At 38.7% G+C, this 288358-nt stretch overlaps 2 protein-coding genes across 2 annotated transcripts; one reads left to right on the top strand and one right to left on the bottom strand.

Annotated features, from left to right (window-relative positions):
• The first annotated feature begins 58599 nt into the window (after positions 1-58599).
• ARHGAP42 (Rho GTPase activating protein 42) lies at positions 58600-226213 on the top strand. Its single transcript, XM_082483163.1, has 24 exons — positions 58600-58760; positions 96229-96324; positions 119140-119201; positions 153882-153953; positions 171630-171731; positions 176221-176331; positions 183456-183560; positions 186447-186576; positions 190063-190163; positions 192315-192424; positions 196061-196139; positions 197166-197205; positions 198438-198500; positions 200109-200183; positions 200901-200985; positions 202236-202294; positions 203019-203124; positions 207817-207976; positions 211562-211706; positions 214770-215150; positions 217324-217480; positions 218562-218624; positions 225784-225863; positions 226097-226213. Exons 1-24 carry the CDS (start codon positions 58607-58609, stop codon positions 226183-226185), a joined length of 2625 nt encoding a protein of 874 aa, XP_082339289.1. The 5' UTR covers positions 58600-58606; the 3' UTR covers positions 226186-226213.
• A 22397-nt stretch (positions 226214-248610) lies between these two features.
• On the bottom strand, positions 248611-287956 carry PGR (progesterone receptor; the record flags this gene model as incomplete). The annotated part of the gene is made up of 8 exons (XM_082487455.1): positions 248611-248796; positions 251737-251894; positions 256958-257088; positions 260408-260552; positions 262175-262477; positions 270321-270437; positions 285373-285524; positions 286758-287956. The coding sequence occupies 8 exons, from the start codon at positions 287954-287956 to the stop codon at positions 248641-248643; spliced, it is 2361 nt and encodes a 786-aa protein (XP_082343581.1). The 3' UTR covers positions 248611-248640.
• Positions 287957-288358: the final 402 nt, after the last annotated feature.

The following is a 288358-nucleotide window of genomic DNA, read 5'->3' as shown; positions in this document are numbered from 1 at the left end:
AGGTTGGTGTAAGTTATGAGATCAAATCACATATTTCTGATTTTACATCCTACTACTTAATATTGTTTAAAATACAACCTCAAAAACACTGCTAATTAAAAAATTCCCACTGACATCTCATTCTTTAGTATTCTTCTCTGATGTTTGGCTGAGTGTTTATTACCACTATATGAATGCAAAAGGTTGTTGTTTTGAAAGTTTAAAGTATAATAGAAAAGACTTAGTTTTTCCTCTTCATTATCTTCACTATGTTAAAAAAGGCTTTTTGTCTTTGTACCATTCCAAAAAATAAAGAAAAAATATCCTTTTAGATTAAAACTTACTCTCACACTGTGCTTAATAGAACAATATATCTATTTGCTTCTTGTACCCTGAATACATTTTTGTGTTGTGCTGTTATGCATGAAATATGCTATAACTTCGGACCAGAAAATAGTATACTTATCTCACTGTGCTTTATGTTATATAATTGATCCAAACACAAAAGCGCTAGTCTTTTTTGCAGAAATAGACAAATGATTTAACTTTTTAATTAAACTTTAAAGCTTTTAATTAAATGCCTAAATTGCAAAGAACTATTTCAGTTTAAACTGTCTTTAGATTGTTGGATATGTATTTTCCTATTGCATCTCCTCTGACCTGGAAAGTAACAAAAAGCAATAAATCACATTCTCACTTCTTAATTGGTACCATTAACGCTTCTTTAATTATCCAGGCAGACAAGCACTGATTGTGCACATGCTGCAGGTAAAACAGCCACTTCTGTCACTAATATATTTCAAATGCTTTTAAAGTATCCACTAGCTGAATAACTTCATTTCCTTGTTTCCTACACTATTGTTGTACTGTACTTCCAATGCATTTCCAAGTGAAGCAACATGGCCCAGCAAATAAAGCACAAATTTAATGAATTCGGTAGTCTCTTTTCATCTGACATTAATCTGGAGTGACCTTGAGGACACAGCTTTCGTTCTTCACACATTGGACACTTCTGTACCTTCTATATACAGATGATAAACTCTTTGATACACAGAGTATTTCCATGTGTGTGCCCAGAACTTCATGCTTGTGACCCCAATGAGGGTTTCTAGACACCACTGCTGTGCTAGAAATAAGAAAATAATGATAGTTACACCACCTAAATCTCTTCAGTGGGTTTCTTTTGTATAGGGAGAGAGAACCTAACTGTTACTAGTCAACATAGTGGCATGGACAACCACACCTGACTGTAGAAGTCAAATATATCAGTAATCAAATACCAAATATATCCACCCAATTTCTTTTCTGTTTTGAATCTCAGCTATGAAGGACGCTAGCTTTTCGTGGAATATCCATTTTCTTTTTATATCTTAAAACTTTGCTCTCTGCACTAATACTGTGGACTAGCAGAGCTCTGTTACGAGTGCTTTATACTACTTAAGCACTAGTTGTGGTGTCAGATGTCTGTCCCCCAGATATGGATTTGGTGGATGGTGGTAGCATGGGGACACAAGAACAGGGCTGCTCCATGAAGGAGAGCAACGCCGGAGCTGAGGGTCAGAGCTGTGCTCTCACTGACCAGGACACAGACCCACAAGACCTGAGCAAGGCCACATGGTGATAATAATGGGTTTCTTCATCAATGCAGTGCACTTCAGACATGATAAATGTGGTCCAGGTTCATCTGGAAAGTTCAGTCAGAAAAAGCAGCAGACTGGGCCAGAGAAAGACTAGAGACAAGGCTATGACATGTGTCCAAGGTCCATGCAGATAGAATACCTGTGCCACAGGCCTAAGGTCTGAGCAGGACGCTCGGCTGCTTATAGCATCTTTCCAAGGCCTCTCCTGAAGAGCAGCCACTGTCTCCAAGGAAATACCGTACATGCCCACTGCATCCTCACTTTGCAATTTATAAAATGCAATCCCAGTCTTTCCAAAGGCTTTCCATCATAAATTCCTGCTGCAGCCAATGCCCAAGAAAAAGAAGGACATCAGAAAAAGTGAGGAATATATCTTAATTCTCTTCTGGTAGAGGTAAGGTAAAGGTAAAGGCTAGGCAATGTTGACTGAGTGTGCTCCATCTCAGGTACCGCAGATAGATTTAAGCAAAGACTGTGAAATCTGTACGTAGCAGAAGCCTGTTCAGCACTGGATGCCCAAGTCAATCATTCAGGTTCCCTTTCTCTTTTAAGCAATGATCTCAATCTTTTAATGAAGTGATAAATACGGCAATCCTTTAGAAATATAAAATATAGTAAGAATAGAGACATGCTAATGCACACAATTAAAATTAGTTTGTTTTCTTTACAAGAAAAAAAGTATAGCTATAAAGCTAAAAGGAATTTGGTCAACTTTTTTTTTATGCACAGCACTTGATAAAACATAAACTTTTCTTGCTTCAACTACATCCTTGAGGAAGCTGCCAGAACATGTTATTTGTCAGATTAAGAGTGAAGCAAAGGAAATTACTAGTTTCTCATTCTCTTTCTCTGCCATTTTTCTATGGAGATTTAAAAAAGTTCTTTCTTTCATTCCTTAACACAAAATGTCAGCTAAGTATAAATGATGTCAACTTGGTACAGGCCTTACTTCACATTTATTAAATCAATGGAGCTATTTCACTAGCACTGTTAAATCAGGGTATCACCTAAGAATGTAAAAAAAATGTGAATCCTAAAAGTCAAGGTTATGTTACTGTAGCATAATAATTACCATACATTTCTTTTCACACTGTCAAGTTTGCATTTCTGTTGTGATAACAGCTACTTTATGCTACTATTCTACTATTTATTTGAAACATCAGATGAGATAAAGCTCGTTATAAAGTAAAATAAAATCACTTAGATAAGGCAAAATTCAATCCAAGATAAAACTTACCTTTTAATTCTAGTATTTTAGGGGTGTTTTGTATTTCATTACCAATTTGGTGTTAAATTTGCTCTGCTAAATAATGCCATCACATAATGCTGGCACAAATTACCCACTCTTAAAGGGGAAGAGGACGTGGCGTGGTTCCAATCTATGTAAATTCAAAACAGATAATGAAGGTTTACAGTTCAGCGCTATTGACTTTCTGATGAAGAATACCTTTCATTCATACTTGAATTTACATATACAAAATTCACATTTTTACTCTAGACTAAAAAATGACTGGCCCTGTAAAATAGTGAATCTGTAATCAGCTTGAGTGATTGATAGGAAATACAATCAAGGTTTTGTGCAACTTTAATTTTATACTTGGACTTGATGTGCAAAAAGTCTGATGGGAAAGAATGTTGGTCATTGTAATATGCTTGACAAATGGATTAAACTCAAAACCTTAAAACATTTACTGAATAGATTTAAATTAACAACTATTGTTTTTCTGAAGATGTTTCACAAACTCTGCCCAATAATGAAAACATGAATTGCAACAAAGTAAAATATGAAAAAAGGCATCTAAAGATAGGGATTGAGGAAAAAGAAAGATATTTAAAGTATATTGGTAATGAGAAATTCTAATTATAGAATATATCCATTATTACATTTGAGTGCACCCTTAGCAAGTTTGCAGATGACACCAAACTGAGTGGTGCAGTTGATATATTTGAGGGAAGGGATACCATCCAGGCAGACCTTGACAGGCTTGAGGAGTGGGACCCTGTGAACCTCAGGAAGTTCAACAAGGCCAAATGTAAGGTCCTGCACCTGGATCCGGGCAATCCCCAATACCAATACAAACCAGGGGATGAACTGACTGAATCATAGGTTGGAAGGGACCTCAAGAATTATCTGGTCCAAACTTTCTTTGCAAAAGCACGTTGTAGATAAGATAGCCCAGCCCCCTGTCCAGCTGAATCTTAGAAGTGTCCAATGATGGGGAATCCACCACTTCCCTGGGGAGATTATTCCAATGGCTGATTGTTCTCATTGTGAAAAATTTTCCTCTTGTGTCCAATCAAAAGCTCCCCAGGAGTAACTTGCACCCATTACCTCTCATCTTTTCTATGTGACTCCTTGTAAAAAAGAAGTCCCCATCTTCTTTGTAGACACCCTTTAAATACTGGAACATGATGATAAGGTGTCCCCTAAGCCTTCTTTTCTCAAGGCTGAACAAACCCAGTTCTTTCAGCCTTTCCTCACAAGGCAGGCTTCCCAGTCCTTTGATCATCTTTGTGGCCCTTCTCCAGCCTGTCCACATCTTTTTTGCATAGCAGGGACCAAAAGTGAGCACAGTATTCCAGGTGTGACCCGACAAACGCTGAGCAAAGTGGGATAATGACATCTTTATCTCTGCTGGTGATGCCCTTGTTGATGCAACCCAGAAATCCTGTTGGCTTTCTTTGCTGCTGAAGACCTTCAGAGAAGGACTTAGGGATACTGGTGGATGAAAAGCTGGACATGAGCTGGCAATGTGCGCTCACAGCTCATAAAGCCAACCACATCCTGGGCTGCATCAAAAGAAGCATGGCCAGCAGGTCAAGGGAGGTGATTCTGCCCCTCTACTCCGCTCTCGTAAGACCCCGCCTGGAGTACTTTGCTCAGCTCTGGAGCCCCCAACATAGGAAAGACATAGACCTGTTAGAGTGAGTCCAGAGGAGGGCCACAAAGACGATCAGAGAGCTGGAGCACCTCTCCTAAGAAGACAGCCTGAGAGAGTTGGGGTTGTTCAGCCTAGAGAAGAGAAGGCTCTGAGAAGACATTAGTGTGGCCTTTCAATATATAAAGGGGGTTTATAAGAAAGATGGAAAGAAGTTTTTTACCTGTAGTGACAAGACAAGCAGCAAAGATTTCTAACTGAAAGAGGACAGATTTAGATTGGACATAAAGAAATTTTTTTTTTACAATGGCACTGGTGAAACACTGGAGCAGGATGCCCAGAGATATTGTGGATGCCCCATCACTGGAAATCTTAAAGGTCCGGTTGGATGGGACTTCAAGCAAGCTGATCTAGTGAATGACGTCCCTGCCTACAGCAGGGGGGTTGGCATAGATGATCTTTGAAGGTCCCTTCCAACCCAAACCATTCTATGATTCTCCATGGAGATAATAAAATAGTAAATAACAACACAGAAAGAATATTCAGATTCAACAGATACTAACCAAGAAAACAGTTAAACACATAAATTAGGAATAGCCACTCTTTAATGAACTTTTTTTTGTGTTATTTGCCTTAATATCCCTCATAATTGATCAAGGAGATGTCTGGACTTTGATTTTAAGTTACTAAAAATACTGTGTTTTATTAAACCAATGAATCCTCAGAAAGTTAAAAAAAAAAAAAAAACCAAAATACAATCTCTGATGTTAATGAAGAAACTGCTAATAGAAGAAGGTGAACAGGATGGCCAAAGTAGCAAAGGAACGGCTATTCTTCTGCCAAGCCTAGCAACTTGATGGAAATCAGATTTAAAACCCAGCTGAAGGACAAAGATATCCCTAATGCCAGTCAGCATGATTTTATGCAAGAAAACTTGTCAAGCAAAACTGATTTCATACTTAGGTGCAATTGCAAGGTTGGTTCATAAACGTACCTTTATAAAAGGTAATAGACGTTTAGAAAGTGTTTGACTTTATATGTTGTGGTTTAGGCCAAACCAGGCGAGCGACAGATGCTCCTCCCTACCTGTCTTCAAAGAGAGAGGCAGAGGAGGGAAAAAGAGACTTGTGAATTCAGAAGGAACTAAACTACTTTAATGAAATATTAATAATAAAAGAAAAATAAAATAATGAAATATATACAAAAGCGTATCAAGCTCCCAAGATGAAATCACGACACCGGCTGGCACTGGGGAAGTCCCAGACTGGACTCAGTGACGCATGGGAAGTGGATTCTGGATCTGGATTCAGGATCAGGATCAAAGGCAGACGAACAGATAGAGATCTCCTCCGACACTGGCCATTGAAGAAAGAGGGCTGACCCTTTGATCCCTCAGCTTTTATACTGAGCACGAGGCAGATGGGATGGAATACCCTGTTGGTCAGTTTTGGGTCACCTGTCCTGTCCGCTCCTCCCTGCAGGTGGGACCCCACTGCGCTTTTCCGCTTCCGACCTTCCAACGGGGCCGACAACAAAGTGAGCGGCCCGTGGGGGTTATAGCAATGAGTATAAGCAGGAGCCTCTCTGCACACCATGCCCGGGCATCAGCTATAAACATGGGTCTTATCAGTCTAACGGCGAACAATGTCTGCACAATATGCTGTTAATTTCAGTAGCTAGAAGAGGCCCCGCTAAGAAGCAAATTTACTGAACAAAATCGGTCCTGTTTTACCTCAAACCGGGACAATATGCTATCCTGCTTTAAAAAAGTAGCAGAATATTGACAGTCTTGGTAAACATAATTTTATTAAGCATGGATTATATATATTAAAAACTAACTGTTGCACTTCAAAAACTATTTGAAATGCTGAATTGAAAGGGAATGGATAATTTTTTGATATAGCAGAAGATGGATTGTGTTTATCCAAATTCTATACATTTTCAGCAATTATTTTGAAATAAATCACTCCCGCCTACATAATTAGGAAACGCAAAGATCACAGGAATGATAATGATGAGGCCACGCACTTGCACTTCTATGTATGCCTGATTACTACTCACAAGGGATCTCAGTTTTCAAGCCCAAACAAATCTCACCAGTGACATTTGTCCATAGTATAAATTCAGTTCCACCTCAGAATGTGGCAACAGGCTTCCAAAACTGGGAAGCCCAGATTTAGGGACAAAATAAGAGCTGGCTTGCGCCTCTACAGGCAACACAGGCATGATCTTAAGGCAACTATTCACATCTTCCTTTTTTTATCAGGGTTACCTCTCTAGGCCCCACACCTGTTGTCCAGAAAACGTCTGTGTATCATGTAAAGGCTTCCTTTTTCTGGGGAAAAAAAAAAATACACTTAGAAACACAGCTGTCTTGCTGATCAAATCCCTGATACCAATTTTTCTTTTTAAAAATACCGGTTTTGATCTCATTCACCTCAGTCTAAAAAAAAGGGAGGGATGTAAAGCAGGGAGGGATGCAGCAGCAACATTTCTGGAAGCATTGCTTGTACCTTCTTTCCTTAACTATTCATATTCTCATTTTTAATGGACGAAAGAGAGGTTAAAAAGATCAGTCCTATCCAGAAGGTGGTCAAGTTGACTTTTACAGTTTCTTCATGTTTTTTTATCGTCATTCTATACATGCAAGAAGCAAGACTATAGATACAAACCTTGTATAATCTTAGAATAGTAAGTATATTCATATTTTCAAAAATAGCTGTTACTAAGCCAGTCAAAAAAACACATTTACTTCAAATACAAGGCAACACATACTGGCAAACAGCTCTGGCACACATTGGCACTCTTCCTGGGACACAAGTCTAAAGTACATGGCAAAGATATTTGGACAATCTGATTTTTATGCCATCAGAACTCATCCTGAAGGAATTTCTAAACCACAGTTTAAATCAGGTTTGAAGGCTGTAATACTGAAAGAAACAGTGATTGTTATCTAATTAAACATGGGAAAATAAGGCTAACTAAGGCTAACTTAGGGTAAACTATTCATTCTCATTAATATTGTAAAGGCAGGAAAAAACATTTTTAGCAAAAGTTATGGTAATTTTTAGTGTTCAGAACTCGGCAAGCTGCTAGGCAAAAGGAGAGAGAGAGAGTTTAAAAAAAAAGAAACAGGAAACTGATTCATTTGATAAAGACCATCTTCATGTTCTAGGAAGCTGGACCATAATATTTGAATTCCCCAATAATGCAATATGTGATCATTTAGATTCCTGCTGTGAGTGCTTTGAAATGTTACCCTTGGCAACACTAATAAAAAGGTCACATCTATTTCTGGTTTGTTGTGGCTCTATACACAGCAGGTATTTTCATCGTGAGAGTAAATATCTCAGTAGTAATCATTCCATGGGTTCTGATTCCCTTAACCTTTACTGGAACATGACTGCAGATTGAGAACAATGATTTGCTCTTTACAGTTTTTGCTAACTTAATCAAAATGACTACCAGGAATCTGGACTTCCATATGAATAACATTATGTCCAAGCAAGGTACCATGAAGTCATTCCATCCAGCAGGACACAAACCATAAAATAGTTAGGTCGTAGCATAATGGCAAAGCTAAAAGGAGGACGACCAGGTCCCGAACAACGATTTCAATGAATTTGCTGATTTACTACATTTCAGGATATTTACAGTAATCAGCACCAAATTAGTCCTTATAGAATCTTGATGGTCCTTAGTCTTGTCTTTGAATATTATGTTGCTAAATGAGATCATGGAATCACGGAGTTTCAGAGTTGGAAGGGACCTCTAGAGATCGTCTAGTCCAACTCCCAAAGATTTATCTCTTTCTTCATCCATACAGCAACCAGGAAGTTCATAGCAAGCCAAACTTTAGGAACCGATTCTGTCTGTAGGCTATGCTCACAGATATCTTGAGGCTTATCTATCTTTGAGAAAGAACACAGATTTTTGAAAGGAAAACATTTTTGAAGGCCTATATTCCACAGATCCAATAGTCTTGTTCAGTTGTTGACAATGAATACTAGAGTTCTTTAACTATGAGTACTAGTTAATTGTGGTCTTTCTGTATAAACTATTCCCATTTCACCTGGAGTACTGCATACAGCTCTGGAGTCCCCAACAGAAGAAGGACATGGCCCTGCTGGAGTGGGTCCAGAGGAAGGCCATGAAGATGATCAGAGCTGGAGCACCTCTCCTCTGACGAGAGGCTGAAAGAGTTGGGGTTGTTCAGCCTGGAGAAGAGAAGATTCCAGGGAGACCTTACAGCAGCCTTCCAGTACCTAAAGGGGGCCTACAGGAGAGCTGGGGAGGGACTTTTTACTAGGGCATGTAGTGATAGGACGAGGGGGAATGGCTTCAAACTGGAAGAGGGCAGGTTCAGATTGAACATTAGGAAGAAGTTTTTCCCTTTGAGGCTGGTGAGGCACTGGAACAGGTTGCCCAGAGAGGTTGTTGAGGCCCCATCCCTGGAGGTGTCTAAGGCCAGGCTGGATGGGGCTTTGAGCAACCTGGTCTAGTGGGAGGTGTCCCTGCCTATGGCAGGGGGTTGGAACTCGATGATCTTCAAGGTCCCTTCCAACCTAAACCATTCTATGATTCTATGATCTTCTTTTAGTCTTAAAAAAACAATTATGCAAACCGAATCTATATTTTTGTTAATGGCAATTGCAATACTGTGCAAAAAATCTGACTGTTAGAGACTACTGTCCTATGTCTTGACAATTTAGTTGTTAAAATATTTTTCTTCAAAGGTATCAGAGTCCAATGAACAGAGAAAAGAGTTCAAGTCAGTCACTACTTAAACAAAACTTTCAAAACCTGTAGGCTGAGGAGGACCTTGGTTCTCTACAAGAATCTCTGATGAGAGCTGTCTTTTTAATTTGCCTTGTCATGAAGACTTCTACTGTAATATCAGACTTGACTTCTTGACATACAAATGAAATAATTAGAAAGACAAGACACAGCACAGAGAATCTTTTCAAAACTCTTACAGCCTGGGTAGATTTGAGGAGGCTACCTAGAAGAAGCAGGTTTGCAACACATCAAGTTATCTCTCCTCACACCACAACTGTCTGACCTTTTCATAAGCAAGAACATTTGTTCGGAATGCCCACAGATTATTTTTACTCTCCCCATATTTAAACAGAATATCTACTTCTACTTCTCTTGATATATGCAATTAAGTCTTCAAGATAGTTACACGCATTAGACGCTGCATATGTTAGGTTTTATGAAGTAATGTTTAGCTAGCTATTTCAGCTAGTAATTGGAGTATTTAATATTATGCACAAGATAATTAGGAAAACCAACTACTAATGGATTAAAATGGTAAACAGCCTAAGTCAACACCACTCAGAATGTGTGTACCTTATTCATGGTGCATTTCATAGCACTGCTAATACACAGTCAAATTAATCATGCCAGTAGATGCCCCTAGATCAGAAGTGATTAACCCATCTAATTGCTCCAGATATTGCAAAGTTTTTCAAGAAAGATATAATTTATTATAAAATAGATGGAGGGTTCTCTTCCCCACAAGGTTCTCTTCTTTTATTTCTTTTTGTTTGTGTGCACATGCAAATGGTACATGCTTAGCTTTTTTGAGTCATTTTTCTTCTTAAAAACTGTTAAATGAGTAGTTTTTATTTCCATTCTTCATACAATCAGGTCACTAAACTAAAATAAACAGGGAGGTGAGTGAAACGGGTATTTTTCAAAATAACTTAAACCAACAGAAACCATTAAAAGTTTATCGTAAAATAAATAAAATGCTAAAAGTAGCTATCCAGTTTTTTATGATCTTACCTACTTTGAAGTGCTTTTGTAAGTGCTCTCCTTATTGATTTATTTGGCCCCAAGAAGACAGCACTAAAACTACTTGGCCGGTCTGAACATTTTAGCAACACAAAATATAAACCTATGTATCTCATAAGGACTCAAGCTTTTAAAATGTTGACATTTTTATTTCTGTTTCACCATTGGGGTTGCCTAATCTGAGACATGAACAAGCAAAATGGAAAATACTTGAGAAACAGGGTTTCTATAAATGCTGGTGGCCAAGAGGAAAAAGCCTTTATTGAATTCCCATTTTGCATTATTTTCAAACTGTCAGGGTATGTCTTTGCTCCCACTGAAACATAAGAAAGTGGTAAATCCAATGAAATTAGTGAATTTAAGATGTACACTTCCATTTTAGGCCCCTTATTCCTGGAGCTCGGTGCAATGTGCGGAATTAGAGAAGCAGGATTGTTAAGGGAAGGATTGTTAACTCTGTGCTAGACCAAATGAGAGGTACATGAGCTTGCAGGCACGTGCATCTCGTTATATAAATATGAGTAACTCGTATGTTAAAGAGAGGCCTGTCTCAGGTTACTGTGCTTAGCATACAGATCCAGCAGGCAAAGTGGGACATTAAAGTGGGACAACATCTCTTCATCATTCTCCTTTGAAAAATAAGCACCAAGAAGAAAAATCACATTGTTTATACTCTCTTGCCTTTGTAAATAAGGAAAAAATGTTATATATTATATTTCATTTTGATTACTCAAAACCTCTCTGTTGTTCTTCCTTCATCTGCATTTCATTTAAACATACTTATCTTTTTTTTCCTCCCAGAGCTTCCCAAGAAATGCATAAATATGACATCATTAGGGACTAGAAGAGTTACAACTTATATCAGAATGGAAGTTAAAGTCTTTATAACTCACTGTATTTGACAAGTTATTTGTTCTTTTAATCCTTCTTAACTACACTGCTTGAGAAATATTAATTAGAAAGAGTATCCAAATATTCAGTTTAGGCAACAGTGAAAAAGTATTGTAGAATTATTAACATCCATTTTATTATAAAACTGTGTCAGAAGACAGACCATCTCTGCAGCACAGTTGGGGAAGAATTTGTTCAACAATTTTCCAGGCCTTCAGTATGAAAATTAGTATGGAATAGTAGGTAGCTTTAAAACATTCACTATAAACAAACTATTAAGTAACACAACTGTTTTATTTTTCCAAAACCAGAAAATATAAGACGTGGTTTCTAAAGTACTAACTTGTACAGAATGTCTTCAGTTTTCTACCAATTCCTGCCTTTCCAACCTTTCCTTGTTAAATGAGATAATCACCTCAGATGTCACTGGTAAGAGAAATGCCCGAGTTGGTGTGTTGGTTCAGATGATTTGATGACCATGGTCAGCCACAGTTACAAAAAAATAATGGACTTGTAATGCTCATCGTTTAACTAGTCACATACGAGGGCTATCAGATACAGATTGGCATTCGGTTCCCCCAGTTGCTTTGTAATACAGTAGAAAACCAGAACCATTAATTATTTTTGCATTATTTTTTTTTCTCAGTGTAGAAGGAATTCCAGAAATAGGGCTAAAAAATGAAGTTACAGAAATAAAACAAGGTACCCCTTAAAAATAATGCATACCAAGCAACCTACTGTTCTTGGCAAGCGTTGCTGATTGGAATGCCAGGGTTCCAAAAAGCTCTTTATTAAGGTGTAACAAACTGTGAAAGTAGATTTCTGGAACACCAACCGTAACTGCAACAATACAATGCTGCTGCTAAAAGAATTGGATTAATGTAATTTAAATTCATTGTAATAAGCACATGTCAATGGCCAGGAGCAGACAAAAAGCAATTTAAGAATAAAAACAGAGTCATAAAATATTCAAGGAGGCCAGAGGATTAGCACTCAAAGCAAGTAGCATTAATTATGACTTCTAAAGCAGAAAAATTTGCTGATAGACCAAACGTCAATTAACAGCAATTGCTCTGAGCCAGGTTTTAAACACACTACATGAAAACACTAATTATACAATGTTATACAGTAAGAGATGACACAAAGTTGAGAGCAAAGGTTAATTCTACAATTGCCTACAAACTCGGACTGATAAAATTCCCAAGAACTTTAAGGCCAGCAATGAGGGACGTTTGTCAAGACAGATAAAGAGAAGGAAAAATGGACACCTATTTTCAAAATCAAAACAGTAGAGCCCTAATGAAATTGTGGTTAGCATCAGGCTTACAGTTGGAAGATCATTCTTCCCACATGTTCACCCCAAAATAATTAGGAGTCTCCAGAAAAGCAGTAATGCTCTAGACACTCGAAGGAAACTTAAATCTGCCCTTCAGAACATCTGGTGGTGATGTTAATTTATGTGCAATATGACTAAATATTTAGCTCAAGAAAAAAAAAAAAATCCACTATAGTAGAAAGCTGATCTAAAGCAAAACCAATTTTCAAAGAAACTAAAGCATAATTCAGTCAGCTACAGCATTTGTACTCCAATAAATCACCATTAACACGATATGGATTATTTTCTGCATGACATTATCATAGATTACAACAATTTTAATAGTGTTCCCAACAAGAAGATCCAAAACTTGCATAAATGAGAGAAGACGGAAACTTGTCATGCATTTTTTTTCCTTTGTAACTTAATTTCAAGAAACAATAGGGAAATGAAAGAGCTATAAATCCCATGTGATATAAGGATTCAACAATAAACAAGTTTAAGTCATGGCTAAAATAATCTTTGCACCAAAATCGTGAAAAGCTTTCCTCAACTCAGATAAAAAAGAATAAAGAGAGAAGCAACCGAAGAATGCTTAACAAGTCTTGGAAAGACCACAGACACAAGAAGAGCTGAAAATCATAAATGAATTGCACAAACATGACACTGGAATACCCGGCATAATGCAAACAAAGTGACAGCATAGTTGCAAACCTAACACAAAGTATATTTGCAGATGAAAACGTGGTCACTGCACATATAGGTATGATAAAAGCCCTCTTATAAACCATATTTTTCAACAAATTCTGAAGGAAGAAAATGTGACTCAGTAGTGAAAAACATACCATTTAACTAAAAAAAAAAAAAAAATTAAAACCAAACCGAACAGTGATAACCTAATAAACGTCAACAATGAATTTGACTGATGGAGTGTACTGACATTTTATCTTATTGAAATAAAAAAACGTCAGGTTGAAGCTGTGGGAGCTGAAGTAGCTGGTATTGTTTCTACCCAGAAGACCATAGGCTTACTGGGTATCAATCCTAAGCACAATTACCAAAGAGTGAAGCAAATAGCAAAAAACTCTTATAAAAAACTTATTAGATTTTGAAAATGCCTGACATTGCCTTCATTGTAATACATTGCAGAACACACTGAAATACAAAAATATGCTAATAAATAATTAACATCATTAAGACTTTAGATCTTACACCCAGTTAAGATCGCACACTCAAACTAAGCCCAGGCTTAAGCACATGGTTCAACATAATGTCAAGTGGTGTCAAGAACGCATCTTTCCTGCTTGACATTGCCACTTACTTACTTCATTTTAAGAAAAATCCTACTTAGACACATCAACAGCATTGTGTTGCTCCACAGGAGGAGCACGGAAGATGTAATTGTGGCTAATAAAATAGCTTTTGGAAGTAACAGCTTAACCAACATGCAAGCAAAGAGCCAAGATAGTAGATCATCCCAAAACAAAATTGAAACACAAAAGTCTAATGAGGACTTCTTCAAATCAAAACTCAACATAACCTCAGAAGACAAGGAACATGAGATTTAAGTGAATCTGCCTATTTTGGCTGTAACAAGCAAGCACATGGGGACGTCAACAAGGAAATGATATTAAGTCTGCAGGGTGGAATCTTAATAGTTAATAAGAGTTTTGCTTAAAAATATATTCAACTTAAAGACCAAATTCCATGTCTTTAATTCAAATTTTATTTTTGCTTTTAGCATATAGATTTGAAAGCTGAAGATCTCCCAGAAGAATAGACAGGTGCCTAAAAGCCTCTGAAAGAAAATATCTGAGAAAATGTGTAGATATTAAGTCTAACAAATACGGAATTTTCCCAGACACCTCTACATCACTCTCAAATTCAAAGAAGACAGAAACATGAGAAGGTTGGCAGCAGGTAACACCAAATCACCTTCTGTGACAGGTGTTGGATGATACTGAAGTGCTGGAAATTTCAGGCAGAGTGACTTAAACAGCACAAATAACCACAAAGGTCTACAGACATTAGAGCTTTCCTCGTGACTAGGTTAATTCCGGTGTTCTGGGAAGAATTGTTTGTATCTTGTTCTGAGAGAAGTTAATGGAATACACAGATTTTTCTCTTTGCAGCTCATTAAGTTCCCCATGACTTTAACCTTTTCATCATTGCTAATCCAGAATTCAATCTGATGCAATTTATTTATTAGTTAGCAAGAGTTTGTTACACTGGTATTCCGCTGTTAACAAGGAGGCTGTACACAGATCTCCATACAGAAATTGTTCAGAAGGGTTACTAACCATCGGCAACACAATTTTATGGACAGGTATGACACTCATAGAAGGTATTTGGAGGTTTAAAGACAACTATTAAGCAGGTGGCCTCGCCAAAATCATAATACCATGAATTAAAACAGTCATTATATATCTATCAGTCTTTTATATGCCATTTATAAATGGAATCTTAAATCCAGAGTATCCTCCAAAGCATTTTAACTTTGGAAATGCCATCAAATAACTGCTATTTCTACTTCTAGTTTTTATTACACAAATAGATCAGAAATGTTAAACTATTCTTTCCTACGTACACACCTGAAGAGATGCCAGCCACAGGTTTTATATAACCTAACAAATTATTTCAAAATACAGAATTAGCCAGGCAAAACTATATTTGGAGATTTTCCTCACAAAATTTCTCAAACATTGAGTTTTGATTTTTATACTTTTAACAGAAATATGTTTTCTTATTCTGAGTAAAAGGATTTAAAATTACAGATACCAAGATGTTAAAGCTTAAAATAGGTTTTTAATGTAATATATGTATCTATAATACATATATATATATAATTCTTATTGGTTCAGTTGTAGGTTGTATGCAGTACTCACATCAAAGTTTACAAAATAGTATGTTGGTGACAAAGAGTGCCTCCTGAGGCTGCCAGCTGCTTATAGGGTATAGAAGACCAAAGTTTCCGCTTTCATCTCCTCCTTGGCCACTGAAATAAGGGAGATAATTTGTTCAGGAGGGAGCCTCTATGACTAATATGCTTCAGTCCTGTACAATTGGGAAGGAAGCGCAGATAGAGAAAGCAGAAGGCTCTGTTTATCTCCTTCCCTTTCTGTATCTATTAAAAACACAAGCTCTGCCATTGTGTCAACAGCTCTTTGATTTTTCTAAATAGCTTGTGAACTCCACAGAAAGCTTAAGTGTCGTAGTCCTGCTGTGACAGGTAAAATGCAAAGAGATCCATTCACTATAACTTGGAGGTTTAAATCTCAACTAGTCTCTGCAGGCACCTTCTGTAGGCCACAGAAAGAAATAGGCACTTCCAGAGGGTGATTCACAACATAATATAAGACACCTTGCTCTCGTCTCAATAGACCAGATGAGATGTGCTCTGAAGATGCCTATTAGTTTCCACTGACTGCAAAAGCAACTAGGGTGACAACCTGAGATTTAAGCATCATAGAATCGTAGAATCATCTATGTTGGAAGGGACCTTGAAGATCATCAAGTCCAACCATCAACCTAACACTGCCAAAACTGCCACTAAACCACATCCCTGAGCACCACAGCTTTTAAATACCTCCAGGGATGGCAACTCCACCACTGCCCTGGGCAGCGTGTTCCAATGCTTAACAACTCTTTCGGTGAAGACATTTTTCCTAATATCCAATCTAAACCTCCCCTGGCATAACTTGAAGCCATTTCCTCCTGTCCTATCACTTGTCACTAGAGAGAAGAGGTCAACACCCATCTCACTACAACCTCCTTTCAGGTAGCTGTAGAGAGAGATAAGGTCTCCCCTCAGCCTCCTCTTCTCCAGGTTAAACAACCCCAGGTCTCTCAGCCTCATAAGACTTGCTCTCCAGACCCCTCACCAACTTTGTTGCCCTTCTCTGGACACGGTCCAACACCTCAATGTCCTTCTTGTAGTGAGGGACCCAAAACTGAACACACATATTTATAGCAGCCTGAGGTGAATCTCTCAGTGCTAGCATTGAAACCATCTAAATATTATGGTTAAACTGGTTGGATTAATGGGGTTTTGATGCTCTCAACACAAATACAGAAATCCAGATGTAGTCCAATGGAAGGTGAATGATTTTTTTTCCCTAAATGTAAGGAAAGTGAAAAAAAAAAAAAAACTTAGACTGTACATATTTAAAGTCTAAATATATTGTGAGCTTATACTTTTTTCATTCCTTTATTTCATATTTGATCTTGAACATGTTATCAATTCCTTTTCCCATAAAGCCAAGCATGAGCATAGAAGACTACTATATTCTAATATATTCTGTTCTTTGTAGGTGTTTAGTCTGTTTTCAACCACATTTTAGCCTCATATATGCTAGAAAATATTCAGCAAAATTACTAGTATCAGTTATGAAAGGTTTATTATTCCTGTCTTCTACCCTGGAGAAAGCTCTATAAGGCACGCACAGTTTCATTTTGGTGTGTTTTCTCATACTGTAGTGTAGCCTCATTACAATACAGTTTAGCAATTTGCCATGGGAAAAAAATGAAGAACTATCCAGTCCTCTTTTCTGTATATAAAGCTTTTAGAAAGATTGTAAGATCAGTGCTTAAATATCTTATTAAAAGCACTACAGAAATTAAAAGGAAAACCAATTATTTTCTTATGAGCTATATGCAGAATAAAGGGAGGAGAAAAGAAAGAAATGTTCAGTATGTCCAGGTCAAATACAGAGAAGTGTTTGGACTACTTACCAGTGATCTTCTTGTTCTTATCATTGGGTGTAGGGAGCACAATACAGAACTCTATGCAGAATACATAACAAGTTAATGTCATTTACTTGTAGAGAGTAGTGTGGAAAACAGCAATGCATTAGTGCCCCCCACACGCCTCTTGCTTCTGCATGGGTGAAATGATGGAGAGAGAACATGATATGAATTATTCCTATAAAATAAAGAAGAAATTCTTGTGCACACAAGAAATTTTAGATGAGAGTTCACAGAACAGAATTAAGGAGGAACCTCACGGTACTAGAAGGCCTGGTGAGAGGGTCTCATAATAAAATAAACTGTAATTTTAGATAGATAGATATACACACTGGTATGCGTTTTTATTAGAGAAGAAACAACTAATGAAATGCACTTTGCATAATTAAATTGCATCTTCACAGCATTCAGCCCACACTCTTTCTGAAACGGGAAGAGTTCATTGCACTACTACTTTTGCATTCTACTCCTTATTTCCTAAATATTCCATTAACTCTCACTCACTTCATTTTAGTTGCTTTCTTTTCCTAGTTCTTTCTCTTTTGCTTTTCAAATGTAAAATAAAGTAATTTCATTCATGTCACGGGAGTTATACCAAAGTTGGTCATACATGATGGGTTTTACCAGCTCTGTGATAACAATTTATTAGCAGTCTTTAACTTTACAAATCACCTTGAATTTGAATAAATGATTTAAGAACACTTACAGTTTATTTACCTAACAAATTGCTTGTGGGCTTAACAAGGAATTCAAGCAGCTTCCCTGGGGTTTCCCATTTGGAACCTGATTTATCCTATTATCGCCGAAACAGAGAAAAATAAAAAAGCTACTTAAAGTTAAGGTTCCAAGACATCAACACGTCCTTGGTAATTTTTAAAATATAGCTTACTTATTAAAATATCATTCTGGAGTGGTGTAGTGGTCTGGATTGCTCGACCATTGTACGTGGCGCGACCGCATTCCACGCAGGACCAGCACAGCCCTCGGGCCAGTGCTGTGCTGCGTGGATTTTGGCTGCAGGACAAACACAGCCGGCCGGCTTTAACTGAGGAGCCCACAGGCAGCTCCCACTTGGGACCGGCAATTACACCACCTGCCTGGCCTTGCTTGTGCCTAACAGTGCAGCAGGAAGTTCTCATCCCTCCCATTTTACGGTAGAAATGATGAATAGAGTTGTTTCCTTGTAAGAAGACAAGGAGCAGCTCAAAGGACCCAAAGGGGAGAATCTCTTCTACGGATGGGCTCCGCACGGCGTGCTGCGCCAGGGCTGGAGGCCCACTTGATGGTACACCATTTGGGGTTTCAAGCATCTAGAGGGACATAAGATTACCTATACTATCCTCTTCTTGTAGTGTTAACTCTAATGAATAGCTTTTTAAATGGCACCTTACAGAGTCTGAGTGCCTTTCTTACTGGGATCAGCAAACACCTCCAGGTACAAAACAAGGCATTTTCCGTCATTTATTTTGACTTGAAGATATACTTCCTCATTTCCATGAAAAATATTTTGCTGATGCAAAGGTTAAAAATTAATACAGATGCCTCATTATCTGATTAAATGTCCATTGTGAAACTTCACCTTGAACTAAATGAAAATTGCATTAAATTGAGGAGATGATTGGTATTCATTTCAAGATGAAAATTGAACACATTCGTTCTTATCTGTAACTGAAGAACTAAACAAAGAAGCACCAACAGCAGGACTCAGAACCAATAGAAATGAGGATGACATACACGATCCTTGTAGTATCCCTGGTTTAATCCCAAGTTTATTTAAATTTATGCACTGAAATACAAATCTTCAAAATTAAACTTTACTTTGACTGAAAATAGCATAAAACAAGTGTTTAGGTAAAGGGCAAAGTACATCCGTCCTGAATTTTGTAACATGCAAGTCCTTGAGAAGTGAAGGCCTCTAAACCTACATCCATAACGCTGAAATTTGCATTCATAAAATTGAAGAATTGCATTTTTCCTCATCAAAGGACTTGATTAGCATAAATTAGTCCCCAGATCATTGCAGTAAATTATAGGGGGAAAAATTATTGCTCCCCAGTTTTACAGTGAGCAATTGAGGAGCAATAAGACCACACAAAACGTTTCTATTGGAAATTTTATTTTGAAAGCGTCCAGTGTAGTTTTGATTGGTGAAATTTTTGAGGGGTTGGTAAATTAACATTAGGGGACAATGCAAGTGGTGCACAGAAATGCTTCTAAATTTAGTTCTGGCAGAGGCAGTGTGCCCTTTTAATAACCTCTTGTAGAGGAATGGGTAATCTGAAGATCTACTTTGGTTTTCTTTTGCCTGTTTGTATAGCATGTAAAGTATCCCCTAGCAGAAGAAAGACTGGCCATTAGTTTTGCAATTGAAGCAAGGGATGTATTTCTAAGGTAAGAATACCTTTGTAGCCCAAATATTATGAAAGGAAGGGTGGAACAACTGAAATATGTTCATTTTATCATTTTAAAACCTCCTGCTGTCTCCCTTTTCTAATCTACTAAGAAAAACTTCTAGCTGAGGCTGGGTGGACTTGCAGTGCAAAGAACCGTGCAGAGGAAAGCACAGAAAAGTTCATCTTTTCTGTTAAAATGAGGAATACAATTGTAACTAGTTGCTTGTACTGGCTCAGCGCCCAGCATGATTAATGATGCTTTCAGACTGGTTTTAGAGGAGCACTTAAACTTGCCCTTATGAATCTCATATCTGTCAGTTTTCCAGCGCTTTGCCTGTTTATTTGACTGCCCTGTTGCTCTGAGCAAAACAGCAGGCTAGGACTGAGGAATTTTCAATTTATAAAGTTATACGCTGTTAGATGGAAAAATTTCTGCCCAAACTCATAGGAGAAGGGAAAGATGTGAACCTTGGACTGGGAAATTAGTGTCAGTAGTGATATAATAGGTTTATTGGGTATCTGATTATCAGCTGCATTGATCAACATATCCGTGGTACACACAGAGTCTGACAGGGCAACTTCCTTCCTTGCTTTCCTCATATATAGGAAGAAGTGGAGACAGCGGAAGGGCAGATCAGCTCGGAATTAAGTCAGCGTGTGTGATTATATTTCTCCCTGAACTGGTCCAATCTTCTAAAAAACAGACTGTGGTACTTAGTTTCACCCAAGTTCTTCCACAACTGATAGTGTACCGTACTGGCAGCCCCAAACAATACTCACTATTTGAACTTAGGCAAAATATTTTGAAGTTATTAATTCTGCACACTACGAGGAGGCAGACAAAAGCATACCATAGCTTTTAATTTACTTCTTTTGAAAGATAATTTGCCCTGTACCTAGGAGGATATTACCACCAGAGGAACTTTGGTTGAGTAAGCAATCAACTTCCACTTCTATCCATCCTCTCCCACAACACTGAGCACTGATTAACAGCTGAGTGCAATCCATTCTGTGTGTAAGCTGGTTTAGTCTCAGTGTATTGAAAATGCTCCCAAATCTGTCTGAAATGCACAAATTTGATTATAAATTAAGAAGCAACTTGTTCTTGGTCTGTATTTCCATAATTCTTAATCATTATAATAGCAACTTTCCCACCAGTTCTTTCAATTATATTATATATAGAGATACATTGTCAATTATTTCAAAGATCGAAACGCAGATCATCAATACAGCATATTCTCCAACAGGTATATTTCAATGATAAGACAAAAAAAAATTGCTATTATAGTTCTCCATAAAAACTTCCTGACTTTAGCTTGGTCAAATAATTTTCTAGCAGGAAAATCAAAACATTTTATCCATTGCAACTTTCTGTAATCCACAAAATACAATAACTTCAAATAGAAAACCAAAACATTCTTGTGCCATAAGGTTTATAGTGGACACCTCCCCTTCTTCATTTTTCTTTTACAAAATATTTCAAAATTTTCACTTCTGACTAAAAGTTCCAATGTTTGTAAGACCCAAGTACATTGCTAAAAGAAAAAAATTACACCTGAAAATCTTCAACTAGCTTAGCTGCGATACAAGTACTATTCAGCAATGACATCATTCAGGTTGAACAACTTGTTTGAGTGTGCTCCCGAAACCATCAATGCAGATTATATATATGCTGGCAGAGAAGATTTATCACTTATTAACAGCTAATTAGCAAATAGCTAATCCCTAGTAGTTAATCCCTTCATTTGCTCCAGTTCTACGGGGATTTATCTGAAGGTTTTATCTTGGAAAAAAAAATCTTATTTCACTGATCTATCTTATGTTCTGAAGTTTTTGGAAGCAATAACTTCCTGTTTCTGAAAAAAAATAAGAGAGATGCTCTTCTCCACTAATCTACCAACAAATTTATGGCAAATATTTCAGCATCAAAGAGAGAAAAACATCAGCACTGGTCTCCCCAAACACTGAGGAAGAAACTGGAACTGGAGAGAATTTTAGGCCATCATTAAACCCAGCCTTTTATTTGCAAGTCGGTAAATAAAAACTAGGTGATAAATCAAGAAAACACACAAAATATTAACTCAATCGCAAAAAAAAAAAAAAATGAAAAAGTTAACTTTGAAGAACAGAAACTCAGTACTGATAATAGACCTGAAAAAAAGTCAGAGAACTTTCAAATGTAAGGTCTTTCCTCAGGCATAAGAACTGACAGGAAGAATGCAGAAATAAACTAACAAAAAGCAAAACAACATATCAAAGTATTGATCATTGGTACTTTCACTGGAAGGACTGGATGAATTTCTCCCTAAACATCTTGCTTTGGGAAGAAAGTGTTAACTTTCTTTGTTACATGAAGGATCTTGAAAAAAACCCACTATTTCTGAAAATGAGAACTTTGCAAGATGAGTCCCAGAATACATTGCCTAAACGAGGCAATGTGCATAAATTCACTACCAGCTGCACAGCTTATAAATCAAGTTGAAAATTAGATGTCTACGTCTCCAAACTTGCGAAAGACAGACACAATAGAAGAACCATCTGTTGCTTTTGGACCTCCACTCGAGAATGTATATCCAAGAGAAGAGAACTAATTCTGATGAAAAAAAAGAAAACACCACCATAAACTTTTTATTAAATGTGTAAATTACGGATGAGGCAGGATTCCAATGTATAAAGCAAAAGTATATCGATTATACTTTAAAACAAAAAAAAAAAGGAAGTGCGTTGAAAAAAGAAATTAGCTACCAGTAATAGACGAAATCCATTCAAAGAAAAAAAGTGGATTTGCCTTTCCAGAGACAAACACTGCTTCTGAAATAATAAAGAGGACTTCCTAACTTTAAAATCCTTGGGTTTTAAAGTTCAAATATGCAAAGAAAGTTGTTGAAAATATTAACAGATCTTTTTAAAAAAAGAACAGGAATTTGCAGAACAAGTCCATGTGGCAGACACTAATATAGGAGCTTTCACTTAAAGCCAACCATGGGTTGTATATGACACAGAGAGTTAGAAAGGACAACAGCTAGAGGCTGGAACTTTCCCTTCATAGGAGGCTGTTGCCATCACAGCGATTTTATGCGTCGGAGTAAGGCATGTCTCCACAGTAAAATATCTCCTGATGACTTATCAACAGTGCAGCATTTTAGCAAAATCTGTTACTGAAACACACAAGAGGTCTCAAAGTCATCTAAATAAGGGGAAAGGCTGTAGAAGCACAGAGGAGTTCCTCCGTTGGTTTACCTGGCTTGGTCGTGCTGCAGCAAGTCGTCGTAATGAGGATGAAGGGAGAATGTCCCTCTGTTCCCTGCAGCAAATCCACTCCTGCAGGACATCGCTTTTGTAGAATGGGGTCATTATTCATCTTCATTAAAATGCAAGTTACCAAAAGTAGAATTTATTTGATGAACTCAAGCTGCAAAGAGTCTTGAATAAATACAAAACCCATAAAAATAATATGAAATTCTACTGCTTAGAGTTACCTTTCAGGAGAAAGGAGTCCCCAGCCAATGATGGTATCATTGAGAAAACTTGGAAACCACATTATAGAAGTAATGCAACTTCCTAGAGGCTGTGATTCCCCATCTGGCATGATCTAGGCAAACTATGCCTAGATAAATATGCCTATGATATATATGCCTCTGATAAATAGGCAAACTGATGAAGTAGACTAGATAAGTGGACAGTGAGGTGGTCTGAAAACTGGCTGAACTGCTGGACTCGCAGCTGAGCCTGCTGGATCAGCAGGTTGAAGTCAGCTGGAAGCCGATCGCTAGTGGTGTGCCCCGGGGGTAAATACTGGGGCCGATACTGTCTAACATCTTCATCAGTGACCTGGATGATGAGATAGAATGCAGCTCTGCACATTTGCACATGCTACAAAACTGGGAGGAGTGATTGATGGACCAGATGGGTGTGCTGCCATTCAGAGGGACCACACAAAGCAGCAGAAATGCGCAGAAACATCATTGAAGTACAACACAGGGAAATGCCAAGTCACCCTCTGGGGAGAAATAACCCCAGGCACCAGCTGGAAAGCAGCTTGGAAGAAAAAGACCTCAGGGTCCTGCGGATGTCAAGTTGAGCATAAGCCAGCAATGTGCCCTTGTGGCAAAGGCACCGAGAGCCTCCTGGGCTGCATTAGGAAGAGCATCGCTCAGCAGGAGATACATGTCTGGAGTGCTGTGTCCAGTGAGTGCTGTGCTCCCCACTACGAGAGACGTGGACATACTGGAGAGAGTCTAGCAAAGGGCCACAAAGGTGATTAAGGGACTGGAGCACCTGTCATACGAGGAGAGGCTGGGACCGTTCAGGCTGGAGAAGAGAAGGCTCAAGGGAATTTTATCAGTGTGTATAAATACCTGATTGGGGGAGAGTAAAGATGACAGATCCACTGTTCCCAGTGGTGGTCTATGACAGTCTGTAATTATGTGGTGCTACGATAAAGGCATAGTCATGTCAGATTTGTTGTCACAAAGGACAGTCCTTGCTAATTTTAAAAAGTCACAAGTGGTGGAAATGAGTTTCTTTGCTTTTTGTCTTGTGACAGAAGCAAAGAAGCTTTCTCTGCTATTAAATAAACTCTATAACAATGACAGCACAAATGTCAGCTTAATCTCTCTCAGGAAAGCATTAGCAACTAAGAAACAAAAGAATAGTGTATGTCATATACAGGACATGTTTCCAACAGGTTCATTATTGGGATCACTGTTGTAAAATATCATAGAATCATAGAATGGTTTAGATTGGAAGGGACTTTAAAGTTCATCTAGTTCCAACCCCCCTGCCATGGGCAGGGACATCTCCCACTAGACCCGGTTGCTCAAAGCCCCATCCAGGCTGGCCTTGAACAACTCCAGGGATGGGGCAGCCATAATTTCTCTGGGCAACCTGTGCCAGTGCCTCACCACCCTCAAAGTGAAAAACTTCTTCCTAATATCTAATCTAAATCTCCCCTCTTTCAATTTGAAGCCATTCCCCCTCATCGTATCACTACATGTCCTTGCAAAAAGTCCCTCTCCAGCTTTCTTGTAGGTGCCCTTTACATACTAGAAAGGTGCTATAAGGTCTGCCTGGAGTCTTCTCTTGTCCAGGCTGAACAAACCCCAAATCTTTCAGCTTGTCCTCATAGGACAGGTTCTTCAGCCCTCTTATCATCTTCATGGCCCTCCTCTGGACCCACTCCCCCAGGTCCATGTCCTTCTTATGTTGGGGGCTCCAGAGCTGGACGCAGTACTCCAGGAGAGGGCTCATGAGAGCGGAGTAGAGGGGCAGAATCACCTCCCTCGACCTGCTGACCACACTTCTGATGCAGCCCAAGATGCAGTTGGCTTTCTGGGCTGCGATCACGCATTGCCGGCTCATGGTGAGCTTTTCATTTGCCAACACCTCCAAGTTCTTCTCCTCACTGCTGCTTTTGATCCATTGCCCGCTCAGCCTGTATTTGTGCATGGGTTTGCCCCAACCCACGTGTATCCTTCCATAAGAGAAGTGATGTCATGCTACATTGAGTATTTTCTTGTTTTTCATACATTAAAGGGGATAAATTGGAGGATATATTTCATAGAAAGATCAGCATACATTGCCTGCTGTATGTTTTCCTAATTTTCCATATTTCCACACGTATTGCTGACTTACAGCTATGCAAAACCCAGAAAATTTTCCAAAACATTATTAACATATCAGTCATTTTTTGTGCATTAAAATAGGAAATTTAGTACTCCATTTTCTATGGCTTCTAAACAGCTTCTACCTAAATGGCAAAACAAGCATTCTTCGAAGACAGAAACACAAAAAATCTATTAATAAAACAGATATAGCATTGACCCCTATACCAAAGATTTCTGAAGCTGTAGTGAAGGAAGATTCCAAAACATTTCAAGTGAAAACAGAAATTTTACTCAACTTAGAAAAAAAATATATTAAAAGAGATATGAAAAAAGTAATTTTACCACAATTAATGTAGGAGGCAAAGTAGTTACATCAGTTCTTTTCAGCTAGAAATTAGCTGATAATTATTTATGTGATATAGGATAAAGACAGGGAGATCACTCACCTATATATATATATTTCATTTCTGTCAGTGAAAACAGGAAATATTATTTTCATTAGAAATAGTATTTTGGAGGATAAAATAGTAGCACTTTCTTAAAACAACAGGTATTGAAGAAGAATGATGATACATCTCATTATAAACATTTAGAAGGAATTTCATTATTCTGCTTCCTTTTAAGAACAAGTAAGATGTACTGGGTTTATGGCAAGGTTTTGGTAGTGTGGAGGCTTCAGGGGGGGCCTCTGTGAGGAGATACCAGCAGCTGCCCACATGTCTGACAGAGCCAATTCCAGCCAGCTCCAAGACGGACCCGCCACTGGCCAAAGCTGAGCCCATCAGTGATGCTGGTAGTGCCTCTGTGATAACATAATTTAAAATGGGTAAAAAAGCACTGCTCAACAGCTGGGATACAGAGGCGTGAGAATATGTGAAAGAAACAGCCCTACAAACACCAAGGTCAGTGAAGAAGGAAGGGGAGGAGGTGCTCCAGGCACCAGACCAGAGATTCCCCTGCAGCTTGTGAAGACCGTGGTGAGGCAGGCTGTCCCCCTGAAGCCCATGGAGGTCCACAGTGGAGCAGATATCCACCCTGCAGCCCATCAAGGACCCCACACCAGAGCACGTGAAGATGCCCTGAAGGAAACTGCAGGCCATGGAGAGCTCTCATCAAAACAAGCTCCCAGCAGGAGTTGCAGCCTGTGGAGAGGAGCCGATGTACGAACAGGTTTTTTGGCAGGACCTGTGGGCCATGGGGGACCCACACTGCAGCAGTCCACTCCTGAAGGACTGCATCCTGCAGAAAGGACCCACGCTGGAGCAGCTCTTGAAGAACTGAAGCCCATGTGAAAGACCCATGTTGGAGCAGTTCATGAAGGACTATACCCCATGGAATGGACCCCATGCTGGAGCAGAGTAAGAGTGTGAGGAGGAAGGAGTGGCAGAGATGAAGTGTTATGAACTGATTGCAAGCAACCCCCATTCCCCATCCCCTTGCACCACTCAGAGGGGAAGAGGAGGGAAATGGAGTAAAGTTGAAGCTGGGAAGAAGGGAAGGGTAAGGGGTAAGTGGTTTTAGCTTTGTCTTTGTTTTGCACTACCCTACTTTATTTTTAATTGGCAATAAATTAATGTCATTTTCCCCAAGTTGAGTCTGTTTTGCCTCTGATGATAACTGGTGAGTCATCTCCTTGTTTTTATCCTGACCCATAAACTTTTCTCCCTCTTCTTCTCCCCCAGTCCTGTTGAGGAAGGGGAGTGATAGAGCAGCTGGGTGGGCACCTGACAGCTAGCCAAGGTCAACCCAACACACAAGGTATAAAATTTCCAGGTATTTTACCTAATCAGCAAGATGATGATAGTAGATTTGGTGACTAAAGCAGGGATGAGCAGCAAAGCAAAGCGTTTGCATTTCTATTCAGACTTTTTGAAAATGAACAAAAGATCTCCTAGCAGCCACTGTGATTTTACTGCAAGTATCACAAAATTAGACGTTTTCTAAATCTCAGACATCAAGCTGAAAAGTACATTCTTTATTCAGACTGGCTATGGTGTTGGGTTTTTTAATTATTACTTAGAAGAGAACTGAATTCACTATCTTCCAGTCAAAACCCCAAATATTACCTATCAGTCCTTCCATGTGGAAGGATTTCTTAGTATAAGTTTGCCAGTTCTTATTTTCTTATCAGAAGAAAAATACGGTCTTTATGAGGTATACGGTAGACTGATGGGCTACTGTGAAAATTCTAGCAGGAGACAAAACAAAAAAAAATTAAGCGTTTAGAAACTGTTCCTGTCACATAAATTTGACATGTACTTTTGCATCTTTCTTCCCTGCAGGTTGTTCTGTTTCCAACCACAAAATACCACTCAACACTTCAGGCACAGATGACAGTGGAAAGAGGAACCAGAGACAGAAACATCTTCATCGCCTTACAAGCATACTAGTGCCCTATATGATATGGATGGCTGATGGAACCAGTCAATAAGTGAAGAGACAGCTTTGCAAAATTAAACGCCACCCACTCTGTCCAAAAGTTATAGGTAAGTTCCTTCTTCTCCTTTTTTCTCTCCATTTTGGTAAACCAGGAAGATCAGGAACAACAGTGGCATGATGAGACATATATGTGCAGAAAGGACGTTCGGGGAGACAAGAAAGTGTAGGGAATAGTATGATAGGGTGGAGTGAAAGAGGACATTGACACGGAGACAGAACATGAGGAAAAATTTTTGCGATAGATAACTTTTGAAACAAAAAGATTTAACTGTTAAGGTTTTGTAATCAAGATGTAAAGTTCATCCTTGAGGGTATTTAACCCCTTGAATAGCAAAATTCCCATCATTATGATGGTATGATAGGACATTCAGCAACGCATACGACAGCATTCACTGAGAAAAGGACTGGGCATGTTGTTTAGGGCACTATTTTCCAATGCTCGTCAAAAAAAGATTGTCAACTGTTCAAATATTGAGCAGACCAAAAGCAGGCTACTCTCAGCAGCTCCATCATCAGACAGAATAATCCTGCTGACCAGAGGCAAAATGAAAACTTTGAAACTCTCCCTATTAGATTAAAAAGGGAAACATATATACCTCTCTGTTCCTATTACACACATCCAGTAAGAACTATGTATTGCCTAGCACGCATGGTTCACAACATGGTAATCATATATTTTGTGACATCTCAGTGCTATAAGACAGCATCCTTGAATTATTAGAGACACTTTTTCCCTTGTAATATGCAATTATTATCACTTAGCTACTCTTCCCCGCCCCTCCCCCCCCAAAAAAAAGAAGACATGAGTCTGTGACCTAATTAAAGTAGAACTAATTCAACTCAGGACCTTAACAGCAAGAAAACGCACTGGAAGACTTTATGTGCAATTTTTTTTAGGCAAGTACAATGAGGAGAGCTAAGGCAGCTAACAGTGCAAACAAGGAAGGATTCTGAAATGAATAAACGCTTGATACTGCACATTAGTAAGTAGAGTAATGGACCTGTGGCACAAGATCTGGGAACATAACGGAGCTGGGAAAGCTGTTAAGAAGTGGAGTTATGCTGTCTGAAATCCTGTGAAGATTCAGAAAATAACATAACAGAGTGTGAGTATTTGCTCTGCAGGAGTAGAAAGACCACTTCCCTGACAGCATTCAAGCAGTCTCTTGACATTTATTAAACTACAGAATGGTGGAATAGACAATGAAAACATATCTGGAAAGCACGGCTTACTGAGGCAGCATGCAGGAGAGTGTGTACGGCTTCTTATTCCTTATACGTGGGTAAACTGAGTCACAGCGGTATTTGGGGCAAATTTGAGCAGATGAGGAGCTGACTCAAAGGTTTACCCCATACAATACCAAGAAGGAGTAAGAAGAAGTTGAAAGATGCAGGCACGATTTCAGAAACTTTGAGTCTCACCAGCACCCAGCTCTTGAGAGAGATTTCATTTCCCTCCTTGCACACTTTATAAAAATAACGATTTTTCTTTTATTGTTCTAACATGAAGTAGCATACTGTAGCAAACAAGATATTGTGTAATATGGTAGATTAGACAACCATATGTTTTAAAACAGCTTTCAAAACTTAGAAAAGGCAAGTGGTTTGGGCAGGAAAGCCCGGCTACTTCCACCAAAGCCCTAGCGCATCAGCGCGTCTGCCCTGCTTAATGAGCGCGTCTGCCCTGCTTAATGAGCACAGCTTGGACTGTACTCTTGGTTCAGTCGTGCTGTTATTTTTCCATTAAGTTCCAGCACTTTCTTGTGATTATTTTTATGTGAAATAGCTTGAAGTTTTTAGGTGACAGTGTCAAGATATGTTGAACAACTGCAGTTATACTAGCAAAGTGTAATAATTCACTAAAATAAATGTTAATTCAGTTTAGTTAAAGTGCCTTTACTACTAATCAGTATTCACCTGGACAAAAAGGAGTTTCTGACCCTAATATGGGTGAGAAGTCAGGAGTTAAAATTCTAAGAGTAGTTTATGTTACTGCATGCATGCACAGAGAAAACGTGCATGTAAAACACTTATAATTTCTAGCTTATTTCCTATTACTCATTAATAGCTCCAAAACATAGATTATTTTCATGTACTTAAATGCCAAAGTCTTGGTTGCTTTTTTTCCCATGAGAAAACTATGTATTTAGACTCCAGGAGGAAAAAAATGGGTTCCAAGTAAACATACAGTAGTCCAGAAGAGATTTGAGATAAGTTACTTGATCTTAAAGGATGACAGTACAAATGCCAGTATTTCTTGTAGAACGTTGTTGAGCAGTTCCAGCAGATTTCGTGCACCAACTTACACAGACATACCAAAAAAAAAAGTTCAATTTTTGATTAATACATTGAGGAAATATAAAGCAGTTAAATGTGAAGGCTTGTATCCAATACTGACAGAACTGGACAAGATTATCACAAAAAGCGAGCAGTGACAAGCTGACAGTATCAGACTACCGGTTCAATCACATCATAAGGACCTACAGTCAATTAAAATCTTTTAACAGCCATCTACTCAAAGATACACCCTGAGAAGGTTAACTCCTAATTTACTTGTTTCTGTAAGTCTAAATTCTTCCTGATCTGTACCAGGCCAACATTTTGATGATGACTGGGAAAAAACACAGTGTCTGGTTGTGACACATACAAAAGAAGTGCAACTACTATTGGCCTAAGGAACAACACAGTAACACAAACAGTCTTTAAGTACATTATAAAGTGGGAAATTTAAATAGATCAGCATGTTATGCTGTTAAAAACCTCTAGCCCTTATTTGCTATGGAAATACATTTTATTTGAGTTAACAATAATCAAATATTAAAGGAAGAATTTTAATGAGCTCTGTGATGCAAATGATGCATAGGTAATCGTGAGATTTCTGGAAAGGGGTGGAACGTGTGCCTGAAGATTAGAGAACTTCATTTTTTTATCTTGTAAAAATGTCCTAGCAAGGGTCATCCAAAGATATCTGGACTGTACAAAAAGCTGGAACAGCTACGCGCAGGTGACAGGCCACTAGCCAGCACTCGGGCACCCTGAGGGTTGGAGTGAGCGTCCTGCTCCCCCAAGTCCATGGTGCCACTCACAGCTGGAACACAGGGGCAAGGGCCTGCTATACCCAGACTGCTGAAATAAATTTTAGATTTTATTTCACTGAATGGCGTGGTTCTTGTGGTTAACCCACTGCCAATTCACGCAATACGGTCCTCTATTTGGTCTTCAGACCCCTGTTTCCATCATTGCTCAAGTTTACCTCTGAGAAGGAAGTTTTTTACGGTCAATAAATTGAAAAATGTTGCTAAGTGCTAGTCAGTTGATGGTCTTGGCTAGAGAATGATATTAAAGACACACCATCCCTCTAGCTGGAGTTGGACTTTTCTTCTCCTCGTGTTTCTTTTCAGTTTTTGGGAGATTTAGTAAGGAGCCTTGCTTTGATTACCTGTGTGGGAGAAGAAAGACAGCTGTTGCAAGTGAGAGGTTAAAAAATTAACACATATAACACAAATCTATGCATCTAAAATGTCTAGAATATATTAAAGAATGTCTTACTAGCACTGCCATATAAATATACTGACAATCCTCTTTTTCTGGAACAATAATGGCATCTTGTGGACAGTAAATTAATTTTTATCTGTGAATAATTTAAGAGAGAAATCTAGACTACATTCAGTATCTATTCACCAGGTTTAAGAAATACAAGCAACAAAAAATTTAAGCCTGGCACACATCATTCAAGGTTAAATTTTTATCTGCTTTCATTTTACTCACACACAGTTCTAAAATCAACCTAAAGGGTTATATGGTTTAGGAGACAGTATAACAGCATTATGTCACAGCTAATCAAAGCATCTTTTAATCATAAATCATCCACACATTCATATTTATGCAAGGCAGATAAAATTAATAATTCAAATGCCTGCACTTTAGGATTTTGGAAGGATCTTTTGTGAAAGTTTAAAAAAACAGTCTCGAATTCTCTGTCTTCAAGAGTGGGAGTCAAAGCAAGTAAAATAGCATACAGCAGTATAACCATTGCTGGAAACAGCATCCCCAATAGTTCTCTTTCTGCATCCACGCAAGCTACTGTGAGGATGGAGTTCCATATTTAAAAGAAATAATTTGACTGATTGAAAAGACCTAGAATACTGGCATTTTCACTTGTTCCCTCTGGTTTTGTCCTCCCGTTTTCTCCCTCCACGTATACAATAATTAGTCACCACTGCTGCCATATATGTCTGACAATGCATATTACTTCCTTTAGTCAGGAGTTAAGTGACCCCCCCAGCCATTTTTTCACCAGTCTGCAAATGCCATGCTACTACTCCTCTCTTCTCAACTTCACAAAGTAGTACTCCAGCACTCCTGAAGTTCTAGCCCTATTGATTTCCTTCAAATTGAACATTAAGACAAGTACACATTCTTCCAAGAAAAGACAAAGTGTGGTAGCTGATCAATAGTTTTGGATCCTGAAAGCTCTGGAGATTCAGATAAGCCCAGTGTCTACACCTGAGTACAGAAATTTGTGCTACTAGATGTCCACAGTAACAGACTTAATTCTCTTATGTTCCAGGGTTTATAGAAGCTGTCAAATTTAGATGACATACATAATTTATCCCTCCAAGAATGCCTATAACCACACAGTAACTGTATTAGGAGCGTATAACAGAGTGCATGAGACTGGAATAAATCACTAGAATTGGTATGCTGGAAATGAGACTTAACTGGTGGATAATTTAATGTAAGCATGGAATACGACCCAATACAGCTATCTATAATTTCTTTTAGACCCATAATTTTCACCATGTCATTAAGGTACCAAAAAGATGAGTACCATTGTGCCAAAAAAACCCCACCCCAAACCCAAAACAAAACACCAAGAGACTTATTTGACACTGTCACAGTCAGGAGCTGAAACTAAATTGGTGTTACACTGCAGTTCAAAGACCAGTTAGAGTTCTACAGACATCAGGGAGACTTACAAATCTGACATATAAAAAAGTCAGATGAAGTCACCACACAAACACATTTCCATGAACCAGAAATGTATATAAAAGCAATATTTCAAAAATCTGATGCTATTACAAGTTTGTCAGGTTTCAGTACTGCTGAACACTGTTTATGCTTTCCCAGAGCCATGGTTGCTGGTATGAACAACAAAAGCTTCCAAATATGCTGTCACCTGTTTAATTTTTTGAATAAATTTTTCTTGTCTTAAAAGAAGCAGGATCTTGCTCTAATGGTAAGAATTACCAAAGTATCTTCAGCCTATGCCAGTATTCTCTTTAAGAAGGAAAGTCATACCCTTGTTCTGACTATCTATAAGACTATCAAGGAAAAGATTCTTGTATATATATTTTCACATATTTTAAAAAGAAGGGCTTTGATAAAATAAAAGCCATAACATTTTACACTTCAAAGATACTGATTGCTTTCCATGTTTAAGACTTTTTAAAAGTTCAGAAGGATTTTAATGGTGATGTGTTTTCACATGACTAAGCAGTATACCACCACTGTATGCATATTCCAGAATCACACTTAACTGTCCATCGTACAGTGACTCAATCGCATTAACATCTTTTACTCTCAGCACCCATTACTCCATCAGTACAATACAAAGCAATTTAAATCTCCCCCTTCTACTTATACATTATAATCAGACTGGGTAAGGGAAGACAATTCTGAGAGGTCAGTGAACACCAGTGGTTTAACTCTTTACTCTCCCCTACCTACAATTTTAGGTTACACATTTGGGTCCTCCTTGCTCCACGACTTTAGAATACCGGTATGTCTGAACTTGTCATTTTCTCCCAGCACGCCTATTAGCTTCAGTAAAATAATGTTGCTTGCATCCCAGAGTGGGGAAAAAAGAGATGATGTCAACCAAAAGTGTTTTAATTCCAGTACAAGAAAATATATTTTTTCTTTAGAAATATCATTGAGTCTAAGTAGCACCAGTTAATTTTTTCCCTTTTAAATTTTTCCAGATTATACAGTCATAAACTTTAAATAACTTTTATAAGGAATTCCTTCAAGATTCAGAAACGGTGCTGGATGATGTAATTCACATCTTCCCTTCAGTTTTCCCAACCTTAAACACTTTTGCTTTGCTGACTGCCTACTGAGTATGACCAGTAGAGGGCATTTTAGGACTGAGTTACGTGAATACGAAATGAAAAGACAAGTATTTCTATCACAAGCAGTAGTTCGCTCTCATTGGAGGAGTATATGCTTGGGAAGCTTTATAAATATTTGAATATAAATTGTAGAGTTTTCAACATAAACATCAGATCCATAGTATTTAAGTAAAATGTCATATGTGACATTTATTTTATTAAGAACTATGTTTTCAAACTTGTTTATTTCAAACTTGCATACACTAAACTACTGTAAAAATGATGTTTAGACAGTTAAATGCGTAAGGATATTAAAAGTTTATATAGAATACACTTACACAGAACCACGGAATCACAGAATTTTCAGAGTTGGAAGGGACCTCTAGAGATCATCTAGTCCAACTCCCCTGCCAAAGCAGGATTGCCTACAGCACATTACTCAGGACTGCATCCAGGCGGGTCTTGAAAATCTCCAGAGAAGGGGACTCCACAACCTCCCTGGGCAGCCTGTGCCAGTGCTCTGTCACCCTCACCGTAAAGAACTGTTTCTGTGTATTTGAAAAGAACTTCCTGTGTTCCAACTTGTGCCCATTGCCCCTCGTCCTGTCACTGGGAACCATTGAAAAGAGCCTGGCTCCATCCTCCTTCAACCCACCCTTGAGATACTTGTACGCCATAATAAGGTCTCCCCTCAGCCTTCTCTTCTCCAGGCTAAAGAGTCCCAGCTCTCTCAGCCTTTCCTCATAAGGCAGATGCTCCAAGCCCTTAATCATCTTAGTTGCCCTTTGCTGGACTCGCTCCAGCAGTTCCCTGTCCCTCTTGAACTGGGGAGTCCAAAACTGGACACAGTATTCCAGTTGTGGCCTCACCAGTGCAGAGTAGAGGGGGAGAATGACCTCCCTCGACCTACTGGCCACACTCTTCCCTATGCAGCCCAGGATTCCATTGGCCTTTTTGGCAACAAGGGCACATTGCTGGGCCATGGATAATTTACTGTCTACCACAACCCCCAGATCCTTCTCCTCAGAACTACTTCCCAGCAGGTCCGCCCCTAACCTATACTGGTGCCTAGCATTCTTCCTCCCCAGGTGCAGGACCTTGCATTTACAAAGCAGGGGAAAAATCTGCACAGAAGTCAATGGCTGAAAGATTTCATTTTAGCAAGCAAAATGTTCATTTCAGCAATATTAACCATTTAATTACATGTTCTTTACTTAAATTGTGAGATTATGTAGATATCAGGTTAAAACTGTTTTTACATATTGACTGATTAAAATCACATCCTAAGTTTACATTTTCTTAAATGATATAGTTCTTCAGTAAAACCTTGTGTATTTCAGATGCAGTTCTTCAAAATCACCTGAAAATTCGAATCGAATAAATATGACAATGTTTAATTCCCCAGCTCCTACAAGTTAGCACAAATGGGAACAAGTGATAAAGGTGCAGCCTCACTGTCTGGTTTTAAGAGGTGTACACCCAAATCTGTTTGCCTAACTACATGCTCGGTTACACCAGCTGGGCTTTTCAAACGCGGGTATTCAGTGACATGCCTTGATTTGAGTTTATAGTTCTGCTAATGGTGCTTGCACAACTTTACAGTTACTTTGGAGCCTCCAACTACAGGCTCAGAATCATCCACAACTGTGCCCTAATTAACTGTTTCCTCAGGTTACAGAGTTTTAGTTTGTAAGTGTGAATGACAGAGGTCTCCACTTCTGCAGACTGAGAACAGAGGAGAGACTTCACATGTGCTCTCAATGCACAACAATGTTTTCTACTAGGCCCTGGGACAAGGTTTAGCCATGGAAGAAGGTATTCATCGTACCACTTCTGTAGCCACTTAACAAGACATAGAAATTTTAACATGACCTACTCATCTGTGGCTGTTGTCTTCTACTGCATGACAAGCCACCCTGCCAGTAGCACATATTCAGGATCCTTCACAATTTAAGCAATGGTACTAAACACGAATTCCCACATGCAAACTATTATTTTGGGGAAGAACAGAAATCAAGTTGCAAACCTTCCTAACTTAATACAACTGTTGGGTCCCATCCTCCCCATCTAATTTTTAGAAGAGAAAAAACCAAAACATCTCAATTTTTCATCATACTAGTAATTTAAACTACCATTTAATATCAGATGTGCAGCACCCCTCCAGGGAGATAAAAGTCTCCCTGTACCATAACAACTGTATGCTGGCCATAGTCCTTGGCTGCACTGCTAGCTGGCAATTATTTGGTGAGCTGAAAGTAGCTATATAAAAAACTAAAAGTTGGTGACCTTGCTGAGCTTTCTGTAGAAAAGTGCAGTTTTCCAGTCCACATATTTCCATACAGTTTACCACCAAGAACCCAAAAAACCTGTTCTCATGTAAATCTGTCATGAAATAACACTGCTTTTGGCAAGGCACACTGCTGGGGGAAATTCCCAGTCAACTAAGTAGAGTGATACTGATCTAATGAAAAAAAAATTATAATAATAACGGAGGAAAAAAAAAAAAAGTCAAATGGTTACTCAAAGGTATACATGCCTGACTTTGGGGGAGAAGTGAAAAGAGGGGGGAAAAACACCAAAAGAAATTAACTTCCAGGGTGATCTGACTAAACAAGGACCGTGCTTAAGGTCACCTCCAAACTCCACCTAAACACTTGCCAACTTTTTCAAAGCTACGCTACAGTGTGTGCCCTTAAATCACCAGCACAGGAAACTCAATATGGATTTTCAGTCACTTCAAGTGACAAGAGACCATGAAGTTCAAAGCACTGGATGAAATACTGGTTTTCTGAAGCTAAACCCTAGAAAAGTGATTGCGGTGGGAGAACCACCTCTCAGATGTAAGCTCACCCCACATCCAATGCAGCTTAACTCCTGGCTTCCAGTGAGAGGGACTGTCCCACACTGGCTGTGCTTCCTTCACATTGGGTCTGGCGACCGTGATGCCAGAGGTTGAGCTGCAGCCACCCCTCCCTGGCAGGCAGCAGCAAGAAGAGGCTGCCCCATGGAGGGGGATAAGCAGGAGCCAAGGGTGACCATAGTACAGGCAGTGCCCTCACCAACCAGGGCACAGTCCTCCTGCACCTGTACAGCAGTCCCAGACACAGCACGGTCCATCCAGATAGCCCAGTCAGAAGCAGCAGAGACACCACCAGAGTGGAGACAAGACTAAAAGATGGGTCTGCTGTCCATCTAGAAGACAGCACTGGAGACAATCAACATAGGCCTGACTCCATCCAGGGGACAAGGCCACAGCCTACAACATAGCTCAAACAAGAAGGGGTTGCCCAGGCATGAGCTTAAGAGGAGCTCCTAAACCGGTGGGCAGCAATGGTGGATGAAGGTCCCAGGTGAGGCTGGTCAGGGCAGTTAAGGCCCTTAGTTCTCTCAAGGCGCTGATATTTGTATCGTGGAAAAATGCAGTACCCAAAAGCAAGGCTGCACAATCACTAGGAACACTTGCAACTGTAAGGATAGGTTACTTGGCTCTAGTCTCTTCAGTGTATGCACCAAATACACTTCTGACTTACAAACTAAAATATCATTTAAAGAACTAAATCGATGAGCTTATCTTAGCCTCCTATTGCTGAAAACAGTAGCTAACATTGATACACTGACGCCCTCCCACTCAGATTTTAGGCAACGTTACATTAAAGAAATAATGGCAATATACACTGATTTACATCCTCTTATCTGCTGGCAGATCTCGCCAACTGGAGTTGTGCATTGACGTCTCACATCAGTGGTTGGCAAATATGATGAGGCATTTACAGCTGTTCTTTACCCCATGGTTAGTAAAAGAATAACAGATGCCTGCTTTGTTAAACCCGAATAATGTGAGACTGCTTGAGAGCACCTGAGTAATTGCCATAAAGGCAGGAGTTCAACCAATACAGGCAGAGGATTTTATGGAATAAAGCTCTTCTGGGAGGGTGGAGGTGTGTGCCTGCCTGTCTTTGTGCTGAGAGGAGAAGTTCTTCTAACCTGAGAAGGGAACAAACACATGACTGGACTACAGTTAAGATTTTTTTATATAAGTAAAATATTTGAGGAAGACAGGCTAAAGGTAGAAGAGCAGAGGGGTTTGGAAATTCATCAGCAGGCTAATGGGCTTACGTTGCGTTTCACTGGTTCTTAACTTTCAGTCAAACAACTTCAGGAGGGAGATTAGGAACCATGAATCTCGAAGAAAAAAAACAGTCAAAGACAATTTCCAGAGGGATGAAAAAGGAGGTATAAAGAGTGCAAGGTCTGTCATGGATGCAAGTTTAACTTCAGCTTCAAGGGACTTTGCTCTCGAAATGGCAGCAACTTCTCTAAGTTGGATGTCTAATTCACTCCATGTAATGGATAGGGTATGTATAGATTTTTGAAAGGCATTCACGTCAACCAATGTGCTGGGTATAGTGGTGACTAAGCTAGGGATAAATACAGCAATTTGATCAAAGATCCATTTTGTCATTGCTTTTCCTCCAGCACCTTACCATAGAGAGGTAAGGACTGAGACCTGAGAACAAAGCAAGCAGGCCCTTTGTGTCCCCGCTGGAGCCTGGCACCTATGCAGCTCCTGATTCTTCAACTACCCCACAGGTATCAACAGGGTCGTAATTCTCTTTTCAAGCTGTGGGGCTAGAGAGATGCTGAAGTCACTGAGTCCTGCCAAATCACCTGATGCATCTCAGGATACAACTGAGTTGTTAATATTGTTGATGTAAATGCATTAAGGCCAGGATGTACCAGTTCTGCCTGCAGGCATCTGTCTTCCTCTGCAATTTAGGTCCTCAGAAGGGCCTAGTCCTGGACAGAGATATTATCAAAACCTGGGTGCCCAGGAATACAGGGACAGGACAGGTATCTACGCACGAAGCATCTCCTCAGGGAAATCAGACCATCACTTCCTGCTAGAAATCCAGCACAGCCTCCAGCTGGATGATACCACTTCCTTCACCTACATCTGGAGCGAAAAGATCAAGCTGCTGTCCTTTAGATCACATCTGCATTGTGTTCCTAATGTCTCACAGCTCACTCCTCTAACAACACGCCAGCCTTCCTCACAGACTACCTCCTGGTGTCTGTGGTCCTCCCGGCAGTCAGGGTCGGCCTCCTGGCTTTGTAATTATAGACTGTTGGAGGACTTGGGCTCCACAGCAGTCTTCGGAGTGCTTTGGTGTGAGAGGGGCAGTATGTCTTTCCATCAGCTCAAAGGTTGGGGGATGTAAAGAAGTACCAGGCTCTTGCTTTGACTATATGTAAGGAGGAGGGGAAGCAGCCACTAAGGACATAATTAGAGCTGGAGGTCTTATATTCAGCAAGGCACATGCCTGCCCAACTCTGCAGGGAGTGTCGGGAGATGCGGGATGAACTCTGGACCTTGGAGGGCTGTCCGGGCACCTGTGGACAGTTGTGCATCCAAATCCTTTGCGAGCTGGACTGTAGAAGGTACTTAATTTCAATATAAAATATACCTAATGAATCAAAACACAATACAAGGGGAAAACTTAAAATCACCCAAGATGCCAAATAACTCTGCATAAAGCTTGTGTCCTCCAAAAGCGAGCATTCGGATGAATCGATGAGATCCTATTTCTCAGGAATGAATAATAAAGGTTTCTTACCATGAGGCCCGTAATGCTAACACTTTCAGCAGCGAATGCAGTCACCATCTACTTCAAGTGGAAGTTCAAACCATCTTATTTTGATCCACCAACATTTCCCTCTACCATGCCAAGGAGGGAGAGGAATCTCCACTCCTTGCTTGTTGGGGGGAAATAAATACATAAACTAGAAATAAAAACTGGAAAGTCGAAGATATTACAGTAATAGAGGCCATCAAAAACAAGCTAAAAAGTCTTGTATTACTTAAGTGAGTCAGACTCGTTGGCAGCCTCCCACGTAAGTGGTGAGGCCCAAGACTGTTTACCTCATAAGATAGCGAGCAGATAAGGCTGCGTAAGTGACAATTAAAGACATAAAAAGCTCAACATGAGGTGGTAGGTAGCAAGGGACAGTCAAAAGCAGCCAGTCTCAGTGTAACGAAAATATAAGGCAGACAGACATCCCACGCAGACACTGAGTACACAGAGGTTCAAGGACTGAGTGTCACAAAACAGGCAGCGGTGCTTCAGGTCTGTACGAATACACAGAACTCTAGTGAGGGTCTGTTTCTCCATGTGTAGGAATACTTCTTTATATTAAACATAGCGCTGGGATACCAAAGAAAACAGAAAATGTTAAACATGTAAACCAAAAGCAGAAAATCATGCCAGCACAGCAGCAATTTTATATACAATTACTGCAGCATATTACAGGTTTGGTAGCTGAATCAGCAGAGCTTTCAGAATAGAAACCCATGAAATGTAAATCTGTGTAAAGCTTATTTGCTATCCCACATCACTTATTTTCTAGAGCTACAAAAAATCTCTTAGTGAAGACATCTGAAAGTCATGTTATTAGACACAGGGTTTTGTTTTATGGCATGCTTTAATTTTATGGTTCTAATTTTTTGGTTTTCCATGATAAAGATCAGAAGAGCTGTACACTAAGAAAACTTGTTTCTTTGTTGTGGTGGCCCCTTTTTCCTGAATCATCTGATACTTTTCAGAAAAGGGGAAAAACATGTATTTTTCTGGTAGGTGGTGGAAAAAGCACGTTGTTTGTTAACGTCCCAAGAAGGTGTGACATTCACTATATTAATGTAGCTCTTGTTGTAGGTAGTATTACAAAAACATTTACAAATGTCCATTAAAAACCCTATAAATACTGTAATTTCTTGTTATAAAAACTCGAGAATGCTTACCAATAGACAGAGAAAAACTTTCTCCTCTATGTAAACTATTACTTGTTCATTAACTTTCCCTGAATAAGCCAGAAAATAAATTATCAAATTAATTAACATTAAATTAAATATCAATCAATCAGAATGTAGAGGTTCCAGCCTGAAATAAATTAAAAAAAAAAAAAAAAAAAAAAACCAACCAGAAAAACAACAACCAAACCTGAATTTAGCTATAGGTAAGCAGCTTCAGATGTTAGGGTTTTGCATTCACACCAAAAGAAATAACGTATCATAGCAGCTGATGCATGTAAGGCTCCAACAAAGGTCCCTTATTACAGCAGTAGAAGCAGTCATGCTCCTAGTTTGTCTTGCCCAAGGGTCATCTTTTATATTTCATTGAGTCAAAAAATAATGATTTTCTTTCCAGTTAGTGTGAACTGTTGTGTGCATTCACCTGCTACATTTTTCTACTGGTGATCACTGGTTTGATACATGCTGGCCAAGATGATTCACTTTCAGAACTATCTATCTCATTTAATTTAAGGACGTGAGAAAATGCCAACAGCTGTAAGACGGGGATTACCTGAAACACTAAATCTAATTTAACAGAATTGTTTCCCCCCCCTGAATTTCACAGATAACTGTCAAAATAGCAATAGCACTAAAGCTAGTTTCAGGCACAGCAATTCTTTATAGCTACACCTGAGTGTTATGGCACAAGAAGAAGCAAACTCCCCAGAGTTATAAAAATCACGTGATTCTTCAAGAGCAGACTACAGTTTTTACTAAAGCATTATTTTTTACATAACAGAAGCCAAAACCAGCTTGACTTTCCCCTTCCATGTAATCTCTTCTTTTTTCAACATAGTATATACTTGTCATCTTTTCCTTTTTTTTTTTTTTAAACCAACAAAAAGCAATATTGCGTTTGACCTAAATCACAGTGGTTTAGGATATGTGAAATGAATTACAAGCATTAAAACCATAAAGGCATTTTAAGTAAGCTGTTTTAAAACTGCCTGAAACATTAGGGCAAATGATTGTGCGTGTTGTCACTACAACGCAAGGAGAGCTCACTACCCTAGCTTAATTTCCAGAAAACACAAGCAGCAGGATAGCTATATATGCTATATAGCTATAGCATATATAGCAGGTACCTATATATGCCATTTTAGGAAACTTAATTTAAAAGCTTAGGTGCTTCTTAATGCAGGAAGCACCTACTTTTTACCAGTGTAGTTCCATATGGTCCTAAACTAGCAGACACACAACCCAGTATTTTGATGCACAAGTCCTATAACGCAGCCTTCAAAACCCTCGCCTAAAATAGTGCGTAAGTCACTTGCAGTAAAATTTTCCATGGATCTCTGGTTTGATTTCTGCACTCTCCGTTGGCATGGCAAAGCAAGCCTATGGCTGCTTCTGTGCTAACCCTTACAGAAATAATCAGTCATGTGTTTTTTAACAACACAGATCAATAGCTCAGCTAAACTAATGCATTACAGTAGCCCAACTTTATTTCATTTCCCCCATTTTCTGGCACCAGTGACATTTTTGTAGGGTTACTTCTGTGCTAGTGTGTCTTCCCTGATGCCCTGGGGTCAGATGAAGGTGAGGGCAAAGAAAAGCGCGGAACCCGGCAGCCGTGGGCAGGGCAGAGCACTGAAGCGCCCCGTCCCACGGCCCTAGCTGCAGTTCAGCTCAGATGCCACATTAACTACACTTGGGTATTGCACTGTAGACTTGCGTAACATATACAGACCAAAGCAAGTGCTGTACCAACACAGTAAAACTAGTCTTTTCACAAAAGAAAATGAGAAAAAAACTATTTTTTTTTTATTTTTTTTTGCATTTCATAGACAATGTCAGTTCAAATTGACAGAGTATTTTCTGAAAAGTAAGGATACCCAGACTTCTAAGTCTTCCTCAACTTAAAATCGCTTTAAAATTTTAACCCTTTCCATCTTCAGGAGCGCTCCCTAATGCAGCTCTCCCATCTTCCTGCAGCTCTGTTACAACCCCACAGCACACACACACACTATTCCAGACATCCTGCACAAGGGAATTTGATTTTGACCTGCACTCCATCGTGTTGGCAATCCTAAGCACAAATACAGGCTGGGCAGGGAATGGCTGGAGAGCAGCCCTGAGGAGAAGGACATGGGTGTGCTGATTGATGAGAAGCTCAACACAAGCCAGCAATGTGCCATCGCAGCCCAGAAGGCCAACCACATCCTGGGCTGCATCAAAAGAAGCATGGCCAGCAGGTCAAGGGGGGTGATTCTGACCCTCTACTCCACTCTTGTGAGACCCCACCTGGAGTACTGCATCCAGCTCTGGACATAGACCTATTGAAGCGTGTCCAGGGGAGGGCCACGAGGATGATCCAAGGGCTGGAGCACCTCTCCTATGAGGAGAGGCTGAGAGAGTTGGGGTTGTTCAGACTGCAGAAGAGAAGGCTCCCAGATCTTATTGCGGCCTTCCAGTACCTAAAGGGGGCCTAAAGGAATGCTGGGGAGGGATTTTTTACAAGACCATGTAGTGATAGGATGAGGGGGAATGGCTTTAAACTGGAAGAAGGTAGATATAGATTAGATATTAGGAAGAAATTTTTCACTTTGAAGGTGGTAAGGCACTGCAACATGTTGCCCAGAGAAGTTGTGGAAGCTCTACCTCTGGAATTGTTCAAGGCCAGGCTGGATGGGGCTTTGAACAACCTGGTCTAGTATGAGGTGTCCCTGCCCATGGCAGGGGGATTTGGAACTCGATGATCTTCAAGGTCCTTTCCAACCTAAACCATTCTATGATTCTGTACATTGCTTTCAGGGCCACCACAGCTTTTTTTTTTTCTTGTATTAAACATGCAATGCATGAAGCATCCTGAAAAGCAGTCTGTAAACTTCATATAGGAAGAATACTTCAATTGCTCTGTTGCTTACTTTATCCCCAGAAAGTCTGAAGCTTTTTCCTCATTATGAAAGCTTCAGAAAAGTGGTATGGGGACATTTGTGTCTGTTTACTCTTCAGATTTTTTATTGAAAATGCTAACCAGAACACAAGTAGGCATTTCTGAATTTTAACTGCTAGTTGCAGTTTGAATCAGCACAAAATGTATCCTTCATGGGAGGAATACTAGCATGATTAAACCCATTCCAGGAGAATGAGTTGTTTTGTAAATATATGATAAAGCAGATGAGTTAAACCCAGGTTTGTTTGCTTGCGTTGTTACAGTGCTTACAACCATTCTCTTGTAATAAGCATCCCACGCACATTTACAACAAGGAGACAATCCTTGACTGAAACCTTTTATAGCTAATGTTAAACTGGAGAAGCGATAATAAAGAGATTATAGGCAAGTGACATAAACAGATATAGAAACAGAAGTCTATGTTGTTTAGTTTGCCTAAGGAGAGTTGAAGATCTACTCCAAAATAAAAGCAGATACCATCATTCCAAATATTTCAGATGTGAATTAAACCACTGCTAAGGCACAACACACATGGAAAAAAAATATCAACCAAAGCCCAAGATCTAGTTGTGAAATGAAATTAATAGTGGAGGGAGCAGTGATATACAAAGAAGTGGGATAAGATGAGAAAGGTAATAGCTAGAAAGCAAGAAATCTGCAGGTGTGTAAAGATACTGCCAACTCGGCATTCTGCTCCCCCACATTTAAGGCCTCCAATCCAGAGAGTGAATCCTAAGAAAACCTATCACATGACAGACATCGCACCTCAGGCGAAGATGTTTAAGCATAATGAAAACAGCTGTTCGTGGGAGGGGAGGAAAAATTTCTAATGTGAGGCAACTTACCTTTAATGAGTTTCCTGTTAAATAGGTAGATGACGTGACCTACTTCTGCCTACAAAGTTCCCAATCAACATTTTATGTTCCACATCACTCAGCACCAGAGACCAAGTCCAGGGCATCTCCTTACTGTTAGAACCCACAGACAGGCATTCCCTTGGACTAAGCGAGGTAGACAGCCTGTTGGCAGAAGCACTGTGGATTGGCACGTTTCCTCTTGATTTTTGGATGAGAAATACTGTTCCTTTGGCATATGTCCATCTCTGGTTCTGTTTGGACTCTGTCCTGCCTCTCTGCCTCAGCAATCTGAAGCCATAAGGCTACCCTTGCTTTTGAGAAGACCTAAATTATGTGGTTGGAAGATTCTGCTACTGCCTGGAAGATGTTTCATCACGGGCTTTGCTGTTTCGGTCAGACCTCAAACTGGTTTTCTGTTATCACAATACTGTATGATTATGATTCTTTTCATTTGCTTTATGCAATCATGTTTTTCATAAAATAGAACCTGTTCTTCATTAAAATGGAATCACATCAGTTTATTTAAGCAGATGAGTGAGAATTGCACCATTTATCCCCAATACTAATCTCTTAACACAGAATCATGTTCACATAATCACTAACTTCACTGAACCGCCCATCAGAACAAGAGAAAATCACAAGTGAGAAGCTGTAGCTCCAAACCTGAACTCAAAAGATGTTAGCTCCATTCTCTGTCATAGGCTTCCAGTAAGACCTTGAACAAGTCATTTAAGTCACTTGCTCCATCTCTCTTTCAGAACGGTACCTTACTTTCTCACAGCACTGATAAGGCAAAGCTGTGTCTGTGTAGGCTGACTACCTACTACAGTCACTCTCCTTTCTTCTAATACCCTGCATGACAGATATTATCAAAGCACAGCAGTCCAGCTTTCAAAATAGAGTCTCTAAAGCTGTATGATCCTTATAAAAGACTTTTGAAGTGATTACACAGTAGCTTCTAAGAGATTTCCAGACATGAGCCTAGGATAAAAGAGCCATTAAAAATATTTGTATCGTGTAAGCCAAAGACACACTGGTAATTATGCTAGAAGCTTGCAAGTGTACAGAATAAAAAATTAAATTATTAAAAGTATTAAAAACTTTACTGCTAGATACATGGACAATAAGGAAGAGTTCAGTTACATATGTGATTGTAGCTTTATAATTTTCCAACTTTTTAAATACACAGATAATGGTAACGCTTCAAAATGTTTTCTTGAAAAGACAGATGTAATTTGCTATTGTGAAACTCCCTGGCTGCATGAAATCCTACTACTCTCCTCATGAGCCGTGAACACAACCCAAAGCTCAGTAGGATTTCTTCCAAATCAGGGTTCGCACTCCTTTGCATCCGATTGAGATGCAGAAACTGAGTGATAAAAAACTGAACCGCATTTTTCTTCAAGCGTACTGAATGAGACCTCTCTTTGAAGTGGGAAGGATGTAGGAAGCGGAAACATACTCGTTTGTTCTAGATACGTAAGGTTAAACACTCACTTTCAGAAATCAGTGAAAACCTCTCTCTGCCATGGCAACCAAACACCCTTACAGAGTTTGGAGCCACAGAAAATTCTTCGTCTGCAGAAACTTAAGTACTTGGAAGAAAGAGTTTGAGGCATTTTCTCAGGAGAAACTTAAATGAAAGAAGCATTAAAAAAAATCTTAATATGTGGGGAAAATACACATTTTATTCCAGTAACACAGTGGCTTCAGCTCAAAATGCCAAACTAAGTAATCTTTGGACAAAGACAGGTTACTCAATGAGTATTTGGGGTTAGAATGACAAGACCAAAGTAAAAGATGTTCAACAAAGCTAAAATGATTAGATTCAAAGCCCACTGAAACCAGTCAGAACTTCCCCTGATTTCAATAGGCTTTCAATTAGGCCTAATTAAGCTTAACCTTTGAAAAGATAGATAAAAATGTGAATGGCCAAGAACTCATAGCCTTGCAACACAAATGTTAGCATTTCAATTACATTTTCAGTTCTTAGTGAAGCTGATAAATTCCCCATGGTTAGGAGCTATCAGCAGGAGAGAAAATGGGATAATTCAGAGAGATGATGTAATCTCGAGATATCATACCCTGAAAAACAGGACCTAGAAGGAACCTTGAGAAATTTTCTACTTTACACACAACTGACATTACTTCGGGACAAGGATGGACTAGAGAATTTTCTATGAAAAAATGCAAGTGGTCTATCATTTAACACTTTAAGAATAAATGAAACTGTTCCAACATTTAAGTATCCTTATCACTAGTCATTTTTTCCAGTCTAACCTGAATCTCTCATGCTGCAATTTAATCCACTTACCTTTTGTCTTAAACTGAACATGTAAAACAGGTACTCCCTCCCCTTTGAAGTAGTCTTGTATCACTCCTCAGTATTCTTTCTGTATAAAACACACTCTACCTTCCTTCAACATTTCCTCGTTTCCTGGATCTCTGAACATTATCACTACTCCCTGCTTCTCTTTTTCCACCCAGTCTGCATCCTTCTTGAACCACCATACCTGAGAAGAGGATGAAGTAGTCCAGCCGAGAGCTTTTTGTTATAATGGAAATGCCACAAAATGTGCCTTTTTGCAACGATATAACATTGTTAATTCAAATTCAGCTTGTGATTCTGCTATAAACTCAAGATTTATGTAAAACTTCTATTTAAACAGCTGCTCCTTATCCTGCATTTGTGCGTAAGTGTAGAATATTGCACTTACATTTATAGAATAAATAACTTTTTCCAGGTCTTTTTTTTCTTCCTCAGGCCACTTCTTCATTGGAATTACAGAACACTTCTCAATACACGTGCAGAACCTTGCACCTTAATGTCACCTATAAATTTAATAGAATATTTTTGGTTTAAAAGGGTACTAAAAAAGTGGATTATTTTGTAAACTGGATGATAAATCTGTTAAGTCCTTTGAACATAAAAAGGGAAAATTTTATTTTAGAAAGTCATCTCTTCCTTCATAGTGATATTTCTTTTAGATATGGTTCTGACTCCTGGGAAAGAATTAAAAATTATCTTTAGGGGGTGATCATTAAAGGGCAAATGTTATTCTAATGAAACAAGGATTGCAAGAGTAGTTGGACAGAGCAAGAGTCTTCAGGAAAGCAGATTTCAGCAAACAGGGAGATGGTAAGTAAAGTCGTTTTCTGAAAGAAATTGAAGAAAGGGGTACAGGTAGGATTACTGAAAGATTATTTTGTAAACCAAACTATTCCACAGCAAAAGACAGATAGTAGGAGTAGCAGAGACCATTATGGCTGCATTGAGAGCTCTTCAATAACTTGAAACAGTGAAGAATGAATTATACAAAAACTGAAAGCATGAACATAAGAGACCAAGGACACATCGATAAAAGCTAAGATGTGAGGAGATGTAATGTGGCATAAAGGGTTATATGAAAAAGTTTTAAAAGTAAGAAATAACAGGAAGAGGAAGGGAACAGTGAGGACATTACTGAGAAGCAAAAGATGCTGAGAATGTGAAAATACCTAGAAGATGGAATGCTAAACCACTGGCATAGATTTGTCAAGTACGGAAAATATTCAGCCTGATTGGTTTCCTCTTTTGACAGACTAAGTGGCCCAGTAAATAACAAGGTGCCATAACTTTGACATTAGCATAATTTTTAAATATTGGCCTGCACTGGCATCCTAAAACACGAGGCTAATGAGTCCCAGCACCAGAAGCGTATATAAGCAGTAAGAAAAACTCATTTTCAAACTCACTTTCAAACAAGTAGTTTTCAGTAGCTCCCTGTCATGCTGGGAAAACATTGCACAATTCCCAAAGAGATCTTTCCAAATTCCAATTTTCATTTATTGAAACCACTCATGATGAAATAGAAAATACTGTTGGTGAAAGGATCAGAATTTAAAATTATTTTGACAAATCAGTAAGATAACTAGTTTCATCTTACTGGGTTTGGACCAAATAGAAGAACAAAATAATGTGCAATTGTGAGAAAATAAAATACAGAATACAGAAAATACAGAATAAGAAATATTTAGCTAGATGGTGGGGACAGAAATGGGCTAGGGTTACAATAGTTTATACAGTGATGTCCTTCCAAAGAGCCAACCCCTTTTAGGACGCAATAATGGGAATGATAACTAATCCTACAAATTCAGTTTTGGTGAGTCCCCATGGGAAATTCTGTGTCCAGTTTAGAAAATGCATGTCTAGCAAGAAACGAGAGAGAATTCTGGTTTTAGAATCATAGAATCATAGAATTGTTTAGAAAGGAAGGGACCTTAAAGATCACCTAGTTCCAACCCCCTCTGCCACGGTCAGGAACATTTCCCACCAGACCAGGTTGCCCAATGCCATGTCCAGCCTGGCCTTGAAAACCCCCAGGGATGGGGCAGCCACAACTTCTCTGGGCAACCTGTGCCAGGGCCTTGCCACTCTCAGAGTGAAATATTTCTTCCTAATATCTATTCTATATCTCCCATCTTCCAGTTTGAAACCATTCCCCCTCATCCTATGACTACATGCCCTTGCAAAAAGTCCCTCTCCAGCATTCTTGAAAGCCCCCTTCAGATACTGGAAGGCTGCTGTAAGGTCTCCCTGGAGCCTTCTCTTCTGCAGTCTGAACAACCCCAACTCTCTCAGTCTCTCCTCATAGGAGAGGTGCTCCAGCCCTTGGATCATCTTTGTGGCCCTCCTCTGGACCCGCTCAAACAGGTCCATGTCCTTCTTATGTTGGGGGCTCCAGAGCCAGACGCAATATTCCAGGTGGGGTCTCACAAGAGCAGAGCAGAGGGGCAGAATTACCTCCCTCGACCTGCTGGCCATGCTTCTTGTGATGCAGCCCAGGATGTGGTTGGCTTTCTGGGCTGCAATGGCACATTGTCAGCTCATGTTGAGCTTCTCATCCACCAACACCCCCAAGTCCTTCTCCTCAGGGCTGCTCTCAATCCATTCTCTGCCCAGCCTGTATTTGTGCTTGGTATTGTCCTTACCCACTTGCAGGACCTTGTACTTGGCCTTGTTGAACTTCATGAGGTTTGCACAGGCCCACCTCTCCAGCCTGTCCAGGTCCCTCTGGATGGCATCCCTTCCCTCCAGCATGTCAACCACTTCACACAGCCTGGTGTTGTCTGCAAACTTGCTGAGGGTGCACTTTTTTTTTTAAAAAAAAAGAGCAGGAGTTTTTAAAAACAGGAAGAATTTTTGAAAAAAAAGAACAAAATGCGACGGATTTTTTCAGTCTGGAAAGGAAGATGGAGGAGACATGGTAAAAATGTAAGAAAAAAAGAACATAATTAATTGTTCTTCATCTCCAAGGGAGAAGAAAAAGAAGAAATAGTATTGGCAGCAAAGGTTAAGGTTGGAGAAGCTTTTCAGCAGGGTTGTGAAACACCAGAAGATACTATCTGAAGAAACTAAGACAATATCTTTATTGAAAACATTAACATGCAGCTGAGTTGTTTCTCAGGGATGGTTTAGGTACACTTGATTGAGCCTTAGAGAGGAAATTCCTATTGCATGCTCCCTTTGCATTCTCTACCCTTAAATTTCAATGTTTTTATGGGAAAACATACTGCATTAAAAATGGGGGGAAGAGAAAGAAGGAAAAGTCATTACAATAGACAAATTACACAATATTCCTTTTCCAATATAAGGAGGAGACAGCAACAAAATACATAACCTTTATCAATGTCTAATTTAATTTTAGAATTCCAGATTAGGAGCATCTGCTCTCTAAGGTAGCTGTCTTCAGCCAGCATCATTTGCATAATTACAATGCTAGACAAGGACCACATTGCAAGCGACTCTACACTGAATAGCAAAATAGACTAGCAGCAATTTCATTGCAACTTAATTTCCCGTGGCTCTGAGCAACGTCAGATAGTTTTGTGAGCCATGTGTATCATAGGTTGAGGATAGATTTAAACAGATATCTTCACTCCCTCTTCTCCCAAATACGGGTTTATCCTTGAGTAATACTCCATTTTACATTACTGATATGAAAAATGAAATCTGGATTGGTTTACATCATAGCAAACTTAATTTCAACACTTCCACACTATTTCCCATTCTGAGTCTTTATCAGTTACATGAAGAATTACCCAGGTTAGCTAGAATTACCTAATTTAATTGTTTTTAGATGTGTGACTTGTTTATTTTTAAATATGTTTGTAATATATTTTACACGACTATCATTACATTTCTGGTTATACACTTTATGAAACTGCTACTAATAAAAAGCAGTTACAACAAAAACTGTGTAGTTTTTTAAAAAGAAATGCAAAACCAACAAGACTTCAACTCAAACAAAACAAGTTGCCCTGTAGATTATAGTACAAGGAAACAGCTATTCCACTATCTACAGGAGGGCTACCCTGTTGTTCCCTTAATGTAATGAAAACATGAATTAAACAGAAAATGAAACACTGATGAGAAGAGGACAGAGTTCAAAGAAAGTGCAAGTTTCCCTTGTTCACATGAAGATCTATTGTGCATTCATAGATGGAGCCATGAAAAACAGACTTCACTTACTATTTGATTTGGTTTTATACTAAAACAAGATGCACTTTCCTATTTTTTGGCAGTAAGCACTTCAACATCTTGGAAATTATAACGTAACTTACATATTTCAGAGGAAGAAAGGAAAAACCCACGTCATAGCAGTTATCAATTAGACACTAAATGGAAAACAATGCTAAAAACAGTTCCCATATAAAGACAGAATAAGAATATGTTAAGCTAAAATATTCTTGGGAAGTTTAATGTTGCATTTTATATCTTTTATGCATTTTGAGATTTACTGAAATAGTTATCCCTAATTTATTCTAGTATGATCATTTTGCTGTAAATCCTCAAGGGGACACTGCTATTCTACAATAGGTATTTTAGTAAACTTCCAAGTGTAGACAAGTTTATGGAAGTAACTTGCTTCTTGCCCATTATACTGTCTTAGTTTCCAAACCTGTTAGAAGAAAATACGTTCCACTGCATGTATTTTGTTCTGAGCCTGACCCTAGACACCCAGAGTCATAGCCTGTGTCTTTCACCCTAGAACTGCTACTCAAGGGCTTTCACGTAAATTGCTTGACTAGTTTTTGGAGAAGAATGGAATTATAACACATCCTTGTAGGCTTTAATCACTAGGCACAGAAATTATTCTGCCCTTATATGCCATAAAGAATACCTTTTTCCTGGATTCAAGCAGAACTCATAAACTCAAAACTACCTAGCTCTGTCAAGACTTCAGCACTTCTGTGCATGCGCAAAAGCAGAGCTTTAGGTAACATAGAGAGTTTTTTGATTTAGTTTCTGGTTTATTTATCTCCATAAACACATATTTAGATCAATGAAAAAATACTTCAAGATTTATTTCAAAATGGCATGTTAGGTACTTTCTCAACCTTGAATTGCATTACTTTCTAAGTAAACTTTTCTGTAATTAAAGTTAGTTTTCAGGGGAGAGATTGCTTTTGGTAAACCGGTAGTTCATGTGTCATCCAACATTTCCATCACAGTGTTTAACTTGGCCAAGTCTAGATTTATCTTTCGGAACTGATTCCAGCCTTTTACTTGGCAAAATGCTTTCACTGCTTTATGACTGCCAACAGGCTTGTAAGACTTGCCCTTTGGATGGGCATTTCAACCGTGTCCTGTCCACGCAGGGAAGCATTAGCAATGGGCCTACCCTGCCTGTTACATGTACCCACTATCAAGAGTCGTTAGTGGAGTCGGCTTGGTTCTCACACTTGCTCCGCTAGGGCAGACCTAGCACATCTCGATGCTCCCAGAAAAAAACTAGGTGACACTCTACCATAAAAAGACTTCCTTATCTTTTTGCCCCCAGTTATCTGCCGAGCCAATCTAAACGCAAGTTACGTTCTAGAGAGTACTGAATGCTGAGACTTAAATCTTCCAGTGAATGGCAACTAATGTGATACACCCAGGAGCTTTTGGCCCTTACTAACTTTTGTGTCATATCTTACTGACAGACATAGCAAGGATAAACTCTTTTTCCACAGAGTTAAACAGGATGCAGGTTACAATTACTACTTCAAATTCACAAGTAGTGAGGTATTAAGATTAGTCAGAAATTAATAAAGACTGTTCCTTTAAAGATCTTACATACCTGCAAATCATACTGTTAAATTACTAGCTGGAGAAAATGATGCCATCTCACTGTCCTGCATTTGTCCTGCATAGCAAAGACTTTATGCCGATCCTCTACCAGTTGCCGTCTCCTGATGTGTGTTACCACTACACGGTACGGTTGCAATTGCTAGCTACCTAGCGTCCATACAGTGCAGGGACACACGATAAAGAAGACAGCAGAGGTGTTTGTCCATTTTCTCTCTCTTGCTAAGCTTTCTGTGGCATCCCTTCTACCATGATCTTCCAGAGCCACTGAGCTTCCTTCAGGAATCTTCTATTATTCCTGTCTCTCAATTTCTATACAGTCAGCAGTAACTAGAGAAATCCACTTTGACCCAAATATTGCGTAAAGGTGTTAGCACAGGGCTGAGCTGAATATACCCTGCCTATTAGCTCATCTAGCACCGCATAATCACCCAGTTCTTATCTGGTGCAAACTTGCAGCCTGTTGACTAAGGGCAGGAACAAAATTTTCTTACATCTGTCTATAGCCTGTTCTTTTAAAGTGATGTAAATGACAAGGCTAGTAAGGATTGCATCCACTTATGGAACCAGATTCTGGATATGAAAGAATAATTTTGGATACTGAAGTTAAAACTGGGTTTCTTGCTTTTCACCTTGATGATGATTTTTAGAGTCCCGTTGTTTACTTACTAATATCCAATAGTAAGTAAATAAAGTACCCGAGTTACTTACAGGATAATACAGAGAAGAGGCTATAACAGAATCCCAGAAAAGAATACGTGAATCAAACTTCAGTTAAGATGTTAATCTACTACCTCTCAGATGCTTTGCTTCCAGAGTGAAAACTAAAGCACGGGGGTACTTCTCTATAGTATACAGACACAGAGAGTGATCCAAAGACTTTTCATGCTGAGTGGAGCTCCCTAAAGCTGTCAAAAAGAAATATGAGGCAAGGTTTTGTCTGAAGTTGCACCCTTCTAGAGATGGACACTGCGAATCAAGCCTGCAGGAACCTAACATCTAACTTTCCACTTTGTAGGCAAACGCTTTAGCTACTAAGATATAGACATGAAACTGGCAGTCCTCGTTACCTTGCTGCTTAAGCTGCCACATCTACTGCTTCATGTAGAACGCTGAGTAGCCGCCTTCTGCTCTGTCACTTGTACTGTATCAATCCCATGTGGGATTTGGGAGCTGCTTGTCTAAGTGTCTGTAACTCACGTGATTTTAGGCACCTATTTCTTCAAGTAAATACTGTTTTGAGCATACCAGAAGGCAGAAGCACAGCCAGTTAGGGAATATTCAGATTCAACAGAGATGTACCCAGGAGGCTTAAGCAAACACAATGTAAGAGTTACCAAACACGATTTTTAATTTCAGCTTTGAACTTTGAGCTGTTTGAAGCTGTTTGAAGCTTCTCCAAACCACTTGGAGCTAGCTCATGTATTAAAAAGACTACTGTTTTTTCAAGAAATATTATTGATCTGTAATTAATGATTACAATCTGAAACTCTGATAGGAATGCATATGTGGGTAGACCTTTTTGCACAGAGACCAATACCCCAGGATAACATGATCTGTACATATTAAATTACATGGTTGGCGTTCTAAACTATGATTTGGCTAGCTACTCTCCTCCTCTGACAATAATAAAAAAAAAACCAAAACAACAAAACAAACAGAACCCATTGGCAGCTACATCATTTCACAATCAGTTAACAACACGGAGATTGTATTCCAGACAGAGAGAATAGTATCGCTTTCAGTTTATACGTACAAGGAATTATGAAACTTAGACTTGCTTCCCTTGTTCATTTTTATTTATTTTCAATTTTTTTTTTCAATTTATCACTGCTGGCCAATATAAACTTAGCATCTAGAATCTTAATTTAATAAGGAGAAACTGAAAACTTTAAATAACATTTATCCTCGCACGTTACTGGGATTCTTGACAATTCCCATGAAGAAACTAATGGGAAGCTCAGATTAAACAAGATCTTTAGAGAAGCTAAACCAAATTCAAACACTCTGTAAATAATTGCTTGGGTGGGGTTTTCTATGCTATTAATATTTTCTGTGCTATATAGGTACAAAGCTAATCTTGTACCCTTGAGCAGTTCAGGTGGATTTACAAGTACCAGTGTCCTTGTATTCTTTTGCCTATAATCCCACATGCTCTTAAGGGAAAGTAGCAGTTTTCAGAAGACAGAGCAATGCCACACAGCTCTAGAAGTAATTTTCCCATAACGGTGTACATTGAGGCAGAACAAGTAACAAGGAAGTTGGCAGAGTCTCTATTCTAAAATATTCCCCTCTAGATAAGAGATACTCACAGTCCTTGTCTGCATTAACTGCTAAATTAACAGCATCTAAGAGAGGTAGGTAGAGCCATCATGTTGAGGACTGCATGCGAACCATTTCCTCACTGGAGGAGACGCACACTGCAGCAATGCAGTACCAATACACAACTCTCCTTTCCTCTTCCCAGGCAACCTAGCTAATAGGACCATGATAAGAATATGCCCCAGGCATCCTCTAGAGTCAGAGTAGGGCCATTGATTGGAACTTATAGCTCAGTGTTTACATTTAAGATAAAGGAGAAATCTACAATAATTGATCCGACCTCATTAACATGTAAGATTTTAGGATAAGCTTAGAATAACAAACATAGAAGTGGATGAAACAGGACAAAGGTCCCCAGGGTTCAAAAAAAAAGTATCTCACTTTTCATTCATCTCTTCACAGCTTATGACAACATCAGGCTAACACATTTACTGCAACCTTCTACTTAAGGGACTGGTGCTTCTACCTACTCAGGTGTCTAAACGAGTTGTCATTCAGTGTAGTTCTCTAGCATGTAGCTCTTCTAGCATGCCGGTAGTTTTCAAGAAAGACGCTTTTTGGTATGTCTAGGCTTCTCCCCAGTTTCTCCCATCTTTTGAAGTCCTGAAACCTAGTGTTTCTACTAAGGCCCTGTACTATTGGTGAAAGAGAAAAAAAGACAAACATGGTCATTTTCTGCTCAGTACAAAGCTTGGACCTTTTACACTTCCCAAATATACCTTCAAATACCTTGTTTTCTTTAGAAAGCAACAATTATGGGATTTCACCTAACTTCAACACAAAACACATACTAAGACTTATCTTTTCATCAAGACTTTTTTGTTAGTTAACCTCTCTGCAGGTGTGCTAAATCACTTATTTACCAGATCCGCCTCCAGATGCAGCCATAAATGCTCATTAAGCTCACAGGTTAACTATAAACCTTTTTCTCTGCCAATAGAAGACAATGTAGTGTTGGGTGAATATCTGATCACGTATCACTTTATGAAACAACTATTATTCTTAACAAATCTACTTCCTTAAAAGTAAAAGCATTTTATGAGAAAAGGGAATGGCAGTACACGTGAACTAGTTAAGTTATTTACATGGTATTTGATACACCATACTGGGAAATTCTCAGTTCAGCTAAGAAACATGGATTATTCTGAGAAACATACGGAATCAGTTAAATGGATAATGGTAAGTTACTTAGAGGGATGATGTCAGGCTGGAGGGAAGTTCTTAGTAAATATTGCTGCGTACACTATTAGTATTGGGCTCAGTAATATTTCCATTTGTGATCCTGATACCAAAAGCAGTAATGCGGTTATGGAACTTCTGAAGATGAGAACATTATATAGTAAGTCATCTTGATTACCAGAATAATTGCTCTGAACTAAAATGCTAAGTATATGTTTTTGGGACTAATGAATATTTCTGTTCTAGCTTTGGAATCTGCTGGCTGAAAACAGAAGAAAAGAAAGATCTAATTGACTTAGCCACAGAAATAATTTGGCCATGAAATAGACAAATACAATCTTTATCAAAGGTGTTTCTAGTGCAGTAGCATAGTCATTAAGGGGGCTGAACAAGGTCTTGAGTATAATTTCAGTAAACAATGATCAAGTAAGATGAAATCAAACTTAAAGAAATCTAGACAAGAACTATGGGAATGAGGAAGGAAACTAATGTTTTATTTTATGACACAAAGCTTTTATTTATTTAGCTGTCGTATGGAAGGCTTAGAGAGGACATTAATGCATTCTAGAACTACATCAAAGAATAAACATGGTAGAAGACAAAGAATCTTTTCAGGTAGAGATGACACTGAAGAACAAGTGTGCCTAAAATGACTCCATGAATATACGTAGGCTGAAAATTAGGTTTTTAATAATCAGAAAAATTCTATTTGGAACATCCTTCCAGTAGTTCAACTGGATTTTAAATGAGGTATGTTAATTTACAAGTGAGATTACATGCCACCGCCTGAAAAAGAAAGGAAATAAACTTGTTAACCCAACAGTCCCTTCCAGTCTTATTCTTCCTATTATTAGAAAAACAATTTGTCTCAGGCAACATGTTGAGTTTTGTAATCACTGTGAATTAAGAGAGTCTTCAATGGGTCTATTAATATCACCATTGACAGCTAGCTCAGAGATTGTCCCGTAGGCAGGAAGTCTCAGCCTTGTAAAACTGGAGAATTACTATTTTTTTCACTTTAACAAATTCTGCAGGCCATATGGTTAGAAATTACAGCCCCTTTTCTGCATTTCTGACATGCACAAAAATCTATTGTGAACATGAAGAAGTGAGTTTTGATGAACAGTTAAGAACTGCGGAGAGCACAAATTGCGTTAAGGAACTACAACATGCAACAGCTTTGAGCCTTCTTCCCCCACTTTAAAGTTGTGTGAACATGGAGACTGTGAACGATTTGTAGCAGGAGCACATGCACAGCTAACACAGAAGCATCACCGTCTTCTTGAAAGCTATTTTTGGCAAGCGATCGGCTGTCCTGAAGTACAATTATTTTTATGGCCAGTTGTTCTCAACGGGATTTGAAGGTGTGTTTACAGACAGCTCTCCTCAAACCCAGTAGGTACGTTTGTATACATACTTGCGTACTGACAGGGCACGTCTGGAAAAACCACTCCAGATAAACACACAAGAATCATCCAAAATGTTTCTGTTTACTGAGATAAACCCACTCACGTACTTGGAGAAACACAACTTTGCTGTAGTAACCGGGATTGCAGTTACTCGGTGCTCCTCTTTAGGATGGATTCAGCTCAGCTGTATCCCCTCACAGCAACCCAGTGCCATGGCAGAACACCGACGTTCTTATCCTATCTTTATTATTATTTATTTCCTTCGTCTGCGCCTCCCTCTTTCTTCCTTTATCCTTCCCTGCTCGCTCCTCTCACGATCCACCTCCCCTGGAGCGCTGCCCCGCCGCAGGCCCGCGCAGACCCACCAGGGCCGTGCGGTGGGGCGTCACGGAAGATCGGCTGGCAGCGCTGGCACGCCCGGGCAGGCTGCCTCAGGAGCACCGTGGCGGGAGAAGCCCGGCTGGCAGCTCCCTTCCCACAGCCAAGGCGGGCTGCTCTCCTCCGCACCAACCTCCGACATGAACCGGTCTCCTCCAAGCGCACGGTTCCAAATGCCCCTAAGCCTCCCTGCCCCTGAGGTGGATCCTCCTTCCCTGCCTCCCGAAGGCCCAGGTGAAGAAGCAGGCGAGCGCCCGCCCTAACGGAGCCCTGCGTGGCCTCCGCGGCTCTTCGCCTCACGCCGAGCCAGCCCAGGCCGCGGCGGGCCCGTCCGCGCCGCCGCTGGAGGGCAGGGAGCGGAGGGGGCGGCGGCGGCGGCGAACGAGGGGCGGGCACTGGCGGGGCCGCGTCCCCGGCGTGTGAGCATGCCGCGCCGGGAGGAGGGCTTCCTCGGCCGGGCCGGGGGAGGTTCGCACTGAAGTTCGGGTCGGGGAGGGAGGAAGGAGGGAGCGCTGCCGGAAGCGGTCGGAGGCGCTGGGAGCCCGCGGAGCGCCGCGGGCAGCATGTAGCCGGGTGACAGCGACGGGAGCGCGCCGCCGCCGACGGCCGTCTGCCTCGCCGCCGAGGGGGCCGGTGCGGCGGGTCGGGAGCCTCTGCGGGGAGGCGGAGGGGGCGGCAGCCTCGCCTCGCCTCGCCTCGCCTCGCCTTTCCACCGCTTTACCCCTCTGCCCTCAGCGCCGTCTCTCGGCGCGGCCCTTCCTCAGCCGCCCGCCCCTTCGCCGCCGGTCGGGGGGCTGCGGCCGCTGCCATGGGGCTGCCCACGCTGGAGTTCAGCGACTCCTACTTGGACAGCCCGGATTTCAGGGAGCGCCTGAAGTGTCACGAGATCGAGCTGGAGAGGACGAACAAGTTCATCAAGGAGCTGATTAAGGACGGCAGCCTCCTCATCGGGGCCCTGCGGAGTGAGTCGGGCGGCGGGGCCGGGGGCGGCGGGCAGGGGAAGGGGCTTCTTTTGTTTGAATGGGCGCCGGGAGCGGGCTCCCCTGCCGGCAGCCGCTGAAAACCGCCTCGTAAACTTTCTCCCCCGCCGTTTCGCCTTCCTTCGCCTCGCCTCGCCTCGCCGGCGGCGGGGCTGGGTGGGTTTCCCCCGGGGGAAGCGGGGGCGGCGCGGGGCCCTGCCCCGGCCCGGGGGCCCGGCCGCGCCCTCCCCGGCGGGGACGGAGGGGCAGCGCGGGGGCGCTGCCGGGGCCGGGGGGAGCGGGCCGGGGCTGGGGCGTGGGGGGGGGTGCCCCGCCTGGGGTTGCGGGGGGAAGAGCCCGGCTTCGGGGCTAGGGGTTGGAAGCCGCCCTGTCGATGGCTGTGCGGACACCAGGCGCGTAGTGCTGCCTGCCGGTGGTCTCCTTCGGGGACCTCGGCTGCTAGTTAGGATAGCGGAGGTGTCCGTAGTAAATGGGGAAAGCAAGACACTGAAGTGAATTTACATGACGAGGGTTTATATTCCCGCCCCCCCGCCCCGTGTCTTTATGTAGTACTTTAACTTTTCTGTGTTTTGGGAGGTTATGAGAGCAGAGGTGAGGATGAAGAGCTGTTAACGCTCCGTGAGGTGAGCGCTGACACCTTCCTGGGGCGCGCAAGCGGCCCTCGCACTTTGAAGAGCAAAAAGGGAAAACGAGGAATTGCCACGAGCGTTACTAGATTCGGCTTGCCCTCTCCTGTGACTCCTACTTGTCTTTAAGTCACTTTGGAGCTCTCTTACCTGTTGTTGCTCAGAGCCTTCCTTCAGGTAGAGCAGAGAAGTAGCTTACAGCTTCTCGTGCTGCAACACGAGATGTTTAAGGAAAAGAGTCACTTTAATCCTTAAGAACATCTGCAACGGTGACACGGTATACTAGTTTTGTAGGGTGAAGGGCAGCAGTACTGCTCTTTACGTGGACAGGGAACAGGTGTTACCATGAGCTCCTTAGCTCATAGCAAACCTAACTGCTGCTAACCTGCAGTCCAAACCCAAAGTTTGTCTCTTTACCTGGGACAGGAGGTCAAATTGTGAAAATTATTTTTGGCCAACAGTAGGATTGACTGTTAATTGTACATGTTCATGCACCAACTGTAAATAGTTTTATTTACAGCATTGCATTTAGATAAAGCAGCTACTGTGTTTTGGAGACTTTTTTTCATATAAGTGCATGTATTTCTGGACATAGCTATTTATGTGAGTAGCTGGATACAAATGTAGTATCTGATGCGAATTTGTATTAAATTCAATAAATTTCTTTATCCATGCCCACAGAATGTGAGATGATGGAATACATAGAAAATGTGTGTGTGTATATATATATAGAGAGAGAGAGCTAAAAACTCAATGGTACGTTTTTCTTTCCAGAGCAAAAAAGTTTCTTTTTCAGTTGTACTTTAGGTCTTTCTCTTTGCTAAAAAGCTTTCTCCATAAAGCAGGAAGTTTGAGATTGTTTTAAGCAGTAAAAATGTAAGTTTTTTTTATTAAAAAAAATTTACTATTACAAGCGTGGTGTCCTATAAGATGGTGTGCACAAAGAGGTTAAGATACCACATGGGTACTTTTTAGACCTGGACTAGCTCTGGAAATTGACTGCTTTTTGTTCCAGATAAAATATGAACAAATACAACTTTCTGTCAGACTGCTGTGTAGAAGGAATATCATTCTTGAGAAGTAATTTAGACCTTGATTCGGAAGTGAGCAATCACATTATTTTTGTGAAGGATACTTGTGAGTTCTTGCTAGGGGTAGACCCTGTATCTACATGTATAACAATTTGCTACCTCATCAAGGAAAATCAATATTTCTCTCAAGTAATGACTACTTAACTTGCAAGTTCCCCTGATTTTTAAAACTTTTTAGTTCAAATGTTATTGTGTTTGACACAATGCTTATTGTACTCTATGTGCAACTTTAAAATGCTCTGTGCTATAGTGTCTTTTAGTCTCAGGAAAATAAGGTCTGCTCTGGTGTAGTATGAAATACTTCTCCTTTTGTTCATTTCAAATCCCTTAGTTTCGTGATCATGCCTTCCACAGAATACTGCCTCAGTCCTTGTATTAGGACAACTGGGGAAATGTCTGGATTTTTCCTCAGCAAAATACAAATCCTGGCATTATACTGTACAGACTCTGGTGTAGGTGCTGCAAGGACAGTGTACCTGGTATGGCAAGTACCACTATTGTTCTTTACTCTAGGAAGAATACGTCTGACTCATTAAAGCAAGCTAGCTACTCTTACTTAGCTTTAAAATCAGTGAAGTGTAAAACACTTGTGCAAGGCCTTTCTTTTTTCTTTAATTGTCTTTGAAAATCTAATCAAACAGTGGAGTAAGTGGTTGATTTAAGTGATGAACTCTTATGATTTGGTCTTTGAATATTAAACAACCTACAAGCCCTGGAGAACAACAGGCATTATTTATATGTTTTCTCTCTTTAGGTCATCTAGAATTTTTTATTTACATATAATTTTGGAGTATCAGTTCTGTTGGAAAAATCCAGACTGTGCTGCAGAACTTCGGTGGAAATGAATTTTGGAACATGTCCTTTCTGACCATGTTTAGAGAAGAGACAGTGAGGCTGACTGAGTGTAGTTAGAAAATACTTAATCTTTTAAAGTTCCCTAAATGTATGATGATATATGTGCATGTGTTTTTTCAGATGAAATTAAACTTATATATTAAAAAAGTTACAAAATATTAATTTGTGCACAATCCAGTATCTAATAAGTTACTGTAAAAATGCAATGTTTATGAATACCTGACAAAAGATTCCACATAAATTGAAGGCAGAACAAATACACTTGATGTAGTATGCAAACGTTTTGCGTTTGAATTATTGGACTGGTCCCAAAATAAGGTCAGACTTTATTTTAATGTGGTTTTCTATGTTCATTTTGAAGAATGCTGCTTTCCAAAGTAGTATGTAGAGCTGTAATACTGTGCTCCATGAAGCATAGTTGACTATTGTGCATGCAGTGAGAGCTGATAATGCTAGGATTGATATCAAATCCTCGGCAGGCTTTTCCTAGCATTTTTTGCGCTTTTTCCTTCACTTTTGAAGTATGTAAGACTATGGGAGTACCTGGAAGAGCACGGATTGTGTGGTCCAGTTAAGTTAGGTGTTAGCATTACACATTACATTTGTGTGGCCATTGTGCTTCCTTCAGCTTTGTCCTACAATTAGTATTTGCAGTGAGAAACTACATTTTTCTTTCTCAAATCAACTAAGGTACCAAATACATTATTATCTCTTGAAAGGCTTAGTTTATGCGTATAATAGATGTTCCTATTACATTAAAAAGTTGTTTTTAAACAGAGATTTAATTCTGTGTGTAGGCACAATTAAGTAGGACTGTAAAGTTTTCTTTGGTGTGCCTGGAGAAGGGTTTCTTTGGTTTCAATTTATGAATTAGAGAAAAAAAAAAAAAAAAACTTTTAGAAAAAAATGATCTACTGGTACAACTGGCCTTCTTGGTTATTAGGTAACTGTTGATTTCATAACTTCTTCAGGCACCTAATTTAGTAGATCTTTCAGATGTAAGTTTAAAGTGCATATGCTTAAATGCTTCACACAGTGAGGTCTAGCTGTAGCTGGACTCTTGAAGCAGAATTGAAATTTTTTCCTTCTCATCGATTCCAACTTGTTTTCAGTTAAAACATCAAGTCTGTTTTTCCTGTACATTTTGCCAGTAGTGTACTTCGTAATTTCTTTGTAGTTGCTTTTGAAAAAGCAACCTAGTCTAGGGCATTGTCATATAGATTATATAGGAAAATTCATTATAGAAATACTTGTATGCTTTTAATTTCCATAATAGGCCTACTGTTCTTCCAAAGTTAATGAATGTTGTATTAAACAATCAAAAAAAATGCATCTTGTACAGGTGATGTCATGGCTTATTGCTGTGCAGAAGCCTTCAGTTTTTCTCTGTGATTTTTGAGGCAGCCGTTAAGTAGTGCTATACCTTTTAAAGTGTTTTAATATGATGCAAACTAATGCAGAGCTGTGGTATAATATAAATAAGATTTAACAGATATCTTTAGGAATTTGTAATTTAGTAGCAATCATTAGTAGTTTTATTTTATTACTTAACACATGAAGAGAGAAACAGGCAGAAGATGGAAATACCATCTTTTGCAGGGGGTGGGGTATTTTTTACAAGGTTTTATAGAAATTCCACACAGAAAGGACTGTCTTGAAACTGGTTTGACATACAGTTTGCAGGGATGATTTTCTGCTCTCATAAACCTAATTGTAAAAATACAGTGATGAACCTGGCTATATATATGGAAATTTTGGGGGTTAGCTGTCTGGAAAAAAAAAAAAAAAAGACAAAATTACAGCATGAGAACCTATGATCTTGTTATCTCTCTTGGGATTTTTTTTTTCACGTTGCCCTCCCCCCTCTCCCCTCGTATCTTTCCAGAGATGCATTTTCCCAGATATCTTGGACTCACATATTTTCATGAGGTTATATCTTTACAATGTCTTTTCCAGATCCCAATTGGAGCAGGACTGAGTTCATTGAATAATAACCGCTGAAGTTTGGTAGCAATCATTTTCTTTTATTAATTTAGATTCTAAGTATAACAACTGATTCTTCATATTCCCTATGTGATACTATGATGGTGAACAAGGAATTATAGAAGTATAGCTTCCTAGTGAGAATTTCAGAAATAAAAAATGGATTGCTTTTAGTTGTTTTAGTAATATAATACAAGACTGCATGACTTGCCTTTCATGTTAAAATTGGATAAGAGGCAGGGCATTACAACAGGTTATATTGCTTGGTCTCTAAATACGTGATTACCCTACCAATTGGGGGGAAAAAAAAAAAATTCCCACCAAAAGGGAAGTTGAAACTTAGTAATTAGCATTAATGTTTTGGAGTCATCTGCTTCCTCGCTGTTCTGTTACTTCTGATAGGCATTTGTACTGTCCTGCTCAACTTCTTCTGAGTTATGTATGGATTATGGATGTAATTTTCAAAAACAGTTCCAACAGTGCTCAGCATTTTATGGAAAGATACCAGCGATAAGCTGGTTCTTGGCCAGAGAAGGAGCTTAATTGCTTCCTCTAGTGTGTAAAGCAGCTGCAGTCTGTATCATACTATCTTTAGCCAAATAAGTATGGAGAACACAAATATTAGTATGTAGTGGACTGCTAGAGAGGGCAGTATTTTCTACCTGTCATGTGATGTTTCATTTTGAACCAAGAATCCCTGCAAGTGAATTCTTATACTGTCAGTAATGACTACTGTCTTAATAAAGTCCTTGAATGACTCAACGTGGGTGTTCTTGTGCCTTAATATTGAAACAGGTATTCCTTAGAGAGATTCTGTAATTAAAGGATGTGAGTTACCAAATGAGTGGGTTTGAGTTTCAAATACCATATGAAATGATATCTCTGCTTTAAGAAAATGTTGTGCAATTTTTTAAATTAGGATTTTCAAACTTTTAAACTGATTTCTGAAAAGATCAAATTTAATCTATTTCTTAATTGGCCAGTTGGCTTGTTGTCTACTGCATGCTTAATTTGCTCTGAATAAGATGAATGAATTCTATTAATAAGAGACCAGCTGCTTCGTGAATATTGTCCTAACTACAATGGAAAACATGATGCTGTGGTCACTGAACTTGTACAGATCTCTTGGGTTTTCATGGGCAGAAATGCTACAGCAACTTGCAGTTTCCTGTGATAGTAAATAACTGTGTATTCATCCTCTGAGAAGAATACAGAGGACAATACAATCCTTCTTTCTACTGAATGATATGTAAAGCAATGCTGTGTCTTTGCCTTTCTATTTTTTCCTATAGTCTCAACACTGTAATTATAAATAAATTTGGAATATAGGGGAATTGGGTATTTAAGGGTATAATGAATTTCCTTTGTTAAATCCAGTCTCCTGCTAGTGTTACATCATGTAATCCCTACTCGTCAAACTCCATTTTGAAACCCATATTTATCCTTACTATTTCTGCTAGAAGGTCGTTGTAGAACCTTGTAACTCTAAGGGTTGACTAAGTCATTAAAAATCAATTGAATCTGGAAATTCAAACTTGTTTATGCTCATTTTCCTTTCACTCAACTTTTCTGCAGTTTACTTGGATTTGCTTGGGGAATAATCACATCCTTTTACTAGACTGAACAAGATGTTCTCATCCTCTCTCCTAAGAGTTTCTCTGTTTTCTTAGTCATTTTAGTAGCTCTTTTCTAAGCCTTTTTGAATTTTCTTTTAAATGTTCAGGATGTTAGAAGTAAAAGTTGATGAAACAAAATTAGTATAATAACATTCACAGGTTTGATCTTTGCTCATTGTATACTGTGAGAACATCAATCATTAAATGAAATCAACGTTTATGGTCTTTTTTGACTATGTGGTGCTATGGATTCCTGAAGTGTGATAAAAGGTGAAAAAGTCTCAGGATCTTATAAGCAGTAGCAATGAAGTAAATTTTAAACTGAAGAAAAATAACGGGACCTTCTTCCATATTAATATGAGATTGAAGTACCGTTGGGCAGTAATCTAACCTCCCATTGGCACCCTGTGAAGTCCAAATAACTTTCATTAAAAAGATAATATATTTCAGAGCAGGTTATGAACTCTGGGCTATGTTACAGTATAGTTTTTCAGATCAGTTGGAAGTTATCAACTTAAATTGCTTCCCTGTCCTGAATTATTCAAACTTGTGTTTCACAGGGCACCAAAAGCTTAAACAACATGTTGTTGTTGCACTGATGATGTTTTGCTTAGTATAATTCAGGCATGGGAAAATAGTATGGAAATTCTGTATGTCTTCAGAAGTCTAATCTTCCTTTAGCTTAATATTCAAAGCAGCATAGAAGGTGCTGCAATGCCTAGGCCATATAGGTGGTTCTACTACTGATGTTACTTGATGCTTTGCAGGTTGCTTAAAAAAGAGTTTTGCATTGTCAGATGTGCGTTGTTGTTTCTGTTTGCAAAGGTACTCTTCTGTTCACTGAAAGATATTACGTAAATGAAAGTAGATACCACCAATAGGATTATTTTTCTCCTTTAAAGAGCCCTTAAGTCATGCAAACATCATGAAAAATAAACCAGGTGACAATAAGAAGAATCAATGTGATTTGATCCCGTAGAATTACAAGGAAAATTAATCCTCTTACTTTAATTATTCTTTGCCTTTTGCGCTTTAGGAAAATCTTTTTTTCTTCTTTTGGTTTCCTGTAGGTGAGGACATCTCAAAATTATTTTTTTGTCTCCCCCCAGCACCCCAAAATTATTTTTTGTCCCCTCCTTTTGTTTTTCTTTTCTCTCTTTTTCCCTCTTTTTTCATAGATGAGAATCCAGTGTTCTGTGTCAGTAATGCCTCCCTGCTCTGTGGTAGCAGCCAAGCTCTCCCAAAGTCAGGCTGGAAATCATAGAATAGAATAGGTTGGGAGGGACCTTTAAAGATCGTCTAGTCCAATTCTCCCTGCAGTGAGCAGGGACTTCAACTGGATCAGAGCCCTGTCTGAAATGTTAAATCAGATTGGTCTCAAAATCAGTCCTCAAATAATGTTGAACAATGGCATCCCTCTTTTTGAGTGTTTGCAACAAAGCATTTTCCTAGTTACTTCTTATATAGATAGCTTCTGTATAAGTTTTCATCTTCTCCACCTCAATTATTGTAGCTTGGTATCATGTGTTTTACTGGTGACTAGTTGATTAGATCTGCTCTGGTGTTGTGGTTTTGGTGGTTGTTTAAAAAAAAAAAAAAATCTTTTGCCTTGTGTAAGAGAGAGATCCACTGATCTAATGCAGTTTACCTTTGATAAGTCTGTGTTGCCTTTCACTCTGTCTCCTATCAGTTTCTAAGCTTTTAATTTTTCTTTCCTTCAAACAGTGTTCTAAATGATTGCTTGATTTTAAGGTTAACCTAATGGAGCATACTTGTTGGATCATTCTCTTTGTTTCTTCAATATAGGCATATATTTCCTATGTTATGAGAGCAGACTCCTTGATTTGACCAATTTAAAAATCTTGGGTATGAAGTCTTGTGTTTTCATGTGTTCGAGTTCTGGTGTTAAATTGTATATGTCCTAACTCTTTTTCTTATTTGTGTGATAGTGTGATAATTTTGCATTTTTAATGTACTCATTCATCTGAATTCCTCCTGCTGTTTTCACACTGGTAACATTGTTGAAAATTGAGGTTGAATATTTATTTTAGTTTGAGTCATACTTTAATCTTTAGGCTGTGTCTGTTTCTGTGTCATCTTTATGGCACATTGGCCTTCTTTGCTCTGTGTTCCCTTTTGGCTTTTATAGATTAAAAAGCTGTTTATCCTTACTTTCTAAATTCTACTTTCTTTTGTCTTTGACTGCACAAAATGATAGTTTTCTAAGTATTAATGTGTTTGTGAAAATGTCTTGAATTAGTTGAAACTACCCGGTGTCTGGTGAGAGTGAATAGGCTTTACCTGCAGCTGCAGGAGTGCCGTAGCAGCACACTGGTAGCTGACTAAGCTCTTGTGCTTCTGAAGTCCCACTAGTTTCTGGTACCAAACCTGGTTATCTTAACGACTTAAAATACATCAATATGCACTTATTGTTGAATACTGATTCCACGCCTCATCATTCCTCACCCAGTCCACAGTCTTCTGCTTACATCTCTATCATTTCTTCACTTAACACCAATTTCATTGTCTTTTACACAGTTGTTGTTGCAACTAACATGTGAATTCAAGGTGACTCATGTTGTACCTTTACAGTTTCTCTGTATACAGTCATGTCTAAATTCAGGTTACCTTAATTACTCCAATGTTGCTTTTCTGAAATGTGGAACTCTTGTTACAGTCTTCTTTCTCTTATTCTTCTGTATAATTTAAAACTTAATGAGCATATGATTACTTAGGTTATTTTTTCAGGCAGGTTTTTGTCAGGTTACATATTCACAAAGCTTATCACAGTCTAGGCCAGTCCCTTACTAAACAAGCCACGTAGGAAGGAAGGCTCACAGTGTATCACGTGAATTGGGTTGTGAATTTGCTTCCCCTGCCCCCTCCCCACTTCAGAACTGTGGTCATAGGTGTTGTCTACTGGATGTCAATAATTGTTCAGTAATTTTGAATTCTTGTATCTCCTATTCTAGCACCTCCGTCTCTGTCCTGTCCTGTGAAGAGTGGTTCAGCTGTCCAGTAGTTCTCCCAGAATTTCTGACCAAAGGAGGTTACTAGAGAGCATCTGTCTGAAGCCACACTTTGCTGTCTAGTTTTAAGCCAGCTCTACTGCTAAAGAAACAAACAGAAAACCTCCAGAGCCTACCCCTTCCTTTTTTCCCACTCTCAGGCCTTGTTTCCACCCCTTTCTGTCCCGTAAGTGGTATTAGCATTGCTGTTTGCTCAGCTGTGTGCCCTACCGGATCAGGGAGCTAAACTAACTGCTAATCTTTGAATAATTTTTCATGAGTCTCAGTTTCCTGATTTGGTTCATTATGCAGCTATGGAAGTGCTCATGCTGGCAGAGTGCAGGGAAAGCTGGGAAAAGAAATGATTGTGGAAGTTGGTGGCTAGGGGGAAGAATATGGACAAGACGTTAAATTATTGTTTGATGGCAGTAACAGCTTAACTGCACATCAAACTATAGCCAAAGTTAATGTACAAGTTTCCAGTGACAGCTAAGTCACATTTGTCTTGTCTTCCCAAAGAATATGATTATTACAGAGCTAAAGAGGTGTGACTTCTGAGCTGTGCTCTTGTGGTGGGTTGACCTTGGCTGGCTGCTGGGTGCCCACCCAGCCACTCTCTCACTGCCCCTCCTCAGCAGGACATGGAGAGAAAATGAGAGACTTGTAAGTTGAGATAAAGACAGGGAAATCAATTGCCAATTACCATTGAGGGCAAAACAGACTAGACTTGGGGAAAATTAATTTTTTTTTCCAGTTAATAACACAATAGAATAATGAGAAATAAAAACACAACTTAAAACACCTTCCCTCCACCCCTCCCTTCTTGCCAGGCTTAACTTCACTCCTAAACAAAATCTTCTACCTCCTCCCTCTGACCAGCATAGGGGGATGGGGACTGTGGTCACTCCATAACACTTCATCTCTGCCACTCCTTCCTCTTCACACTCTTCCCCTGCTCCAGCGAGGGGTACAGTTCTTCACTAAATGATCCAGCATGGGTCATTTCCACAGGGTACAGTCCTTCAGGAACAGACTGCTCCAGTGTGGGTTCTCCACATGCCACAGCTCCTGCCAGAAAACCTGCTCCTGCACATGCTTCTCTCCATAGAAGGTTCCTGCTAGGAGCAGCAGCTTCCCTTAGGGCACACCCACATCCATGCTGTGGCATGGAGTCCTTCCCAGGCTGTAGTGTGGATATCTGCTCCAGCATAGTCCTCCATTGGCTGCAGGTGGACAACTTGCTTCCCCATGATCTTCTCACAGGCTGCAGGGGAATCTGTGCTTCGGCTCCTGGAACACCTCGTCCCCTCTGACTTTGGTATCTGCAGGGCTCTTCCCATCCGGTTTTCTCGGTCCTCTCTCCCAGTTGCTGCACAGTGTTTTTTAAACTTTCTTAAATGCGTTATCACAGAGGTGCCACCGGTTTCTATGATGGGCTCAGCTTTGGGCAGCGGCCGGTCTAGCTTGGAGCCATCTTGTCTGACATGGGGTCAGCTCCTGATGTCTTCTCGCAGAAGCTACTCCTGCAGCCCTCCTCCCCCGCTACCAAAACCTTGCCGTGTAAACCCCATGCAGCTCTTCTCCAAGTACTTCCAGTACTTCTGTCTTCAGAAGAGACACCCTTTGGTTCCCCTTCCGTCAAGCAGCTGCCATCCATGCATTTGATGACTGAGAATTTTTGTTGTTGTTGATGGGGAGAAGTCAATTTATGAAAGGAAAGGAACAGGGGAATGAATTATTTAAAAGCTGCTAAGGCTTGTAACTCTTTTATAATAAATCTTAGATGAGGTGGGCTCTCAGCTGACCTGTTTACTTTTAAGGTTATAATTTTTTTATGATGACCTTGTCCTGCTTTCTGCAAAAAATACTAGGGCAAGAGCCCAGTTGCTTCTAGAAAATTATCAAATATAAAAATAATCTTCACTTTTCTTCCCTAAGTCCTCACCCGTGCTCTTTTTGCATGGCAATGAAACAAGGGCAAAAATTCTTGGTAAAACAAGCAATACATAGGGTAGGGTTTCATAGTAAAGACTTTCTTTTTCAGCCAACTAAGTTCTTTGATTGCTAATTGGAAGTGCACAAGAAGGGATAACTAGCTAAATTTTAACATTTTTTTTCTCCTGTAACAGTTAGATTCATTTGAAGAGGTGGCCAAATGTCAGTGTAAACATGTCCGAATTAGTTCTTAAAAGCTGCAGTTCTTAAAAGTGCAGGTTGTATTTAAATCCAGAACAGACAGATTTACAGTGTTATGGTGTGTGTTGGTGTTCAAAAGCCTTCCTAGATTACTGGTGCAATCAAAGTCTTAGGAACATTTCGATTGTGCCATTCAGAAAGTTTGCATTTCACTTTATGTCCATTCCTTGCATCTTCTCACCCTCTTCTGTCCTACCTTACTTGCCTTTAACCTTTGCTTATGAATAATGAGGAGGAGAGGAGGGAGGGAGAACCCAAGAACTCTGCTTCCTTGGGATGTACTATTTGTATAAACTGTTATTTTAAAGCCATGAATATTGTAGAGGGGTGTTATTTTCCCTCTAAGGCTAAAATGCCTTATAATTTGCAGGAAGCGTGCAGGTTGAACTTGCTTTGAAAAAGATTGCTCCAAGCCTGAGGTCATCTAGTAAAAAAAAAAAAAAAAAAAAAAAAATTGTTCCCTTCTTGAACCTTTTCATGTCTAGCACTACCTCTGCCATTAAAACAAGCTGTATTTGAAGCTGTATATTTGAAGAAAAAATTGAAATATGCTTCCTTGTCCTCTTGCGAATTACTACTTGGCCTGCATCCAGGGAAGCTAGAGGGCTATGGAGTTTACCGTCTGGGAAACTTTGAACTGAGTAAGTCTTGAGCTTGTACTGTAGGAGAGGTAAAATCCCCTCATTCTGGGGAAAGGCAAGAATTGTGAGAACATTTGAGCGACTGCTACAGCTAAAACATGTATGTGCAAAAATATGTGCCTTCGTTCGTAAAGTATTGTCAAGTATTTTACTTTCTAATATAACCTGTACTAACTTGCATACTTCCATATAGAGTCTGTTTTAGCATAGACAAAGAAAAACTATCTCCTTAAATACAAATTATAGTTAGCTTGTAATAAAGACTTCAATTTGCTCTGTGTACCCAGAAATACTTTTGTGAGTCTTCCTCGGTGATGTGTTATTCATATAAAAGGCTTATTAATAGTTGTCAGTCAATGCCTTCGAGAGCTGGGGATTGACACTCTGCAGTATCTTGTGTTGGGTTCTCCATCTGAGTCGTGCTCTGAGGAGCCTGGCAGTGGAGACCAGTAGAGGTCTGATAGCTCAAAACAGACCTGAGGAAAAGAATTGATACTTTTCATTGGTAACAGATCCAGTTAAACAGGACTTGGTTTAAGCCACAACAAAGTATGTGGGGTTAAAATATTTTTTTTTAATATTAATTTTTGATTAACCATGTGCACATATTTTTCCTGAAATGTACTATGCCTAGTGTTGCCTTTCCCGCCCCCCCCCTCCCAGTTTTGGCATATTCTTGTCCAAGCCTGCTGGTAAAATTAGGAAAAAATAGTGCAGTTTGTAAGCAACATGAATGCCTGAAGAGATGTTTTTTGACTCATAAATCTCCATTGCGGAATTACTAACTGGGTATATTGTACAGATTGGATATTAGGATATGTTACCTTAATTTCATAAATTTGTTGATGTAATTCAGTGCAACTGAAGTAGCAAGGAAGTGAATGCGCTTCAGCTCCTCAGCTTAGTTTCTTCTTGGTAACTGCCAGTGCTTTGCTCTAGTTTTTAGAGGGAATTCTCTTGCTACTGCTTTTTGTTGTTAAATTGTATGGTGAGACTTCTGTGTTGGAAAACTTGATTTTCTCTTTTGAGAGTTGAAAATAAAATTGTTAGAATCACAGCAAATATCACTCTTTGTTCTTGCATAATGTTTGGGGATGTTTTCAACAAGTCAAGAAATAGGGAATGTGGCATGCCTACAGGCCAGTTAACACTGCCTGTGAAAAGCAGTTGGTTGGTGGAGGAGGAAGAGTATATTTAATAAGCTGAACATGGGCTTGCAGACTGACAGATGCCAGAAATGTATGACCCCTGCAAGTGTAATTTGAAGGGTTTTATGAATATTGGCTGTATTTGTTGCATTTATGGGTGTTGAGTCTGGTCCTGCTGCTTGTCTTCAGGAGAGTGCTGAAAAGCTGTGAAGAGTCAGAGACGGCCCTTTGAACATACGAAGAGCATATGAAAATGCTCAAGCTCCTTGGAAACCACAAGCACCATAAAGCATGGTTTTTGCAGTTGCTTAATCCAAAGAGCAACTTAAAGATTTATTTATATCACAGAAAAGAATCTTGATGGAAAGTTTCTCTATCTAACAGACCAAGGCATATGAAGATCCAACCGTTGGCAGAAGCTATACAAATTAAGATTAAAAATGTGCAACTGTAAATCTAGTTAGATATTTCCTTAAGACTGTGATGGACTTTCCATCGCTGGAAACTCTTAAATTGTTTGGATTTCTTTTTTTTTTTTTTTTTTTTTTCCAAGATGCAGTCCCATTCACTGTTGGACTTGAAGTATTAAGTCCTCAAACTCCTGTTCAGTGGTGGCTGGGCTTGTTCATCACATTGGTTCCTTCTTGCCTTAGAAAGAAACTTTTTCAGTCTACTTTCAAGTCTTCAAGTTTACATTACTTGAATGTACATGTGTATATGGAACTTTGAAATATGGGAAGACTACATCCTTAAGACACTTTAATGTTTCTCATGTTTTAAAATGCTTTCAAGTGAGCTTCAGATGGTTCCTTCTGGTACCCTCCTTACTTCGGTGCCATGCTGTAATAACTATCTTGGGGGGTGGTTTTGGTATGTGGTTTTGGTGGGTCTGGTGTTTTTTTTTTTTGGTTGGTTGGTTTTGGTGGTAGGTTTGTTTTTTTTCTCGTCTTTTCCCCTTCTTAGTTTTAAATACTAGAGTGGATGGCTTATTTTAGTGTTTATACACGCATGCGCAAATATGCGTTGAAACAAAACCAAATAGTTGAAGATGTAATACTACCTTTATTTCTACATATACAGATGCTAAATAAATATGTTCAGTTCAAGTTGCTATGCTTACAGGTATGTAAAGGTAGCAAAACTAACATTTTTGAAAGATCCTTAGTATTAGCAAAAGTGGGGTTACGAGTTTAGCTTTGTTAGCTTCTTGAGATACAGATTGTCTGAAGTACTTCAGACATCTTAAAATTCTCATAGTTCTTGTATATCCATTGTCATCTACCACCATGACTGGTTTAATCAGAAAATGGACACATACACTGCTTTAAAAACCCAGAAGTGTGTCTCCAGGCAAATTCTTGTAGGCATAAATGTAAGGCTTGGCAATAGACTTAATGAAGTTTTCTCACAAATACAGTCGGTGTGGTTGGCTATTTGCTGTGTGAGCTTAGAGCTGCTGCATCTTCATGCTGTTTGGGAGCCTAAAGGTCAAATGAGAAATGCAAAATATTTCATTTTATGAAGAGGGGTGTAGGCACAGCAGTACATTTCCTGTTTACGTAGCCAAATCTTCTTTGTATGCTGAGAGATTCCCTGATACACTCATGCAGGATTTTTGAATTTGCACTTTAAGCTGTAACTTTTGTTGCTTAGCTTATTGAAAATGCCATCATCTGCACCTTAGCCAATATGATGCAACTCATTTTCCTGTGGAGAAGGGAAGTGAGAAGATGTTCATCTAAGTCTTACCACCTTTTGTTTATTGCTAGATTGCAGGATTGAGGATGAAAATGTTAAGGCCATGTTTAAGTCATTTATTTATAATTTCTTTTTCGTGTTTCATTGGGAAGTGAAAAAAATACAAGTTTTGTAACAGGTACAGTTTCCCGGTTCTTCTTCCCCTTACGCCAAGAGACAAGTTGGTCTCAGGTCTAAGTAAATTTAACCCAGAAATTCACAGGATCCACTCACTTCCTTCGGTTCCATACAAACTGAAGAACTGCTGACTTTTATATTCTTGTACAGTTTTGATAACTACTCGTAATACTACTCTCTCTGTTTAGTGCTTTCTCTATTAAATTTGACTACAGCAGGTTAAAAATGTGATTATTCTTATTAATGAAATAAGTTGCCACAGCACAGCAATGATGTAATTCTTTGGTTTGTTGATTCAGTTCTTTTACTCTTGTCTCTTAATGCAACATATCCCAAATCTCCCTGGGAGTGGTAATCATCTTAAATTGACAAAAATAACATTGCAAATCATGTCTCTTTTTTTTTTTTTTTTTTTTTTTTTTACCAGTTTTCTGACACTTTCCAAATACTTTGTCAGTAAAATATGCATTATGCTAACTGTCCTATTGTCATTGGCACTGCAGAGCCTCTTTCATTTGTCTTTGGTGTTTTCAATGCACCTTGAGACCTTAAGACTATTTTACAATAAAAACTCACTGTCGTGCCTATTTTTGCCACTTGCCTTGAGGAGTCATTATGAAGCACTGAGCACCGTGTTGCTGGATTAAGCATCAATCTTGCAATATTTTCTTGAACATTTAATGTACCCAAAGGAATTTCACGGTATTTTGACAACCACTTCTCTTGTCCCTTTGTAAATTAAAACGGCATTTAGGCAATGATATATTTGTACAAATGGAACGAAGTACAAGACAGCAGTGTTATTCTTATTAGTGAACGGTAGTGGTTGGGGGGGTGATGTTTTAGTGGCTTGATGGGGGGTTTTGTTGATTTTTTTTTTTTCCTGTTTTTATTTTTATTTTTATTTTTTTTCTCTTTGTGGGGTATGCGGGAGGGGCTGAGTGCAGTGAATAGGGACAGGGACTACAAGGTTCTGTACCAGTGGGAATTGGAGTTTCTGGATATCAAGTGCCACGTCTGGATTCTTGGCAGGTATAAAAATTGGACCAGTTGAACACCCAGTTCTTGCTTTCTTCTTGTCTTAGCTGTCCCACAGTGAAATAAAGCCTGTGGTTTAGGGGGATTTATCTTCTTTAATTTCTCCCCATATTTGTCTGTAGAGAGAGTAATTTTGTATGCTGTGCCTTTTGCTGTATATATGTGGGTATTTAACTTAAGCGGCAATGAAGTATTACAGGGAATTTAACTTCCATCTCAATTTCTATATATGGCTTTAGTTTAACATAAAGAACCATTATCTATAAATGTGTTAAATACCATTTTAAAAAAGTTACTTGAATTTGTTTGATTTGAGTACTTCTGAAAAAGGCATTTTTTTTAGTGTAGGAAGGGGATCCTGAAACAGATGATTAGTACTTTTTTAATAAAATTGCAGAGGAGTTCAGCATTTTTTTTTCTGATGCTAAATGGATGATTCAGATAACACTTATTATCAGTGCAGTAGAACTTGTACTGCTGTATGTCATACTGTCCAGTAGAAGTTTTGTCGTGCTGTTTTATTAAACGTTATGAAAAGTATGTTGTCTCTTTAAATATGAAGTCTGATACTCCATTAGCTCCTTATTCATTCCAATGCAAGGACTGTATTTGTGCCTCTCTGAGAAACTTAAGAGGAGGGATTTATGGTGTTTTTAGTATATGAGAGATCCAGAGCTACTACGTGGAACTTGGTCTCTACAAAAGACGGTTTCTGCTTCTAAAAGGATGTCAAGTATACAGAAAGGCTTTTTGGTGTTTGGTTTGTTTGGTTTTTTGTTGTTTTTTTTTTAAACAAACATACAAAAAATCTTAAAGTGGCAAGCCACAACAGCTTTTCCACTTGTGCAAAACGTGTTTGTTTCCCCATGGAAGAAATTAATGCAATCAGTAATTAAGTCCTATTATTACTGAAATAAAAGTTTCAAATTTTGTGAGGCTACTTTACAGATGTCTCAGCATCTCTGCAGTCTCAGCAGAGCCATGCACTATGCCTTCAGACCTCTGCAATAAAACTGACCAGTTGGTGATGCAATGCAAAAGTACTTAGCTTCTAAAACATGTCAAATGAAGAGAACCTCTAAATTTAGGTAGTCTTCTGCTAAAGTTCTCCCAAGTGTCCTCAGATAATCCCTTTTCAGAAGTGGCTTTATCTAACCTGGGTTTCAATCCAGGTGTCCTGTTAGGCTCCACAACAGCCTGTGACAGCAGGCTGGGAGTTTCATGATTTAAGTATGCATTGCAGGGGCAAAAGTTCGTCCTTTGTTGTATGCCTGCTGCTTGGTTATTTTATCTGATGATGACAATTTTTATCCTATGAGAAATAGTTAACTGTTGCCTGTATGCATTGCCTATCCTATTCATGTGGGTTTGGATTTTTTTTGAAGACCTTTCTTTTCTTTTTTCTTCCTGGCAGGTTTTGTTCCCCAGCTACTCTGAAAAGTTCTAGTCTAGTTAGTTTCTGCTTTTAAATAATCAAATCTGTCTGTTTGGTTGTCCTTTGTCAACCGTCTTTGTGCCTTCTTCATGGTAACTGTCCCCTTTCTGAGGTGGACTGCAAGAAACTTCATGGAATATTCAAGATGTGAATGTATCAAATAATGGTATTTTCTACTTTGTGCTTTCTTTCTCTAATAAGCGTTTTTGTTTTTTTTTTTTTTTTTGTTGTTGTTGTTACTGATCATAGAGCTGACATTGTAATAGAACTGCTTACAGCAATTCCAAGATCTTTCCAGAATATTAAAGCTAACGTAAATCCCACACTATGTGGATGTAATTGTGATTATTGTTTCCCATGTGCATTAGTGTGTGCTTCCTAAATTTCATTTCTGTCTATCTTCTTACCTTCCTGACGTTTAAGGTTGTGAGATCCTTCTGCTGCTTTTAAGGAAAGGAAAAAATGAAAGTTGATTATAAACATTTATATTAGCAGCAAGATATGGTACTTGGTGTTAACACCCTTTTTCCAATCTGATCTCCAGATTTTTTGATGGCTCTGATGAGGCTCCTTTGAGATCCAGAAAGGAATTATTTGTCAGGAAAGAGAAATGTCAATAGTGATGATCCAGAAAATCTACTAAAGTTCCATTCTGTTATAAGAAGCTGCAACTGAGTCAAGTACTTATTCATGTCTGTGCACTGGTGGTTGCGAAACCAGTTTGGTAGGTCTATCCCGTGAGATTCCAGATAATTGAATATTTTACTGGCTTAAAGCCCACATCATCTTGTGTTTCTTTTGAGATGAATACTCTCACTCAGCTGGAATATGCACTTTGCAGAGTTCAGTACTTAGCAGAACTGAAGCTTTAAGAGAAGAGTCTTCTGCTACATTCCCTGCAGCTCTACTACTGCCCTACCTTCATCCTTAAATGAAAAGATTTGTTTGGATTGCAAAATATTGTGAGGATTATGTAGATTGCTAATGAAATTTTCAGGAGCATGGAGGAACAAGAGCTAAAAGCTCTTGAATTCTCACTGGAATGTGATTTTCAGAAATATTTGTCTCTTCACTCAAAAAGCCATTGTGCAAGCACTCCTTGGTATTCTTCTTTCTTTTTTTTCCATCCAGGTGAGGTATGTGCACGATAGGGAGTAGTTTTCGTTAATGTCTTCATCATTTGTCTGGTTCTGCTATTGTGGGGTGTTTTTCTTGGTTTTGTCAATGAATAGAAACACTACTTGACAATACCAATTCTAATGTATGAAGCATTTTGGAGGAAGTTCTGTGGGATCAGTGATGATGATTTGATCCTTTTGGAGCTGTAGTTGTGTGGGATCAATGATGATGATTTGATCCTTTTGGAGCTGTAGTCAGCCACCTCTTCTGCTGAGTGTGAGAGCTCTAGGCAGCCACTCTTCTTTTGTCATTATGTACCATATGCCATATTGAAACGGATACTGAACTCTTAAAACTGGTTTTGAGGCCCTTGGCTTCTGGACTCTTTCTCCTTTTCCTCCATTACACCCTCCCTAGAAAAATAATAACCCATAGACAGAATGCATCTCCCCCCTCCCCCCACCCCCCCCAGTAGCTTAATAAAGCTTGAGAGTGACTTGGTGGTTATCTGCAAATACTGAAAGGATAACATGAGGAGAGAAGTGATTTTTGAGAAGTGATTTTGGAGTTGTTAGTCAGTGGTGTCTGAGGGGTCTTCCTACTTACAATTCACAATTCTGCTGAATTTTTTATTAAACTGACTGCCCCTTCTGTGGCATTCTGCTCTCTGTAAATTATGCATTCAAATGAGGGCAGTAAAAACAGTAACTGAATAGACATTGTCCGAGCAGGCAGGTTTTTGGAAGGTAAGATGACAGTAGCATCGAAGACTAATTTTTACCCCTTTGTTTGTTGGAGAGGTTTTGGACTAAGTTGCAGAGAGAAACTCAGTGTTAGCATTTGAAAATGGAGAAGTATTTGAAAAGGTGGTGTGAAGGGGGTTCAAGAAGAAAGGAGTAATCTTTGGGACTAAACTAACCAGAAAACGTCAACTAGGTTCAGTTTTCGGGATTCCAGGCAAAGGGGAGAAGGGAAAGCCATCTCGGATACCAGAGGTTGTTCAAACCCTGACAGTTTAGGAAATACTAATCATGACAGTGCAACGTGCGCTTTTAGTAAATATCTATACTTCTTCTGTGCTTTCAGCAAAAGATTAGACTGTATTTTTGCCCCCTCTTCCTGCTTCAGAATTAATTCTCAGGACTTGTTCTCCTTTTCAAGATACAGTCCTGAGGAAGAATTATATAAATGATGCCTTGCAGGGAAGAATTTGTTTTAGTAATTCCAGACTTAAAAAATATGCTAGACTTTCTCAGTACACTTGGGAGTGAACACCCAGAAGATGATGAACGATATCTAGTAAAATATTTCCCCGTTACGGCCTTTAGGTGTACCACTAGGAATTTTTTTGAAGATGTCAGAATCTTACACTATTAGAGACTTAATAGCTCTGCTCTTGTGCTTATCTAGAGTGATTCTAGAACATTGTGAAAATATGTTCTGCAAAGGACAGAAGTATTTAGCGAAGTTACATTTCAACATAAATACAAAATTATATTACAAAATTTTTGTCACTTGTGCATACAGATTCCTGCAATGCTTAATTAAATGATCAAATGCTGTTTTTTAAAGGCCAAGTAATAAATAAGTTTTCTGCCTATCACTTTTTAATGGAGACTATGTACTGTGTCTCTACTATCTCTTGAGTTTGTTACAGCAATCTTCATTCTGTGCGTAATTTCCAATTAATGCTAGGTCTGTCGTTCTGTTACTGTACAGTTCTTACTGAAAGAAAAACCTGTCTTATATTTTGAGGTTATCTTTTGTTACCTTGAATCTTGTCTGTGTTGAATAGCCTTCTGCATTTGGTTTTAAAATAACTTGTGTCAGTGATCAGTTTTATCGGGAAGAGTTCTTCCAGGCCCTGCTGCAGTCAAGTAGACGATGGTGAAAAGGAAATGTTCAACTATCTGTGCTGTTTTCTACTATTGCAGTAAATGTACTCTTAATTAATTTTTCCTGCAATAATCATTTACACATACACTTGAAAGTTACCAGAGCTTCAACCTATAACTCTTAAGCAAAATTTCTCAAGCCTGTCTGCTTTGCTTCTAAGTGGGGAGATGTTGAAAAACAGAATCTATTATTCACACCAGGAAACATGTTGTTTTTTCATTCAGTACCACAGAAACAGGAATTATAAAATCACTTTGTTAGGTATATTTCAGGAAGCTATATACCAACTAGTAACGTTAGCAGCTGCATAATCTCTTAGCCACTGAAAAATTCAGTTCAAGAAAACTTCCTAAGCTGAAAACTTTACTAAATTTTGCTGCTAAGGTGGAACTTTTGAAGGTTATTACTGGATTTTGTTTTTCTTTGAGGGAAGAGAAGTTTCATTTTTCATGTTAGAAATAGGAGGAGAAAAAAAAAAGGCAACCTGAGTGTCATTACTGAAAAATTGGCACTGTAAGTCACATTTTTTTGACTTAGTTGGTGCTCTTTTTCTTAGTAACTATGTATGTATTTTGGTGGCCTCTAAAACCAACAGGAAAATAATGCTCAATAAGGCTATTTATGTCAAACTTAATATTAGTTCTCTCATCCATATTATTTACGATTGCTGCTTCCCACACTAATTTTAAGCATGGTCTTTACCCAGTTCATAATTAATATTCCACAGTGATCTTTTTTTTTTTTTTTTTTTTTCCTCTTATCCGGCCATTATGAAAATTGACAGCAGAACACAGGATTAATTTATATATTTAGTTTAAGGCTATGATATCAAAGTTAAACTTATTAGCTTTTTGGCTGCTAAGTAATGAGCGTGACCAGCTTGCATTGAGGTACCTCCGATTATATCAGTGTTCTGGGTTCTTGTCTGTAGCAGAGTAGACCCTAGGAGTATTGTTTTGTATTGAGAGATGCTTGTAAAAGGATTTAGTGCGCCTGTTTTCATGAATAATTGGCTTGATAAGAGGTGTTACAATTCATTGTATGTTTAGGGAGCCAGAGAATCACAATCCTTAATGGGTGAGCTATTACAACAGTCAGCAGGAGTCATTATGTCACATCTGTACAATGTGGAGATTGGGGGTCCTTAATTCAGAAACAATTAACAAAACAGAATTGATTCCTTTGGAGAAACTATGTATTGTCCTGCACGTTAGACCCAAAGATATCTGTAAAACCATCTGCTTATTGGATGCTGCAATTTTAAATAAAATAATAAAAAATAATAATTTTAAAAAAAACCTATTCAGTGCTACATTTTTCTCCTCTTGTGGCCGATATTTTAATGTGCTCTGTTTGCTTATGCCAAGGAAACTAATATGAATGTTTTGGGAAGAAGTTGTTTAACTTGGCTACTCATGCAGTCTCTTGGGTCATTAAAAGATCTTAAGCTGTTCATTGATTCATATTTACTTACGTGTTCAACTGGAGATGAAACAGGATTATCATCAATACGCACTGAGCTCTGAAAGGACCATCCGTTGCAGTTAAGCATTTTACACGTTCATGAAAAGAAAAAATACTGCATTTGGAAAGCAATGTCCAAAATCCAGACTACCATGTTTGTGCTCTCTGTTTGGTTTATGTTGCTCTTTGTAAACAACAGATGTTGCTTGGACTAACTGAAACTTTTTTCTCTGCAGAGAATTCCGGTTCTGTTTTAAAAAGAATTGATGATTTCAGAATTGCATCCAGTTACAGAACTTGTTTGGTCTTAATCTTGCTAAGATTTCCCATGTTTTTATAAAAAGTATAACTTCATGGAAATGTTCCCACTTGTATTGAATGGAGGATAGAGAAGCCAATACGTTAAGTGCTGCTGGGCTTTTGAAATGGAATCTACTACTCCTTTAAGCTGCTTTTTATTGAGAAAAGGGAAAGGCGGGTGTGCTGGAATGGAAATCCATCCAGCCAACAAACTGTGAGCCATGCAAAGCTTGTGCTCCAAGTGCAACTTCTGACAGCATGCTGGAAGGAAAATGATGTTATGGTGATGTAAGGGACATTCTGCAGTCAGTCTTTGGATAAAAATACAGTCCTAGGGTTAAACACCAAATTTTTATTTATGAATACCTTTATAACAAATAACTGGTTCAGGCTCAGAGTATTTCTATTTTTTTCTTCATCCTCCCAATGAATTACTGACTTACTGACTTATTACTGACTTTTCAACTCTGTGTGGAAACGAGATGGGTGGATATTTTCCAGAAGCATTGTTATCAGCTATTCCAGTTCTGTTTTGTATCTTTCAAGCAGGAGATTTTCCCATTTCTTTTGGAGAAAACCTGTCTGGGCTTCCTGTAGAACTTGCATGAAAACAAAGATGCTCTCTGTTTTCTGTCTCTTCAATATTCCCCTGAATATTGCTGCTTGAGATTGAGATGTGATGAGGTTAGATTGAAACCTTGGTGGGAATTAACATGATTTTGTGAAAGAGAAATAAAATTCTGCAGCACCTGAAAACTAATGGAAACATTTTATATGCAAAACCCCTATATTAAAGTTATTAAAATGTAAACTGTTCCAATTAAGAAACATCAGAGTTTAATTGTGTGAACCTTAATTTTTCTGTCCTGGTTTTGTTCCAGTCTTTTTTTGTTCTTCTAAAGATGCTTGAACTAAAGTTTAACAAGTGACTGTTAAGTAAGCAAGCGTGTTTGTGTGTGGCGTGTTCCTTATTTTCCTGGGGACTGACTTGAAACAGATATAGAGCACTAACTGCTGCAGCTGCAGTAACAGGGCATTCTGTAGGGGCTGCATTAAACCGGTCAAAACAAGGTTGTGTTGCTCCTTTTTTTTTTTTTTTTTTTTCTTCTTTCCTTTTTAATGTAATTAGCGGTTTGTTCTCTCCTTTTAATATAAAACTTTTTTTTTTTTTAAAAATTATGCCCCCTTGGAAGACAAAAGTTGCAGTTTTTGTGGGGACAGGGAAGTGTGAGGAGCTGCATTCTTTCCAGCTCTGGTTAGCATCTCCTGGTCCGAAGGAATGCCATCTGCAAGAATGGGCATGAAGCAAGGACCCACAAGGTCTGCCTAATCACCAGTTCAGTGTGTGGCCTTAGGCTCTCTTGCTTTCAGCATCTCCATCTGTCAAATAGGGTAATGGTGCTGCATATAACATAGAAATATCCTTCTTGTACTGTCTTTCTAGACTTGGCTTGCATGAAGGCTGAGATAATTCTGTATTCATGACAAGACGTGGATGGTATGCAGTAAGCAATAGTGAGAGGAGAGGAGAGAGCAATACTGAACTCTGAGGGGAAAAAACCAAGGGTTGAATAATTGTCCACATTGTTACCACCCTCATGCTAAGAATTAAGTTAGAAAAAGTTTTGAAGGAAGAGGGTGAAGATAATATGTGTGTGCAAGCACAGAGTGTGAAAGGAGTAAAGCTGTATAATCAGTCTTCCCTTAAGCCATTTGGACTTGGTAGCCCAAATGAACTTTTGCTAGCTATTTATTTATTAATGCAGTTAATTTTACTGTTAAAAGTTGTGCTCATAGCACAAATCGCTAAACAATTCCTTGCTGGAAGAATTACAGCCTTGTAATACAGCTAAAGGCACAGCGGTCCATCTCCTCTGGCTCTGGAGCAGAGATGATACAGCCTCCAACTACCCATCGTTGCTCTTCCTCTGGAGAACATCTCCCATGGTTCAGCCAGCAAGATAGAACATCTTCGTGATCCTTAATTTTGCAGCACTAACTCAGCTCTTCCTTCTTCTTTGTTGTCTGTTGCTAAGATAGGTGACCCTAGATAGGTGACTGAAGAATGCTTACCCGTGATGGTGTATTGGCTCATCCATGAGAGTGATAACCTCCTACTAGCAGATGGTGGTAATCAGCTAACGGTGTCTTGAGTCATTCAAGCTATTGCAAAACGTACGTGACCAAATCTTACTACAGAGAGTATAAGAACAACTGTGCTGGGCCGGACCTGAGTTTTATCTGGTGTTATATCCTGTCTCTAGATATGAGCAAGTGTTGTGTTGCGAGTTGTGTTTTTTCTCTCATGCACAGCACTGACTGTCTTGGGTAGAGAATAAGAGCAGGCAGAATGTAGTGATACTTCTGCTGCCCCTGGTGGTTTGGGGTTTGAAGATTTCCTGAGCAAAGGGTTATGTCTTTAATAGCTCTCGGTGGATTTTTCTTCTGTGAACTCGTCTAGTCCTTTCTTGAACCCACATAAATTTTTAATATCCACAGCATCCGGTGGTCGGGAGCTTCATGATTTAACTATGCATTTTACATCATCTTCTTGCATTTAAGCATCTTCTTTCTTTGTTTTGAGCTTGCTTCTTGCCATGTTAGATAGCTTTTTGTTTTCACTTTGGAAGAGACAGCCACCGTTTCTGTACTGCTTGTGAATTTGTAGGACTCCTGTGGCCCTCCAGTTGTCTTTTTCAGGCTGATGACTGTGATTGTGTCTCTTTAAATAAGATATTCTTACTGTTATTTACCTTTCCCTCATTTCCCTGTACCTTTCCCAGGTATTTTGGGGTGCTGTCAAGGAGTAAGACAAAATCTGTACGTAATGTTTAAATGCAGGCGTCTCGTGGATTGATGGAGTGTCATTAATGATACTTTTGTTTCTGTTCCTTTTTCCTGATTTCAAATAATTACTAATATTTAATTTGTTTATTGACTGGACCCAAGTGTAGAGTAATGAAACAACCTAGTTATTATTTATCTGTTTCAATGACAAGGTCTCATTCGCGAGTGATAATAGCTAGTTCAGAACTCATTACACATGCCGTAATATAAACACTACTAGTACTAATGGATGGTAAGATTATTAATTAAAGGATATCACTCTGCCAGGAAGATAACAAGAGGATGCTGTCATATGTTCCTAAATCTTTTTGTGACAGCAAAGTAGAACAAAATTCCAGAGAATTAAAAGTTGAAAAAAATAGTAAATGAAATGTGTAGAAGCCTAGTTGGTCTTTCTTCCAAGTTATTTGACTTACAAAAGAACTAGGCAGACTTCAGCAGACAAGATGATTAAAGCTGCTCATTTTTGTCTGAGAAGTTAACTAAATAAAAGAGCCCAATTAAATGAATGTGAGGGGTATTTCTCTTTCCTGTAAAATGTGAAGAGCCTGTTCCTTGAAATAGTTTTTATACATAGAGAGAAATTGAATATGATTACTGCTTTTTACAGGGTTTATTTCTTGCCCTCTTTAACTGAATGCAATAAAACTGGAAAGCACATAAGATATAAAAGCTATTTAGTAACTGTTAAGGAAATAGTCACATGCAAATTGGAGTTAACTTGAAACTCCTTGGGAACAGTTGATTCATGAGCTGTATAAACAGGAGCTCACCTGGTGAAACAGTTTTGTGGTTGTGCATTTCAATATTTAATGAAGCATATTCTGTTTGGCTGAATTCCACCCCCCACCCCTCCCCGATTATTACCACATAGTATTTTGGTAACAGATTTTTGAGTTTAGGATACCACAAGTGATAGAATCTAAACTCTAAAAAATGTATCTGTATGGCTTTTATTTTAAGTGCTTTCACGGCTCTCATCTCTGCATTTTCTGAATTCCTTTCATATTTTGAAGGTAGAAGTGGGTTTAACTAGTACATTAAGCTAGTTTGCTGTATAAAACTGATGTGTTTAGTATCCAGTCTCCCTGAGTAGTGAGAAGTAGCTATGTAGTGAATCAGCTCTATGGTAGAGTGAGTACAAGAAACTCCTTTAGACCAAATTTGGTAAAGACATTTAGTGCCATTTAACTTCACTGGACAAAATCCTGCCTGATTTGGGGTCTCAGTTCTGTCCTCTATGTCTGGAAGTGCATATCTGACTCTAAATAAATGTTACTTACATCTGTTTGTGTGTGTCTGTGTTAGGAAAAAAAAAACAACCACACAACCCTGTTATGTGCAGTACTGTAGTTCATGTGACTGTGATCACTGTTGTCTGATCAAAGGAATCTAATCAAAGTGTTGTATTCCTGAGCTCTAAGTGCCCGAAAGAATTTCATATAGAAAGTGTTTCATTTCCTTTAAAGCAAAGTGGTAGTATTTTTTTTTTTTAATGAGCTAAATATACACATTTTAATTTTTTTTCCCCTCTCTTCCTCCTTCTGTTCTTACAAAACATTTTACTTTGTTGCCCAAGTGCAGAAAACTGCCAGGAAGAAGGGTGAGCAAAGCTTCTGTTTCCCATGACCCTCAACTCTAATGTTGTTCCAAGAGCTCACTACTTACAAATGCCTTGATAACTGCTTTCATTCCTTTCATCCCTCCCCCGCCGGCCAGCACAGGCCAATGTGACCCATCCTCCTTCCAGCAACTCTGTTCACAGAACGAGGGAATCTACTTAATGTAAAAATCATGGCACATAAAAACATTTAAAGATGTATTGCAGAAATTTTTACCGCTAAAGATCTGCATGATAATTGCTGCAGTGATTTATTCTTGGTTTTCCTAGAAGCAGTTTCTTAATCGTTCCCTGTTCATACCAGAACTGACTAACCCTACTTTTTATTTTTTCCCCTGGATACATATTTGGGTAGGGGTAGTAGTGGGGAAATTGCATCTCATTCTACATGTACATATATGCAACACAGAACCGACAGAACTAATCTTGCCCAAATAGTAAGAACAGTGGCTCCTTACAAATGTATTACAACATAGGCTTTAATTTTATTGTGAGATTATATTCTCGTGTATTGCTTTATGTTTCACTGTGGGTAAATAGGCACGTGCATTTTTAAAATTTCTCTGGATGCATTGTAAGATTAAGAACAGAGAAAACTATGTTTTAAAATACTACTAAAAGACTGTCTGATGCACCAATACCTTACGTTGTGCTAGAAATCTGGGAATTCCCATGTTTTTTCTGGCAACTCCTTGTTTGCCAGACAGGAAGTCACTCTCTGCCTTTTCAACCTCTGGCAGCATCTGCTCTTAGTTTCTCTGTCTTTTTTTTTTTTTTTTTTTTTTTTTTTTTGTGTGGTGCTTCTCTGCCTGCTTGCTGTCTCTGTGATGTGCCAGGAGGAGTGAGAAATGACGTGGCAAGCCAATGAAAGAGACTTGGGAGGAAGGATTGAGCTGTAGACCCAGCTCCCTGGAAAAGGCTGACACTGTTCTGGGAAATAAACATCCATGGGGTGGGGGAAGAATGTGGAAGATCATAAAAGAGCATTTAAAATCCCCAGAAGGAGCAAGAGAAAGTATGTTGAGGGTCAAAGCAAAATTGCAGGGAAGAAAGTTTAGGAACCCAGGATGGATAACAGAGTGGGAGAAAACTATGCAGAAGTCCAAGTAAAATGGTATAGAAGAAGATACGGAAAAACTAACAAAAAAGGAGGAAAAAAGGTGTAGGGAAAATGTTAACATATTCTAGCTTTTTCCAGTCATTTAGGATTTCTATATAATCTTACGCTAAAACTGCTGCTTTAGTTTTTTTGTTATTTAAATGACTGTGGAAACAAACCTGAAATTAATTGTATTTGAAAAAGGGATGGAAACCAACATGTATGCAGTGTTTGATGTTGCCCAAGCGGTTCCATGTGGCTGTGTGTCCTTGAATTGGATACCTTGGTGTGCTACCTACATCAGTACTACAGACATCTGAAAGATGTCTTGCATCTTTGCAAGATGACTTGCATCTGAGATTTTAGAGCAGCCTTGATTTACACCATCTTGAGATGTGGCGCAGGGCTCTCACCAGCATTAATGTTAATATCCTTTTGTAGCGGGAGAATTAGTGTATGATGAAGACTACATGGACAAAGGATTCATCACATAGCTCAGCTACAACATCTTCTGTGCCACCATGACATGAACTCTTTTGGTGTACATAGTAAGTTGGAGACCAGCAAACTGCATCTCTCTGGAAAGTGTAGCAAAATGTACTGAAGTGCAGTAGGCTTAGGAAAAGAATGGTATACAGCCCTCAAAGTAAGCAACTTGGATGTCAGAGAAATCTTTAAACAAGGAGGAGGGTAAGGAATGATTATTTACTGTATTGTTATATCAGGTATAATCTTAGAAGCTTCTCAGGTATGTTTCATGTGCTTGAGTGGTTAAAAAGTTAGAATTGAGATCCTCCTGATACAGAACTATGGAATAGTGTTATCAACAGAAGGGAAAATATTGGAAGAGTGTGGGTGAGTACTGAGTTTCAATTATTTGAGAATAGAAAAAGGCAGGGAAATATGCTTGTTTTCAGATTTATTCTTCTTTACCAGAGAAGAAATATTGGAATATTCCAGTATTGGAAATATTGGAATCCTTACTGTGGATCGTGGCCAAAAAGCTTACTGAATGAAAATAAGCATATCTGCAAAACTGACATTAGACAGAAATAATTTGGTTGAGTGTAATTTAGAAAAATACAATAATATGCTAGAAATAGTACTAATTTATACCATACAGCAGACCTTTATAATTTCAAAAGGAAAATGAAACTAAATGTTTTCTGAGACTTTTAGCCATATTTGTGGAAAATATTAAAAAAATTGCAATTGGTAGCAGTGGAAAATTTTCTGTTCTGATTTTAACCACGTGATTAGTAACTTGTAAAGGTTTTACTGCTGCATTAATTCTGTGAACATGGTTTGATGATTGGAAGGTTTAGACTCTAGTAATGCCCCGCATAGTCAGTTTGTTTTCTAATCAAATGCAGCGGTATTGTTGAACAGTCTTATAAACTAAAATACTGAGAAAGGAAGGATTTCGTAGCAATGAGGTAATGAGAAATAAAAGAATGTGGGAGTATCAAAACAAAATAATATGACAACACTTCATACGGAAAAGAGCTATGAAGTTATATATGTGCCTTAATTTTAGAGAGGCAGATGTGCAGTATATACTGTGTGGTGTTATCCACATTGGTGGTTATAGGGCATACATTTTTAGTTGCATTTTCATTCTTTCATGTATTTAAAGCTATGAAAAGTCAAAACGAGTTAGTCGTGTTACAGACTTTATTGCTTTTGCATACTAAACTAAAATTCACTTCTTTCTGTTCTTCTGATTATGTGACTAAGGTTAGGTTTCAACACCTAGAGACAAAGTGAGTTGGGGTAAGGAGAGGAATAGTGAAAAGAGGGATGGAATATTACCAACATTGTCTTTTGACTGTATAACATTATTTGGTTCAACAGATATGTTTCTTGGGAGTTTTGGTATGATTTATCAAGTAAGCATGCAAATGTGGCCTAAAAAAATCCCCCTCTCATTAAATATCAATGTTGTGTTCTTGGGGTATCTTCTTCAAGAATGTGTTGGATTTAGTGCTGAACAATAGAGAAATGCTAAGAATATCCAGAGTAATGTAAAAATTTCCAACGTAAGGAAGTTGGGACTTAAAAATGTTGGTATGAATAGCTATGAAGTTTGTAGAAGATAAAGACCTTTCAACAGCTCTTGCATCACAGTGTTAAGAAAATGGGGATTTTGTTGCATTTGATCAAGGGGATTTCTCAGTGCTTACTAGAATGAGAAAGTAAATTGTGCACTTTTCTCATGGAAATATTAATGAATAAGAAAACGACACTGAAAAATTTCAAACTGCTATAGTGCTTTTTTTAACCCTAGAGGAATGCAGCAATGCATGGGCTACATGTTGACATACTCTACCGACGTCCTTTCCCTGGAGATTATGAAAAAGAAATTAGCTTTCCTGAAATTAAGAGCAAAACATTGAGCCTAAGGTGAAAAAGTAATGTGGGATTGTTGGGGTAAGGGGTTGTTTATTTTAGTTGCTTATTATTGTTCCATGAATAGCAAGTTGGCAAAGAATATACTCCAGTGAAGCTAGCCAATAACAGGGATAAAAAGTTCATTGATAGCAACAATGAAGGACTGTGTCAATACAGAGCAATGGCCCTTGTGCTGCAAAGTCTTTGGCACCCGACACTGGATTCTGTATTCCCTTGTGGTCTCTTCTTGTGGCTTCTTTAGAAGGCATTGTGGCAAGTGGCCAGCATTAGCTCCATGTGCCCCTGCAGATAGCCTCTCCTCTGTGCCAGCTTGCCCTGTGTTTTGCCAAATAAAACTGTTCGGCAGAAATTTGGAAAAAATGTGATCAGTCATAAGAGGAGAGTTCTCTTTTTTTCCTTTTTTGGGTCATCTTTTTTTTTTTTTCCTTCTATGACAATCAGAAAAGTTAATTTGATCCAGAGCTGAGAAATAAAGAATAACAAGTGTGTGGGCGTAAATAATTTCATCAAATAGCACTTCTATTTTTAGAAGTCTACGGACAATATTCCATGCAATGGTATAGGCTATGAACCACACGTAGTAGGAAAGACTCTGGTATTGAAAGCAACTTGAAACCAAAGATGGCAGGTGTGTCAGCTGACTATACAGATTTTTTGTGTGTGTTTAAAAGGCATGTTAACATGCATTTTAAATTGCTTTATAACTATAGGTGATACGGGTGTGCCCTTGTATTGTTTTATTAAGCTGGGGTTACCTCTTCTGGCAGCAAAACCCAGAAATCTTTTCATGTACAGTTAAGGGACTTAATTACAGTACTGAGATATATGCCAACATCCCTGTGCTCAGAGTTGCTGCTTTGGGCTAATTTGTAAGTCCTTTATGGGTCCCCTTGTTTGTGCTGACCTGTTCTCATATACATCAAGAAATGGGAAGATTTTTTGTATGTGACAGTTACCTATGGCCATTGATTTTCATTTATTTTTCATTTTAAGGCAGTAGTGAGTCATCAAGAGTGGAAAGAGGTGAAAATTGTGAAGGAAATGCATCTTGGTGCTGTCTTCTGAATTGAGACCAACAACTGTGAAGATGGGATTTTTAATGAGAAAGCCCTTAAGGCAGGAAGACATTTGAAATATAGTGGTGATATACGCAGTCTTGTATGATCACTTCTTTTAACTGCTTAATCATTCATACTGCCTAAATATAATTGTACTGCCAGCTGCTGTGTTTACAGTCTATGATGTGGAAAAAGATGTCCCACTGTGACATGTTCTAGTTACAGTCAAATTGACTGTAGCAAACACAGAAGCTGTTGAAGTTCAGTGCTTCTCAGTGGGGTGTTCTTGTTCCTCCAGCTTATTTCTGGCTGTTGATATAGGTTGCCTCTGTGAAGCTCGTTCTCATATAAAATAACAAAACCAAGGCTGTTCCTGGTTCATCGTCACAGTAAAGAAGCGTGTCATGAAGTATTTAAGGAGAAGTGTATCTCACAAGTATTTTTTCTGGATAAAATAGTATTTTACAGATTTGTATTTGTATTACCGAAAGTCCTTTTTTCACTTGTATGAATTTTTGAATGTTTCCTTGCTTCTGTCGTTTGCTGCAAATTATGCTTATAGCTGCTGTTTCTCAGTAATAACGTCTCCATCGTAAATCTACTTTTTCAAGTATTTAGATGACCTAGCCAGAAAAATTGATTATGGGATGAGAGTTGCTTATGAAATAAATCAAGAAAATTAATTTGTTTGTGAAATGATTGAAAAAAACCTAACACACAACAGTGACACATTTTCAGGTACTGGGGAGTAAAAGTCAATGAACTAGATACATAGTTCCCTGCATTTTAGCATGCTGTTTTATCAAGTACTCTGGCAATATTGTTCAGTTTCTGCTGTGTTTTATTCACATTTTATGGCTCCTTAATGCTCTGGTTTGTTGAGTAGCTGGGGTTTTAATAAACCTATGTGTTAGTGCATGACCAAATGAGGTAGCTCATCAAGCATGGCACTGCAATGCATCTAGTCGTATCTGGTAGAGGAATCAAGCTCACAAAGGTTTGAAACACCAAAGGTGACTGTACATGGTCTCCTTTCCAGTCTTCAGCTGTCCTGAAATTCAGCTGACTGAAGAATTGCCTCTAATATCCTGCCAGCTCAGCCATCGCCTCTTTGCTTCTCCTGTCTTTGAAGCCATACGGTAATAACTAGCTTTCTGTCAGATCACCAGATATGTTGCTGTTACTATTTCAGCCAGAGCGTCTGTTGTTTGAAGTCCTGTTTACTGCATTCCAGCTGGTGCTCAGGAGTTCATTTAGGCATGTTTAATCTTCTCACTGGGTTTCAACTGCTGTTTTTCTTTATTAACCCAGTGAACGATACCAAGCTTTTTCAGGATGATTGACATCAGTCAGGAAGAGTGTTGGTTATTGGAACTCCATTTGCTAATGAAGTCATCTTTGTAAGTCAACCAGTGGAAAGACTTTGATGTATTTGCTGAGAACAGTTTCTTGCAGGCTATTACAAGGGTAGGGATATGGGTCCTTTGCAAGCACATAAAATTTCTGCCTTTGGAGCTTGTTTGACTCCTGTTGAAAAATTAGACTTTCTTCTGTTCTTCCAGCGATCAGACTGGCAAAAACAACCAACCACCTTCCCTTCCCAACCAAAAAAATTCTTTGTGCTTACCAACTTGTAGAAATCTTGTGAAGTTTCCTTATCTGTAGAACTTGATCCTTGTTGAGAAGGGCTATGCCAAAACGAATATACTCGTTCTTTTATCCTTCAGGTAATAGCATCCATCGTTTCATCACAACGTTGCAATGTATTGTTCTCTCCACCTCCTCAAGGCTCTATATAAGAATTTATTTTATGATGTGTTTAACAAATCTAGGAAAAGAAAGTTGAAGAACAGTTCTGGTAATACAAAGGGGCTGCATCATAGTTTTGTCATTGTATATCCAGCATGAAAAACTCTATCTGAAGCCTAAAATAAGTTAATATATTACAGTTCAAATTAAGTCCTCCTTTTTGGCAATTTGAAACAAAGTGAATCTTAAATGAACTGACTTCTAGGATAGCACAGAGGTTTTTTTCCATGGTTTTATCGGGTAAATATGTGTTAAGCAGATTGATCAAAAAATATAGAACTTCAGGAAGAAGTACAGGAGAGAAATGCATTTTCTGAACGGATGATGACTTATTATTCTTTCATTAGCATTATGGTACTGATGGTTGGTATTATATGTATCCATATTTAATACTGGTGTTACATTACTTTCTTGTGGTTAAGTTGCTATTATCCTTTTATTGTTTCCGGTCACATTGTAGTATGCTTCTTTTAGTACTTCCTCTGTCAGAGCGAGACAAAAAAACCAAAATAGATCTTGCTGGCCAGTTGACTTGCTTCAACCCTTACTAAAACAGGCAACTCTGTCTCGGTTATCTCCTTCCACTGGCTGTAAGTAGCATGTAGATGGCTACTTTTGACTGTATGCCTCACTGCAAAACTGAACTGAATCCTCCTTTGGAACTGGGAAAAACAGGAAACAAAAGGTGCAGGTTTGTACTGCTGGAAAATAAATGTTAACAGAATTGCTGGTTAGAAATTCTTCCCTCTGGACACTGAGGGATAACAGGGTGCATTTTCAGTCTTTCCTTGGCACCCAGAGTGATTACCCTGTTTGAGAGCCTGCAGAAGAGCGAGGGCAACAACGTTTATGTGATCATTGAGACTTTTGAGCAGCCATCCTTCCCTGGATAATAGATGTGGACTGTTGGTCAATAAAGCTGACAAGGTTTTTATAGTAACTTAGAAGATCAGTTGACTGCTCCAAAGAGAATTTCTGTCCCAGGCTAAGTGAAATATCCTAGTTTACGTGGACCCCATGAATAGGAACATGACTATCAAGATGTACATGTAAGAAGCTAAGTAAGAGCAGCTCCTGCAATGGCACATAGGTTGCAGACGTTAAAAAGGCAATTTGTTTGGTGTGGTGATTTACCTTCCTGTGTCTAGAAGGAGCAGGATGTATTGCGGTCTCTCAGTGACATTAAGACTCTGGAACATACAGTGATAAATGATATCTTGTAAAGCTGGGCAAGGTCTCTGCTCCATCTCTTTGCTCTTTTAATTTTTTTTTTTTTTTTTTTGTCTAGACAAGATTAAGATGGTACAGATATCATTTGCCTCTTCTTGATTGAAGAGGCACTTGCTCTTAAATCTGATTTAGTTCAGTTTGGAATCTTTGTATCTCTTAAAGGAGGCCAGATTATTGCACAATTAGTCCTCCTTGTGACCAGGTGAGTTTTGTCATCAAGTAAAGTGATGATGCTCCTCAGAATGAAGTTGATAAATGTAACTAATTGCACCACTTGGTCCGATATTGGTGGTTCGGCTATGATGCTGAGCTTTGAGTTCTCACAGAGTAACTCCTATTACAACCTCTAGGAAGCTGTCTGAGTAAACTGGAATTTTCTGTAGGATAATATTTTTTTATATTTTCGGGTAAAATTAACTTTGTACAGAACCTGTAAATTAGTGTCACAGGAAACATCTGACCCTCAAACTTCATTTTATTCCTTGCTACACTGAACAGCTTTAACCTTAATATGGTATCTTTTAATACTTTCAAGAATCGGTCTCATATAGAGGCGGAAATCTCCAAATGGCACCATTCCGGATGATTTTATCAAGTTATCTAATGAGCTCTGTAATTCTTACTGCATTCTTGATACCCATTATTTCTGAGTTAGTTTAAATATGCCTCCTTCAGGTTCAAAATGTATAAGCATTAACACTGTCTGATTTGCTGACACAGAGAAAGAGAGATCAGCATTTGTGTATGACAAATCCAGGATATAAAATGGAGACTCCACCTTGGATATTTTTATCATTTGTTTTCCTTTCCCTTGACATTTGTTCCACTGAGTCCTGCACGTGGGGAAGAGTGATAGGGGAGAGTCCATGCTCCCTCATTTCCGTTCACGTTCACAGAGATGCTGGTCATTGTGGGCAGCTGTTAGATTGTCCAGAGGAAATAAATCTGCATTCCTGTTAGTGATAGTTAATTAGTACATTTCAGTGTACTCGCAATATAGGACCTTTTTCATTCAATCACCTTGAGGCCATATTACTCCTTTTGACATCAGTTGGTATGCAGCAATTTTATAGAAGGGTTTAGGACGCAGTGTAGTAACTTGGTGGAAGAGCCAACAATAAAACTGTGTTCCTTCCCTTTAAACTCAAAGCATCCTGCTGCAAACAAATTCAAGTTTAGGTCTTTCTAACAGCTGTGGAACAATCAGTTACTTGGATATCAAAGATCCTGTATTTGCATAAAACCAAATGCTTCGGCTTATAATGATCTATTTTATTTTAATCTATACAAACAGTAGGAAACACTTTGTGTTTAGCATCTAATTTGTTAATAAATTTCATGTACCACACAATAGGAAATGTTCAGTAAGGATGCAATAATTCTGGAGAACATTCTTTCCTGTTTTCCATGCTTTTTATCAAAAAGATAAAGAATTTGTTTGCCCCATTCTTTACACCTTAGTTATTTATCAGATAAATATATGGAATTCCTTACTAATGCAAGAAAAAAAGTCGGTTCATCTCTGTATTATCTGAAGACTGCTGGTTCTCTTGTCCTCTATAGCTGCATCTAAAAATACAAAAGCAGCAGGCACTGTGCAAATACAGGGGTAGGGCAAAATCCTGGTAGGGAATCTGTCACTTGATAGTGTATACCTTTATTAAAAAAAAAAAAAAAAATCAGTCATCTTACCATGTCGATTCTTATTTGGAGGTGTTTAAAAGATTTTTCAACCCTCATTTCATTTGGGATAGTGGAATGGTTCTTACTGGATTTTGCTGAAATTTAAATGATGCTTTTGTGTGTGTCTTGATTTAGGGTGTTAGGCCAATTTGTGTAGTTATAGTCTAGGTTTACTCCTGCCAGGAAAAAGGTTAGCCTTCAAATTTTGTGTCCAGCATTGAGAAAATGAGTATTTATGGCTTTACTGTAACAGAGGATTAAGGAAATCACAGAATCGCAAAATGGCTGAGGTTGGAAGGGACCTCTTGAGGTCAATCTGGTCCAATCCCCGTGCTCAAGCAAGGCCACCTAGACCCAGTTGCTCAGGACCATGTGCAGACGACTTTTGAACATCCCCAAGGATAAAGACAGATACATGACACTTTTGAAACAGAATTTATGACTTGGCTTTTGTTCATAACTTACCCTTACTGTGACTTTTAATTGATAAGATTCTGATATCTGCTAAATCTAAATTGCCGTGTTTCGTAGCTTCAAAATAGACACCATAGATATGTCCTCTAGGACGTAGAGAATTGTTGCTGGTTTTCTGGGCTCATCTGGACTGGTAGGACTTTTAAGTCTTGACCAAATTAGTTTGTTATCACATTCATTTCTGCATTTGCTGTTAGTATACCTAGAAAAGTAAAGAACAGATTTACGTGGTTACATTGATACTATGTATTTACATTTAGTTTCTTTTATGTTGGACTGTGTAAAATTCTAATGAAACTTAATGCTATGAAGCTTGAATTGATGTGTCTTTGGTCCAAAGGTCCATTTTGTGTAATTCAGTGAAAATAGTGCTCACAACCCATGGACCACCTTATTGATTGGCAAGCACTTGTGGTTTATTTTTACCTTTCAATTGCTTTTTACAAAGTTTTTACATAACATTGTATAATGTTTTAATGTATTAGAATAGTTAGAATGTAGGGTTTTTTATAATGTTTATGAAATAAATTGTCACTTTATTTCAATTTGCAAACTAATCTTGCTATATTTTAAACAACAGAGGTCTACTTACATATGCGTTTTATCACTAGACATTCATTTCTTATTCTAATTTCTTATTTTTCAAGAAAGATAACAGTTCTTCAGTTGTCAACATAATACCTGTATTATTTGAAATCTGGCATCAGCGTGTTTCATAGGTTTCTGGGATATTTCGGGTACTTTGATTTTGAAGTGGTGATGGGGATTTTTTGAATGAAGTTACTGTCCAAGAAAGATACAAGGAAGGAAACTTTGGCAAAAGAAAAAATGTTTCATGCAGAAATGCATGAAATGTTGATCCAGTGAAGTTGTAGTGGAGTAATTCTGATTTATCTTTTTTTTTTTTTTTTTTTCTTGCATTTTAGATTTATCTATGGCAGTGCAAAAATTTTCACAATCTTTGCAAGATTTCCAGTTTGAGTGCATTGGAGATGCTGAAACTGATGATGAAATTAATATTGGTAAGTACGTTATGAGCTCTGCTTGCAATAACATTTTATGTTGTTTCTTATATATTTAATATGATATCACAAATGTAGTGGAAAGTTCACAGTTGTTTTTTTTAATTGAGCATGTAATAAAAATAGAAAAAATTCAATAAGTAGAAATCAAGACTTTAAAAATACGTGCGGAAAAACTATGTCTTTATGACAGCTTTGTTCATTGTAGAGGAAAGTATTCAGCATTACTTTGTCAACTGAGTCAACTGTGAATCTTCTAAATTCTGCTGCTATTTTTAATTTGCAGACAATTTTCGTTGGGATACTAAAAGGTATACAAGTTTCCTATGAAATAATATAGGTCTGCAAAAACCACCTAAGTGCCTAGTAAGACACAGGAAGTATTTAAGGGTCTAAAAAGAGGAATATGTTCTTTACAACTTGTACATTCCTAAGTATATAGCTGTCTGAACTTTTGCCAGTAAAATTTACTAGGTGCTTAATGTTCTGCCTCTGCGCACACCCAGAAACTTGGTCATGCGCAGAACTGAACAGCTCAGCTTGTTTTGAACATGAACCTCTCTAATATCATCAAAATGCTCTTCCCTCAGCAGACCAGTCCTGGAAACATTTCCAGGATTCAGAATTTCAGCCACTCTTTACTGCAAGGCATTGCCGCAGTTGCAGTGACGCTTTTGAGCAGTAGCACAGCAGCTGGGGTGCTCTAGCTCCCGTTGGTGAGAAACTTGGATTATAATTCACCTTCGGAATGGCTAAGTTCAGTGTCATGAGTCTTACACACCACATGGCCCCCATGTCTCTCCCAAAAGATCTGAGAGGAAGGAAGATGGTTGTTAAAGAAAGAGTAGTTGATTCTAAAAATAAATGATTTGGCAGTACAAAAGGGAACGTAGGACTTGTTCGTATTTTTTTAAATAGATCTCTGTAATGTGGAGAGGAAGCTCAGACCTAGGCTTTTCCAAGCATATCTCTTACTATAACCTATTTTTAAGTCTCCTCTCCCTTCAATAGTTTGCTTTTCCTGACTGAGTGATAACTCAGTTGCACAAAAAGGTCTGACCTGCTTGCTTTCACTGGGAAGGTCTGCCTGCTCCTCACCCTACAACATCATGATAGTTAGGAGGCCGTCACCAAAGATGGCTGGTATTTGGTCACTGTCTTCCGCTAACCTTTGGCAGAGGGGTGGGAGGGGATGTTTAATTTTACTGACATATAGAAGTGGGAGAGTGAAACCACTGAGCTGCTGCTACTCAGATAAAAATGTACGTACATTCTTCAGGTGTATCAATCTGGGAAGGAGATTAAAAAATGAATTATGTGTATGTGCTCTTTGGCATTCTACATATTATTTCTTGGCTGCTAAAGTTAGCTTGTCCATATTTTCTGCATTTAAACTAAACCTACAGTATCTCAGTTATATCGCTTTAGATTTGGTCAATGACTTTTTTAAAGACAAGGTTTAGCATTTAAAATGAAGTGAGTGAGGACAAAGAACTTTCATTTTACTTGTAACCTAAATAGTGAAGAAAAGACATTTTATTGTTTGGACATTAAACAGGCGTTTAAAACTATTTAGTCAAAAAACAGAGTTCATGAAGTTTGACAGCTGATTTATTTCACTTGGAGCTTCAAAGAAGGGATTTCTAGCTTCTAAAGCACGATTGCCTGATGGATTGTCATGTACATCAAAGAATCTTATAAGAGTAAAAGGTAAACTGACAGGAATCAAATTCAAGTCTAACAGAGCCTGTGTGCTTTTATAGGGTAGGGCTCAATTTTTGATCTCCCTAGAGCAGTGACCTAGAATTTATCCATATCTTTAACATGCCCCAACAAGCTAGGTGTTTGCTTATCATCAAAGACAGCTTTGTATAGATGAATCCTGCTCTCTGTGCCTCCTTCTACCTTCACCTCCTTCTTTTGAGAATATCTACAACTGTGCAGGCCACTGGGAAGTTTTACTTCCATCTGCAGTGATACTCTGTCTTGATAAGTTTTGTACAAAACCACCATATAGATAGGGGCTTAATAGAGGGACTACATTCTAAAGATTGTAAAATACGTTTCTATTTCAAGCTTAGCATTGGATATCCACTCTAATCCACCTTAGCAATGGAAATTCACCCTCTGAATAAGGCTTCTTCTGTCAGGATGTGATTATTTCTATTAAAAAAAAAAAGTAAAAGTTTCACTTTTTTGCAAGATTGAAATATAAGTGGTATTTTCTTTTTTTTTTTTTTTTTTCTTAACAGTGATAAGTATTTGGAACTGAGTTGATAGCTCCATGAAGTTGGTTTTTTTTGAGGCAATACTAGAGTTGAAGATCTCTGTTCAGTGACTAAGCACAAAATTATTTTTTTGCCAACCTGAGCTCTAATAACAGCATTCAGTTTTACTTGTGTTTCCTGTAACCTGTGCCTTTTTAGATGCTCTCTTTATACAACTCATCTATTCCAATAAGCCCATTACACAAAATACATGAGTAGTTTTAGTTAAGCTTCATGACAGTATAATACAGATATGTACTCAGTATAAACAGAATTATGGTGTTCTTCATATTTATTTTAATCCATCTATTTCTTAATCCAGTGATTTATTTTGGTTTTTTTGTTTTCTTTTAATTCCTGTCTTTGATTTCTAATTTTTATTATTTCTTACTTTTTAATTACATGTTTGATTCTTCCATAGAAGTGTTGTTCTTTGACAAAAAGTCTACATGTCTCTTTGTGGCTGTATAACGCATTTTAGGTAATGTTTCCATGTTGAGGCAGGTTACCCAGATTTATCTATGTAGCTGCTTTCAGATGTACCATGCCCAGTCTAGGGGCAGACATTTTGTGCATGGGCTGTAAGCTATTCCCCTGACTTTCTTGAATAAGCAGACTGGCTTGTTCCTCAAATTATCTTCAACATAATTTTTTTTTTTTTTTTTTAAACTGTGAACATCAAAGGATTGATGCTATAAAAAGCTTTTTCAGATATTTGTCAGCAAATTAGATTTGGGAAACAGTGCTCCCCAGCTTTACTAGCTTTTCTCATTAAAAGATAAACAACTAGCAACAATTGCCAGTGTTGTCTCTCCCTGTTTTGAAGTGCATGTGGCAGCATGTGATCCGCAGCAAAGCAAGGGCCAGAGTTTTTGATAGGGCTGTACTAATTGGTAGTTGGACATGGATATTTGCTCCAGTTGCATGTGATTCAGCCAAGCTGTAATTTTTTTGTGCCATTGAAAAGTTATGCAGATAGGGGTATCTTTAAAGCAAAAATAACACAATGAATGGCAGTGAACCATTAATACTAAAGAGGCATGGTAATGAAGGTTTGATGGAACTTACCCTTGCTCTAAGGAGAAGGGTTGCTTCCCCCATCTTACTAACAGTTGTGCTTTCCTCATTCTGAAATAGCCAAGGCTTGACACTGCTTTGCCATTCACTCTTTTAGATATATCAGCCTGTGCACAGTTATTCTCAGCCCACTTTGCAATTAATATTTTGCACAAAGGTAATAGTTTAAATTGACAGTGAAAGAATGTCAAGGAGGTCAGTCATTTGTGGTGCCCAGTGAGAATTTTGTACAAAATACATGCATAATTCTTACATGTTTCAAACCTTATAGGTAACACAGAATGTTACACAGTTGGGATAGGTGCAAAAACTATGGTTTTAATGAGCAAGTGCCTTTTTCCTTGGTATATAGCGTGCAGGCATAAATTTTGCAAGTTTGCCCAGCTCCTCCTTTCCTAGTATTATCCAGCTTGTGTCACCTGATTCCTTCCCCAGGAATCTTTCAGGTTTTATCATCTTTTCTTCTGTGTTACCTGGATTGTGGCTGATACAGATAAATATAATAAACATTATTATTTATCTTAATGGAATTCTGTCTTGTATCTTTAACAAGTTCTTGTCTATTTTGTATTACAGCTAATTATAAATGAGTGAGACTTTATGTTAGACCAGGTGTAAGACCATGATCTTCAGAATTAAAAGAAACCAAGGCAAATAATTACATCCTGATATTCTGGCATTCTACTGTACTATCTGGGTTTTATTAGTGTGTGCTATTTAGGAAAGAGCACTGAAAGGCATGTGTATTTCTGTCACTGCTGGTTTTGAGTGTTTTTTTTTTTTTTCCCCTGAAGAGAATTATATTATGGCAGATCTTTCAGGTAGCATCAGATGCTTGATTTAGGATTATGATGATCTATAAAATCATTATCAATTGAGCCACAAGGAATAGGTCAGAAGTTCTAAAATGTAGTATCTTACCTTGTGGGAACTGAATTCTTGTCTTGCTGCTAGCAGTTGTGGCTCATGTGGTCTTTGCTGACTCACACCTCAAGTCATTCATGGGATTATTAAACTTGCTAGCAGCTAACCATCTACAGAACTGTTAGCTCATACCAGGCAATTATGTTGTATACAGCAGTTAGTTTCAAGCTGAACTTTGAAAAATCAGCTAAAATGACTGAGGAGAAAGAACTGTAGGGGGGGGGGGGGGGGGGGGGGAAGAAAAAATCCTTTAACTGTAGTTTAATAGAGTCCAGTGCTATGTACTTAAGGCTCTCTTGTTTGAGTTGAATAACCATGTTAGAAGCTCAGTTGTCTTTTTTGCTTGTACTAGGCACAATGCTTTTGAGTTAGCAGCTGCTCTACCCTCTTGGAGAGCCTGTCAGAGGACAAGCATCCTGTCATTCAAAGCAGCAAATAGATCTGTCTTGGGAAATTTGTGTATAAAGCTACACAAATCAGCGAAAAGATCAGAAAGTTTCCTTCCCTCCATCTCTTACAACGATGTAAAAGGTTAATTGGCATTAAGAGGTGCCAAATTCCATTTTTTTATGGGTACAAACTGTGCATACAATGCTGTATTAAAATTTAAGAAAAAAAAAAAAAGAATTTACAGGAGCTTTATGCCTGCCTAAAGTGTGTGGAGGCAAATGTTGACAAATCAATCTGTGGACACTGCAGTCTCCAAGCTAGGAGACCCTCTTTTGGAGCCACTGGGAGGCTGACCAGGAACCTCAGTAGGTAGCTGTCAGGCTAGTCACGATTTCAAGCCACTGTATCTCTATTGTTTGTGGTGTGCGATGGCTTCTTGAATTTGCCTGGCTGTTTCAGAATTACTTATTAAATACCATTGAGCCACTTACAGTCGGAATAACTTGAATATCTTACAGGTCATCTCTTTAATCACTTGAGGTTAGCTTTGATGTTCAAGAAAGTTCTTTTGGGGATTAATACTCTACTGAATTTGGTTGCACTGAATTCCCATTCGTAACCAGGTTTCTGAATGGAATTACCAAATAGCAAATAAGTCTAAAATGAATTCCAGCTGTTCAGGTCTATTTCTGCCTTATCCAAACCAAGTAAAGAGAAGGATCTTGCCACCATCTTCAGGGTGGAGTTTCAGAGGTGGATTTTTTTTAGCATAGGCATCGTCACAATAACTTTCTTAGTGCTTGAGTTTGTTGACGTTGTGGAATGTATTAGGGACAAGTGTTTTTACAAAAGGCGGGTTTTTTTAGATGGATAGGGAAGGGTTGAATCTTGAATTAGCATAGAAAGCTATTTGCGACCAAGTGATTTGCATAGAAAGATTGTATGCTGTTTTTCCACAGTAATTACCTGCCTAGATTTGCCAGCTCTTTTTCCTCCAGTTGGAGGAATGAATTTTAAGATTAACTTTTTAGGTGACCTTCAAAGCAATTTCACGTAATATCTAAATCACGGGACAGAGTTCTTTGCCACTCCTATTGGACTATTTTTATCTACAAAAGTTAAACAGTAACAAATTATGGGAGGAACTCAGCGCAATCAGGGTGTGAAACGCCTGAAGTATTTGTTTAAAATCTGTTAAATCTGTTCCTACCCTTATTTTTTCTTTTATCCCTGTTGCACATTTAAACAAATGCCACCTGTTTCCAGAACACTATTGTTTCTTGACTTCCAAGAAGTGAATGATTTTATGCTAGTGGTAGAATCCCACAGAAGCTTCAAAACAGCATCTGCATCAGAAAGAGAAGGTTGGCATTCCATTGGTCCAGCCCCAAGCTCTGAGGCTGACAAAGCAGGAAATAAAATAATGTTGCAATAGACCTTTATGTGTGCAGGAGGAAAAGGTACAAGAAGATCAACAGCACAGGCCTTGGGTTTTTTTCTTCTCCAAGATACATATCAGAAGGTTGTTGGGAGAATTCTCATGCTCCATTCCCTGTTACCTTAAGATGCATATTCAAATGAAAAAAAAATAGATTGGGGTGACAGATGCAGTTACTGACCTTTCTGTCTGTCCTAGCCTTCTGTGGCAGGAGTAGCTGGATGTGAAGTAGGGGATCTCCAGAGTCACTACAGTTTACATCCTGGTGTGCTAAAGGAGTCCAAAATTCATGCTGGTTCTTTTTAATATATTGGACTGCAAACTGTGGTGTCTCTGACTGCCACTTGCCTTGGAGCCTATGCTGTTTACAGAAAGAGGTTTAGGCAGATGATGGAGAGCAGTAGCTTTGGCTGTCCTGGTGCATCCTGCTAAGGAGATTAACTGAGTCAACATTTGATCTGAACAGCTGAGTAGACAAGTCTGTGCCACTTATAGATCAAGATGAAGTATCTGCTGTGTCCCTCGTTAATAGTTTGATCTTCTGGACTTTTGTAGAGGCATGCTACTTTATTGTCCTCATTCCATGCCTTCAACATACCTCTTCTTCCCTCCTTCATCACTTAGCTTTGTTATTTCTGGAGTTGGGCATCCCAGTGGAAGTATGAATGCCTGTGGGGAGACAGTCTGAGGACTAGAGAATTGCCTTACAGAGTTGGTTTGAAAATAACTGGTTTGTACAGTTGCTGCGTATAATACGCTTCTAGTAAAGAGGCATAACACTTTAGAGTTGTGAAGTCAGTATACCCCTTGAGAAATAGGCAGTAGTTTTCAAAAACAGGTGGTGATTTGATCAACTCAGGTTTGAGATATTCATCTTCAGGTTTGAGCACATAAGATGAAGGATTCGTACTTTCTGAAATCACAATCCTTCATAGAGTTTAGAGGTTTAAGCCCAGGAAGTCCTTGATCCTTTTGTAGGCCTAAATTCATAAAGCAATTATGGCAAACGTAACATTTGTTGATGTATTTGGCGATGTTTTTCATAATTAAAGTGTTTCATCATTCAAGTAATAAATGCACTAAACTTTACAAATCAGAAAAACAGTATTAATGATTCTCAGCTGCATTCTGAATATATTGCTTTTCCTTTTACTTCCCCTGTTTCAGCATCCACAAAGAGCCACACACAAATAAAGTTTGTACAGCTGGAAAGATTGAAATATCAGGGTTTTTCTCCCTTCATTTAAAGTATGGATGTGCCCCTGAAGAATCGGGGAACTGGCAAGCCAGAAACATAGTCATCATTATTTCTAACTCACTCCTTTGTTTATGGAATGCTAGGATTGAATATTACTTTTGCAGCTTAATATGTTGTATGTTGCCCAGCGGTTATTTGCCACATTGTCTTGTTATTCAGCTGTTAAAAAAACTTGAGCATGAAGTAGCAATTGTATTCGTAATCAATTTATAGTGGGATTGGGGGGGGAGCTGCAAAGGAAGGCAGGAGAGGATTGGCAGAATCTCTGCTTTAACCAGAACCTTATCTTTGATCTTATCTATTTCTGAATATTCTATGGTTTTTAAAGCTGTTCTTCCTCTGACAGCCTGTGGATATCAGTCAACGCTAGAGAAGTCTGATCTATTCAAGCCAAAGATTAATGGTTAATTTAGTTAAGGTAAAGATTAATTGGATTAAATGGACTTTTACAGTACAGGAAGTTATGCTGTTAGTTTCAAGCTGCTAGTGTTTCAAAATAGGTCTCCCGAAGCACTTTAAGATCACTTCATACCTGTAGAACAGAAGATAATGTATTGTTCCTCACACCCTTCTGAGCTACAATGCTATGGAGCTCAGCCCCAGGACTGCCACACGTGTGGCTCCATCAGGTGGAAACAGAGGCTGATTTCTCTTTGGCAGATACCGTATTTTGTAGTGGCATAGAGGTGCAGTATTTCTTAATGACCACTTGTCCAAAACCATTCTCTCTTTGTTCTGTGAGAACATGGTGAAAACCGAAGATTTGTTGTGGCTAGTCCCAAAAGCCTCCACTCTTTCACAGAAGTGTAGAACGAAGGGGAGAGACAAAAGAAGTGATTTACTAATTTGTGGAAGGGTTTTGATACAGTGCTCTGCAAGAGCAAGTGACTTCCTGGGATTATTTGGGCGATCCATTCAGTCCCATGTTCCTAACAAAACGGAAGAAATTGCTCAGATGATTGAAAATGTTTCTGCTGTCACTTCAGGATGCCATGTTTTGGGAGAGGTGCTATAGGCTAATAGAGGCAAGACTGGGCTTTTTCTACCACAGCTCTACTACTGTTGTATTGAAGAATTGTGGTGAAGAATTCATGCTGCAGAAGATAGATATATTTCCAAATTGAATTATATGTTTTCAAAATATTTGCTGCTTTTATAATCAGAATAGAACACTAACACAGGGTAGATATATTGCAGCTGTTTTTTTGATGAAGTGCTAAAAGCATGATGGTGGTAATTGAGTAATTGTTTGGTGTGGGTTTTTTTTTTGTTTTTACTAACATACGTGGGATAGACAGCGGTTATAAACTTCAAAAATCTTTTAGGAATCTAGGAAACATTTTGCCCTTGTTCGATCCATCTAGAATTTTCTACTTGTATTTGCTTTGTGAGGTTATGCATAAATAGGAATTTACTGATATTAAGTCAAGTAATTGAATTTCTTGAAATTGGGTAACACAGCATGACTTAAGGTTATCTTTTCAAGTATTGTGTTTGACAAATGCTGACAGTGGGGTAGTGCTGATAATATGTAGTCCTTGAAGCATAAATTTGGGCATAAAAGTCTTACTTCTGTCATTTTTCTTGCTTCCTTATTTATGTAATTTCTTTGCAGAAGTTTTAAACCAGGCATTTTTAATCTCTGTGTCTCTTTGTCTCTTATCATACTTTTCCTTCCCAATGTATAATGGATTTGTTTGGAAAACTTGGATTTATTTCTGTAAGGTAGTACACTTCTTTTCAAGGATTGAAAAAATTTGGCAAAATACCTTTCCTCACAGTTCAAGGTGGGAATTACCACTGTAAATTATGCTCCCTGGGAGGATCTAACTCTTACAACAATAGTTATTATTTATTTTTCTGATGGGCCTGTGTGTGTTAAGTCAGGAATCCTTGAAATAGGATGGAATTTTTTTTCCTTCTTTTTTAATTTTGGTTGATCAGAATTGAAAGTTCAGAGTCTGGATTAGGTAGAAATTGCTTCAAAATCTGAAAAATCATGGTACTAATTAATAAAAAAGCATTGGATTAAGCCCTTGCAGAGTTTACTTACCAGATTAATTACAGAGCAGATAGTAAGAACGTTCATTTATATGTTCATTTATTGAGTCTGAAATTGCTTCACTTTGTCTGTCTGAATCAAGTATGTCTCGATTCTATCAGAAAAGCAGTACAGACCAGACAGAGTTGCCTCTACCTTTGTGTACCTTCCCATGATGGAATTCTTCAAGGAAATTCGTGGTTATTGGGGCTGTGAGTTTAAACCACTGTCTGTTGGCAGAATGTGCTGTCAATTTGCGTCTATTGGGGTATTTCCATGTAATTTTAAAACCTGTACGCTTGAATCTTTGCTTCAGCCTGTGTCTTTTACGATCAGAAGTATATTTCATTGTATTATAGGAAGGTACAAATAACCTTTTTTTCCTGTTCTTATTGAGGTTGTGGTAAATATAAACACAGACTAAAGGAATGCATGAGGTCCTTATTACAGATCCATAAAATCTGATATCCAGATTAGGGAAGTAAGAGAAACCAAATGGAGGAAAAGGCAGCTCATCCAATATTAATTTTCCAAATTTAAACAAGACTGAAACACCATGAAGAGATGAAACATTATTCTTGCTCTTCTAACTTCTTTTTCCACAATGGAATCTTTTAACGATTTCTTTTTTGACACCAATAGTCAGCTCAGAGGTGAAGTGCATCTGACATGCTGTTAGTTTACAAACTGCAATTTACATAAGTACCTAAGCAATATTACCTTAAACCTAAACAAAAGTAACAAAAGAAACAATTACTCTGTTTCCTCTAATATCTTGGGAATGAAACCCAGAAGAGAACAAAATTGGTAAGAAAAACAGTGGTTTCAGATCCTGCACTCTCCCCTTCTTTTGTCTTCTCTTCTGCTTTCCCAGTAAATATTACTTATGGTACTGATCTCAGTATCCCAAACTGAAGTTTCTCAAAAAATGTTGCCACTTGGAAAGCAAGGGAAGCAGACCTAGCGTAGTAGTGGCAGCCGATGAAAAATGAAAAATCTGAGCAATAATTGGGAAGATTTAGCAGACATGTACTTGTCCAAATACAGCTTTTCTGAAAATCTGTTTAACAGAAATAAATACTATTTTCTGTAAGGATATGTTGCAGTTGTCTTACACTACTATTTTTTTTTTAAATTATATTACAGTGGTACTCAAGTCCAGTCAGCATTGGTTATGAAATATTTATAAATTGCACAAATTATTCTTTATTTCAGTTTGCAGACTAAGCCGTTGATCCTGCAGCTTGTTCCCTTTGGGCTAAACTGTAATTCCATTTAAAGCTGTAGATAATTTTACACTTGTAATGTATTATGGGCTTTATTCAGTAGAAAAAAGGAAGAAAAAGAATTGCTAGCAAATCAGCCCAGGTTGTAGTGGTGATAAGGGAAATCTGTGTTGTATAAGATAAGGCTATATTTGAATTCATAGCCAATATATTGAAAGATAAAGAGGATGGGAAGCTTTGGGACCTTTATTTCAATACAGTCCTCCTTTGGATTTACATTTTGGCACGTTGAAAACTTCTCACAGTGGTGACATTTTGAAACATCCAGTTTAGTTACCTTCAGATATACACTATGGACCCTATGTGACTTTTATGACAACCACCATTCTTGTTAAGTAGAAAGTACTGAGAAAGCATATTGTCTCTTTATTCCAGATACTTGTGGTGGCCTATCAGTGTTAATCTGAAATTTGTGATTTTTCTGTCTGAGCAGGAAACTGTCTGTTGCTCCTCTTGTCCTACTTCCCCCTTTCCCCCCGCCACTTTTTCAATATGGCTTAAAGTCACAGAAAGCAGGATGGAAATTTTACTTGATGTTGTGGTTTTTTTGAAAGACTGCTTGAAATAGCATTTGACTGCAACTAATGCTAGTCATTAAAAGCTCTGGAAATACATCTGTGAGTTACTAACTATTTAATAATATTTACTTTCATTTTAGAATTGGAAAAGTAAGTCTCTTCTCCCAGCCCTCCCAGCACTCGTGGGTCTTACATTTGTTCTGCTTTGTCACTGAAGCCTAGTAAAAAAGCGTTAATCCTTAGGAAATTTCCTTATGGCTCTTAGGTCCATCTTGAATTCTGATTTGGTAATGTATTACTGGGAAGAACTCTCTTGGAGGCTGTAGTTGAAGTTTGTGCTCAAGCATGAATTCAGAGCCTGCTATCGCATGTCTGTGCTAGACATGACCGGTTCTGGAGGGAGGATGTACTTGACTGACCTTTCTGCCAAAGTGTGCTGGGAGCAATGCACAGCAGAGTCCTGGCATTTCCCCAGTTAGATCAAGAGGATGTAAGGAAATCTCCAACAGGCTTGCACGTTTTTGCTCTTACACAGCAAGTTGTTATAAGAATAAATGACGTATTTCAGTATGTATATTTTTTCTACGCTGGCATTCATGTATCTGAAGACAGTGGTGATATCTGCATAGAATACTATAAAATGTTGTTTAGTGTACTTTAGGGTATTTAAAAATTGCCTATGCATTGTTTAAGACTGTATGTCTAAGTATAAGTTAAACCAATGGTCCATTTCACAGAAAAGAATGTTAATTTTTATTCTGTCTTCCACAGTAACGTTCCATTCTATCTCAGCTTGAACATTACCTTCCAACCATGGCTTTATGCCTTTGAATAGGTTTCATACATATTACTTTCCTTTTATCAGTTGATATAGATGACATCATACCTATTGTGTGTAACATTTAGCAATGCATTGCTTTGAGTCTGAGAAAGAGATAGACTGGTGGAACCATGCTCTGTCCTCACTGAGTCAGAAATGGGAACAGCCACCAGAAAAAAAAAAAAAAACAAAACAAACAAACAAAAAAAAAAAACAAAGATGAAGGGGATCCTGTATCCTCCCCCCAACAGGCTGAAGGCAGTAGCTTAAAGGAAGGGAGTGAATGGAGGCAAGTCCACGCTCGGAGTGGCAGGCAAATCCTCTCCTTGCCCGCCCACCCCCCTTCCTAGGTGCCTCTGTACACAGGTATGAGACTGGATGTGGAAGGCCGGTCAGTGGATGATAGTCCATCTACATGAGAGGTGTTGCCAAGGTCAGAAGGGCCTATCCCCAGTATCATGACCACCTCCATGAGGAAGAAAAGACAGGTTATAGTTGTAGGCAGCTCCTGAGGGGAACAAAGGGTCTATCTAATATGCTGGCCAGACCCTCCTCTTTGGGAGGTATGCTGCCTCTCTGGGGCCTCGGTTAAGCACATCACTAGGAAACTTCCTAGCCTGGAACTTCCCTTGGACTGTTACCCACTGCTGCTCTTCCGTGTGGGTGGCGATGAAGCTGCAATGCATAATCCAAGGGCAATCAAAAGAGACTTCAGGGCCTTGGGATGGTTGGTAAGGGAATCTGGACAAGCCGTTGGGGAAAGAGACTGGCCTGGCTAAACAGGGAGCTAGTGTTGAGATTTAAGGAAAAAAAGAGGAGGCCTCTGGAAGGAAGGGCAGGCCACTCAAGAGGACTACAAAGAGGTAGTAAGGCTATGTAGGGAAAAAAACAGGAGGGCCAAAGCCCAGTTAGAACTAAACCTGGCTTCTGTTGTCAAGGTCAACAAAAAACGTTTCTATAAATATATTAGCAATAAAAAGAGAACTAAGGATAATATCTGTCCTCTAGTAGATGGGGCCAGTAACATAGTGACCAAGGATGAGGAAAAGGCTGAGGTACTTAATGCCGCCTTTGCCTCAGTCTTCAGCAGTAGGACCAGTTGTTCCCCAAGTACCCAGACCCCTGAGCTAGAAAACAAGGATGGGGAGCCGAATGAAGTCCCTGTAATCCAAAGGGAAATGGTGAGGGACCTGCTTCAGCACCTGGAGGTGCACAAGTCTATGGGGCCAGATGGGATCCACCCAAGGGTACTGAAGGAGCTGGCGGAAGTGCTCACCAGGCCACTTTGCATCATTTATGAGCAGTCCTGGATAACTGGGGAGGTCCCAGCTGACTGGAGGTTGGCAAATGTGACACCCATCCACAAGAAGGGCCAGAAGGAGGATCCAGGGAACTACAGGCCAGTCAGTCTGACATCAGTGCCTGGGAAGGTCACGGAACAGATCATCCTCAGTGCCATTACACGGCACATGCAGGAGAATAGGGTGATCAGGCCCAGTCAGCATGGGTTTGTGAAAGGCCGATCATGCCTGACAAACTTGATCTCCTTCTATGATAAGGTGACCTGCTTAGTAGATGAGGGAAAAGCTGTGGATGTTATCTACCTGGATTTTTGCAAAGCTTTTGACACAGATTCCCACAGCATTCTCCTGGAGAAACTGGCTGCTCATGGCCTGGACAGGTGTACTCTTCGCTGGGTAAAAAACTGGCTGGATGGCCGTGCCCAGAGAGTGGTGGTGAATGGAGTTAAATCCAGTTGATGTCCAGTCACTAGTGGTATCCCCCAGGGCTCAGTGCTGGGGCCCGTTCTCTTTAATATCTTTATCAATGACCTGGATGAGGGGATCGAATGCACCCTCAGTAAGTTCGCAGACGACACTAAACTGGGGGGGCGTGTTGATCTGCTTGAGGGTAGGTTGGCTCTGCAGAGGGATCTGGACAGAGTGGACCGATGGGCCAAGGCCAATGATATGAGGTTCGACAAGGCCAAGTGCCGGGTCCTGCACTTGGGTCACAACACCACCATGCAGCACTACAGGATTGGGGCGGAGTGGCTGGAAAGCTGCCTGGCAGAAAAGGACCTGGGGGTGTTGGTGGACAGCTGGCTGAGCATGAGCCAGCAGCGTGCCCAGGTGGTCAAGAAGGCCAACAGCATCCCGGCCTGCATCAGGAATAGTGTGGTGAGCCAGACTAGGGAAGTAATCATCCCCCTGTACTCGCCACTGGTGAGGCCTCACCTCGAGTACTGTGTTCAGTTTTGGGCCCCTCACTACAAGAAGGACATTGAGGTGTTGGAGAGTGTCCAGAGAAGGGCTACAAAGCTGTGAGGGGTCTGGAGGACAAATCTTATGAGGAATGACTGAGGGAACTGGGGTTGTTTAGCCTGGAGAAGAGGAGGCTGAGGGGAGACCTTATCGCTCTCTACAACTACCTGAAAGGAGGTTGTAGTGAGATGGGCGTTGACCTCTTCTCTCTAGTGACAAGTGATAGGACAAGAGAAAATGGGTTGAAATTATGTCAGGGGAGGTTTAGATTGAATGTTAGGAAGCATTTTTTCACTGAAAGGGTTATTAGACATTGGAATAGGCTGCCCAGGGAGGTGGTGGATTCACCATCCCTGGAGATGTTTAAAAAAAGGGTAGATGTGGTACTTAGGAACATGGTTTAGAAGTGGTTTTTGTCAGGGTAGGTTAATGGTTGGACTTGATGATCTTAAAGGTCTCTTCCAACCTCAGCAATTCTATGATTCTATGGAGCACAAATTACTTTTTCCTCTCTCCCTCCAGTTGCAGGCAGCAACACTGGAAGAAACGGTGGTAAACCGGTCAAAATATATGGCTCTATGGCTGGTGTGACCAATGCAAATTTGTGGTTTTTTTATAATGGGATGACCTATCTGGCACCAGGTTTGCTGGTGTCAGATAAGATTCACCTTTCTGAAAGGGGGAAGATGGTCGTTGCTCACAAGCTATCAGGGCTCATTGACAGAGCTTTAAACTAGGCTTGAATGGGGAGGAGAATATCAGGCTTGCCCATGACAAGCTGTGGGATGACATGTCAAAGTTAGAGGGAAGAGGTGCTAGCGAGGGCCCTCAGCCTGTTGCTCTGGGATGTGCTGGCTACACTGCAGCACACTTGAAGTCTTACAGGGATGAGCCAGAGGCTCCTGAGGTGATAGGATCCAAGAGGGAAACACCAGTGAAATACCTTAAAGGAACTAAAGGGTGTTGTCGTTTGGCCTCAGCCAGCATCAAAGAACCACGCAGCTGCTCGCTCAACTCCCACAGCTGTGGGAAAAATCGGCAGAAAAAGGCAAAACTCGTGGGTTGAAATAGTGCAATTTAACAGAACAGCAAAAGGGAAGAAGAAAGAAAAACAATAACACTGATAAAGGAGTTTAAATACGCGATTACAGTACTGCAGCGCACCGACTGGACCCGCACCACTGCAGCCCACCCCCAAGTGGCGACTGCCTCCCCTCTCCCCAGCTAGTGCCTCTTATAGCTGGGCATGGGTCATGTGGTATGGAATATGTACCTCCCCTGCCGGCTCCTTGGGGAAATTAACCCCATCCCTGCTGGAACCAGGACAAGGGTGTTCCTCTAAAGAAGGTGACACGTCTGGCAGCCCAGCTGAAGTGCCTCTAGACCAATGCAGGAAGCATGGGCAACAAACAGGAGGAATTGGAAGCCACCGTGCTGCTAGAAAGCTGCAACCTGATTGCCATTACTGAAACTTGGTGGGATGAATCCCATGTGGTTATCAATGGCTATAGGCTGTTCAGAAGGGACAGGAGAGAAAGGAGGGGCGGAGGGGTTGCATTCTACGTCAAGAAACGGGTAGAGTGTGAAGAGCGGTCTCTGAAGAATAGCCAGGTTGGAAACTTATGGGTAAGAATTAGAGACGGAGGCATCAAAGGGAACCTTGTGGTTGGTGTCTACCACAGGCCGCCCAATCAAGGGGAGCCTATTGACGAAGCGTTCTTACTCCAGCTACAGGAGGCATCGCACTCGCAGGCTCTCATCCTGCTGGGGCACTCCAGCCACCCCAACATCTGCTGGAAAAGTAGTGCGGTGAGCTGTAGGCAATCCAGGAGCCTCCTGAAATGCTTTGAGGATAACTCCTTAAGCCAGGTAATAGACAGCCCCACCAGAGGTAATGCGATACAGGACCTGTTGGTCACCAAAGCAAATTAACTAATCGGTGATGTCAAGATTGGAGGCAGCTTGGGCTGCAGTGATCATGCGCTGGTGGACTTCGCAGTCCTGAGGGGTATGGGTCAGGTGAAAAGTAAAGTCAGGACCCTGAATTTTAGGATAGCAAACTTCCAGCTCTTCAAGAAGTCAAGGTCAATAGGACCTCCTGGGAAACTGCCCTCAGGGACAAGGGAGCAGAACAGAGCTGGCAGATCTAAGGACTTTTTCTATAGAGTGTAAGAGCTCTTTATCTGCAGGTGTAAGAAATCAGGAAAGGAAGGCAAGAGACCTGCAAGGCTGAGTTGAGACCTGCTGGTCAAACTAAAGGGCAAGAAGGAAATGCAGAGGCAGTGGAAGCAGGGACAGGTATCCCAGGAAGAGTATAGGGACACTGTCCGGTTGTGTAGGGATGGGGTCAGGAAGGCCAAGGCACAGATGGAGCTGAACATGGCAAGGGACACAAAGAATAATAAGAGGGGCTTCCATATGTATGCCAGCCATAAAAGGAAGGTCAAAGAAAGCATACCCACGCTGATGAGCAAGACGGGAAACTGGTAACAACAGAGGAGGAGAAGGCTGAGGAACTCAACAACTTTTTTGCCTTAGTCTTCACTGGCAACCTCTCTCCCTACACCTTTATAGTGGATGGACTGCAAGGCAGGGCCTGGGGGAGCATAGTCCCTCCCATTGTAAAAGAAGATCAGGTTTGTGACCACCTGAGAAACCTGAACATAGAGAAGTCTACGGGACCTGATGAGATGCATCCCAGAGTCCTGAGGCAATTGGCTGATGTAGTTGCCAAGCCACTCTACATGATATTTGAAAAGTCGTGGCAGTCAGGTGGAGACCCCAGTGACTAGAAAAAGGGAAAGACTGCACCCATATAAAAATGTTAAAAATATTTAAAAAGGGTAGAAAGGAGGACCCTGGGAACTACCGGCTTGTCAGCCTCACCTCTGTGCCTGGGAAGATCATGGAACAGATCCTCCTCAAATTATGCTAAGCTTTTAGCACTTAAAGGTGGCCTACAGAAAAGATGGGGACAAACTTTTTAGCAGGGCCTGTTGCGATAGGACAAGGGCCAATGGCTTTGAACTAAAAGAAGGTAGGCTTAGACTAGATATAAGGAAGTATTTTTTTTCACTATGAGGGTGGTGAAACGCTGGACCAGATTGCCCAGAGAGGTGGTAGATGCCCCATCCCTGGAAACATTCAAGGTCAGGCTGGACAGGGCTCTGAGCAACCTGATCTAGTTGAAGATGTTCCTGCTCACTGCAGGGGGGTTGAACTAGATGACCTTTAAAGGTGCCTTACAACCTAAACTATTCTATGATTCTGATTGCTAACTCTGTACTTTTTACTATTAAGCTAATTATTGATATAATAATTCAATAATGTCCATAGCATGTTGTTTTAAGGTGATATGTTCTCTACACAAGTATGTAACAAAAACTGCATGAAGTTTATTAAGTACATGTTTTTTTGTCTATGAACCGCAGGGTTGATTTCAATGCAGTAAACCAGAATTCTAAATCATAAATGGGGTGTATTTTAATATTGCATTTTATAAATGAATATAAATATTTTTTTCTGCTTTTACATTTCTTCCTCATTCACTTAGTCCTACACTAAGCCTCAGTTCTTTTTTGATTATGCAAGAGTAGATTTTTGTGGAGCTGTATCGTATGTTTGAAATGCTAGGGATAAAAAAATCAAATGAAACATGCATCTTTTGGAACACTATTAAGGTTTTAGCTGTTGGTACTGTTAGTTTGCTTCCTTATGGAGCAAATTAATTAAAAGACTTCTCATTTAAAAATAAATAAGGTTTGTTGTTTGTTGTTGTTGGTTTTTTTTTGTTTTATTTAATAAAATAATGGGAGCTATTTTTCCTGAACGAGGGAAATTTTGCAGCACGTTATTGCTGGGTTGGGAACACTCCAGAGAAAACAGCTGGCGACCTGTTTTAATTGTGATGAATGAGACCACAAGTGTACAGCTGGGTACATATACAATTGTTTTTACTTGTTGGGCGTTGCTTTTCACAGGCATCATTTCTATCATGATGCCAAGAGTGTCTTTGAATGGCTTTTAAAGAAAGAGCAGACTGTAAAACTATTTGGGTTTTGTAAGCTAGTATTTTCTAATGGCTTAGAATAAAATATTAAGGCAGCATTTTGTTTTACTTAAAATGCCCCACCAATAACAATAATGCTTTTTGAAAATAATTAAAAATACCTTCATATTTAGTATAAGTTACATATTATTGTACTTTATATTATTGGTGTGTTTTCAGAATTTATATCTTATCAGCACATTCCCATGACATTTCCTCTTGTAAAATACTTGACCCTTCTTCCCCCCACCCCCTTTAGTATTCACAAAGTTCACTTTAATTCTTCTGTGTTTATTCTGATTAAAAAGAGGGGGGAGGGGGCAGGTAACAGAAACGTTGCAGCATTAGTAAGAAAAGGTGGTGAGGCCTGTGTGTAATTCCCGGGCTTCCTGACGGACAGCAGTGGGCTGCATCTCACACAAATGGTTCTCAGTTTTAAACCTTGTGGTTTGTAACTGCGCAAAAGCACCTCAGATTATTGTTGCCAAAATACTTGTTTGTTTCCTGTTGAGAGCTGGGAATCCAGAATTGCGTGTGTGTTAACCTGTGCCTCCGTTTTGTGCTGAAGCCCTGAGAGGGGGCCTGGTTGTGGAGGGGAGTCATGCCCTGCCCCGCTCACCGGGCTGTCCGGCAGCCCTGTGGGCGAGCCCTGACACCCCACGGGGAGGCCTGCGCTGTGTTTCCCTCTGGCTCCCGGTCCCCAAGGGAGGCAGAGCTGTCACCTGTCTGCAACCAGAGGGGAGCTGTGAGAAAAGAAGGAGGGAAGAAGGAGCAGTGGGGAAAGAGGAGTGAGGGCTGTGTTGCCTTTCCTTTATCACCTCCCACTGCAGCTTCCAGCTGAGGTGAAGTTCTCTGGGGACAGGCCCTGGCTTTTAAGGAGGTCAGACTGAGTGGGGAACGTATGGGAAGAAGGGTGTAATAACATGAAAGACTCAGAAATACTGCAATGCTCACTGTATTGTCAGACAGCTGGCAGTGGCAAAGCCTTTTTTGATGTTATGTGGTGCCATTGCAAGGGTGGAAGAACCAGTGGGGACACCAGAGACATCCATGTTGCTGATCTCTCTCTGTGCTGGGTGTGCGTCCTTCATTATGGTCTGAATTACATGATGCTCTGCTTGTTCTCCCCGTTCACTTCCTGAGCTGGGAAAGGACGCTCCGTGGCTTCGTGAGCATTGACTGGTGCAAAAAGGAGGGATGTGGATGTTGGTCAGCAAACAGTGGAGGTGTAGTCAGTACTGATGCAAAGGCGTCTCTGCAACGAAGGTGTCTCTAGGGTCAGGGGAATGGTTTGTTTTAGTGCTGCTGAAGAGTGTAGGTCCTGTGCTCTTTGTGAAACTTTGACCTTTATAATCCTCCCAAAGGGGAGGCAACAGGGAAGAAAAGATGGAAACAGATTCTCAGTCTTCAGCTGAGGCCCTGTATAGGGGACATATTAGTACCTTTATATTAGTGTTAAACATTGAGGAAAATCTTGATTTGCACACTTTCAGAAAATGTTTTTATAGTTGTTTTTTTTTCTCTCTGTCCTGTTTTTATTTAAATCCTAAGCAAAAGCTTCAACTTTGAAACTAAAAAAACTTTTGCTTCTGCCTTGAAATTAGGAACACGAATCAAAAGCTTCTCTTAACTGTTTTGTTTCTTTTTTTTTTCTTTCTCAGTTTTCATTCATCCTTCTACCCAGTTTCTGCTTCCTGCTGTTCTTCCTTTACTATCTTTTTGCTCCTAAAAGTCGGAATACTGCCTGACTAGAGAGGATATTTTTTTTTTTTTTTTTCTTCACAACTGTACTGCTTTTAACCTGCCTGTCCCCCACCCTGTTTCATTTAGATAAAGTTCTGCCCCTACCTTGGGGTTGGGAACTGGCAGTATTTGTGCTTGGCTGCTGAAAGGTGTGAAGTGTCAACTTTCTTATTGCAGATGATGTAGAAAAAAAAAAAAATCCATGAGCCTTTGTTTCATGAAGGATACTTTTAATTATGTGATCAGAAACTTAAGTGAAGGCTTGATGGGGGTAGGGAAAATTTAAATTTCAGTAGGTTCTGGATCTGCTGTCCTCACAAAGATATAGTGCTTGGTATGATCATTTGTCTCGAAATAATTCTGTCATTGTGAGTGACTCCACTGTAAAAAAGCAAAAAAGGAGGGGAAATGGTGTTCTAACATGTGACTGCAGTAACACATCATCTTGTGGTTAAAAATGACCAATTATTTCACTGAAATAATCTGGAAATAATTTCTCTTGCTGGCTTTACTAGAAAGTCAGCTGTTTTTCTGAAGTGTATCCTGATTCCCTGAATAGGTAATAAAATTCAAACAATATGTTCATCTAGTTTATTTGAGAAGATTAACTGTTTTTAATGGTGGGTAAAGAATCACTCTACCACATCTGCAAGGGATGAACTGGCTCTGTGCTGTTTTCTACAGGCAAGAATCAATTCTTGTTAAATTTTGGGGGTTATCAGTGAAAATAAGAAATAGTTTGGCCATGTGTTTTTGGCTAACTTTATTTTTTAGGGTTTCATATTGCATACATAGATATTCTTGAATGCAACACTTAACAGATTTCTGGTCAGGTAACTTAATCAGTCAGTTCATCATCTATTTCTTTAACTTTTCATCTGTTATGAGCTGACTCTAAGCGACTAAGTTAATTCAGTGGGTAGCTAACAAGGTCTGGATCCCAAGAGGTAGCTGTGATAAATGCTGGGCTGGTAAGTAACTGAAAGTCAGTAATTGAAAGGCTCAGCTGGTAAGCTTGAGTTGAGGAGTTCAGAAGTTTGTACAGGAGGCCTAGAATTTCTTTTACTTAAGAGGTGGCAAAATTTTCTGATGTTTCTGTTCTCAGGGAAAAATATTAAAGAAAAAGGCTTGAGACCCAACTGGATGGACATTTAAATTACCAGATGTATTTGGACTAAACAAAGAGCTCATGAGTAATAACAGGGGAAAAAAGGATTTGTCAGCAAAGAAAGACTTGGAGGTCAAGATACGCAGGTATAGCATTACAGTTGCAAAAAATAAACCATGTAAGGTCTTGTAGAAGAAGTTGGAACAAACAGCTGTAAAAGATAAAAGAGAGCAAGAAGAATGCAAGGGTGACCTCTGCAAAGTCCAGATGGGATAAAGTATAAAAATGATTTGGGTATGGTCCAAAACCTAAGTAGCAATTTGTGAATGCTGACAAGTTAAGGCAAGCTAGACGCTGGTTCCCTCTTAGAAGATACTGAAACATAGCAGATCCTCTAGAAAATGTACATATTTCCTTAAATCTTTCAGGAGAGTTGAGAGGCGATGAAGCCATATTATTGGAGAGTGACTCATTTTGTAACAACACTTCAGAAGATGGAAGAATAGCTAAGAGGACACAAGTTCTGTTAGCCATACCTCAGCAGTGTATGTTGATTAACTATGAAGACTGTTTGAATCCTGTTCCTTTGAGAAATTCTACAAACTTTTTTCCTTGCTTTTTCCTCTTTAAAGGATGATTTAGACTGCCTCAAGTTTGTTGTGAGAACCTGTAGGATTTATGAGTCTGCATCCTGAGATCAGAGCTTTAAACTATGAAATTTAGCACCCTATCATTCACAGCAATTACTGCTAGATGCATCAGGAGAAAGTAAAAAGAGCTACTTAGCTCTCTTCTTATGATTCTTCTCTGGCATTTTTGTCTGTGGAACTGTGATGCTGAATTCTGAACAACCCATATGCCCTTGAGAAAGTAATATAAATGGAAAGACAGATTTTTTTAGAGATATTTGCACCATTTGCTTACATGAGAATAAAGCCTTAGAAGTTTTTTGAATGTTCTCCCATTTCTTGCCCTCTTCTATGGGTTAATGTTTTTATTATGTTTCTGTTGACATCTGCTATAGCACTTTGACTTATATTTGAAGGCAGTTTTGAGCAAAGACTCTGTCACAGTTGTAACAAAATTCAAATCAATCATGGTTTTGTCACCTGAGAGCTTATCCTTCCAAAAAATAAAGCCAAAGAGCTGCTAAACCTAGACATTTGGCATAAGCGTTTCTTCTGCAATGTTGACTTTCACATTTTTCACTGAATATTTTTCATAGGTCTTGCAATATTTGTTGCTGCCATTTAACAGGAGAAACTCAAGATATTTCTTTCTGCAGTTTCTCTCTATTCCTTGTGTGCTAACGTAAATTTTGTGGCTGGTTGTAGAATTCTTTGTTTTGAAACTGATCTTTGCACATTTCAGGAAAATCGTTTGCCATATTCCATTAAAAAAATTATTTTTTAAATACATGACTATGAAGACTCGGGTTCTTTTCCTTTGTTTATTACCTGCTCTTGACCTGTTGCTCACTTCCATCTGTGCCTCATTTAATGACTACTAATTTCAGGGAAGTACTACATAAGAACAGTATCCTATCACTACAGCTTAAATCCAGATAATGGACTCATCTGATCTTAAAATGTAACGTTGATCAGGACATTCTTCTTCTTTGTTTTATTTTCAGCCCAGTCACTGAAAGAGTTTGCTCGGCTTCTGATTGCTGTTGAAGAGGAGAGGAGACGACTGGTAAGTTTGGCAATAGTATGTTGCATTTAGCCTCTTATAAAATAAGTTCTTTTTTATGTTCCTCCTGAAGTGTCTTTTATATATATAAAAGACACTCCATATATAAAAGGCCTCTCCATATATAGTGGAGAGGCCCCACCTTGAATACTGTGTTCAGTTTTGGACCCCTCACTACAAGAAAGACACGGAGATTCTGGAGCATGTCTAAAGAAGGGCAGTGAAGCTGGTGAGGTGTCTGGAGAACAAGTGTTATAAGGAGCCGCTGAGGGAACTGGGGCTGTTCAGCCTGGAGAAAAGGAGGCTGAGGGGAGACCTTATTGTTCTCTACAACTACCTGAAAGGGGGTTGTAGCCAGGTGGGGGACAGTCTCTTCTACCAAGTAACAAGCGATAGGATAAGAGGAAATGGCCTCCCACCAGGGGAGGTTTAGATTGGATATTAGGAAAAATTTCTTCACTGAAAGGGTTGTCAAACATTGGAAGGGGCTGCCCAGGGGGGTGGTGGAATCGCCATCTCTGGAGGTATTTAGAAGACGGGTAGACGTGGTGCTCAGGGAGATGGTTTAGTGGTGGTTTTGGCAGTGTTAGGTTGATGGTTCGACTTGATGATCTTAAAGGTCCCTTCCAACCCAGACAATTCTATGATTATTTTTTCTTATTTGTGTAGTAGATGTTAGGTATTTCGTAAGAATCACTTGAATTTGCAAAGGCAGAAATGTGCTAGTACAAACTGCAGCAATTTTTAATGGAGTGTTCAGCCAAATAGTTTTGCACTGTTTTAAAAACTTTTTTCTCACAATTTCCTCCCACCTCGCTCCCCACCCCAAAATAACCTCTGAATGCTGCTGTACCTTTCCTTTCTCCCATCTTGTCTTGCTAGTCACAAGGCACAGCAATAAAGTAAGCTGTAAACAAAGAGTTTATAGTGGAAATGTGTATCGGTATTTATATTTAACTGAATGCTTTTAGAGTATTGTCCAGTGAATGTATACTAGTAATCCAAGAATATGATAAGTAAGTGGTAGGAAGAGAAACCAAATTCATCACCTCCAAGAAACTCTTGCAGAATACATCAGACTTGTCAGATTTATCCTTTGTTATGGTATTCTTATCCCCTTTGTTTCCATACTTCTGAATATACAGTATGCTTGCATTTATATTTGTATTCATATGTAGCTTTGTTAAAGAAGTTTTAAGTATATTCTTGTACAAGTATTTTTTTTAAAAAATCCACGTAAGCAATGAAACTACTTTTTTCTTTTTTTTTTCTTCCTTGGAAGTCAGTTATGAATAAAGAAGTGAGGTAAGGATTAACCTCAGTAGGGGGATTTTAAATATTGTGAAAGTTCAACTGGCTCAAATACATCCAATGTCTATGTCTGTTTCTTTTTTTTGTTCTTATGAGTACTTAGGGAGGTCTGGCTCAGATTGGAGAGTTATTAATCTAATTTATTAATCCAGGAAGAGGAATACAGAAAGTTCTGTTATTCCTAGGAGTAAATAACCACGGAACTGGTCTACTACTATTTCTGTTTACATAAATATTTTAAAGTGCCAAAATCATAAACATTTATGTGGTACAGTTGCATTGTTAATATCACCTAAACCTATAAAAGTGCAAAATCTTTGCTTCATGCAAAATATTTTAACTGGGTAGATGGAAGAGTGAGAAAGTGACTGTACTTACCACCTTCAAAGATGTTTACCAGGACACTTACTAATTACTTAGTTAAACAATGTTTCAAATGCTTTCCAGTTTTGGTTAAAGATTATTGTGAGCTAACTATTAGAAAAAGGAAAAGCAATGAATAGGTGAAGGTTTTATTTTTCAAACTGGTTAGTCTTTCATAATATGTATGTGTAATTTCCTTTTATTTTATCTTTCTGTTTCTTGGGTTTTTCCTCAGAGGAGACACTTCCTTTTTCACTTTTAGAAGTTTCTGGCCTCTCTATGGTTTATAATTTGATCTTTCCATGTAATGTTTTACTTTGTATCTTGTAGGAAGGTTATTAAATTAAAAGAGGGAAAACCATTAATTTCATTAAGTGAAAAAAGACCAATTGGACAGAAAGATACTCTGTGTTCTATTTCAGTATGACTTCAGTGGGAATTCATGGATTGTATAGCTGAGCTGTTGGATCCCAATGCAGGGTCACAGACTTGAGGGAGATTCCAGTCTCACAGCAAAGTATTTTACAAATAGCTATAAGTTTAGTAGAATGTGATCATCAAATCGTTGTAAACAAAGTTGCAAATGTCTGTTTTCATGGGTGGAGAAGCTGCTCTTGATGGGAAATCATTTGCATCCAGCTTTTCGCTGAGTTTGAAATAGCCCCTTTCTGTTTGTTCAAACTGAATGCTCATGCTGAGAGTATAGACAAAACACAGTTATCGTGGTAGTGATATTTGAATAAGAAAATTCAGCAAACTTAGAATTTCTCTGATTTTAAAATGTTTGATCTGCCTGTTGATGGAGTTTGTTTAATTATTATTGGAACTAAACTTCCTAAAATATTTGTTCCTGGTAGGGCCAAATGCAAAAATGAGACCCTGAGGCTTGAAATAATGCATATAGGATAAGCCAGTCCCACCTAGATCTCTACATAGTTACTGTGCCTATGCTGTTCTTTAGGAATAAATTTTGCAAGTGAAAAAGAGAGTTTGGTTGTCTTTTTTTCTGTTTTCTGAATGTATGTCCAGTGCCACACTGTGATAGTATTTACATGATAGAGATGATTTCCATTGCACGTTGGGCTGCATTACTTACTGCTCTAAGTCGCGAAGTTTTAAATGCTCTGTAAAAGTAGCCAAAAGTGTTGTTGCTGTATTGATTTTATACAGTCATATAAATCAGAGATCTTGCTACGATGCAGCATACTGACTTAAAGATGGTGTCTGATTTTATTTAGAGGCAAATAACAGGCTCTCCTGACATTTTTCACCAGAAACCCATTACTTTGCAGCTTTTCATACTATAATGAACGTATTTATTGTATCTTATGGTATACGTCTTTGCTGTAAGGGCTTAGAGGCTTAAAAACAAACAAAACAAAGCCATACAAAAAGTATCACCTTTGTCAAAGATGCTTTTTTTTATTCTCCAATTCTCTTACTGCAAATTATGCATGCCATCATAGAATCCAGAGGTCCCTGTGAGGTTCATTGTGCCATGCTAGATGATGAACAGATTGCTAGTAATAGGAGTTTTCTGCTTGACAAACTTGTGATTTAACTGTGACATCTTCAAAACATTTTTTGTCTATTTCTGGGGAGGTATGGAACGTTATGCATACCCTTTGATTCCTTTGCTAGAAGCACCTCAAGCCAGACAATTTTAGAAAAAATTCTCATCTGACTGGAAAGCTCAAGACAGGGCATGCAAGTCTTTAAAAATCTTATTTCCTTTACTTCTGCTTAAACAGAGAAAGCTGCTTTTTATAAAAAAGCTGCTTCTTTTTGACATTTTGTAAAACGCTTGGAGAAAAGCAGCTTGAGACTATGGATACACTTCATCATACCATTTACAATTCCTTTTAATTCTTGAAGTGTGTGACAGTAAAAGACAGTATTGTATCACTGAATGCTGGATGTATGGGAATATAGAATGACAGATGTTGATTTTACTTACCAGCTAATGCTCTTGTTTCCCTACCTTGAACTTTATATTATTAACTTATGAGCGTGCATGATTTGGATGTGGAAAATATTTATTCATATCACCAATTTATTTCTCATCTGATGCCTATTAACTTCTTCATAAGTACTTTTTTGTTTGTTTGTTTTGTTGAACATAGAGAAGTGTGTTGGAGTGTTTGTCCACTGAATGTATAAATTAAGTATTTCCAGTGGTCAAGGAAATAGATTGAGTGATGTTTAACAAGTCTTCTGTCCTTTTTGCATAAAGAACCAAAAGTTTTCTTTAGAAGAAGCTTATGAAAACAAGATATTATGAACAGTATTACTGGGAAAAACACTGAAGCATAAGGTTAAAACTGTGTATCTCATAAATAAATACTCTGTTGTGTAAAGCCTTGCAGCCATTATTATTGGCAGCGGTAATAACTTGGTGATTATTATAAGTCAATTTCTTTTATCCTTGTCTTTTATTTCCTGATGCTAAAAAATTGGCTAGTAGTCTTAGAAAAACAGAGGACGTGCAGCAAACATTTCCCCTTAAAAAGCAAATAAAGGAAAAAGGAATTCATAAGCCACCCTTTTTTATAATATACTCCCTTATTTATATATCTGTCATTTCATGGTGGTGTTAATTTAATGATGCTGTTGGTAAGTGGTGCATTAAAAAACCCCCAACCAAACAGCTCTGACTTTTGGGTTTTACAAGTAGTGCACCAATAGGATACAAGTCAGATTCATTCCCACTGCCTTTCCAGTGACTTCAGCAACAAGCCACCAGGGAATGTAGAATAATGACCTCTATTTCCCAGTGATTATTAGGGAACAATAGAGATGTTTTAATTTAATTTCATGTGAATATTTGGATCTATATCAAGGGAACTGATTTAAAGTAATTTCCTTCCGCTCTTGCTGAATTTACTTTGTTTCTGTTTAACGTGTTATGCTTTTTTTATTTTAGAGATTCATGAATTATTTATGTTTCCTATTCATTTGATATTGTTAGTAAACTTTATAACAAACAGAAATGTACTGGGAGTGATATAAAATACTAATTCATTTTCCTTTCATAGGATTATGCTGTGTTGTCACAAGAATAGATGAATTGATTCATGCTATTGCTTTCCTCTTCCTTGACATCCCCTATCAAATGGAAGCATCGAATGTGTTCTCTTGACTGTTGTGTTATCTCGAATGTAACTCCCAGATTATTTCTGAAAGTTTACTAAATCCCAAACTGAAATAGGTCTCTTAACTGTTACATTTGTTGCTATTTACCCAAGTTCTTATAGGTTGCTAGCAAGTGATGAATGGTCCCAGAGCTTTTTCCCTCTGGCATCGTGAATCAGTGAGATGTGTATGTATGGTTGCTTTGAATTCCTGACTGATATTAAATACTTCAGGGGATAGTACAAAAATTCTGAAGTGGGTAGCTGTGTACTATGCTAGATGAATATTTTTATTTCTAATGTCTGTCTCTTTCTATCTCATAATCTTCATGCTTCAGAGAGTATCTCATTGTTGTGGAGTTTTTTTGTATTAACTGGATGTTCTCATTGTGATTCTGTATTTGCCCTCACACAAGGGGTCCGATGCTATCTGCTTCCAGGGAAAGCATCAAAATACTCAGTTTCAAAAGCTGCACTTGGAAGAAAAATAAATGAACTATTAAAACCAGCTATCCAGGGAATGGTACATAAAATCAGATACCGAAGGACACAGCATGTTGTTGAGCTGAATTAACCTCTTCCCTATAATGTGACGTGGGTTACAGATTCCATCAGAACAATAAGCAGTCTTCTATCCACAGGTGCTGCTTATTACTCAGATTCTAAAGGGGAGAAATCATAAAAGCACATATACTAGCACCTGAGACTGCAGAGCATAAACCTCGCATTTTGTTTCACATCGGCTCTTTCTTAAATTGTCAAAAAATAGCGTATGATGGTATTTTGATATACTTCATAACTTTCGTAGCTTTCAGTGCTCCTCAGCTCTCATACCAATTTTGGCATTTAAATTAATCTCTTTGGTAGGAACCTGCCTGCAAGGAGACTGTCTGGATACATATTACTACAAATGAAGGAACACCACCACAAATAAGAGGGTTTCTTCTCTTTGCAATTAAAACTGTTGTTTTGTTTGGGTTTGTTTGTTTATTTCTGTTGCCTCCCCCCCTTTTTTTTTTACTGTTTTAAATTAATTAAAAAGCACCTCAGAGGTGGTTTTTGAGGGTTTGGTTTTTTTCTCCTTATACTTAAGATGGCCTGTACAAGTCCTATTGAACAATTAAGGTTGCATGTACCACAGTACTTCTTTGGAATTTGTGCATCAGACTAGTAATTTGGAAATACCCATTTCCTAAGTAACTGAGCTTTCTATTGAACAAGGAGCATTAAATCAGCATGGAATTATTTTATTTTGTTACAAAAATTATTTTTATATTTACTTATTTATTATTTTCTTCGCCTTTCTTCCTCCTACCCCACGTATAGTAGGCTACATACCGGATGTTAAGTGTAGAAGAAATCTCTTTGGTAAATGGAATTCTGCAAGATAGAAAAATAATGATTTGAATGGTTTTGTTCTTTTTTTATTATTATTTTATTTTTTATTAGACCATCAGCTTACTGTCTACTAGCAGTCAAGCTAAGTTTTAGAAATCATTGGGAAAATTATTGAAAAACAATCACATGCCTTCATAACCTTTTTGGTGAACCCCCGCTTTGACTACTTGCTATATGCGTTTCTGGTCAGGAAGCAGTATCTAGAAAAGATAGAGAGAGAGGCAACAAGGAAACCTAGACACCTGGAAGCTCAGGATGAGGAGAGACTGTCTGCAAGGAGGACTCTCTGAGTAGCTTTAGTTAAAATAAATTAGATCAATGTTATTTGGAGACCTGGAGTTCATTAATTGCAATGACATATCTCAGCATCCTTTAAAATTTTTGGCAGATCAGACCTGCTGGTCCTCAGCAACAGGTTAACATTTCAGCCCTTGAAATAAGATTTTTCTCTTTTTTTTTTTTTTTTTCTTTTTGTTTTACTTGCTGGTACAGCTGTCAGTCTTACTTCCTAAGAACTAACCAAAACAAAGATTTCAAATCTTACTTCAAATACGATAAACATTTCTGTCCCTATAACCATGCTTGCTACTCAGTTTTTCCCCATTGCCTTTTATATGAGACTCTTCTCTACTTCCTGATCTGAGCTGTTTGCAAATACTGTGAGAAATGAGTGAAAAAGACAAAAGAAAAAAACACTTCATCCTTTGTTCTCCTGTTATTGAGTACATCACTAGGGAATTTATTCTGTATGCAGAGTAGAGGTATCAGTGCTAAATCTCTATGTCCCTGCCAGCATATTTTTTTTCATGCCTGGAAGTGGACAGGAAAGGTCTGCAGAGTAGAGGAGTGCATCAGCACTTAGAATCATAGAATTGCCGAGGTTGGAAGGGACTTTTAAGATCATCAAGTCCAACCACTAACCTACCCTGACAAAGCCACTTCTAAACCATGTCCCTAAGTACCACATCTACCCTTTTCTTAAACACCTTCAGGGATGGCGAATCCACCACCTCCCTGGGCAGCCTATTCCAATGTCTAATAACCCTTTCAGTGAAAAAATGTTTCCTAATATCCAATCTAAACCTCCCCTGACATAACTTGATCTAGTCCTTCTAGGTAAGGGAAGTTGGGATCTAAAGGACTGGTCTGGGGAAACATCTACTTCTCAGAGTTCAAAAGGCTAGTTGCTTTGTTAGAAGAAAACCAAATCTGCAACATTTAAGGACAGCTGTGCCTCAGAGTGCAGAGATTGGTCGTTGCTGCTTCATGCTTTTTTTACTGTGAACTGCTCCTGGAAGTCCTTGGATGAGCCATGGATACTTCTCAGTGTTGGAGAGCGTAGTAGTGTATCTTCAGCCTCACTGTCTTCCTGCTTCCTTTTCATCCTCCTGGAATTTGTCTCAGATCCCAAACTGTGAGAAGAGTAAGTTTTGTCTATACAGGTGAAATTTGCCTAGCCTATGGTTGTGTGTACACTGTAGTCATCCGTATTTTTCCAGTCTAGACTCACATTATGGAGTCTTTGGAGAGAAATGGGAACTTTTCAGATACTGTCAACCTAAAGCAAATGCTTGAAAACTAATTTTCTGACAGTGTATGCATACGTTTCTCTTCAGGACGTGTGTGAATTTTTACCTCCTAGATCGTTAGTTTGGGTGAATCTTCGATTTTTGTGGAGGATGCTAATTTATTCTGGGCTTTTTTAGCTTATAGAATAATTTTGCTTATGTTTTTCGTTTGTTTCTCCTGGAGAAAAATATGGTTTGTCATTACCATACATAATATGATGTGAATTCTCATTTTTAGAATATGCAATACTATTTTGTTGAGGCTTTTGCCTGTTAGCCTTGGAAATTATTGCAGAAGAGAGAGGATGTAGACAGCAGCAGTGTATGGTTTTCTGCTGTGGTTTAGATCTTGAATGGTTGGAGTACTGTGCTACAGAAAATTTTAACTAATGAATGGTTGTCAGAACCAGCTTTCTATCCCAAATCTGAGTCAGCTTTGTGTCCCGCCTACTGTCAACGTAAAAATTGGGATGTAACTCAAGTTACCTAGAAAAATGGGTTTTTATTCCTATTAATTGCAAATATGTAGAATATTTCTTGGCCCATTTAAGAAAATGTCCAGTCTTCTCTTTTGTGTTCGTACAAGTGTTTGTGTGACTGTGTAATGGACATAATTGGAGAAGTGATGCAGCTGGAAAAATAATTCCTTTGGCCTTGACTTTCTATGAGCTCCATCCCCTCACTTGTGTGCACACAAGGAAAATGATGACTTTCTGGGCCAGAATTACTATCAAAAAGATAGTAATTTCTTGGATATAATTGCTGTCAAAAAGATACTAGAACTATACCTTCACTTGCCTACAGATGTTAACTGTGACCACTATAACTGATAAATAAAATCAAGAAGTGATAGGCATACTTCTCTCATGCAGGCTTCCTAGAGAGCCGACCTGCAATGTGATCCTTTGGAGTGTTCTTATTGAGGGAGAACTCGCAATGCAGCTTTCCCCCTTGCTGTGTCTTGGGTTAGAAGGAATCCTGTTTGCTATCTTTCTCTGCACCACTCAAGTACAAAAATATACGTGTTCAGTGAATATTTCTTAGCATTTGTGCTCAATTGAAAAAAAAAATAAATACGAAGTAATAAAAGGAGACAGGAGACAGCTCACGTTCTCTTATCATGAATGTAGTTTAACATCTAACATCTGTATGTATGCATGGACATTTCTTAACTTTCCTCAAATAAAAGAGACATACTAGGCCACACAATTTCAAGATATAATTATGGGTGCTCTTAGTACGGAGCATTAGCTGGCTCTTCCAGATGACACTGCATCAGCTTCCATAATTTTCTTAAATCATAATAGTGTCTAGGAATGCATATAGAACTCTTAGCATAACTTTTCAGTTTTCACTTGGTACGTTCCTAATTTGTTTGAAATTAGGAAATTTGTACGTTCCTAATTTTGTTCTAATTTCTCTAATAATTTTCATTCTTTAAAAAAAATTGTTCCATGATTTTTGTGGAAATGAAGAAAAAACCTGAAGTCATCCTGTGACATTTGATTACGGTAATATTTAAAAGATCAAACTGATCTCAATAGAGACTAGTTGCAGCTCGTCCCTCTCACATCCATATTACTGCCCAGCTGTTGACATCTGGGATTGAATATACAGGTCCCTGCTTTCTTTAACTTTGCAGAAAGTACTTCTGGAATCATTTTGCTATAAGAGAGTAATGCCATTAATACAGAACTTGCTCAGGGTTTTATGATGATGAAGTCAACAGAGAACCTGCTGTTCCTGTTTTGCACTGTTTCTTAGCAGCTTTCTCTTTTTTTCTTTTTCCTTTGAAAATATGAATTGTTTCCTATTGATACGAATGTCCACAGTGAAGAGCCATAGCCTATGCAAAGCCTTTTGCACCCTGTCCTGCTCAGCGTGGTCCAAGATAATTCCATTGCCTCATGAACCTACAGGTTGAGAAAGAAAGCAATGTGACTATTTTTAGAGACAGTCTTTGCTATTTTCCAAGATAGTTATCACAGAGTTGAATTGTGACTTAGTTATTTTGTTGTAGTAAGCATTTTTTGTCAGAGGTTTGAAAGTGTAGATCTGTCACGTCACGTTGATCTCTGCTGTTTTGTGTTGGCTGGTTAGCTGGCATCAAACAGGGAGCACTTGTCTGTCTTGATGGGGCCAAGAGACTGCGAGTAGGATCTGGGATGATTTTTCAAGAAGAACGGAAAGGGGAGTGGAGATAAAGAGCTTCACTAGCTGTGGTCCATGTTTACAATACTTCTTAACATTCATGATACGTTCTTATACAAACAGTATGCAAAGCCATAGTAACAAGGTTTGATAATTATTATCCTTAAAGTATTTGCTCTTCAGTTTTCTGCAGAGAATGGAAATGAAGAAAATCCATTTATTTTTAAAATACAACGTGTGTTGCAGAAGTACTATGCTGTAGATTAATGTAATTGATTCAGTTAACTATTACAGTTTCTCCTGCTTTCTATATTCGAGGTGATTGTATTTGCATTTACCTCCTCCCTATGGATATCGGACTAGGAAGGTGCTAGGATGATTGCTCCTTATTACAATATAAAATGATTACAGGGAGTCTTTTAACTTTGGTCTATGAAGCTTTTTGTTAAAAGATTAAACAGCTTGCTGTAAACAGTCTCGTGATTTTCACAGTGTCCTGGTGAGCTGGCTTGGTGCCCTAGTAGTGTTCTTCGCAGTTCTTAGTTGACTGATCAGCAGTGACTGCAATAAGAATAGGAAGTGATTATTGAAAACCAGCCAGTAAAACAGTTACTCATAGCCAAATTTCTGAAAATTTTTGGTTTACTTTGCAGCATTTTTCAGTTAGGAGAGAACATTCACAAAATGGTATTGCTTGCTATTCCCAATTTTGAAGAGCATTGTCAAGAGACAGATGAAATCCTCCCCTCGGTAAAAGTGCAAAATGAAGGATTAGTTGAAAAGCCATTTGCTACTTCTCATTTTATAAATCTGATTTTTTCTCAATTTCATATACTCATTTCATATTCCCTGTGTTTCAATACATGTGATCAATGCATTAGAGGACAGCAACTTCCCAAGGTGTTTTGAGAGGCATTCACTGAATAGCGTGGCTGGAATTAGTTTATTTTAATGATATTTTAGTCTTCACAGAAGTGCAGGTCATTGCTGTTTCAGCTCGTAGATGCTTTGGCTTTCAACGCAGTCACTAACTTCTCAGTCTTCTCGGATGACAGAGAAAAAGAAAGATGTTTGCACTTCTAAATGAGTATTTTAAAGGAACCTGAGTTTTCATGCATCAGCCAACCTCAGAGCCTTAAATTTGATACATATATTTTGTGACTGCAGAGGGAGGGAATAGAGTTGCTCCTAGCAGAGGGTACGTGCTGTACCCATTACTAGCCTGTAATAATGTCAGAACATGCTGTTATCTGACAATCTACCACTTTTTTAATGGATTCTGAATTATCTGCACTTCTCCCAGTAGTATGTGTAAAGGTACTTCATTCCTACAAACAACATATTTTCCAATTTTTCTTCGTTTAGTATGATCTCCAGAATAGTTTGAAACCCCTGTATTTCTTGTTCTTATTCAGTGTCCTGGGAAGTGTGATTTTAAATGGATAACACCACCAGCACTTTATGTGCTAAAGGTTATATAGAATCAAAGATGCCTTTATTTAAAACAAACAAACATCAAGAAAAAAAAAAAAAAAAAAAAACCAAAAACCTCCTTTTCACAAGAAAGCAAGTAAATTATGTTTTTTAAAGTCAAGGCAGCTTGATATTCTCCCTTGGGGAACCTGTGTAATCTGCACATGCCGATATCTGTGTTACACACAGAGATGCTTTATTTGAAATGTTCTCATTACCATGTTGTCTTAAGGTTTGCAGAACACTTAGATTGCTTTTTTTATTCCTTTCAAGTGTCTGTAGAAGCTCAAATTATTGTTACTTTGACAAACTTTCTTAAATGCCTCTCCCCGAGCAAGTGCTTTTACTTTGAACTGAGACTGAAACAGTTTTGTCTTTCTTGGCAGCAGTGACAGTTTATTACGTACCTACTTCTGAAAACCGACCTGGCTAAAAGCAAAGCAAAACAAATAAATTTTTTTACTGGTTATTTTTCAACCACGTTGCCACAGACCCTTTCAGCATCACAACAACAGAGGGCAAAGGAAGAAGTCAAAAAGAGCATGAAGAAGCAATGGAAGATCAGCAAGTTCTGCTTAAGCTAGCATGACCGCCAAAATAAATGCCTGCAAATCTAGCTCTCAGTGCAATGTTTGTTGCAGCCCTGCTGTTACAACTAGTTGTGGTCAAAGAAAGAGGTTATTTTTCTAGTGATAAAAGGAAATTATAGCAGAAATATGGAAGCCATGTCACATGGTCCTGTGGAAAGTTTTGAACGATGGGGCCATGGAGTCTGGTAGCCTTAAAGATTAAAATATTATGAGAGCTGCTTCTTTGGATACCTGGCCTTCAGTAAAAGGCTACCTTTAAAGAAAGCATGCTAGACCTTTCTCTTCCCCTAAGCTGGCTGTTACACTATGTTGGTATCTTTTTACAAGCTAAATGAGAGCTTTCTAAATTGATTTATGTTGTTAGTCATATTTGCATGAGAGCAGAAAAAAAGACTAAGAAACCTGTATCTGATACTACTTCTAGCCCCGTTGCTCTGAATGTTTTGTCATGACATGTGTAATCCCGTGGCCTGCATACCTTTCCTAATTTTGTGTGCTATTCCCAATATGCTCATTTTGAACTTTCACCTCTGGCAATTGGCAGAACCTTCTAAATTATAATTCTTCAGCATTTGAGGTTTAAATAACCTCTAAACATTTTACTGTATGTCAGCTATCATAAAGCTTTGCATGTATGCGGTTGTAAAATTGTATTTCACAGTATGAAATCAATTTAATTTTTTCTATAACTTCATACATTGTATTTTCATATTATTTAATTTATCATTATATCTGTTTTTTAAAGGAACATAATGACCTTTTACTGTGGTTGTAAGGAATTAGTCTGAACAGCTACATTAATCATAGAATCATAGAATGGTTTAGGTTGGAAAGGACCTTGAAGTTCATCGAGTTCCAACCCCCCTGCCATAGGCAGGGACACCTCCCACTAGACCATGTTGCACAAAGCCACATCCAGGCTGGCTTGAATACCTCCAGGGATGGGGCCTCCACAACTTCTCTGGGCAACCTGTTCCAGTGCCTTACCACCCTCAAAGTGAAAAGTTCCTTCCTAATGTTTAATCTAAACCTACCCTCTTTCAGTTTGAAGCCATTCCCCTCGTCCTATCACTACATGCGCAAGTAAAAGGTCCTTCCCCAGCTCTCCTGTAGGCCCCCGTTAGGCACTGGAAGGCCGCAATAAGATCTCCCCGGAGCCTTCTCTTCTCCAGGCTGAACAGCCCCAACTCGCTCAGCCTCTCCTCATAGGAGAGGTGCTCCAGCCCTCTGATCATCTTCATGGCCCTCCTCTGGACCTGCTCCAACAGGTCCATGTCTTTCCTATGTTGGGGACTCCAGAGCTGGATGCAGTACTCCAGGTGGGGTCTCACGAGAGTGGAGTAGAGGGGCAGAATCACCTCCTGTGACCTGCTGGCCACACTTCTTCTGATGCAGCCCAGGATACAGTTGGCCTTCTGGGCTGTGATTGCACATTGCTGGCTCGTGTTGAGCTTCTGGTCAATCAGCACCCCCAGGTCCTTCTCCTCAGGGCTGCTCTCCATCCATTCTTCGTCCAGTCTGTATTTGTGCTTGGAACATTGCCCATTTCTAATTTATTCTTTAAATTTCTGTTGGGATACCAGAGTGCTGTACACACAGAGCATAGTTAATGCTGTCAATAACATGGGCATATCAAAATATTTTCTATGGATCCTGCACCTGCAAAATTTCATTTATCCCTGAAGAGTTCAAACCTATGGCTAACATACAGTTCTTCAGAAAATATCTTAGATGTTCATACACGTGCTTTTGTTTCCTGAAAGGATACATACTTCCAATCTCGGAGTTAACAGTTCCTGGGCATAGTACCATTACAAACAGCTCAGCTGACTTTGGCTTTATGCCTGGACATGTTCATTCATGAAATACTTGTTAAAACAAAATACAACTTCCAATTACATTCATCTCTTAGAATAACTTGTTTCCTCAGCACCAGCTTTTTCTTTTTTTAATTTTTTTTTTGAACAATGATTTTGCAGAGGTCGGTCTTGTTGGTAGAGAGATAACGAATAGTGGATTGTTTGAATATTGTCATGGCTCTTGTGTCAAGAACCAGACCTGGCTCAGAAGGAAAACGTTTAACTATCAGACTGCCTTTCTCGATGTTTTATTTCACAGCAGCTGGGCAATATAATGGAAAGTGATTCCTAATAGTGATAGTAGAGGTTAGTAGCTATTAACCCCATTTTTGCAGTTACTGGAATTGACCCGTGGAGACATGCAGTGTCTGTGAAGATGAAAATTCATTTTCATACTGGAAGGTAGCATAGATTGGTCACAAATAGTGACTGCAGGGCCAGCTGTACTATCAGCACACCCCCACCCGGCTGCTTAATCAATTCTCAGCCTCACTAAGAGCAGCAGGCAGGTATTACATGACTGCTAATAAACTGGTGCATGCATAGTTGCTTAGTTCCAATAGCCGCCACTTAGCCACTGATAAAACATTTTTAACTCAAACAAAAGTGATCGCATGAGCTGCTAAAGAAATAAGTAGGTAGATCAATAGTTAATGCTACTTACAGCCTGAACAGTTCATCTTGCCTGTCAAGCTATCCCTCTTTCATTTGAAACAGGGCTCAATGAATGGGAGTTGCAAAATAAATAAGGCAAAGGGGGAAAAATGATGAGGTGGTTGGTGAGTTCATAGGCCCACATAGCTTTGCTTTGTGCTCAGCGGTGTGTGAGCCTTTCCTTGACACAGTCTAAAGCTTGTTACCTCACCATATTTTGGCAGTCAATCTCATTGAATCATAGAGTAGTTTGGGTTGGAAGGAACCTTTAAAGGTCATCTAGTCCAACCTCCCCTGCAGTGAGCAGGGACATCTTCCACCAGATCAGGTAGCCGGCACAGTATTTCACGTAAAGCACTTTGGATATTTGTTCAGACCATTTCTAAAGACAGAAACCAGCTCTTACACCTGAGCTGTGGAGTGTCTGTGGGCTGGCATGTGTTTACCACATACATATTCAGGTGCACCCGTTTTGCATTTAAGTAGTACTGGTGGTAACTTTCTATGTGATCCTGGTGATACTTCCATTAAGGGGGACCTCCTAGTATGAAATGAATTTCATGGGCCTGCAATCAGATATTTGTTTCCAAGGTGCCTATTCCCAAAAGGACAAACCAAGAATAATACTTGTTATGATAACGACTGTCATTAAATGGAACAGAGTTTCCAGATTTATGTGGTTTTTAATAATTAAAGGATACAGTTCTTATTGTCTTTAACATGGTAGTGAGTTACATTTGCAACCAAGATGGTAAAAGAAAATTTTGGTAAAGACTAGTCTAGCACAGTATCCTGAAAATGGCAAAGGCTGTTACTGGACCATCAATCCTGGCAATATGGTGTCTCTTCAAAGCTGTGATAATGTAATTACACTGCCTGCAGTAATTTGGAAGGTCCGGTTTCTGAATCAGCTTATAAAACTGATGGGGTTAGTAGCACCGATGATATATTACTGTTTTCCCTACCGTAATTATTGAGTAGGTTTTCTGGGTCTACATATACTAGTAATGAAGTTTGGATAGTTGATAATATTTATATTCAAACAACAGTCATGACAAATGGCTGTGCATTTACATGGACTGTCACTTACACAAGCTATTAGTAGTGTGTCAAAAGTATTTTCGTAAAGTTGTATGTAAGTAGTTCGTACATCCTTTACAAGCCTTTTCAGTGTTCTGATAAGTGAAAAAATTACAGTAGCAGAAATATATTAATACTTTAATGTTGGTAGCAGTTTAAAAGCAAAAAAATCTTTCTAAATTTTGATTTGAGATTCATAACAAGCCAACATTTTTAATATGTATATGAAAAATATACAATGTATTTATTATTCTAGATTAAACGCTATTGTAAACATTAACAAAGTTTGAATAATTGTTCAAAAAATTGTAGATACCTGAGCATATAGTACCATAGTACTATTACTTAGGTATTTTCAGAACCTGTTCAGTGTAAAAGCAATGAGCTGATGAAAGAATGAGCTCAGGATTTCTTTCAGGTGGTCTCATTTACATTTTTTCTGCATGACTACCTGAACAGACGGAATTTTAACATTTCTGTACAGTATTAGCAGAACTTTTGTTTCTTTGTGTGGGAAGTGTGCATTCTGCTTACATCATCTAGCTAAGAAGAGGCAATCAGGAAGAAATTGGGAGAGAATTTAGGCTGAATGTCAGTAAAACTTCCTCAGGATGAGCTACATTGTGAAATACTTTGCCAAGGAAAATAGAAGTGTCTAAGGCACAAACTGAGATTGAGCCAAGTGTTGGAAAATGTAATGTGGAAACAGAGTAAGTCTTTTGTATTACTCAGTGACTGTACATCCTTCTTAGCCTTAATCATGGTTAATTAGATTGTCATTAAATATTGTTGAGTAACTTATTTCTAAGATTCCCATCATGATAATGTGCTAAGAATATCGTGTATTTCTTAAGAAGTCTTCCACTCTCTCTTTTTCGAGGTACGGATTATGGGGAAAAGGGAAACAGTTGGGTTTTGGACAACCTCTAATGAATATCTGCTTTTCCAGTTGAATTTAAGAGTAACTTCATTAGCCATGACATTTTCCCAAGACCATATTCTATGAGGCTCTAAATAGATTGATTTTAGTATTTAGGAGCCTAAATTTCTATGGAGAGTTCTGTAGCTTTTTCATTTGTTTCTTTAAATAAAATAAATGAAAGGAACCACGACGTCAAATATAACAATTTCTGGCAATCTGGAAAAATTAAAATAAAATCCTAGCTCTATTAAACGTTTCTGCCAACATATTTTTATCCTTTGCTGTTAAACTTTTATTTATGTTTTTTTGTTTGTTCGTTTCACCTACAATTTTTGGGTATTCTTATTTTGGACTCAGAAGTTGCTGATGACATTCAGGCACTCTTGATCTCTTTTAGAAGTCTGTTGCTAAAGAACAGCTTGTCTATCTACTCTAACATCTCCAGCTTCTGCCTAGGAAGAAGGCACCTGCATTCTGGCTTTCTGGTTTTTTTTTGAGGGAAGTATATTTAAAGTCAGCTTCAGAAATTCTGACAGATAAAGCTTCTTAAAACAAATGCTGTGGTGAGTTTTCAGCTCAACATCCCTTAAGGGATAATGTATGCTAATTAAAAAACATTGTTTTTACTTTCCATAGTAAGTCAGAAAGTTCTTACTTTAATTAGTAAGTGTTTGTTTATTCTTTTATTGATTTCCAACTTTCCCTTTACATCGTAATGGACCTCACAAGGAGGCCTCTTTAGGGTGCATTCACTCCACTCTGGAGTTTTGTTGACATCTGCACAGTGAGGGAAACAGGCCTGGCTGCAAAATTTACAGATCGGGATTTGGAAAAGCAAAGAGACAAAGTAATAAACATATGGAACTGATTTGGGGGTGACTCTTAAGTAGGTCTAACAGCCAGAGTGAAAGTGTCTGGGAAGGTTTAAAATTAGCAACTTTGTAAAAGTAAGTCGTGTTGCTTATTTGCTAAGATTTATCTTAATCAGATAATTTCTGTAACCATTAATACATTGAATTTTAAAAAAAGCAAAAAAAGCCACACAAACTCTCCACCAAAAGACAGATTCTTTCACTTAAACTGAAGATTTCCCCCCCGCCAACCCCCCCCCCCCCCCCCCCAGTACAAGAAGGTTTGGTTTTGTTGTGTTTACTTTTTCTTCAGGGAAAAGAAATAATTGTGATAAATGTTTAAGAAGTAAAAGATACTTGTAACATTGTAAAATATCTACATTTACCAAAGTACTCAATAGAATAATTTACCATTAAAAATGTTGTGAAGCATAGTTATACTTGAGTTCTGGATCTATTTTTTCTTAATTAGTTCTGTGCTCCAATTATGCTGTTTCCTGTGTTTATGTAGCCATTTCCCCCTTGATAATATGTAATGTAAACATTCGAGCTGAGGATTTTTTTTTGTTTGTTTGGAAAGCCATAAAGGGAGGAAAAACCAGAAAACTTTTCTTCTGCTGGCTATCTGAAATGACATTCTCGAGTTCTCTTTTGCGTTCATTACGATTTGAACTCTCAGGCTAGTCAAGAGACATGCACGGTTTGTATTAATGGTAGTGATAAAAAGGTGAATATACAAACTTGTAAGTACACAACTGAACTGTTTTTCCTTCATTGTGGTTGTGCTTGTGATTACTTTATCTTTTACAGTTTTCACTGAGTTACAATCCATGGAATACACCATAAAAAGAATGGCATCTTACCAGATGATTAGCTACCTATGATGACCATATCCATTGCTGATTTATGTCTGTCTTCTAAACATTTTCAGGGTTTTGCTAAAGAAAAAGGAGAAAGCAAAGTGAGGTGTTTTTGGTTTTGTTTTGCTGTTTGATTTTTTTTTCTTTAACACCAGGTAGTTCTTTTTCCTCAGATGATACAAAAAGTGCCTATATAGTGCAGATGGAATACACACGGCAAAGGATTTCTGTAGTTAAAATAGTCCAAAGTGCTGTGTTCAAATTGTCTTCTGTCACTCACCTCTAGATACGGGATAGCTGCTTTTGAACAACATAATTTGTTGATAGGCAGAAACTGATAATTTTGGTGAAAACCAGAAAACCAATAGAATCATAGAATTGCTGAGGTTGGAAGGGACCTTTAAGATCATCAAGTCCAACCATTAACCTACCCTGACAAAACCCACTTCCAAACCACGTCCCTAAGTACCACATCTACCCTTTTTTTAAACACCTCCAGGGATGGTGAATCTACCACCTCTCTGGGCAGCCTATTCCAATGTTTAATAACCCTTTCAGTGAAAAAGTGTTTCCTAATATTCAATCTAAACTTCCCCTGACATAACTTAAACCCATTTTCTCTTGTCCTATCACTTGTCACTAGAGAGAGGAGGTCAGCCCCCGCCTCTCTACAACCTCCTTTCAGGTAGTTGTAGAGGGTGATAAGGTCTCCCCTCAGCCTCCTCTTCTCCAGGCTAAACAACCCTAGTTTCCTCAGTCGTTCCTCAATAGGAGGAAAGGGTGTAGCTCTTTTAGTTATGAAACCCACCAGCTTCAGTCACCTTTGTAATTCTTTGTAGATCAGAAAAAGTTAAATGCATTCTTTAACATTTCATAAAATGGTTCATCTATGTAGAAAGTAATTCTGCTGATACAACTAAGCAGCAAGACTAGGAGACAGGAGGGACTCGGAGAGAGAGGGGGCAGAAGGGAGTTTCCAGCTCATGTTGTAAGTGACAGTAGCGACAAAAACCCCACTGAGTTCTTGCCTACTGAAAAGAAAACAGGAACACGGGACACAGAGAAATCAGAAGTTCTTTGAAGTGTGTCATTGTGCAATGAAGTAGGTGGCATGCACCGTCTTTGTTACGTGAAAGGATTTTTAGGGGAAAAAAAACCCAGTAGCATATCCTGAAAAGAGATGAACGAAAGCACAGGAGATACAAAAATGGGGCCCCAGATGTGTGCAGTGAACTCGTCCCAGTATATTATTCTCTAGTGGGCTTTTACCGTCAATTACAAGGCATAAGTCAGTTGGTTTTTTCTCCTTTCCTTTTGAACTTAATGGCCATTAGCTTCTGTTAATCTGTTTAAAACTCCTATAAGGTTAAGGTGTGAATATTTTTCACATAAATGAAAAATATTGGGGGTGGGAGGAACCTTAATTTACCGTGCTTTCTGTATTTGAATTTTACTTTACAATGATCAATGCATATAGTGTTCAGGTATTCATAAGCAACCAGGTTCTTTGTAGCGTCTACTCACTGCTCCTGCTCTTTCAGTGAGGTCACTGGGTGTAAGAGTGCCCAGCGCTGCAGAGTCCTTCACTGCCTGTTCAGGGAAAATGTGTTGAGTAATGGTTAACATAGTGAGTCAGTCTGTTTAAAACCCCCAAATCAAGAAAGTAAGTGAAGAAGAACCAGTTTTTGCATTTTGGCTTCTGATTTCTGAGCATGCTGAAGATGGGACACTCCAGTGCTTCGTAAGACTCTTATTATTACTCCTGTACCAAGAACAGGAATTTTCTTAAACGTGTTTACATGACAGTTTTTTGGTGGATCAACACATCTTAGAGTCTGACCGTGGATGAGTTCTACCTTCCTGTTGGCCAAGAACTGTTTTCAAGTGTTCCCATCCTTCTGTGAGTTATATGTAACAGCATGAGAGTCCCTCCTCCCCATTAATCAGAGACAGATTTAAGCATCTTGCCCTTCAGATTCCTGCCATTAACTCTGTGTAGCTGAGTGGAAGGAGTGACCACGAGTCCCTCTCTAGGTGCTCCCCAGGCACATTTGGTACTTTCATAATGAGTTCCCATATCCTAGGATCAGTATTATTTTTTAATGTTAAGACTCTTAAGTTCTACTTTTGGCCTTTAGTACACAACAGCAGCTATGTTAATTACAAGATGGGTAATCCATCCGGCTGTTCAAGATTACTAACTCATGGAGACAGGTTTGTAGATTGCCCTGTTTGTTTAAAACTCAATTCTTAGAACTAGTTTATAATGAAAATTTCCTAAAATGGATCTAAGTGCCCTATTATAGAAGTACAGCTGTGGCCTGAGAACCTGAATTAAAGATGGCTTAATAAAGGTGGTGTTACAGGAGCTTAGTTTACAATTCTGTTGATCCATAAGTCACTTGAAGTAGATATGACATGCTTCATTTTCCAATTGGCTCAGCGGTGGTGTCAGTAGTAAAATACAACTATTTTACGCTATCACTAAGGTAGTAGTCTTCTGAATGCCAGTAGAGAGATTTCTGAGCAGTCCTGAATAACTCTTAGATACTTTCCTGCCCATAACCACTATGCCCAGGAATCACCAACACCTTAAATTTTGCTCTGACGCTAACAAGGAGCAGGTAAAAAACATCCGAGCATTAATACTCATTGCATAATTCTATAAGCCTTTGCATGGCATCTCCCAGAGCCTATGGCAGAGCCTCGCTAGCAGTTGACAAGGTCTGAATAGCCACTGTGAACTCCACGGCTGTAGAGAAGGCTGACAACTTAAGCTTTCCTATCAGTGCATGGATGCTACTAGTTTATTCTTCTGTTGCTGTTTCAGAAGACAGGAGCAGCAGCTGACACAGTAGGACCAGCAGGGTGGGACTGGCTTGTGCAGACACTGTTAGTAATTCAGCAAAGTGCTTTTCCTTGCATGTGCTTCAGCAATGCAAAGTTCAAGCAGCACTTCCACCCTCCAAACTTTTATTGCTAATGAGGGCCCTTTATTCAAATCCGTTTCTTGGCAAGGCATACTGGGAGAGGAATGAAGTCAATTTTGTCAAAAGTTACTGTGAGAGGGCAGTAACAGCATTGTTAAAACCCATGTCTGGGCAATTCCCTTGATGCTGTTCTTTGCATCTGAGTTTCCCCATGAAGCCTAATTAACAACATGCCAATGTTTACATCTTTATTCGGTACTTGTAATACTTGGGATTGTGTTTGACATTTGGAATAGAGACTTGACACATGAGAAGAACTGTGCAATTTATTATTATTATTTTATTCAGGCTACCAAGGAGGAAGGGGAGAAATAAATGAAGATGTAGGGAAGAAGTTAAATTTTAAAATTAATTCTTTTCATATGATGTGAAAATAATTTTGGGATTTTTTCCCCCTACCACATCAACTACATCTGAATTTGTTTGGGCCCCTTTTGTACACAGATGTTTCTTTGGGGGAGTATCTGATGTTTCAACAAACACAGGACTCCTTTGCCAGTGTGCTGTGTGTGGGAGAGGAAGTTATGTGCTCACTCTGCAAACACTTTCAAGTCTAAGATCTGATTTCCTTCAATTTAACACATGTAACTCTTGTGTGTTTGTTAATGGTCATAAAACTAGCTGTGCCCTTTAATAATTCAGCTGGATATTTTTTTTCTTGATATCAACATCTGCCATTCAGTTTCTGGAGACTATTATGTATTACTAGCACAATCTCATTTTTATTTCTTAGAATTCTTAAATGCTGTTTTTCATTTCTCAACTTCTTTCCTTATTTATCTTGTAAAATGTACTGTGTTACCTTTCTTGAAGACTATTTTCATTTGTATTTTTATTATTTGTAGATGATAATAGCTAAAAGTGTACATTTTGTTATGTAATCTCTTACTTTAAAAAAATGTTTTAAGTGTAAAATGTTTATATAATAATTTTTATAAAAAAGTAAATATGTTTTAAAAGTCTGTAGTTAAAACAAATATATTTTTAAAGGTTAGCATCACACGGTTTTACTATTGTAATCTGAGTTTATAAAATACTATTGAATATGTTGGTAGCATATGGTTTGACCTTATTTGGGTCAAATATTTGAGGTATTTAACCTGCCTCTTCATTCAGCTGTCTAAAAAGAAAACTAAATCTAGCAGTCTTTTGAGATTTGCAGTAAAATACACAATTACAAGAACGTAAGAATAGCCGACTTTATACACATATACATTTATGCATATGCGTGTGCGTATATATGGAACATGACTGTTTTCACTAATCCATTTTCTTAAGGCTTTGTTTCATGCACCTTGAAGATGTAAAATAGAATTAACACAGAGGCGTTTGTAGCAATTTCACTTCAGCAGTTCACAATGCTTGAAAGGCATGTAATATTCCTCCGAGAACAAATCTGCTTTCTCTACGCAGATGGCATTGTATTATATGGTTTTAAATAATTTTTAAGGCTGTCCGTAAAACGTATTAGACATCTCATTGCCACTACATGTTATCAGAAGCAATTTTTTCACTGGGGATGTGGCAGTTTTGTAGCCTCTGACTTTACTGCTAGTTGGAGTGACTGATAATATGTATGTGCTGCACTTTCCAACTCAGCAGAACAGTTTGAGCATCAGCTATTAAAATGTCTTTGGCAGTAAATTTGGTTTGTCAAACCAGACCATTTAGTAGAAGGTGATTATAATAAATGCAATTTCTGTTCCACATACAAACAGTGGGAATTGAGTAGCTGCTTCGTGGTGCTGTTTAAAGTTGTGCTTGAAGTATTAAGTGATCTGACCGTGCCCAAGAATCTTGTGTTTATGACCAAAACAGATTAGCATACAAACATTAAAACTTAACTACTGTAAAATAACAACAATTCTGGGAGTTTAAATATAACTATATTTTCTCTTTAAATATTTATAAGGCAACAAAGACGTTTTAAGCTTACTGCAAATTCTCAAATGTGGAGTTTAAAACAGATGGAATGAATATTTAGCTTTTCCCTCAGAGACATCACAGGCAATGAATGCATTGAGTGAACAAGACAGTTAAAGGGAAATAGCATTTAAAAGAAGTATTAAACGAATGTGTAGATAATATACTTATCTAGATATGCCAAACACCATTTTTTCATCTTTAAAAACTTTTAATATATGGAAATTTTGTGGCTGACTTTACTCCTTTTTGCCTGCAATGGTAAGTTCAGCCAGAAATAATCTTCCTCATTATGCAAAACAAGAACTGTTGAGATGCATGTGAAACTTACTGCTGTAACTGCACAGTACAATTATTCTCGTCTAAGTGCCTTTTTTCCCTTCCCTATGTGTCTTGTCATTGATTGAGCAATGGCTAAGATCAAAGTCCAGTCTCGTAGTCATTAAGTATTGTCTGTTATTGTTGCGGTTCACGAAGAGATGAGTAACTCATTAAGAAATATAATCATAAGATGCTTGCAGTCATTTGTAAGACTGTTATTTCCTGTGTAGTTCTAGTAAACATTTGTTGTGTGTAGAACTTGACCTGAACTTCTGTAAGACCTTGCCATTAGGTAACACAATGACATTCAGATGTTTCTGGAGCAGCATTAAGTGAATGGGGTCAGATGGTGGGAGCGTTTGGTTTCTGAAGATGGAGGTTTTTCTGTTGGTTTCCATACTCAGCTTCAGTGAGTTCCCTGAATGAGCCCTGTCTGTCAGACACCAGTTACCTGCTACGTTCTGGAGTCAAATGGTGAATCTGGGGTCTTAATACCCATTAATGACAGAAAGCCTGAGTAGCAGAGGCAGCATGCTGCCACGGGACTCCGTGACATCGGGCAGAATGCTTATTTCTGAGACTGAACAAAGTCCCATCTTAAAGGGAAGTGACACGCAGTGGCAAGTTTTGGATTTTAACATGCAAAATAGCATAAATCAGATGAGCAGTTTTGAATGTACCTGTTTCAGCACTCCACACGTGTATGGGTTGGTGATAACTGTAATAATTATTCTAGAAAATAATTAAATAAAAGGAAATTAAGCGGTATAAAAATATTGTTTCATTTTTGCCTGAGAACAAGCTGTATTCTGTATTACCTAATATAATAAAATTTAACTTATGTGTTCCCTATTTAGTCCCACTTCAGAGTTTAAATGTATTTGACTCCTTTTTTCTCTTAAATTCTTAAACAAGAAATTTGTTACACTATTTCATTGGTTGTAGTACTTTGGTAATTTATTCTTCATCATGTTGGGAGTATGATTGCATTTGTAGTTCAGCTGTTTGGTTACGTATTAGGAATGCCATATACCCATATAGCACTAGTTGCCCATATACAGGGCAACTAAGATGATTGAGGGATTGGAGCATCTCACTTTTGGGCTGAGAGAGCTGGGACTCTTTAGCCTGGAGAAGAGAAGGCTGAGGGGAGACCTTATTAATGCTTACAAGTATCTAAAGGGTGGGTTGAAGGAGGATGGAGCCAGGCTCTTTTCAATGGTTCCCAGTGACAGGACGAGGGGCAATGGGCACAAGTTAGAACACAGGAAGTTCCGTTCAAATACACGGAAGAACTTCTTTACGGTTCAGGTGACAGAGCACTGGCACAGGCTGCCCAGGGAGGTTGTGGAGTCCCCTTCCCTGGAGATTTTCAAGACCCGCCTGGATGCAGTCCTGAGTAATGTGCTGTAGGCAATCCTGCTTTGGCAGGGGAGTTGGACTAAATGATCGCTAGAGGTCCCTTCCAACTCTGAAAATTCCATGATTCCATGATACCTTTTTAAGTGTAACTTTGGACTGTGAAGTTAACTTGACAGTAACCTTAGGTGAATCCCGTCCTGTCTGTATTGGTTATGCTGTCTCTGTTGAATCTAGATGCTTTCTGCTGAATGAGAAGAACTCTTCTGCCCAGTCCCAGATTTCTTTGGGTTATCCTATAAAACTTTAAATGGGTGTAAAATATCCCTGAGAGGAGAATTCAGGCCCAGTGGCCCAGGCATTCTTTTGCTGTCTTTTGGAAACATGTAAATAATGTTGTATTTAGGCTTTATACATCTACTCACAATTATATTTGTGGAAGCAAAGTAGCAAACTTGAGTTTGATTACAGAGAACCTGTCAATTTCAGGATGTGATGCATCTTGTCTGAAAGGTATCCAAACGGATCACAGGAATCATGTGCTTATTTCTTCCCATGGATTGGGAAGGGGAGCTTATGTGGCTTTATCAAGTGCAGAGACTGGGGAAATCTAATGTTGAGTGACTCAGTTAATTGCCTTGTAAGTTCTTAGAATCATAGAATCATAGAATCAGTGAGGTTGGAAGGGACCTTTAAGATCATCAAGTCCAACCATTAACCTACCCTGATAAAAACACCACCACTCCTAAACCATGTCCCTAAGCACCTCATCTACCCTTTTCTTAAACACCTCCAGGGATGGTGAATCCACCACCTCTCTGGGCAGCTTATTCCAATGTTTAATAACCCTTTCAGTGAAAAAATGCTTCCTAATATCCAATCTAAACCTGCCCTGACATAACTTGAACCCATTTCCTCTTGTCCTATCACTTGTCGCCAGGGAGAAGAGGTCAGCTCCCATCTCTCTAAAACCTCCTTTCAGGTAGTTGTAGAGGGTGATAAGGTCTCCCCTCAGCCTCCTCTTCTCCAGGCTAAACAACCCCAGATCCCTCAGTTGTTCCTCATAAGGTTTGTCCTCCTTCTTGGGACACTTTGTACTGGTATTGTTACTGAGATGGTAATGTCCTCTGTCAGATCTTGCTGTTGGCAGTGCATGGACTGATTCATTAGGGGACACTTAAAGTTTCCATATTTTGTGGGGAGCTGTTCCTTGAAATCAAAACCACTTTTTTTGCTTTCTCTGTTCTCTTAATGCCAGTCCTTAGAGTTCATATTTCTCTGTTGTTACTTGACCCCAAAGAAAGTTAACCAGTGTTAGTGCAGAGTGGTCTCAAAGGTCCAGGGTTTCAGGGTCACAAGGCTTGTCTTCTGGGAGGAAGAAAGGAGCTTCTGCTCCACAGTTGTTGCACACATGTGCCTCCTTTCCTTCAAAGAGAACCAAGTTACTGTTTTTATGAAAGGTTTTACTGGACTTTGGGGTCTTTGAGTGTGGAAGTACCATAAATGTTGTAGTTTGCAATAGAGATGGAGATACCACAAAGAAGGCAAGATGCTTGAGAGCGGGTGGGCTGTATTTGGTAGGTACTTGCTATGTTGTACCCTCATCTGAGATAGCAGAGGTCGTCATCTCCTCGTTTAGGAGCATGTGGAAACAGCTCGGAAAGCAGATGCATCAACTTTGAGACTGTTGGGTGTAAAATGAATGAAATGTCATTTATATAAAAGCTTTATTAATGATTCATGTACTGATGTAATGAAAATATTTTAGACTTAATTCTTTTTAATTACATGCTGTGCTTAATAGGATAGTGGGTAGTTTAAAAATGGGGGGGAGGGGGGAAGGAAGATAGTATGATGGGGTATTTCTAAAATGACATGTACTCACTCGTTCCTGCCAACGAGCTCACAAAACGTATTGATTGCAAACTATAACATTTTCTTCCTTGTGTGATACTTGGGAGGAACAAAGGGAACAAACCAAAGGGGAGAGAGAGCCCAGGAAGACCTGGTATTTGATATTCTCCCCAGCTTGTGAGACAAGTTCTCATCTGGCTAGTGATCACAAAGATAGTCACAGTACTCTGCAAGGTTTGCTAGTTTTTATACTGTGCTTAGCAATCTTCTTAGTGTGAGTGGGACTGTTTCTTCTTTGATTTTGTGAATTTATTTTTATTTGTTTTTCCCCTTCAAGTGCAGTCCTGGTAGTAATCCTTGAATTGGGCTTCCCTCAGCGAGGTCCTTGGCTTTTCTTTGTTCCATTAGCACACAAAATGGTACAAGTACAGTCCTGGTGCTCAACATGTCTTCAAGAATGATGTTGTCTTCTCAACTTGGGAATGCCATTTGTTTCTGTTAGTACTAGTCTCAATTACAGTTGGTGTGATACTCACTACTTAACTTGCCCTGTAGCTTACCTGTACTAATGGAGGAAAAAGCAGAGTTAAAATTAACACCATATTGGTAGGCTATTAATTTTGTGAAGGGTCTTAATCTGTCTGCAAGAGGAGAATAGTGCTTTTCACAAAAAGTGGTGAAAAAATTATGATAATGTGCAGGGTCTCTTTGTATTAAAGAGCAGTATCATTGCCTTGATATGTGTGAAAGATGCGCTGTCTTGCAATATGCACAATAATTTCTGCAATAGCTTGCTTGAACTGAGGGTTTATCAGAACTGAACCTCTGATTTAAAAAATAGCTTTTAAATCTTCGTTTTACCTTCTTCAGTCTCTTGTTCAATGGCATGTGCCTCTTGGAATTTTCTTTTTCGTCTTTTTCCTTTTAAATTCCTGCAGTGTGACCATGGTTGAGCATTGAGTCACAGGAAGGGCAGCAGGTCAGATCGAATGCTTGGCTAATTGTTGTGGGATTTGAAAATATAAACTGTAGAGTTGGAGGTCTCCTGCTTGCATGGAATTCACAGTGTCCTGAAGGAGGAGAGCTGTATGGGCGTAGGGGAAGAATGAAGGCTGTCTGAGCGCAGGGGTGGCAAGCCAGTGCCTCCAGCAAAGGAGTCCTGCAGGGATGGAGTTAAGGCAAAACTGACTATGGAAGTAGAGAGCTCTGACAGCGTTAGGATCACTCTCTCCTGCAGTCCCCACCTTGAATCTTTCTGGCACAGAAAAACTTAAGCTTTGCAGAAGAATCTGGTTTCGGTAAGGATATGGGATTGTCAAAATTCCATCAAAAGTATCCTAAACTGTCTCAGATCTTAAGGTCTCATGGACAATTTACTTTCCAAGATCAAATTTATTTTTTCATAAATGCGATTATGTGCTTTCTAGTAGCACTTGCCTCCGTATCACTCAAAAAACTAGCTATGGCCACCAGTTTCTTTTAAGATGAATGTTAAAGGATACCACTTCCCAGATGAATGGGAGGTTTAGGATGTCCTCCTGGTTCATACAGAAGTGGATACAGCATCCGTACTTGTAGCTTTGTCATTTTTTCATCACCTGGAAATAGAAAGAGGCATTGATGGGAGCAGAACAGGAGTTGATATCCAAGCGTTAAAGTACTACGGCATCATTGGAGAACATAGCAATAAAAAGACAGACCTTTCGTTCTGTAGGACTTTTGTCTCTGAAATATGGATGCTTCCAGCGAAACCCTGTCTTACTTCATCTCTCCGAAAATCAGTATTTCTGGAATAGTAAATACTTCTGCAAGTGAAAAAAACAGGACAGAATCTGATGGCAAATACTTGGAAAGATAAAGCTTTCAAATCTAGTTTATCCGCTCAACTATAAATAGATGTTCTGAGGGAAAAATATATCGGGAAGCCTTTATTTACCAAGACTCCTACCAAGTAATTGCAAAGTCAAAATACACAAAAACTGAAATTATGATTGCAATGTTAAGTTTAAAATATTATGTGTACATACCATATTTTTTTCTGTGTATATATACACTTCATATCAGTGTGTACTTTTTAAAATAAAAATGTTTAGGTTTAAAAGGTTGGTGGTAGAATCTGAGGCAGGAATATTCACAAAAAATTACTTTAATGTTGTGGTTGATTTTTCTTCTGTTTGCTCTGTAATCATTAGAAAAGAAAAAGTCCTTGAGGAGACCTAACATCTGAAGTTAGGTTCCGTCTCTATATTGTTCTTCAGAGAAGTTGTTTTTCCCATAATGTTTCATGAGGACTTCGTAAGGAGACTCGCCGTTCTGTGCTAAAGGCAGCTTTTGTGCATATTCTCCTGCATCATTTTTTGACTATTTCAAGAAACAGTCAAGAAACAGTCAAGAAACAGTGACACTATAGTAATTTATTTTTAAACATAAGCTGTGTGATATAGAAAATTAAAAAATAACGGTCAGTTGAAAAAACTTAGCATAAAATAATTTATTCAGCCATCTATAACTACTCAAGCCTTGATTAGCATGTGACTTATAAGCATCCCCTTGTGGCAATGTATTGAGACCGCTTGGTACAGCACTAGGTTTTTCCTAAGAAGCTGAATATTGCATTACATTGTACATGAAAGTGTCCAACCTATGGTATTACAGGTCTGTAGTTAAAACTTTGTAATCTTCTGAACCTACTTTAACATCATCTGAATTTCAACTCTGCTTGAAATAACTGGCATTGGTAGTGATATTTTTAGAAAATTTACACAAACTTAGGTATTGTTTGGTGTCATCATTTTTTTGTAAATGTGAGAGTGACTAAGATAAACTTCAAATATATTACATTTTTTGTTTTCTAAGTATGTGATTTGTCTGTGTAAGAGTTTTCTGTACAAAGCTGTAGAAATATTTGTCTTACTAAGGTCAAGGGGTTACAGGCACTGAAATTCACATTATTAACTTCATGTAGTATTTACACTTCTTAATTTATAAAATAGAAAATGAGGACTTAAATATACAACTAGCGTTTTGTCATGAAATGTTTATATTCTTTGTAGCACATAAACTTGGTACATAATTAAGTTACATAAATGCGTGGTTGTCTGTATTTGGTCTATGCTGTTGTATTTGAAGTTGTATTGATGAGGAGCTGTTGATACAGGCTGCATACTGAAAGAAGTGTCTTTTCTGACAGGTCAGATATTAGCGATTGTTAGGAATTGGGGAAAGGATTTCAAATTAAATTATTTCTTTTTGTCTAGCAGAGCAATATGTTTCTACATTAGAAATGCATTACTGTGAATATATTAGCTATGAGATTTGTTGCCCTTTTGGTTGAATTTAATTGGTATTTTCTAGAAGTCTTATACCAACATGAAGCAAATTAGTGTTTGTCAGCATTCAGAATTTATGAGTTATTCAGTTCTTCAGGGAAATGAGTTTTATTTCCCATATGCAAGTGTGATAATTCTGTGTTGCAGTGAAAAATACTTGTAGCAGATTTGGAGCAAAAAATGTCTTTTCCAGATACAATATATAAAACGAAACCTTTTTCACAGGTAAAGCATTTTTCCTATAGTTCAAATAAGCTTGATTTAATTCCTAATTCTGTCACTGCAAAAGTGCATCACTTGATATTCTTTCTGTCTTCTTCTGGCACTTGGGAATTCTATTAATTTAATTCTCTCTGTGACCTAACTGGTCCTTAGTCCTACACATAAAAATATAAAGCTCAAAAGGTATTAACTGTTGATGTTACTGCAATTCAACATTGTAGATTGCCAGGTGAAGCTCAAAACTTGTAAAAGTGCTTCAGTGCTTAAAACTTCTATGTCTATATTGTTAGTATTTAATAGTGAATAAGCAGCTGCATCAGTGTTTTAGTTTAATTTCTGTTTATATCCACCGGTCATACCTAAGTAGGTAGTTTTACGTAAGTAAAAGAAAATGAAGAAGAATTATGCATGTACGGTCTGCACATCATACGCTATCCCAAATTTAGGGCTAGAAAACTCATTCCAAAAATCAACGTTGACTTAAATTTAAGAAAATGTAGAAATGGAAATGTTCAGATATGTGTACAAAAATTTTATTCTTCCCTTTCTAACATAGTATAATAATTATGATTCTCATAAGGTTCTGTTGATTTTTTTTTCTTCATTCTACTGATGATTGAAACTTTTAGTAAAAAAGAATAATTTAAAAAATTGCTAGTCAAAAACATCTCCAAGTATAGTTGTGGAGTTTATCTGTGATGTGTGAAAACCACAGTTTAATCTCATTATTGGTACATTAATTCAAATTCACAGCTAACTTCTGGAAGGAAGGAGGGTGGGTTGGAAAGGTGGAAGTTATGAATCAGAATCGACAAATTAAGTTGATTCACCACATTGGCTCAAAGGCTGTCAGAGCATATTGAAATGTTGCAGTTATGCAAAACAGAAAATGCCCTCATAAGTTGTCAAAGCTGCCTTAGAAAAAGTATTTTCAATTTTTTAAATGTTTCTTTTTCAAGTATTTTTTAAAAATTCAGTGTGATTTTAGTGGTACTTATTTTAAGGGTATTTTTATCAATAATGCTAAACAGAGTTACACACTCCAAACTTAAAAAAGCCGATTAAGTCCTTTAGTTTAGAAAAACCTGTTTCTTTTTTACTAGATCTACTATAGCTCTCTGGATTGTCAAAGTAATATTTTCATATTATGTCTGCCTAATACTTGTCTAGCATCTTAATTAAAAAGAGACTCATAAATTGTCATGAAGTTAAAACTGCGTGATTCCTTTTGCCAAACAAGAAAAATGATCACATCATTTGATTGACTGCCACATATTAGCCATTCTGGGAGCTGGAACTGTGTAGCATTCAATAACTATTGGATCAAGAAAGTCTAACTTCTCTAAAGGTGTGACTAATCTGAATAAGCTTTTAAGCATAACATCTGTATTTTAAACACGACATGGATTTCTGCAGTTGCTATTTACAGAAACTGTTCCAGTCGTTTTGACATTGTTTGCCTGTTCCAAGTGTCTGGGATTTCAACCTAGCGCAATAACTGAGTAGGAGAGGGGTAATTGTCTTGGCAGGAAGAAAGTTACTCTGTTAGGACCACACAGTGAACATTTGAGATTATCTAATGTAATCAGATTTCTATAGAAACGGTTGCAGGAGGATTAGATTCCTACTTTGGGGAGGGGTGTGTGTGCGTATGACAATTTGTAACCCTTAACAAGGAAACTGTAATGCAAAGTAATCACAGTGACAGGAACTGGCAACGAAGGGAAATGAGTAAATGCATATATAAGGCGAAAATTCTATGTCTATAATTTTCAGTTTTCCAGAAGTTAGGCACAACCTGGTGGAAGTCAATGTGAGTCTGTTCACAGTGGAGCGTTCTGTGTGTTGTCATACCAGCTGTTGAAATGTGTCTGCCGGGATTCTCTCTGGTACTTTGCTGGTGTGTTCTCCCTTTGTAGCACCAAAGCCCATTACTTGTCTACCTCCTAATTTTGCCGGTAGGTGAATTCCCACGTAAGGGCTCTCGTCAGTAGAAGTTTTCAGCCCAGGGATGAGCTTGCAGCATGGTCTGTTGATGTGGCTCAGCAGATCTATTCAGAGGCACAGAGCCTGTCTAGATGATGTGCATGACATCTTTTAATTAGCCTTGTGATACCTGCTGTCCATTCCTAATTGCATGTGTAATTGTGGGAGTGAATAACATTGAGCTTCAGCCCAGCAAAGCCCCTTATTTCCCAGATGACTCCTGTCATATGTTCTTCCGTAGTGTTTGAAGCAGGATTCTTTTTTTTCCAAGATATTTCATTTGCTTTGCAGCAGTGTTGAGTGAGACCAGTAGTAGTTGTGTTTCAGTAGCTTTGAGGCTGTCAAGAGGGCAGTATATGAAGTGAGGTCTCCCAGTGTGGCGTGGAGGCTGCTCAAACATGATAGCATTGAGCGAAGGGAAGAGCCATATTCAGCTCTGTGTAGAGTTAGTTTGACTGGCAATGACAGGACTAGCAGCGATTGCTGGTATCAGTAGTAAATACTTCAGTATGTGAATGTCTCTTAATTGAACTGCAAAGTATTTAATGTATTGTTGCTGTGTATAGAAAAGAATCTGAAGCGCAGAGAAGAAACTTACTTTTGTTCTTGAAAAAGAAAGAAAAGATGCATTCACACTTCTGTACCAGTGACTCCAGCAAGCCTTTGTGATTTCTGTGTGTGCCAAAAGCCATGTACGTGCTCTGTAAGCTATCAAAGCTTTCAGCTGCTGCTTCCAGGTGTAGGCACTGCAATTCTGCCTGGTTCTGGGCAAGTCATTTGACGGTTTTGCATGCCTGTTAATTGTAAGCTGCCTCACTTAGTGATCCTTGGGAGATAGTTTATCTTTTGTTAAGTGCATGCACTTTGCCTTGTAGAAAGCATTGAGTCTCAGTTAGATTGCTAGATGTTGCCTAAAAATCTATATATTTTTGGGAAATGTCCGCTTTGAGAATAACATAGCTTTGTAGTCTGTTCCAGTTGAATTGATGGAGGATCTCGAATGCAGTGAAAGACCAGTGAATGCACTTAAAACACTCCTCCTTATCCTCTGTGCCTGATTTTTAAATGTAGCACATTTTGATCACTGCATCATTGAGCGTGCCAAGTGTTGCCTTTGCTGTCTCAGACTTTTGTTACATTAGAAAGCTGAGGCTCAAAGAGAGCCTCAACTTTTCCTGAAACTTTGCCCTACTGAGAAATGTGGTGATTCTGTGGTCTTTCGAATTGTAATGTTAGGTTTGGGAGGAAAGAAAATGTGTTTGTGTTTCAATGGGTTTATTCTATATGTTTATTATTACAGTCTTTTGGGAAGTTTTTGTGCTCAACTGACAATGTAACTTATCAATTATTGTTATGGAAGAGTCACAAGAGCTGTATTCATTCGCATTTGGCTTAGGTACATGTTAGCTTTGCCCAGACTTCCAAACCTGCCAAAGCCCAAATGTGGAATGTGATGAGTATGGTAAAGACTGGACTGGTAAGAAGAAAAAAAAGCTATTCATGCAGAAAACCTAAAATTTTGCCTGTAGTTAGTATAATAGAATATTGTGATGTGTTTTATTATGCTTTTTTTCTGATGTGTTGTCAGTGTTTAGTTTCTTCTGATTTTTCTGCAGTAAAGTCAATGTAGTTGGTTATTCTGCCTGTCCCTAAAAGGCACATGGTGAAATCATGCTACCTTTTTTGGTGAGTGGCACAATGGCATGGCTGGCATTTGTATTCTGCTGCATGTGTGTTTCCAGCCCAAATGACTAGGGACCACTTCGGGTGGTTGTTGCTGGGAATGGTCTTCACAGAGGAGTTCCCAGGACTGGATTTACACTAAATAAACAGAGGCCATGAGGGGAAAACTGTGATTCATTAGGAACCCTGGTTTAGGTTAAAGTGATAAAAATAGCTGCAGGACATCTTAAATTAGTTTAAAAACGAGAAAAGTAAAGGAATCCAATCTAAAGTATTTTGTAAATTGTCCACTTTTCTTTTTAGATTTCTCTGCCTTACTCTCCTCTGTTCAGTATAAGTGGGTATATAAGCCAAAGAGATAACAGAAAAGATTCAGCTGTCAAAGATTCAGATTCTGTAAACACAGGCTTTTTTAGGCGGTGCTGTCAGTACTACTATGTTGGTCTTCTCTGTTCTGCCAAAACATGTTCCTGGAAGTTTTCGTTTGCTATTCTGGTTTTAGGCAAGATGCAAGAAATGGGAGTAAAATACCAGAAAACCCCTCTGTACATTGCAGATAAACTTACTACATCATTCATTACAATTGCTTTAGTTATTTATGGAAATGTTCCATAATAGACTAGTGAACATGTGTGTTGTATGTTTTATGTAAAGAAGACGTAATTATTTGACTCCTACCCATATGCTCTTACCAGAATGTTATGGACATGAATTTTTCAGTCTTGCGCATTGGCAGAGTTACAGTGGCTCCACTTTCTGCAAATACTCTGTATTAAAAAGATACGCTTTATGTTTAACTTTGCAGATCCAGAATGCTAATGATGTGCTAATAGCACCGCTGGAGAAGTTTCGTAAAGAGCAAATAGGAGCAGCAAAAGTAAGTGGCTGTGGAAATGGTTCTTTTTCATTTCATGTTTATTTGAGTTTATCAGTGTGTTTTGAAGGCTGGACTGAAAACAGGCATTTTGTATTCAAACATACTTGATGCCACCCTCATTAATGTGTTAGTAAATTCTACGGAATTCTTTGCTTTAGAGAAGGAGATGATTTAGAAATGGAGTTAAAGACTATTATATGATTTTGCTACTGTTGCATAGTCTTACCATCTGGAGTTGTGTTCATCTTCTGATGTCTGCATTTACATTACGTTGCATCTTATATTAATCCAGAACCACACAGACTGTTTAAATAGCTGCTATGGGTGCAGTGGCCCTCAAGCGACTGTTGTATAAAGACCGAAAGAAGTCAGAGTGCTTTAGGCATGCTCTCTTTCTGTCTCTGCTTTCTCTCTCCACTTTACACAGCAGATGCAGTGCAGGGATTCATATTCATTTTGCCAGAGTATTCATCCTCATATTGCCCAGAGATTTTCCTGTGGTGGAAGTGCTCCAGTTGGTGATATAAGCCAGTTCTTTAGTGTTAAGTGTTACATCTGTGTTAGACAACCTGCACTGTTTCAGTAGTCAGCCTAGGAAATCGGATGTATTGGGGAAAAAGATGTCAGAATGAACTGTTAGTCTAGAAGAGCTATTTTCAGTCTGATCCTGGAGTCTTAAGTGGTTATCAGTGACTGCTTTGATCACAATCTTAGATGCATAAAGGCTGCGGTAGTCAATTAGGGGTATGGTTAGTAACAGTTCCTTCTGTCTGCATAAATATGCTAGTTCTGAAGCAGTTTGCATCTTGCATTAGCACTCATAAAATTTTCTGAGAAATTTTCCATTTGTAAGGTTAAACGGGTACGAATAAAAGCTCTCTTTGATGTTGTAGCTGAGGTTGCGCTTGTGCTGTACTCAACCAACCTCAGAAGAAGAACAGAGCTATCGGAAAGAGAGACCAAAGGTTTATACTTTTTGTACTGCTATTGTGAATATGTAGCAAACAGATGAGACTGCTTCCGCACAGGAACTAAATAAATGTTTGAGAAGAATTTTTACTGTGAACTTGAGGTCAGATTTCTCTGAAATGGATATTCTTTACCCTCTTAGTTGATCTGTTTTTGTGTACAACTGCATTCTTCTCTGGTCCCACCCCTATGCTGCTGTGAGATGCAGGGCTGGGAGTTTATTTACTGTGCTGCACAAATCAGAAATTAATTCCAGCACAAAATTACTTTTCATTTTCTGTAGGTTTTAGGAGCATTGTTTAGTTCTTTGTGTTACCGTTTCATTTCATATTCCTATAGCTGCAGAGAGAGCCCTGTTTGAAAGCCTGACCTGCTGTATTATTGACTGTCCTGGTCCATCAGAGAGATGATCCACAGGTGGTTCACAGGGCTCTCTGCAGAATTGTGTAAGACATTCTTGTCTCCTTTGAATATATCACTCAGTAGATGTCAATGCATATTTAATGATCTAATTGAAGATGACTCCTTTCTTTTTTGAATTAGCAAGTATTTAACGTTAAAGGCAGGACACTACAGGACAGGTTGAGTCTTCTGTATTCAGTGTATCAGAACAACTGGTTTCTTTTCCGTATGCCTTGCAGGAAAAATATGAGCATTTTCGCATCTTATATAATTTGTGGAAACAGTGATCGTTTTAACTTGTCTGTGGTCACACAACAGTGTACTGAATGAGTTCAGGAGAGAGCCTGGCTCGGCCAGCTTATTCCTGTGTCTAATGCACTTTATTATGCAGTTCTATGGGTGTTTTGGGCAGTCCAGATAGTGGCTTGACACACTGATACCGTACAGAGAGCTCTCCCAGCACATTGTTTTATAAAATGTCAAATAAACTCGTCTTTTCTTGCACTGCTTGTGGAGTTCAACTGTCAAGCTCAAAAATGAGAGATTCAGACCACCTGCGTAATCCAGATTGCAATAGACATTCACCTCTGAACTGATTTTTATCAGCGGAAGCAATTACAGTTGGCCTTTAACTAAATGGAATCAAGACAAAGAAGTGAGAGATTAATTATATTTAATACTGTTTTTCTAGTAATTACAAAATAGCAACGTGTGGTCTAAGAATAATGAGACCAGTATGAAACAGGGTAGAAATTTGGGCTTTCTGAAACTCATTGTTAGTAAAGTAGAGAAGCATGGTCAGATCTCTTACCTCCACTTTTGTTCACTGGGCTCAACCACTGAGCATCTATGAACTCTTATAAATATGGGATGAGTTGAGCTTACTAGTTATTTATCTGCAGTTAATGAAGGTTGGAACAGAGATCTGGCTCTTTGAATTCCTTTGGGGTCATCTGAACTGATAGCCCAACAGAAAACATAGATGCTTTCATGTTACTTGGATTTCAGCAGCAAGTTTCACAGGACACTGAGGAATGTCACTTTTTATTTGAGGTCTTCTCTAAACATATTGGCTGTATGGACCATTTATCAGCTGTTACTTTTTGCTCGGAAATACCAGATTTGAGCTGTTTTTTTCTCCTAGTATTAATTTACAACAGTGTGTAGAATTGTATTCATATCAAACCCAAACTTGTTCCTATTTCTCTGTCATCCCTCTCTCCCCCCCCAAAAAGAAACTAAAAAGTTTCTGGGTCTGTGTTCCTCTCCAAAGACAGGCTGAGATGATGCAGACTCTGCAGGATAGCTGATAGTTGTGTCGTATTACGTATTTCTAGAGCTGTGAATTTACACTTAATTTGCATCATAACATCTTACAGATCGACATCTTAAGAGATTAGGTATAGAAGCATGAGGTTAATTGTATATGCCTTTTGCATTGGCAATTTCAGCAGTAGCTAGAGATGCGAGCAGCTGGTCTTTGTGACCAGCCTTATGTTGTGAGTGTGTTTTATAAGCAATGATGAGTGTGGGATTCTCTCTCTTCTAATTGGACTTTGAAATTACTAATTCTAGTACCATGTTAAGCTGTGTTTCCAAATTTTTTGGGAGGGGAAAAAAAAAATAGATAGTTGTGTTACCAATATACATAATAGGAGATGATATCAGGTACTGCTGCCAGATTTTGGTGAGGGGAAGAGTATGAGAGTGCGCTTAAAAGTCCTTACTGGGCTTTTTTATTTCTTTTCTAAAACACCGGATAAAATTCATCTGGAGATAAAAAACAGCAATCCCCCCCACAGCCCCACCACACACACGCAGAAAAAAAGGAGAAAATCTTTAAATTAATGATAGTTTTCACTATGATAATCACCATTTTATTTTGATAAACTTTGCAAGATTTTTGCTACCATGATGAACTATGTAGGACTATCCTATTGCTGTGTTTAATAAAGGGAATGAGAATATTTTATTCTTTCTTCAAAATTATATCAAGTTTAGGCAAAAACTATGATCACAGAAATCAAAGAGAATATGGAGGACAAAATATATCCTGTTGATGTTACAAAGCTGTATTTCAAGTACAAGGACAGCATAAACCTGGAGTGCAAAGTTCAAGTGTTTTTGGAACATCACAAGAATAACACTAAAGACCAATTCTTCACATGCAGTTCAAAAACCTGAAGATACCCAACAAATTTGCGCAACAGTCCCTATAAAACGTTGTTTTTTGTAATCAAACCAGCAATACACAAATCTATATCACTTGCCCTTCTCGATTTGTACTACTCGCTCTTCTGTTTTTATTGCACATATTTCAGTTCTTCCTTTTCTGTACACACTCAGTTTAAATAAAGCTGAGTTCTCTCCAGAGACTACACAAACCCAGCTTTGCATTGCATAGCCTGTTGATTTACTCCATCTGAGTTTAAAAAAATGACCCCTGTGATTATTGTAGAAACGCGAGCAAAAGGCGGGTGAGGTAACTGGGAAAGGATTTCAGGCACGAAGCGGTTTGCCTTATTTGGTAAATGTGGTTTGCAAGTCCCCAGCTGGTAACTTTGGTGAGATCATTGTGTGATGTGTTATGTACAACAAGGCCAAACTTTCATGTTTCTTTTTATCCATTGAGTACAGTATTTAGCAATATTTGTTCCAATGTTCGTTGACCTTTAGTACAACTTAAATCAGATCAAAGGCACCAGAAGCAATTTTGGTTTTAAGACTTAAAAGGAGAGATTTTGTTTCCTCCTTGCAATTCTATCTGCTTCATAAAATTATTTCTTTTCACCAGGAGGATTATTTTTTTATTATTATTTACTTTCATTCATTCATTCATTCGAAGCTGTGAATTCCTTTCTACTTGGGAAACAAATCCATGTTCACTGCTGGGATTAATTTTCCTGCATCTATGTTCACATCTATACTCGCATGATGTAGGCATGCAGGAGCTGGCACGCTCTCTCTGTGTTTTATTTGGATTGTCTGCAAGTTGAGGAGCATAAAACAAACAAAAAACTCCCCATTTTTTAAAGTCTGTCAGAAAGCTGTCAAAGCAGAGTTTCAGATAGGTTTCTAAGATCAGTTAGAAATGCTGGAGTGCCCATTTTGTGAACTGGTTTCCTTGGTATCTAATCAAATTATAGCAGTACTTGTCAGTCCAAATATTCCTTTAACTGAGAAAAATGAATGACCTTGCTCTAGTAGGTACGGTGGAAGGTATTTCATTATAAGCAGCATCTTTTACTCAAGGTTTGGTACTTGTGTCCACAAGTTTTGAGATATTTTAATGTCTGTCTGAACCATGGAGGGAGGAGGATGGGGGAAGGAAGCAGAAATAGAGGCCAGGCCAGCATAATTGATGGCCAAATGTTTTGAGTTAAAATGCAACACAGTTTCCCAAAAGTGGTTACTACCAGAGTTACCCGATATCTTTTTTGATAAGATAACTTATTCTGTAGGCAAGGAAATGCAGGAGATCAAACCTATTTCTATTTCAGCAAGGCCTTTAAAGCACCCTGCATGAGACGTTCTAATTTAGTTTAGCTGAGGGTTAGTGTAAGAAACCCGATCTCTGCAAGGAACTGGTTAATGGAAAGGGCAATGAGTTTTGTTTATGAGAGATTGTCTGGTTAGAGAGAATTTACTAATTAGAAGATCCCAAGGGGCAATTTGAGATTGGTCTGTCGTTTTATTTTCAGTAATAACCAGGTAAAAAAACTGTGGTGGTGCTGACACAGCCTTAGGTTGGGGTATTGCCAAGATAGAGGACAGCTAGAGCATTGGGAAGAAAGTGTAAGATGAAATGACTGACCAGGAGGAACTGAGACTACTCAATGGCCATGACACAGCTGCAATCAAAACATTTGCTTTACTGATAAAACGCTCAAGTGACATTCTCTTAAAGATATTAAGACACTTGTAGGGACCCACCTCTGATAGATAGAGAAGTACAAATTTTCTATAGGTTTTCTTTTACTTATATAAATTCTCAGGTTTTGGATTAATCTTGTGAACTCTGAAGAAGTTGTGAACTGCATTTATAAACACATTTAATTCCAAGGTTTTGGTCCTAGATCATTTTTATCTGAGAAATAATTCAGAATACGTTGCCTAATCTGATATCTTAGTTAAACTAGCATTGACAGATGCAAGAACTGAGAAATTAAGAGGCTAAGGTAAACATAAATTGATTTTATAATGGAAAAACTTGTTTGTGACAGTTGTAAGAAAAATTGAAAATTTGAAAACTTCTTCAGATTAAATATTGTTAAAATAGTTTTTTAATTCATCTTGATTTTTTGCCATTCCCCTCTGGATTTTAGTGTCTAAAGGCTGAGGGACTTGGGTCTTTTTAGTCCAGAGAAAAGAAGACTGAGGGGGGATCTTATTAATGCTTACAAATACTTAAAGGGAGGGTGCCAGGGGGATGGGAACAGTCTTTTTTCAGTGGTGCCCAGTGATAGGACAAGAGGGAACGGGCACAAACGTGAACGTAGGAAGTTCCATCTTAACATGAGGAGGAACTTGTTTACTTTGAGGGTGGCAGAGCACTGGCACAGGCTGCCCAGAGAGGTGGTGGAGTCTCCCACTCTGGAGACATCCAAAACCTGCCTGGACGCCGTCCTGTGCAACCTGCTGTAGGTGACCCTGCTCTGGCAGGGGGGCTGGACTAGATGATCTCCAGAGGGCCCTTCCAACCCTGACCGTTTTGTGATTCCCGATAGAGTCCTCTAAGAATTGTCCCAGATCTTAAAATTTGGAGTAGCTAGATTGTTGCTTTATCAGCTGCAGCTGTCTGCTTTTCCTTTTGTAATATGCATTTAATTAAAATGTATGGTATAAAAATAATTTCTAAAATAGATCAAATGTATTTTCACTTTAAAATATAGATATCCAAATAAATTTATGGAAATAGGAAGCTGTGGAAGACCTGCGTCAATTTGGTAATTGCTATTAAAATCATTGTTTTAAAAAGTAGAAAGTAATTGGAGTGGTATGACTAACCTCTGCTTCTTGTACACTTCTGCACGAGAGAATATTTGCAAAGTTGCAAAAACAGTGGTGAAGAGCCCAGCGTGCACACACTTCATCTTTTCAGGCAGTCCGATTTTCTTCTGTGGAAAGCCAAACTTTAAGTTAGGAGATATCTCTGGCTGAGCACCTGGACCCAGAGATTTTTTGAAGCAACTAATCTACTTGGTATAGTGCTTGTCATTCTGCAAATGCAGCAAAATTATTTTCTCATTGCAGTTTCCTTCAGTTCAATAACTGTTTCATTCAAAATTGAGAAACTTTTAGGAAGTTAACAGAAAAAAAAAAAAAAGAGAGACCAATCTTAAAAGCTTGTTTCAATTCTACTTTATTCCTTTAAAAAAACAAGACTAAAAACTCAAATCTCATAACTAAAAGAATATGGACACAGGGATTAAAAACTGTCGGTTCAATCCATTAACTGCAGGTGTTTGTTAGTAAAACAGTTAATATTATGTGCTAAGTCTGTTTTAATAAATTCTGTTAAATGCATTCTTTATGTTAAAAGTTGGTATGATTAACTGGCTGACTGACTAAAACCAGTTTCTGAAGCTCTGCACTTTTTCTGCATTTTAATAAAATTCTAATTTGCATCAAAAAGAAAACATATAAATTAAGGGTAAATAAATTAGTCCTCTATTGTAAATAGAAAATGTAATTTACTGTGTTCTGCCGTAACATTTAAGAATTAAGGCTTAGAATAAATGTGTTAATTGGTGGAATTGCTTAAGGTAGTATGCAGTGTAGTTTTGTTGGCAAAAGGAAACATTTATTTTTAAAAAATCTACTGTTAGTAAAACAAAAAAAAAATTAAAAACTTAGGTAGAAAGTATCAGCCCTTCTACTGGAAAATAACAAAAGAACATAAAAATGCAAGAAAACATGCACATTTTCTCATTAAATTACGGCTTTTTTCCTGCTAATTTAAATCAGCCCACTGTAATCTGGGTCATAGGAAGGATTCAGGAAGGTCGCATCCTGACCCCGCACAGCTGCTTGAATTCTGCTGCACTCCGGAGCCGTGATTAAAAGTATGAGCAAGGACATTCTCCTCCAAACCTTATTTCCAGTTCACAGGGAAACTGAACCCCTTATCGAGTATGTAGTGGCACAGAGGATTTGGCATATATTCTTTTTTTTTTTTTTTAATTATTATTAACAAAAAAAAAAGCTTTTCTCTGTAGGTCTGCTCATCTATTGTCTTGGCCGCATTGTGGAGAGGATTACGTTCTGCACCTGAAGAAGAGATCTCAAGGTTGTTGATAAGACTCTTCAAGAATCTCTAGGAGGATTTTGGAGAAATACAGGAAGTGGCTTATTGCCAACTTCGTGGAAGCAGAGTTTAGAACTCTACTCCCTGCACAAGGTCTCAATCTTCATTCAGCTAGTCAAAGACACCTACTTTCTTGCCCCCCCCTACTTGACATTTTAATGTGTCCTGGTGTAGATACAGGAGCACCAAGAGCTCCGTCTTTCCACCAAATGAACCAGCTTCATTATTTTAGGATCTTTCAGGCTACAGTAGCCACCACAGAACTGGTTGTTCCTGTGGAGCTTGCCAATAAGGGGAGGTCTCAGATGGTTGTTTTGATGAGATCATCCCTCTCTAAGAAGTAAACTGAGAGCACTGGTTGAGCGTAACAGCGCCACTGGGGAGGCATGCCTCTTCACCCCAAAGTGATAGTTTGTGTTCCTTTATCGGTGTTATGAGAGGGACTCTGAAAATAGATGCTTTCAAAACAAAACAAAATCACTTCTGACATTAACCCCAAACCGTTGCTTTTTTTTTCTATCTGTAAACAGCACAGATTCTAGTTGTGTGTATTAATCTAAAAACTTTCTCACAACGCTCCTCAAGTTCTTCCTCAGGTCAGCATTGCTGTCCCATTGCGATGACGTGGAAGGTGGCGTGGGACCGTGAGCTGTGCTGAACGTGCTGCTGGCACGCTGAAATCGGGGATGTCGGCTGATTGGTTGGCATAGATGGGAGAGAGATTCCCAAAGAGTGTTTTTAAAAAGAAATTACTACTTAAGAGATATTTTTATCTTCTGCTTTTAAAATAAAGCAGTAAGTATGTGACTATAAGCTAGTCTATTGGAATTGCTTTATTTGTATGACAGTATGTTCTTTGCAGCTTTTTTGCATTTTCTTTGCTTTAAGTGCACAAAAGAAAGAAAATATTTGCTGTGCAGGTGAAATGACCTCTTCATTCATATTTTAGTTTAATGGTGTACCAGGACATTACTGAAATACACTTCATTTGTGAGGGAATGTAGCATAGGAAAGGGGGCATGGAGAACCTGAAACGGCAGTGTGCCTCCGTGGGGAGGAAAGCAAGCCAGTGGTGATGTAAGGAACACAGGCGAGGAAAGCAGCGACATCAGATGGGGCTGCCAACAAGGCAGCTGCTCAGGGAATGGGTGCTGGCTACTTAGGGAGACGGAGGAACGGACAAAGAGAAGCAGCGATGGCAGGAAAGGGGCACTGGTGGAGACCAAGGGAAGCTGTTGACCAGCATAATGCAGTTTTAAAAACTGGATGTTGTTTTTGCAGTTGGGAAGTTCACCTGACTGTTAGGATGAAAGCGAGCCTTACTGTCAAGTGCAAAGACCGCGCTACAAAAGCTGTTGTGCCTCTAGCAGCCCTGCACTGTGCTTACGCTCCGCATAGCTGGGTACCCTATCTTTAGTGTTTCCGTGCACAACAGAGCCAAGTCTAAATTCGCTGTCCTTAGCATGAGAACTAGAGCATCAGGAAAAACAAACCTTTTATCACTGTTGGCTCACCGTTGGATAACAGGTTGGTATGACTACTGAGCTTGGAAGGCCAGCTTCTAGCTGTCTAAACATGGGTGAGAGATTTGTCCCTGCTTAGTCCAGGTGCTGTCATGGAAGATAAGGCAAAAATTGGAGCTGCCTGTTCTCCATGAGGAAGACCAGTCCAGTTCAGCATCATCCATTGTAAATGTTGCTATTCCTCTGCCTGCGCAGTGTCTGTGTGGCACTGTTTGCTTCAGAGTCAGCCACATCCCACCAGACCTATGCGATCGTGTCATGTTTGTCTTTTCCTGTAAACCTTCTGTTCTTTTTCTTTGCCCCACTTTGTCATCTGAACTGAACTGAGTTTGGTACGTATGGAAATGAAGCGGAAACAATAAAAGGCATTGCTTGTTTTGTTTGTTTGTTTGATTTTTTAATGAACTTTAGGAAGCTCTGTAAGCTTGTACTGGAACTAGATAATGAGGAAAACAATACAACTACTTTTGACTAGTGTAGAGAAGGTCTCCTCTCCGGTCTGATTTTGTAAGCGTTAATGTTAACAGGTTTCCATGGATTGCGTTGCCCGCTCAGGGACTTCAGCATTTTGAATATTCTAAATCACAACATGTGTTATTGCTGATTGACTTTTATTTTTGAAGAGTAACATGCCCCAAATCTGAGTTGATTTCTTTCCTTTTATCTTGTAAGCGATGATTTAGGATTGGGTTGTATCTTCTGTTGTCATTTACTTTCTACTCAGCATATATAGCTGTATTGATTTCTAACAAATACCTGCATTGCTTACGACATGAGCAATTTATTCCGTATGACTTTTGATGAAGTATACAGAGTTAATTCAGGCTTCTTTCTGAATTTCTAAAGAGCAGGGGAACTTTCTTTTTTAAATCATTCAAAGTCACAAGCTTTTGTAGAAGAGCGTGAGACCCTCTTGCTGTTATGATAAAATATATTTAGCTTCAGAAAACTATCCTAAACCTGCTTCAGAGAAGAGTTTGAAAAGTCAGTTTCTGCTGTTCTAGGGATATTCTTCATATTATTTAAGCAGTAACATGCTAATATCCTAACTAAAATATTCCATCAAAAATACTTCATACTTAGTAGACAGTCAAAACAATAAAACTAGATTATGTGTGTAGACTTACCAGTCCTGCTGTTTGGGCAGGGATTTCACAGATTCCCAGACATCTAGCAGCTACTCCTGGAATCAGCAAATGCCAAATAAACTCGAGACAATTCTGCAGCTGAATAACAGGGAGTCTAATGTGTCCTGCTTTGCAACCTGCCAGAATTGGCAGGTTTGCATGTCTTTTCACAGCAGTGCTGGGAACTTCTAATCTTTTTTTCCATTTCAAGAGACAACTGTTTGGAGAGAAACAAATGACATCCTGCAAACACATTTGTTCATTTAATAGTAACTGCTTCTTAGTTTGAACAGAATTTTTGATCTCATAGAAATAATGAAACTTTTATTCTGTTTTTTAAGTCTCTACTGTAAGTACCTTCTGTCTGCTCACATCTGATAGAATTACATAGGGAAGTATTAGGAAATGGCTGGAAGATTGTCCTGTTCCAGGAAACACTTTTGAAAGTACCTGATATTTAGATCTGTCAAGGCGTTATAGAGGGAAAAGAAAAATTCCTTCAGAAGTTTATGAACCTGAAAGTAAATTATCTCTTGCAGGGTTATTCAGTATTTTACAGAGATGTGAACTCCATCCAAAACTTAAATTAGTTTTGAGTTGTTTAAAGTATATTTTATTTTTATGCATATCTTACCTGATTTTAATTGAGGTTATTTTTTAAACTGCCAGATTTTACTATCTGTCTTCATGGCTTTAATGCTGCTAAACACTCTTGTATTCCTGGTTTATTGCCTTGTTGTACTTCATAGTTGCAATATGTTCTTTTTATTATCATTATTTGTGTCTTATACCATATTCTTTTCTGGATATTCGTGGCTTGCATATGGTTGTTCTTTTTTAGTAAAGAATTGATTTAAAGATTTATAGTTGTTAAGACATTTAATTTTCTACGTGATGCATTCAGCTTCAATTTGGAAGTGTTTTCACTAACAGTTATGAATAACATAAATCATAATTTATGACTACATTACGCCTATTTTATATTGAGCAGTAATCGTTTCTTTATAAGTTATGATAGAACTTTGTTCCACTTCATATTATTTGCTAACAATACATAAACAATACCCTTTAACCTCCCACCTTTCTCACAGATTTGGAGAAACCCTGTAGCCTTACGATACATTAAATTCTGATTGGGAGGAGGAGGGAAGGAGTTGTACTCTTTTCACTTTTCCTTTTGGAAGATTTCTTGCGACTTTATCGTGAACTGTGAGCATTCACATAACAAATCAAAATCTCTACCAAAAAGAAATACCCCCATTCAGACATCTATCAAAATTTATTGAAACCAAACAAAAACCACCACCCCCCAGGCCACAAACCACCTCCATGAGAATTCTAAGCAAAACTTCAGGCAAAATAAAATGGAAGGTGAATTTATTTCTTTTCTCCTCAGAAGAGAAGTGGTGAGACTCTGAGATATCACGTTTTCCAGGGAATCCATAGGATCTGAGCTCAAATTAGTCTTTTCAATACTAAATTTAGTTTATTTCCTAGTCTACAGTTCTACTTTTCTTTGTCCTACCACTTAGTAAGAGATGATCCCCCGAATTTACGACTCCAAGCAAAATTCCAATAACTTTGTAGAAATACATTTTGATTTTTTGTTTGGAAGGTAATGAAAAAGGTGGCTTTGAAAAATATATTTGAAGTCTAAAATTCTAGCAATGAACCATCTCCAGTGTGTTGCTATATCGACATTTTTTGTAGTTGTCAAAGAGAAAGAAAGGGGATGTGACTATTGATCTCAGCGGAGTTCACCATTGCCTTCAGTTTCTTCCACTGACAAATGTGTCAGACTTGATCTATATTCGAGTCTTACTATTGCATTTCTGTTCCAGTTTCTACAGTTTCTGCATCTCAGCTTGAGTTCGTGAGAAAAATATGTACTAATTTTGGGTGGGGGAAAAAAATAAATTGTCACAACCATGTTTCACAATGTTCACTTGTTTCCTAATTAAGTAAGGGATTCTCATTGAATTTTTTTCTCCAAATAGTTTCTTTGCAATGTTTTCTATTTTCATTTCCTTTCTTGATCCTTTTAAAATCACCTCTTACAAAACATGTTTATTTTATGGTTGCGCAAGGATATTGTTATTGAAAATGAATCTGAACTAAATGCACAGGGATTTTTGTTTTAAAGATGAGCATGTTAAACTTTAAATATGACTTCTGGGACAAACAGAGAGTAAAAATGTTTTATTTAGCACAGATGTAAGATTTAGCTAAGATATGCTAATAGAGAAGTATAGCACCAGAAGTCATTGCAACTAGAAAAGGTGGAAAGAAGTTAGAAGGATGGCAAAGGCTATTTATGAGAAATAAAGAGGAATAGTCTATATAATAATTCTGAAGTTACATATAACGATTTTGACGTAAAATACTGCACACAAAGTAGTGGCAAACTTAGACCATTAAAAAGAATATCTGATTTCTTGATGTTCCCACCAGAAAAGAGGAGTCAGCTTTAAAGTATAGTAATCCTTTCTGCTTTACATCCAAAAATACAACTTGTGATTAAAGTTTGTAGGAATCATGCTAGTGATTCATTTCATACATATGATTAGTTACAGCATGGAATCAAAATCTCTCTGAACAGGAAAAAAATTATCTGACTCAATTGAGTTGCGTTTTTAATAATTGAAGTCTGATCTTTTCACAGCCATACATATCTGTAAAACAAGGGGGGTAGGAGACCATCTTTTGGGTTAAACTTCTAACTGGCACATCTGTAATTAGTGGTATCTTGGGCAAAATTTATTTCTGAAAAGATAATTTTCTCTTTTTGGAGATTGTCTCATCAGTTTTGAAATAAAACCGTAGAGAAAAACTAAGAGAGAACAAAACCAGGCTTTAAACCTGAATCTGGTATTACGTGACTTGACTGTCAAGATGGTACTGGAAGTTAGTAAGACTCCATTACGTGTTAGAAGCTGAGTGTTTGGTTAAGGGCTTTCCTAATGGGCTTGTTGGAAATTTGAAGCATTTAAAACTGTAAAGAACTTTGAACTGGTTTAAGGCTTAGTGACCTGATGCACCTGAGAATGGTTAAATAACTATAGAGAGACATTTACAGTGCTTAGAGTCTGTAGAACTTCGTCTATACAAAGGGTGTAAAATACATGTAGAATTAGTATTTTGTAATTTCTCTTTTTCTGTGTTTAGATTTTTTTTTTTAGTTTAATTATCTCACGTGGGTTTTTTTTATATGTTCTATCTGACATTTTGACAGAAGTGATTGATAAGTTTCCGGGGCAAAGAGAAAGGTTTACTTGGAGGAAGGATGTGCGAGGAAGAAAGGTAGCTGGAGGCTGAAGGGAATAAGAGATGTCGGGCAGAGGTCAGGAATAGCATCATCCTAATGGCCACGTACCTTATGCTTTGTGTCATGTCTGGTGCTGGCTGTTCTGGTAACAGTACAGCCCGAACTTTCTTATCCAACCACATCTCTATTCTCCTTGGGGTTTGATCCAACGTGGAATCTAGAGGCAGAAGCAATCTTCTGTCTCCTAAGCTTTGAGGAGATAGTTTTGCATGGAAACTTTCTTTGTAAACCCTTCTGGCTTGTGGAAAAGCAGGATTCTCAGTCTCATGGGCACAGATTGCTGGGACCAGGATTCAGAAGATTAATTTGGGCACCAGCTGTGGATAAGAGAGTGTTTTGAGGGTTGCAGAAGAAAAGGCTAAAGCTGGAATGAAGTAAGTCTGTGACTGCACTTAGGATGTGCCTGTGTGCTGTGAGTCACCGACTGAGTGTGCGAGGTGAGAGTTATCTTGGCATAAGCTGAAATGTTTTTCCTCTTCCAGAAAATGAATCACCTGCGTCTGAGTGTATCTTTTTTTGTTAATTTTTGCAAAGTAAACAGTTATCAGAGGCATTCAAATATGTGGTTTTTACTGGCATAGCAGAGGACATTTCAAGCAAAGGGAACTCACCCACCTGTTGGGGCCAGTATTTTTTTAGACTTTTCCCAGAAACACGTCTGAGCGATCAGTACCGCGCCAGAAACACTGTCCTGCTGGCACTGCAGCCTTGTTCCCAGAAGGAGCACCGAGTAAAGACGCTAATGCAGTTAAAACTGCCAAGTGACCTTTATTCTCAGTCTACTTCTGTTTATTCTCCTTACTTTGCCTGCTTCTGTCTTCGAAGGGAGAAATTTTGTTGTGTTAAAATCTGGAAAAAAAGGAAGAAGCTAATAAGAAGTGCTCTACCTGGAAACACTGTGCTTGGGCTAGAAGTTGTCCTGATATCGAGGAAGGTCCAAATTGTTAGTGTTTTCTTTAGCTTAACAGGTGTAAAAACTGTGAGGGTAGTGGTTGAGCGGATCACTGTTATAGCAGAGAGGTGCAGTCTGGGAGGGGGCTGGCAGTGCCTGCAGAAGACCAAGAGAGCCTTCAAATTCTGAGTGTACTCATGGATGGTGCCACAGAGATCTTTGTGAAGCTTCATGTGAGATGCAAGATGCCTTGCAACCACAATTAGTTTATTTGAAGTTTTTTTTCTTGTTCTTAGGGGAGTTGTATCTGTTTAGATTGTTTAGATGTGATCATTTACTTTCTGTGTTTTTCTTTTTACCTATAAAGAGAATAGATGTGTGAATGGCTCCTTCTTGGCATCGATGTGCAATTGACGTGCTGTGTTATAGAAGTGAAGCTATTTCAGATGCCCAAGTCCCATTTTCACACCTTTCTCTCTGACTCCCACCAAGCAGCTTAGACTTCAGACTCTTTTCCGGCTCTTGTTAGTAAAGGTTATGTTAATGTTCAAGTGAGCTCAAGTGCCTGACCAGACTTCAGATTACCCATTACCTGAATATCAGCTTGATTCTGAGACAGATAGTTCATGAGGCAAGAGGAATACCTACTGCTTGTATCATAAATCTATTAGGGAAGGAATTGGCGCTGACCTGTCTGGGCTGGGTGATTCCCAGACTGACACAGGTAATCCTGCAGGAGCTTTGCCTGTGGCTCCACATCTCATTCCTTAGGTCTGGCCTCTGAGACAGTAAAAGCAAGTGCAACTGCCCAAATGTGCAGCAAAAGTCATCTGTACCCAGGCTTTATTGTCAAAGGCCATGGCAAGTTACATGCCGAAGCAGATGATCTGGACAGGGTATCCACCACTGAACTCCAGCAGCTTGTCACCAAAGCCTTCAATATTGCCATCAGGCAGACTCCTCTCCCAACTCTGTCACATGGAAAAAAGAATTTAAAAGTAATTCTCTTTGCATTTTTCATTCAGTCAATTGAGTTTGCCCTTGATTTGGGGATTTCCTCAAGATGGTGACTTTGCTACCTGCGTCACTTGGATTTTAAAATAAACCAGTTCATTTTTTCAGTCCAGCAACTTAACATCATTGTCTCAGAAGATAAGACAGCATGGAACTAATTGCACCTTTTATTCAAAAGATATATCTGTGGTGTGTGATTAACTGAACTGAATTTCTGTTCGTGACCAAAGGACATGTTGAGATACTCAGCTTGCTCTTGCTTGATCATAAAGACCTGGCACTTGAGTATTTCCCAGTAAAACTGTGGCTGTGGAACCGACTTGTGATTTCAGTCCCACAAAAGTTTCTTTCTTGGCTAATCAGTCATTTGGCGAGTCCCGCCTTCTGTCTATCTTTTAAGAATGTGTTTGTGAAAGATTTTGGAAGATAATTCTTATAACTTCTTTTCCCTTGCTAGGCAAAATGCAAGCTTTTATTTTTCTATTTTTTTTCCCTCTTGCCTTTTGTTCCTCATATCTGCATAGCTGCATGGAAAGCAGTGGGAATTTTTCTGTATTGTTGATTAATATTTTGTTGGGTCAAGTGCCTTATTTTCCTGATAGTGTCTTTTGAAGGTATTTCTACTGTGAAGTAATGAGAACATTAAATCGTGCATATTTTTCATACTAAATATATTTGAACTTTTTGCAGGATAGAAAGTGTATGATGTGTTTTATAATCTAGTATAATTACCATTGTGAACTTTAGTCACTGGAACTAATCAGTAGGGAGGTTGTTGTTACAGCTGGTTGATAAGTTTTCATTCATGGCATTAAATTCTTCCTCCTGTTTCTTATTTCTCTGACCGACCTGACTTTCCCATGATATGACAAGGAAAAACAGAGTGGTGGTACAATGCAGGCTAGTTATTTGGTTTTGTATAGAACAATTTCTAGGAAGAAAAGGGTCAGGAAAAGAATCACTGCAGTTCTGAAGATCACTTGATGTTACTGCATCGTGTCCACTAATTAGTTTTTACACCATTAATAACTTTTGCACATGTGTAAGTAGGACTGGTCATCTAGAGTTTTCTTTGTTTTCTCAAAATATTCAACTTCTTAATCATTAGAAAGAATCATTAGGACTTACCTAAGATTGTAAAAGTCACGGGCAGAGAGTTGCTCTTAATTAGGGGATATATAATTTTGTAATTAAAAATAATATTTTTATCATTAATAATACTCTGATAGGATATTTAGTTTAACACTGTCTCCTATTTCCTGAAATTTGGCACGTCTTGAAAGATGAAGAAGCTTTTGAGAAAGGTGTCATCTTCTTAAATTTCGGATATAAATTTCAGGATAGCCGATTTAAAAAAAAAATTAAGTATAAATTCTGAATTAGATTACAGAAAATAAGGTGTTTCTTAATTTACTCATAGCATCAGCTTTCTTTTGTATTATCATGTATTAAAGTAGTCTTACAGTAGAAATGTGAGGATTGTCTGCACACAATGGGAAAAACTTAATAGGAATGGGAAAGGAAAAAGGCAGGATAACTTTTAAATAAGACAAGCTTAAATATTCAGACACATCAAAATATTATTGGAAACAGACTTTTGGACCAATTTCCTTTTGTAACCACATATATTCTTTTCCATCGTCCTCATATTTTAAGAGTGTGGGTGGAAAATAAGCATATTGGTCTTAAATGCAAAGGATAGGCCTACATCATCATCAAATCTGTTACAGTCACTCACTTCTTCCACAATGTTTTTATTCAGCAAAAACAGTGTGACAGGTAGGTATGTCTATGAATCTTGGGGAATATTATTTTGCATTAAATGTCTGCTTAGCAAGATACCACCTACATAAAAGCTCATGTATATTTATTAAACTATGTGAGTCTGTTGTATAGGTTTATTGTTTATGGAAAAAGTCCTGCTTAATATTGCATTTAGTAATTGAATCAGTCCTCCTAGTATCTTTAGGCCCAATTCAGAATTAAACCCTAAAAACATTGGAACCAACAAAAATGGTGTTAGAACCAGACTTATTTTGGCAACTATTCTTTCTTTTAATTTAAGTTAGCTGTGATACTTAGTCAATTACTTGACTTGGCAATGTTTTGTTTTTCAGGATGGGAAGAAGAAGTTTGACAAGGAAAGTGAAAAATATTATTCCATCCTAGAGAAGCACTTAAATTTATCAGCAAAGAAGAAAGAATCTCATTTGCAAGATGTAAGCACTAAGCACACTCTTAAGCAGTTTCACATTTGCATAGAGATCATGATAACAAACTGGTTCTCTTCAAGACATGCTGTATTTTGTTCATGTGAAATTGTGGTGATTTACTGTAGTCACGCTTGATGTCAATATAAATTCTTGAGTGGGATTAATATGACCCTAGTAAGAGTTAAATATTTTAACAAGGCAATGTTCTACATGTCCAACTTTGTGTACTTCAAGTACACCTCATGTTTATCGGTTGCAACAACAAAATTATATTGCTGCAATAAAAATGTGACTTTTTCAAGGTATGTGTGGAATATTTGAAAGTCAAATAATTAATTGCTTTTTCTTTGCTATTTAATTTATTACTCTATGAAATTATGCTTCTGTTTCACATAAAGTTTAATCTGAGAGACTGACCTGAGATCACTTTAATAGTCCTTTTTTATGCTTCTTTTTTCCTCTTTTTCAACTTATTCTGAGATTGCAGCATCATGCCCTGAAATTGCATCTACAATTTCAGATTTGAAGAGTCTGTATGGCTAATTCTTTTCTGCTAAAAAAAAAAAAAAAAAAAAAAATCATGAAGACTTCTAGTTTTCTAGTTTAACAGCAGGATTCCAGAGCTTTTCAGTATGTTGGTAGGAATAATTATGATTTGTCTTTGAGACAAATTACAGTAAAACCAGCAATTTGATATCGCTGACACTTCGGGATTTGTGCCAAAAGTGGTTAAAATTTATTTTGATGGGATTACTCTTGTCATGGTGACTTAAATCATGGGATTAGTTTGCAGATGGAGTTTTCACAGAAGATGTTACCATCACTCCATCGCAAATTGTAGGATTTTTTTTCATGTTTACCAATAATACTATAATTTGAATTAAATGAGGCTTAGCAATTCAAAATTTCTATTAATGTTTATACTCCTGAATTGCCATAATTGCCATTGCTGTCTAGATAAGACATTAGTTAAGTAGGAATGGTTAATTGTTCCACTTTTATGTCAAAGTTTTATATGTACAGCTTTCACTTTTCTTAAATATCCTGTGTATTGATGAAGAAGCACTTCTGTTAGAGGCTAAGCATCAGCTGATTAAAAAAAAAAATCCTTATCAAAATGTGGAGAAGTGAACTCAGGCACCAATTTACTCTAGAATAGAAATAAAATAAATAAAATATTTTACTCTTGGGACATGAGAATAATTACAGTCTAAAAACAGCAACTGAAGTGAAAAGTAACAACTGTGAATCTAATAAACTGTGGTAGAATAACAATGGATTTGGCTCAAGTATGTAAACTAATGGAAAACCAGAATAAATTTTTCCACTGTGTCCTTAAGTGACATCGCTGGATTTAAAAATCTTGTGACTGAGGCTGAGGCTTTTTGCTTTTCTGAATGCCCCACTTGTAAAACATCTAGGGCATAATTTGTCGTTTCTGTCTTCCCTGGTTTTATGCAGCTGTAGGTGCGCTGAATCAGCAGCATAGACCCACCATAAGTAGAAGGTACGATAGCAAATCAGTACCAAAATGTTAACTGGGGAGACTTGGCCTGTATCTGCATTGTGAATAAAAAGGAGGCCAAGCACCAGTTTCTGGCCTGAAATGGGAGTGATAGCTGTTGACTCACATCCAGAGTGGTTCAAGTGAGCCCCATTTATAGCCTGTATGTCCAGGATGGAGGTCACTGGACCAGGGCATGAGCAAAGAATCAACTGGTGCTGGTGGCTGACGCTTTAGTGCTCAATGCAAGTGAGGGGAAGTCTCTGCCTCAAGCCGACGTTATGCATTTAGTGAGATGCGGATACCATTTTTTGACTTCTACTGTCGCACTGGAAAATAGTTCTTTGTTTTGTTTCTTTGGATTGTTGAGGTTTCATGGTACCTCGTTACGTTATGTGGGTTAAAGAGTACTGGGATGAGCACAGAGTAGTTCTCCTACTGTATTGGGCTATTCTACATATCTCACTTGAGTGCAATAGAGGCCACCTTAATTAAGCATCTAAAGTTTGATGGTCTGAAAATATTCTATAGCGAGTAGTTTGCATATATTCATCTAATTGAAATGTGTTGGATATTTTAAGAGCCTGCAAGACTGCTTATGCAGTATACATAGATGATTAGACTTTTCTTCCTTTAGCATCAAAAAGAAACTTCATAATACCATCCTTTCAGTGCCTACAGAAGCCCAGAGTGTAGCAGAAAACGTTCAGAACTGAGCGAGGAGAAAAAGTTGTTAAACTACTGATTTTATTTCTCTGAAATCTGTTCCAGAATCAGTCATAAATGTAGAGCAAAGGCTTTCAGTCTCCAAGCTTATGTGAAGTTCTGGTATACATTTTAGTGGTATCCTACATCAGTGAAAATATTACTCGCTATAACTGGATATCATACAAGTAGAGACTCAAAATCATATCCATCAAATCTTTTTATTTTTTACGTGCAGTTTGAAGTCATAGAAAAGTGTTTGAAAACCCTTTCAGCTTTTAAACTTCAAAATCACTTTCAAAACTGTTCTTACAAATCTGAATCCTCAGTGTTCACACATATCCATGAGCTTCTACAGAGATATATTTTGGAAATTATGATTTAGTCCCTGTACACTAGTGGTGATTGTGGCCTTAATTTAGGAACCCATCCATATTTGAGATGGCACTTGGTTGTCATAAGTATCATTGCAACTACAGTCTGCTTAAATGCTGTTCAGAATGGAGATGGATTTAATTAGGTGTTTAAATACTTTTTCTGAGTCGAAGCCTGAAAGAGCTCATTTCTAAAACTAGATTCCATTATTTGCTTATAATTAAATGTGAGAGCTGAGGTCTGTCTCAAGTGCTTATTGATGGCACTTGTGTGAGCGAGGGCTTGCTGGATCGTGTCCCAGAGTGGTGGCACCTGGTTCTGTTCAGCGATGTAGCATTGCCTTTGTGGTATATGTTTTTGTGAAATAAAACTATTAACAGAGTATCAACGAAAACAGTAGAATGCACTGTATGAATGGTACGGGGTAGAGTTAATTCTGTGGTAAAGCACTTGATTATTGGAATTCTGAGTGCTTGATTTCTGCTTCAGAATACTAGTGTGTGTACTTAATTTTCTGATTAGTTTTTTATAGGCATGGGAGGGAAGTGCTAGTACTGAATCATTTGAAACATATCATTGAGGCCCATGCTTTGAAGTAGTGTTAGAACACGGTGCTAGGGAAGGGATCAATATTGTTAAGTCTGTGCAGCCAAATCACGGTAGTAGCATGTCGTTGATTAAAGAAGCAATGTTAATTATGTATGGTGCTATTGATGACCAAGTTCTGCCTGAAGGAAAACACTGACTTTTTCCATTTGTACTGCTAAAAGTACTAAACCTCTTTTACGATGTGTTTGCTGGTTTAATGTTTGCTGTCAAGGGAAGACAACATGTAGCTTTTTCAATTTTCCCATATTTGTTATTTTTAATGCCAGAATTGAACTAGAGAAAACACAGAAGTATACTGCTATATTTTAACTGGCGTATGTCAAAAATCGCAGAACTGGTCTTACTCATATTGTCGATACTTGATAGAATTTCGTTTTGACCTAAGACCAAAACCTAACTAATGCAACCCAGAAGGGATTTGCTTGAGAAAATGATTGGTTACAAAGAAGAATGAATTGAAATGGAATCTTCATCTCTTCTTTAAGCATTATCCACATAGGATACTGCTTGTCTGTTAGGCCCCTCTCCTATGGCTTGTTTAAATTGAGGATAAAAGCCTAGTACACTTTATCAGCTGATAAGAGTTAATTCTTTTGCTGTTTAGGCAGAAGACACTGTTTTGGTACTGGATCTTCATGTGGGGTGGTATTATTCAGGCACTTCTGACATGTGTTGCCTTGTAGTTCTGGCATTTGAAAATTAAAACGTGAAAAGTAATTGATTTATGAAGTTAAGGACTTAAATGTGTTTATATTCCAAGAGCATGTGACTCATACTATGAAATAATAAGTTGCAAGATGTCATTGTTAAAGACAGTCTATTTAAGAAAGAAAATACCTTCTTGGGAAGGTATTTGAAGCTGAGAAATAGATATTATTTCAGTGTATGTAATACTCAAACATTTCAATAGAAATAACTATCTTTTTGTCCCTCCTTAATTCCTATCCCACTTGCTTCTGTTTCTTTTTCTAAACTTGCCACATACAAGGGACAGAGTTCCTGCTGCCACCTTTCTTAGTTTTCCTCCAGGCTTGCCTAAAAATTAGAATATTAAAGTGTAAAAAGAAAGAGGAAACCAAAAAGGAGTGGGGAAAAGGCATGAGGCTAAAATGTGTAATGTTAACTTCTTAAACTTGCATTCAGCTCTTTTAAGTAGGTATTCTAATTTTCAGGAAGAAAACTGAACCCCATGAAGCTTGTAAAGTAATCTTATGGAAGATCTGTCTGATAATGACAAAATCTGGTTTTAAAGCAATCATGATGAGTAAATTAATGTTGTCTATATTTCATTTTGTCTTTTAGGCAGATACACAGATTGACAGAGAACATCAAAACTTTTATGAAGCATCATTAGAATATGTTTTTAAAATTCAGGAAGTACAAGAGAAAAAGAAATTTGAATTTGTAGAACCTGTAAGTTTTATGCTTTTTTTTTTCTTCAGAATGCAAGCATTTCAAGCTGACAATTGAATTTAAAATGTCTAATTTTTGCTCCCTTTTTAAATTGTGATTGCAGGTTGTTTGTATATAGACAGACGTTAAGATCTTGGCTTGGGCACTTTCCATGTTTATTAAAGGATTATGTAAGAGTATCATATCTACTGTGAAGTGAAATGTCTGATGACTTGGAGTGTGCATAACATTTTAATGGGACAACATGTAATGTTGTGTCTGTGCAACGCATAATGGATGTTTCCTAATACCATGGTTTTGTGGCTGAAATTTTGAGCCAGTTTTTGGATTTAAATATCCCATATAAGCAGTGTACACTTATGTTTTCTGACTTATACATGAAATAAAGTGAAAAACCAGTTTTTCTGTAGGATAGGTAAGTTTATTTTTTTGTCGGTGGAGTCATTTGTCTTTAGTTTACTTTCCACATAAAAGAAAGCATACCTTGACACACCATAAAAGAGGAAGATAGAAGCTGTGTTTCAAAGTCCATATTTAGATCTGGGATTTTGTCCTGGACTGTGTTTCCGCCCCCCACCCCCAACTATCTTCTGGGTCAGTCAGTACCAAAAGCTGTTTCAATATTTCTGTGGCATATTAGTAGTATTACTACTGTTCGTGTCATACAGGACTAGCTTGCCACTTCCCTTATTTAGTTAGTACCTGTAGCCCTTGACAGAGAACTTCCAATGTCATCTGTCCCTTCCCATTAAGCACACTGAGCATTGCAGAGCATTAGTTGTGAAAAAGGAACATGACAAGTATAACTTTTTCTCTCTCTCCACACCATCTTCCAGCTTCCTTGTAACTAACTGAAGCAGCACTCTTGACTGTGAAGCAGGTTGAATTACATCTCTAACACCCAATGTCACCAAGAAGAGCTTCTCGGGTGCCTCCTTTCCATGAGATGAGAATGTATTGTATAGTGAATGTTTGACATTGATGCAAACTAATGAACCTGGATTCAGCAAGCAGTACTTACAGAAATCCTATCTTTATGGCGTACAGCTGCCAAATCTTAGAGACTAAAACTTTGCTCGGATTCCTAAATAAGAACATTTTTCTACCTGTCACAGATTAATCCAGAGTGTCTCTCTCTGTCTACTTCTGCAAAACTCTCACATCCTGGAAAAATCTAGCAATTTTGACCTAGCTCTGACCCTGGTATAGGAGACTTTATGCTCCTTTAAAGTAATAGAAACTATCTGTACTGAGAAGACTTTGTGCATCGGGAAATATTATGGTGCAATTGCATATAGTTAAAATAGGGCATCTTTCATCCTATGTGTTAAACAGAGAGGAAAAATAAATTTGATTTTATATGTTTTAGCTGGAGATACTGAGCTTTATCCTTTTGACCAGGAGCTGTCCCCGCATTATATCAGCCATCACAGCAGCAGCTATGAATTACCAAAATGAAACAGCAATTTTTCAATTCATCAGTGCTGATACTGAGCAAGCAAGCAGGGGGAGTTACTGGTAAACTCAGTCTGGTGGACCTGGGTATTTTTGTCACCAGGTGTACACATACATTAGGTTAAATTTAATTTTGAGCGGATCACTTGGCACCTTCTGTCAGATCAGTAGGCATTTTAGCCCACTATGCTGTTTGTTGCACACAGGTCATTACTTGATGTTCCAGAGGAAGGTATGGGAAATACTCTGGAGACTGGTAACGATAGCCCTTGTAGGCAATGTCTTTTGGGTGCCAGGTGTGCATTTTTTGTAATCTATCTGAATATAAATGGTTCTTAATTTATAACATCAGTTATAAAATTTTGAACCTTCAAAATTCTTAATTTCTTGTTTCTAGTTGGTTGCATGCAACATGCTGGAATAAAAGCATTTACTAAAACCCATAAAGCAAAGTATACCAAGTAAGTTATAATACGCATCAGCAATACCATGAGACAAAGAAAAAAAGAAGTCTTCAAAATAGGGTTTCTAAAAATGCGTAGTTTATGTAAACGATGTTGGAAGTATTAGCGTGTGCTCCTAGATGCAAGTAGATAAAGACAAAGCCTAACGCTTCAAAATCACACATCTAAAAAATTGCCATATTATTAATTTTCCTCTGTGTGCTCTATGGATGTTCAGATGCTTGAACATGCCCTGTGGTGTGTCTATAGGGACATTCCTCCTCAGGAGCTCTGCTGGTTGTGGGGCATTCTAGTGCTTGTGCTGCTTATATCTCTGATTTATCAGCTCAGTGTCACGTCTCCATATAATTCTCAGTCTGATGTGTTACTAATAGACTCTTTGAAGGAGAGTTTAAAAAAATCAAAGAAAGGCTGTTAGTGCAGTGAAGGAGGAAATTGTGATGCCCATGCAGAAGAAGGATACGTTCATGACATGGGAATAGAACTTGAAAAGCAAATGATCTGCTTGCTGGAGCACCTTCTAAGATCTTCAGTTTGTCTATGCCAAAAAATAAGGAAGGTCTGGGGACCAGAGTGGGAGAAGTAGCCTATCAAAAATTGCCAGGTGGGTTACGCGTAGAGCAGTAGGACAGTGGAAGTTGGTAAAAGTGGAGTATGTTCCTTCGTGGAGGATAGTGGGGAGAGATTTTAAGGTACAAAACGTTAATGGCTGGTACTCTGAATAGAGGATTATAACATTTAAAGTAGACTTTTGCAGATGCTCCTCAGGCCCTGGCTTTCTCTGCTGTCTTCTGCATCTTGTTTCAAGGAGCTGCTAATGTGTACCAGTGTGAGTTACTGACAGCTGCCTGTTTGTGATCCTCCTAGATCTTGATTTTTTCCAAGGAAAAAAACCCCAAACTAAAGCTTTTTATACTGATCATGAATTTAAACTTTTTCTCAAGAACAAATTAGTGTTAAAATTTACTTTACAGCAAGTTAAGCAATAAAGCAAATTAAGTGACTATAATCTCATCCTAGCTTTGCCCCTGTGGACCCAGAGAAGCTTATCCAAACCAATGCAGCTTTCCGAGGCTGTTACGCTTGTTAAGAGAAATACAGATGCCTTCCTAGAACTCCCCTTTGTCCCTTGGCCTGTAGAAATCAGGGCACAGAGTTCATAAGCAGTGAACTATCTGAAATGTGAGGGGTGGTCCATTAAATGTCACAAAAGCCCAGAAGTGTTTATTTAAAGAAAAAAAAAAAAACAACCAACAAACCCTGCCTGTAATTGCATGCAGTTCCATGAGACTACAATGTGGACGTTAAACTCAATTTCCCGTCTTGGATTTTCTGTGTTATTGACTACATTCACTTTAATCTGATGAATAAGTGCTATCTCCTTATAAATAAAATGAAACCAGGGAGACAGGGACTTCTGGCTGATGTGCTGCAGGCCAAAGGTTAAATTCCTCCCCTATCCGAAACCTAAGTACAGTCTTCTTCCTGTGAGAATGAAATGACCAGGCAGTCTTGAGGTCACCAGCTCTACATAAAAATAAATAAAGTCTCAAGAAATAGTTGGATTTTGTTTCAGGTTCTGTGTTGAAATCCTCGCGGCGCTGGGGTAGTGAGTAGCATAGTATTGCGGAGTTCAGACCTCGCTTTTTATTGATGTGACTGATTAGATACTCAGATTGAGGTGACTCTAAGACACTTGTTGAAATGAAAAGTTGTTGATATGAACACATTAGGCATTGTATGTGATGTTTGGTGAAACAAATCACCTTGTTACATGTGAAGACCATTTCAAAGTACATTCTGAAAATCTTTATTAAAATATATATTGTTTTTATTTTATTTTAATGCTATTAAAATCTCTTTATTATATGTTATTACGAATCTCTTTAAAATGACGAGCCTGCCAGTAGCAGCAGTGCCGCTTGTAACACCAGCAACAAGAAAACCTCACTGTGAGCGTAAGCCTAGGGCAAAAGTCCTTGGCTTTTAAATCTCCTCTATGCAATGCTACGGCTATCCCTGTCCTGATGGAAGTGGTTATGAAGAAGCCTTAAGAGCACAGGCCCACTGGGTACAGGGCGTTGTCTGATCCCTGTTCTTCCACCACTAGTGACAGGTACATAGAAGCAAATACCATCCTCAGTGTCATTGTTTCAACACAGAACTTGAATAAGCTGGTCTAGGGCTTGCATATTTTTACTTTTCTTTTATTCCTGTTTTTTCTAAGTGCTGAGAGAGTATTTGATCAAGAGAACCTCAAGGCCAGATCCTCTGCAATGCACAACTGCCAAAGTACCTGAGGAGTACTTCAAATAAAATGCATTCAGATTTTTCTCAGGGTTTTTTTCACCTATTTTTTTTGCTTTCTGATAAATTCAACTTTGCTGCCACCTTGTGTTAAATATTTTTCTCCTCAGTATTTCTCTGTGTACTCTATAAAAGCATTTTGTATGGTGCAAAATGGTTTTCTTCAAGTATTGAAGCTGAAATTTCAACAGTTTATAGTACATTCTCCTGAAATGCCCTTTAAACTGATCTTTAAAATGTAGGCATAAGCTGTCATACTGAAACTTTCTCCCACTAGTTCTTTTATTGTAATTCTGGTGTGCTCTAATGTTTTGTTCTGGCTGCAGTTTTGTTGAGTGCTCATATTACTCCTGCAGTGCTTCTTTAGGTGAAAGGGGTGAGTTTAGCAGCAGGCTCCTACTTACAGGTTAAATTAGTCCACGTCCTTTGGACTGAACCAAGTGAAAGTAAGCACAGGAGTAGTTGTGCTGCTGTATCTGAAGGAGCTGTAGTTGGAGGTGCTGATGAGTAACTGGGTCTAGACTGTGGGCACGGGCTTTGCCCAGCTGGAGCCAGCACAGCCTTAGTTATAATTTACGTACTTATTTTATACTTTATTCATAAAAAAGGAAGGTTAGTTTTCTTTCTTTTTTTTATGTAATTCTTTCTCGAATTACATTGTAAACCTTAAAATTATAGAACTCTTTCCGTCCATTTACATAATTGGAGCTTTTTAAGATAAATTGTTGTATTAGCACCTTCCTCAGAACCACTTGAATAAGCAGTAAGAACCTTTCAGGGCCAGGTCCTTAGCTGAGATGATAGTGTTTTCAGCTGGACAGATGATCATGTAAAGCCGAGAGAATTTACACAAGCTGTGGAGCCCTTCACTTGACTGTGTTGCCTTCATTGTTTGTTTGGTTTCAGTTCAGGAATTAAGACCCATTGTACAAAAAGTAGCTTTTACGTCTAAGGCTCTTCTCAGTTCTTCAGACTCCTTCACCGACTTACTGGGCAGCCATGGGCTTTCACCACCTCTGCCTGAGGCCAGGGTTTCGTCTGATCCTGCAGTAAAAATCAAGGGTGAAGTCCTTCTCCCAGCTGTGCCTTCACACTTCTATTCGTGCCACTACTGATGGTCTATTAACCTTGAACTGCTTTAACTTACTAATGCAGCAAAACAGCGGGCTTCCCGAGGCAGGGATGCTCCCTGAAGGGCTCAGTGATGGCAGAGCTGGCACAAGGCTGTGCGGGACGCCTGACAAAGCTGCCTGGGGAAAGGGAGGAGGAATGGGAAGGGGAGAGCAAGACTCAGTCTGGTAGCAGCAAGTCATCATGTTAGCTCCTCTGCCCAGAGCGCTGCGTCCTTGATCTTTCACCTGTCAAGCTGTGGAAGTTTGCATACAAAAAGGGTGCGGAATGCCTTGTGATGCTGGAATGGATGGGGCTCTAAAATTGCAAAATATTATTTTAGCTATTCCTCTGAAATATGTGTTATGTTAGTACAGCAGTTTCTTAGTGAGCAATAGGAAAGAGGGAGGCAGAACAATTTAACTACATTTCTTCAAGTAGGGCTCAGTGTAAATTTAAAGAAAATATAAACACAGTAAAAGCTACATTTCTAAGCTGTTTCACTTACGATAATCTATGGTACTGGTAACACAAAGAAAAGTGCATTAAATATGAACGATGTCATTTCTGTTGCCTCAGTGTAGGCTACTTCAATAGTCGATGGAGAGAGATAAATGTTTCCATTGGATCATTCATCCCATCCTGAGAGAGAAGTCTGAAAAAGGAAGAAGAATTATGCTCTTGAATACCTGTGTTTTTTTACTGAGTTATAAGGCAGCCTGGACAGCTGGTTACTTAGTCTAGATGATTAGCTTTTCAGTGGCTGTAATATACTAAGATAAATCTGTCCTGTTGTTACAGCTTTTGTTATTGTGCATCCAAGTTAATATCTCTTTTTTTCTGTTGTTTTCTTTACTTGGCTGTATGTAAGCTAAATTATATATACTAAGAAAACAGGCCATAATAAAAAGTTAAATGTTGGTTATTTAATAGTAGGTAAGAAGACTTACAGCAATGTAAAAACATTTTTAAAATTTAGAACAGAATCAGTTAGAAGGCTTTTAAAACTAATAGGTGGTAGGAATGCATTAATTCAACAGCTAAAAAAAGCATTCAGAAAATCTAGTTGCACTTTTTACTACTTAAACATTACTTTAAAGCAAACTTTAAAAAGAATTTTCAACTGGATACGTACAGACTTCAACCGTTCTGTTGGAGTCAGTCACAGACATACCAGATAGAGTTTGCATTTTTTTCAGAGCAGGAAGAAATAGTCTGGATTTCTTGTGTTGTATTAAGCTGTCCAAAACATACATCTCATTTATGGAAAATAGGTCATATCCCAAGCAATTACTATGAAGAAAGTGAAAAAATATTTTGAAGAAAAAACCCTTGAACTCAAAGTATGAACTTGGAAAATGCACACCATCAAAGACTCCAGATGAATTACTGGACAAAATGACTAGGGCAGTGAATTAAATCATTATGGAAATGACAACTTTGTGACGCAAAAGCCTGTGTAACACCTCTGTCTCTTAAGTTATAACCACGTATTCCTTGCTCAGCAAAGCTTTGCTATTGCATGTAATGAAAGCTTAGAGTGTTCCAGGACATAAGACACACAATGTTTTTTCCTGATGGTTTACCACATTCTGCTGCTGAAAACTAATAGAAAGTCAACTGTGCTTAGTTATTGCTTTCTAATAGAAAAAGTGTTTAGCAGTTGGTAAGAACTATTTTTTCACTGTGGCAGACACTACCTATTCCTTATAAGTTAGTGTATGTTCTGTTATATTTGTGTTGTATAGCATTAAAAAGATACAGTGCTTCTCAATTTTACCTTTTCAGCTCTTAGCCTTTCTTCAAGGATTATTTACATTTTACCATGAAGGATATGAACTGGCTCAGGAGTTTGCACCATACAAGCAGCAGCTGCAGTTCAATTTGCAGAACGTAAGGATGATTTGTATTTACACCATTTTCTTTGCTAATTTCATTTCAGGATATTAAAGTAGACTCATAGGACTTTATTGGAACTCTAAATCTTTCAATGTTTTAGTAAGCTAAAATCAAAGTACTATATGAATAGGCAAAAGTTAGTTTTGGTAAGGTTAAATGTAATGAAGATTCCTGTCAACAAATAACTTCGGAAAAATTAATCTTCAGATAGTTAATTTGTGATTTCCAGGTTAAAATTTTGGGAACGAGAACCGGAAAAGAAGGACGGCGGCGAAGTTTTTTATAAGAAAACATAGTAGTCCAGATAGGTTTAAACATGTGTAAATGCTTTCTTGAGAGTAGGGCCTGTCTTCTGGAGTAAGTATGTGTTCCAAAAATGCTCCCAACTAGTATAAAATGATGCAGTTTGTTTCTTTAAGGTCACGGATTGCCACAAAAAGCGTGTCCTGCTGTCTGCTAGCTTCCCACTGTATATAAAGCACACATAGGAAGCCATTCTCTGGCTGTACTCTGGATTTCAGAAGTAACAAAAATGCATTTAATTAACATGCTTTTCCACTTAGCATAGCTACTGTATACAAGGCTATATTTATTTCACTGCGTAACTCAGATATTACACTTCCAGGGACATACAAGTAAGTAGATACAAAACAACTTTAAACGTGATTTGCATTAGAACCACTATCATTTGCTTTCAAAGCAAAAAGTGAAGTTCAGCATGTTAATATTGGGCCAGCCCTAAATTTTTCATGACGAGTAACTTCAAAGTACAGAACAAATTAACAGAGAGTGAAGGAATTCTATCATTTACTTCAAAAGCTTTATTTTTGGTGTGACTCCATTTCTTATCCATTGCATTCTTTCAAGAAAAGATACTCACCAAACAGAAATTTTTGTGGCTCCACTAGAGTCAAAGAAGCTACGACAGTTTAGAAGATCTGACATCAGCTTTTGTGGGTAGTGCCTTTGCCACTGAACTTAGGGAACATGAAACAAGTCTGGGAATACAAAAGCACCTTACTGTGCTCAACTCCTATTCCCTGTGGTTACTGAAAAATAAACCACTGACATTTTCCCTGGAGCATCTTGCTATTAGAGAGGCATATGTTGGCTCAGAGTCGGAAGACAGCATTGGCTTAGCACTGTTAATGTAGATCCACTTTCTTAGGAGTACTGCACTCTTCCAGGTTTTGCTGCAATTAAGTGTGAGCAGCACACCTCCCTAGCCCTCTCCCCTTTTATGTCTGTTGTTCATATGTCGGTATAGATCATTTAAAACACTGCTTGAGGGAATAAGGCAAAACCTCCTAGATGATTAACCTTTTCCTTTTGGATCGAAATGCAAATGTTCTCTGTCTGTAGAGCATCTCAGCGCCTTCTCCTTTCAAATGATGTATTTGCAACTTTCGGTTTGCAAAGACTCTTTCAGATAAAGGCACAAGGGGTCAGTGTTGTTACACAGCACAGTTTCAGTGAAAGAGAAAAATGTGCTTCAGTCCAGAGATTTATTTACTTTAATATGGCAAGTTCTGAGGAGCATGAGTCCACAGAACAGACCAAATTGGCATTGTAAGTCAGAATATGTGAGTAACTTCTATACGCCTATCTATAGAAACAGACTTATTAAAGGATTTTTTCAATTTTAATGTTAATTAAAAAATAGTTCATCTGAAAAGTTCAGAGAAGAATCTTACCTCCCTCTCTAATAATAATGCTTGTCTTCAAGAAGAAGATTTAACATGTGTATTATCATACTACTCTGCAACTCCATGAGTGGCCCACAAAAAGGGGAAAGTATTCACCAGTGTATAAAGTTCTAGGAGTATTTTTCTGACTAGAGTCCATAAGATGACTTTGCAGAAACATTACAAAAAATCTTTATTCTTCTCCATTACCTGTAGGAACAAAGTGTTCAACATCTGGTATATTATCAGCAACCCCTCAAACCTCTGGCACCTCATAATAATTCTCCTCTACTATACAGTGCTAGGTGTGTGGAGGGAAACCTGGCCTCACTGAATTCAATAGGAAAAAATGTCCATTTACAGGCATATAGATATTAGCAAAAACAATTAACCCACCTTTGTACCTAATTGTTTGCTTGGTGAGATGGCTGGTTACACACGTGATATTTAGGACAGACACAGTACTTCCATGCTTTTGGCACAATTCTGCCACTTGTGACCTGTTTCTTACCTAGTATATTTATGTTATACTTAACTCTGGTGTTTGCATAGTCCTATTAAAAAATGTTCGTGACTCCCAGTAACCTGCCTATTCTGATTATCAGCAGCTGTGGTATTACTGCAGATACAGATGCATAGAACATTTGCCTCTTCCGTGTGTGGAGAGACCGAAGCTGTCTAGAGACATTAGCCTGGCATTAACCCAAGTTAGTGTTTTCTGCATTGTACTTCAAGCGGTTCAGTGGGACTTACTGCTTCAGGTTTGGGGCTATGCTATTGGGAGCTTCTAATGTAGCCTGGCTTCTGTCTGTGTATCCCACAGTACACAGAGAGAAAGCCTGCATCTGTCTGCAAAATACTGTGTAAGCAAACCTAAAGATATGAAATGACCTCCTTTTCTGAGGTTAGTGACCCGCAGAAAGAGGAACCTTACCATTCTCAACTATGTTTCCTTAAGCACTTGTGTGCTTAAGTTGAATTCCTCGTTACTATGTTATTCCTAGGCTTCGAGAGCAATTAAGAGTATTATTCTGTATTGCTTATTTTTTTTTTCCTTTTATGTCTCTGGCAAATGGTTCTGTTGGTCTCCAATACAGCCTCCTTGGCATTATCAGTAATTATTTATTCATTGGTGGTTTTGTACTTGCATGAGATAATGTGGGGTTTTTTGTTTGTTTCTTTTTCCGGGTATTAGACCCGGAATAACTTTGAAAGCACGAGGCAGGAAGTGGAGAGACTCATGCAAAGAATGAAGTCAGCCAACCAGGATTACAGACCACCAAGTCAATGGACGATGGAAGGCTATCTCTATGTTCAGGAGAAACGTGAGTAAAACAGATGTACCTTTTAATTTGATTTGAAAGGCACAGCAACAAATGCAAGGACAGGAAAATGTTTTAGTTAGCCGGACTACACAACAGCTCTGTGTTTGAATGTCTGCAGACTTCTGTTGTTGTTGCTTTTCAAAAGAAAGGTGTTTGACTACTCCAAAAGCACTCAGAGTAGCTACAGTCAGATGGAATGATGATCAAAACACTTGTAAGCAACTCAGCTCCCGCCCCCTGGGTCCTTGTGAGTAGGTCCCTGCTGTTGGCCACCCCAGTGGCTTACTGGTAGCAAGCTCTGCTCTGGCTGCCCACCTTGTGCCTTTCCTCAGAAGCTGCAAGCTCCCAGCACTCTGCTTTGACACTACCTGCCAAATTCTGCGCTCTTCTGTACTTTCTCCGCCTGGACAGGGCCCATAGTTCACTCAGCAGAAGCAATTTCCACCGTCTACCAGGGATCTTCAATGACCCAGCCACCTTAAGACTAAATTAACATCCACAAAACAGAAAACAAAGGTGAAAGAATAAAAGTCATTTAAATACAGTCTGTCACCTTCAAAATAGCTGCAGACCTATACCTATGTTTTATTCGCTTCATGAGACATGAGAATGAAGTGATGAGCTAAATGAAGGAATAGAACTAAAGTTGTCCTAGGTGTCTGAAACTGCTTGGAAGAGCCTAGCAATACATCATGTTATGAATGAAAAGAACCAGGAAATATGTGAAAAGTCAAATGAGAGAATTCAAAATTGTACGTCACCTGAAGTATCAACTGCCACTGTTTTACACTCTAACTGGTATAGAAAACCAAGCCAAACTAGCTGTGTTAGGCAAAACCCTCAGTAAAATAGTTTTCATTGCATGGGGTACCCAGATTTATATATTTATTTGTTCATTTTTCTATTTGCTGTGGAATCAGCCTGACACTAGAAAAGCATATAGCAGTGTTTTGAGATAGTGTGTACATGCATGTGCAAGTTTGACATTCCTGCAAAAATTATTAAATACAGCTTTGCACCTGATTTCTCAATCTAAGAATAAATAGAAGGCATCTGGATACAGAATTCCTGTGTCAAACTTGACCCCACTCAACCTCAGTTTTAAGGATATCTTCTTCATTGTTCCCCTTTTATATGATAACTGAAGAGACTACATAGGGTTATAGATAATTGGTTTTCCAAATAACATAATGAAATTAATCTTCATTCCATATGTGAGCTAAAAGAAAGAAACTTCAATGCTTACCATAGTTAACTTCAGCCACTTTTACCCTCAGTAGCACAGAAAGTTTTAAGAAGACCTTCTATGTTTTAATTGAGTAACAATGATAAAAGAAGCCTGTGTTAAGTGGAAATTACACTGAGCCCTGCTAATGGGGGAGGCAGAAAAAGAGTGAAGCATTGGGCACACGCTGTGCTTCATTAAATAGCGAGAGGCCAACTTGACATCCTCTTGCTGAAAAGAAATTTGTTCATTAGTTTATTTCAGAGTAACAGGATCTGTAATCTCTGTGTCAGTGGGGGAGGTACTAGTTGTATGTTTCCTTGTCATGCATGTTTCCTTTCCTACAACCATCATCCCACAGGCTCTTGTCAGATTATGGGCAACTGGGTGAATTGTTTGCTATTCTTGAGAGTAAATCCTGTATATGTTTATTACTGGTATGCATGGTGGTAAATGTCTTTTTTTGAAAAAAAAAAAAAAAAAAAAAAGGGCACTAGGCCATAAATTGTTTTCATGTAGATGGATGGTCATGAGTAACACAAAGTTGCAATGTAGGTGTCTGGCTACAATTTTTTAATGAAAAAGAGGTGGGTTCTAAACTCATCTAAAACCACTTTGAGAGTGCTCATCCTTCTTGTATGTGCTAAAACAGTTAATAAAATGCCATCAGAGGAAAAATTGATTTAGAATAATTATAGATTTTGTTTTGCTAAGTGAAAATAAGTTAAAATATAGGAACAGGACAGCTAATTTCTAAGGATGGGTAACCAGTTTACTTTTGAATTCATGAAATTACTTTCCTGCAAAATGCAGTCAATAGGAGAATTTTCTCCAAGTCAGCATAACAGATCATATAAATTTCCACATCTATGTTTCTGGATTGCCAGACATCGGACTTACATGACTGATGCAATCTCTTATATATCCTCCACCTTTGTGGAAGGCTACATTTAGAAGGTAACACCATTGTTTTTATACAAAACTACTAGGTTTGATTTTAACACCTCCGGTTTTTATTTAACTGTTTACAGTTCTTTAAAAAAAAACAAACACAAAACCCTTAAAACACTTTTTTTTAACTCAGAGCTCATTTCATTTTAAAAAGGATTAAAAGGTCCAGATATACTATACTTTGAAAAAATCAGTATCATATTTTTCCCGTGAGTAACTCCCATTGAAATGAATTGGAATATCATATGTGAGTTGAAAGTATCATCTAGTCCTTTCCTATTCTGAATTTACACAGTAGTTACAATACTGCATTTTATATATATATATATATATATATATATATATATATGTATTTTGCTTTGGCACGTACATTTGCGATGGCTCTGCAGAGAGGGGCCATGTTTGAATGCTAAGCTCTGGAGCATAATGCTGTCCAAGAGGAAAGAAATGCTTTTCCTTCTTGGTACCTCCTCACACAGCCATTGGGTTTGGTGTCTGCAGCTGAGTACCCAGAAGCTGCGTCAGTGCTAGTAAAATAAAAGGGGCTCTACTCTGCCATTGAGACAAGCTTGCACAAAATATCCCACCCTCTGCTAAATTTCCTGTCCTCAAAAATCAAGAAGCTTTGTCCAAGTTACCTATTGACTATGTGTTACCTAGTGGCTGTGAATGCTGCCAGCACTGTTTATTAACCAGTGCAGTTACAGCCATAATGTTCTGGCCCAAGGGGGAGCAGTCAGACTGCAAAAACCTGAATTATCCTGTCCTGTGCAGTGTACCACCCCTCCAGATGCATCTGTAAGAATCCGGGATCTTATATTTGCTCTGTGCTACAGTAAACATCGTTTTTTCCAGGGAATTGTGGGACATCTTAGCTGTACTTCTAGGATGTGGAGAGAATTATGGAAACAGTGGGAGGATTTACGCCCTGTCCTCACAGCAAAGAACACATTATAAATACCTGTATCTAAGCTAGGTTAGCGGACAAAGTTTAAAATACCATTGAGCTTAAGCTCAAGAGGGTTTTCTCTTTAGGTTCACTGAAGGTTCACAGCAATGCCTGAGCAAAGCTGTGGATAATCCAGGAGTGAAAATGTCTTCTGCATCAGAGATCCTACACTTTGCAGTAGTATTAAGAAGTAGTGTGGTGTAACCTCTCCAGGACAAGGCTAAAAGTTAGGGGAGTTTTTGATTTTGTGGGCTACATGTGGATGCTGTTGTGTTTCATTTCTCCACTCTATATAACTCTAACTAAAAGAGTGATAAAATGCTAAAATAATTATTTTTAATACTATCTGTCTTTAATCTAGGACCTCTTGGATTTACATGGGTAAAACATTACTGCACTTACGATAAAGGAACAAAAACATTTACCATGAGCATAGCTGAAACAAAATCTGGTGGAAAAGTGGTGAGTTGCACATGCATGAATGCATACATGAACTGTATATTCCATCTTTTGTATTAAGCATTCAGAAACTGTTAAAAGAAAAATGGGGTGAACAAAGCATAAGGCTGTTTTCATACATGAAGCAATACATGTCTTATATAGCATAGATAAATATTTAAATAAAAATATTTCTTTTAAAACGTATATAAGCCACATATGAAATAACTTCTCTAATGTGATGGTTCCAAATGCATAGGTAATCAATACCATTTGCACAGAATCATAGAATGGATGAGGTTTGGAAGGGAGCACTGGAGATCGTCTAGTTTAATCTCAGTGCAGGGTCGACCAGAGCAGCTTAGCGAGGCCTGTGTCCAGTTGGGTTTTAGATATCTCCAAGGCTGGAGACCCTGAAACTTCTGCGGGCAACCTGTTTCAGCATTTGACCACCGTAAAAAAGCTTTTTCTTAAGTTCAAATGGAATTACCCGTATTTCAGTTTGTGCCCATTGCCTCTTGTCCTTTCACTGACACCACTGAGAGGAATCTGACTCAGTCTTCTATACTCCTTCCCATCGGGAATCACTGATATGATCCCTCTTCTCCAGGCTGAGCAGTCCCAGCTCTCTCAGATTCTCCTCCACAGATGCTCCAATTCCTTAATCATCTTGATAGCCCTTATCTGGACCTGTACATCACTGTCTCTGTTGTCTGGAGGAGCCCAGCACTGGACATAGCACTCCAGATGTGTCTCCCCAGTGCTGAACAGAGGGTGAGGATCACCTCCCTTGACCTGCTGGCAATGCTCTGCCTTGATGCAGCCCAGGAGGCTCTTGGCCTTCTTTGCTGCAAGGGCATATTGCTGGCTTTTGGTGAACTTGTCACCCACCAAGACCTGCAGGTCCTTTTCTGCCAAGCTGCCTTCCATCCTGTCAGCCCCAGCATGTCCTGGTGCCTGGGGTTATTCCTTTTCATGCTAAATAGTGCTGGCCCTAGTATTGACCCCTGTGGTGTACCACTAGTGGCTGGCTGCAGCTGGACTTCTGCTGTGAGCTCAGCAGTTCAGCCAGTTTTCAGTCCACTTCACCATCTATTTATCTAGCCTGTACTTCACCAGTTTGTCTATGAGGATGTAGTAGGAAGCATATTACTGTAGTAGGATGGCTGGCTAAACTTGAGATAAACAGTATTCTTTGTTCTTCCATCATCCACTGAGCCATCCTTCACATTGTAGAGGGCTATCAAGTTGATCCTGCATGATTTACCCTTCATTAAATCCATGCTGACTACTTCCAGTCACCTTTCTGTTCTTAACATGTTTGGAAATGCTTTCCAGGATTATTCACTTCATCAGCTTCGCGGAGATCAAGGTGATGCAGACTGGCCTGTAGTTCCCCATAGGACAAGAGGAAATGGGCTCAAGTTGCACCAGGGGAGGTTAGATTGGTTATTAGGAAAAATTTCTTCACCAAAGGGGTTGTCAAGGATTGGAACAGGCTGCCCAGGGAAGTGGTGGAGTCACCATCCATGGAGGTGGTGAGATGCGTAGATGTGGTGCTCAGGGACGTAGTTTAGTGGTGGACTTGGCAATGTTAGGTTTACGGTTGGACTCAGTGATCTTAAAGGTCTTTTCCAACATAAATGATTCTGTGATTCTATATCCTTCTCCTTGCTCTTCTTGAAGACAGGAGTGACATTTGCTTTCTCCCATTCCTCAGAAACTCCCCTGAATGCATCAGCCTTTCCAATATTATAGAGTGGCCTCACAGTGATGATGGCCAGAACTAGAAGTTAGTCAGCTTTATTTTTTGAAAACTTTTAATCTACATGTGAGAGTTGATACAATTATATGATATTCATTCTAACATATAACATATAATCATGTTATATATGCAGATGTTTGTAAAGTTTTGAATTTAAGGAGTTTTCTGAAATATAAAGATTTAATAACATATATGTGACAGAAAGCTATTAACTGTAGTCTTACTTCATATACAGAGAAATTATTGTATACATTCCTAAATAATTTTAAGACATGTTAAGACATGTCTTTGAACTGTTCACCTATCTTAAGACATGTTCTTTGAACTGTTCATACAGTTAAATGTAAGATGTGAAGCCAAAGTACATCAGTATACTGCCTGTGCTAATTTTGTTTTGTTTTGTTTTATAGAATGGCCTTGTCACAAGCTCACCAGAAATATTCAAGCTAAAATCTTGCATCAGGAGAAAGACAGATTCAATTGACAAACGTTTCTGTTTCGATATTGAAGTATTTGAGAGGTTTGAATTTTTTTCATTGTGTTAACAAATTGACTAAACTAAAATTAGAAGCACTTGCAACCAATATATAATAATTACTCCTGTAAAAGGAACGTGTATTTCTCAGTACGCTTGTATCCAGACAAACTAGGCTTTCAAGACCTTTTTTTCTAACAAAGTTCACTATATTGCGTATGTGTTGTCTTAACTACATTATGTTTGCATGCAGATACAAGGTGGATTCTCACAGAACCTGTAGCACAACTGACTACCGTCTTTTAGGAAGAGATCATAATTTTTTTATATAAATACTTATTAATAAGCATATTCTGTACCAATCTCTATTTCTTTCTGAAATGTATGATAGCATGTCATTTTTCTTTGTCAAAAATTACTTCTACATTTTTTTTCATTTATTCCCGAATATTATAATTTTATAAGATAGATGAAAACAGCTTTTTTGTATTTGAAGTATGAGTACATAATACTTTGTAAAAGTATTTTTTTCAAGCTTGGGAATAAAGAGAAATATTGGATTTTTTTTTTTGCTTAAAAGGTCATAAATAGACTGACTTTTGTAGTCATTTTCTTAAGAAATATTTTATGACTATTACTGTCACTTTAAATTCCATTCAGAACTGCTGTATTTACATGATAATTTTGAGGATACTTTGGTACTTTCAAATACAATACATTGTTTTTCTAAAATAAACTTCTGATTGAGTTCAGGTTTAAGAAATAGAAATTTGATACGAACAAATGTTGAGACTAATTGGTCTCTTGAAAGCTTCTAAGCTTGAATTGTCAGGTTGAGTTTGAAACTGGTAGCTGTCTCTTTCTAAGTAGAGTTGCATTGATTAGACACATCTGTGGCAGTACCATTGTAATGTATTCACAAGTGAGTGTTGTCTCTTCTCTCTCCCCTTTGCTCTGCTAGAAAACACACAGTTCAAAAAAACTGCACAGAACAATTAGTTCCATCTGCAGTTCTTCACGTTTTCATCAAAGAGATAGTTATAGGCACTTTTAATGTATTATTTATTCCTTTTGACATTATGATTGATTACAAACGTGCATGGCCTATAAGGTAAAGACATTCTGGAAACTTAGAAAGGCGAATAGGATACAAAGTTACTTGGTCATTATTGTTGGGATCTAACTTTCACAGGCTGATAGAAAGTTCGCTTTTCCAATTGATCTGGTATTCAGCAGGGAAGTAGTGAATTTTTGTACAGGTCAGCAGAGGAGATAAATAGGCAATGAAATACCTAGAAATATTTGGTGGGAGTTCAAATACAAGGACAACATTAATCTCTTCTGAATCTCATGTTGGTAAAACTCGGGCTTCCCCTAAGAAGGAGAAGGTGCAGCAGCTGTTACTGGTGTCAGTAACTGGCTAAGAACGTGAGCAAGTTCATATAAATACAAACACAGCACTGGAATACTGAGGATTCAAAAAGACTGTGATAATGATTACATTTCAACTAATTTTAAATTCAAGACTTAATATTCTTTACTCGGAGTATAAAGTTGGACATCACCTGCAAAATGCAGTAAAACTTTAAAAGACATTGACATGAATAAAAGATAAATTTCCTAAGTAACGTGAGGGTATGACTTTACATCATAAAAGACCTCTTTTTAAAAATGTGCAGCTACATCAGTCTTCAAAATTCTGTTGCAAGATTTTATGGGTAACTCCTGTCTCCAAACACCTTATCCTACAGAGCTAATTCTTTCCTTACATTATTATATGCAACTTTGTATGAAATATTATATGAAATATTATTTTATTAAAACATTGGAAAACCATGCGGACTGATGTGCACATCTCATTTCATGAAAGAAACATGTTAACTGAAATAAACCCTTGTGAACAACTAACGGAGAACACACACCCTTCTAATTGACATAACTAATTTAAAATTTACTTAGGTGTTTTTTACACCTAAGTTCAGCTCAGACTTCTTGTAAAAACTGTTCTAGAGGTTACACCATCTTATTTGTACTGAAGCTAAGGTAACATCAAAAAGTGTGTTTCACCTTAAGTGTAATTTTAATTTCTGAGAAATCACCAACTATTTCAGTAAATAGAGAGGAAGTTAGTTCAAAATGTATTTGAGTTGGTTTGGGTTTTTTTTTGTTTGTTTTGAGGATACTAATATCTAGGGATTATAGTGTCAGATATTTGAGTGTTAAAACATGCTATACAATGACTGCAAACTTGGCCAACAAATTAAATCAGAAACCCAGAGCTAAAATCAGGTATCTCTAAGCTTGGAGTAAAATGACACTCAGAAATTTCTGTTCTTTCTGTACATGGTGACCAAAGGACTATGAGTATAAATGCAAATTTTCAACTGAAATATTAAGCAGTGGTCACAAAAAAAAAAAAAAAATCAGTTTCTATTTCTAAAAATGTTTTTGAGAGAAAAATTCCTGGGTAAAAATCTGTGGGTAGGTAGCAAGATGGAATATTAAAACAGAAATAAAATTAGACTTCAAGAAAATAGAAAAACATTTACACATCTTAGTCTGGACTGACTGTATCTATTTACACTTGTGCTAGTAGATAGCAAACAAAATACTCAGCTTGGCATTTTTATGTGTAAGAGCAGGGCTTGCTCCTCCTTCAGTGTTTTGGTGTATGTGTGTGAATGCACATTTTGATATTTTATATTGTCCAGAAGCTTTCTTGCATGCTTTTTAAATACAGGTTGACAAAGTAGGTCTTTTGGAGGAGGTGGGAAAGGATGAGGGGTTTTTTTGATTACTTATTTTTAGGGTGTAAGATGAATACCTAGTAAAAACTATAGTATCTTTTATTTGTGAACCTACCATAGAAAAATCAGAGTTTTGGACAGTTTGCTGAAAGTTTTAAGCAGAGACAACCTACACTGGTGTGGGAGCAGGACTTTTTAAAATGGACTGTCTTATGTGCATTCTGTGTTGGAAAATCAGTGAATTACTTTCAAAGCATTTCTTAAAGAACTCATTTGCCTGTGATCACAAGTAGAAAGAACTGGGTTTTTTTGAATCCTCTCAAATAGAAAATTCCTCTGCTGTGACAGTACTCAGCTCAATTGGCTTTACAGCTCCGTATTTAAGATACTGTCTCAAAGTGCACTTAATAGGCAACCGTTTTAGGGCACATTACTTTTGACCGACTTTGGATGTTTGTTTTGGGATATGATGACTTTTAGATTAAAAGTAAGTACTTCTCTTCATTGGCTATGAAAGGAATGTAGATAACTAGCTCAGGCATAGATGCATTTAGTCAAATTGAGCTGATGCATCTTGCCCTTAAGTTTTCCACCCTAAACATCTTGCCACTGAAAAATAATGGGTTGTACTGGATCCTGTTTGCAGGTGTACAACTCCTCTTGCAATATAGATGCGCCTAATACCTATTAGAGGGTTGTAGCACTTAGGACTAGGCATCTAAAATTACATGTTGCAGTACCAAACTTTTAAAAAACAGACTTGGTTTTAAATCTGGCTCAAAGTTATTGTATTTTTTCAGAAGCCATCAACTTTCTTTTACTTCTCTGTCTTTTATATATTCGCTTCATGTCAATATACATTTGGATTCTGACTTCGGATACTGTTTGAGAAAAAGAAATTAGTAACTTCAATGTATATGTATGTTTTTGACAGACCTGGAATTATCACATTGCAAGCTTTTTCAGAATCCAACCGAAAACTTTGGCTCGAAGCTATGGATGGAAAGGAACCAGTAAGGATATTTTTTCATTTTCTTCTTTTTACAGTTTTGTGGCACACATATTAAAGAAAGAAGCTAGTATGCTTTTCAGATACTGTGTTACATACAGGCAAATACAGTTCTGCTTTTTGTGAGACATCGCAAATATACAGTGAAGACAGGTACAAAGTAGAATAGCAGAACTATTAGTGAATTTAAGTCTTTATTTCTGTATTATTATTTTATGTTAGGATATTTAACGTTTAAGTAATATGATAGCATATTGTTTGATAGGATTCATGGTTCATATAACATATGTAAAGTGGTAGTTTCTGTACTGGTAAAGACAAACAAACCATCTTTTGGGCAGCATCGTGGGGTAAACAATTAGCACCGTCTTGAAAGACACTGCAGAGAGCACATAAATGTGTCAAAAGCGAAAGACAGGCTTGCCTGAGATTTCTTCCCAGTATTAATCTGCTTTTGAAATAGTGACTGAATGACGATGATGCCAGACCTGTACCCAAGGCGAAAAAAATGGTCGATTGGTTTTACGAGATAGCTGAGTCTTTTTACAAGCTTCTAGTTTGATTGAAACAGTACAGAAATAAGATCAGTAGTAGTATTGACATTTAACCCATTTGGAGTCCGCGAATCTGACTTCTAACACATTTTAGGTGCCTATAAATTTAACACTGTTAAATCCCTAGTCAATCTAGAATCTCAAGGCCATCCTGAATAGGTTTCTGGGACACATGCCACTGGCCCTCTGCCTTCTCTCCCAGAAGATCAGCTGTGTAAAACTGCAAACACAACCAAAAACAGTGGGTTGTTGCCCTCACCACCTGCTCAGATCCCAGCGCAGGGCTGTTAACCTGGGTGAGTGCTGTGGGGTAAACGTCAAGAGAAGGTGAACAGCAAGGCTGGCTTTCCCCTAGCAGCAGGCTAATACACAGCATGTTGCAGCTAGCTTAAGAACTACCAACAAACCTGGCAATAAATTTAAATTAAATTTAAAGCACAGACATTGACATGTTGCGGTTTGGTTTTTTTTTACAGATCTACACACTACCAGCCATTATTAGCAAGAAGGAAGAAAGTAAGCACTCTATGTAGTGTTACCAAATATTGATAGATTTCTGTAATGTCCTGGTTTCTAAATATGTGTGTGTGTGAGAGATAATAATTGTTTTACTTTTTCTTTCTATTGCTGTGAAATAACTGTTGGATTACATGATTGGGTTACACAACAGCACATCCAAAATTATGTAAACAATGAGAAAGCCTTCAGCTTTTGTATTACAATCAAACATAAGTTAGAAGAAAATTTGATTGGCTCCAAAGCTACAATCAATATATTTAACAAATCTGTAAAAAGTTTCTATCAGTAGTCTGTATACCTAAATGTAAATACATGCCAGTGTGTTGAAATAATATGCCTATATGGATCAAATCTTTTTGGATTTAGGTGTATATGCTCCTATTACACATACACTGAGTAATAAAATGAGTATATTTAAAGATTCTATGCAATTTATGTGTACAATTGTATTAACATATTAACACGTATGTTATTAACATAATATTATATTAACACAAACACATAAAAATAATTTAAATATATGTGTGGATGTGTGTATCTCAGAGAGAGAGTTGTGTCATATAATGACATACATCTTCATAGGAGGTATATTTGAGACTCTGGAAATTGAAAATTTAATCCACTACCTCTGGGTTTTATATGATGATGTTTCTTTTAATGGTGGCAAATAAGCTGCTTTAAGATCTTTATTTAGCTAGTTAGAGCAGTGATCATTGAAATACAAAAATTAAAGAGAAGTACATTCACTTCAAATAAGTTCACTCATTAGAGTCAATAACAAAGATTGTGTTCCTGTGTTACCATTTTATGAGCGGTTATGTGCATTTGCAATGAACAAAGAATGTTGTTGTGTTAAAACCAACAAATATATTTTGTTCACAGTGTCGGTCCTGATCTCTTAAAAGCATTTTCCTCAGTAGAAGGAAGGGAGTACAGGAATTTACTTTTAAAGCAACAAGCTTTCAGCTGTATGGGTAGAGGGGCTACTGATTTCTGGGAAAGACAGTAGAATATTCTGCTCCTAATGATACACTAGTGATTAGAAAGTTGGATTTTGACACCAGGACACCTTACCACTCAAAATACAAGAATGCTATTACAGAATAAGTATCATAATCTCATGGATAGATGTGTATCAGTCCTTGACTAATGTGTGAATGTAGCTACACATGCAGATTTTGTGTATTGATAAGTTAGATAATAATTACCTTTTTTTCTTCTTTTTATAGTGTTCTTAAATGAAGCAGGTTTCAACTTTGTGAGGAAATGTATTCATGCTGTAGAAACAAGAGGTGTGTATTAAATCACAAATTATGTGTGGGTATTTTTTCTCAAATATTACTTTGATTAATTCTACATGTTTTACAACTGTGCTTTGGAGTGTGTCCATCATTTGGTTTGTACTTTTCACATTTTATCTGTGTGCTTTACGCTTAAAACTGTTGCGACAAGTTCCAACAACAGTTCCTAACATATCATTTAAGTGCCTTTTTTAAACACTTTCTGTAATGTTGTGTTGTTTAGACAGTTTATTACGCAGTTGTGCAAATCTTTATTCTTCGATTTGTGTGTACCGATTTGTGCTTTCTCATGGTAAAACTGTAGGGAGCCTCAGCTCCCAACTTTGGTTTCTGATGTGAAACCTGAAGACCAAAAAGTAGCATGAATACTCTCTGCTGGAACATCTTTTTTACAGAGCATAACTCCTATCATTTCATTCACTCATTTTGTACACGGTTTATCCATTTTTTTAAATGTTTGGAAACTTACTTTTAGTAGTGGCAATGTCCAAAAAGAAAATAATAATCACTGTACTGATGAGGTGATACCTTGCAACTCACAGCATTTTTTAATTATCCCCTTCCAAATGAAGAGGTATGGCTGTATTGTCTTTCATAAAAAGAGGTAACCTGTTCCTGTCCATGCACTGAACTGTCAGTGCGCAGCTCTCTTCTAATCGAAAAGCTGTGGGGTCTCTCTGTGCAACAGTGAGCCCAACGTGCATTCAGTTTCTCAGGTAACAGTGTTACTTAGCTTTTGAATCACTGCTGACCGAGAACTTTTTTTGGGGGGGAAGGTTTTGGAACAAAACACCTGGGTTGTCTAAATGAGATCAGACTTCAGAATGCTGTTTTCAAAGGAAAAGTAGACAATTTTTAAATGGTAAGACTTGAGGTGAGGGGAAGGGAAGACTTTTAAATCCTGATGATTTTAAAAGGCAGTTAAAAACAATAAAATTATCATCACTGAAATACAGAAATACTGTGTTGTGGATGTCATACTTTAAACATTAGTTGTTATTAGTATCTATGCTATTAAAAAAAAAAACAGTGATTGAAACTTATGAGTAAATTGGGCCTTGACTGTCTCTATTCCGCATGGGGATCCATACATAACATATAAGTTCTCAGTGTCAGTGCTGCAACAATATGCAGTCTATGTTTTTATTTTGGGTAAAATCATTTCTCCTACAAATGTCCATCAAATCTTAATCGGAAGGGATGATGGTCTAAGCAAATACAGACGCATAGTAATTCCACTGAAATCTAGCTAAGATAAACTTGTTGACATGTAATGTGTTTTCAGACTACTTTGGGGTCTTATTTTTCACTTTTCCCAGCCATCTCCTGGTTGTTTGCTAATATGGGTGATTTCTATAAAAAAGGGTTCTGTTAATGTAAAATTATGATTAGTGTGTAGTGCGGTGTGGATTCAGTGGAATGCATTTGTTAATATCCCAGAAGAGAATTCAGTAGGGCAAAGCAGTATTCCAGAATGTAATTGTACAATTTTCCATAAATACATTTAGATGTTTTGAAAGCGTACACCAAGGATGCATTGGCGTATATTGAAATAGCCATATTTTCATTATTTTCATTATGCTTGTTTTCCCAATGTAGGTATTACAATCCTGGGGCTGTACAGAATAGGTGGTGTAAACTCTAAGGTACAAAAGCTGATGAATACCATATTTTGTAAGTATCTGAAGTGAACCTTTGTCAGCATGTAGTGTGTGCGCTGTGGTCCCTTTCACCTTAACTGCTGTGCTCAGAAGAGTGTGTTATAATATTTACAATTTTGCATGTGCACTTACTGCCACTAAATTGAGTTTGCAGTCTTAAAAAGTGATCCGTCTAACTAGGTTTTTGTGTGCATTGGTATTCAATTTCTGCATGTAATAATTGATATACATGGGCAAATTACTGATAAAATGCATTTCTTCTTTTAGCTTTAAAGTTCTATTTATTGGTATCTATTTGGCATTTTTCAGAAGTGTTCCAAAGCTTAGTTCTGTAACACAGCATAGCTCAGTTTAATAGACAGTTTTTCTGGTCTCACTTTTCTTGCTAATTTGACTCCCTGATGCCTGGCTTTAAATGTCTAAGCCAAATATATTATAGAATCATAGAATCATAGAATTATTAGTAATTCTCTGTTGACTTGAGCTTACTTTACACTTCAATACAGTACATATAGTTAATGTTTACAGGTACTAAATATAAGTGCTAAATTAATTTCTATTGATACTTTGGCAGAGATTAAAAGATTCAAATGTATTCAAATAGGTAGTTAAGCTGGCTAATAAGTAATCACATGAGCTAAATGACTAATCTGTTAGCTTCTGTTTTGCTGCTTTTCTAGTTAGTGTGCTAGTCAAATGATAACACAATCATAATTCAAATTTCTAACAGCCCCTAAATCTCCTCCTGATATGGATATTGATATGGAACTTTGGGACAATAAAACAATAACAAGTGGACTGAAAAACTACCTCAGGTAAGAGTGGTGCTACAGAAATCTCAGTATTCCTTTTCTGGCCCATTAATCTTTTGTTTATTGATATCATATTACATTTCTTGTGTCCGTTAGCATACTGATAATTGAGTATGCTATTATCTTGCCTAATATCCCTGTGATTATACGTAGTAATAAATACAAAATTTGTCATGCACTTTCTGCCTTATTAAGATAGTCATGCCTTATATAGCTCTAAATTTGGCAGAATTTAATTAATTACATATTTTTATTTAAAAAAATCTATGTTAGCCACAAAGCATGTTGTACTCAGTCTTTCTTTTCTGAATCCCTTAAGCTGCGTACCATGAGGTTTCAGGTTATCATTGCTGGAGCAAAATAAAAATCTCTGCAAAATCATAGGTTTTTATCCTGTGTTGTTGGTGTCTTCACAAACACAGTATCCCTCCCGCACTATCATTTTCTCTCAAAATTTTCGCTAATATGAGACAGAACTCTCAAGAAATGTGGTACTTTGGAGTTAACTCTTTTTTGGGTCTCAATATATGGCATTCAAAAGAAACATAATAAAAAGCATCGAATATGGATGGTGGATGTTCTATGTCTTCTAAAAAATCTAAATTTCCTAAACCAGTCACCTGGCAAAGGGCAGCATCAGAAATCCCTATTCACTCTGGAAAACATGCCTAGGATTTGTAGTGGAATGCTCACATAGAATTCATTGAAAAGAGTGTCTTTGGTTGAAGAAATTTGTGACACATCTTCAGAAGCACAAATCATTGTAGATACTGTATTTGTGAAATTAGAACATGAGCTAGCAGTAGCTGTGTGTTGGTGTCTATATCTCAATTCACAGTCTGCCTTTCAGAGGATGACTTCTAGGATCTCTCAGATCAGAATTTCAGTTGCAAATTTCATTGTCGTTTTACCTTTCTTGTGCCAAAGATTGCTTCTGCAGCCCACTGTACCATGTCCTGCAGCTGTATTTATTCCTGTTCTACAGTTTGGAAGCCAGAAAGCAATCAGTGCCAGTAGTATTTCCCTTATTAACTTACGTGGTGACACCAGATTCAACTCAGATTTTCAGACTATGTACATGATTGCATTGTATACTACTTGCAATCAGTCATCACTGAATTGGGTTTCCTACAGCATACAATATACATTGTGCAGATGTTGACAGCTCACATAATCATACCCGTAAAACTTTAAAAGACTTCGAGTAATGCAGTTTTTTAAATTTTATTTTTAATTTTTTCTTTTACAACCAGATGTCTTTCAGAACCACTTATGACTTTCAAGCTGCACAAAGATTTCATTGTTGCTGTTAGTAAGTAAAGTAATAAATACACTTTCATGAAAGCAATATTGTTTCTAACCTTTGATCTCTTCAGTTACTATCCTTATTTTTCTCCTTGGTCTATTATTCAGTGATCCAGCCATGGATCTGAGTTCTTCCGTGTCACTGTACAGCACGGTGCCACATGAAAGCCCTCAAAACAGAGAAGTCACACTAGATGAAGCTGTTCGGTGGTTTGTTCTGATCTTGTAGAGGTTCTGTGTGACTGCCTTCTGCATGAAATTTTGAGCCTTGATTTATATGTTTGTGTGTTTTATATGGGCTGATAATTCTTTTATGTTAATTAGATAGAGAGATAGTAAGATTGTTTTTCAAACTATTCCAGTTTAGAATTTGAAATTATTTCCCCACTTCCTCTTGCCCTGGTAAGAATAAAAGACACTCAAGAATTTTAGATATTTTAAATATCGAGAGGTAAAATCTTGGATCTCACTGAAGTGGCACACCAGGTCAAAATTGCCACAAATTTCATTAGTTCCAGTATTGGTGGTAACTGCTTTTGGCGAGTTACTTGAAATACCAATTTCAGAATGTTGTAATAAATATAATCAAATTGTTCTCATCATTTTAAAGGCTATTTGTGTTTGGCTTCTTGTAATGCATGCGTGTATTAGCATACAGGCATTGTTGCCATTTGTAGTCACATTTTAGCACACATTCTAATTTATCAACAATATTGTTTTCTGTTTAATAGAGTCAGATGATCAGAACTACAGAGTTGAGGCAGTGCATGCGCTTGTGCATAAGTTACCAGAGAAGAACAGAGAGATGCTGGACATCCTTATCAAGCACTTGGTCAAGTAATTATTTTTGATTTTTCTCTTTGGTATTATTGTAAGATGGGATTATTTCTGCTTTAAATTTGTAGTTGTTGCTCAATACACTCTCTGTGTTGAAACTTTTTAAATTACATTTAATTTCTAAAATGCTGTTCTCAATGTAGCTGAAGAATACTCACCGTAGAAACAAAATGAAAAATAACACCGCAAAGAGTCACCAAGATGACCAACTATGTTTATAAAATAAACCCACTCAATGTTTTCATTCACATTCCTACTTACTACAGGAACTGGCACTAATTAATTCTAAGAAAGATCTGAAACTGTGCTAAGGTGGATAGAAAACGCTGTTTTGAATCAGACTCAAGATCCCACATTTTTTCAGAAATGGAGAGTAGACTAATGTGATAATATTTGTCCTTCATGTTTGATCTTAGTTTTCTCTCTAACAGCTCTGAAGTGTAATATCATTTGAAAACACTAATTTGAAGTCTTATTATTTATATTTTTAGTATCTATATAAATGCCCAAACCCACTTTTGAATCTCCCTTGCTTCATCAGCTTCCTTAAGTATTAATTAAATGTCAGATGGAAAAGATTTTGCATTTCTTTGAACTGATGACCTTTTGTCTTCACTGAATTACACTTGGCACGTGCTGTGAGACAAAAAAGACATTTTTATTCTCTTATGTCTCTCTGTATCACTAGCTATGATTACATACCATTATTGCATTATAATTTATCCTGTTCCTGCATCAAATGTTATTTGTGTAAGTTTTACTAAGTCTTTGGTTGGTTTTCACCGGTATTTGCTGAATACTTTTTAATATGTATTATCCTTTCTGATTTAGGATGCTGTATACTTTTTACTACATTTATCAATGATCTGGGAATGTGAATACTGAAACAGCAGTTGTTCAGATAAGGCCCACATGACTGAGACTTGTAGAAGACATAAGAGAGGAGTACATATTGTTTTCATTCTGTTCGTTACATCCCAGCTATTTTGCTTTTTTTGATCACAGCTTGAGCCACAGCCTGCAGTAAGCTGTCTACAGTGAAGCCTAATACAGTTTTAATTCCTCTTGTAGACATGAGAACTTTGAAAATTTCTTTGATAGGAAATTATTTAGCCCTAATAAATTATTTTTAGCCCTTTATGTCATTAGCCCCTGGAGAGCTAACGTGATAGGGTGCTGCTGTGAATGCTTCCGTTGCAAAAACCAATTAGACAGACCTTGCATCTCATTAGACATGGGGTAACCCAGAGAACCAGGTAAAAGCATGTTTCCTATGTTTCCTTACTCAGGGAGTTGTTTGATTAGCTACAAATTATAATATCTACTGCTGTCTAAACCTTAAAAAGTTAAAACATTTAATAAGGGATTAATGATTTTGTAAAAGTTGCTTGTCTGGAAGCCCCAAAATTAGAAATATATACACATAGGAACTGACATATTTGTAGGCAGAGTTAGTTATAAGCAAGCATTTCTTTCTTGACCTCTTTTCCTGGCCTCTTTATTCTCAATGTGACCTCAGATGCATATCCAAAGAAAAGCATGCCTGCAGTATTCCCTTCTTTAGTTGTTCTCTTTAACTCTTGCCTGTCACATCTTTGATGCAATTCTCATTCCTGATAAATTTGACTTTATGGTTTTATACTGAAAACGTTCAGTTCTTTTCTTTCCAATGTTCAATTCACCCTTTGTAATTTTTCATATGATTTGCCAGCTGTTGTTTATGCCAGCAATTCTGCTGAGACTGAATTCAAAATTAGTCTCTGGAGTTTATTAGTTATCTTCCTTCTCATCTTTTTCCTACCACTGTGTGGAGATTGTTCAGGGAACAAATGGCAGATAAAGTGCCTAATTTTATGTAAATGTGAAAATATGAAAAAAACAACCTCCCGTTTCTTCATTCTTTTGTTTAAAATCCAATTTCAAAATGTGCATCCTTTCCCTATAATTCTTTTAGTTATTCAGTTCCTTTATGTATGCTTTTGTGTCTAGGTGAAAATACTATCTATACCTTTAACTGTGGGTAATAAAACAAGGATAATATTATTTTTTCTTGGTTTAGGTCTTAAGGTCTTTATGTTTCTGCCTACCTTGACTTTTGTGTCACTGAGCAAAATTAAATATGATCTAGATGTTGTGGGACGTAGGTCATGCTAAAAACAAACTAACAAACAAAATCAGCAAATCCTTAAAAGCACCCTGCAGAGAGGTGATATTGTATGAGTATATACTCAGTCAACAGCGAGGCAAACACGGCAAGTTTGGTGTTATTTTCTGATAGGTAACTCATTTTTTTGTTTTTAAACCCTCCTAGTCAAATTACCTGTTTGCTTTTAAGAATAAACTGTTCTTTGGTATAATTTAATAACAGCGTACTTTTCTAAGGTAGATAGTCAGGAGTCCGCAGTCTGGCGGTATCAAAAATTTACTGGTGATATATCAAAGAAAGAGATTTTGAGGAGAAGGCAACTACACCTTAACGAATGCCTTACAGGTACCTGAAATGCATGATTAGCTTGGCCTGTATTCAGTAGCCCAGCAACAGTAGCACTAGTTCAGGGGAAATTGGTTATCAAAATGATCCATTTACAGGCCTGGGTTTTTTCTCTTTTGCAAGAAATTGAGCCTTTGAAATGCTTTATAAAAAGTCCTTTCTGGTTACAATGATATTAAATTCACTGTTCCTTTTATTAACCAAGCTACCAAATTTGTAACCAAGGAAACCCAAACACAGGACAAACACTACTTTCTGTCTATGCTATAAGACTATTATGTTTGCATAAGAGACCTTAACAGTTACTCTGCAGCACAAAGCAGAATAACATTGCAAAGGGTTATTTTTTTAGGTTTTTCTAAAAAACCTAGAGATGAGTAATTCAAAATTCCATTTTCATTAAAATACTAGTGGACTTCCCAAACACCCCTTAGTCACCTAAACCAAACATAAGATCTGTTACAAAGAAAATTAGATTAAGATAATTGGCTAAAAATGTGCTTTAACAAGGTAGTCATTTTCATGTTACAGCTTCCAAATAACAATCTCTGTCATTGTGTCTGTCTGAAGTAAAATTTTGGAAAGATTTTTTTGGCATAACTTAATGAAGCAACATAGAAAACATGTAAGAAGAGAGGTATTTATTTTCCTGCACTTTATAATCACGTTGTCTCCAATACAAACCTCTTTCCCGTATTTCTCCTGCTTTTCAATGTAAATGGGATGCTGAAACATTCAGTTTGGAGTATTACTTTGTTGTAGAAGTAATCGTATAGTCTGTCTCATCTCTGTACCAGAATAACTCTACTGTTCTACTCATTCTGTGTATCAGTAGTGCCTACTCAACAGTGAGACTGAGAGAAAGAGTAATGTGTGAGTCCAGATATGGGTTTGATCCTGATCCTAACAAAATCCCCAAGTAGCTTTGGGGAAAACCTCACAGTCTTTTTGTCACTGCCTTTTTTAACCTTCGTAAATGGATAGTATTTGTGTTATTTGCTACGAAACTCTGGCATCAGATCATTTTGCTAATGTTTGTATAACATTTTAAGAACAAATCAAGTCAACTGAGAATATTATTGGAAGGAAAATGTAGCAGATGTCTCAATAAACTTGATTAATGAAGGCTGTCAGAGAAAACTACCTGCTAGTCTTCCAGTATTTTATAGATGTTAATGTTTCTTAATTTTAAGGGGTACAAGGGTTATTTTTATTATGTAGGAAATGGCTAAAAATGCTCAGCCTGACAACAGTAGCAGATAGCAGTGAGAAGGAGGAGGAAACTGTGAACAAATGCCTCAATAACTGATTCTATTTGGTAGCAGATTTGGTAAAATTAAGCATTAAGGCAATGATCAAATCTTTACTTGGTGTGATATTTCTCAGACATGAGGCAATAGGGCAGCTGTGACTGAGGAATCACTGACAGTTATTTCGAAGGATTTATGATGATACAGTTTTTCTTTGGCAAATCTTATTTGTAAGGAGAGAAAAGGGGCATTGAGGATAACTGATTTATGGTTTTCATATTACTATCTGATAAATTATTGGAAAAACTAAGTTTCTTAATTTTACATTAAGAAGAAAAATGACAGAAAAGGTACAGTGATAACAGAATATACAGAAGTAAAATACATTTTAAAGCCAGAAGATGCCATTATGATCACCTAGTGTTACCTACACCACAAAAACAATTATTTTGCTGAACCCCATTGATCCTGTGTTTTCAGTAACTAAGTTTCTTTCATTTATATGAAATCTAAGGTACGTAGTTGACCTCCATTATATCACAGTATTTTCAGTCAATCCAACATCAAGTATTTAAGTTCCTGTATAATCATTGGAGAGAGATAGTTACTTGCCCTAGGACTCCTAAACTGTAGATGGTCTGGGTCTCTCTGTGGGGATCTTTAAAGATAGTTGCTTTTCCCTGTCAATTATGTCAGGAACTTAAATACTTATTTTAGGAAGAGATGCTCATTATCCATTAATTTATTGCAGGATGGGAGCCTTAATGGAAATACAGTAGTTGTACTACGCTGCATTTTGACTCTAGCAAAAGCAAGAGTTTAAAAAATGTTTTTAAAGGGGAGGCATGAAGTTAGGGTCTTGTTAAAGAGATAGTCTTAACAGGTTTTTGCCTGTTGGAATTGTAATTTAGCACAACTATTTAATTGCATATTGTTTGTGTTCATTTAAAGGGTATCATTACACAGTCAGCAAAATCTAATGACTGTATCCAACCTTGGTGTTATCTTTGGACCAACTCTGATGAGAGCCCAAGAAGAAACCGTGGCTGCTATGATGAACATTAAGTTTCAGAATATCGTCGTTGAAATTCTGATAGAGCATTATGAAAAGGTAGAAAGACATTATCTAACTGTTTTGTGATAAAGTGGAACTAAGATCTCATTTTTATTATCATCCTTAAGTTCTTAAGAATAAAAAAACTAGCATTTGTAGAAGGTCATTGACAGAAAGACTACATTCTTCCCACCCCATGCTATGGTTCTGTATTCCTAGCGAGTCTTTTGTGGCTGTGCAAGGTACAGATCCAAGGAATAATCTCATATGCTTTGAAGGAGTTGCTCTGAATCTTCAGTTGCTTTCTGAAGATTCCTCTGTCCTTCTGTTCTTCTTACGTCTAGAAAAGAATGAGAATCATAACTTTGCTCCCAGCTCCTCCATCTCTCTCATACTATCAGCGTATGAAGGTTTGTTCTGGGTGAATGCATGGATTCTCCTGAGTGCATCAGGTCAGAGTCTTTCTGATCGTGGCTGTCCTTTGGGGATACACCAGCTCCACAGTGGAGATCTAGTCCCACCTAACGTCATGAAACCCCAACCATCCTTCAGTTCCTCTTTTCATGAGCAGCATCAATGTGGATCCCCAGCACAATCCCCCATTTGTGTGCGCTGTGTCGTTTTTCAGTGTGTAGGTACTACATCAAGAGTAAAAAAGCAAAAAGAAAAAAGTAATGCATTTTAGATGAGGTTTTATTCATAGTTACAGGTTTAAGCCCATTATGTCTTTGTGATTTAAAAGTTCTTGAATATTCTGGGGCATACAAGCTTGTCTAGGTACTTCTTTTGCTTTGAAGAAACGCATGTCTGTGACTCTCTGGTTTATTTTGTTTTCCTCAAAGACACCAGTGACAGCAAAAGTCCATCTCAAACTCTTTCCTGGAACATTGAATAAGAATTGTTTCAGGGCTTGAGAAGGAAAATTCATGAAATCTTAAACACTTACCTGCAATGGTAGTGACTGAAAGTATCAGCTTCACTGAAAAGCCTTCTCAGATTTAGTTTATTTTAAACTATTTGATTTCAGAACTCAGCAGAACAGTCAAGACCTCCATCACTTGGTCATCAAAAGAAATTTTATTTTGGGGATCTTTAGTCGATAGATATGACCTTCTCTGATGACTAACAAAACAAAGTGAAAAACTTTGTGTTTCTTCCATTTCATGGTACTCAGCTAAGGGGCAGTTCCTGGTCAATAAGAGATCCCCTGCACTGGTTGATCAGTAAGTACTGACAGTGCTGCTTCACAGAATCACAGAATGGGCAGGGTTGGAAGGGACCTCCGGAGATCATCTAGTCCAACCCCCCTGCTAGATCAGTGTCACCTACAGCAGGTTGCACAGGACGGTGTCCAGGAGGGTTTTGAATGTCTCCAGAATGGGAGACTCCACAACCTCTCTGGGCAGCCTCTGCCAGTGCTCTGCCACCCTCAAAGTAAAGAAGTTCCTCCTCATGTTTAGATGGAACTTCTTATGTTCAAGTTTGTGCCCATTACCTCTTTTTCTATCACTGGGCACCACTGAAAAAAGACTGTTCCCATCCCCCTGGCACCCTCCCTTTAAGTATTTGTAAGCGTTAATAAGATCCCCCCTCAATCTTTTCTCTAGACTAAAAAGACCCAAGTCCCTCAGTCTTTCCTCATAACAGAGATGCTCCAAGCCCCTAATCATCTTTGTAGTCCTTTGCTGAACCCTCTCCAGCAGATCCCTGTCTTTCATGAGCTGGGGAGCCGAGAACTGGACACAGTACTCCAGATGCGGCCTCACCAGGGCAGAGTAGAGGGGAGCATGACCTCCCTCAACCTGCTGGCCACACTCTTCTTGATGCACCCCAGGATGCCATTGGCCTTCTTGGCCACCAGGGCACATTGCTGCCTCATGGTCATCCTGTTGTCCACCAGGACTCCCAGGTCCCTTTCCACAGAGGTGCTCTCAAGCAGGTCAGCCCCCAACCTGTACTGCTGCATGGGGTTATTCCTCCCCAGGTGCAGTACCCTACACTTGCTCTTGTTGAATTTCATTAGGTTTCTCTCTGCCCAACTCTCCAGCCTGTCCAGGTCATGCTGTAAGGCAGCACAGCCGTCGTATCATTAGTTATATTTCATAGGAACTCCTCAGACTTAGTATGATACTGATAGCATCCTGGCCTCTAACTCCAAAACATATTTATTTTTCCAGCACTGAATTTTCCCTCCAGAAAATTACAGCTCATTCAATACAAAGACCATGGCTGCACGACCACAATCACCCTTGCTCTAGTTCTCTGTCTACAGACATATTTTTATATTGATGTGCTACTCACTAATGCTTAAGGCAGAATTAATGTACTTCAGGAGAATCTCAAGGCATCCATTGAAGTATTTTCTACCATAGAATTATGTTTGCTTTCTTCCACTTCTTTGAGTGGCATGGAGGTATCTTTTCATTGTTCACTTCATCCTCTTCCGGCAGTGCCCTATTGATGGGGTATTCAGAAATCCTTGCAGAGATGTGTTTTGGCGTTGTATAGTATTTAACCTACGACATTTAGCCCTCTCTACACTGTGGAGACTGGACACTTCGGATTCCTTCAAGTAGCTTAACTGAATAGGCAACCATTGTCTGTAAAACCTCTCCTCCATTCCACAGAACTAATTCCACTTCCTTCCACAGGATGCCGTAAGAGATACTCAGTACAGTGAGTACAGTACAGTCTCACTAGGAGGAATAAGGGAAGAAGGACATCTGGAAGAAAAAACATGCAAATCTTTTGGTTATATTTTTTGCTTTAATCATCCTCCAAGGCAATTATCATTTTTACTGGAAGTATCCAAATGGGTTTTTAGGGTCTTTCAAGACCTCTACTGCACATGTCTTGGATATTGCAGAACAGGTGATACAAATGAAAGTCACACAAATTACTGGGCTTTCTGTATGGTCCTTGCTGGCCAGCTTGCCGTGCTTATCAGCAAAAAGTTCTTCAAAAGCTTATGTGTACCTGTGTCAGATCACAGTAGTCAGATACCTCAAAATTTTAGGTTTTTCTTCAGTAATGAAGTGCAAAACTGACCAGTGGTAGCAGTGGTATGTAAAAGATAAAAATCAGGAGATGCTCTGAACATAAGTATGTTCCTCATCAAACTTGACATATTTGGCAAAATAAAGTGTTTTTCTGAAATACAAACTGGATTTTAATAACTTATGACTATAACAAATTTCTGTGACATACAAAAGCTTTCACAGGAAGACAGAGAAAAAATTCAATCCTTTCATAATATTTTTAAAAAATGTATTACTTCTTGGGCAGGAGTTAGTTGTAAACACGTATTGTATGTTTCACAATTTAGACTGTTAAGCACTTCTTAATCAGTGTTTAGAAAATAAAACTATTTTTGTATTAGTATATTTATATTTTATATAAATATATTTATATTTTATATTAGTATAAATTTTAAGTACAGCTGAGCATTGTGGTTCTTTGATTGTAAAATAAGATCAGAACAAAGTTTATATTCTGGAATTTACTCTTTTGTGATGTGTGAGACTATTACAGCATTAATTTCAGGTGCAGTAGTAAGTAAAACAAATGGATTAATAACGGAAATGTAAGAGTAGCTGTATTGTGTATGTCATTTATTTTCCCTTCTTTTTTTTAATCATGCAGATATTTCACACTGCACCAGATCCCAATATTCCTCTTCCCCAACCTCAGTCCCGTTCAGGTTCAAGAAGAACAAGAGCAATTTGTCTCTCCACAGGTTCACGTAAACCCAAAGGAAGATATACACCATGTCTAGCAGACCCTGACAGTAAGTTTGTCCATGTTGACTCATTATCTTCCTTCTTATGTCTTGTCTTTTAACTTTCCTGAATAATATCCAATAAGTATTGTATTCCAATAATTACAAGCATAACAGGTGGGATTTGGCCAGCTTTTTAACCTCTGTGAGTCACAACCGCACTGTTGACTCACTACATTCCTTGCTTCTCTCAGATGAGGAGGGATGTTTTGTTTTAGGCAAGTTTTGTATTGTATGCATTGTTCAAAAATCATTTAGAGTAGACTTTTGTATTCTAATCTAAATGCAGTCTACTTTGAAACTCAGAATTCCATTATACGAAGTTCATCTCATTTGCTTTTAAAATAATTGTTAAGGTTGGGAAACTGTAAATAGAGTATTTCCTTTCCTCCTGTAATAAATCTAACTCACTCAAGGTAAGGAGATCAAAACCATTACGTGGCTTTTTTCACGTGCATGAAATGGTGGTCATTGGTTCAAAGTCAGCCACTGCCTAGGTTGCCAAAACCACTGAAACTTTTTCTGGAATAGAAACAAACTCGAATACTTTTGGGAGAAACAGTATGTTTATCATATGGCTTACCGTTTAATAGCAGGGAGTGATATGTATAATTAATTGCTGCTTAGAATGCCTATGTATTTTCATGTAGATGTGACTATTATAAAGTTTCACGTCATTCATTTTCATCTAGTGGGCCATCACTTTTTTACTTACTGGCTGTACCAGTAAGAAGTATGGAAACTAGGAAAGAATTTTTCACAGAAAGAGTGGTCGGGCATTGGAATAGACTGCCCAGGGAGGTGGTTGAGTCACCATCCCTGGATGTGTTTAAGAGACGCTTAGATGTGGTGTTGGGGGATATGGTGTAGGGGAGAACTTTGTAGAGTAGGGTAGATGGTTGGACTCGATGATCCCAAAGGTCTCTTCCAACCTAGACAATTCTATGATTCTATGATTCTTTAGCAAAGATTAAGTTGTTAACAGTTCCACTCCCCATGGAGTGTACAGTCTTCAAAAAGAACTTCTGTCTCCCTTGGTTCCTCAAGGAGATTTACATGAAACTGGTACGGTAAATTAATCCATAGTTAATGTACATCTGTTCTTGAGGATCTGTAGTAATTCTTAAGTCTGTAATGTTAGGAAATGTATCCTCAGTATACTCGTGCACAGGTGCTGCATTTTCCATAGGTTTATGTTACATGATTCCAGCCAGTGAGAGTTTAAATGCTAAATGAGAGCAATAACTGCCTCCGCATGCATTGCCAGTGTGAATGGCATGGGATCCTGAGCAAGAAATTACAGAGGAACCGTCAGTTACATTCACCAGAGGACAAGCTGGGCAAGTTTGAACTGTTTTTCACTGTGTAACTGCAATGAATGAATACCAGCATAAAAAATGAGACATTTCTGCGCAGGTATTTTGCAGAACATATGCAAGCTCATGCTTCTTCATTCAGACACGTCTTGTGCTGGCAGCTTGATTGGAACTAGGTCTGACCCAAGAGCTCTCCACTTGTGCTTTGTTTATTACCTCAAGCTTGGCAGTTGCTTACATAAGTTCCAGTTAAGATCTTGCTTGTACCTGGAAGGCTGAGGCAGCAGCGGAGTTCCTTGCCAAGTACCTCTAGGTGTGGCCAGAGACAGGCAAGAGAGCCTTGGCTTCTGGCAGTAGCAATTTCTGAAGGTACTCGATGTTTGTAAGTCTTCATTTAAATGAAGTGCAGACACTTAACTATATTGCAAGAAATTAAGGAATTCGGTATGGCATGAGAAAATGAGGCGGAGGTTTCAAATGGTAGGGAATGATAGAAAATTCTAGAAAATGCATCTGAGAAGTTTAGGCTTCAGTAAGTCTTGCAATTTTCAAGGGACTAATGGTCTGTAAAGGGGCAAGATGGGGGACGATTTAATCTGGAATACCAGAATTCTGGCCAGAAGTGGCCAGAATATTTCACTTTACTGGTGTCAGATCCACTCCCTATGCGAGGCACCGGTATTTGTGACCTCATCTGTAGTATTGTGTGTGGTTATGGTCACTTGTCGCCAAGGACATTGAAACATTTGGAGGCAAAAGCAGCTGTATCATGTTGATATCTTATAACTACTGTATGGTTGAAGAATATACATTCTCTGCTTCTTGTAAAATTTGAGAATTATATCTGCTAGCTTTTGGGAAAAAATTCCAACTAGAAACTCACTAGACTGAATCCAATCTTCAGAATAATTCATTCCTCACTGTATTATAGACCAGTCCTTCCTCAGTTCTGACAAGTGTTCCTACCTTTATGTCATCAGCAGATTTCTTTAGGGTATTCCTGCTTTTTGTTGCAAAAGATTATTGCTAACAAAATCACTAAAAAGATTTTTATGTAGGTAGGTAAATTTCTCTAATATAAATCTAATTAAAGAAATTAATGAAATATTCAACATTCAGGTTGTAAATAAAGGAATTAATTGTTGTCCTGCAAAATAGATATTTCATGAAAGGTATGACGATGCAGAAAATAAGATATCTATAGCTAGACTGATGGACTGGTCTTACAGAGACTGCAGAGATCCTCAGCAGCTTGCTAACCAAAGTAAAACTTAATGTGCCTGCTGACAATAGTCATGCATTTAAGAACATAAGTGTGACAATGTCATGGTTTGGGCACCACAACATTTGCCTTATCATGGAAATCCAGCAAGATGCTCACCACAAAGATATTGCACCGTCGTAACTGTTGAATTTTCTAAGGATATTTTGTACTGTAGGCAGTTCTTTTAAAATGCAGACTTCTGTGTGAAATAGTTTAGCCTGTAGCCCATTATGTTCATCAGCTCTAAAGAAATAGCCACACAGCTCTAAAGAAATAGCCACAAAAGGCAGCTGTTCCAGGTTAAAGATAGGAATATGTGTGAAACTGAGTAACTAAATAGATATTTTGTCTTAAGAGCCTCTGAAACCACATATTAATGAATTTGATGACAAGTAAGGTACAAGGGGCTAAAGGTGGCATGAGAGAAATGCGCGTGATTAGCAAATGTAAAATTTTTTTCTCTCTCTCTCCCTTCCCCTCATTCCTCCCTAGGTGACTCGTACAGCAGTAGCCCAGACAGCACTCCCATGGGCAGCATTGAATCTCTCTCTTCTCACTCCTCTGAGCAGAACAGCACCACCAAATGCGCACCCTCACAGCCCAGGGAGAAATCAGTAGGGATTCCATGGATTGCCTCTCCCCCTTCTTCTAATGGCCAGAAGAGTTCAGGGCTCTGGACTACAAGTCCAGAATCCTCATCAAAGGAGGATGCAACCAAAACAGATGTCGAGTCAGACTGCCAAAGTGTAGCTTCTGTCACTGGACCAGAGAATGCCTCTCCACCAACAGACCTGACCAAAAAGAGTTCTTACAGTCTGTCTGGGCTGAAACGGTCTTCAGCATCTTCCCTTAGATCAATTCCATCAGCTGAAGGTAATTTCCAAGGTTGTTTAAGTACATCAGTGTTTACTGTGACACATAGAAAACAAGAGCTGCATCTGAAAGTTAATGATATCAATTAATCAGTTTTGTTTATTTTTTCAATTTTTGTGGTATGCTCTTTCAGTTTTCAAACTGCTTCTGACATAACCCCTTTGTTTGTTACCCGTACAGTTCATACAGCTTAAAAGATATAAGTGTTTCTCAGAATTTAGACTACTCTCTATCCTGCTATGCCTCATCTAGAACACAAACTTGTAAGGAGATTGCTGGTTTAAAAGAAGAGTTGGTAGCTGTGGTTTATCACTGCATCAAAGGAATGAATCCTTGGAACATGATCTACTGATCAAAGCTAGCATTTAAATTAAAAAAGCAGTAGGCTTAACATATTTAGTAAATAACAGTTTTTTCACTCCTTGGCGATGTGCCTGCTTTTTAATTATTTTTTTTTTTTTTACAACTGCATCTCTTAAATTGCCTGAAATAGGAGACTGAAGGAAAGGTGGCTTATTTTGGTTTGGTTTTTTTAGTTAAGGTTTTTACCGTCAGTGCCTTTAGTTGATACAGGACTGGACAGATGGGATAAAATGGTAATCCCTGGCATGAAATGTATGTCTGATACCCCGCTGATGGAATGGCTGCTTCATTCTGCCCTACTTGCATGGTTTGTTGTCCAGAACTGCAAGTAGATTAGCTTGAACACAAGAGTATGGCTGAATGGTTCTATATATGGACATGATGTGTAAGAACAACCACAAGTTTGCAAACCCAACTTTAGGAATCCAATTTCAGTGCACAAGTTCGGACACCAGTCTTCCTGTTCAGTCAAAGAAGAATGCTGCTTCAAAGAACAGGCTCAGAGCACCTAAGTTGAGCCTCTGTCCCAGATAAGCCTGTAGACAAGGCTTCTTACAAGACAGAGAAGCTTCTTCGTTTAGACAGTTCTGCTAAATGCTAAGTTAGCTGAAACGCCTGTGAACCCTTGCTGTATCTCTGTGATTACACACGGTGATATTGCACAATATTGACAGCTATGTGGAAATGACTTCAGAAGAAACACCATCTTGAAATCAGTATATTTGCAGTGTTTCGGATTATGAAGATTACCAGCAGACACTGAAACAATGAGCTCCAGTGGACTGAGTGGAAGTGCTGAGTTTGCCACTGAGCTGCCAATAGTAATACAAGTACACATAGGGTAAATATATGATTATGTGCAAAGCCCTAAAAGTTTAAGAAAGCTCTCTCCCCTCTGCCCCCCAAGCAGTGTACAAGCTTTTTCCTAAGACTTTCAGATATTAATTTGTGTTATATTAACAGTATTAATAATGTAGAATAATAACAATAATTTATATTATAGAATAATACCATAGAATTAAAATATTAATAACATAGGTATTGTTTTTCTGTTTGGGGATCTCTTTATATTATGACAGTTTTCAATGCATTATTAAGCATCTGTTGTTCTTGGAAATAAAGAAACACAAAGTAGATGCAGTTGTCTTGCAGAATATATATGTAAAGAAGGCAGCAGCCCACAGATAGATCAGCTTAAAGGACACATGTGGCCATACCTTGTATTCATTAAAAGGACTTTTTTTGTGTGCTATACAGTCTGTACAGCTATAGATTTGTTTTATCAAGTTACGGTAGCAATTGTTTTAGGCAACTCGAAACTATTAATTCTTTTTCTAAATGGCATGAAGCTTCTATGGATACTGGAAATATTAATTCTTACAAATTAATGTGGTCTGATTTCACAGTAGATGCTGCTTTGAGCAGGAGTTTGGACTAGATGACTTCCCAAGATCACTTCCAATATGAATTTTTTCTACAATTCTGTGCAGTGTGCTGCTTTATAAATGTTGGTTTTATTGTCACTTTTTCATGAATGTACTATCTAGCCATTTAAGTACAATGTAATTTTTTAGCCTTCACAATTTTAATGTCATTTGTTCATTCTTGCTGTTGGTCCTTTTCTCCTGGCTTTCTACCTGAAAGGCTGTTTCTTCTCTGTCTTAGTAAGTACTTTCTCTACCTATTTTGCCTCTTTAAAAATCAAAACAAAACACAACAACAACAAAAACTTTGCTTTGCATGCTACACTTGTTGTGAAACAACTTCAAATAAGCTTTAATATTCCCTATAATTTGGTTGTTTTCTTTAGGTAACAAAAGCTGCAGTGGATCTATACAGAGCTTATCTTCAACAGATACCAAAGATACACCAAAGGGTCCACCAAACCCAGATTTGCCTCCCAAAATGTGCAGGAGATTAAGATTAGATACTGCATCAAGTAATGGCTATCAAAGACCAGGATCTGTGTAAGTCATAAAGGCCCTTTGGGGAGATTCATGTTGTTATGGTATTGTCTACTATAAAATGATCCCAGAGAGCTACATAAGTAGTTGAAAAAGCATCCGTGAATACTTGGTTTTAATATTTCTGTATTTGTGAATTATTTAAGTAGCTTCATTAAAATTGTAAACAAAGGAGACACAGCACAAAGTCTGCTGAAGTCAGTTGAAAGACTCCCATTGACTTCATTAGGCTGCAGATAAAGTCTATAATGAAGAAATGGACCTTTGGAAAGCGATTAGTATTATTTTCTCTGATTCTTCTGGAAGTTAATGTTTCAGGAGCATAAATACTACTTACTGTCCATGCTGTTAATGTCAAGAAGATCATCAGATCTTATTTGAGTAAGTCCAAAATTGGAGAAAGGAAAAAAAAAAAACACCGGACTTGCACTCTGTAATGTCTCCAGTTGTTGCCTGTTAAATAGTTGATATCTTTGTTTTTTTCTAACGGTTGGTCTGTTTGGGTTTTTTTGTGGCGGGGGAGTATTTTGAAAGGAAGATAGTTCTAAGCAGTAGAGGTTATAATTTAGCTCATTGAGATTTGGAAAACAAGTGTTTTCCAGATCTGCAGAGTACCAAGAAGTTCTCCAAATACTGCAGGACTCCATTCAGCCTCTACGCTTTTTAAACTGGAAGGGAACACCATAGTCATTTCACAGACTGCTGTGTCTTAAACAGAGAATCCTGCATAGCTCAGAGTTCCAGCATTATAGTGACAGACTGGCACTACAAGCATTTCCAATATATCTATCGGCCATCCATGAAGAGAATTTTAAATATAGGGCTGAGATTTCCCTTGCTGACTCAGCAAGGCTCTAGAGCATGTGGAAGTCGGGCCCCAATTAGGTTATGCCCTTAAGAATTCTGCTGAATAGGGACTTAAACTCAGCTTTTGAATTCCTTTGCTTCTCTAAAAGAATAATTAAAACAATTTTTAAAAATGTGTCCATATCTTCAGATAATTAAAAGTGAAGTTAGTCTATGTGTTTTATTAATGGTTTTATTAATGGGCAGAGCATAAAGCAAGGTGGTGCTTTATTTTCAGAGTGGCTGCAAGAGCCCAGTTGTTTGAAAGTGCTGGTTCACTTAAACAAGTTTCTTCAGGACGGTAAGTACTTCATATTATTTAACAATTTGTAAAATCCTTTCTGTTTTGTTGGCTTCAAAGATTGAAATAGAAGTGTTGGAGCTTTGTTCTGTGTCTTTTGGATAGCATCATGTGGCATGCAAAATTTTTGCCTGGTTTATTAAACTCATCCTTGCTCCAGAAGACAACTAAATCTTAACAGAGAATACCAGCCGATCTGGCTATTCTGTCACCTGAGGGAATTGCAGTGAGAGGTGCTCAGGTTAGTGATCTGCTTAAGGACACAGCTACAAGAGTAAATTAACATGATTTAAATTAGGACGAGGGTGCTGTACTTATTGCACACAGCTGTTTGTATATCCATGCTTTCAGCAGACTAGCAAACATGCTAGTTTATGGCAATTTGCTCATGTCGGTAAGTTCTGAATAACAGCTGCTTTAGAAAATTCAGGATTAACTTGATCAGGATTCATGTCTTTCCCATCACACCTTCCATACCTCTGGAGAAACTCTTCCCCTTTCTTCTTGGTAGTGTGCAGCAGGAATTATTTACATTTTCCTTACAAATGCATGCATTTATTTAGTGGATTTAATTCATTCTTATATTAAGTTAGAATGTTCTGATAAGTGTTTGTCTAGAAAGCAGTATCTTCCATACATTACTAACCAGCCTACATTTAACAGACTAAGGCAGATAGTCAAATAAATAGATGTGGGAAAAAGTCTTATCTCTCTTTTCACTGTCCCTGCATTTCTGGTTCTTTGAGACAGAACATATGGTTCTGTCCATCACTTTACTCACTGATACCAGGAACTGTCAAGCTCACTGGAACTGTCAAGTGATAGGAAAAAAAAATGTTAATCCATTAATCCAGAAATAGTAATCTAAAGTAGCACAGCTGTAAATGAAGATGCCAACAAGTGCTGAGACGTGCAGCAGCGGAATATGGCTGTCCTCTCAGACAGATCTAGCAGGGGCAAGAAAGGGAAAGCTGACTTGTAAAGGCCTGCTGATTTTGTTCGAGAGAAGCAGCTTACGTGAATCAAGGCTGTTCTTGTTTTGTGTAGTACATGAACTGTAAGGTGACCAAAAAGAGAGTGGCAGGAGGGAAAGGGAGATGAAAACAGCAGGGCATTAATTTAAAGGAGAAAAATATAAATGAAGAGACTGGAATGTTCTTAAGCCAGTGCCCTAAGCTGAGAGTGATGGCTGCTTTGCCAGTCCTGCATCATTTCACCTCCACTACTGTTCCTTCTCTTATTTTGTGTTGCTCCCTTCTTGTAAACTCTCCCCTGTTGTTCCCTTGGAGCCTGTGCCACATGTATCTGTATATAAAAGGCATGTAAGAAGCAAAAACCTGACAAAGGAAAAATGTAGCAGTTTGATAATGGATATGGAGAGCAGATAACAAAGCCGAAAACGCTGAAAGGCTTAATAGCTACTCTACTTCAGCCTTCCTAAGAAAGCAGAAGAGCAACAGTAACAAGGAGAATGGAAAACGAGAGGACAGCAGGCAAAATGAGGAAGAAAGAAGTAGCTCAGCTGTTCTTACAGTGCTACTCAAGTCTGAGTAAGATTTTGCAATTCAGGGCCAGGTTTTCTTTACCTCTCGTGCATGTTACAAACATGAAGGCTGATATAAAGCTTTAGGATACTCTTCTGAAGTATCTGGAAATCATGGTAACCAGTAGAAAGGCCTTCTGAGTTCATAACTCTATTATCTAATGAATATATGCAGGCCAGAGTGTGAGACAGATAAACTATTTTTAAACTGTCTGGTTTGATACCAAAAATACTTAAGTCAACATAGCATTGTACTCTGTGCAAGGGTAATTTACCCTGCTAAAAATAACTAGTTTTGCAAAATAGCTTCATTCCTACTTGAAGCATCTGTTGCCTGTTGTGGTCATTTGTATAGCAGACAGACCAAAAGTACCTATATGGCTTTGCAGTCTCTCATTGTCATTTGTATTTCAGCAGATAATTTGTACTCAATGCTTCACCACCACAGTGGCCCAGTCTTACTTCACAGAATCACAGAATCACAGAATTATCAGAGTTGGAAGGGACCTCTAGAGATCATCTAGTCCAACTCCCCTGCCAAAGCAGGATTGCCCAGAGCACATTACTCAGGACTGCATCCAGGCGGGTCTTGAAAATCTCCAGGGAAGGGGACTCCACACCCTCCCTGGGCAGCCTGTGCCAGTGCTCTGTCACCCTCACCGTAAAGGAGTTTTTCCGTGTATTTGAACAGAACTTCGTGTGTTCTAACTTGTGCCCATTGCCCCTCGTCCTGTCACTGGGAACCATTGAAAAGAGCCTGGCTCCATCCTCCTTCAACCCACCCTTTAGATACTTGTACGCCATAATAAGGTCTCCCCTCAGCCTTCTCTTCTCCAGGCTAAAGAGTCCCAGCTCTCTCAGCCTTTCCTCATAAGGCTGATGCTCCAAGCCCTTAATCATCTTAATTCCTTAATTCCATACTTAATTCCTTAATTCCTTAATTCCATACTTAATTCCTTCTTCCAAGTAATCTTGGCAGCCCTGCTTTCTGACCTTGTATAATGCAATATCAATGAGTGTGTGTCTGTCCCTTTTTTAATGCTGGGGCATTATTTGACCTGGCTGTTTTCTCTCCTTGTATACATGAGTACATGCCCCCATAGCACTACCACTTTGAACAGATTTCTTTTAATCAGAAAGAGAATGCGAGGCCCCAGTGCATGTTTTAGGATTGGACAGGGAAGACCAAAATGTTATGCCCTGTTCAACCTCTGCTCTCTTTTTCCAATTCCAGAATTACTTTGACTTCTCAGCCTTCCCTTTCCTTCCCTCCTGACTTCAAGTTTATTAATCGTCCATCTCCCAGACTGTGGTATTAAGCTACTGTCTGCATTGAGACCAATCCTTATTGCTAATCTAGTATGCACTTGAAAGAGGCAAATGAATTTTCTTACTGCTTTCACAAGAATCAGTTATCCAGTGGTCTTAGTAGGGCCTGTGGTCTCCTGATTGCAGCTTCTGTACAAAAATGCACCAACACATAATCCCTGACTTTGTTTTCTTGACTTTGATTAGAGGTACATAGAAAGTCAATGAGTTTCTCACATACAGTGAGAAACCGTATCATAAGGAGAAGGATTTTCATTAGAAAAGAATACTTAGAAAAATGGAAAGGAGGAGTTGGTGAGAGCAAATAGCTTTGGCTTGACAGCAGGATCAAGTGCTGGGCTGGGAGTAGGACTGGACTTAGGAGTAGGCTGACAGTATGAAGCCCTGTAGACCCGTGCTCCCCTCCCAACCATATCATTAAATATCCTTTCCCAGTCATTCTTCTGTTTTTATTTTCATGCTGTATTTTGTATTTCCTTAAACACCTGAAATGCCTTGCCCAGCCCAGCCCAGTGTTTTCTACTCAGTCAAGATTGGCGGTATGTCTGCCATCTCCAGGAGTCTATAAACCTTTCTTCTTCCTGTAGCATAATATTAACTGATGAGTCATCTGAGAGACATTCATGTGTTTTCCCTCATTCATTCCTCCTCTGGCATCTGTTTTTGTTTTGTTAGACTGAAAACTCATTAGGGCAGGAGCATAGTTTTAACGCTTATTTATAACTTTTAAAATAATAATAATGGTAATAATAATTACTAGATTATTATTATTATTATTGTTACTATTTAAAACGCATCAGGTGTTGTTGACTGCATGTAGTCAAGCAAAGTAGTTTATGATCTGATGCATACTGACCCTTTGACTGCTAGCATAAGTTTATCTTTATGGGCTCAAAACAAATGTAACAAAAAGCAGGGAAAAGGAAGATGCATTTTTTTCTCATCTGGAGTCTATCCAGTAAAGTCATGGAAAGAAGGAACTTCTAGGAAATGTGGGTACCATTTTCTGAAGTTGTTTTCTTTCTCTGCACTAAACAACCTGAATCACACTCTTCTGAGATTTTTAGCATCATCTTAAGAGAACCAGAATAGCTCATGATGATGTTGTCACATGCTTTTTAACAAACAGCCTAGTTTTTAGGGAGGAGAGCATTAACACTGTAAGTAAGGCTGTCCATTTTCATAATCACACACAAAAAAAATTGCCCAAGAACCTGCAAACCCTTTTCATTGCTAATGCTTCCAGCTGGATAGGGTTGAAATGAGCAGTAACTAATAAGAGAACCTAAGTAATCAAATCGAGTGTGGAGACTAACCAGGGGCTTGAAAATTGCTCCAGAGTTATGAGTAAATATTCATAGAATCTGTCTCTCGTTATACCATCATGCACAGTTTGTAGATAGCATTGGCATGTAATTACTCTGTCAGGAGCCACGTGGTGGGAAGAATCCTCTAATTCCTGAGCTTTGGAGAAACTGAGGACTTTGTACCTTGTGTTTGTGTATCTGACTGAATGTCAAATGCTGGGAAGCTTTCTCTTTCCAGAATTGAGTGAGTCAGAGTCCATGTTTTCTTATCTTCTTTTTACTTTTAAGGTAAACATACTTGGATCAGGTAAAATTAGAAGCTGAAAACAGAATAGCTTAGTAGACATAAGAGAACATAGGAGAAAAGTGCATTTATTTTTCTTAACTTTTTTTAAGGGCACTAAAAACCAGCATGACATATTTCAAGAATAACTTAAATAATTGTGCCTCACATTTAAATATTGCTGTTCTGTGTTATTATTGCGTTAAATGTCTTTTGTCACAGTATTACTCAGATGTCCCATTCTTAACATGGGAAACTGGCTTGATAGTCATGCCACTAAGTAAAATCAGGTTCAAAGTAATCCCTGTGCTTTAGTAAGTTCATTATCAATTATCTTATATTCATTGCAACTATAGTAATTATTAACAGTTACTCTACTGGTTTATATGTTTAAAATCCATGATTATGCCACACAGGAAGGGGCTGTTTTGTCAGTTACCAATCTGGGTCAGTATAGTTAGAACACCTATAGCGCTTTTTGTTATATTGACTTGGAGGAAAAATCTTGAGATTAAAGAATTCAATTCTAGTTTATGTGTGACCTTCGGTAAAATAATCTAATCTCCCTCTGTATATTTTAGAATATATTATGTAGATTATTATGGATAAATTTGGATGTATTCTGTAGAGTAATGAAACTTCACACCTGTCTTGTCAACTATAGGTGGCAAGTTCTTCATAACAGTAGGCACCAAGGAGTTGTCTAGGAAAAATGCTGAACAAAGCAGTCTACACCAGCCAGAAAGCAAACTAACATTTAAGCAAAGTACACAAACAGAGGTCCATTGCTCATGTTGTTCTAGTTAGCGGTGGGGATGTATCCAGAATGATGGTACTGAGAGTTAGAAATGTTTTCAGCATCCGGAAGATAAAGTGCCCTTGGATATCGATGGCACTACTCAAAATTCTTGACCTCCTCTGGTAATCTCAGCCTGAGAGTCTAACCCTTGATGCATCAGTTCTTCACTTAAGATGAAGGCAAAATGTGCCACTTGGTGTAGTCATAAATCAGCTTCAGAGCGTTTTCATCAGAGGGAGAGATCATTTCTGGAAAGGTTACACATACAAACTTGGGAATACGTCCATCCACTCAGACCCTTTTAGAGATTCAGATGAACGATGGTGTGCTAGTACTGATCGGCACCAGGGCATGAGGCCAGGGTAGAGGGATGCTCTCTGCTCCCTTTTGGAAATCTGTCCCTGCTTAACCTCACCAGAGGGGTGTGGAACTCCAAAGGTGAATTTCCATGGGCCCCACTGGCAGTACAAAAAATAAAACAGACTTCTTATGCTATTACTTATGATGTGGCACTATTATTAATCTAACTTACAACTCTGTTATCTGCCTGTTTTGGGAGGAAAGACAAAATAGCTTACATGTCACTTGCATAAACATCCTCTCAAAAAGTAGGCTAGAAATTTTAAATTTCACCACAGGTCGCATACTGGGTCATTGACATAGGTCCTGGCTGGAAGGAAACCTGAATCAGTAATGCCCCGTCACATCATACAAAGGTGTAATAATCAACAAGTTCATCATCATTTGTTATAATGTGGGTTTCCAATAAGTTTAAAGAAACTCAGAAAAACTGATGGATCATATAAAAATTGCTTTGAGTATATAAATTAAAGGAAAGTTATTAGGTAAAGTGCAGGAATGTGGAGAGAATGGAATTGCCATTTCCTAATTTCCATCTTTATGTGTAGTCCTTCATTTTGTATTTTGCAGAATTGCAGTGCTAGAAGCCATATCAAGAGGTGACCTAATGAGTCCTCCTCTGGGATAGAATCATATATCTAACTAGTTCTTTTACAGATAAGTGTAGTGGCTTTTTTATTTTTTTTTTTTAATTAATTTTTGTAATGGGAATTCTTCAATTCGGGGATTCTCCAGTTCTTGGCAGTTCCAGTGCTTCGCTATTCTAACCAATAGAGGGGTTTTCCAGCTACAGATTAAAAGACATAAACTTAACTGTCTACCTATAGGTATCTTTAGAAGGTGTTGCTACAGGCAGTGGAACCTGGTGAGCCATTCATTGCACTGTGAAGTATGCATCTACTGTAGCAGAAGCCAGTCCTGGAACCTCTGTGGAGCTACGCACATAGGTTATCTATAGACATCTAGATTTAGGTGGCCGAAGCTGAAACCCACCCCAGACACCTAATTTAAGTCTCCCTTGCTGCAATTTAAATCTATTTAAGTCCTTTTTGCAGTCAGCCTGGAGAACAGATTTCTCCTTTCTTTTGTCTCATAATTGCCTTCTGTGCATTGTTTTCTTCTGTAAATGGATCAACTATATTTCCCACAAGTCATGTTTTTAGACCTTTAATGATCACTTTGGAACTGTCTCTAGGCAGTCCATCACTTGCTTCAAGCAATATGCTCAAGTCAGTATTCATTTGAGTGACAACTTCAACTAGAATGAAAGTGTCCTCTTAAATGTTATCAATTACATACATCTTTAAACCTCTAAGTAGGATATTCATCACTTTTCTGCAGTAACATGCTTGTTAACTCCAGTAAGCTTGGAGTTATTGTCTGCTGTCATTCTGTTCCTCTGAACTACTGTGTAACTAGATATTACAATCCTGTATTTGTGCAACTGATTATTTCTACTCTTCCCAGGTTTTAATTTCATTTCTTTATATGTTTTTTCCTTGTCTCATTTATTGCAAGCCTGTATTTTTTTCTTTCAGACAAGCAAAAGCCATGTATTCCTGTAAGGCTGAGCATAGTCATGAGCTGTCTTTCCCACAGGGGGCAATATTTTCCAATGGTAAGATATGTTTAACATTCTCATTTCACGTTAAAAAAAAAAATAAAAAACTGAATTGTATCCACAAGGTCAAGAACGTAATTCCATTTTCAACTCTCAGTTTTTGCCCTGATTTTTCAATTGCTTTTGAGTAAATACTGTCTAAATAAATATATGAACCATATATAGGATCTTTTCATGGTGTTAATTTATTGTAAATATGTTTTATTTGTCTGGCTGGTTTTTTTTTGCAGTGTATCCATCAGTGGAACCAGGCTGGTTAAAAGCGACTTATGAAGGCAAAACAGGACTCGTTCCTGAGAATTATGTTGTCTTCCTCTAGTAATCTTTAGTGGACAGCAATATCTTCATGGTATCCATGGTAACAAATAATAAGCACTATGATTTTTATCTGACACAGATATGGCATCAGCCCGTTAGCTGAGTGGTAGATTTCCTTCAGATACTGCAGCTGCAGGTTACACAGCTCCCTATCAACGGAACAGAATGTAATGAAACAGTTAACAGTTTCTGTACTGAAGACGGTACTCTGTTTAAATAACTTCCATTGTTTGCAAAAGGTTGTTCTGTTCTTCTTTTATGGGTAAGGAACACTAGAGCAATAAAATCAAAAAAGTTACCATTTAGCTGCGGACCTTCAGGTCCTAGGAAGTGTGAAATTTAGAGGCAATGCACTCTATGACATTTCTTGCAATCTATAGTTTTTAATATGGAAAATTGTCTTTTTTTTTCATAATGTAAGTAATGCTTCTATTGTGATCTGAATTCTTCCTTAGAAAACTTGATTCTAAATTAGTCCTAATAATTTCAAATAAGAAATGAGTTTTCCATAAATCAGAAGTTTGAACTTCTGTTAGTCATTGAGATTACAGTATGTTATAGGATTTATGCAACTGATAATGAAATCAGTTTATACACTGCCTGAGCGATAAGTGCTCATTCAAAATATATGTTTAATGAATGTTTCATTCAAATATTTCTTAGATGTATTTCCTTCTTTCTGTATCAGTATAGATAATATTAACAGCTTTTATTTCTATGATACCCGTCACAATATTCTCAATGTATCTCAGGACAACATCTGTAGAAAACAAGGAGATGCTGAATATGGAATGACTGGTAGTAATGCGAAATGAGCAGTGAAAAACAGCAGTATGTTTTGAAACCTGAGATAAATTGTAACCCAGTCCTTTTCCAACTTTTTCCATTGCAAATAAGACAAATGGCCTGTGAAGTAGCTAATTTTATAAGCTATGAATGCTGAAAGCTCCATGTAGCAATAAAAGTACTTAGTATTATTTCTCCTGACTTCTGCTAAACTATTTGATTTTCCCCTTCCACAGAATAAAAAAGCCATACTTTTCAAAGGTTTGTAGAGACCCATCAATTACTCCTGATAAGACTGAAAAAAAAAAAAAAAACTCAAAAAAACCCCCAAACCATAAGCAGCTTTTTAAATCTGAGCATCTTTCATGCATACCTTGAGGGAGAACGTGCACTGCTTGCTTGCCTACTTGCCATGCCCAATTGAAAACCAAGATATTTAAGCTCCGTATCCGTAATTCTTCAGAATTAGTGCTACAGAAGGAATTCACCATTTCATAGTCCTATCAAGGCTTAGTTCTTTCTTCAGTAACAGAAATCAATGTATACGTCTTCTGTTGATTTCTAAGTTGTACACTACTTCTAGAAAGTTTAAGGAAGAACTGTTAGTACTAAAAACATCAGTAATCTTTTAATTGCTTCTTTTTTCTTTCCATAGCCTTTTTCTTGTTTAAATTAGAAAATAAGATTTATTGCCAACATAAAGCAGCACATCAGCACCTTCTTTACTTGTATGCAGTGCATGCTGTCTGCAGGGCAACTCTGCACTGGAATTCAGGCTGGTGGAAGAAGTTGGCAGGATCCTTCTTCTTGCTAATTAAAGTATCAAGTGATGATTAGGGAAGGGGGAGCCTGGGTAAGACTGCAGGCAGTTGAGGACAGAGCCCTTGAATTAGTGACTGAGTGATCTTGGTTCTTTCTTCACTCTAAACAGTTTCATTTAAGTCCCAAATCATGTTTCACTTCACTTTAAGACCAGACTGTGTTCAGCACATTATGATGAAGGGTTGTTCCAGGCATTGTCGCAGGCAGTGGAGGCAGACGTGTGTGCTCATCTAATTTGCCCAGAGCAGATGGGAAAGGAATTGAAGGTCTTTTCTCATCAGATTGAGCCTTTCTTATTTTTAAGGTAAGCCAAGATTTCTTAGTGTAAGCTATGCCTGAAACTACCATGAGAAGATTCTCTACCCTGAGATCAATATGGTTTTGGATGTGGTTTTGCTGTATATCACAATCCAAGAATTGCAGGATGTCAAAAAGCTTACCTCTGGTGACCTTCCCAGGAGCAATGCTGCAGGCAAAAAGGAGCAGAAAGGGAGGCAGAGCTTTAAGCAGAGGCTGGAGGCCCAGCACACCTCTCACCAGGCAGAGCTTTGAGCAGAGGCTGGAGGCCCAGCACACCTCTCACCCAGGCAGAGAAACCCAGTGGTCTGCAGAAAAAAACACTTCTATCTATTGCACTGGGGTCAGTGGCAAACGGACCTTTGCTGAACATCCTTCCATGACCTCTTATACGTCTTAGGAGGAATTTAATTGTTGTGAAATTCTTGAGGAACGGTGAAATAGAAAATGCTTGCTCTTCTTTGCTTTGCTTTAGCCTGATTTAAAAAGAAGAGGAGAAAAGCTAATCTTAAGGTAATCTTGCAGCCAATGTGTATATGTCTGGGTATTCTCCAGTATTATATTTTGAAATCAGATGATCTTAGTGCAAGGTAGGGGGCTCAAAGATGCTAAGTTCATTAAAAGTTTTGTAAAAATGCAAAGTTCAGTTACAGATTAAGTAAGTGGAGTCTGTAAGTGCTGAGGGAAAGGCTGTAGGAAGACTTGGAGGAATCCCTGTGGAGGAGAGGTGTTCTGTCTGTTCTCATGCATTCATCTCACATTAGACACAAAATTGAATTACAGTAGACAACTTCATAAGAAGCTGGATCCCATTCGTTCTGCTGCTCACAAAACAAATCCGTATTTTCCTCTATAAGACTACACTTTTAAAGACCCTTCTTTTGAAGCCATGACGATCACATAAATAATTCTAAGGTAGCTTAGCTTTAAAGTGGCATTTCCATCTGAGAAGGGTTATGCCCATTCTTAATTACAGTCAACAACTCACTCTCAGTGGGATGAGTAGGTTTTTTTCATTTTTTGAAATATTTTTTTGAAATATTTACAAACTAGTTGTTTGAAGACTGAAATGGGGGAGAGGGCAGCACCAAAGCTCCTCTAATGATGATACTCTCAGGCCTGACTGAAAATTCCTTCTGCTAATTGGAACGGATCAGAAATCCATATAACGTTTAAATGAAGATATAATATCTTGATAGTGCCTTACCAGAAAATTAGGCAAGCTGAACTAAATTAGTTCATAGTGTTGATTTACTGTTTTTTATGAAAGTCAGATTCGCTCTACAAGCAAAGGTTGTGCAATTCTTTATTATAATTATTCTTATCCTTCCTAAAAGGATGCAGCAGGTTTTTTTCCAAATATCACTGTAGAACTCAAGGTAGACTACATGTTGTGATTGCTGTTTGTCTTGTGGAAATAATGTCTGTACCCGCAATTTATGTAATTAGCCATGTTTTTTCTTTGTTAAACCTTTTGATACATGTTGCAGCACATGAATCAAATTAATAGTTTGAAGGACTGATATATTGTATGATAAATATATAAAGTATATTAATATTTTATATTCACACTTTTTATTAATGATGATAAAGATAAAAAAATATTTTTGGTGTAATTCCTATGAGTTCAGTATTAAAATGTCCTTGCCATATTTTGGCATTTAGAGTTCTATGTAACAAAACTCCTAAATTAAACTATAGCTATCACTTATGTCCCTAACTAATCTATAAAGTTCACTGTTCAATTATTTCTGGAAGAAAAAGATGCAGATTCGCTGACCAGCGCTATTCTGTGATAGTAATAGTAACTTATTTTCCTTTTATATGTTTTCTGGTGCTAATCTCTATTCTTTGGCTGTAATTGGATTGAATTGTAATGTGCCTTTAGGAAAGACATGTTAGGAGAGGAAAAGTTGCAAAATTCAGCAGTTCAGAACAATAATTACACCCAAAAGAAGCATTGTATGGCCTTAATTGGATTTTTTTTTTTTTTTCATTACATTTCTCCACTGGTCTATTTTCTGGTTAATAAGGTTACATCAGAATAAACAATGAAACTAAAAAGCATATTGTTCTTCATACTTCTTTTACTAAGGCAGCAGTTTGTGCAATTTTGGATTGAGCTGCAAGAAGAGAAATCCCAGTAGGGGAGCACATCCTCTGGACTGGGGTGGATCTTCTCCACTGATGGGAGCTCACAAAGCTCTAGTGAAGTCAAAGACAGACCTTTGGCAATTTACAGTGGGGGGTTGCTGGCCAGAAGCCCCCAGAAAGCAAACAGAATATTCTCTTGATGGGGTAACATATGATACAGCTTGGCAGTATCCTTTCTTTCAGCAGAGTACCCTATATGAATCATTCAATTACCAGAGGTCAAGCTGTAGGCAAAGTTCAGTCTTGTTCTTCGTGGTCCCCCAGCCCTGACAGCCGCTGCTGCTGCAGCCCTCCCAGTTACTGCTCGTCCAGAAGTCAGACTGTTGATCAGGCTGTTGCAGTACAAGTTGGGAGGTCTCTTTTTTTGGATAAGATTTTGCACGGGCTTTGGGAGTTTGCTTTGTTTTGTTTTAATAAGGTGCTTGGTATCCAAACAGCTACTAATTCAATGTTGTAATTCAGTCACTGAAGATCATAGCGTTGTTTTTCTTGTCCTGTATGTGGCAGTATTTAATAAAGCATTGGATTATCCTTGTTATTTTAAGTATAGGGAAGGGTGCTTGGATGTCTCAGCTGAAAGCTATTCTGCATCTGAGCTTTTTGCAGTGTTTTGCTGGGAATTATCATTAAAGTTCTGGCACTAAACACAGCGCCATGATTTCAGCACTACAGGAGTTTCTGTTATAGCAACGGGCAAAGCAGCTGAACAGGGCACATGGATAGTTTCAATTTTCAATCATATTTATGACAATTTTGGAGGTATTAGAGTTTATAGGGGCTACTTTAGATACTATATGGTGTTTTAATAGGAAAGTATATACAATCAATAACTATATATATTTAATAAAGTCCTACTAAATTATCTTATTGAACTCTCTGTTTATTTTGTAGTGTGGTTTCAGTAATTATCTGCACTCTGTATATATCTACATGTAAATAACTGGCATGACATGCATAAGCTGACTTGCAGACATAGTTCTATGTTGTACTTTACACTGTATTTCAAGAATTTGAAAAAAAAAACGTTTTTCAAAATAAAAAGCCTTTCTACACAAACTGGTTTCTTTATTATTTTTAAATTTGAGCTCTGGTTCAGCCTTTTCTTTTTTCCAGGTAATAACACTTTTGTGCGATTATCATCCATACCTCTATTTTCCAATGAAGTTTCACCCATGAAGATGCTTTACGTAGAGGACATCGCTCCTAACGTCAAGCGATGGGCGTGTGTATGAATGCAGGGCAATAGTATGTCGCCTGCTGTCCTGGTCATGTGGAAGTCTCCAAAGATGTGGCTTTTGAGGAAAAGAAAATGACAGTTGTGCATGTTAGGTAACAAGGGGCACAACCCTGATATATCAAAACATCATTGATGAGGTCTTCGCCTCTCTCTGACAATTAGCAGCTGGGCGGCTCACGGGAGAGGGAGCTGGTGACCTGATTCCAACAACGCTGCCTGCGAGGGAGGGAGGGAGCGTGAGTGCGGTGGTTTCTGCAAGTTTCCTTGCGTCCCTTTCCTAGCATTTCTCCAAGGCTTTTCACCTCAGGGGCCTGCAGCTTCTCTAGCCCTCAGGAGGGAGTTACTTCCATTGCCGACTGTGCCCGAGGCAAGGGGAGCTGTGAGGTGGCCTGCCGCACCTTTCTCCTGCAGGGACTCCAGACACCCAAGAGTCTTTTATACCCCTGAAACCATCAGGCTTTATTATGATATTAACTAAAAATTTTGTACACGAGGAAGCTCAAACCAGCCAGCTGATAAACTCTTTCCCTGTTCGCTGTGTGGTTAGGCTTGGATAGTGCGGAAAACTGCTGCATCAGACCCAGGGAAGATGGGTCCTGCTGCCTGCCCTGGGCTGCTGCTGGCTCCCGCCGGCCTCCTCTCCCGCCGGCAATTCCCGGCCTTGCCTGAGCCTCCCCGGGCTGCCGGCCTCACCCTGGGCACGTCCATCTCTCGCCCGGGTGCTGCACCTGCGACTGCTCTGGGGGACATCAGATACAACCGAAAACAAAATGTAGATATGGTGGCCAGGAAGAAAAAATGGGTTGGGTAGAGAAGCAAAACAACACGGACCAGGTGGAGAAACGGCCCTGCCCTTGCGTTGGGTTTTGACAACTGCTCCTAAGTGAAGCTTACACTTCGCAGCTCTCCCCGCCTGACGATTTTAGAGATATGGAGTCTGCCTCCAGGAATCACAAAATCACCTGCAACCTGTGGCCACCAAAGACGACCTGCGCCTTGCTGAGGTCCTCACATCCCACACAGTATGGGGCCAGGGAGAAGGAAAGGCTCCGCTTGTGGGGACCGTGGGACGCGGTTGGGCTGGCGAAGCGTTAGCTCTGCTGGAAAAGCCTGAGGAGGAGAGGGGCTGCAGCAAGGGGGTGTAGAGTTGAGCTGTAACTTATTGCCCGCACTTAAAGCTTACTGAACTACTCCCAAAGAGGGGTGTAACAATTATGACCTAAGCTGTCACCCAGAGGGAACATCTGGGAGTGACCCTGTCACTGTTCATTCCCTGAAACGCTCCCCAGCACCACCGGGACTTTCGGAAAGGAGGTACAGCAGCAGAGCCCTTCCCCATGGGGATGCAGGCTCCTGGGCTTTCGGATCCTCTAGTCTACAAAGAGTGAACACAGACTAGTTTGGGGTCTAGAGTAAGCCCTAAAATACATCTCATCACCCATTTTCCTAGTGTCTATAGGGCCATTTTACTTGGCATCACGGAATAATTAAGATTTTTCTCTATTTCTGGGAAACAAATGTTCTGGCTTGCTATATTTTGACATTTCAGTAAGCATTTAAATGTAAAAAGACATAAATTCCCATTAAACTAACTCAGCATTCCTGTATTATCACTGAACTGAAAACTCCCAAGGGATGAGACACTACCTGTGTTACTTACCAGAAAGGGTGATGAGGGGCTTCATTATTTGGTTGCATTAAGCCACCTTACAGCGCATGACCCCACCTGGAGTACTGCATCCAGCTCTGGGGCCCCCAACATAGGAAGGACATGGACCTGTTGGAGCGGGTCCAGAGGAGGGCCACGAGGATGATCCGAGAGCTGGAGCACCTCTCCTATGAGGAGAGGCTGAAAGAGTTGGGGCTGTTCAGCCTGGAGAAGAGAAGGCTCTGAGGAGATGTTATAGAGGCGTTCCAGTACCTAATGGGGGCCTACATGAGAGCTGGGGAGGGACTTTTTACATGGACATGTAGTGATAGGATGAGGGGGAATGGCTTCAAACTGGAAGAGGGGAGATTTAGATTAGACATTAGGAAGACATTCTTTACTGTGAGGGTGGTGAGGCACTGGCACAGGTTGCCCAGGGAAGTTGTGGATGCCCCATCCCTGGAGGTGTTCAAGGCCAGGCTGGATGGGGCTTTGAGCAACCTGCTCTAGTGGGAGGTGTCCCTGCCCGTGGCAGGGGGGTTGGAACTGGATGATCTTTAAAGTCCCTTCCAACCTAAACCATTCTGTGGTTCTGTGTTTCTTGTCTGTTTGGAAAAGTGGATCTCCTGGTCTGCAGGCTTTATTGCTTGATAACCCTACAACGGGGGCTATGGAGCAGTTGACCTGTGGAATAGTTATGGTATAAAACAGGGGCCGGAGCGAGCCGTGGTGGTGCGGAGCCCCTGCAGCGCTCAGCCGAGGGGCAGCAGGATGCGAGCGGGGTCTGCAGCCATGCCGGCCGTGCCTCCCGTGGAGCCGAAGCCCCCCACGCTCCCGAAGAGGAGAAATCTCAGTGATCTGAGGGAATGGCACAGGCGTGGGTGGAGCAGGCTGCAAATCAGTTCAGGTCGCAGTCGGGACCATGATTCCTTCTTTCAAAGCCTACCTGCCTCTCTAACACCAACACCATACGTATTAAATATGGTAAACAAGTTATTTGCACTTTTGTCTTTTAAAATGCTATTTCACATTTACAAAGCTTTTCCTGTGTAATTTGGATTAATCACCGATACGGAAAGAAAGTATTGTAAGTTATTCTTGGCTTCTTTTGCAACGGTTGGCTGCTTTTCTATTGTATTTATGGCAACAAGCTCCAAAGCTGAACTAGCCGAGAGCAAGTGCCTTTGCCAAAGATCACGGTGTGCTTTTTTTAATGTAAACATGCAGGGATTCATGGGAACATCGAGTGACCGCCACAGCCGGTACAGAAAGGAGTCTTAATTCACTTGAAAGTACTTTGGTAATTGGAATACATCTTTCTGCCAGTATAATTGAGGAGCTGATTAGTTAGACTTAGCACGGGTGTATTTCATTTAAAATTACTGTTAATGGCTCTCAGGTGCCCTTAAAAGGGATTAGAGTCCCGTCTGAATGAAAAACATCGGGGATTTATTTTTGTTGATGATCATTGCTTTTGTCTTCAGAGAAAAAAAAACACATTCAAAGGGAAACATGCGGCTCACCTGGATTGCGCAACGTCTTCAAAATGAGCTTTGAAACGGCGATTGACGCCCCGACGGCGCAGGCGGGGGCTGAGGAGGGTGATGGGCTCAGCCCTTGGGGGGCTCAGGGGGTGGATGAAGGGCGTGCAGCGTGTCCTGGCACAGCACAGCTCGGAGCAGGAGCCACGGGCTCCAACCAAGCTCATCTGGGGGGTCCACAGTCCGGACGCGGCCACATGCTCGTGGCGTTGGTAGGGAGACATCAGCACGCTCTGTAAATGGGTGAGACAGCTGAAGCTGCTCGGTGGTGGGGAGCCCCATGAGAAACCTTTCAGAGGACAATTCACAAACCCGGGCGGAAGACAGATAAGAAACCTGAGCTTGATCAATCTATACAGTGTTCCTCCAAATAAATTACCTGGCGTACAGGATACAACTGGTTCCTAGAATGAACGAAATGCTGTTTGCAAGGACCTCACAAGAAGATAAGGAAGACGAGGGTTTCGGCGTGCCTGGGCTGGGCAGCTGAGCGCAAAGCGCTGGAAAGGGAGGCTGTGGAAGCGGTGACGGCTGTGAGTCCTGAGTTACCACAAACCAGGCAGGATGCCTGTCCGCAGGGAAAATCCACAAAAAAAAAAAAAAAAAACAAAAACCCACAACCCTGCGTCTGCTGTTGCTGTTGGTTGAGGGATGCTTTTCTTTGGTCCTGAGAAATACTGTTTCTTTTCTGTAATTGTGACAAGTTGTGCCTGCCTTGGGTGGGAAAAATGGTCATTCTGCGCAATGTCCCACCTCCTCTGTCACGGGCTCAGTGTAAGGCATCTCCCCAGACCCTTCCTTGAGACATCTGCAGTGAATTGCCATGGGAGTGTTTCACCCAGCTGTGACTTGTAACACCGCTTTGTTTTGGGATGGGTCCTTCTCTCCACCCTCCCTCTCCCCGTTGTAGTTCAGACGACACAAAACAAACATGCACAATTAATTTTACCTTTGGAGCAGCACAGAACCAAGTTGTACAAAGAGGTTCAGGTTCTGCCACCGTTCCTTAAGCCTTTCCTTAATTTTTTTTTCTCATCTTTGTTTAAAGTGATCCCTTGAAAGGTTTCCGAACTCAATGAACTGGGAAGCCAAATGTCCAGATAGCTGCAAGTGCATCACCACGAGAAACTCAGGTGAAGGTGGTTGTGTTTTTTTAGCTAATGGAATTAGCTTTGCTGGATAGGTTTTATCCAGAAGGAAAAGCAAGAAAGGGCGTTTCTTTATCACGACGTTATTTGTGTCCACCTCCCATAAACAGCTCATCTCCTCAACGCAGCAGGAACAAACACAGCTCTTCTTCGCTTTTCGCAATGTCCCAGGCACACGTCTGGGTCAGCCTTCCCCTCTGGGCTGCATCGCATTTGGGTAAAACACTGGTAACACAAAACCCATCACAGCCTGGCGGGGGATTTAGGACAGTGGACCTCCTCGCAGTGCCGCCACAGCCTTGGCTTGGTTTGGCACCTTCTCCAGCGCCGCAGCATCTTCGTTATTGACACACACGGAAGGAAATGACGGTTGTGTGTGAACTACTGCATGTCAGGTTCTCTGACACCGCTTATTTTTTTCACTTAGATAAGGCAAAATAGCAGGGTGGCTTTCCCTGTGAGCAGCAGGTGATTATTGCATGAACTCATCAGTATGTTTATGGGGAAGTTCACCTGTGCTGTGCAGAGATGAGTCAGGCTCCGTAGCATCTGTACCATCACAGAGTCTGAGATGTTACAATGAAGAACTGTCTCGTTTAGGCAGGCTCTTATTAGCTAAAGGTTAAAGCAAAGGCCTCTACCCCAAAGGTCTTAAACAAAAGGCTTCAAATAATGAGTAACATTATTGTTTACCCTTGATACTCTTCCATTACCATCCCTGTTTGTTAAAAAAAATAAAGCCCAAACCCATTTTTGAGCAATCGAGGTATGCACTCAGCTGAATTCCTACGTAACATATATATATATACACATGAAGTCATTCCACTCAATCCAGAGGAACATCATTGCGTAAGCAAACAATTGGGGACTAAACAAAGGTACCATGCAGGTGTCCTCAACTGAGTGCAGGAGCAGTCTTAAACTTTGACAGCTTGTAGGTCTTCAGTGTCTTGAAAACTGTTTATTTTCTTCTGTGTGCTAGAGGGTAACAGGGCTTCCACTTTAAAGAAAGCCATATATATTTTTGTATTGACCAAATGCCTTCCACTATTGTTTACCACTGCACGGAATGTTTTAAAACTGAATCAATTTGGAAAAAAAAATAATAATCATCGATGTGGTAAATCCCAGCCCTGTCAAACTGTTCATGATGTGCACACGGAGTACTGATCATGTCTGAGAGGTCAATTCACGGGAACGAGAACACTCACTCAGAAATGAAACTGAAACGTCACTTTCAAGATGTACTGTATTCTGTGGAAATAATGTGGAAAAGTATCGTCGCTGTTGGCACAGTTAACGCCTCCCTGAGAGCACATTGTCTACCACTAACATCACAGTGCAGCCTTAGCAAGGGGTGACACCCAAACCACCGCCCAGACCTGAATTAACAGTGCTCCCTTGAAATGAGAGGGGAGACAGTTGGTCTGTTCCATGGAAGGAGACCACATCACACCACCCAGACCTTCTGCTGCCACCGTGCCCCTCACCGGGCTGCGCGTCACGCTCCTCGCCCGTCACACACCGCATCAGATGGCAGCGGGGCAGGAAGCAGGACGTGTTAAGGACAAGGAAAGGATCACCCAAGCACTGGAGTCGGTTCCTCAAAAGCCAGAGGTGATGTTCCCTCAGTGCAGCCAAGGAAAGGTTGCACCTCAGCCTCAACGAAGACACGGCTGAAGTGCCTCTATGCAAACTCACGGAGCACGGGGAACAAACAGAAGGAGCTAGATCTGTGTGCACACCTCCAAGGCTACGATCTCATTGGCATGGTAGAAACTTGATGGGATGACTCCTACAACTGGAGTGTTGGCATGGAAGGCTACAGGCTCTTCAGGAGAGACCAGCAAGGGAAATGAGGAGGCGGTGTTGCCTTATATGTTAACGAGCAGCTGGAATGCATGGAGCTCAGCCTAGGGATGGATAAAGAGCCAACTGAGAGCCTATGGGTCAGGGTTAAAGGGAAATCAGGAGCAGAGGACATTACAGTGGGACTCTGCTACAGGCCACCCGACCAAGAAGACCGAGCAGATGAAGCCCTCTATAGGCAGACAGGGGCAGCATCACATTCACAGACCCTGGTTCTCATGAGTGACTTCAACCACCCCGACACCTGTTGGAAGGGTAACACAGCCAGGCATAGGCAATCCAGGAGGTTCTTGGATTGCATTGAAGACAACTTCCTTCTCCAAGTGGTTGAGGAGCCAACAAGGAGAGGAGCTGTGCTGGACCTTGTTCTCACCAACAAGGAAGGGCTGGTAGACAGTGTCGAACTCAAGGGTAGCCTGGGCTGGAGTGACCATAAAACGGTCAAGTTCAAAATCCTCAAGGCAGCGAGGAAGGTGCGCAGCAGGCTGACCACCCTGGACTTTGGGAGAGCTGACTTTGGCCTCTTGAAGAATCTGCTTGGTATGGTGCCATGGGATGAAGCGCTGGAGGGAAGAGGAGCCCAAGAAAGTTGGTTAATATTCAAGGACCACCTCCTCCAACATCAGGAGCAATGCATCTCTACAAAGAGGAAGGCAGGCAGAAAAGCCAGGAGGCCTGCATGGATGAACAAGGAGCTCCTGGACATGACCAAAAGGAAAAAGGAGGTCTATAGGGAGTGGAAACAGGGGCGGGTAGCCTGGGAGGAATACAGAGGAATGGTTCGAGCAGACAGGGATCGGGTTAGACAAGCTAAAGCCCAGATAGAACTAAATCTGGCCAGGGACATTAAGACAAACAAAAAATCATTCTTTAAGTATGACAGCGAGAAAAGAAAGACTAGGGAAGATGTGGGCCCTCTCCAGAAGGAAACGCAAGAACTGGTTACCCAGGACAGGGACAGAGCTGAGGTACTCGGTGAATTTTTTGCCTCTGTCTTCACTGGCAAGGACTGCAGCCGCACTGCCCATGACGCAGAATGCAAAGGTGAGGATTGGGAAAATGGAGAATCGCCCACTGTAGGAGAAGATCAAGTGCGAGACCACCTGAGGAATCTGAAGGTGCACAAGTCCATGGGACCTGATGAGATACATCCACGGGTCCTGAGGGAGCTAGCAGATGAGGTCACTAAGCCACTAGCCATCATCTTTGAGAAGTCGTGGCTGTCTGGCGAGGTTCCTGCCAACTGGAAAAGGGGAAACATAACCCCTATTTTCAAAAAGGGAAACAAGGAAGACCCAGGGAACTACAGGCCAGTCAGTCTCACCTCTGTGCCTGGCAAGATCATGGAGCAGATCCTCCTGGAAACTCTGCTGAGACACATAGAAAAAAAGGAAGCAATTGGTGACAGCCAGCATGGCTTCACCAAGGGCAAGTCATGCCTGAACAAATTTGGTGGCCTTCTATGAAGGGGCTACAGTGGCAGTGGACAAGGGAAGATCAACTGATGTCATCTACCTGGACTTGTGCAAAGCGTTTGACACTGTCCCACACGACATCCTGGTCTCTAAATTGAAGAGACATGGATTCAACAAATGGACCACTCTGGATACAGAACTGTCTGGACGGTCACACTCAAAGAGTTGCGGTCAAGGCCTCGATGTCCAAGTGGAGAGCAGTGATGAGTGGCGTTCCTCAGGGGTCGGTACTGGGACCTGTACTGTTCAACATCTTTGTTTGTGACATGGACAGTGGGGTCGAGTGCACCCTCAGCAATTTGCTGATGATACCAAGCTCTTTGGCGAGGTAGACACGCTGGAGGGGAGGGATGCCATCCAGAGGGACCTGGAGAGGCTGCAGAGGTGGGCCCAAGCCAATCTCATGCAGTTCAACAAGGCCAAGTGCAAGGTCCTACATCTGGGTCGGGGCAATCCCAAGCACAAATACAGGCTCGGTGGGGAATGGCTGGAGAGCAGCCCTGAGGAGAAGGACCTGGGAGTGCTGACTGACGAGAAGCTCAACATGAGCCAGCAATGTGTGATCGCAGCCCAGAAGGCCAACCATATCTTGGGCTGCATCAGAAGAAGTGTGGCCAGCAGGTCAAAGGAGGTGATTCTGCCCCTCTACTCCACTCTCGTGAGACCCCACCTGGAGTATTGCATCCAGCTCTGGAGTCCCCAACATAAGAAGGACATGGACCTGCTGGAGCGTGTCCAGAGGAGGGCCATGAGGACGATCCAAGGGCTGGAGCACCTCTCCTATGAGGAGAGGCTGAGTGAGTTGGGGCTGTTCAGCCTGGAGAAGAGAAGGCTCCAGGGAGATCTTATTGTGGCCTTCCAGTACCTAAAGGGGGCCTACAGGAGAGCTGGGGGACGACTTTTTACTAGGGCATGTAGTGATAGGACAAGCGATAGGATGAGCAATAGGATGAGTGATAGGACAAGGGTGAATGGCTTTAAACTGGACGAGGGCAGGTTCAGATTAAACATTAGGAAGAAGTTTTTCACTTTGAGGGTGGTAAGGCACTGGAACAGGTTGCTCAGAGAGGTTGTTGAGGCCCCATCCCTGGAGGTGTTGAAAGCCAGGCTGGACAACCTGGTCTAGTGAGAGGTGTCTCTGTCCATGGCAGGGGAGTTGGAACTAGGTGGTCTTCAAAGTCCTTTCCAACCTAAACCATTCTATGATTCTATGAAGTCAATGACCCCACTGTGCACTTCTCCCCTGTGACTGGAGACCGTGGGGTGGACACCATCCTTCCTCATGCTGCCTCCTACACCTCCGGAACAACATCTGGCAGCATCCGCTTTTGGCAGTGGAGAACTGCAGCCCTTGCTGTGGATGCTGCCGTGAGCTCAGGGACAGCCTCTGTAAAGTCTAGGGAGAATTTACTCTCAAAACCTGGCTATAGAACATACATAACTAAATCATTACCCAATGTGTAGGTTGCCGTGCCAGTTGTATCTATACTCAGATGTATTTTTTCCGCTGCAGAGAGGCAGGAGGGTGCCACGGCCTCGGCTCCCACAGCAGCACCTGCAGCCGCCTACCGCAGTGCATGTCAGATTTTAATAAAGTTTTCCTTTGTGTGTGTTTATGCCGGAAGATCAGGAATGTAACTTACATATTTTTCTGGTTTTATACACCGTCAGTTTGACATTACCTTCCACATAAGTAAAACCCAAAGACGGTTGTCTCCCATTCTTTGAGCCTCGCAGAGAGTTTGAATCAAAACCAAAATGGAATCTACCGCTCCCTTCCCCATATGGGTTTCAATTCAGTAAATGAGCAGTGAGTGTTGGCTCTAACCTGGAGCTGCCAAAGTAACCAAACTGAAATCAGCCTCCCGGCTGCCGCCCCGCGGGACTGCAAGCACGAGTGGCTCCACCAGCCTGGGACTGGCGACCGCCGCGCCACCTCCAGTTGCAGCACCGTGCCGGTTTGTAGCTTTACTTCCCGTCTCGTGGTAGCTGAGGACTAAAACACTTCTCATACTACTACAAAGTAAGCACATCTCCAATTTATTGGGCGTGACACAATGTAGCCAGACAACACCTTTACAAAAATACGTGAAAGCTCTTATTTCAGATGTACAAATATATAGATGCAAGTTCCTCCTCACCAGAAAATACAGAAATCTTATACAAGTCTCTCTAAAAAAAAAAAAAATAAAACCAATAGTAACAAACTGTAAATTACGTCCATCATGATCTTGAATGTTAAATAGAGAGAACTACTAACATCAGTCCAAACAGGTCTCAAAGTTAAGGATTATTTGGCTTTCTACAGAATTTTCCATTGAGGATTGCAAAGCCTCTACAAAGTGCATTTCACATCCAAGTAATCCTTGGGGAGAAAAGCGTGTTGAGGGCAGGGAAGGGAGGGGAGGGTAACCATTTTACAAACTTGGGAACTGGGATGTAAATTTTGTGTGAAATTCAGAAACTGGAAGAGATGGTGTACTGCAAGAGGCCCCAGCCTGGGTTTTAACCCTTGGGCTGTGCTCTCCTCTGTTGCGTCATTTTTCTTAAAATTGTCTGTCTTCAGGTAAAGGCTTTAAGGATACTTTAAAGGAAAATCTTCCTAAAGTAGTATTTTCAGAGGTTTGTCGGGGTTTTTTTACTGTCAGGTATGTATAACCTTGCTTTGTGAGCAGACAAATGGACACACGACCTATACTACGAAGCTCGAGGAAGGATGGCTGTTTCTGTCCCCCCCGTGAAACAGCAGCCGGCTGTCGCCATCCGCACGTGACAGCAAACCCAGTGCCGACACTCTTCTGTAAAATTATTTTAAGAAGTGAACTGGCCAGTGCCCAAAAGGACTGTATCGCAAGCTGAGCTTTGGGATACACAACTTCCAATTAAATGTTGAAGTGAAAAGCCGTGTCATCCTCAACTGGTCAGCCCCTCACCTGCGGTGATGACAGTCCCCAAAAGTCCCAAAATTCTCATCCGTTGTGCGTAATGCCATCGTGAGAGACCCCAACCTACGGCTGCCACACCCCAACTCCTGACGCTTTTCTTCCATTTAATAGTGTATCATTTCTAGCAAAGGTGTTGTACTTCATCTATAGAAGAATATGCTTACGTGGAACAGCAAAATCCACATTTTACTGTTACAAATGTTTCTGGGATCTGGGAAAATGGTTGGGAACACACGCACTGCTCTACTAAGTCTCTGTCACTATTTTGAAAGGGCAATACCACGTTTCAGATGCAACGTCTCCAAATGTTTCTAACAAAAGAAAGGTTCCTCCCTGTAACAGAGGGCCACCCACTGACAGTTCAGTTCCTTCATGGAACATTTAAGTTGCGATCCCAACTTTTCCTGAGCTACAGGTGAAAACTCATTCCACTCAAAGTGCTTTTGATTCATGGTGATGCATCAAGTGAATTATGACGATATTTTTATTAATGTATTTATACAAAGGACATACACTAAGCTGTCCTCACGCACGCACAATGGCTCTGGTGGGACACAGGGGTGATCGTGCACCAGCGTCTGCCTGTGCTTCCCCATGTGCGCCTGCAGACCTGTCACTGCAAACTGGGGGTTTCAGCTATGCGCGCTCGGTGTTCCTCGGCTGTCAGAAAGAGTACTGTGTGAAACGCTGCCATTCGTAGGGATGGCTTTAACTTTACGTTTAGATACGTTTGGTAATAGCTGCAAGCAACTGCCTTTTAAATACACGTGTCTGGTTTGGGGAATTTATAAAGTTTATGGATTTAGGGTTTTCAAAGATTATATAGGACTCCTTGCAGCTTCCTTTTTTTTGGAAATGAATTAGAGATCCTATTGAATTTTAGCATACGATCACCCTTATTCAGGCACTCTATAACATAATCGTATACTCCTTTGAAATAAAATTTACTTTTAAAACTGCACAGTGATTGCAGATCGCTGGGTGTTTCTTCTTCAAGCACTCTTAAGTAAAAGCATTTACACACCTGTCTGAATGCACACTGCCATGTGTATCTCTGTTTGGTGCTTTCCTTATTCACGCTCCATAGAGCCACAATGGACCTGCTGGAATAAATCAGTTTTTTGGAACAGCGCTATGATGAGAATATTGCTCTCAACTGGAGGTATTGCAGATTAGAGCTTCAGACTGGACGTAAACCAACAATAGAGGGTATGAAGTGTCAAAGCATTACTCTATTTTTATCCAGTATATGAAAAATAGGCATATGGGAAAACTGTACATCCAAGATGGAATGAGAAATGTTCATAAAAGTCTCACCTGTATAACACAAAGGGCTCTGTACTGGTCTGCCCAGTTAGTTCTGACTTGATGGCAAAGATTATTATGCCCACCCGATGTTTCTCATCCAATCTAGCCCCTTGTCTGAAACTACGCAGTTGTGGGGTTCACTGATGCAGAGCTCCGGATTCCTGTAAGTTGTACATTTCTTTTTCCTCAACACAGAAAAAAGAGAATTTAGTACTAAACTGGTTAGGTGGATATTTAAATTGAGCTGTGGGAAAATGCAATAGAGTGAGACTATTTAAATGACACTGTGAGAACTTCCTCACTGATATGCCTGAATGCTAAATTAGTGGAACTATTGTACCTGTAGAGGTGAAAGGGTAATTTAGCTTTCATGGTCAGAAAAACATGATCTATGACTTGTGATGGTATTTTTACAATGAGCACACCTCACACTGGTGAGAAACTGAAATGTTGCCAGTTTTAAATGATAAGCTAGAATTAACTGAAAACTCACCACTCCTTCCTATCCTTTATTTTCTGTAAATGCCTGGTACAGAGCACTCTGCGCCCAACCCAGGAAAAAAATGCCTAATGTGAGTGAAAAAATACATCAAAGGAGCAGCACTGCTCAGGTACTTGAAGTCATGCAACTGCTGCATTAGTTCCTACAGCACTGAAGGATTATTTTCTGAGGATTATTTTCTCTTTAAGGTAAACGGCCAGCTAAATTTTAACTTAGTTACTGTCATCCATGCAGTCACCTTTTACTGCATGTTTCTGTCCAAGCATCTGAAAAGCTGCAGTACCATTCTGCATGCAAATAACGTCAAGCTAATAAATTAATAGCATTCATTGAAAAAAAAAAACCTCATAAATTTTAAGATAAAAAGACACCTAAAATGTGACTTTTTTTCCTTTTCATCTTCCAAGGGGGAAAAAAGAACTAAATTAAAACCAAACCCTCTGTTCAAGTCAGGTCATCATGACACAAAGCAGTACAAACCAATAAATCCAGCGATGCTGACAGTCTCGCCTGGCAGCGTGCACACAGGCTTTTGAGCCATGGAAAGTTGGGAGGGCTTTGGACATCGGCTCTGCGGCTGCAAGCTGACTTATCGGAAGAAAGGAAAGGTCAGCGTGCCACAAACGGCGCGCCAGGCAAGAAACGTGTACTTGGAGTTGCACTGCTGCATGGGCAGGGCGCAGCCCCATCCTCTCCTGCTCCGGGGATAAACTAACCTTAAGTTTGTGCAGGTATGAGAGTACAGTAAGGAAGGATCCCTACGGATATTACTGTTCATGCTACTGACGTCACTGATAACTGAGATAAATATTTGGTTTTAGCTAGGAACACAGGAAAGCAGCTGACCTTCCCATCAAAGATAACAGAGAGAGACACACTTTAAAAGAAAAAAAAAAAAAAGAATGAAGGTACTAATAAAGTATTGACTGGTCAGAAAACACAAACTGAACTCTCAGCTTCTCTACTGTAGATATAACACAAGAAAACATAACTGCAGTGCAGCTGAAGGAACAGCTGGAGTTCAAAAATACCTAAGCTTCAGTTTATTGTGCACACATACAACCAGACCCTTCCAAAGCGCCATGAAATCGATTGGAAGTTTCTCAGGTTACATTTCCCTCCGTCACAGCCGAGGTGTTAACCAACCCATGTTCCCTTTTCCCTAAAGGCTGGTCAAAACTGTTGATCCAGCTAAGATCTCTGAAAACATGAGCTAAGCGTATGACCTTTTGTATTTCTTCGAGCACAGCAGGCACAACTGTGAAGCAGCTCGGTGTGGCGGAGAGGACAGCTTGCTGGGGCTGGAGGGCTTCTCCTCTCCGCACTGCGTTGTCGCAGCTCTCCAAACATGGCTGGGTTGCCACTGCCAGGCACTTCAACCTTCAAAATGTCTTTAAAAATAACAAATTCGATGTCTTTACAAAGCTGAATAACAACAGTAGAGCTCAAAGGAAACAGCTGACTTGACGGTTTTGTTTGTTTGCATCGCTGAAGCAGGAGCGGGAGGCAATGCTAAAGGTCTCCGGTCAAAAACACCTGAACTGCACAGAATGGGAGAGGCTTGGCCTCAGGCACAGCTTCCATCATTTAGTGCGAGGTGAGGAACTTTTAGCGAGAGCTCAGGCAGATAGCTCAGTTAGGTCTGCAACCTGCACTGGATGGCAAACTTTCTCATTAGTACAACAGGACTCATACCTGTAAAACGTAATCAGGCGCATCATAAATGTCAGAAAACAAAAAAGTCCATCTGCCAAAACCTCTCATTTCTAGTATGCAAAATGCAACGTAAGAAGATCCAGCATTGTTATGCCTTATTCAGTATATTTAGAAGCACTGCAAGATGTTTTATTTGGACTCATTTGCAAAGCTCAGGTCAAAAAATAGCTTAATCTTTAAACATATATTAATGCAGGGAAATAGGGACAACCAAAAAGCCTCATACTCTCTAAAAAACTCCAAGAAAAAACTAGTTTGCTGATGGCTCTCTGGACATTGCCGCAGTGTGAAAAGTCACAGTACGTGAGATTTCTGTGGGGAAGGAAGCAGTCTGGTGGTTTGGTCACTGTTCATGGTTACCTGTGTAATCCGAAGCAAATAACGGTATCAAAACGGACACTAAAGGCAATTTTATAAACTGGGCTCGGAGCTGGAAGTTCTCAAATTAAAGCGCTTTTTTTCTAACTTCAGACAACCAAGTAGTGAACACAGACCTTGCAAATTCATATAGCAGCCACATTTAGCCAAACTTGTTCTGCCTCACGTAGTGCATTTATCATGACCATGAAGTTCTGGGAATTTTTTCTGTGAGTTAGAGACCTTTAAGAAATACAATTTGAAAGTGTTTTTAACCTCTGTTATCTATTCCCAAAAGACATCTATTCTTCCTCTTTGATTATGCCTTTGAGACAAATACAGAGCATTTCGGACTAATCTGCCGTATTTATGGGACACGGTGACACAGCAGTCACTTGGAACAAATTTTAGGGATTGAGTAAAAGGCAGATGAAGGCTGATCTGGGGCAAGCATACTGCCTGCTCTGTTTTCCAATTTCAGAATTAGAGTGTCAAGGAAAAATTTTTAGTGTGGGAAGTTTCTGTTAACAGTTTAATCTAAACAGTAACAACAGACGGTCTGTTTATTTAATGGTAAATTATGTGGAAATGCTTAAACTCCCAAAGAATGCATGAAAATATTGTTGTTACACAAAGGTGGAAGGGTTGAAATGAACTTTTTTTACTAAGCTTCACAATTACTGAATGCAAATACAAAGAAAAATAAAGAAACCAAAACTTCAATATGTAGAAATAAAGAATTTTGTGTTATTTATTAAAACATAATTGCTTTAAGGATCACAGTTAAAAGTCAGATTGTATTGAATATGAAAGAAATTGCTTGTCTCTGGGCAGTTACAAATGACAAACCTAATCAACTAATGCAAAAGTCTGCTTATACCATTTTATCTAGGGCTGCATCTTTGCACCAACTCTAGTGGGTTTTGTATGACTATGTGGGAATCTCAAAAATGTTTTTATCCCCAGTCATAATGTAGCTGCTTCTTGATTGGCTTTAGGAAATTGTAAATAGTAATGATACCTTTAGATCTAGCTTTAGTTATTAGTTGTCCATATTGTTTTCAATAATCAGGATGTAATTTTTATGAACAAGTAACATAATATATACTTTTAATGAGGGGCACCCTGATTTAATCAAGGATACTGAACTTTGGTCCAGTGAGCCTTTGTTCACATGACAAGGAATCAGGCCAAGTTACACACCATCGACAGTATGCTATCATCACACGATGGATGCATCCAACACATAATGGGGAAGAGCAAAAGCATATAGCCAGCAAGTACCCAAGTACCATTTCCTACATTGTTAGGGAATTTGATTATCATTCTTAGTGACAAGCAAAATTTTTTGTATTTTAATAGACTTATAAATTCTTTTGGGGCTTTATCTGTTTCTCTGTTATTTGAATATATCAACAATTTACTGGCTTAAATGCATGAGTTGCTTCATAACCATATCAAAGGACCAAACACAAACGCATTATAATTTTTCACTGAAATATTTCATTTCCATGGTAAAACATTACATTCTTTTTGAATGTATAAAGTTAATTTAGCCCAATTCCTTTTACAGTTACTCCAATTATAATGGCATGCCTCTAAAATATAAAATATGTAATTCCACTAAACAGTACTGAAATGAGTCTGATGTGTATCAAAATGTTTGCAGTCATATTTTCCATTTCTTTTTGCATTTAGTCTTTCTCTAATTTGATGTTAATGGCTGTTTGAGTATTCACCACTGGAATTCAAAACAAGATTATTAAGAGTTGTAGTCAGTGAAAACATCACTGTTTAAAGCTTCTGAAATACAGAACTTTAAAGTTGATGAATTTAAGATTATAGCTAAGTGATTTAGCTTTACTGAGTGCTGAACATTTGAGGAAAATAACACAAACCAAAGTTGAGTGGGTTTGCATACACATTACTTCTGGTGTAATATACACTGAAATTTTCCTAAGCTTTCCAATTTTTGAAGGAGAGCTGCACTTAATGGTGCAGTACTGTTCAGTACACTGAACACAGAGGTTCAATGCAATATGAGCACAGACAAGAATATGAACGCGTATTTTGTGGCTAGCACTTTATGTACGTATTCATGAAGGTATTGCCGCGACGCCTACTTAATCCTGGACGGCTGACTTTGAAAGGATATTTCTGTGAGGCAGATTAGTTCATAAAAAGTGAAATATCCATGAGAAAATGTGGGCAATATTTATTTTTATTCCTCCAAAATCTTGTACTACGCACATGCCCACATGTACCCATACACACAATGTACTAAAGTAAAAAGTTTACACCATGTCGTATCAGAAATTCGAGAGCGTGTAATATGTAAGAAAAATGTATAAGATAACTGTTCTTAGGAATCTGAAAACTCTACTCATTGTCATTCTTATGCATATCTAAAAAGCAACCTAGCCAAGTTTACAAAACATTTCTTATGCCTGTTGTGATTTTTTGCAGCTAAGGAATCAGGAACTCACAATATGTACATCAAGCTTAAATGGCTTGTGTATGTTACAAGTATAAAGCAGTAGGCAGGGTAAGTATGACAAATATACTGAAGTCCTGACAATGCAAAATCTTGACCAAAATAAACAAACAAAAAATGACCCAGAAATCATCTCTATGATAAGAGAAAAGACATTTCACTTTTTGTGAAAGAGAAGAGGTTTCACCATCCCTGCCAGAATCTTGGGTAGCTGGGCAGCAATCACCTCTGACATCATCTCGGGGAATTCAACACTCAGTGCACGGGACTGGAGAAATGTGTTCAGACAGAAGAGATGGAGCTGTTTCACTAGCTGGATTTAACAAAATACAAACATGATAAATCAGGCTAACAGTAATGCAGCCAGCTAAACATGCTGTCAATCACTTATCTCATACATCCATCACCTGACATCACTATATAACTTCCTCTGTCCTTGCTTGAATCAATAATGTGGGTACTTGTCATTACCTATTTGAATATCCTCCCATGGCAAAAAGTCACAAATACAGCTAAGTGGTATGTCATATAAAAACAGTGCCTCGCTAATATTATAACGTGTTATCATCCTCACTCATGGCACGCACCATGAACAATGGCAACTACTAAGTGAGTATTCAATCTCTCATTTTATCCTCACATTCAACACACGCCTCCATGCCTTGTTTACTATATGCTATTCAAACTCTGCTCCAAGGGATGGCATTTACTATTTCCTTGTGAGATTTTCCACGGTTCTGATTATGATTGTACCCAGCTATCTATACGGCAAACATGAAACTCCATAGGTCCTAGTCCCTTGAAAGCAACTGCTCAATATATTTGACTGTTTCACCTCTTCTACCTTCTCTGAGAAGTTCCAATTTTACAGAAGTTTTTCTTTAAGACCTGTGACTTTTATGTTATCAATTATCACACTATTTCTGCTACTCTAGGTTTTAGCAATGCACAGTCTCTCCAGTGTGATTATCTTTTCCTTGTACGTCCCATCAGTTTATCAGCCTGAGCTGAAATAGGGACGTGAATGAACATACTCTACGGCCAAACACTGCCCTAACCATCACTTTGCTGGGTATTTTGCAGCAAGCCTCACTCACCTCCACTAAGGCTATTTTAGTTTAAGTATTTGAAATTAAAAGATTGACTCTACAGCCCACTACTCAAAAGAGTTTTCCCCTGGATACTATGACACTCAGATTGCAAATTATTACTACAGGTAAGGCAGGCAGACATTTTATCCCAAGCTAGACATCCAAACAGGTTTCTTGAGCACAGGGCTACCGTGAGTAGTATACTGGTCAGGACTTGTTTTAGCAAGTAAAAGGTGACAGACTGAACTCCAGGGAAGGGTTTAGCACTGACAGCCCCAAGTGATGACTGCAGAGAGACTACCAGTAAACAGAATCATAGAATCATAGAATTGTCTCGGTTGGAATGGACCTTTAAGATCATTGAGTCCAACCACCAACATAACACTGCCAAAACCACCACTAAACCATGTCTCTAAGCACCATGTCTACCCATTTTTTAAATACCGCCAGGGATGGCGATTCTACCACTGCCCTGGGCAGCTTGTTCCAATGTTTGATAACCCTTTTGGTGAACAATTTTTTCCTAATACCCAATCTAAATCTCCCCTGGCATAACTTGAGGTCATTTCCTCTGATCCTGTTGCTTGTTACTTGGGAGAAGAGACCAACCCCCATCTGGCAGCAACCTCCTTTCAGGTAGCTGTAGAGAGTGATAAGGTCTCCCCTCAGCCTCCTTTCCTCCAGGCTGAACAGCCTCGGTTCCCTCAGCCACTCCTTGTAAGACTTGCTCTCCAGATCCCTCACCGGCTTTGTTGCCCTTCTCTGGACACGCTCCAACACCTCAATGTCCTCCTTTTAGTGAGGGGCCCAAAACTGAACACCGTATTCGAGGTGGGGCCTCACAAGTTCCGAGTACAGGGGAATGGTCACCTTGCCAGTCCTGCTCACCACACTATTCCTGATACAAGCCAGGATGCTATACTTAAAGTTAAGCTCCATATCATCCCTTCAGAATTTTCTATTGTCTGCTTTCACCTGTAAGGATGCTTTTCATACTTGTCTCATTCTCCTTCTGCTGGTATTTGAGATGATGTAATAGCTAAATGGTGTATGTGAGTTCTGTGGATAGCAGAAGCTGATTAAGAGGTTTGTGTACTGGATCAAAAGCTCCCAGACCACTGGTGAGCCACGTAAGTATCAATATTGTCACCTCTCTTAACTCCCATAAATGGGATCCTCAAAGGGTGGTTTTTTTCCCCATCTGAAGGGGGATTAGTGACAATGAAAGGTTTTAGATGAATAAACAAATTTATTCATGAACAATTAAAATAAAATGCAGATTTGCTGAGTGCAGATGAATAGAAGCATGCAAAGACCCCATCCCTCCCTAAACTCCCTGCAAGCTCTTCACAACCAGCACTGAACTCAAAAGCACTCTTCCTGAACTATCTTGGTGCCACTTCCCCAGCGCTTGCTGAAACCACCAGGTATGGCCCTGTGCCTCTGCTTTTTGCCTCCCTTGCAGAGATACACAAGCCATTACAAAATGATATTCACGTGGGCAAAGGTTTATATGAAATGTCATCCCTCAGTTTTAATGGATGTTAAGCCAATAGGATATATACTGGATTCTCCGAGATGTGGAAAGGATTCAGTTGCATCTTTTAAGACACTCATGAATCTCTATGATATCAGCACTAGAGTTCTCAAAGATTACTCAGTTCCCAAATATAGAGAGATACTGAAAAAAATGGCACAGAATATACACATAAAAGTAGTTGAATTAAGGTTGAAAAACCAATCTTGGTTGTCTTTCTCTAATTCTTAGTAGCCTGACTTTGCAACTTGAACTGCCTATTCTTTGCATTATTTAAATATTTTCATTAACATGTACACACACGTGCACACACATACACGCCACCCCCTATGAAAAACCACAACTGTACCAGTTACGTTACAGAAATAATGAAACAAAATGGTAGCATTCAAATGCATGTTTCTCAAATAGTTAGATTTTGTAAACCATATAATATATATACAATATATATTGATGCTGAATATATAGCTAGCTATATACATAAATATACACACTAAATGAAAAATGTAGGATTTTTTCTTTTGTTGTTTAGAAATGTCGACTAGCCACTTTCCATTGAATTACTTTTAAGAAATACTAGTTCCTTCTTACATAAAAAGCAAAACACATTAACAAGTAAACTTACATCATGCATGGAATCCATCAGTTTTGTAAGTTGATAGAAACGTTGTGAGTTGGCCACAACTCCTTTCTGGTGCAAACCAATTGCCTTCACCAGTTCTCTAATGTAACTCGTTCTCATCTCATCAAATTGACTTTGACTTCTTAGACCTTCCAAAGGAACTAAAAAGAAAGAAACACTTGTGTTGTAATTTATTCTGAAGGCAACATAAGAAATTTAAAGTACAGGAACAATTTACAGTATTTCACGCTGTGCAGTGCGATTCATGGTTGTACATCATGTATCTCTTCCCGTTCAACAGTTACTCCAGAAACAGTGATAAAATTAGTTAAAAGGATATACCAGCAACAATCAATCAATTGCGCTAATTGCTGATGTCTAGAAATAGTCTTAATCTCAGCTACACCTGTCTTCTGAAAAGGAGATGGCCAAAAGAAGCACTCCTGTCCTTGAGGAAAGATGTTATAGACTGGCTCGTGTTTACACTGCTGAGGGTCATAGCAGATTTCTGGCTGGAGTGCTTCAAAATGGAGTCAAGGAATGAACTAACAACTCTTAAGTAGCGCAGACAGCATAGCATCCAGGGCTCAGGCCTCCTGTTTGGACCTCTTTCGCTTAACAGAATAGACGCACTATCAGAGTTTTAAATGCAAACAGCTTTTAGAGAAATTAGCAAGGAAGAGCAAATGGTTAAACTCACTCTTCTCTGAATGGTCAGCCATGAGGACCAAAACAAGGACATGGAGAGAACATTGAGAAATGAACTTCTAGGTGACTGCTAGTGATAAGACCATATTTGATCACTGATGATCAGTGTTGGTAGCATTCTAAGGAAACAGGCATAAGCTCTAGACTCTGCTTTCCTTGATATGGCAGAGTGTAATACACAAGTCTTACAATTTATGTTCTCAAAGTCAACTAAGAAATGAAAAACTTGAAGAAATGAAACTTGAAAAAATATTCCCAGCTGGCAACCAAATCTAAATGCTTCCTTCACTATAATAATCATACATTAAAGCATGGTCTTGTTTCAAACATACTGTTTTTGAAAGAGCTGTTAAATGTCTTCCCCTTTCCTTTCTCTCTTGCCAATGACATTCCACAATGCAATGTCACATTTAACATTTTGTGTTCTGACAGCAAGAACGAGGGGAAGGCTTCACCTCACCAGACTTTAGGCATTTTACAGTATAGACATCTCCATCTGGGCTAGTTACCACAGCTTGCTGTAGTTTTAGTGGGAAAAATCAGGCAAGTCTTGGGCACAAGGCATGTTCACTGTTCTAGAAGTAGCATTAGGAAGAGATGAATTATGCTGTAGAGATGCTTATTTTTCTCCACAGACTCCAAAAGAATGTCATGGGGACTAGCTCACACAGTTAAATAAATCATATCTAGGTATCTAGTACATCTTCAATCTGGTATCAGACCATGACTAGTATCAGGCCACAACAGATTTCATTTGCATCTCTTTAAAAAAAATACTGAAACTTGGTTCATAATGCCATTGACTTATTTAACACTGTAACACCTAACTTTCAGGTGATTTGTCACATTCTGGAATAAAAACAGAAATATATGTGTGGGCTGACTCTCTGTACAATGCACTGTATTGTTAGATACCTAGGAATGGAATTCTTAAAACCGAAGTCGCCTAAAAAGCAGACAGCTACCCAGTGGTTGGAGCTAAACCCATTCCCTGAAAGAGAATTAGGTAGGAAACACCGCACTGAGAGAAGCACTGGATCCATCTGCAAAACGTAAACCTGTTCTGAAGTCAGTTGCCTAAATCATGTCTGGTTCCCCAGAAGAAGGTAAGGGGGAAGGAGACACTTCAAGCAAACAGATTAAAATTAAGTGTCCTTCACCTCCAGCCCAGAGAGAGATAGCAAAGCAGAAGTTCAAATCTCTACTTGAGTTAAGCAGAAGTCTCCTATTCTGGAGGAGACTGCCCAAGAGAGGAAATGATCCACTTTGCGAAGGATGTCTCTTGCTCTGTATCTCTTCAGACAAGTGAATGTCTGGGGGAAGGAGGGAGACGCACATAGAGAAGATAGCAAGTTTACTTTAAAGACAAGTGGCTAAGCACTGAGATGGCTATGGAAGTCAGGATCTGACTCCTAACTAAAACAGAATTTAAAAAAAAAAAGAAAATAGACATTGTGACTGCTTCCACAGAAAGTATGTTTATAACACCATATCTAATATTAGTCCAGCCTTTAGGGATGCTATGTTAGATTTCTTTTGGCAGCCGATGGAGATGAAATGCTGAATGAGGTGGACCTTTCGTTTGACTCAGTATGGCCTCTCAAGTCCAGACAGACAAAGGAGGTATCTGAAAGTTTGCCTGTCACATCTGCGTCGAGGGTCTGAACAGAAGGGAAGAGTTCTGTTTTGTGGCAAACGCAATGTGCTTAGGACTAATAGAGGCAGGAACACTCCCAGTGGGGAAAAGCTATGTCATGGAAAAAGAATAGCTTAATTTTCAAAGCCTGGATGGTTCTGGGTATATGTCTAACAGCAGAATTACAGATGCTGATGAAATCTTTTTCATATAAAGTGACACTCTGATGGAACTTAGGGTGAGGTGGTCACTTTCTTTGACTTGCATCTCTAAACCAGCAGTTAAGTCCTTACATTTCCCTTGTGAATTCAGTTAAAAGATCTCTTCCAGCAATGCAAGGCCTGTTTCCCAGAATTCTGCAAAAGCACAGTCACATTCCCATCTAATCACAAAAAGCTCCACTAAGCTATTTATTTGAGTGAAAAATTACAATGTCTTACATGCACAAATGCAATTTAAACACAGGTAGCTCAAACACTCCTTCTCCCTGAATATATGTAAGGAATGCGGATGCTTTTATTCAGTGGCAAGAACACAGCCAAAATCTTATGCAACAGGATTTTGCAATTCCTCTAAATCAAAAGTCTGGAAAGTGTTAGAGCTAGAACTGAACTTGCTATATGTTCATTTCTCTCTTTTTTGGCAAAGGTCTACTTTCTTAAATCATAGTCTTTCTGAACTATTCATAGTGTTACTTCCTAGATGTACGTGGTCTCTGCAAGAACTTCTGGGGCAGTACTACAACAGAGCATATTACATATAGTAAATAAGGACCTGTAAAATGGAAACAATTGCAGAAAATAAAAGTGTTGGTCCACTTTTGCAAAGACTAATTCTGCTTTCAAGACAGCTTTAAAACTGCCACAAGTATAACATAAAGAAAACGTCTAAGCCACAGCAAACTCAACGGAAAAACTAGAAAATCAAAAATAATGTTAAAACTTACGCTGTGATTTCCATTCAGAAATGTATCGAGACTGACATCAAGTTACATTTAATGCAAATTACTGTTTCTTCAAAATTATATAAAAAGTAAAAAACAGTTCATCTAAATAATAAATCAAACAGAAGACAGAATGACACTAAAAGTTCAGACTTGATTTACTGTTAGTATATGAAAACTTGAAATGGCCATACTTTCACACTGGAAGAGAATTAAGATGAATACCATGGCTAAAATAAAAATAGTCTTTAAAAACACTTTATAGCAACAATGAGGTTATATGGTTTTTTGAAAATAGTTTTGTGGAATTATGTTTATACAGTACCAAACGTTTACTAAATGTCTCAGCAACAACGGTTAGGTGTGTTCCTTTTCCCAAAGATCTGACAAATTGTTTTTTCCTATAAGACAATAAGCGCAGGAGAGAACAAAAAGCAAAACTCATCAGCGCAGGTAGAAATACTTTCTTTAAAAAAAAAACAAAACAAAACCAAAAACTCATTTCTTGCATATATATAAACATGTCATCTTTAAAATGAGTTTCTGAGGGCACCACAGTTGATAAAGAATGGTAGCTTGATGAGTACTGTTAAACTGATGCACTTGTAAATGAGAGGGATCGGACCATTGCAATGTTTTTTGAATTTGATTTGAACTTTGTTGGACAGAAACAGAGAGCTGTAATATCACAAATGTACCAAAATTTCACTGAAATTTAAAACTTCCCTCTAAGGTTCGGATAGACAAGGGAGTTTAGGTCATGATGAAAACAAGATGGAAAACATTTAAAATAGGAATACATTCAAATTCCAACAAAACAATTGGAGTTTTATCAGACAGGGATTTTTGTCCACATTATTTTTATTGCTTTAGCAGAGTGTGTGGTATTTAGCTATTATTTTAGTAATTTTTATGTTCATATGAGCTAAATGTAATCTTTACTGCTTATGCTCTGCTGAGACCAAGGTTTTTTTAAGCATGAACTTATGCAAATACCAGCCAAGTACAGGTTAAGAGGGAATAAATTTTAGTTCCTTATGGTTTACTGAAACTTTGTACAACCAACAGGCAGGTTATGCAGGATTTGCACATCTCTACTCTGACTCCGTAAGTGCGTAGAGAATCAAACTTCAACATTCTTCCAGTTATATTTCTTGGAGGTTCTTACTCTCATTTCCTATTTGTGGATTCATATTTAACAATTATGGCCTCAGCAGATATATATATCTACATATATGTATCTGCCTCAGCAGATATATATATATATTTTAGTATTTTAATAAAGGTTTTTGAAGGTAACTTCATCAACTACCACATGTCCCGTTTAAAGTGGAATACAGCTTTATGCTGGATTCTTTAAAAGATGAGTATGATTAAAAGTGACCGTGATTTTTTTCTAGAGAAACAAACCAAAGAAAAACATTTTGATTTGTTTATATCTGTGCTAAACTTGACCTACTTATAACTATAAAATGTTGAATAAATGTTAGTATTGTTTGCCATGTCCCTAATTCTTTTGAGTAAGCATGCTTTAAGTTCTTAGGCAAGGTAAAGCCCTCAGTCCTGGCAATTTACTAAATATTTTTTAATATATTTCTAACGCTTGTAAGGGTTTTTTTGTGTAGAGTCATGTAAGTTGAAGAGCTTCCAGGCAGAAATACTGCGCACTTGAAAATGTGTAATACAGTGTAGCTATATATCAAAAGCGATCCAACATTACCCCAGTGCCTTTACACAGAATAAACCCAACAATGAATCACAAATTATCTGTTCCTTATAAACACTAGAAAAAAATATTTTTAGGTCTTGGAATACTATCATTCCTCCTAAAGAAGTTTCCACTTGTTAAGCCAGATAGCTTAGCAATTGTCAAGTTAAACAGCATGGTTCAAAACTCTTTTACTAATGATACGTTACAAAGAAATAAAAGAACCTACTTGTGTTGAGAAGTAACAGTGCTTTCATACATAGGAACTCTTCTTGGCTAACTTGAAGTCTGACAAATTCCTGTGGGAGCTGCCACATGGATAGACACAGGGAATAGAACGATGATTCTTTCATCCTCTGTCTTACACCCAGAAAAGGTAAAAAAAAAACCAAACAAACATGAAAATAAAGAAAGGGAATGGCTCCGGTACAAATTGCTTGAAGGAAGTGCCTTGTTAGCAATTTAATTACCACATTGCAGAAATTAAAGAAAAAGGTTATAGACATAAAAAATTTTCTGACTTTTTTGTACCTACACTAGTTTTTTAATTGCAATGAATGTGCTATTATTTTGGATGTATAACCTGTTACTGATGCCCGGAAAAAAAACCCTTGGAGATTATCAAAGCTGACTGCTAACCACCAAAAAGAAAGGGTTTTATGAATTAAAAACATCCTAATAATTAATGTGAAGTACTTTCTTTTTCTTTTAGAGGTTGACTGATTTTTACATTCTCTGAAAAGATTTCAAAAGCATAAAATTGCAGATAAACCTGAAAGTTTACAGAAAACCTTTCTTAGGTCTGCATCAAAAATGTCTGCATCAAAAAAAAAAGTCTGCATCAAAATACTTTGTTGCAAGTCTAACCTTGTACTACTAACAGCGATGATATAACTTCATAGCATTTTATGCCATTAAAGAAACAGTCAAAAATGTTAAATGTAAACATACACAGAAAAAGTATTCAGGTAAACTTAAGACATTAATACAGCCTTATCTAAACTCCTGAAGAATTGGACAAATCACACAAGGAAATACATATTTTTTATTGCATATATCTGTTGGGAAAGCAGTTTTCAACTGAAATTACTGCAACAATAGCATTTCAAACTTTGTAAACTAAACTGAATTCATTGTACATTAACCCGAAGAGTGAGTAACATGGGCTAATTTTACAAAGCTGCATCCCAATCCAGATGAATTAGGTACAACAAAAACAAGATTAAATTTTGCTTGTCCCCTTCACAAAGTTCAGATCAGTGTTCCAACCTGACTGCAGATAGTACCATCAACAATGAAAACAGAAGATATTTTCCACGAATAAAAGACTTCTCTCGATGCACTGAGGGTTTTTTCCTGTCATTTAAAGTGTTACTGTTATCTTAAAAGAAAATTATTTCAGCTTTGTTCAACATCTGGTATCTCACACCAGCTCTTAAATGACTTAAACATAGAAATTTAATCGTCTAAATCTGAAAGGACTGGCTACTTGTATAGCTACTTTAAATCTCCCTTCCTATTCCTTTCTGATAGTCTCTATTTGTAAGTGCTAACTATGAAGGGTGACAGCAGCTTTCAGGATATGCTTAAATGCTGTTCTTAGTCATGTTTTCAGACGCTGCAAAGTATAAGCAACAGTAAATCCTTGTAGGGTTTTAATACTAATTCATGAAATCATTGTCAAATTAACACTTCTGGCTTTATTGGTTTGAAACTGATGCTACCAAACAAGTCATTCCCAAGGAGCACTACAACTCAGTTCACTAAATGACAGATGGGCTGTGAAACAATGTTTGGATTGTGGTTTCATGGTCATTTTGAAACAACTCAACTGTGTGTTGCTCCTGTAGAAGAAATTTCCATTATTTCTTTCCACCTCTAGGTGTGCACTCCTGCTATTCTGGCATCAGTGCCTGCATGTCCACATGATGAGTCAGATCAGGGATCACCTCCGTCTCCTAATTAATGGCTTTTTCTGGGGTATTTCTCAAGCATATAATTTCCTTATCTGTTTGACAGTGCAGCCAGATAGCGTTTGATCCAGCTTAAGTGAAATCATGGGGATGCATGACCAGGGCAGGGAGGCAGGTGGAGTTGACTTTTTTGGCTGTGTTCAGCACTTTCCGTTGCTTAAAGCGATCAGTAAAACATAATCTTAGACATCACTGTAGACAAGGAAGTACCTTACATTTTACTGACCTAAAATCTAACTTACTTTCCAATAAATAGTTGCAGCTATGATTTAGTGTGCCAGTTACATTTCATGTCTAATTCTTTGTTTATAGTGTTTCTAATGTGACCCTGATGAGATGTTCTACAACCAAGAGAAGGATATGTTGTCAGGCCACCACTTTCTCAATGTAGATGGTCCTGAGCTGCAAACAAGAAGCTGCCTCTGAGGGATAATGATCAGGGTTCATAAATCTCAACCCTATTCTTGAAGAATGCCTTCTTCACAAGGTGTCAGCAGTGGGCCACATACAGGTTAATACCCCAAGACATGGCATTACTGCCTAAGGCCATCTTGCTCTGTGTTTCTTCTGAATGTAACCATGAGATACATCACAGACTATGCTGGGAGAGAATACAGTCAGAAGTTCTCTCAATCTCATCCCTTCAAAGTATTTAAGTTTGTACAGCATAATTAATACACATGGGAGAGGAAAAAATTCATTACTCTGTAACCTCATGGTGATTTACAGTCATCTGGAAGACAAAAGGTCAGGAGATAAAGGGTCAGGTCCACAGATTTTTCACAAAGAACTTCACTGGCAAGAACCTGCATGTCTATAGATTTTAAATTCAGGTGCCTAGATCTTCTGCAAATCCACCTCTTATTCCTTAAACAGATAGGTCTTACAAGAAAACCTGTTTAACTTTCATCTCACTTCACAGTAGTTCTTTTAGGATTTTGAGAGAAAATAACTAAGAAAAATGAATTAAGGAAAAATAAATGAGGTGATTAAATTATTTCTTACTGTTCCTGGAAACCTCCCATGTATTATAACCAAAGTATCTAAAATTACAGCTTTGACAATATTAACTTGCAGGGCTGAAAAGCTGACAGAGACTGAAAAGAAGATTATCTGAGTTCATCAGCAGAGTGAAGAAAAATCTAAGGTAATAATTCTCCCTCCAACAAGAAAAGAGTAGTTTCACGTATTTTATCCTCGATATTAAAATTCCTTCTTGTTAAATTATTACAATTTTCTAATAAATGTACTTTAGAAGAATAGAGTTTTATCAGAAAGTGTCAAAACTGATTATACTAGACTATATACAAACTATTTGCAAAAATCACCCAAATAGTGACCAAAGAAAATCCTACTTAGTTTCATTTACTAAACTTGAACTCATGTCTTATTCAGATGTATTCACCTAAATATTCTAACAGCATAATTCTTTTTTTTTATTATTATTATTATTTATTTTTCTTGTAGGTAATTAAAATGTCATTTGAACTCATTTTGTTTGGCCATGTCAACAGAATATTTGGGATTCCCATAAAACCCTTCCCATAATTACTGAACCTTAATATAATCAGAGGACTTTCCTCTGCTGTTAATTTTGAAACTGAGCAAGTAATGAATGAAATCTTGGCCTCAATGAAGTCGCATTCGCATCGACACAAATAAGTTCAAAATGTCATTCATATTATGCAACAGCAGAGTCTACTTACTCATTTAGAATCAGATCTGGTGCAAAATATAACATCTGACCACTGACATGTTTGTACGATCTCCATCCCATTGCAAAAACCATTAGACTCATCCAGGAATACTGGATAAGGGTTATCTGATCATCAATATGTAAATTCCGAAATCCTGGAAAAGAAATTAAAAGTTAAAATAGTTTATAATTGTCTTTTAGACAAGATTTCAGTAAGTGTTCTGAGATTAGATCTCTGAGCTATAAAACTGACAACCCCTAGAAAGACAAGTACTTTTGGGGATGTAGCTCTCAGAAGTTTATCACAGAATCACAGAATTATCAGAGTTGGAAGGGACCTCTAGAGATCATCTAGTCCAACTCCCCTGCTAAAGCAGGATTGCCTACAGCACATTACTCAGGACTGCATCCAGGCGGGTCTTGAAAATCTCCAGGGAAGGGGACTCCACAACCTCCCTGGGCAGCCTGTGCCAGTGCTCTGTCACCCTCACCGTAAAGAAGTGTTTCCGTGTATTTGAACGGAACTTCCTGTGTTCTAATTATGAAATGTGTATCTCACTTTCATAGTTAACCTCTTGTCTTTTTGTTCTGATCCAATACTTTGAAATGATCAAACCAAAATTAACTTTAGCAGTCAGAAGTGACTAGTTCAGGAAATAGGAGTGCATCTCATTTTCCTTTGGTAAAAATATGACAGTTTGTAACATGATCCCTGTAACCAACACTTATTTAATATAGACAGCTTGGACTTTAGTGTTCTTAACAAAAGATACAGTTGTAATACAATAAACATCCACATATTAATACATTTCTTGCATTTACTTAAAGAGAAGGGTATTTAGTTGTGCGTTTGTCTTTGATAACTTTTGCTCTTTGATAGATTGCTAAGAAGCACCTGAGTCAATCTAACAGCTTCCTGCCACTGAAAGCAGTGGTCCTGTTCTTCATTACCTGGTCCTGTTACCTGTTTAAAGCAAGCTCTGGCATTCATGCCACCCATCAGTGAACAGGTTCAGCTCATGAAGCCATCAGAAAGCTACACAGGGTTAAAAAAAAAGGTTTGTTTTCTTCTCACTTAATGAGATGAATCAGTTCAACCAAGCGGTCTGATTAGAGTAAGCTGCAATGGGGAAAAGCAGTGGTAGGGACAGATCACCCTTTCCTTCAGCAGTGAAGTGTCAAATTGAGCTCCCATGAAACCATATTTCTAGGTTTTCTGGTCAATACATTGATGTTATACATCCCAGGGTCAGGCCCCTATGACCATACAGCACATGTACACACAAAACATGTATTTTTTTTCAAACCCAGTCTTGGATCTTCATAAATTCATTTACTTCTCCTTACCAGTTTATTAGTCTTAGTCCTAACTGGTACTATTTATTACATTTTTTTCTGTTGCTTTCAAAAATTCATTTTAATATGAATAAGAATAAAGAATATGCAGAAATATAAACATTTTTTCAAACCAAAAGAATGAATAATAGAGTAGGAGGGGTTAGGATGGAAAGGGTGCTATAAGGATCACATGCAGGAAACTCTCTGGGCTTCTGCTGTTTTTTTGGAGTGAGTCTAAATATTTAGATGCATTCCTTTAAGAGTGCCCTCCTATTAAAATGTCTCTGATTGGTGCATATATTATCTGATTAAGTGGCAGGTTAATGATTTTAGAATTTAAGAATTAATTAACAGGCAGACAATAATATTCTCTTTTGACTGCTCGTCCTATGACATATTTGCTTAACTAGAATTCACTACATACAAGAAGTGCTATTACCTGGTAGCAATTTAGACCACTTGACTACACAAAGAAGTTGCCTCTCACAAAGATGATTTAGACTGGTCAGCAAGGAACTTGGTGTTTCAGGTTTTGTATTGTCATAACCAGCATAGACAACTTCTGGTTCAATTCCCCGTAGAACACTTATCATTGGGGGAACAAACTGTATTTCTTGATTTGGAGAAAAGGACAGCCTTTGGGTTAGAGATTGGCTTTCATCTTGAAGAGTTGCTGGCTGCTGGAGTGCGACATCTAATGTTCTCACAACCTTAATTTTGTTAAACTTTTTAAATTTTCGACCTGAAAAAGAAAATTGTTGATCTGTTAAAAAGAATTAAGCAGAAAGAATAATATTTTCCAGTAGTGCTGGATTACACGTTTAATCTATACAGGGAAACTAGAATCATCTTCTGAATAAGTTTTCTATTTTTGACTATTTATATAATTAAGAAATAATCATGGAAAATTCTTAAGAGTTTCTCCCTATATATCCTCCGCCCTTCACTAAGAGATGAATGGCACCCACCCATTAAAATTATTGCCATGAATTCTAGGTTACAGTAACCTCAAAGTGTTTTCTGGTTCAGTTCCCACTGTTCTATCATATGCCGACAGCTGGGCCAGCTGGCTCTACAATCCAGTTTCTATTCAATGTTAATTGAGGATACTGTTTCTTTTTTATCCATGATATTCAGAAACAAAAATGCTGGCAATTAATTACTACACAGAGAAATTCCTTTCCTCCAGTTCCATAAAGGCATTTCAGTCTCATGGCTAAATTCTGTTTTGATGATCTGTAACGTAATATTTTCCTCCTGTTTACCAAAAAGAAAACAGAATTCATGGGATGAGTGAAAAGCCAACAAATACTGTAAAACCATGTCAGCACTGACAAAACTCTTCACTTTCTAGGGAATAATTTCTCTTTCTCAGTATTTGCAATTCTTATTTCCATACTGCAATGCTTTGAAGAACACTAACTTAAAAAAAAAATAGTTGAACTGCATTCCCAAAATAAGCACAGATACTACATCTGGTACGGCAAACATACAGAGTTCTACGTAGCAACTCTTCAAATTTCTTCCATGGAAACCGTCTAGAGGTACACCTTATAGACACAGAAAATCAAACTCTCAAAGGTTGAAAGACAAAAAGCCTCAGTAACAACTTATACATATTGCACATTTCAATAAAAAGGCAAGTCCAGGTAGAGGTGCCTGCATGGAACACATGCACTACAAAGAGACCCTCAAAGGTGATGAAAACCCCGTTGGATCATTAAATTCCTCAGTTCTGCCAAAACAAGTTTTGCTTGGTTAAAAAAGGTTGCCTTAACAAACAAAAAATACAATAAAGATACTGGTATTTATGGTCTGATTTAGATGACAGTGGGACAGTAAGAGAGATGCACTGTGACTGCAAACAAAGGGTAAATCATTCTGCCAACAAAGAAAAATAAAAAGTTTACGTGTTTCAACCTTAAAGAAAACAATAAGGAGAAGGTTCTGCTCCAAGAAATGCAGAAATCACATATTTTTACTTGCTGAGATGTTGCATGCTTTAACAACAACAGAAAAAGATATGCACCAAATTTCACTGGGTGAAAAGAAAAAACGTGCTTATCAAATTGCTGAACCACTGAGAAACTGCGTTATAAAATGGCAATATGCAAAACCCACTCTATAAGTACAAGAAGCAAAATGTAATAGAACATTATGCATCGATTTGGTTGAATTAAAATCTGGTTTATAACGTGTATCAAATTGTCTTTTGAAAACCAGTACTTTTATTTCTAAGTGAAAGATTAGACAAGGGAACTTATCACATCCTAAAGGAAGGAGACAAAGACTTCTCCATCTCCTACTGCCTTCTTTTTATTTTAGTTAAAAGTAGTGCTGTGCTGTCAGAATGCACCAAAGAGGCCCTAGGACACTGGAGTAGGGAAGCACGCCTAAACTTCAGCACATGCTCTGAATTCTTTCTCCCCTGTTTATAGAATGAATCGAGAGATGCTAGCATAGTCAGACTCATCTATTACTTTTCTCCTTGGAAAGTCCCTATTTTCCAATCTACACACTAAAACAGAAAGATTCAACAAAAATGGCTTTACTTAGGAAAACGCCTATTCCATTTTCTTCAGGTGCTCCTTTATCATAGAAGATAGCAAGTTTTATGAAAATCCAGTGTCTCCATTTTGGAAGATGTAGGATGTACACTTTAGAGAACAACATTAACCTTTTCAAAACATTCATTAGTAGATGGGTAGTATAACTTCAAGCAAACATGGGGGGATTTCTAACGTTATTTCTAAATATTTTAGACAGAACAAATTCTATTACTTAAATAAATTATTCTTGATGAACATTGGCATAACCAGACAGGATTAAGCAGATGAACACCATCTCAAAATCCAATATCTGCTTTTTAAAAAAAAAGTATTTTGTGTTAGTCCACCATAAATATGCATGTTTATGAATTTCACATAAAAAAAAAGTTGTACACAAAAGTGCAAAACTTAAATTTAAATAGTATGTAAAATCCAAAAGGAGTATACTAAACAAAATTTCAAGAAACACACTTTATTGAAAGTATACATATAAGTGATGGGCTCTTCAGTAATACTCATCATCCAATGAAATCAGGGGTCATACTCCCACTAACTTAACTGTGAACTTAATTAGCTTAGTATCAAATGCCCCAACAATCTTATGCTTATTTTATCCCTTGTGGTAAGAATACAAATATTTCTAATTAGTGACTCCTTAGTAAAGAACGAAACACAAACTTATACCTTATGTCACAGCTGAACCAAAACAAAATCCCCAAAAGAATAGACAATATATGACCTTAGGTCTCTTGTTATAAATTTCTATCATAACAAAAATATACACACTCCTAAACACGTTGGGAATTTCCCACTAACTATTGTTTAGGCATGAAGGAAAACAGAAGGAACAATGCATTTGATAGTTCATAAATAATGATTTCAGGTATTTTCTGAAATAATGGCTTCAGATACTTTTACAGTTCAGAGAACAAGTAAAGAAAGAAACCAAACAGAGTGCTTATCACATGGAAATGTTAGTAGTTAATAAGTACCCATGTTTCTAAGTGATTAAATGTATCAGAATTAATGTCACATTGGCTTGCAGAATTGCTTATGTGTTTATTTCTCATTATGTTGCTTAACAGCCACCAGTAAAGCAACTCCACTTCTTACCTATGTACTGGAAAGGTGACTACTAATATCTCACAGTAAACTTTCCCATCTACCACAAGGAAACCGTGTCAAATTAATGCAAACTCTTAAGGATAGATGGAAAACAACAGAGATGCGAAAATAGCTTAGTCCTTCAATTACTGCTTACAAAAATATCCAGATAATTTCCTGCTGTGAGATAAACAAATGTCTCCACTTAGTCCTACATTGTGTAAAGGATACTAACCTGCTCTGGCAACTATTCATCTTAATATTAAAACCTGTCTGTGCATATTAGACAGCACACCTTTTCTTTGTAACATTTTCATTCATTTGTTTTAAAATAGCCAACCACTCAAGCAGTTTCTTAGTACTCAGAATTCCTTTACCCTCGATTACACAAATAGCATGTGTACAGTGTGTACACTATGTGTAACTAGAAAACATAAAGAAACTAAAAAAATAAAATCTACTTAATCTTATCATCGAATACAATATGATTTTCTCCTTAATACATAATTCTGCATTTTAATATTCTTTTAAATAGGTACACAGAACCATACTGCCAATCAGACATTACTGTTAGTAGACATTTTATATTAAAATGGCTGGGTTTCTAGTAAAAGTCTAACATCTCACTATCCTACTCCATACCCTGTAATCAGGTGAAAAATGTCAATGATTTATTATTCTTGACAGAACACTATGGCTCTGACTTTAAGGTCACTATGCTCTTATGTTTTGTGTAGGAGAACAAGCTGTATACACCTTAGGAGGGTGTATACAAAATAAAGGAAAAAAGCAGCAAAGCAGATGTAAGACATCTTGATTTTAATAAACCCTTTGATGCTACCTCAGAAAATATTACCTGCAAAATTAATTCAAATTTGTCTCCGTGTAATCATTGCAATGTGGACTGTAAGCTGACTGAAACAATGAAGAAAACGATAATTTAGCAATACGGCAGAACAAGGAATCTGTGATAGTCAGCCTGGGAAAATTTGATAGACAGAAAATAAAAAAGCTGGGCATTTGTTTATTCCAGGACCTGACACAGCTACCCACTGTCCCATTAGGTAGATTAGAAAGGGGATAGATTAACATGTCCAGTTATGAGATGATAAAAGTCAAAGACAACTAACACTCCCACAGAGAATGATAATTAAGGAATTATGAGATAAATGTTTTGATTGATAATTTCTTTGTATATATTAAGAAAGAAGAAACAGTCCATATAGTGAAATCAGTTACTAAAGCTATTTGTTGTTATCTTATCCTACTTACAACTGACTACAATTTATTTTAAAACAATTCAGGTTCATTTAATTGCTCTGAAATTAGGGTCAGAAAATGGAACTGTTGTCGATGTAATATAATATTATTCTCTATCTCTATGGTTGCCACTCAGTAACATTCAGTGGAAGACAAGTGTACTTCTCCCAGCAGTAAGTTTAATTTAATTACTGTAATAATAATCTTTAGAATCTTATAGTTAACATCCTGTAAAATCTTAGTCTTTCTCACGTTGATTAAGCAATACTGGAGGTCTGTGTTTAGTAACTGAAGGCTAGCATTAAGAAACTAAGTAGCAGGAGTAAAAGAACAAAAGTATATCTATGTAAGTTCTGAATAGCATAAACCAGAAAACGCACAAAAAATCTTAAACTATAATAGGCTGTAAACACAGGAAAAGATTTAAAGTATTGACAATTCTGATTTGTTAAAAATATTCAAGGATGTATCTAAGTATGTAATTTGTTCCATGATTTGGATTTGCTTATGGACACTTACGTCCTGGGGAAAAATATCCAAGCTCAGTAGTATCCTATATATGAATCACACTGTGTTATCAGCACAGCAAGTCATGGGCAGGAAATATTGCTACGATGAAGGAAGTATAAGAAATGGCAGAAGAGCAAAAGTAAGAAAGATGACAATAACAGTAAAGAGCATTATGGTTAAACATTCTATCTTGAGTCTTTTTGTTGTTTTGAATTTTAAATCCTCTTTTACAAGTAAGAGAATCTCACTCATGTTTTCCTCTCTTTTTTTTTTTTGCCCACATTTGTCTTTTCTTCCCCTGTCAGTATTAAGTGTTCCATTTCAATCTGCATAGAATAATTAGCTTCCTAATCCCCCTAGAACTGTTGACCACTAAGAGCACCTGAAATACTACACTCAACCTGATGTAAATAAGAACAAAATAGATAATGCCACAGTCCTGGCTCCATTTGAGATGTCCTTTTTTCCATTGTCTTAACAGTTTCTTCTTCTTCCTATTTCCTGCCAGATCAATTTTTTCTAGAAGGCAGGGTAGGTGGGATATCAGGGCAGAGATCTGATGAGATTCCATGCCCCTCTGAGAGCTAGAGGAACTAGAATGGAACAGTCTCCTCAAAACATGGAAGACAGCTTTGATTAGGTATGTTTAGAAAAGGGCTAAACAACACAACAAACTGACTAGATAGAACAACTTAGGTTTAAATACAAACTTGCTTAGTACTAGCTGAGAAAAAAAGGTGATCCAAAGAGAAAGAGGAAGTTTTTACTCTCTTCATACATGATGGTAAAGAACTAAGAGTCAGAGCATCCTCAGGTTTTGGTTTCAAGAATGAGGACATAACATCCTCATATGAGGACATACCATTTCATAAAGATTGCCAGCAAAAACATCCACATTTTTCCATTTTAGGTACCTACACCTAGAGTAAAATGTATATATTAAAAAACAGTAGGGAAACTAGCATCCATAAACATATGCAAAATGTAGAATAAAGTCAAGCCTTCTGGCTACTTTTCCTATGTAGAATTACTATGCAAAACAAAGCAAAAGGACTACATGATGCTAGTGAGTCATCACACACTCTTCTGCTTGTTGAAAGAGTACTGCTTGTGATGTTAATATACTTGGAGTTTAGTTATTGGAGTTATGCAGGCTATCATACATGAAAATTCAGGTTAGATCATCATAAAACTCTTGACTGTGCAGAACTCACAGCCAGGAATGAATTCTTACCCGTATAAATTTACATCAGTTAGAATCATAGAATGGTTTGGATTGGAAGGGACCTTTAAAGATCATCTAGTGCACCCCCCCCCGCCACAGGCAGGGACATCTTTCATAGATCAAGTTGCTCAAACCTTACAAGACAACCTTACAAGTTGTCCCAAACTTTACAAGACAGACATTATATCTGCCACCTCCTCCTTTCCCGAGACCCCATTCTTACCACACATTTTCCACAGCCCGCTCTGGACCCCTGGACCTCCTTGGCTTTCTCCCCTTCCAAACCTGGGGGACTCTTCTGTCACCTGGGCAAACAATCCTTCAGGTTCAGGGTGAAAATTCTGCCTTTGTAGTAATACTGTCTCTCTAATGCACTCCCGTCCCAGCTCTAAATCACCACTTCTCTCTGAGAAGGATCCAAAGGACGTGTTCTCTTGTTTTCATCCCCCTTCCCCCAGTCCAGTGCCACCAACATCTTTGTCAGCTCCATATTTATTTTTTTTTTACTGAGAGACAGTGCAGGGAGGACAAAGAGACAGTAAAGTGAATTAGATTGATGGCTCTTGTTACTCTGTCTCCAGTGCTGTGGGGTGAGAGGGATGCAGTTTGGAGAAGATGACTCATGGGACAGGCAGTGCTGAAGGTCTAGGGAGGTTCAGGGGTACAACACAGAACACAGCCCATACCGCAGCATAGCCTCTCCCTCCTCTCATCCCACTGGCTTTTCCCTGGAGCTGCAGCACTGTCGCTTACGGAAGATGAAGTACCAAGAGCCAGCAAAGCTCCTCACTGGTTGGGAACTACTGATTTGTATCACTGATAGAAGCACAAAATGTAAGAATGACACGTGTGCAGAATACTCCAACTCCATACAATATTACAGGAGCTGAAAGCATACAGCTGTGCAATCAAAATGTTACTCTGAAAACTACATACACGTTTTAACTTATGAATGAACACAGATTAGCAAGATAAAATTACGCAGAGTATATAATGCCAGTTCTTCCTTCATGGATAAAAACCAACACATAAAATTCAGAGACAGAGAGAGATGTTTGATGCACTAAAATAAATTATATTAGAAAGAAATCAGGTTTTTGTCCTTCCAGTTTTTTTAATTCCCCTTGAGAACACATTCTTTCTATCGTCTTTATATAGTCGTTTTTTTTACAGTCTTAGCCGTGTATTTTCAACCTTTGTGCTGATCCACAACTTCATATAGCTAAAGTTCTCACGAATAATATGAAAAAATACAGGAAAAATATGCATCACTCCTGCATGTTAGAGGGATAAAACTTGCCACGACTACCTCATCCTACACCATTTTCTCCCAGCAGGTTTTCAAAGGCACAGTGCTCAATTTTGATTAATGTTACATAAAAAAAAAGCACACCTGTTACAGCAAGAACTAATACAAAGATGAGAATTCCCAGCATCTAGTATGCAAAGTCTGTAGTGTTGGTGCAGCCACTGCCTGGCCCTTTTCAGTGGAACACAAGGTTATAATTTTGTTAATGGGTACTCAAAGCAATGATGAACAGCACATCAGAAAACAGAAAGGGATAGTACCGATTCCTGATTTTAGCGTCAATCTCAATTTGCTTATTTATTTTTTACCCAGATCAAATTTTCTGATCCAAAATTATTATTAAGTACACACAGAAGGCACAATTACTGCCCTTGCAAGAAAATGAGTATAAGGGTACACAGTAGGAGAGAGAGATTCCTACAGGAAGGTATTTTTGTTTCAGGATTTCCAGACTCGATAGAGAAAAATTATAAGGAATTTTAAAACATCAGGTAATTCTTAAAAAAAATAACATGTTAATGTGGTTCTTTTCTTTACAGTAGCAAATTAATGTTGTTTAAACTAGACAGGCTGAAGGTAATGTCCTTGACTGACTATTTTTCTGAATCAGATCTGAAAAGCAGCTCACCTCCCAGGACCATACCGGCTTGACAGCACTTCCTCAAGCGACACGCTGGACAGTTCTTCCTACGAATTTTATCCACTATGCAGTCATTTCTTCCAGCACATAAATAGTTGTGCTGCCCTGTAGGCAAGAGAAAAACAGGATTAATACTATGTTTTCTAACATGACAAAATTATTTCTGTGTATAAATGTTCCAAAACCAGAGGATTCCAAGAAAGTATACTTGAACCATTAAAGAACTCCTTCATTTTATGATCATTTTCGAACAATCACATGTTACTATTTAAATATAACAATTTGGCCTGTTAAAGAGTGAAACTCCCCATCTACAAAATTCCAAAATAATTAGCAGACAGTATGAACTGCTTAAATTATTGTACTGTCAATATTTCTTAACAAACCAAGCATAAGGAGAGACTGATTTGTTTCTTTCAAACTTTTTTTTTTAAAGTTATTGTTCCTGATTTTAAAGAACTTAGGTGAATTTTGCTCGGATTGATGTGGAATTTCTGAGAGGAAACTGAATGAAGAATTTGGAGCAATGCAAAGAAGAGTCAATTACCTCTGATGGAGAAGCAGTTTTGGATTAAATCTGCTGAAATATCAGCTAAACAGATGCAGCCAACACAGCCAAAAAGGACAAATATAAGAAAAGCTGTAACGTTTTGGTTTAGGTTAACTCTTAGTTTATTATTTAATTCTTAAGGACTCAGTTAGTAAGAGTCTATCATTACTGTATTAAAATGCAATCTTTTTAATGAAATGAGTTTCCAGCAGAGCAAAAAATTAAATTCAGCTAATATCCTGACATTCTTTTGAGCACAAACTTCAATGATACTTACAAACTTCACTTGAAGAGAATGAAAAAAGCATACTTTTATGCCTTAGTATAATGTTGATAATTTCCATGATTGATTTTAACTTTGAATAAGTAAACAAAACTAAGTAAGTACATATGTAAGAAAAAATCAAAGCTATTTTCACATATCCTTTCAAATTAAGCCCAGGTTTACCCTATAAGGTTTAACTTTAAAATCCTGCCCGTTTGGGCACATCATCCTCTATTCATTTCTGTATTTCCAGTTTCTTACCAGTACCTAGCACGAAAGCATGAAAACAAAACAAAACAAAAAGTATTTCTTTTGAGAGCAACAAAATGGATCAAAAAAGTATGGACTGACTGCAGAAGTACCAATATCATAGATACTTCCTTCATGGAATACTGTGGATGTGGACCTTCAAATATAAGGTATCAACACCAAACCTTTTAAATTTTCACCAATTTCTAGATCAGTATTACTCTGAGTTAGCTATCTGATGTAGCAAACAAATCGAGATGATTGTTCTATTCAGATGCTGTTGTTCAGCTTTCTTTATAACTCTATTCTGTCCTTTCTCTGCACATGGTAAAATGAGTAACTATTCACCACTAACTTTTCTCTAAAGAAGAAAGACAAACTGAAAATGAATCCTCAGATGAAAATGCAGGAGAAAGAAGAACATTCTATTATAACAAAAGAAAAGAGTTTGTGCTAAACCATGTGAAACAATGTATTCGTTTCTGAGCTAACATTTTTTTAGATAAGTAATTGACTCCTTACCCCTACTTTTAAGAACAACACGTTTGGTATTAGTGAAAGAAACCCGATTGCCTGAAATTAATTTTCGTAACAGTTTCTTTTTTTTTAAGAAAATAACAGGTAAATAAAGACAGTTGCCTCAGGCATTGCCTGGCATCTAAAAAGTATTTAGTAATGCAGTAAATCAGAAGAAATTCTCATTTACTTTCTCCCATTAATTATAATTCTGGATTCCTTCTTAAAGGAAACATTACCAAAAGTAACTGGATGAATAAAAATCTGTCTTGCTTTTGGCAGTAGACCAGGAAGGAAAACACTTATTTTGAACACGTCTTCCTTGGGATTATTTGCAGTTTTTCTCCTCGTCTTGCTTTGCCTTTATTAGCTATGAAAACATTCAGTCTTTTGATAAGCAACAACAGTTTTAAAACTCTGTTAGTTTAACTAAAATCTATGAAGCATCAGATTATCTCTGCACTGTGGCACTCTGATGCTTTAATGTACAGTTAATTTACAAAGGAATGCTTAAGCATAGGTTTTGTTTGTGGGTGTCTTGGTTTTGGGGGTTTTCTTTGGTTCCCTGAAAGGTATCTTCTGGACCTCTTTTCTAGGGAATACTTTGAGACACAACATGGTCTGAGCCCACATAACCCATGTCCATTGCAAGACCAAAAAATGAACTATGTATTTCCAGTATGGCAGTAAATGCTTACAAGCAGTTCACAATGCTATAGGAATTCAAGTTGTACTTTTCCCCAGACAATTACATGAAAAAATACTGATCCCATATCATCAAATACTACTCTTCAAACACTCAAGAGAACACTCTTTATATGTTCTAGAATTATGTCAGTATTTAGAATTCACTCTTGATACCAGTTATGGGTATCAGTACTTACTGATTACTTATTTATGTGTTATCAGCAGATCGAATGTCCACTTCAATTGAAAATGCATTAATTACTTCATCATCACATAACAACTCACAAACTCCTTATTATAAAACCAAGATTGAACATTTTTCACATTTGAAAAACAAATTGTAAATTAATCACAATTATGAAACATACCCTTCTATATGTTCTAGAGTCTAAGATTAGACAGAATTAAATAATCTCTCCGCCCAGCACATACCATGGAAAAAATGAAGTCTGTTATTGGAATTTAGAATCATAGAATCATAGAACATTTTGAACAATAAGAATTTGCTTTGATCTTCAAAAAGTGATTATTTCATTCCTATGTATTTCATAAATTGTATTTTAAAATCTAATAATGACCAATGACCGATCTTTATTATGTCTTCACTTAGTTTATGTCTTCCATAAAGCCCCATGATATTAGCATGAAAAAAAGACGCAAGAAACAGCCAAAACCCTGCCAACCCAACCCTCCTATGAGATTACGGTGATAAAATCTTGGGCATTTCTTGATTCTTACTGTCAACCAATTCCTTGCTTTCAGGACTATAAAAAATCCACAGTCATATCTTGAGCTTGAATTACACCTTCATGTAAGTTTTCCACTCCGCTCTCCTCGATCCAATCTCTCCCCATCATCTCCTGTCCCAAAGTGTATTACATTGATTCTGATTCAGCTGCAACTTATTTGGAAAACACAGAAGGTTCAGTTGTATAGTATTTTCATAGTCTCATCTGTCAGGGATTTTTTTTATTATCTCAGTCATCTGATTGGATCTCATATCTATAGATAAACCTGAGTCAATGTTCTCATCTAAAATCATTTCTACCTTTGTGCAGAGCTGGGTTCTGAGAAAGAGTTTCTTGCTTGACATTAATAGTAAAGTGGCAGCAACCATCTGAAGGGCAGATTGTGTAAGAAATGAAGAGCATGCCAGATATTTGACTAATTTCAAAATTATGGGCCAATACTAGTTAGATAAAGCTACTTGGAATGTTTTCATGGAATGCTAAATCATTTAGTTGAAAATACATTTGCTGTATCTCAGTCTTTATGATCACCTATACCTTAACTAATTGCCTTCAATATGTGTGCATTGCAGTTATATTAAATGCGTGTACTGATGAAGTATCCAAAGACTCCTGTCAAGACAAAATTCCTCTTCAATTGGTAGCTTGTCATTCAGTATCTTTTATACGACTACTGTCATCGTAACAAGGAAAAAACCCAGAAAATACAGGACAGTAGTGTAATCACTAGAGCACAGGTCAGAAAGTAAAGACTGATATTTGTGTTTCTTACAAAAATATGAATCTGGCAACTTTCTGGCAACTGCCACTTTCTTGGAAGTCTTCACCCAATGCCGTTTCCTATACATGTTTACTTTTCACTTCTTTTTGAAAGTGCACGTAGTAGCTCCCTCTCAATACATCAACGTATCAGCTTGTGACCTAGATTTGATTGAGAATATAGAGAAAATACAGAGACGATTTCATCTGTTACTCGTATGTTCCATGTTCTTGTAGCATAGCATTTTTCTTAACCTCCATCAAAGTCCATTTGTGTTAGCAAAGGTGGAAGTCCTAATGTAAACAGGCAAATACAATTTTAAGTACTGTAATGACTACTGTTATACTGGCAGGGTGATATCAGAAAGTGGTCAAAATGCCAATGGTCCACACACACAAATGCAATCACAGGTTTTGCTATCAGTAAAGCTGCAGAGGTTATACTCCAGCACTGAGAAATTTTAATCCAAATACTTATGAAAGTAACATGCACAGTCTCTTTTAAAACTGCACTATTAACTTAGCTCACTGACATGCTCTAAGTCACTTAAAATCACTTGAGTAAACTAATGAGTTGCAGCGATTTTGCAGATGTGCAAAATATGGAAAACATAAGGCTTTATTTGCACCAGGGGTAACAGATGCAAGCAACCAGTTATTTGTGTAAGTGTATCTGTGCTGAACTGCTGCCACCCTGCACAAAAGCAAAGCACCTATTTGCAAACTCTCAGTTCCTCCTGTTAGCAAATAAAAGTACTTTTTCAAATCTTTTTTCTCTCTCCCAAATGTGATTCTGCCTTCCTGTATCACTTGTAACTGGCAATGCTTTCTTATAAAATCATCCTATCCCCACCAATGGTGGGCTGTCCTTTGCAAAACTTATCACAGTGTTTTATTTAGTCTAGTTTTAGATTTCTGTATAAAACTGCAGATATCTATTGCATCTCTTTGTAAATTATTTTATTGCCAAATATCTCCCATTGTTGACTTTTTGCTTCATGAGAGCTAGCCTCCAACTTTTGCTCAGTGATTTACTACCAATATGCTTTACCTCTTATAATATTTTTCAAAAGTATCAATTAAATCAATAAGTTTAAAAAAACAAAGGAATTAGTCTTTTAAAAAAACTAAATTTGGTACTCATTGTCAGGGGGTCTTGTGAAGGCAATAATAAACATGGTTTCAAAATAAACAAAATGGAAAATAGGTTCACCTGTATACCCATACTAAACATAATGATGTAGATGTAGTTTTTGAGTAAAACTTTGACTTCTGGAAGCTAAGACAAGGTTAAAGATTACTCTGTACTTTCTCTGACAGTCAAGTTTTCCGCAACTAGGCAAACGGTCTAGCTTAGTTCATCATCAAAATGTGAGACACAGGTAACTTGACTTTTGCTCTGACCTAAATCAACCACTCTTCTATTTATACTGTTTCAAAGCGCAAAACGGCAAAAGTGGGTTGAATTTGCCTCTCACTGTGTGGATTTATGAGCTTTGGTCTTGAAGAACTAAGAATCTATACTATATAGTTTGTAATACTGAAAATACACCCTTCATGTCCCTGTATGCCATTACAGGCTGTTAAAATCTCCAGATTCCACACACCTCAAATAGTGTTTTTTAATTGTTTAATACCAATTTCATTTTTGTGCTAACATTTTCTCTAAACATAAAAAAGTCCCTGAAGTGAGACTTAAGACTCTAACCACTTAACAAAAAAAAAAAAACAAACAACCCAAAGAACACTTTACCATGCATAATCTTTTTATAAAAAGACCAGTAGTTAGTGGAGGACTTACTTTCAATTTCCTTCTTTGCCCATTGAAATAAAATTCTCACTTCCCAACTCTTAAGCAGATGGCTTGACTACTACTCTGTAGTCTATACTGGTATAAAGACCTGCTACTGTTGCAAATCTGCTTCGCAGCAAAGAATTTCGGATTCAGTGGACCAAAAAGGGCAAAGAGTGGATAGCATAGTAACTTGTAAATATGTTCCATCCTGGAATCTTCTTCTAGCTGAAATAAGGGGGAATTCCTTTCTTCATAATAATATAGCTCAAAGTGAAAACAATAAAGAATGATTGCATCCCAAGTCATCCAACAGCATGGCGGCCAGGGCTGCAAGGAGGTAAAGATGCGTTTGACTCCCTTCAGGCATTGGAGACAATGAACACAGCTCTCATGTCCTGGGTGATTGCCTTACCTTGTCTACAAACTTAGTGAAGGGGCTTGTGATTATAACAGCTACTAATAATTCCTTCATCTTGTGAAGCTAGTCTTTAATTCTTTTGCTTTAACTACACGTGATGAAGAAAATGGTTGAGTAAAAACTTTTTATTCGAAAAGAATGTAAAACCATAAAATGTTCATTCCTAAGTCAAACCTAGTATTTTTTAACAGTGTATTTTGCTTTGGTGAACAGATTTACAAGTAATTTTTGATGTAAATGTAATTACAACAAACTTTTGCTATTCTTCCACTCCGTTGTCTGTTGGTTTTAAGCACGTAATGTTACAGTCCTCTGTCAGTTTTTTTTGTTAAGTATCCCAAACAGAACTGGTTTCTCTAGAAGGGAAGCAGCATTTTCAAACCACCATATATCTTCCACTGCTTTCCTTCTCTTCAACAAACCACTTCCAATGTTTGCAACATTCTTGACTGACTCTTTCCTTCTCTTGTATCCTGATATCAAAATCTTCCTGCCTTTTCCTGTGAATCCCACACCACCATTGTCTTTTTCCTTCCAAAATCACTTCTCCAGACAGCAACCTGAGCACATTGTTTTTATATCTACAAAACAGAACAATTAAATGTAGTTATCCCTATTTTCATTCACTTCCGCACAGAGCTAAAAGTTAGAAGCCTGTTTTTTAATCTTTCTTAATTTCCCTGTCTGTTCCATCATTTCCAACATGAAAAAAAAACATCAAAAAAACAAATGAAGCAAAATTAAGTCCTATTTCACAGAAACTATCATGAACTGCAAAATCAGGATTACTATTCATATTGATTTTCAGTTCAGCCTAGATTGTTTACCACTGCCACATCTTGAAATGCATAAAGTCTTCTAGTCTAAATATAAGAACTCACAACAGTAAAAATCTAATCTACAACTAATACTTTTTAGAAGGACATGCTGGCTTCTACAAGTCAGTATTTCCAGTTCTTTTTATGCCACTGTGTCACAATTGCTCCTTGGTCACCATTTTTAAGTAATTAACTACATCAGTGGTATAAATATGTAAAACGATGGAACTGTCAGCTTTTTTGTCACTTGTCAGTAAGGGGTCTATTTCTTATAAATATAGAACATGGAATTTTAACACAAAATCTACTTTAAAAGCACCCCAACTATTCCAGAGGTATACATCATTAAAGTACCATTTGTTCACAGAATCACGGAGTTTCAGAGTTGGAAGGGACCTCTAGAGATCATCTAGTCCAACTCCCCTGCCAAAGCAGGATTGCCTACAGCACATTACTCAGGACTGCATCCAGGCGGGGCTTGAAAATCTCCAGAGAAGGGGACTCCACACCCTCCCTGGGCAGCCTGTGCCAGTGCTCTGACACCCTCACCGTGAAGAAGCTTTTCCGTGTATTTGAACGGAACTTCCTGTGTTCTAACTTGTGCCCATTGCCCCTCGTCCTGTCACTTGGAACCATTGAAAAGAGCCTGGCTCCATCCTCCTTCAACCCACCCTTTAGATACTTCTAAGCATTAATAAGGTCTCCCCCTCAGCCTTCTCTTCTCCAGGCTAAAGAGTCCCAGCTCTCTCAGCCTTTCCTCATAAGGGAGATGCTCCATTCCCTTAATCATCTTAGTTGCCCTTCGCTGGACTTGCTCTAGCAGTTCCCTGTCCCTCTTGAACTGGGGAGCCCAAAACTGGACACAGTATTCCAGTTGCTGCCTCACCAGTGCAGAGTAGAGGGGGAGAATGACCTCCCTCGACCTACTGGCCACACTCTTCCCTATGCAGCCCAGGATTCCATTGGCCTTTTTGGCAACAAGGGCACGTTGTTGGCTCATGGATAATTTACTGTCTACCACAACCCCCAGATCCTTCTCCTCAGAACTACTTCCCAGCAGGTCCGCCCCTAACCTATACTGGTGCTTTGCATTCTCCCTCCCCAAGTGCAGGACCTTGCACTTGCTTTTGTTGAACCTCATTAGTTCTTCTCTGCCCAGCTCTCCAGCCTGTCCAGGTCATGCTGGATGGCAGCACGGCCCTCTGAGGTGTCAGCCACCCCACCCAGTTTGGTATCATCAGCGAACTTGCTGAGGATACACTCTGTCCCCTCATCCAGGTCATTAATGAATATATTGAACAAAATCGGACCGATTATTCTTCTTATCCCTGGGTGTTGTATTCTTCTACCAACATAAGAAGCATTGTATTCGTATTTCAGTCATCCCATCATTCTGATTTTAGTGGAAGTATTACAGCACATTGCCATGATAAGTATTTTCATATATATTTTCCTTTTATTCTTTGACTTGTCCTACAACTGAACCGGTGGGACAGGTTCACTCACTCACTCCAAGAGTAATAAAAGTAGAAAAAGCAGAAACATTAGCAGCAGAAAAAGGCAATGTGCAAAACCCCATATATTGCTGCCTGTTGATCGAAACATCCAATGGACAACAAACTGCTAAAAAAACATAAACTAGATTCTAAAGTGTGTATATCCAGCAAAACAAGTGTAGTGTACACTCCCTTCTTGGGCACGAGAGAAAAACAGGCACTTTAGCAAGTGGACAAGAATAGGGAAATATTCTCCTGGATCTCAATGTCTGCATGTAATTCGTTCTATGTTTTAACTACAAAAGTTTCCAGGCTGTTCCAATGTGCTCAGATGTTAACTGGTATTAAGCAACAGCCACTTGTGAAAACGCCTGAGTTGTGACTAGGTATAACCAGGAAACCTCTGAAGTGCAGTCATATATCACTACACATAATGGCAGACTGTAACACACAAATGACTGTTTGTTAACTCTTTCCATTCAGTAGTTTCGAAAGAAGCACCTCTTACTAGCACACCACCAGTTCTGTGGAACAGATAAACAGCTTAAGGAGATTGACACCATCAAACCTAAATCTATTTTTAGCAGATAACAGTTTGACTACAAATACTTACATTTTATATACTTATGTTATATAATTTATAAGTATTTTAATACTATTTAAAAGTATCATTTATATATATTGCAGAATCACAATGGTCAGGGTTGGAAGGGACCTCTGGAGAACATCTAATCCAACCCCCCTGCCAGAGCAGGGTCACCTACAGCAGGTTGCACAGGATGGTGTCCAGGTGGGTTTTGAACGTCTCCTGAGTGCCCAGACCTCTCTGGGCAGTCTGTTCCAGTGCTCTGCCACCCTCAAAGAAGTTCCTCCTCACGTTAAGATGGAACTTCCTATATTACTTTATATGTATTAATTTTATATACGATACTTTTTACATAATACTTAAAAATAAATAGTATGAAATAAGTGTTTCATATACTTAGCATATTTCTTTTCTGTAGTACAGAAATGTATTAGCTACCTTGGTCATATGGGTGGGATTCATACCACCACATGCAGACAGCATACATTCTTACCTGACTCTCCTTTATAATCCGTGATGAGAAATAGTTACTGTTAGAGAACTGTTATTTTCAGCCCAAGAAGATACCTAAAATAAGTCAGTGAGTTACTTCCTAGAATTTCCTGTTTCTCTCCATTCACTGTAAAGCATACTTAGGATGAGCAGCTCAGGTGACGCACATTGGGCACATCTAAAGTCAGAACAGAGGAGTATCCAGCATCACTGAGCAGTCAGTCGCTGGTGCTCTTTGAAACATGCCGTTTCACACTACCAGTAATAGTTGCTATTCCACCTGAAGATGTTTAACATAGCATTTGATACTGTTTCTAAAATACTACATAAAGTTAAGCCAAAAATGTTAGTAATTCACATTTCTGCAGCTGATTATGTTCTAAGCCACGCCTATCAGGAAACCAGTAATAAGGCACAATGAGAGCAGCAGGAAGCCCAGCATTAGCACAATAGCTCAAGTACCAGAACGAATGCAGTCTTAGCTCACCCCGTTGTTGTGCCTCAGATGAATCAATTGATCAAATTAATGTTCGTCAAATGGCTGAACAACAAATATCTTTGAAGTCAGAAGTATGAGGAAGATATACAATTACATATCAGTACAGATTTTCTTCTTTCCCGTCTCATGATGCAAATTGTTTGTTCTCACAGAAGTGACATTTCCCACTTTAATATTAGGACCCTCAACGAAGTAACTTCGTACATTTGAATTTGGAAATACATTTAGCTTACTGTACATTAACCCTTTTTGGTTATGTGCAAAATAAAAGATCTTTAATAATATTAAACATTATATTAAGTGAAAAGCATTTTCATCTCTCAACTTGCCATATGTATGCTTTGTGTGTTTGTACGGTTTCTACTGCATGAAACTTTCGTTACTATCGGGTTTACAGTACACACTGTACCAAATTCTGATCCCAGATTTCCAGCCCAGAAAGTTGGATTAAAAATGGGAAATCCCTGCAGAATTAGGAGAAAAAGGAACTTTTTAGATCTCCTTCATCAATTTCACAGTCAAAAGTGTCTCTATAGTACTGCATTTCACTCTGTTTTCAAAGGGGATTTTCTATTAGTGGTTGGCACTTTTATAAATATTTGGCATGCCGTGCCATTTTACATTCTTAAGCTATGGAAAAGCACAGCTGTTTAGTCCAGCAATTTTCCTTCTGTGTAGTATTTCACTACTTACACAGTGAATCACCCTGTCATCGCAAAACTGCCTATACATGACACAAGTCAGATAAACTTTATCAGAAAGTTTGTTAAAGTCATGGTCAGCCTTCTTACTGTGTAGACGTAGCTCATCTTTAATTCCTCCACGAGCACCTCTTGATATACAGACAGTAAAAACTCTTGTGGAAACCCAACTTTCTGTCAGGTTGAGTTTGCCAAATTCAGATCTCGGAGAGAAGAAAAGTTCACACTTTGTCAGCTAAGTGTTAGCTACAACGTATGGTTGAGCTTGCTCCCTGACGCTATTATCCGTACAGCGCTGTTACTCTGAGCTTGAAGCACATATTAAAACTAGACAAATCTGCTATATAATCATTAGATCAATTTTGTAATAGGGTCCCAGGTATTTAAACAAACCAAGAGCTGACCCATCTGCTGTGATACCATGAATTTATGTTGGCCTCAAACTCTTCAGGTTCAGGCAACTGCTTTTCATTTGATGTCAATAATATAAAAACAGTGTAAAAGAAGGAAACGCTTTACACAAATATAGAACAAAAATTAGAAGTGGGACTTTACATAGGAAACAGCACTTGAAATTTTTTTCAGGATTGAGGTAATTTTAACTTTTCATTAGTAAAACAACTGAAAAAGAGACACTTTCAACAAAGAGGCAAGAATGCAGGCCATCAAGAAACCACATGTTAGCAACAGCGTAACTCTGGAATCCCCAAATTCTACACTGGGTTCCTGTTCAGGACAGAAATTTTACCATGGTGTAACACAAGCATTTTGATCGTGGCTGCCCCACATGGTTTTACATGAAGGTATCTTTATAAGACATTGTTAAAGACCATTTGACAATTTAGTGCTAAAAAAGTAAGAGTTCCTTCCTTAATCTTCATTCTCCTAAAACCCCATTAAAAACAATATACCGAATTTTTGTTTCCATGAACTAGATATATTGGTAGCACTTAAAAAAAGCTGGATCATCAACAGCAAATTACCTTGCGGATATAGTAATTCTACATATTAGAAAGCATTTAAAATATTATTTCTGAATTTTTTTTTGCTTGGTAATTCCAAACCACCCATCACTCTCAGCTCCCTGACAGGAATGGCACTACCCCATCAGCATACTGAATTCAATCTTGTCTTTTCAAATTTCTTAACCGAATATAAATAACAGTAACTTTTGTTATTTTCATTACACCCACAGGAGATCTTCAAAGCATTTTGAAAAAGCCATGTAATCTGTTTGTACAATAAGTGAATCAACAGACAAATAAATCAGTTCTTTGAAAGGGATGAACAGAAAATGTACAACCTCTAAATGCAAATAAATGTTTCTAAAAAAAAAAAAATCAGTATTTTTGTCCCTTAGCTACATTTTCTCCTCCCCACTTCCAGCACTAGCTTTTTTCATATCTGTTATACCAGACTTCCCCCCCCAAAAAAACTTGCATTGTTGGTTAACCTACTTCAGGATTCTATTTATAGTAAAATATGCTTATTGTATTAACACCATCTTTTTCTTTACATATATAGGCACATATGGGGAGCCAAGAACCCAAAAGACAGAAAATATCTACCAAATCATATATATTTAAGAATTCACTGCCAACAAACATTCTAAAATAATTTAATTCTAACTCTACACTTTCATGTTAGTGATCCTCATACAGTTCTGACCCCCTCTTAAGCTGTATGGGTATCTGCTATTTATATTCAAATGTATGATTAAATCACGCTTAGTATAGAAACATTTCTAGGTTTGCCTATACATTTTTAAATGATTGTTCAGTCTGAGTGTTTTAAATAAGCTCTGGTTTTATTTCAAAAAGATTAGGGATGAAAATTTGAGTTTTCTGGATAACGTAACAGTCTATTTTATCCCAAAGGAAGCATTTAACTAATACAGTATTTTCCACACAATAGGTAAGAATAAAAAAAAGTTGTGTGAATAGGACAATTTCTGCGAAAAAAAATTACATAGGCTATTAGATTTGAAACAGCCAACATATCTGAGATTACAGAAATAATTAAAATAGAAAACAGACATGTTTCAACAAATTTAATACCACTATATTATCTACCTACACACTTGAAAAGCTCATAATACATGAAAAAGATCTCGAAATACATAAAATACAAGCAGTAAAAGCTATCCTTTTCCAATCTTAATTTCTCATACTGATCAGGACTTTATGGAAAGTGTATGAAAAGTAGAGTTTTGATCACAAATTTGCACTCACAAAGTCAAACATCTTACTTGTATGAATTATTATTAAACCCCCCCATGTCTGTAGTAGTAGTAAAAATTTAAAAAGGTAAATAAAAGGCAGGGGGACATTTTACATGAAAAAAAAGTCTCTTATTTACACAATTACCACTGTGAACTTTTCAACAGTATTTTCTATTGCATTTACAATAAAAATATTTTGTTGCTTCTTACAGAAGAGTAATTTGTCATCTTTATTTCTGATAAGCAATAAATGAAAAAGTACTTTAGGTCTAAATGAAATCAAGTATCTATCCATAAATGGGATTATTTCAATGCTAGTAATTATATCCTATGCTTCCACTAAAATAAGTCCATCCCTTTAAGGAAATCTCTGTACACTCGCACTTTCTACACACAAACAGGTAACTGTATTTGTTCATCTTGCTTATGCCCACACTGCTCATGCCTGTCATTCTTCCCCAAAGACTCAATAATCTCTGTTTTTTCTTATTATAGCCAGGTGGCTTGAGGTAGTTTTCCATTCTTTGAATATTCTTACTAAAAAACCCAAACAAACTTCTTCACCATACTCTCAGTCTTTGGAATTATTTACAAATGGAAAGTATGAAGTTGCTATGTAGAACGTAAGCATTTTCTTTGTGTGATCGTGTTGACCTCTTATTTCTTTGTATGTCTATATTCTTAATCTATTAAGATTCTGCAAATACAGACTTTGATTAAATAATCAGTGAAAACAACAACCTTAAGATATTCCTACAACCAACTTACATGCGTTCCTAACATTTATCATTAAAATATTTATGCTGAACAGTAATAAAATACACCTTTGAGCAGGTTCACCTACTGCATAAATCCAACTGGATACTAGCTTAGGAAAGAGATGAAATTCAAAAGTGACGGAATCAAATTCAGATAAAAAACTACAATATTGTTGTGTGGGTGAAAAGTTAATAATAAAATTTATTTTAAAATATGGCACTCATCAATTATACTACAGTCATTCTTAAAACTTCAGCTCCCTGTCTTTTTTTAAAGTATATGGCTGATTTACCAAAATTACCAAAGCAAAAAATGTGAAGCCAAGCCAAGAGACCAGTTAACACAGTAAGTGAAACTTAAATGTACTCCTAAGTGACTTAAGAGACAAGTGTTTTCCTTGCAACTTAACACGTTTGTTTCTAATGGCTTTCTCATGAATTCCATTAAATGCATGAGAGAAAATGAGGCACTAGCTCAAAAGTTCACCTAGCCCACCTAGTCTAGCATTATCACTATGCAAGCACCTAGTATGTTGAAGGAAGAACAAGAGCATACACTTAAAGTAGAAAGTAACAGCACACTGAAACAAAAAAAAATCTAACTAGGTTACTTTGCTAAGCTTTTAATTTTCCAAATTTTCCCTTTAAGAGCAATAAACTCTATGAAGTTAAGGAATCCTATACATCGTAACAATTTTCTTTAAGTATATGGAGAAGAAATGTGAATTTTCTAGTTCTGATACGATCAGGTAAAAATGATTAAAAGGAGACAATACATAAGATGTGAAGGATTTGTTTCACCTCTTCATCAGTTGAACTATATAAAGCAATCTGTTCTTGTATTCATAATTAAAATCTCAGTGGGTATTTATGGACAAGGCATATAATATAATCAAAAATAAAAAATAAACATAGGCATTGCTACTAATTTATTAAACCTGCAGCTTAACTTTGTAATTAAATGCCTATTTGGAACAAAATTCAAATCCGTTTAGTATTATTATGACTTGAAATTGTTCAATGAAACTTGAAATACTTCCATAAATCTCAGGAAGCCAAATTCTGCATCTTGCAAGCAAGAAAAATTCCACAACTTCAAAACCAAAACAAAGCCAAAATAAATTCTCCTCTGCTGATCATTATTTCACACCCACAAAATCTTCCTTTGAATAGCATTTACGCTTTTCAAAACAAACTGTAATACACAAGATTTTTATGAAACTCCACCTACTCAGAAAGACTAACGGATAAACAGTAAGTAATAAATAGCAAATAATGAAAGTAAAACAAATAATAATAGCAAAATCAATTAAGAAAGAATTTAGTTAGAATCCACTGTAATATTTCAACAGTTGTGAAAACAAAAGACATGACTAAAGTGATAACATTTTTAAACATCAGCAATAAGTAAAAGATATGTCCTTAGCAGTGCCTAAAAAGATGTATTTCAGATAATTAGGAACAATGGCATCACATATTACCTTCCATTGCCCTTTTAAAGAAGACTTTACAGCTTCCACAGGTAAGTACTCCATAGTGGCAACCAGAAGCCTCATCACCGCAGATGAGACAAATCTTCTGGGGTAGTGATTCAAAACCGTATTGAGAACTTTGGCTGGTTTCTGTATCTGGCCTTCAAAAGAAAAAATAATTAAGAGACATGAAACATCCAGTTTTGCAACAATTAACTACTTACCTGGATTAATCGGGTTTATGCTAAAAATTTTCCTTTTAAACTTGTAATCGAGCTACAGAAGGGTAAGAAAAAAATAAAGTATGACTGCCTTTCTGCTTAAGGGTTTGCCTCTACTAGGGTTAAAGGCACATTTGTAATATCTGCCTAGTCATTAAACAGAAAAGTAGTGGGAAAAAAGCATAGTAGTATTTTAATCTGGTTTAGCTGAAAAAGGTACAATCTAGGAACTCTCTGTTAAAATGTTCATCTTCCTCAGATCAACAGCTCTTGGGATTGAAGTCACACTGACCGATTCTCTTTTTTTCCTGTACACAGAATGGTACAGAGACAGAATCAAACAGAAGTGAACTGAATTTCAAAAGCCTCTTTCACATGGGAAATAACTACATTTTATCTCAGCTAGAAAAATCTTTCCTATTTGTCGCTTCCTATCAATAACTAACTATGATGGGCACTTCTGACCTTCTCTCCAAGAAAAGAAACAGACTAACATACTTAATCATTATTTTAACACAAATCAAGGACTTCCGTTGAAACTGTAGCATTGTATATACGTATTTTTGTATACACTTCTAGATAACGCACAACATCCTGCCTGGCATCACAGTAAGTAACCCACTTCATTCTAACAAACCAATAGACGAGTCTTTCAGTTTTCTTTTTGTGTGTGTATGCGTGTAATTATCCGGTTCGGGGTGGGTTTTTTTCCAAATATTTTGGAGACTATTTAGGTATCTATGATCACTGTCTCGCTGGCAGTGAGGACAGCCCGGGGAGCGCTCTGCTCCCCGTCTCCGGAGCCGGTCACTTGCTCAGACACCAGACGGCACTGATCCGCCGCAGCGATAAAAACCCGACTTCTCCCTCCGCGCTGCCGCGCCGGAGAGAGCCGGGAGCTGCCAGCCGCGGGGCTGCCTCCGTGCTGGGTCCCACACAACACAGAAAACGGAACCGCGGCCGCACTTATTGCCCAAAAACTCAAAGGGGGCTTCCCCGAGCAGAACTTCGCCCGTCCTCCCCTCGGCCCCTCCCAAGAGCCCCCCGGGGGTTCCAGCCCCTCTCCCCACCGCCCCGCCGCCCCTCCTGAGGGGACGGCGCGGAGCCCTCCCGCGGAGCAGCGCGACCCCGCGGCCCGTCCCCTCAGTGCCGACACCCGCCGCCCGCCCTTACCGCACGTAGCCGAGGTAGGGCGGGCACAGCTGGGGCAGGCCCTCCTTCAGCACCGCCGCCGGAAAACCCAGGGGCTGGTGCCCGTTGAGACCCAGGGGCGGGTAGAGGCCCGGGGGCGCAGCCGAGGTGGAGGGCAGGCTGTCGGGGGCCGCCGCCGGCCCGTAGGCCCCGGCCAGGAGGGTGGGCTCCGTCTTGTAGAGGACGCACTCCAGCGAGGGCTCCTGCCCGGCCCGCGGGGGCTGCGGGTAGTCGGCGCAGCCCGCCGCGGGAGTGGCCTTGCCGCCCGGGTAGGGGTTGGGGAGGCCGAGACCCTCCTCCTTGATCTTCAGAGCGGGCTGGAAGTCACCGTAGGCGAAGTGCCCCTCCTTGGCCTCCGCCGGCGGGTAGACGTAGCCCGCCAGGTCCGGGGCGGGCGGTGAGGTGCGCGGCCCCCCCCCACCGCCGTCGTACTCCGCCACGTCCAGCAGCTGCCGCGTGCGCGAGGCCAGGTAGGCCGAGTTGAGGGGCAGCAGCGGCACGTGCAGGTACTCCTGCCCCGCCGCCCCCGCCTCCGCCCGGGCCCCGCCGCCCGCGAAGCCGCGCTCCCCGCCGGGCAGCGCCGCCAGCCCGGGGGACTCGTCCTTAGGGGCCGCGGAGGGTCCCTCCGCGCCTCCCCCCGACCCCGCCGGTCGTGGTTTACCGGCGGCGGTGGTCAGGGCGTCGCCGGCCGGCCAGAGCTGGGAGGGCCGAGGCGGGGGCTGCGAGGGGCCGGGTCCCCCCGGGGCGGCTTCGCCCGCCTTCTGTGAGGGGCCGCGGCTCATCGGGGCGTCGGGCGCGTCCGCCGCCTCCGCCCCGAAGAAGGACCAGGGCGCCGCGGCCACGGCGGAGCTGGCATGAGCTGCGGGCGCCAGGAAGGTGTCCAGGACGGTGTCCAGGGAGTCCTTGTCCGAGAGGGACCCGCTCCCCCGCCGGTACGAGAGGGAGTCCCGGTCCTCCTCCGCCTCCCCCGGCTGCTGCGGCTGCCGCGGCTCTTCCTCCTCCTCCTCCTCTTCCTCCTCCTCTTCGTCGCTGCTCCTGGGGTAGAGTAGCCCGTCCAGGGAGATGTCGATGGCCTCGGCTTCCCTGCCGAAGGGGTCTCGGCCGGGCTGGCCCTGCAGCAGGACCGCCCCGTCTCTGGCAGGCGGAGCCGCTCGGGGCTCCTTGGCCTTCACCTCGGTCATGCTGGTCCGGGAGAGGGCTGGACGCCGGTGAGTCTCCGGCCCGGGGCGGGGTGGGGGGGACGGCCGGTCGGCGGCAGGGTGCAGATGGCCCGGGCGGCTCCTCACATCCTGGACGTGCCCGCTGAGGCGGCGGCGAGGGTCCCGCTCACATGGCGCTGCCTTCGTGGAGGGATGGCCCCCGCCGCCGGGAAGAGGGGGTGAAACGGAGCCGGCGGGGGTGCAGCCGAGAGCGGGGGGGGGGGGGGGGAAACGATGGGAGCGTGTGCGGGAGGAGCTGCGGGCGGGAGCGCGGGGTCTCCGGCGGCGAAGGGCGGGCGGTCGCTGTCCCCCGGCTCCGCGCTCCGCTTGTCCCTCGACTGCTCCCCGCCGTCCCCGCTCGCCCCGGGCGGGCCGGCCGCCGGC

The sequence above is a fragment of the Vanellus vanellus genome, assembly GCF_965231255.1.
Source record: "Vanellus vanellus genome assembly, chromosome: 1".
Taxonomy (NCBI): domain Eukaryota; kingdom Metazoa; phylum Chordata; class Aves; order Charadriiformes; family Charadriidae; genus Vanellus; species Vanellus vanellus.
The sequence above is the reverse complement of the archived record's forward strand: the minus strand, read 5'-3'. Positions and strand labels throughout refer to the sequence as shown.

Coding starts and splice junctions, on each gene's coding strand:
- ARHGAP42 (XM_082483163.1), top strand. CDS start 58,607: ATGGGGCTGCCCACGCTGGAGTTCAGCGACTCCTACTTGGACAGCCCG. Junction 183,561..186,446: donor TGCAGTTCAATTTGCAGAAC/GTAAGGATGATT, acceptor TCCGGGTATTAG/ACCCGGAATAACTTTGAAAG. Junction 202,295..203,018: donor AGATTTCATTGTTGCTGTTA/GTAAGTAAAGTA, acceptor TCTGTTTAATAG/AGTCAGATGATCAGAACTAC.